This window comes from Parambassis ranga, chromosome 13 (assembly GCF_900634625.1).
Source record: "Parambassis ranga chromosome 13, fParRan2.1, whole genome shotgun sequence".
In the NCBI taxonomy this organism is placed as follows: Eukaryota; Metazoa; Chordata; class Actinopteri; family Ambassidae; genus Parambassis; species Parambassis ranga.
In genome coordinates this window covers 2,651,894-2,900,543 of record NC_041033.1, presented here as the reverse complement: position 1 = coordinate 2,900,543, position 248,650 = coordinate 2,651,894, and the positions used below count along the sequence as shown (strand labels likewise).

General features: G+C 41.9%; 15 protein-coding genes and 2 long non-coding RNA genes across 31 annotated transcripts; 8 read left to right on the top strand and 9 right to left on the bottom strand.

Annotated features, from left to right (window-relative positions):
• Positions 1-4,159: 4,159 nt before the first annotated feature.
• On the top strand, positions 4,160-39,997 carry usp2a (ubiquitin specific peptidase 2a). 5 transcript variants are annotated; one of them, XM_028419080.1, is made up of 14 exons: positions 4,160-4,370; positions 6,607-6,728; positions 14,933-15,752; positions 32,801-32,851; positions 33,851-33,974; positions 34,240-34,351; positions 34,438-34,548; positions 35,720-35,784; positions 35,884-35,987; positions 36,293-36,373; positions 36,784-36,862; positions 37,226-37,330; positions 37,418-37,538; positions 38,570-38,654. In XM_028419080.1, the coding sequence occupies exons 3-14, from the start codon at positions 14,991-14,993 to the stop codon at positions 38,652-38,654; spliced, it is 1,800 nt and encodes a 599-aa protein (XP_028274881.1). In that variant the 5' UTR covers positions 4,160-4,370; positions 6,607-6,728; positions 14,933-14,990. The 5 variants fall into 5 exon arrangements, with proteins under 5 accessions (XP_028274881.1, XP_028274882.1, XP_028274880.1 ...); XM_028419081.1 differs by lacking the exon at positions 4,160-4,370 and adding an exon at positions 5,812-5,929 and having other exon boundaries at positions 36,296-36,373; positions 38,570-39,997; XM_028419079.1 differs by lacking the exon at positions 4,160-4,370 and adding an exon at positions 5,812-5,929 and having other exon boundaries at positions 38,570-39,997.
• Positions 39,998-41,536: 1,539 nt separating this feature from the next.
• Positions 41,537-43,444, top strand: LOC114445239 (GTPase IMAP family member 8-like). Of its 2 annotated transcripts, XM_028420193.1 has the most exons (4): positions 41,537-41,656; positions 41,727-41,881; positions 41,957-42,197; positions 42,271-43,444. In XM_028420193.1, exons 2-4 carry the CDS (start codon positions 41,735-41,737, stop codon positions 43,191-43,193), a joined length of 1,311 nt encoding a protein of 436 aa, XP_028275994.1. In that variant the 5' UTR covers positions 41,537-41,656; positions 41,727-41,734; the 3' UTR covers positions 43,194-43,444. The 2 variants fall into 2 exon arrangements, with proteins under 2 accessions (XP_028275994.1, XP_028275993.1); XM_028420192.1 differs by having other exon boundaries at positions 41,592-41,881.
• A 133-nt stretch (positions 43,445-43,577) lies between these two features.
• Positions 43,578-45,842, top strand: LOC114445045 (protein FAM57A-like). Its single transcript, XM_028419989.1, has 5 exons — positions 43,578-43,816; positions 44,069-44,152; positions 44,270-44,489; positions 44,567-44,662; positions 44,761-45,842. Exons 1-5 carry the CDS (start codon positions 43,695-43,697, stop codon positions 45,049-45,051), a joined length of 813 nt encoding a protein of 270 aa, XP_028275790.1. The 5' UTR covers positions 43,578-43,694; the 3' UTR covers positions 45,052-45,842.
• Positions 45,843-46,194: 352 nt separating this feature from the next.
• On the bottom strand, positions 46,195-51,078 carry gemin4 (gem (nuclear organelle) associated protein 4). Its single transcript, XM_028420552.1, has 6 exons — positions 50,856-51,078; positions 48,196-50,193; positions 47,893-48,049; positions 47,528-47,798; positions 46,707-47,399; positions 46,195-46,555 (listed from the first exon to the last, which is right to left on the bottom strand). Exons 1-6 carry the CDS (start codon positions 50,875-50,877, stop codon positions 46,337-46,339), a joined length of 3,360 nt encoding a protein of 1,119 aa, XP_028276353.1. The 5' UTR covers positions 50,878-51,078; the 3' UTR covers positions 46,195-46,336.
• A 176-nt stretch (positions 51,079-51,254) lies between these two features.
• dhrs13b.2 (dehydrogenase/reductase (SDR family) member 13b.2) lies at positions 51,255-54,302 on the top strand. The gene is made up of 8 exons (XM_028420281.1): positions 51,255-51,487; positions 51,611-51,787; positions 51,855-52,130; positions 52,285-52,614; positions 52,922-53,269; positions 53,359-53,451; positions 53,576-53,595; positions 53,712-54,302. Exons 1-8 carry the CDS (start codon positions 51,442-51,444, stop codon positions 53,721-53,723), a joined length of 1,302 nt encoding a protein of 433 aa, XP_028276082.1. The 5' UTR covers positions 51,255-51,441; the 3' UTR covers positions 53,724-54,302.
• Positions 54,303-62,346: 8,044 nt separating this feature from the next.
• Positions 62,347-63,404, bottom strand: LOC114445315 (uncharacterized). Its single transcript, XR_003671622.1, has 3 exons — positions 63,282-63,404; positions 62,978-63,150; positions 62,347-62,446 (listed from the first exon to the last, which is right to left on the bottom strand). It is a non-coding gene; the product is annotated as an uncharacterized LOC114445315 (long non-coding RNA).
• Positions 63,405-88,136: 24,732 nt separating this feature from the next.
• LOC114445424 (aldehyde dehydrogenase, dimeric NADP-preferring-like) lies at positions 88,137-93,182 on the bottom strand. The gene is made up of 10 exons (XM_028420482.1): positions 93,029-93,182; positions 92,357-92,520; positions 92,049-92,280; positions 90,720-90,805; positions 90,395-90,603; positions 90,178-90,295; positions 89,965-90,106; positions 89,724-89,890; positions 89,537-89,636; positions 88,137-88,699 (listed from the first exon to the last, which is right to left on the bottom strand). Exons 2-10 carry the CDS (start codon positions 92,510-92,512, stop codon positions 88,380-88,382), a joined length of 1,530 nt encoding a protein of 509 aa, XP_028276283.1. The 5' UTR covers positions 92,513-92,520; positions 93,029-93,182; the 3' UTR covers positions 88,137-88,379.
• A 245-nt stretch (positions 93,183-93,427) lies between these two features.
• LOC114445425 (fatty aldehyde dehydrogenase-like) lies at positions 93,428-98,323 on the bottom strand. 2 transcript variants are annotated; one of them, XM_028420484.1, is made up of 12 exons: positions 98,239-98,292; positions 98,072-98,100; positions 97,767-97,928; positions 97,148-97,379; positions 96,782-96,867; positions 96,496-96,704; positions 96,281-96,398; positions 96,062-96,203; positions 95,343-95,509; positions 95,163-95,262; positions 94,825-95,063; positions 93,428-93,709 (listed from the first exon to the last, which is right to left on the bottom strand). In XM_028420484.1, the coding sequence occupies exons 3-12, from the start codon at positions 97,926-97,928 to the stop codon at positions 93,695-93,697; spliced, it is 1,470 nt and encodes a 489-aa protein (XP_028276285.1). In that variant the 5' UTR covers positions 98,072-98,100; positions 98,239-98,292; the 3' UTR covers positions 93,428-93,694. The 2 variants fall into 2 exon arrangements, with proteins under 2 accessions (XP_028276285.1, XP_028276284.1); XM_028420483.1 differs by lacking the exon at positions 98,072-98,100 and having other exon boundaries at positions 98,239-98,323.
• A 913-nt stretch (positions 98,324-99,236) lies between these two features.
• ulk2 (unc-51 like autophagy activating kinase 2) lies at positions 99,237-128,263 on the bottom strand. Its single transcript, XM_028420471.1, has 27 exons — positions 127,125-128,263; positions 123,343-123,435; positions 123,096-123,137; positions 115,870-115,902; positions 114,570-114,606; positions 112,768-112,941; positions 112,504-112,577; positions 112,279-112,380; positions 112,146-112,204; positions 111,587-111,669; positions 111,444-111,494; positions 111,278-111,366; positions 110,693-110,861; positions 109,700-109,757; positions 106,357-106,506; positions 105,243-105,388; positions 105,075-105,155; positions 104,025-104,296; positions 103,760-103,938; positions 103,418-103,527; positions 103,184-103,321; positions 102,844-103,085; positions 102,587-102,765; positions 102,355-102,473; positions 102,080-102,237; positions 101,859-101,994; positions 99,237-101,726 (listed from the first exon to the last, which is right to left on the bottom strand). Exons 1-27 carry the CDS (start codon positions 127,212-127,214, stop codon positions 101,662-101,664), a joined length of 3,129 nt encoding a protein of 1,042 aa, XP_028276272.1. The 5' UTR covers positions 127,215-128,263; the 3' UTR covers positions 99,237-101,661.
• Positions 128,264-129,592: 1,329 nt separating this feature from the next.
• LOC114445438 (uncharacterized) lies at positions 129,593-133,468 on the top strand. The gene is made up of 3 exons (XR_003671638.1): positions 129,593-129,672; positions 129,862-132,381; positions 133,340-133,468. It is a non-coding gene; the product is annotated as an uncharacterized LOC114445438 (long non-coding RNA).
• Positions 130,059-133,697, bottom strand: tmem97 (transmembrane protein 97). The gene is made up of 3 exons (XM_028420498.1): positions 133,558-133,697; positions 133,333-133,477; positions 130,059-130,424 (listed from the first exon to the last, which is right to left on the bottom strand). The coding sequence occupies exons 1-3, from the start codon at positions 133,669-133,671 to the stop codon at positions 130,153-130,155; spliced, it is 531 nt and encodes a 176-aa protein (XP_028276299.1). The 5' UTR covers positions 133,672-133,697; the 3' UTR covers positions 130,059-130,152.
• A 545-nt stretch (positions 133,698-134,242) lies between these two features.
• LOC114445427 (tyrosine kinase receptor Cad96Ca) lies at positions 134,243-138,743 on the bottom strand. 2 transcript variants are annotated; one of them, XM_028420486.1, is made up of 12 exons: positions 138,646-138,743; positions 138,487-138,572; positions 138,320-138,416; positions 137,484-137,685; positions 137,261-137,399; positions 137,069-137,167; positions 136,680-136,840; positions 135,929-136,066; positions 135,630-135,738; positions 134,862-134,961; positions 134,672-134,771; positions 134,243-134,516 (listed from the first exon to the last, which is right to left on the bottom strand). In XM_028420486.1, exons 2-12 carry the CDS (start codon positions 138,518-138,520, stop codon positions 134,403-134,405), a joined length of 1,293 nt encoding a protein of 430 aa, XP_028276287.1. In that variant the 5' UTR covers positions 138,521-138,572; positions 138,646-138,743; the 3' UTR covers positions 134,243-134,402. The 2 variants fall into 2 exon arrangements, with proteins under 2 accessions (XP_028276287.1, XP_028276286.1); XM_028420485.1 differs by having other exon boundaries at positions 134,245-134,516; positions 135,630-135,741.
• A 3,709-nt stretch (positions 138,744-142,452) lies between these two features.
• Positions 142,453-187,872, bottom strand: usp32 (ubiquitin specific peptidase 32). Of its 6 annotated transcripts, none has more exons than XM_028420463.1 (34): positions 187,668-187,872; positions 176,499-176,626; positions 170,339-170,444; positions 168,920-169,038; positions 167,493-167,652; positions 162,966-163,097; positions 162,667-162,774; positions 162,278-162,393; positions 162,076-162,138; positions 161,412-161,495; positions 161,258-161,319; positions 161,037-161,139; positions 159,267-159,483; positions 158,172-158,353; positions 157,501-157,641; positions 156,919-157,084; positions 154,857-155,011; positions 154,659-154,740; positions 154,492-154,566; positions 154,178-154,316; positions 153,995-154,100; positions 153,717-153,890; positions 153,192-153,366; positions 152,968-153,119; positions 150,474-150,585; positions 150,192-150,391; positions 149,918-150,102; positions 149,567-149,653; positions 149,364-149,484; positions 147,423-147,614; positions 147,099-147,324; positions 146,565-147,013; positions 146,398-146,490; positions 142,453-145,346 (listed from the first exon to the last, which is right to left on the bottom strand). In XM_028420463.1, exons 1-34 carry the CDS (start codon positions 187,723-187,725, stop codon positions 145,173-145,175), a joined length of 4,842 nt encoding a protein of 1,613 aa, XP_028276264.1. In that variant the 5' UTR covers positions 187,726-187,872; the 3' UTR covers positions 142,453-145,172. The 6 variants fall into 6 exon arrangements, with proteins under 6 accessions (XP_028276264.1, XP_028276268.1, XP_028276266.1 ...); XM_028420467.1 differs by having other exon boundaries at positions 156,967-157,084; XM_028420465.1 differs by having other exon boundaries at positions 159,267-159,453.
• A 1,747-nt stretch (positions 187,873-189,619) lies between these two features.
• On the top strand, positions 189,620-193,136 carry LOC114445432 (uncharacterized). 2 transcript variants are annotated; one of them, XM_028420497.1, is made up of 7 exons: positions 189,620-189,765; positions 189,879-189,949; positions 190,182-190,277; positions 190,379-190,491; positions 192,137-192,260; positions 192,334-192,506; positions 192,587-193,136. In XM_028420497.1, the coding sequence occupies exons 2-7, from the start codon at positions 189,916-189,918 to the stop codon at positions 192,650-192,652; spliced, it is 606 nt and encodes a 201-aa protein (XP_028276298.1). In that variant the 5' UTR covers positions 189,620-189,765; positions 189,879-189,915; the 3' UTR covers positions 192,653-193,136. The 2 variants fall into 2 exon arrangements, with proteins under 2 accessions (XP_028276298.1, XP_028276296.1); XM_028420495.1 differs by having other exon boundaries at positions 189,622-189,949.
• A 1,685-nt stretch (positions 193,137-194,821) lies between these two features.
• appbp2 (amyloid beta precursor protein (cytoplasmic tail) binding protein 2) lies at positions 194,822-205,133 on the bottom strand. Its single transcript, XM_028420479.1, has 13 exons — positions 204,752-205,133; positions 202,566-202,654; positions 201,365-201,516; positions 200,512-200,635; positions 200,246-200,414; positions 200,066-200,155; positions 199,478-199,545; positions 199,287-199,392; positions 199,069-199,193; positions 198,580-198,665; positions 197,741-197,931; positions 197,081-197,246; positions 194,822-196,713 (listed from the first exon to the last, which is right to left on the bottom strand). The coding sequence occupies exons 1-13, from the start codon at positions 204,887-204,889 to the stop codon at positions 196,451-196,453; spliced, it is 1,767 nt and encodes a 588-aa protein (XP_028276280.1). The 5' UTR covers positions 204,890-205,133; the 3' UTR covers positions 194,822-196,450.
• A 1,358-nt stretch (positions 205,134-206,491) lies between these two features.
• On the top strand, positions 206,492-212,180 carry ppm1da (protein phosphatase, Mg2+/Mn2+ dependent, 1Da). The gene is made up of 6 exons (XM_028420480.1): positions 206,492-207,040; positions 207,826-208,054; positions 209,007-209,131; positions 209,445-209,626; positions 209,726-209,950; positions 210,068-212,180. Exons 1-6 carry the CDS (start codon positions 206,515-206,517, stop codon positions 210,452-210,454), a joined length of 1,674 nt encoding a protein of 557 aa, XP_028276281.1. The 5' UTR covers positions 206,492-206,514; the 3' UTR covers positions 210,455-212,180.
• Positions 212,181-213,524: 1,344 nt separating this feature from the next.
• brip1 (BRCA1 interacting helicase 1) lies at positions 213,525-248,403 on the top strand. Of its 2 annotated transcripts, XR_003671635.1 has the most exons (21): positions 213,525-213,769; positions 213,951-214,058; positions 214,430-214,541; positions 214,766-214,981; positions 215,531-215,676; positions 216,890-217,027; positions 221,921-222,193; positions 225,098-225,319; positions 225,460-225,659; positions 225,753-225,885; positions 226,051-226,205; positions 226,297-226,474; positions 226,595-226,735; positions 226,954-227,115; positions 234,939-235,098; positions 236,666-236,787; positions 242,823-242,935; positions 243,019-243,101; positions 243,216-243,518; positions 244,997-248,012; positions 248,043-248,403. XR_003671635.1 is itself a non-coding variant. In XM_028420469.1 (20 exons), the coding sequence occupies exons 2-20, from the start codon at positions 213,966-213,968 to the stop codon at positions 245,716-245,718; spliced, it is 3,672 nt and encodes a 1,223-aa protein (XP_028276270.1). In that variant the 5' UTR covers positions 213,525-213,769; positions 213,951-213,965; the 3' UTR covers positions 245,719-248,403. The 2 variants fall into 2 exon arrangements, 1 of the variants encoding a protein (XP_028276270.1); XM_028420469.1 differs by having other exon boundaries at positions 244,997-248,403.
• The last annotated feature ends 247 nt before the right edge of the window (positions 248,404-248,650 follow it).

Below are 248,650 nucleotides of genomic sequence, written 5' to 3'. Positions count from 1 at the left end.
TCGCTGTCTCAAACGTTTGGAGACAGTGCTGCCGAGTGGAGAGGGACTGCTGCTCTCATCTGCACTTTTACCTTTTAGGCACAATGTCAGGAAGGCTGCAGAAAACACTGTTAATTCAGGGTTGGTGATTGTTTTGTCCGTTTTGCTGTTAGGTGGTGGATGTACTGTATTTTTGAGGCTATAACTGCCAAAGTTAGAGGATGTTGCATCACATTCATATACAATTGAAGGGGGTCTTACTGGAGCCATAATGACTTTCGAAAATCAGTCTGAAACTTTGAAACAGCAAGAAAATGGAGATAATGACTTGACTAATTTGAGTTTTTCCATCAAAACAATCTTAAAATTACATCTGTTATTCCCCCTTTTGAAAAACCAAGGCTGTATGAATATGCAAATATTGTTCATTTCCATTTCACACTTAACCATAATTGGCCATTCATAAATCACGTTTGAATGCATGTGTCAAGTTGAGCACAAGAGCATTTGCCTTATAGCAAATGAATGTAAGAAACATCTTTCAAGTGAAGATCAACTATATGAGAGATATCAATAACAAAACAGAAAGAAAGTAAATTGTACCACTTTATGACAAAATGGGGTGGCGTTTTGCTCCATCATGGCGATCTGATCATGTGTCATGTGTTTTTTATCCCAGGACACAGAGATTTATGCAGTTCCCATATATGCCCACACAGGTTACCACCAAGCAGCTGTCATGTCATGTTATGTGCTGCCCCCTACAGGCTTTATAGAGTCTTTGTGAGGAAGGACACAAACACATACACCTTAAACCTTACCTTAAAGACAATCTCTTCGTCTGAATAAGAGTAAAACGACAGTAGATCCTTTTCATTTTTTATTTAGGCCATTTGTTTTAGTTAAAACAATCTAGGGAAAACTTTTTGATAAACTACAGTAGCATTTCTCCATGTGATATCATTATTATTATTATGCATTTAGGAAGAAAGCATTCTGTGATATCGTTGCATAATTAATTAAATTTATTTCTAGTGCTCAGACCGCTTTTTGTTTATTTATTTGTATTTATTTATATATTCTCATTCGTACTGCACACTATCCAGTAAACAAAAAAAATCCTCAGTGTTTGACCTGTCAGTGTATGCTTACATTATCATCCTGCACAGAAATACTTTCACCAAAGATGGGTCATTATATTATAATAATGTGGAATATACACAGTATGTATTGATTTTAATATAGATAATATGGAGCATCCATCTTGTATAAGAGGAGTTAGATGTTTGGTGCTATTGATTTTTCCTATAGCAAGCAGCCTAGCAGAGCTGGAGATTCCTGACAGTGTTACTGCTATGGAAACACATCTAGCCAGAAAATTACATATTCACATTTTAGTGGTTGTTTGGACACAAATGTCTGTGCAGGCTGTAGCTCCACTTTATCCACTGGACTTTATCCCCCAGATCTTTCAGCCTGTTTTTACACCACTAACTGTCAATATTTCAAGTATATATAAATGTCATAGCTTTTCCCTTAATAACATTCATTTTCCAGTGTGGATTTTTCTAATGCTACTGCTATACTTGAATTAGACTAGGATGTATGTGTGTATACAGAAGGTTAGATGGAAAGAAATCCTGCCCCCCTCATTATATCACAGTAGTGCTGAATATTAGTGTAGCATGAACCACAGCCATAGAAACCAGCACACAAAGAGGCAGCAGTGCTGACACCAACATCCAAGTCTGGACTGAGACTCCAAAGTGTCTGTGTTGTTCGCAGTGAGAACATGTAGTATGTAACTGTTTGCAAGGTGTGTGATGGTGTGCATGTAATTTATTTATTGACCTAATGGAAAAGTGGCCACACTGCCTGCATAGAGTTATAGATCAATGCACTCAGTGGTGCAAATATGTTTGTTTGTTTGTATTGTGAATCATGCTTAGTAGTTTTAGTGGTTTTAAACCCCTTGAAGGCTCTGAAAATGTAATTGCAGCTTTTAAGTACTTCTTATTGAAGATTTGTGACTAATAGAGCAACAATCAGGCAGTAATGGTCAAAACTGAGCCATTTTACACACGTCAGAGAACGTTTTTACATCATTTCTACTCAGAAGCTCACAGTATAGCTTTCCAGGGCCTTTAAGGGAAAATTGAACCTTAACAGAATTTAATGTCTGCACTATACTTCTTCCTTATTTATTTAGTCTTTCTGTTGTTTGTGTGCTGCAGTTTTTTTGATTTTTTAGACTGACTGGATCATTAACAGTATACATCAGGGTTTGGTCTCACTGAGTCACACTGCGAGACCTTCTTGAGCCACCTTTTGTTCATCAGATTACAGTTTACAGGGACACAGAGACAATAACCCACCAGCAGTAGTTTCAGTAGAAAAGAATGCAGTATACAGACAGTGTTGAGTAAGAAGCGACTCTTGATTGTTGTTAATTTAATTTTCTTGTTTTGTAATTGTTGTCTGCACATCAAATCCAAATAAGAATGATATTTAAAGAATACCTCTACATTTTGGAACAGCTGCCCTCTAGCTGGGAATTTGGTAGAGAATGGCATGGGATGGTTAGCTTACCCTATAGTATTTAGACTGGTATAACTTGTTATACATATATGTTTTACCCATACAAAAACATTAACATGCACAACTTGACAGTGATGTAGGCTACAGTGGTTACTTCTGAACAGGCAGCCATCTGCTCTCATTTCCAGTTTTTATGCTAAGTTAAGCTACTGTAGCTGGCTAGTGATGGGTATCCTTATTTTCACCTGACTCCTATAGGTGACTCCTATATAAAAAGGGTTAAATATTGCTTTGTGGTTAAAGGAGGTCTTGATGTGTATTAATATGCAAAATCAATAACTGAACACCTGAATACAGACAGAGGATGGATTTGTTCCTTTTAATTCAGTCATCCTTCATCTTCCTTCCATCCTTCTAATCCTATCGGTTTATATTATAAAAAGCAAGTGAACAAATTGATATTGACATACATGTAATGAACTGATGCTTGATGGTTTTTTTTTAAATTTGGGTTTGTGTGTTTAAATGAAGATAATTTGCATTCTGAAAAGCTCTGTTTCCTTTGCTACTCAACACGTAATGCCAGACATCTGGCAGCTTTGGTAGGCTACAGCACATCCTGTTTAAACGGAAAGCCGTGAAGACTAAATAGATACTTGCTACTCCGGGTATATCAGAAAATGCACTGCTTGAGTCATCATCTGCCTCTAAAAGTAGTGCACTGGAGCTCACATGGATCTCAGAAGGCTATATTTGTCTTTGATTATATTGTTAAACATTACATTTCCAGGTTCCATCCCTGCTCAGTCTTACACACCAGTATTTAAGCTCTCATTCCACTCAGTTCACTCAACTATGTGTAACACAGGACTGTTTATAATCCCTGGCATTTTAAGCATAGTCATCTTTTTTGTAGGAATCTATATGGATCTGAGTGAGTCATATTTCTTGTATTAGTGTATATGGAGAAAAAGATGCGTCACAGAAGGGTAATAAACAGCAGTCTCCCTCCTCAGTATGTGACACTGTTTCATTCACAGCAGTAGCTTTGGTACAGATGGTTACACTGCAGTATGACTTTATGACTCATTCACTTTGATGCAGACACTCTCCAGCATGAATGAGTACTTGAGAGCTTGAAATTGGAATATTTACATGAAAACATCAATTATAACACACACATTCTTAAATTTTACATAATAGTATTGGAGGAGAAATTAACATTATTTGAACACAGTCATAATAAATAGAAATATAAATAATATTTAAGAAACATTCAGACAGTTTTTATGTTTCACCATATATGTATATATATTTATTTATTCAGCATAGTGTTGATATGCTGTTGTGAGTAGAAAAAAACACAAATTCATTTGTATTTTACATAATGATCTTAGATCTTAGCTACAAACAATCATTGCTTGAACAATCAGAGTATACAGTTTTCCCATCCGCTTGAACGTCGCATATTTTCAATGAACGAAATTTCTAATGTTTACGTTCATCGTCATGGCGACGGTGTAGGGGGCGGTGCGCTGCTTAGGCAGGTGACGTTCGGCCAGAGGTATCGACCAATCAGAAGCCAGCTCTGCTGCCGACTGACGTCAGCATTAAAGCGAAAAGGACCGTTACTCGGCTGAAACTCTACAACTGAAAGGGGACAGAAGGTATGGCTGAAAACCAGCGTAGTCTTAAGTAAACAGCCCCTTGGTGGTGTAGTATTCTAGCCAGCATTATTCTCGACCGTTCTCTGCATTCAAGTAACGGTCTAAAAAGCAGCACAAACCGACCAGCGCGATACTTTTAGGGGCGTTTCGCTGCCCGTTTGGATCGGGATGGTCTCCAGCAGTGGGGTGAGTGAATGCAGTTACCTTACACCACCAGAACCCTGCGATAGGTGCTGTTCTGTGACCAAACTCCTTTAAAACTCTGACAATATTCAGTTCGCCTCGCTGACAGGAATAAATCTATACTTTCCAGAAACCCAGTTTGCATATTTTACAAGTTACAGTGATCCACTAGAACATTCGGCATCGAGTGTGACTGCGATAGAGGTTTTTTATTTCGTTTTAATACAGGTACATGCACTGCCGTCAGTGTGCGACCTAAGCGAACTCCAGAAGTTCGGTTAACGTCGAGTTAAGTCTCGCTGCCGGATATAGCTATACTTAGAGGGATAATGGTGTCCTAGTATAAAGGGACTGTGTTATTACCCGTCAAATGTGTATGCTTTGCGTTTAAGCAGTACCATAATTAGCTTAAACACTAGTTTTAACGTGGGGCTGTCTCACAGCGGGGTGATGCCGCTGCTGTCTTGGTTACTGTTTACTTGCTAGCGAGTTAGCTAGGTAACAAAGCAATGCAAGGCGACCACACAGAGGGGAAACTGGCGAAATGATTATGGAGGTTAGCGCTGTATTAAGTTTGTGCTTCTCCTCTCAGTACAAGTGGCTTGGAGGATGTTACTGTTTGTGTCTGCTCTCCGCCCCCTTCACTACAGCGCTTCCATTACCAAGCAACGCTGCCGGGGTCTGGCTGGTTATCTAATCGCCCGTGCCATCACATTATCCCCGTACTTTATGAGCGGTGTTTGAATTATGCAGATATTTGCATGAAATCAGTCCGTTTCACTGCGCACCGCAGTGCACCGACTACAGCTCCGGTACCAGTGTCGTCCCATCTCCTCTCTGTGTCATGTAACGCTATACCCCTCACAGAGATCGTCCACCACAGAGCTACGTCTGTCTTTTTCCATTGTCTTGCACAAATACGTCAACTGGAAAATACTCCACTTTATTTCAGCAATTCACCGATGATGCATGTTTTTTTTTTACATATATGGATCTGTGTTATATACTGCACACATCAGCCTAGAATAAATGAGACAGTGTTACTTTTATTTTGAAGGAATTCAAATTGTAAATAGCAGAATTGTAGTGCTTTTAGTATAGTTATAAATAACAGAATCCTAAATAACAAATCTAAACCCAGTAAATTACATTGTATGAGTATATAGTATATGTTGTATGCTGTACAGTGGCATGATTACTGAGGAAGGGTGACTGGATCCTGATCCACTGTCTCTTGCCTCTCACGTCAGACTTTTAATTTCTGTGAAAGTGGCTGATCTGCTGGCCACAGCAGAGCAGTATTGGAAATGATGCTTACCCCAGCTTGGCTTATAAAAAGCTCTAATGCTAGTCCTTTAAGAGCAAATTGGAATGCCAGTGAGTGTTGAGTGACCTGTAGAGGTCATAGGCGTCTGCTATATTTACCGGCTCTGTAACTTGATCTGTAGCATTCTGGATCGCTGTGCTCATACTATCCTCTGGAACTCCGGGGCTACAGCGTCCCAAGTAGCACCACACAGCTTTTTGTCTGTCTGTTGGCCTGGCCTCTCAGAACAACAAGGGTGAGCCTTTTTAAAAAGCAAACTTAACCCAGCACTCTCCTTCCTTTTTATTCTTTTAGGTACCTGCTTGGCAGTTGAATGCATTCAGTTTGGGTTTTTGCTCAGCTGGCCTCCAAGGGAGGCTAAGGCAGAAGATACAGGATTAATTTTAAGAATGTTCAGGATTTTTCTAGCATGACTATAGGAAATTCAGGTAGTACATACACTAGAATTTTACATTTCAACTTGGACATTTTGCCAAGTGTGATGGTAAAAATGTGTGTCCTTTCTAGTAGAGCCTTTCAAGATGGAATCAAATTGTGAACTTTCTCTTTATCAGAGCTTTAGATTGAGAAACGTTTCCAGATTTGATAATACAATCCAAAGGATTTACTGTATCAGCAATCTTTAACAGTGGGACACGAAATCCGCAGAATATCTTGACCAGTTGCTGCGCCCACTGTGAGAGTTGATGTCTGCTATCTTCTGCTGTCAATCTATGGACTTACATGTTGCACTTGCTGTTGTTATGTTGTGGAAATCTGAAGAGTACCTGATATATTAGACTGTTTCAGACACGTAGTCCCAAACGCATGATCTCAATCAACAGACAGTGATTACTGTTTTTTTCATGTTGCTGTTTCATTGTGTCTGTGTTGAATGGCAGACACATAATGCGTCTGTGTGTGTTTCCACAGGAGTGAGCAGTGTCAGAAGGTCTGTGTGTCCACGTACACTGCAGGGTAGCAACAGTAGGATGAGCTGCCCCAAAACTATCACAGTCTGTGGGGACTGACACACACTGCTACAAACACAGCAGGTAAGGGCTTCACACACACACACACACAGGTCACACAGTGAAAAAGGTTTAAAAATAGGTTATGTGGTATGTTGTATCAGCTTACTCAAACACAGAAATGACTAAATTTCACAGATAATGCTGCACGCCAGTTCCACCTCAGTTTACATTCTTGTGCTGTGTAGACATTTAGACACTAATATGACTTTTAAGAGATTTTAATGATGAAATCAACGTTGGAAAAAAAAACACTTAACAGTTTTGTTTGGCTGCAGATTATCAACAAATATCCACTGTATTAGACATCAAACTACTGCATGTTATATAAAGAAATGTATAAAACAATAGAAACCAACTGTGTACAAAGGTGCTTTTTAAAAGTGTGCTCAGATCTGGCTTCTCTTTTCAGCATTGACTTTTAAAGAATTCTCAACAATCCCTTTAAATTCAGAGACGTTTGACCCTGGACTGCCTGGTATGTCAGGAGAAAAAATCTAAAATCAATTTGAAATATGACAGGGAGCCAGTGAACAGAATGTAAAACAGGCAAATGCTTACCCCTGTTTCAAGTTCATTTTAACAGTTATAAAACAGTATGTAAAGTAGACATAGAGGAGATTTGTTGAGATGGTAAAACAGATTGTTAGGTGAAAGAAAGTACATATTTTTCTTATGTTGCTCACAATCTAGTTTACGAAAAAATAATCACAAAATGTATTTTAAAGTTCTAATCAGCCCACTTTGATTAGTAAAAACAAGACCTAGACCAATTCATCCAGGCCCATAGAACAGTCTGTATTCTTCTGCATTCTTCAAAACATTGGGTATATGAAGGAGTGGCCTTTCTAGGCAGCAGAGGTTGAACACAGTGTCAATAACGGAGACAGTAGGGGCCCATGGAGTGCTTTTTGTTTTTGCACCAGTGTCTCCTTCTGTCACATAGCAACCTTGATAGTTAGAGTTGATATGTAGAAAAATGTAGTTGTAAAAGCAATCTTTGCCCATCAAAGTAAAGTGTGTAGGTGAAAAATACACCCATCACTGGCAGGCAGTAAATCATGGTAATAAAAACAAAATGCCACATTTGAAATGCTGTTTTAAAGAAATGCAGTACAAATAGGTTTTAGGGAAATTAAGAAACTTCACAATGTTAATAATTGTAAGAAAAGGTCAAGAACCAAACTCTGAAAGCACCACGGAGAGAAGGCATTTAGCAAATAATTATGATTGACAGCTGAGTTTCTTTTTGGAAACAGTACTGTTTGTGATTCAATAACAACTGCTGTGCTGAAAAGTAAAGCTGCTCCACGACTGTGTCAGAGATTGATAGGTGTATCAAATGATAATGGTGTCTAATTGACCAAATGATTAGCTCAATGAATAAAGGATTACAACAGTCAACTGCAGAGGCTGGAGCATCAATCACTTTAGCCCACAGATCCAGTCCTCTCTGAGGTCACTGCTGCATTTACGGCCTCTCCAGTGAGTCACCAACAGATGGTAGTAGCGATAAATGCTAATTGGCTGCTCAAGTGTTGAAGCTTGGTTGTGCAGTGAAGAATTTTAATGAGAATGGGCAAAAAATATGGAATTTTTTTTTTTTTTAAATTTCTTTTTTTATGCAAGGTTAGAGGAATTTTTACCTTTTTTTTTAAACAAAATGTTCAAGGATGCAACAGAGGTATTGTTACAACCAACCCCAGGTCATTGGTAGTAAAGCAGTCACTGATATTAAATCTCTTCCTTCGTGGCATTTTTATGAACCAGATGTTTTTGGTTGCTACTTTCATTTGATGGTTTTATTTGGCTCTCCTGCACATGCACTGTGCATTCCTCTAGTTCATTTCTTTTTCTCTGTACAAAGCTCCAAATACTGCTTTTTAGATTAAGTTGGGGTCTAAACAAAACGTGCTGAATGGCATCTAACGAGTTGCTAGGCAAGGCTGGGAGAGATCCAGCTATGGCTTGTCAGAGGAGAGGAATAGTTAAGCTTAGTTTTAATATGCTTGGCAACTAGTTGTAAAGGCAAAGAGGGAGGGTAGAGGCGTCAGTGTGGCCCTCACAGACATCAGCAGCCTCTTATCTGCTCACATTTCAGGTTATATATATGGCAGTGTCTAAGACCAAGCCAAACCCAGCACAGCTCCGAGAGCTCACAATGTCCATGTTGATTTATAACATTTATTCTCCGTGAGAACAACATAAATTCACTGTTATGTTAGTTTTGATGGGTGGCATGTGCTCATTTGTGCTGCTGCAGCTGGCTGTGTTTTTATGGGGATGGAGGTGACAGTGAAAATGGTTTATTTAGGTGTGAGAGCTGTCATTCAAAGTTAGGTCACATTTTACACTCAGTGTTTTCCTGCAGGTCCTGTTGTCTAGATAAAAACAACAAAGGTCATTTACAATTACATTCTAATGCTCAAAATGTACTGATGACATAGAAACAGCTGGAATATTTGAGTACCATTGAGTAGGTAGGAATTAGCACTGTATCAATATATTGCTTTATTTAAATATGTTTAATTAGGCAGGTGAACATGTATATTCTGAATTCAGTAACTGGTAGGTAACACAGGGAGGGGATTTACCATACCATCTATACTATTCTGTCCAGTTACAGTGACTGTTTTAGTATCTTTCAGCTTCATTGTTTTGGTTTTACAACTATCAACATCACTTATTGATTATGTTTCAGACTTACCTAACTTCCAGCAGCCAGCTTCTGATTTCAGTGCAACAGCTTCAAAAACCAACTGTCGACAGTATGCTCAGCACTAAATAGCAATATTTGCAAAAAGCTGCTAAATCTAACAGTGCATTTAGCACAGTGTCATATGTCATCACCTAAACAGAGGCTGTCAAAATGACTGGAGACCTTACTGTGTCTGTATTTTTGATTTTCTGCTATTTTCTGTAGTCTTAAGTTTCCATTGCGGTTGGACACTGGAAGAATGCTATTGCCTTTTGCTCAGCAGCTAAAATGTGTTGGAAGGAGGAAGAGGATTGACAATTAGCTTCAAATCAGTTTTATGTTGTCTTATGTCATTTGTTCAGAAATGTTGAGTGTGTGGATTAGATTGACGCAGCTGTTCAAGTTAATGTAAATCGAATTAAAGAAATAATGAGACACAAAGCAACAGTTTCGAGAGCTCAGAAAATAATGGGACACACACATCACTGACTTGATTAGGGCACAAACTGCTCTCCTCCCCAGAGCACATGGTCTGACATGACAGTAATGTCAGGCTAAATGAATAAGTGACAATTCCCTCTGACCATGGGGTTGTCAATAGCCAGTTTTGTAAATGTAAATGTGGCATCTGCCAATGGCCAAGTAATCAGTTAGACCTCGGTATCAATATAGTTTGTGCTATAGGGGAATGAAATATGAATTTGTAGCACACTCATTTATCTGCACATATCTCTGTTTATAGAAACAGGTTTATCTGGCTCAACATTGAGCTTGATTTTTTTTTAAATCAGCGTTCTTCTCAGTTCTTCTCAGAACTGCTCTGATCTGAAGATTGATCGAACTATTTACTAATAGCACATTACTTCTCCACCCTCACACATACATCACATTCACACAAACACACATGCTCTCACTCCAAATCACCGATTCTGATGTTACATTTATCCAATGTCACCCTGGGGCATGGCGGCTTTGGCGTCCTGCGTCATCACACACTCTCTTACTGCACTTGAGATTGGTTCTGCTCTCTAATAGGCTTGGCGGGGGGAGAGGGGATGTAGGAGGACAATATGTACTGTAAGAGATCTCACTCGCTGACTCATTTAGAATGATGGCTTTTCAATGGAAGCACTTTTCTGCAAGAGGCTCTGGAAAAAAATCCACAATTTACAAATAATACATAAGTGTATGGTTATACTTTGAAGCCTAGCAATGTAGTAAATGTGTGATCTTTTAAGTATGAATGAAGAATGAATCAAAGTATTGAAGTTATACCAAAACAATCAGCTGAGAGATGATAAAATGTTCTGCCGAGCTGAGGGGAACAGCAGAATTGGGTAACATTTATCTGTGTTACCCTTCATATTTATTTTGTTTTTTCTTGACCAAATTCTTGCCTATAAAAATCGGAATATGTGTGAATAGTGCAGCAAAGTAAGTGGCATACCAGTGACAGAGTTTATTACCAGTATATGAATTTTAATGTGAACACAGCGTGTGTGTGGGTTAAATACACAAATCCACTCAGTTTTGCTGATTTTCTTCTTTGGATCACTCTGGAATCCAGTTCCATGTAGTGAAAGGGAGCTTCCTAAGAAGTTTTTAGCTTGGTTTTCTGAAACCTGCCTTGTAAGTGAAACCTCATCTCTTCAGCTCCTTTGCCAGCAGGATGCCAACAGTCAGCTGCTAAAATCTTCTCTTGCGCTGCGCTCATGCCGTCACTTCTGCCACTGTTGACAGCTTTCTTACAGGTTTGGCAGCAGTTTGGCAGACCAGACCAGCAAGGGCTTAAAAAGTAGAACAATTATGTTTTCCTCTGACCTCTACTGTTTGATTTTTATCGTATCCTGTTCTGTCATGTGTAGCAGCACAGAGGCTTGTTAGGCAGATACTTTTCATTTCCTTGGTAGTGCTCTGAAGGGAGGGAAAGAATGCAGGGTATTAAGTGCAGCCGCCAGTCCGGGCTCTGATAGTAAGTGAATTGGCTTTGGAATATGCCCCACTGCTACTTTTTAAGTCCTTTATGCGTTGGTAGCAAGCAAACAAATGTAGCTTGTTGCCATGGTAGCTATGGTAACTGCTGGTTAGACCAACCTCAGGGGGGGCAGATAATGCAGAGTAGCAGTAGAGTGAGTTTGTGTGTATGTGGAGCATGCTTGTGCTTCTGCGTGTGTTGTTTCCGTGGAGACATCTCCTTTTAGAAGTAGAATCCATGGTTTGCTATCATTTTATCAATCCAGTCTATCCATGTTGTGTGGTGTCACTCCCTCGGGTGTGGCCTGCTGTTTGCGCTTCACTTCCTAGCAGCTTGCCCACCAGGCTAGCCGGAGCTTATTTTACTCAGCTGGCCTTTTGTCTTTATTGTGACACAGCTGTAAGAATACAGAAAAGTGCACGTGCAGGGCCGTTAGAGTATGAGGCAGAGGTGCAGCCACAGACCCTCCCTTTGATAAGAATTTGTCGTGATTTGTGATGACTGGACGATGTAGCACTATTAACCTGACAACCGCCTCTTTACTGGGCTGTGTTTGTGCTGCGTGTCTTACTCATAACACAACTCAAGTCACCACTATTCTCCCTGTGATTTGACTCACATGTTTTGATCCTTCTGTTAACAGAGAATTCACATTGTACAAACAATTTTTGCCATAATTAAAGTAAAGTACATGCTTTAAAAATGTTGCCTCTCTGATCATGCTCCAGCTATGTTCAGGTTGTCAATTACCAGTTAAAATTACCAGAAAATAAACACAGTACTACTGGTGACATTTCATTATTAACGATGTTATTCTTGAATTCGTCTCTTCTGAACACATGGTTTGAAATCTAAAGTATTTAATTCTTATTAGGCAATCCCAGATGCTTGCTGGGGTTACAGGGAGGTTCGGGCTTCTCTTGAGTTGCTACCCCAACCCTAATGAATGAAGCAGTTTAGAAAATGGATAGAGAAAAGACGTTTTTATGTCTAACCATCAATTCAAAAGTCTAAGTTATAGATCAGAGATTAAACATTTTGGTCTTTTGATTTTACAGTAAAATATAATTGGTTGGTGCTTATGTGACACAGATCAAAAAAGCTGATTTTAGTTGCTTATCCCACTTGCAACCAAGGTTTCTGTAAATACAGCTGAGCTAAATTGACTGTCGTTTAGTCACCAGTGAGGGGAGCTGTAGATTATAGGATCTGCTAATCCAGGTTAGGTGCACTCCGTTAAACTGGAACATTTACTTAGTGTTTATGATTTGTTGATGGATGTTGTGAGCTTAAGAGAAATATCTGCCTTGCTTCCACTGACATGCCTCTAATATGGTTAGTATTTGGCACAGTTCACTGACAAAGGTGCTGATAGAGAGTAAATCCATATCCACACTTTAGCATGTCAGAGCAAGCGATTGGGTGATGTCAGATAGGCTGTCCATGTGTTACTGTTGCTGTCTGCATTACACTGCCAAAACCAAAATAACCCTTCACACACAACCACTTCCAAATTATAGAAACAAACCTCATCCTTCTACAAAGCCTGACTTTAGCTGGCTGTTTTAAAGCGAGGCCAGGTGCTGCTAGCCTTGCTGGCTTGGCAGTACTCGGTTGAATGGCTGTGGTCTTCTGGCCTGAGTCTGTATGTTTTGGCCAGCAGCATGTGTTTGCCTGTCTCAAGCACACTGCCTGTCTGCCTACTCCAGATCCATATGTTGAATTATTGATAAACTTGTGGTTACAGAAACATACAGAGGTGCAGAGGGAGAAAGCGATGGAGACCCTGAAGGAAGGGAAACTATGCTAAGAAGGAAAGAGATGCAGTCAGAGGGGAGGCATCGGTGCCGAGGAAGAGCGAGAGACAGTGGGAAAGGATAGGAAGCAGGGAGAGGTAGAGAGACAGATTAAAGAAATAGGAGCCTCCCTCTCGAACTCAACACGGATCAGCAACACCAGATACTTTTATTTATTCAGACGCTGCTGTGCATGTGAACAAGAGCCTGTCTCTGCCTCGGCCACCACAGGAACATACTGTGCTGCCTGCCTGACTTTATCTAACAGTCAGCTGGATTCTCCCATTATAGCCGTGTGCTCCACACACTGAACCTGTGCTGGGGCCTTGCAGGAGAGGGGATTTCGTATTTCTGTGCATCTCCTTGAGGTATTTTTTTTTGGATGAGATTGAAGTTAGCAGGAAAGTCCACATGTGGATGCTCTGCCTCTCCTGAGAGTTCACCACCACTATGGTGTATCAGCAAGCATGCTAGGCAGAGTTGACCGTGCTCCTTGTGTTACCACAGAGGGGCTCTAGACTGTATATTATGCCACCCACTGTTGCGTGATGTGTGATCAGGCTATAGTATCTATTAGTTGCAAGCTGAAACATGTTACACTTGTTAAATCTCAAGCCTGGGTAACCAAGCATTCACTTGAAATCTTCAAGATATAGGTCCTAGTAAGGGGCCTTTTGTATTGTACCCAGATAGTTACATGGTACCTGTGTTATTTTTTCCACCCAAGTGGAAAGAGTGGGATCACACATCCACAATTATCCTCATATACATGTATAACCTGGGTATTTCATATACTCACACAACACTCATTTTATTTTATTTGCATATTACGGTGTATCTTGCTCCTTATGCCTCTTCTGCCTCTTCTTGGTTTTTAAAAATTCAAAAAGTTAAAGCCTAATCGTTATGTTGACATGCCTAAAACACAATGTCGTAGTCAATTTTATATGTAAATGTATGACTGTTTACATATAAACCTACATACGAGTGCTGTAGTTTTTTGATTTCTACTTTCACTTTAAAAGTCAGTTTTTCTTGAACCTCTCAGTCAAGCATATTTGACTTATGACTATGACTTAAAACTGTAAGTACTGTAAATAAACACCAAAATGAGACACATACATACTTTAGAATTGGACTGTGCAATTTGGAAGAAAACTAAAATGATAACAAATAACAAGATTATCCTGTGAGAGGGTAACATTTCCCAGTGGATGCAATGAATATATGCTTAATTGCAACATAAAGGTCCCTTAATTATAGAATTTTTGTGTTTTTTTTCAGATTAAAAAAAGATTTTAGGGGATTTTTGGATGTAAAGCATTTATTTGAAATATGAAATCCACAGATGATGCATGATGCAAGTGTCCCTTACATTAGCCACTTTACAGACTGAAATTGTTTCATTATCTTTGAGGTTCTGTCTGCACTATGCTGCATTATGTACAAAACTGAAGGTACATACAGTTGGTGATATTCAATGGGCACATGATGTCTGAGTTTAGTCCTCAAAATGAAAAGATGCACTGGAAGAAATTCGGTAATGTGTTACACAGTAAGTTTACTGTTACATATTGTAAGTTTTCTCTTGCAGTGAGGCACACTTGAATCATTTTGTCCCTTTAAAACCAGATTAATGCTTAGTGAAGCAAGGATAAATGATGGCCTAACTGCCTACGTTGTTGCTGTACTGTAAGTATTGATTTGATTGTTGCTGATGAACTCATGCAAAGCTTGTGTCTCTTTGCTGTGTCTGCAGTCGATGCAGTCTTCCAGAGACTCTCCCTCCCTGTGGCTGACAAACCAGCAGCAGCAGCATGTCTCGTGTCTCCTCCACCGCCAAGCGCTACGCTGGCCCCTCCTACAGCAGCCACTACAGCTCCTACAGCTCCTCCCTGACCCCGGGCCTCAGCTCCTACAGTGAGAGGGACAGGCTGTCCTACAAATCCCCCACCTCTTCCTCTTCCTCCTCAGGTTACTCCTCCTCCAGCTTTCTGGGCAGCTCCGCCATCCGCAGCCGCAACTACAGCACCTCCTCAGATCCTGACCGCGATCGGGGGCGAACCATCCCACGTACTGACATCCTAGGAAGCAGCAGCAGCCGTCGGAGCGAGAGCCTCAGCCGAACCCCTGTCAAGACCTACGGAGGGTCGGGGCTGAATGGGGGGTCGGCCTATACTGGCTACAGTTCCTATTCTTCATCCTCAGCCCAGGCAAGCTACCTCTCCTCCTCACCGGTGGCCTCCAGCATCACACTCAACCGTCGAAAATCTGTATCCCAGAGTGACTTAAGCAGGGACCTGGCATCTCTGGGCCTCAGTGATGCCTCCTCCTCCTCCACCCCATCTTCTTCCAGCAGTGCCCTGCGGAGCTACCGCAGTCGGGCCAGTGATGTGGCTGACTCGTATGGCTCGAGCTCTCGTTCAGGCTACACAGGACTGTCGCGGAGCTCTACTCAGGAGGCCCTCTCACGGAGCTCCACCCAGGAGGCCTTCAACAGCAGCAGCAGAGCATTCAGCTCTTCAACATGGGAGCCGAGCAGTAACGGGCTGTCTCATTCCCCCATCAGGGACTCCACGGTAAGACAATGTCATCTGCTTTGTTCTTCCTTTATTAGGGAAGTACTTCTCTCAGATCAGTAAGTTGCAGTGGTCACCACAGAGGTAAATGGTGTCATTGTTATTGTATGATGCTGCTAGTGTCTTTTTTACCAAATGGGGGCACTATTGCTCAAATTTGTTTCAGCTACTAACTAGAAGTAACATACCAGATATGTTACACTCATTATCTTAAGTCAAAAATCAGTCAAAAAAATAAATGCCCAATATAGCTGATTATCTTTACAAAAAAAGAGATGGTCCTAAAAGGTCATTCTTCTAGTGCGTGTAAGTGCTGTAGTTCTGTGGTTATGTGACAAATAATCTCTTAGCATGGTTATATGAGCTCTTCTAGCCCAGCAATTAGCTTACACCTCTCTGAGGGAACTCCAAGGCTATGTTGATCTGGGTCTGCAGGACACTAGCCTCATCTCTAAGTTCAGTATTAATGAGCTGTGCTTCATCTATGCAGGTCAGAAAGCACAAATGACCCACTTCCCCCTGGATTAGTCCTGATAACTGTTACATGAATGAGTGGCGGCGGCGGGTTTTAAAACCACAGATGTAATAGAAAATATAAGAGACCCCATACCCTGTTACATACAATGTTAGATATTTCATTTACAGCTTGTTCCTATTCTTGTTTAATATTAAAGCCTCTATGTTATAACAATCATAATTGACAAAGCCACATACTCTCAGACCCTTTGTGAGTTATTAATATTTCCTTTAGCATATAAATCCGTTTGTGTGTCTGATGTGACAAGCATGCAAGCATGATCAGTGTCTCAAATGAGTAAACGGAGGGGACATTCTCCTAAAAATTTAACATAACAAGATAATACAAATGTCAACTGCTATTTTTATAGCCACTTAAAACATCATATTAAAAAATAATTAAGTCATGCATGACATGTGAGCCGTTTGCTAATAAATAAAGCACAAGGGCAGTATCAGGAGGTCTGACATATATGAACTATTCTAACATCAATAGGCAGATCATAATCTTGTCAACTTGTCTCAGTCAATTAAAAAAGATTCATTCTTAAGTCAAGTATTGACCCTTTCCATGCAGAGGAACTAGCAAGTCTGAACATGGCTTTTATTCCTATTAACCTTTCAAGTAATCAACACCTGTATACCATGCTTAAACTGAAAAAAGTACTTTATTTGGATGTCACCAGCTGGGCTCCTCATGCTGTTAATGAACCCAAGGCCTCTGTTACTCCAGGCCCACTTAATCACCCCTGTCCCTCAGGGCTGGTATCTGCACTGTCAACACAGACAGCAGAAACCAGCTCCTGCAAAGATACTGTATTATTTTTCATTTATTTGTAAAGCATAGAATTGTTAGACTTTTACCCAACACCAATTATGGTAATGGTAAAAGACAGTAATTCATACATTTTTAATAATGTATAATTGTAGTAGTTTGATTTGTGTGGACCTTGTGGTTGATAGGTACGTTTCAAGAAACATACCGTAAAAGGCACGTGCCAAAGATGAGTGAGTTCTGGCCTGCACGTGTGCATGTAAATATAAACACGACATGTCTCACCCCTGATGACAAAGGGTTGGCAGGTGCTATCCTGTCCCATGTGGGGCATGCTTAATGTGCACTGTCGGTCACATTTTGGGGTGGGTGAAGGTCTGTTAGAAGCGATCTCATGACTGATGAGCGTCAATCTGACACAGTCTATGACCACTTTCTGACCCCACATTGTGTCATAGTAGGTCAGCCAGCCTCGGGCAACAAAGTCAAGACAATGGTTTCTTGGTGTTCATGCCAATGAAATTTTGAGAGGGGAGTATCTTGGCATAAAATCCACCCATGATCTAGCATTAGCTTTTTTTACATACATACATACATTTACATACATTAACAATTTCTTCATCAAATGTTACTAAATTATAACATCTTTTTTATTTAGTCCCACAGAATGGCTAGAGAGCCACTGAAATTGTTCCCCTCTTGTTGTTTTAACGCTGATGTTTCAGTTCATTTATGCCAGGTCACTTGAAATAGTTTTGGCAAAGCAAGGTAAACCCAATCCCGAGTTTCTTAGAAGCTTGCAACACAGAAATAGCAGCTGCTGCCGCCTCATGATCGTGTACATTTTGTGCCATGTTTATGAGTAAGTCCAGCTGGTTAACATGACTGGTCATCACCCTTGTTTTTTCCAGCAGATTTCTCATATTAGACTAGGACACATACAAGGAAAAAACACGATGCTTTTCTGTGGATGCTCTGGTGTTTTCCCTTTTTAGTGTTTAGATTCAGGCTATTTACTAACTGGTAGTAGGTTGTTGTGCATTAGCAGATACAACACAAACTAAACCAGCTATAAACAGGAGAGGTACAGTTATTTATGTTTATAATAGTTATAAACATATGACACTGTGCTTAAGAGAAACATAGAAAACAGTGCATGGGACACAAGCAAATACGATCATATACAATGTAAACAAATGCTGAAGTTAGGCAAATGTACAATGACTTGCCCCCAGGGATGTGTACTCTCAGTTTTGTTTGCAGTGTGCTGCTGTGGTCCAGATGATGTGACTAAACTTTAGTTTTTTTTTTCATCTATGAGTTAAAATAATTCAGTACTTTTATAATAAGAGAGTGAGTGAAAGTTCAAATGTTTTGTTTAGAATGTTTAGCCAGTTCTTTGAACTCCTTTCACTCACTCTCCCCTGGCCACATTAAGGCCAGGGTGGTGTGCCCAAGTAGATCTGTTAATGCTTTGTGTCTAGACTTTTTGTTGAGTCAACAATATATTTAGACTGTCTGACTCTCCGTTTGCCACCTTGGGCAGACAGCTTATGGTTTTATAAAAAAAAAAAAAAAAGGTCTGGAACGAGATGGAGCTTTTTTTTTTGTCTGGGGACAAAATAAGGGCCAGTCAGTGTTGTAGGCTGTTACTGTGGAGCTGCCTTTTGGTAGGGTTTGTGGGTCAGTGTGTGGTACATCTGTAAGGAAGCCTATTCCTAAACTACTAAAACTGCTGTTCAGTAGTACAGTACTGTACTATCCAAGGGATGTACAAGTATCTATAAAAGGATCTATCTATCTAGCTGCCTATCCATCCACTGGGGTGGTGGCAGCAGGGTGTGCTGTAGATGATTTCTCTTACTTTTTGTCTAAGTTACTGCTCAACATCTTAACATTTACTGTACAAGTAGAGTACATTTCTTGGCAAAACTTTGTCTCTTAACTAAAAGAAATCCACACCAACCTTTGAACATTGAGTCTAGCCAACAGCTTAGGAGTGGTGACTCACTCTCTTTGGGGCACTACTCTAGAACTCACGGTCTATGGTTTGTAAACGTAGACTAACAAATCGAGAAAGGTGACCCACATATTTTCAGGTCAACTTTCCACTCACCACCACAGACTGGAATAGTGGTTACATTACACCTAGATTTTGTTGCCATAATGGAGATTTTTTTTTTTGTAGTTTGACAAAATAATTTCATTTCTTTCTTTTTTTTACGTAGTAGTTTGTTTTGCAGGCTTTTAACCTGCTTTATCGTCATGGAGATCAGGCAATCAAGTGATTATCTGATCTAAGAATAGGTGTTCTATGACTTATATGTAGCTAAATGATCTGTAAAACACAGCCAGCAGTTCAGGAGAGGTTGTGACTCACAAACCAAGGAGGCTTTTTAAGGCACCAGAACACCGCAACTTGGGTAAAAACATCTCCACTGAGTAATAACCCAGACAAGTGTAAACACAGAAACATTTTTTTAAATTCACTGTGACTTACTGACTTTCAAACTGTAAAGCATGATAATACTTAATGATAGAAGATATTAAATGCATCTTTTTTGGGGAGGAATGTAATTGTAATCAATAATTGTACACTTACTAAAACTCCCTCAGAACTTTACTTCCATTCACACACATACATATGAAGCCTATACATTTTAACATGAAGACAATAAATATTATTGCTTTATTATGACCAGATCAGCACCTCTGATTGGCTCAAAGGGTATAAAGGCTAAAAAGGATGCTGTTTTTTGTTCTCCTGTGACAGTACAGAAGAGTCTGTGCTGTTCTGGAACAGTGACACCTAAACTTTCACTGCAACTCTCCCACACATTCTCCTAAACTCTCCTGCACAATCCACAGGAGGTTAATCTGCACTCATGCTAACAGGTTAAAGAATGCCATGTACTAAGTAAGAATGTAGAATAAGCACATCAACAGCAATACATTGTTTTAATTGCCCTCCAAAGGCATATGTTGTACCTTGGTTAAATTTAAACACTTGAGTGAAGAGATTGTCAGACTAATGTGCTTAATTTAGCGTAGGGAATATGCCAGCTGTCCCAAGGTAATTGTACTCTGACTTCTCCCAGATAACATAGCTCAGAGACAGCTTTTGTCCCATTTTTATATGAGACTGCTTTTGTATCAGATATCAGAATGCAAAGAGTGACTCTGCCCCCTTCTCACATTGTAGATTTCCACCTTAAGGATTTAGACATTGGGCCACACACACACACTTAGCCTGCTGATGGAATGTGCTCCTTGGTTATTTGTTGTGTACACACACTTGAGCCTGGGTCATAAGATTGTTGCTGGGTACATGCTGCACTTCTTTCACTTAACACATCAGTTACACCTCAATTGAGCTGATGCATAACAAGGACAGAATAACATGTAGATCAACAACTGATCATTTTGTATCCCTTTTCAAGTGGTAAAGAATCTGTCTACCTGTATATACCCCCAGTTTTGGTGCTGCTCCTTATTTCAGTGTCTGTGCCTGTTTCCTGCATCCCTTACTCTCTGTGACTATTCTGTGCAGTGACTGCAGTACATTCAGGTGACTGCATAGACACGGCAGAGAAGCACAGATGTAATCGACTTGAGTCAAAAAAAGAAGGCACAAAAACACAGTAACACACTCAGTCCCTTTGGGCAACCTTTGGGCAAATCTGTTACCCAACCAGGGATGTTCCTGTTTCATTTTGATGTTACAGGTTGCAGCAAATATGAAGGGCTCGTCCAGACACTACTTTTGATCAGGAAAAAGAAATGATAGAACTGTCTTCACTCTTATTTTCTGGATTTTTCATCACAAAAAGTGCATTTTGCAGAATGTGTCCTCTTCTACAGACTGATAGACAGACAGCAGGCAGCAGGGCTGGCACATTTTTCAGATATTTGTCTGTATTTTTATGATCAATTTTACTGCCTGTTAGGTAAAGCATGTTCTTGTTAATTAATTTACTTCTTGTAATTTTTAACTTCTCTTAAAAAATTGCTAAAATTTCAAGTCTTACGCCATCTGTTATCAAGACACAAGACTTGTCAACAGACTTGTGTAACCACCAGCAGAACATGCTACTCTTAATATTCCCTCAACAGTTCTATTTTGGATCATCCGAATGTCAAAACATATTACTCATTGACTAAAAACAGATGTAATAACATATTGATAAGTTACCCTAATTTGTACATGTTAATTATCTCAAGATCAAGATATATCTTTTTCAAACTTACTTTATGACAACAGGATCAGCTAACTTGTGTTAGTATTTGAAAATAGACGTGGAAAAAATCCTGGCAGGTTTGTCATTATATCTCAAAAGTGGTTTGTATTTATTTTCCTGCTGCCTGCAAATAATCTACAAATATATACCGTACACCTGTTTACCATGATTAACATTAGAATTGTCCACATCAATTCTTACTTTCCTCATGCATTCCAGTGTTGGGTGGACTGAAACTGAGGCATTAGCTATTCTTACCATTAATAAGTCTATTGATGGTATATATTTTCCTAAAGATGTCTCAGTGTAAGCCAACACAGTAAAGTCCGTATCAATCAGTATTCTTCATTATGACTAACACTGACTTCTGAACCCTATCTTTGTGTGCTATTGGTGAATCACCGGAACCTTTAAAGCTGCAGATCCTAATTTTAGAGCCACTGGCTCAGAATGGATCATTATCATTACATTGACATTGCACTGTGTCTTTTACAGACCTAGGTTCATGTTGTTCTTCTCATGCTTTTACATCGTATCAAATGTATGCATGTTGATTTTTCTCTCATAATCATTGCGGGGATGAGCAGTCTCCTTGGACACAGCATTAGTCCTTCAGATAGTTACAGCAGGATGGACTCTGACGTAGGCAGCGCGGCTGGAGGCGGTCGCTGACGTTTGTTGTAGGCTGACTTTTACCCGAGCCAAAGGGGGCGGGCCTCCAGTTCTGTAAAACGGAGTAGAAGCACAATATGCATTTATTGCCGCTTTCAGACCTGCTCCATTGAATAGACCGGCTCATACCTGCAGAGACCGATCCAGCAGTCAGAAGCTTCTTTGGGTCAGATTCTATAGGGCTTGTACGCTGCAAGTGAAGCGATTTAAAGAGAAAGCTACAGGTCTTCTATTCGGCGTGACTTGTGATGCTGGTGCCGTTATATGAATGAATGAATGACAGCAGACACACGGAGAGCCTATCAGAACGCGTGTGAGACATCTGCCTGGATCTACGACAGAAATATAGACCCACCAAAGACTAGGAGCGCCTGGAACACCTCGGGTTTCGTCTGATTAACTCGGTCCAGTAGTCGACTCCAGTCCTCCAGCATGCCGAGCATGCGACAGTCCTACACGGTGACGGTACCCGAGGAGCCGCCTGCCGCCGCTTTTCCGTTCCTGAAGCAGGAGATGCGGAGAAAAGGCAGCATGTCTGGTTCGGTGCTGGTGTCAACTTTCGTGGGGCTTCTCATAAACCAAGCCAAGGTAAGAGAGGCAGAGAGAGGCGGATCTTCTTCGAAGAGCGCATCACACACCGAGGTCCGTTCAGAAATCACGCAATTTACGGAGATTACTCCACTGATACTGTAAAATGGTTTCAATTAAGACTTTTGTGAAAAGTCGACATGTAATATAAGCAGCAGTTACATGGAAAGACACTAGTGGTGGGTGTTAAACGTACAGTAACAATAAAATGCACTTTAAAGAGCTGCACTACAGTAAAATGTAGTGATGTAATTTGTATAAATAATTGGACAATTGTTAATAGTGTTTCTCAGGATAGTCGTCTGAGGGTTGTCATATATAAAAAATAAAAGATGAAGTCTCTGCAGTGAGTCATTGGCAGAGGTAAGCCGCTCTCTTAAGCCGCTGTACCAGGATCAGTGGGCCTGCGCTGGCAGGTCACTGGTTATATAACCAGCGTTTAATCCCCCTCATGCACTACAGCTGCTCTTACTATACTGCTCTTATGTATCCCTCTGTAGGCCTGTAATGGACATAAACACTGAGGCAACCATTCTGACAGGGCTTTCTCTGCATGCTCTGTAATATCCAGGGTGCACATGTTGCCCCTGGGTGTTTCCATATAGATATGTAGGGCTCAGGACATAATGTACAGAAAACCACTGAAACCATGGCTGCACCATTAAGACAGGGGATAAACAGCCATGGTTGATTTAATTTGAATTATTCTGTTCCCCCCCCCCCCCCCTTTAGTTAAAGCATTGCTTTGCATTATTTTTTTTTCTTGTGTTTAACTTTTGTCCCTATATAATAAAACAATACATTTGATGGACTGCATATAGAACATACAGAAAAGGTGGACTGCAGCCACAAAAAATAATATTCACTCCATATATGAATTTTTCTCTAATTTTAACTAAATGGCTTATTCAGACTGATACTGCAATTGACAATGAGAAACACTTGATTTCAATATCCTCTGCTAGGGGTATCATCATATTCTTTATTCATGTTAGATAAAGAATACATTTTCACATTTTTAGCTGTGTTTAAAGTGAGAAAACGAGAGTTTGTCAGCCTTTCTGCTGTGTATGTGTGTATGTTCCCAGGCTGTAGCTGCAGCTTCAGTTATATAATGAGAAATCATATTAGAATACACTTTAGTACTGGCCATGCCAGGCAGCTTGGCACGCTTGTCTGTTTTTGTTGTCACCGTCCACCTGCTACTCCTGTCCTGTGCTTTTCCTTCACTTGTCATCTGTTCTACCCCTGAATGCACCATGACCATGGAAACAGGCCCCAGCTTCAGTGTCATCTCATACAAACGTATACTTATCTTTTACCATTGTAAAACTGATACCAAATATATATATTAAATGTGATGCACGCTTGTATACGCAACGATATGTGTCTGGTTATCTGTGATCATGTGCACGTTTGTGCACAGCTGGCTCACTGCACACCAACGCTGCCAGCTGTAAGGTCAAAGGCCGCTGTCTGCTGCAGCATTCTGCTGGTCCTCTTCCATAGTTTATTTCAACAGAAAATTAATCTCATATTTATAAAATGACATAATCTTGTCCCCCTGTTCTCTGCTCTCTGAAAATATGTTGCTTTCTTCAGTGTTTGTGAGGCTGGCTTTTGAATCTCTGGTTGCACAAGATATAGTATATGGTATATATACTTTGTTCACATCCATATCTGGTTGCTTTCAGCCCACTTGTCAAGGCCTATAGTGTGAACCTCCAGCATAGTATTGTTATTACACACAGGCTGGACCAGAGGGCCAGGCTTCAGTCTAATGTAAACCCAGGACTGTCAGCTAGTACTTAACTTTGTGTACACTGAGGGTGAATGTTTCTCCTGGTAGAGGGATGCATACCAATCGAGATGTGTGAAGCTGAACGGGGCTGTTACATAAGTAGCCAGTTCATTGCTTTATGGTCACACACTGTTATCTTAACAATGTTGGATTTTGGTGTGCTACCGTCAACGAGTGAAGGCAGTGTGTGTCTGTTTTTACACCTTAAACACTGATAACACTTTACTCTCTGTACATAGCATTTGCTTATTAGGGCCCGAGCACCGAATGGTGCAAGAGCCCTATTGAAACCCTTAGGATTATTATTTTTTTTTTTTTTTTTTTTTTTTTTTTTTTTTTTTTTTTTTTTTCCCCCTCCGAGATCGCATTTTTGGAGGCCTTAACATGCCCAAAAACTCACCAAACTTGGTAGAAAAATTCATTCGCCCGAAAAATTTTGAAATTTGCTGACTTTTGAAATGCACATATAAAAATGGCTCTATAGCGCCCCCAACGCGTAGCCCCTCTGGCCGGTTTGACACAGGATTATGAAAATTGGCACACATATGTATCACCTCAAGACGCACAAAAAAGTCTCTTGGACCCCCCCTCCAAACCCAACAGGAAGTCCGCCATTTGAAGGTTTGTGGCCATTTTTGGCGATGTGTGACCCTGCTGCCAAACTTTTCACGCCTCGCATACTTCAACGGATTGAGCTGAAATTCGCCGTGTCCACTCAGGACACCATAGGGAATAGACGCATTCCAAAACTCTTACAAAAGTCTGACGGTGTGGCCGGGGCGTGGCCTCAAAGTTTGACCATTTCTGAGGACACAGAAAGTCTCTATAACTTCTTCGTTTTCTGTCCGATCTGTACGAAATGTCACATGTATGATCAGAGTCTGACCCTAAACACATCTATACAACAATATTGAGGCTTTGACAGAGCGCCACCTACTGGCTACACAAAATGTTGTGTTTTCATAGGTTTTTCTGCCTGCCCCCCTGGCCTGTTTTGAGTAGGGTCATGAAAATTGGTACACATGTGTATCACCCCAAGATGCACAAAAAAGTCTCTTGGACCCCCCCTCCAAACCCAACAGGAAGTCCGCAATTTTGAAATTTCTGTTAATTTTTGGCGATTTGTGACCCTCCTACAAAACTTTTCACGCCTCGCATACTTCATCCAAATGAGCTAAAACTCACTGTGTCCACTCAGGACACCATAGGGAATAGACGCATTCAAAAACTCTTACAAAAGTCTGACGGTGTGGCGGGGGCGTGGCCTCAAAGTTGACCATTCGCCATTACAAAGGAACTCACTGTATTTATTGCCCTAATGCGTAGCCCCGCTGGCCAGTTTGACACAGGATCATGAGAATTAGCACACATGTGTATCACCCCAAGACGCACAAAAAAGTCTCTTGGACCCCCCCTCCAAACCCAACAGGAAGTCCACCATTTTGACTTTTGTGGCCATTTTTTGCCTATTTGTGACCCTGCTTCAGAACTTTTCACGCCTCACATACTTCATGCAATTGAGCTAAAACTCACTGTGTCCACTCAGGACACCACAGGGAATAGACGCATTCCAAAACTCTTACAAAAGTCTTACTGTGTGGTGGGGGAGTGGCCTCAAAGTTGACCATTCGCCATTACAAAGGAACTCGCTGTGTTTTATGCAGTACTACCCATATACTTCATGCCATGTGGACAAAATCTTACAGTACTGCTATGGACCCGAGTCTGAACAGATATATATGCTAATAGGATGATACGGTCATAGCGCCACCTACTGGTAGTAGGAAAGTTTGGTTGTAAACATGTGTTTGTTGTACAGCTCTGCAAATGAGACGAAAAGAGAGCATAGGACAGGAGAGTATAGGAGACAAGAGCATAGGAGAGAAGACTGCGCTGACCCCGCGGATCGCAAGGTGCGCGAGGGCCCGCAATGCTGCTTGCAGCTTTAATTTTATTTATTCTTTCTATGCTTAAAGTAAGTTAATTTCTTTTTATTTGTGTACTCAAGCGAAGGTTACTCGCAAAGTATAAATTTCATTGCTCAGTGTAACCTTTGCTGCGCTGTGTAAAGTTCTTAAATTCTAAAAACTAAGAGGCCAGTGTATAGGATCAGAGGCTATAATTGATTCCTCAGAAAGACAGCTACTCTTCTCAGTAAGAAGATCTCACTGTTTACTTGTTTGCATGTAACTGTGTGTGAGAGAGACACGGACTCTGACTCAGCCAGCTCTGATGACTGACTTCATCCCTCCGTGTGCTTTCCAGAACAAAGAAAAAAATAGATTGTGTCTATTTCTCCCCATCAAATGCCATCAATGAGTGTTCTTCTGCACCCATTGAAATAAAAAAACTCAACGGTACAAACACAGTGAGAGAGAGAGATTGTTTATGATGGCCTGCCAAACAAGGAGACAGGTCAGAACAGACTGTTCTGCTGCTCTCTCACGCTTCTTTGCCAGCCAATCAGTGGTTGGCATTATGCACTGCCAGGTGGACCCAGGCATCCTGCTGCTGGTGGTGTGAGGTTTAGTTTTACAGCCCCGAGAGATAGAGAGGGAGGGAAAGTGGCACTTATTATTGCTTTGGTGGCAGAGGAATGATATAACTGCAGTGCTCAAACAGCTCATTAGATATTAGTCATACATACCGATCCTGATTTAGTATTGTTGCTGCCCATTAATATGCATGGTTGTTTTGGTGTCATTGCAGGTTCATGGTTTGTTTTAGTATCATGGTCTTTGTGATATTTAAACTTTTTTAGGACTCAACATCGTTGTATGGATTCAGGCAATGAGACAATGCAGTGTGATATCATACATAAAGTTTTCAATACATTGTTTATTCTCTGAAGTCATCGTAATATTATAAATCAATTGGTAGGAGTGTTTTATGGTTAGATATGCTTATGATATTTATTTATTTATTATTTTGTATTTTCTTGATGGCCTGTGGGTGATCACACATGACAGTTTGACTCAATTTATTTATTTGATTAGGTACTGAAAATTATAGGTGATGCAGAGATCATCAAAATGCTCCTGTACCCTCTTATGCAGTCTGGAATAAACACCCCTCTGGGATTTCATTAGGCGATGTCACCCGTGCTCTGTGCCTGTTATATTCTCACACCATCTCCAGTCTTCACATGGTTTACATTACCAAAGAGCTGCCACAGCAACAAGTCTACAGAAGGTTGATCTAATGTGACCATCTGTCTAATGTTAAAATCTTTCTGGTGAAAATGTAAGGTTTTCTTGTAAATAAGCAGTTAAAGTTTGCATTGTTTACATCTGTATTTGGTAGTGTACCATCTCCATTCCCTCCCTAGTGTGTGATCTCACTGACATGATCTTTAACCATCCATTCAATATGTCAAGAATGTAGAGTATCCTTAAAATGCTTTCGTCAGTTGAGCCTGTCCTTTTTGTTATCACCCTCTGATCAGTATCAGCTGATGTCTGCTACTAAATGAAAGCACGTCAGGCATCTGTTACACTGGATTCCTCTGATTATGTTTGAAACGTAGAACGCGTGCAGGAGTTTAATCTCCCTGCTGTGGGACAGAGTTCATCCTGTTGTATGTCCATTTGTCAGAGGAGTGCAGATGCAGGCTTCAATCGTTTGCTGTTGTCTTATAAAGTCACCCTGGACAGTGGAGCCAGATTCAGGGATTATTCACTCTTTCCAGCTTCCTCACCTTGCTTTGACCCATTTCCACTGCTCTAACACCGCTTGCCATCCGTCAAGCCAGCAGTCCCACTTCTTTGAATAAATTGAGCAGAGTGGATGGACAGATTTTTAACTCCCAACAAGCTGGCTACAAGCCAAAGGGACATTTTCTCTGTCTCTTATTTCCAGGAGCTGTGGAATGCTTTTTAATGCAGCCTTCCTGCTCCTGATGTTTTTTAGCCGCAGAGGAGTAAGGTTTCAAAAGTAGCTCCCTGCCTGAGCTGGCTCTGACATTTATGAATAGAGCATTTATACAAAGTTATCCCCTTGGGCTGCTTCTTTTGTGTACAGTATGTATTGGTCTGCTCACATGGAAGTATGAAAAGTGGACGTATGTTGCCTCCCATGACCATTGGTTTCAGTTATCTCATCTCCTCAGTTTGCTTTATTCTCCCTCTTCAAGCAGTCTTTGATTGATGAAACCTCAGCTTTACTGCCGACAGAACAACTGAATGAATTATTAGACCACATTACTGTTGAGTAAAAAACATCATTTTTGCAATGATGGAATGACGGTTTAGCATAACATGTGAGTTTAGTCAGTGGGAAAGTATTTAATGTAAACAGGCAAGAGAAATGGTGGGAATGTATCCCAGGAACATGTGATTCTGCAGTCATGAGCTCTACGCACTGGCTGATAAACATTAAGTGTGACAGGACGTACTGTGTTAAGTTAAAATAACATTATAGAGGTTCCGCTGTCAGGAGTTCAAGTTTGTTTGTGTTGCAGCATAAGTGTAGGAAACCCACTTTGGAAGATGTAATATAGTCTTTAGAGGCCTCGAGAAAACTCATAATTTTGACAAATGTCAAAATATGTCAGGATATTTTACTTAATCTCATACTGTCAGCTGAATGTAAACTCACAACCTGCTTCACGTTTATCTCTTGCCTCAATCAATTTAGTATGTTTAGACTGATAGACTCCTAATGTGAAAAAACATGACATGTTGAGACTGGGGACACTTTGACAACAGCAAAGGAGAAATATATAAAACCTGAAATGTATGACTATTGTGTTCAGCCCTGTGGTTTTAAGCTTGTAATCATTATGATGATCATAAGTTGAACTCCTAACTGGACATTTAGCACAGTTGTTACTTAAATTACTGGTATGATACAACCTGTTGGCACAGAAGTGTAATCCCACATTCACGCTCTGTGCTGGTTTAAACTGCTTATGGAGAAGAATCACAGCAGAATTAGCATAAGAGAATTAGCTGTCATTACAGGAGTCACTCACTTCTGAATCATCACACACATACATTTAGGAATCCTGTCTGACACACTGCTTTAGAAAAGAAGACTTCATGACTGGGATTATGATTGCATATTACACAGTGTCTGTCAAATGAATGCAGTCAGTTACTCTGTGCAGTAAATTACTATGTAAGGCAGTGAGTCACTGCATTTTTATGTTTTATGTAATTTTCTTTCAATGTCATCAACACCCGACCCTCCACTTGTATGTTAGAATGATCATTATGTATAAAGGAGGGTCTGGACAAATCCCTCCAGTGTGATTTGGGATTTTCCTCCACAGTTGGTGAAAGTTGCAGTAAAAGCTGCTTCTCGCTGACTGAAGGAGAGCTGCTAACACACCAAAAATAACGGCATTAGTGTGGCTTTTAGCAGATGGCTTTATTGTCCCATGATGCTCTAAATGCAGCCTGCAGAAAAGGTCTGTGGCACTCCAGTGTGTTTAATGTTAATAAAAAAGACAGAGAAGATTTGTAAAATGAACAATTACATGACTACATTCAAACAAAGTATTCTCTGTTTTCACCTTGTCTAAAAATATTCCTAGTGTAAATGTCACACCGTCTCCAAGTCTTTCACTGACAGTTGACACACACACACACTGAGTCACACACACTCCCACCACACTCAGCTCTGTCACTGTGATGTCACAGTGTCCTCTAGCTTTCCATCCCGCAGAAAAAGTAAGAATAGCGTTGCTACGGAGACAGAGCATTTGTTTCATGGCTGTGACGTACACCACGCTGCCCAAAAGGATCAGCCAATTGCGAAACGACAAACGGTCATTATTAAAAGCAAAGCTGCTCTTTTTGGGGCCAGCTGTGGCATTACTCAGCAGAGTGCAGCAAAGTCAGACGTACACATTCCAGTAGTGGCGAAGGGGGGGGGGGGCCCTCTGTGTGTTATGAAATAAAAACTGAGGTGAGCAAAGAGGATTTGTCCTGCATCCTGGCACACTAGTGTCATCACTGAGCCCATGTTGGACATACGACAGGAAGTGTGCATGTTCATGCTATATGACCCTGCCGAATAAAGTGCCCCATTCTCTGCAGGAGAATTTACAGAAAGGAGGATTTAGATAAGCCGTAGTTAATTAAACTGAGATTTTTCTCCCCTTGCATGCTGTATTGACTCTGCATTATTCTGAATAAGAGACAGATGGCGGAGATTATTTATATAATAGTAAAATGCTCTCCCCGTACCAGGACTAATAACGGCACAAGCTGCAGGCGCACGTTACTGATGAAACTATCATGTGAACCTCCAGAAGGCCAGCAGCAGAGCTCAGGACAGGAACGTTCACTTTCATTCCTGTTGCCGCATTTAGCATGCAATGCAAACAGATCTCCTCTGTGTGGAAATAATCTGTATTTTCCTATTAATAGTGAATCAGATGTGCAGTGTGGTGACTGCTCATTATGACGAACACGAAGATTATAGCTGCACTCTCCAGCTCCACTTAGGGCTAAAAGCTTTTTAGCAAATTTTACTTTTGCTTGCTGCGGATTGAGTGTTTCCATTTAGCCCCTGTGCTGTTCCCAGCATCAGCAAGCTGTCACTGGTGAGAATCCCTCATGTGTTAAAACACAATATAAATATTAAGTTTGCTAGTAGCTCTCCTGAAGGAACTCTTAGCTAATACAGTCGCCTTAATAATTTTAGCAATAAATACCAGCGTTATGTTTGTGTTTTTGCTGCTTGTGGGCCAAGAAAAATAATAATGTAGCTTTAAAACGCTGAATAAGAATAATGAAGTGAAGAAAAAACTATGACTCCAGCAGGCTAAATGTAAACTCGGTCTGCTTTCTTTTATTAACTAATCAGCAAAAAGAAAATCATTACAGAAAGTGAAAAGGCTGCTGTGTGTGCTGTGTGTCTTAAATCAATGAAGAACCATTCGTACAACCATGGAAAACATGCCAGAAATGATGTCAAGCCAGACACCAGTCTAACCCTGTTAGTCTGATTATTCATGCCAAACAGGTTAAGTGCACTCACATAACACCCTCTGAGACTATGAATGGTCATCACAGAGAAATGCTTGCATGGGCCAGCAAGCTCTTTAATTATGCCAACTGTGGTCACTCATGTATGCAGCTTTATCTGTGCAGCCTTCTCAGCTGGGGGGGGTGTGTTGAAGCTGCATTTCTTCTGAGGTGTTTATTGAGAATTATTTCCAAGTTGCAACTTTTTCATGCAAAACTTCCTTCCTGTCATCTTCCAAAGCTTGATTTCAGTAAACGGTTAAGTGACCATGTAGACTGAGTTGCCCACCTCACCTTGGATTTGGCCTATTTTCACAGGTGGTTCACAGTTAGTGTATTAACTTCACCACAGGTGAGGGAAACAGGAAGCACAAGGGTAAGATAGATTTCAACTGCAAGAGAGATCAGGTGACTTGTATTAGGCTGCCTGCCGTGCAGAGCTACTCCATTACTAGAAAATACAAGTAAACAGAGGCAGTTTCTTTGCTTGTTTTGTTTTTCTGTTTTTGTTGTTGTTTTGCTCTGCTCTCACTTTAGTTTCTTGTGTAGGGTAATATTTTTCACATCAAAATGATTGGTAGAAGAATCCAATTACTTGTAATTGCACAGTAACTAAAGACGTGATCAGACTAACATGGCTCTTGCTGATGGAATGTGCAGGGTAAATTGAATTTGACATAGCTAGTGTGTTCTAAAGTATAACCGTCTGCTGCTTCTGCACTCACAGTCGAGGGCAGCAGTGCATTCCTTATCCACCCCCGTGTTCTTTGTGAGTTCTTTCTTTTGCTACTCAATTATATAACTACTCAACTTATGTAATAAAATTAACAGCAGCAAGTGATGACATAAGTTCTCCTAAGCATTTTGTAGCCTTTTGAGATTTTTATTATAATGATCATGATTATATCCTTTGCCATCTGTTGGGTTTTACAGAGCTAAAAGTCCCTTTTTTTGAGAATTTGCAAAAGCTACAGTATAGATTAAAATCCTAAAGGTACAGCGGCTCTGTGTTATCTGTTGTTGATGAGACCTCTGCCATTTGGGAACGATTATCAAGAGAGGAACTGACTATGAGATAACAAAAACAAGTTCCTCTCTCTAAAGATAATGTTCACCAGGAACAGCGTCCTGTCCGTCATTCCTAGAGGGACACAACACACACTTATAACAACAGAGCGGAGATCATGTCTGAGTCACGTGTCGGGGTTTTGCTGGTTACTGGGAGCTATTGTTAAAGTACTTTTTTAGCCTAAAATACATCAGCAGTATTATGAAAGGGTCTATGGTGATATATATAGTATAATCTAAGTCCAATACCCACAGCTAAACAAACTACACTGTGGTTTCAGAGCCATTTTGGGAAATCTAAGAAATCAGGAACTAAAAACATAACTCGATGTAAACTAAAGATAAAATGATTTCTGATTGTTTTAGACTTAACAGACTTGGACTTACATATAAATGTTATGTCTTTTGTCTTTCAGAATTCAAAGAGTGCCCAAGGCCTGGTGGGACTGAAGAACTTAGGAAACACTGTAAGTACTGTAATCTGTTTGAGACAAAATCTCATAATATCATCAACTTATTTCTAAAATATTAACAGTTGCTGTTCTGACATTCAGCTGCTGGTAAACTGAAAGCAATTTGTTGATATCTTGCTACAAGAGTAGTGGTCTGCCAGGCAACAGGCAGGAGGACGCCTCCTAAAATAAACGGCACTGTGTGCTGTGTGTGTGTGTGAACAGTAATCTAATCACAGAGCTCTGAACTATGGACCTGGGAAAACTCGCTCTCTGCCTCTGTGACTGGTTTGATCTTACCAACTACACGTGTTTCGTGGACATGTGATGAGAGCAGTATATAAACAGAGAGCCATGTGTGCTGTGCTTTTTTATACCAAGTTATAACCCAGGGTTCTATTACTTTGTCTCAGCTATGCTTCACCTCTGATTTGGATAATTTAATATCGTTTTCAACCCGTTCCCTTTTTAGTTTATCTGCTCTTTCATTAGCCAAGACTCCTGTGCTGGAACCCCTACATTTTGCTACATTATTACATTTAACGTACAAGTTAAACCCAGTGTCTAAACCAAATCGTACACCTGTAGTTTTAACCTTAAGCCCAAGGAAACTTAAGTTAAAAACAATGTGTTAAGATGAAGTTGGATGAGTACATTAGTTGCCTGTTAGGTTGCCAGGCAACAGGCTAAGGTTTCAGAAAGTTGCTGTACTCAGCCAAGAAATAATCACAAAACAGAGCCTCCTAAAAACAATGTGTTATTCTTACATTTAGGCTGTCTTTACCTGCTTCTATTTTCATGCTAAGCTAACTAGCTGCAGGTCATAGATTCAATGAGGCTTTTTGCTAGATTCAGCTATGCAAAGCTGCAGGCACAAGGAGGATTTTAGAGTCCAGATCCTACATTTCATGATGTATATGAGTACATACATTATGGAAAGTTAGTGTAAAGTTTCTTTTGGTGACTGCGTGGGAAAAAAGTTTGAAACTTTTTGTATTGTTTCGTTCCTCTCAGTGTTTCATGAACAGTATCCTGCAGTGTCTCAGCAACACACACAGCCTGCGAGACTACTGCCTGCACAACTCGCACCGCAGAGACCTTAACAACAACAGCCGCACCAACACAGCCCTCATGGAAGGTGAGAGACATGTCACACAGGCCCCCTAGAGTCCAAAACAAACACTTCTCTTCCTCTTTAACTCTGTATTCGGTCTCATCTCTTAAAACATGTTAGGAAAAGTCTTAAACGTCATTTGGTTGTCTGTAGAGGCAGTGAGAATGTCTTTCTAGGTCTATGTACTCAGTAAATATACTCAGCTGCACCTTCATGTCTCCGTCACAATGTTGCTATGGTAACAAGTGTGTTTTATGTGAGTAACTTGAGCGCTGTTGCATTTTTGTAGAATTTGCCAAGCTGATACAGACCATGTGGACGTCGTCCAGCAGTGAGGCCGTCAGCCCATCTGAATTCAAAACGCAGATCCAGAGATATGCTCCCAGATTCGTGGGATACAAGTAAGCTTTGTTCCACTCTTTACAATACAACTCAACAACACAAGTACAGAGGTTAGAGATAAACGTACTGTTTCTGTGTTTTGCAGCCAACAGGACGCTCAGGAGTTCCTGCGTTTCCTCCTGGACGGCCTGCACAATGAGGTGAACAGGGTCACTGTCAGGCCGAGAGGCACTGTGGAGGACTTCGACCACCTGCCGTAAGTAATTGGAGTGATGGACAGCTTGTGTGTGTGTGTGTGTACCTGCACTGACACTTTTCTGAACAAGTCAGCAGAAGCTGTATCTCTTGACCTTTAGAACCACAAGCAGTTTTTGAGTCACATTTGGAATTATAAGGATTTGAAATAAACAAAATTAGTATATGCATCAGATATTTTTGAAAAGAAAAATGTAAGCTTCCCATGCTTTTCACATTTTAAAGACTCTACAAACTAGGTTTTTCCTCTACTTTGTACTTCAGCAGTAGAAAGCCTGCAGATCAACCAGAGATTTGGTGAATTTTTCACACGTTAGTGCTGGTCAAAGACAGATAAATATGGCTTAGAAGTTGCCTTAAAGGATGTAGAATGTTTTTTTTTGTAGAATTATATTGATGCAAAGAGTGAACTGGGTGAATTTTTAATACAGACATGTGATTTGATGATTTGAACAATTTAAAGCTAGAAATACTAGGACTGAACTATGCTAGCACCGTGTGTATTTTATTAGAGTTTACAATAAATACATAGATTAGTGTAATGGAAAAACATCAGTTCCTGCAGATTCCTTGTATGGCTTATGTTCGGTATATAGTATCTAAACAAGACCCAGGCCAAGACAACATGAATCATTGAGACCTCATCATTAAGCTTTAATTCAAAGCTGCACACGTTTCAGCTTGCGTGTTGAGTTGTTGCCTCTCTGGGGCCCAGATGAGCTTAATGCTCCAGTTCTTCTTAGATATAATTATCAGTTATCTAAGCATCGCTTGTTTAGGGGTCAGAGATAATCTCTGCACCTTTCACTATTAACCTCAAAACAGGTTCATTCTGTATAAATGTTACCAAAACAAATGCAGAAAATGATTCATTTGCAGCTTGAAAATGTATTTCAGGGAACAAAGTGTTTTTGGAAACTTTTTAATCGCCTGAACTGTGTATTCTGCCACCTAGCTGTTTGGAGTAAAGTAGGCCACGTCCATTATCCCTTACATTAGCAGCCTTTTTACTCTAGAACAGCTTTTCCTACAACTTCCTAACAATTAGTGGCCTACATATGGATCCATGATTATAAACTTATAGTACATTTTATTATTAAATAATGTATTATTTTACCCAGGAAAAACTGCTAACAATAATATACTTAACACTTTGATCTCTCTCTTTTCAGAGATGAAGAGAAAGGGAAGAAGATGTGGAGTAAATACCTGGAGAGAGAAGACAGTAAGATCGTTGGTGAGTAGGAAGTGCCAGTGTCTTATTTTGTTTTATTTGTAGGAAAACAATGATGAATCTGTTGAAAATCTGAATTATTGCATGGAATGTTTCTTGCAGACCTGTTTGTGGGACAGCTGAAGAGCTCTCTAACCTGCAGCCACTGTGGTTTCTGCTCCACTGTCTTTGACCCCTTCTGGGATCTCTCTCTACCTATCGCCAAGGTTAGACAACACACACACACACACACATACAGATGTAGCAGGCACAGGTGAATGCTGATCGTCTTTATGTAACAGAAGGTCAGGAGACACACGTGTCAACATAATCGGTGGTGCCAGGGCATCTTTGTATAGGGGGGTTCTTTACTGTCTCTGCTACAGTAGCAGCACAGCTCTTAACATGAGCTTTTTGCTTTCTTCCCTGTCTCTATATGTGCTTTGCTTTGTGTGTGTGTGTACTGTGTGTGTGTGTGTGTGTGTGTTGTGTGGGTGCATGCTAATGTAAATGCATCTATGTTTGTGCTCAGAAGGGCTATGGTGAGGTGAGTTTGATGGACTGCATGCGGCTCTTCACCAAAGAAGATGTCCTTGACGGGGATGAAAAGCCGGTAGGTGTCCTCTACACAGACTGAGGTTGTCCTTGCTAATGTCAGTTTCCTCTCATGTCATTTGGCCTAAAGTAGTGATCTATTGGCTTCATGGTGATGGCTTTTTTAAAGTTTTTCAGTGACGTTTTTACAATATAGTCGCTTCCAAATTAGCTAAATACTTATTTTGTGAGTATGTCAGTTGTGTTTTTACAGATTCTTGATGCAAGTGGTTGTCAGGAAATTGATTTTGAGCTAAGCTAAAGACACACAGGGTGCATTCAAGGACCATCAGAATGGCTAATAATTCTTCCTGTTTTTGCAATTTCTTAACCAACCATGCCTCATAATTGGCTTAAATGAAAAGATGCTCCTTGTAAATACTGAGTATGGTAACTGTATCTCACCTCTCCTCTGTCTCCTCTCCACAGACTTGCTACAGGTGTAAAGCCAGGAGGAGATGCACTAAGAAGTTCACAGTACAGAAGTTCCCCAAGATCTTAGTGCTTCGTATCCTTTCTCCAGCATATGTGATATTAAATTAGGCATTTACAGAATGACAGAGATGAAAGAGAGCCAGTTTGTAATTTACACTGCACAAACATCTATAGTTCTGGTTGCTATTTAGCTGCTGTGACAGTAAAAAGAGCTAGCTCTGACACACAGTCAGAAAATCCTGCAGAGTATAAGCAGCTGCAATGAGCACTGACAGTCACACATGATGTCATGTTTGTGAGAACTGCTAATTGACTAATTCATTTGTCAAATGAGTGAAGGAAACGAGTGTCTCAGTTCTGTGTGGCCACTGCACACAGCTGTGTAACTGTCAGCTCAGTGCATTGTGTTGTTCCTTGACTCCTCTCCCCCCCCCAGACCTGAAACGCTTCTCTGAGGCACGAAGAACCAGCAAACTGTCCACCTTTGTTAACTTCCCCATGAAAGATCTCGACCTGCGGGAGTTTGCCTCTGAAAACAGCAGTAAGCACTGAACTCTGTGATAAAGTGCAACGCTGTGTATTCAGTAAACTGTGAAGCTTAACATGTCTTGTTTCTGTCCTCTTACAGTAAATGCAGTGTACAACCTGTATGCAGTGTCCAACCACTCAGGCACCACTATGGGCGGTCACTACACAGCCTATTGTCGCAATCCCAACTCGGGAGAATGGTACACGTTTAATGACTCCAGGTGGGTTTGTTAGAGAGTTCATTCATCATAATAATTCAGCATAGAGCTCAGTTAACAATTAAAATAGAAATATTATTACAATTGATCAGAATTAGAAAAATGAATTTATTACTTTCATGTGAGTTGCATAGAGCAGATGAGTCCTTTGTAATGAATCTTTCACTCCATAATAACACAGTCAATTATAAGCCCCGCGACCACATTAGCAGTTACCTGAGCTCCCTCTGGCAAAAAAAAAGATAAGAGTGAGTATTAGCAGGAAGAATAAGAGTGGGAGGTGCAGATAATCCTCCTCTGCTGCCTCGTGAGCATCCATTCACTCCCGCTGGGCTTTTATTCTGCTGCGCTGCAGTCATTCATAACTCTGCTCCCGCTCTCTCTCACTCTGACTCAACATCACAGGCTGCACACATTACCCAGTTGCTCTCTATTGTTGGATCCCACTGTAACACTGCTGCTTTTTTCACACACGAGTACACCTCATGTGTTGTGCTGCCGGGGGGATAGCTTAACACGCAACGTGCGCTTATACGGAGAAAACCTTAGGCCTGAATAAGAGATGTATTCAGTAGCAGTGTAAAATGAATATAGCGGTATGTCATTTTTTTATTGTCAGGTTTAATTACACTTACAAGTTTAATGTTTCATGCCACCTGTTAAAACATATTGTAATAATACGTTTGCCTAAATATACCCCAGGTTTTCCTCTTTTGAGAATATTGAGCTGCCTTATGTCAGCTAGTTAGGATGGAGCACACAAACACATTTCAAGATTTTGTCTTAGTGAAATAAAGTCCACTGCGGTTTGTCTCATGCACATTAGATGATCCTTTATGTAAACTTTGGCAATGATAAATTAGCAACATGCTAACTTGCTCAAAGGGTGATGGTAATCTTTGTGCACATGGCTGACGATCAGTTCATCAAGGACTGATGATCAGCAGCACCTGCTGCAGCTCACCTAATTAAATCCTATGGAAGCTGGCATACGGTTTAAACCTTATCTTCTCCCTCTCCATCTCTCTCTTCAGAGTAACGCCAATGTCGTCAAGCCAAGTGCGCAGCAGCGACGCCTACGTCTTGTTCTACGAGCTGGCTTCCTCCTCACGGATGTGAAGCCTACTGGAAGACAGCGGGCCGCGGCACCACTCTGACTGCCTGACCAAGAGACAGGACAGGATGGATGGAAGGACAGATCACAAAATGAGATTGCTGTTGGAGCCTGGCCTGTTTTGGACTTTGATTTGGACATTTATCACACGCACACACATAAAAGACACATACACCGCCTCTGCCAGCTTGGAGGCTGCATCTCTCTGCGGAGGGAGCTGGAGTGGGGGAACCCTCCAGAAACCACAGGAACCTGATCAACCAGCCCTGCTTTCTCTCCCCCTCTGTCTGTACTTCTGTGTCTCGCTCATCCTGGGCGGTGGTGTGCGTTTATTAGTGTGTGCTCGTGTGTGTGTGTGTGTGTGCGTGTGTGAGGCTGACACAGGGCAATAATCCCATCAGACCAACCAACCAGGTAAATCCGTCTCCATGTCGAACGTCCCTCTCTATGCACTGCAAACAGAACTGTCACCCTGACTGCGCCTTTGCTTCTTCTCTTCTTTGCCTCAAACCATTTAAGCTGTTGTATTTTTTTGGACTTTTTTCTGCTTTGAAATCATGTTTTTTTTTTTTTTTCATTTCTGTTGTTGTTGTACTGTCGGGGCAGGGGGTTATTAGTGAAGAAGTACAATGAGCATCATCACCACTTTGGATAAACTGTAACAGGATTGGTCACGGTTACAAAGAGCTTGCAGCCCACCGGCCTGCTCACTTTTCACAGCTTTCCCTCCCACTGCACTGCAGCACTCCCACGCCTCTGTTAGCATCTTCTCTCTCTCTCTCTCTCTTTCTGGAAGTGGTTGGGAGGGCCGGTGGCACTGTGAGCGTTACATGTTTGAGAGGACTACCCTCTGACTTGTGTTTTATTTAATTTGTTTCTCCCACGTGTGGCTGCTACTGATGTTTTAAAAGTGCTGTGAATGAATGAATGGACAGTCCAGTCGGGATCTGCTAAGGATTAATAATATAGACGGTAATAACGATAACAATCCTCGTTGTCAGTATGGGGTCTTTTCTTCCTCTCTTGTTTCATGCCATTGAACAACACGGAAAGAATGTTTTAAAGAAGACAAAACACTATATCTGTATATTTTTATATCCCGATGCAATATAGAGAATGTACTATTCAATGGTGCTGAAAATGACCCATAACTGTTTTCAGTTGGTTTATTTACCAGGTTTCAAGAGAGAAAAAAAAGTGATTATTTATGCTTACAGGTGATAATGTGATGAGTCACACTTTTTAACAGTGGCAGTCAAACACATGAGTATATAAATAAATATATATATATATATACATATATATATGTATATATATATGAATTAAAGTCAACAAAACAGTGGTTTTACTTTGTGTCTTTGTCCCTTTTTTGTTATTATGATGGAGCTGCGGGGCGTACAGGACTCACTCGTGCCGACAGGTGTAGTGGTGACTAGTGGACAGGTAGGGAATCGCAGTTTAAACTCAATGTTCAGCTGAAATATAGACAAACATCAAACAGGTGCACAGCTAGTCCAAATAAGGGTAAACGGGTGGAGCTGACGCAGGTAAACACCAGAATAATTATGCAAAATTATAACATAAAACAAAAATTTACTGCATTCTATTTCTAATACAATTTAACATTTTAACATCTGTTGCTTTTATTCAGTTCAAAGTAAAACTTTATTGTACCATATGTACAGGACAAAAAGGATCAATGTAACATTGTTGCCTTACTATGAAAGTGCAGGAGGAAAGTTTGTGGAAGGTTATTTTCCTAAGTGTTTGCATCTTGAAACAAGGAAAAGTGAAATCTCAGTACACTTGAAAATGACTTGAAAAGCTTGAAATGATCATTTCCGTTTCTGTGTTTGAGTAACAGCTACCATACATTCCTGCAGCACAGTGTATATGATAATCAGAATCAGAAATACTTGATTAATCCCAGGGGGAAATTGCTTGTATAGTCACAATTTGGTGCAACACACACACACACACACCATTCCTTTTGATGGACTGCTCAGTGATGTTATGGAAGTGTGGCCTACTTCCTGCTGCTCCGTTATCCGTACATGGCCTATTTCTGCAGTCCGAGCCTTGCAGAGTGATCCCAGGCCACAGAAATGTCCGGGAGCCAGGAATAGGTTCAGTCGGTTGAGACCCTCATGTCACACCGGGAGGACTAATCTGAAACCAAACGTGAACTCAATATGCATTCGTTGCTGTTCAGGAAGAACATCCATCATATCCAACTGATGTTTCAGTGTCACTTCATGTGCTGACACAGAAGCTGCAGAATTGGAAGAAGCAGAGTTTAAGTTTGCAAAACAGCGTTCACAGATTCCATCCATTCCATTATATTAATAATTGATGGGTTGTGGTCTAATTGTCACATGTTAACAGACTCAGTAGACCTGCTGTGTTCCAACATACACTTGCATTAATTAAATGGACATTTTAAAACTGCTCCTTATTTCCTTAAATGTATTAGAAAAACAGCAACACTGAATCAAAACAGGTGCGATAGTATAAACATGAATAAAAGCAGAATTTACAAAACACTTGACCTCTATATTCAATTAGATATATACAAGAGCTCACTGTGAATATGAGAAGCATGTTTAAGTTGGGAGAGAGGACGGTTATTCTACATTATCATCTATGTTTCTACCATTTATTTTTATTACAAACAAGGAGAGGGTTCGTTTGTGAATTTAAGTCATGTTTCCTTACGGAAATTACACCTGTGAATCCACCATTAAAAACACACATCGATAGACTCTGATTTCAAATATGAGTGGGTGTTCTGAAACTCTGAAGTGTTGTCATTCTGCTTTGTAACGTCAGCTGATATGTTGAGTTATGTTAGGGACCTAACCCACTTCTCAGGAACTCCTCAGCCTGTTGAACTTTGAGCCTGCTGCCTGGCACAGGCACGCCTGCTTGTATTATGTGTTTTTTTTAGTCATTCACAGCAGGAAGAGATTTCAGGTGGACACTTTCAGCCTCGTGGCTTTCTCTTAAGGTAAACCTGTTCTTTTTGGGGAATGTGCAAAGTTGTGTTTGGTTGTGTATGAATGGAAGTTGTTTATCAGGTCCGGAGATGAGCCTTTCCCATGTCGTTGTGCTGCTACTGGGTGAGAAACAGAGTGGAAAAACCTCAGCAGGAAACGCCATCCTCGGCAGGAGAGACTTTCACAACAAAACCACCCGAAGTTGCAAGAAAAGCGCCATCAATTTAGGAATCCAGGTCCGTGTGTTGATAGTTTGTCATTATGTGTGTGTTTTAAACCTTTTTTACTCACTGTGGGTTTATTTGGGTCAGGTAACCGTGGTGGACACTCCAGGGTGGCTGTCCCACTCCAGGACGCCGGACAGCATGTCCAGGCAGATCGTCAGAGGTCTGACCCTGTGCCAGCCGGAGCCTCATGTCATCCTGCTGGTGCTGCCCACCTCCGCCTCCTTCGGCCCTGAGGAGTGGAGAGCCATGGAGGCCCAGCTCATGCTGCTTCGAATCCCCATCTGGCAGCGAGCTATGGTCCTGTTCACCCACGTGGACAAGCTCGGTAAGACAAGAACTGCCTCTTCAGTGTGTTTCTTCTTCATGTTCTCATGTCTTTACGTGTTGTGACTCTGCAGCTCTGCCTATCCAGGAGTACATAAGGCGACAGGGTCATAGTCTGCAGTGGCTGCTGGAGCGCTGCGGAAACAGGTACCAGGTGATGACTACCCTGTCCAGCGCCTCAGAAGCTCAGGTCGCAGAGCTCTTCCAGAAAATCCACAAGCTAGTGGAGGACGTAAACATGCCCAGGGAGACCCGGTACAGGATGTACATGCAGCTGAGACATGAAATAACCATGAAGGAGGAGAGGAGGTGGAGGAGGAGAGAGGAGATAGAGATGACAGAGATGCATGATGGGAGGATGACCTCATATATTCCCAGAGGTAGGCCCTTTTATTCCCCGCCCACAATCAGAGCCAGTAATGTGTGTGTGACTGCAGGACTCCCAGCTGGTTGGAAACCGGCCCTCAGTCTCATCCTGCTAGGAAGGAGAAGGTCAGGGAAGAGCTCAGCAGGCAACATCATCCTGGACAGAGAACAGTTTCAGGTCAGCCTAAAGACCCAGCGGTGCTCTGTTGGCCATGGGAACATATTAGGGTGGCCCGTGACGGTGGTGGACACCCCCGGGTGGAGCCTGTTCGGTTTGGCCAATCCTGAGGAGGTACGGCAGGAGGTCAGGCAGAGCCCCTCACTCTGCCCCATGGGAAGCAAAGTGATGTTCCTGCTGGCTGTGCCCGTGGACTCATTTGGAGACAGAGACAGGAGAGCGGTGGAGACATACCTTAGCGTGCTGGGGACGGATGTGTGGAGCAGAACTGTGGTGCTGTTCACGTATGGAGACCTGCTGCATGGAAAGACAGTTGAGAGCTACGTTCAGAAGAAGGGGCAGCCGCTGCAGTGGGTACTGGACAGATGTGGCCGCCGGCATCATGTGTTTGCTGCAAATATGAACGACAAGACTCAAGTACATCAGCTTCTAGAGAAAGTGGAGCGGCTGTAGCAACACAAACACACCGTCCTATACATGAACTCACCTCTAACCCATTTTACTTTGTGAGTTCTTTTCCTTGTTTGTGTTGATACTAAAAATGTACCTCCCTGAGTTTTTACATCCTTGTCATCTCTCTCCTACACCACTGCCTTTAAACTCCAATCCTGTAGCCATATTTTGAGTTTAGGCAGCATCAAAACATATTCATTGTGATTATATAACCTTATTACAAAATGTCCAGACTCAGGTTTGCCTCTGAATAATACCAATAAATAAAGAAATACTGACTATTTGGGCGTAGAATGTTATTTGAGGTCAATGGTTTCTATTGGTTTACAGCGCTTCTCCTTCGGCCAATAAAAATCCTCCAAATGAAACTGACGGGGAAGTTTACAGAGGACAGGAAGCCAAGCTAACACGCTAACAGCTGTTAGCTTACAGATGATTTGTCGCTTCTGTGTGGTGTGAATTGACGGCAGAGGCCGTGCGCCGTGTTCAAGGGAAAGGAGGATGTTTTGTGGCCTGCTGTGCGGCGCTGTGGTGTTTCCCGGACTTTTCTGTATCTTCAGACAGACGCTGAAACTCTGTTTCACACAGTGGAGCGACGCCGACGTGCTTTCTGTCAGTGAGAGGTCAGCACCTCCACCAAACTCCACCATATAAACTCATGTGCCCTATGGATGTTGAATTAGTGCGTGACATTAGTGAAAAGACATACCTGAAAAATTCAGCTTAAATGTAATGAAATAAGGTTGTGCCTGAAAAATGTCCTGCAAAACATAATAATAAGATAACATTATTATTTATGTAAATACATTTCCACAAAGTAATGTTTTTATGTAATTGTCTGATAACAGTATGACACATTTGTGGTTATTCTTCAGGCTGGTCTCTGCAATCCATGCATCTTTGGCCACAGCAGCCGGAGTCACCGTGGTTACATCCTGCAGGGATGTCATGACTGACAGGTGGGTCAAACACCACTACATTTATATAAGGAACATTTACAGCACTTAAAATAAGTCAATGAAGATGTGTGTGACTTTATTTGATCTAGTGATAATACCGTCTGTCTGTTCAAACAGTCACTGGCTGGTCAATGGGTTTGTTTTGTTTGGAGCTCCGTACATGGCCTTTGACATATTTGCCATGTATCTGACCCACTACCACACTCAGAGGGTCAGAGGTCGTTCCAGTGTGCCCTGTGGTCACTCTCTGCAGACAGTGAGGGCTTTCCTCACCAAGGACCTGATGCTGGTGCTGCATCATGCGGCGCTGCTGTTCATATTCATGCCCATCACTCTGGTGAGGAGGAGAATCATTGTCCGTATTAATCAAAGGCTTTACATGTGTGATAAGGACTATAACCGTGTGAATCACAGTTCTTCAGAAGAGGATTGGGGGATTTCTTCATCGGCTGTCTGTTTACCACAGAGTTCAGCACCCCTTTCGTCTCCATGGGAAAGATTCTCATTCAGGTGAGTCATTTGAACAGCCTCATTATTTTTGTTTAAACATTTTACATGTAAGTGTAAAGCTACACATTTCTCTGTGTCTTTACTCCTGTAAACCCCAGCTGGGCCTCGACAACACCAAGCTGCACAGAGTCAATGGTGTCATTGTCCTCCTGAGTTTCTTCGTGTGTCGGATCCTGATCTTCCCCTTCATGTACTGGATGTACGGCCAGCAGTTTGGGGTTCCTCTGCACAAAGTGCCCTTTCATCTGCCCTTGCACTGCAATGTGGGTAATCTGGTGATCCTGGCTCCACAGATCTACTGGTTCATCCTGCTGGTGAAGAAAGCAAACAGACTCTACCTGAGGCAGAAGACAGGGCAGGTGGACAAAGACAGGCCGAGGACTGACTAGTGGTGACTAGTGTCATAGTAAGAGAATAAAGCGCGCACAAAATACAGCTTAAATATTTTATCTAAAGGTTGAATTTGTAATAATTCTGGTTTAAACTCTAAAATATAATGAATGCCTCAGACTGTGCTGCAGATGCAAACATAGCTGTAGAGGTTAGCATGCTGACTTACCAGCCACAGCTTGTACTCTGTTGCAGTACCACTTTGTAACTTAAGGTGGTCTAGTGAATCGACATAGCATTTAATGTGCCCTCAGGCCAACAAGAGGTACCACAGGTGTTCCTGTGTAGAAATGATCCAATAGCAATCATGATGACCTGCTGGATGAGTTACATGAATGCAGCTTGCTGCTGGAACCTCAAGGTTCTCTACCTTGTGAAATAAATTGGACTTGAGGAGACTGACACATCTCTGCTTTCAGTTTCAGACATTCAGTATTTTCTCCTTCCTCTGGTTCCATAATGTTTTAATTGACTTTTGAGTCAGTAAAGAAATGTGTGAAAGTAACTTCAGTACAGCTATTAAATAGGTTTTATATGGTGATTCAACTGAAATACAAATTCCTCCTGCGAAGATGTGAACTTTGTTTCTTAAAAAAGAAAATATTTTATTGAGAAAACATAGGTCTGCATTTTAATGTATTTGTAATCTTTTCCCATCAAAATTAGTTTCATTATTTTAAAAGCAACGCCATCTTTAATTTGGATCTATATTTGATATAATACACCCTGTATCACCCCTTCAAATATTAATATTATAATTTTATAGTTTAAGCTCAAAAACCTGTCAGTTATATCCGTATTCATCACAGATGGACTGAATTGTTTTGCACTACTTTGTGTGGCTTTGAACTGTGATTCTGTCTTTAAGTTTTGTGTTGAAGCAGTGGATTGTAAAACTACAGAGAATATTTTTGTACAAATTAAACTCATTTTTAAATTAATAAAATTAAATTATGCATAGTGAGTGAAGTGTTTGATGAGGGGCTGATTTCCACATATCCCCAAAACACAAAGTGCCTTGAGTGTACAGTAGATAAATCAGTAATTAAATTGCAAATGTAGCCGCCAGTCCAAATTAGCATACTATCTCACATCCTGTTAGTGGAAATGAAAGTAACTGAAGCAGAGTTGGAGACATTTGCTGTGAAATACTGGATTTTTATTCAAATTATATTCTGTAACTTCTTAAACGAGTACAACATGTTCTTCTTTTATCAGTTAATGTGCTCAGAGTTTTAAAGTGTTCACGCAAACTTAGTCTTTACATGAAAAATCATGTGTGTGTCAAGCAGCTGACACTAGCTGAGCGATCTTCTGCTGCAGCACAGCCTTCATTTCCCGATTCTCCAGGTTGTCTGTGATGGTGGAGAAGAAGTGGCGGGTGTTATCGCTCTCCAGCGGGCTGGAGCTCTCAGGGAAGGCGGCCATGATGGCCTGATAGTGACTGAGAATCTCCAGACTGGAGAGGAACAGAGGTTCACACTGGCCTCCAGGCATCATCACCTGGGAGAAAGAAATATTAACACAAGACCTTAATCCTGATGACTGCTATCAGTTTGAAAGAAAAAAACTGTAACATAATCTGGAGATTGGTGTGTTAAAACCTCCAGCCAATCCAAGTAAGGACTTCTCCACAGATGGTGACAGTTCCTACCTGGATGTGCTGAACATGGCAGAAGAGCTGGCTGAGAACGAACAGGACTTCCTGGCTGGGAGCTGTCCCCACATCCTCCTCTATTTGTGACTGTTTCAATGTCAGAGGAGATCCTGCTGCTTCTGTCAAAGCCTCGTCAGTCATCAGATCCGAGTCTCTACGTGCTGGTACTTCAGGAGACTCTGAAGCTGTCAAAGTGCCAGAGGAAGGGGGAGGCAGCTTGGCTTTTATTGAGTTCATCATGTCCCTCACAGCATGGGCGTAAAGCCTTCCGACGTGGCCCCAGCCATCTGCTGACAGCCAGTGGGAGCAGCTGGACCCACACAGCAGCTGGAGGACTCGAAGCAGAAGGACAGACAGACGGAGCTCGCATGAAAACCTCCTCAGGTCCAGGAGGGGCAGATAGTCTACGTACTCCAAGGAGAAGGGGACGTGGAGGCAGCCAGAGGTGATGAGCTCCCTCAGGGCTCCGAGCAGCCTGGTCCACTGAGAGATGGAGCACCAGGGCAGGGTCTGGGTCAGAGCCACCAGCAGACCTTTGCTGAACATGTTGACATGTTCAGGCTTCTGCTGGTCCAGAGAGAGGCAGGACAGCATGGTGGACTGCAGGGAGTCAGATGTAGAGCAGCACTCCATCCAGGCTAAAAGACCTGTACCCTGCCCATACTGAGGGAGGTCCAAACCTGACCACTCCTACAGAGGACACAAACAACAACAATATTTGAACAAAAGTTGGCATTTTTGTGTCAATAACTGCAAACACACTGCAAGAGTAAACTACAGATGATTATCTTTATATATGAAGTCCACAGGCTTCCCACCTGTTCAGGAAGATCACACACGGCTAGCAGAGAGGAGGGCACCTCATTTTTAAAGTGCTCCCCCCACACAGGCTTCAGGTGGAACCGTACTGTCCAGTCCAGTTCCTCCATCTTGTTATACAGCCAGAACAGAGCTCTGGACCAGCTGCTGGGTGCTGCCGCCACCTCTACACCCACCACCTGCCCCAGTGTGGTCAGCACCGACACCAGCAACTCCTTGGTGTCCATGGACCAGTGGTGCACAGCGCTCTCTGGTGGCTGCGCCCAGCATCTGCAATAAGATATGATGGTGGAAGTCATGAATGGGCGAAGAGCTTGGGAGCAAAGCAGTGACATAATGCTGGATCTGGACTTGTCAAACAAACCTGTGAGTCTGGTTGTGAAGCTGGGCCAGGACGTAGAGGAGGGGGAATGGGGAGCAGTCAAGCACCCAGTGAGGAGAAGAAGCTGGATTGTGGACATCCACAGACAAAGCAGTGTGGAGAAGCTGCAGACTCAGCTCCACATCAATAGAGCTGTGACCTGCAGGAACACACAGACAGGAAATTACATCACAACTTTATTTAACAATGCAGTCTTTTACTCCATTACATTTGACAGTTTTTAGTTAATTTCAGTAAAGGTTTCTGTAGCGCTAATGTGTGGGAACCACACAGCAGAATACTCACCCACAGTGGAGAGGTTAGGCAGGACAAAGCTGTTCACGACCTCCTGAGGACACAGAAAGCTGAGCCTCTCTTCTCCTTCTTCAGCTGTGCTGACCGGTGTCATCAGCAGACCCAGAAACTTCAGCAGCTGTTCTTTTTCACTGTCTGACAGGGACTTGGCTCCGATCAGTTCCTGTAAACACCTGCAGAGCAGACTGCTGCCACTCCCAACGTCCTCTCCTTCGTCTTTTCCTCCCCTCTGACCTCGCAGTCCAGGCAGCTGCTGCAGGATCTTAGCCATCAGAGAAAAGGCTCCTTTATTGAAAATAGCTGAGTGGCAGCAGGACCTCAAAGCCGCCTCTGGGTTCTGAAAGGCCACTCTTGCTACTAAAGAAGCGGCTGTGGTTAGATTTCCCTGTGAAGTTCCTCCTCTTCCTTGGATGATGCAGTTGAAGGCCATGTTGAGCTCCTGTTCGAACCCTTCAGTCATAGCAGAGGGGACGGAGCACCCAAAGAACCCCCTGCTGGACAATCTCAGCATGGCAGCCAGCACTGTGTTCTTTTCTTCTAAGGAAAGTTGGGAGAAAATGTCTGCAATGATTTTCATCAGTTTCCTGCACTGGCTCACGTCTGAGCTTTGGCTGTGGAGTTTACTCATGAGGGTGGAGGAGAGGCTGATGAGCGTGTCATGCTGCCGGAAGGCTGCTTGGTTTTTTTCCAGGCAGTCCACCCAGCGTTCATCACAAGCTGCCCATGATGTCTCGCCGGCGAAAAACACTGCAAAGTCCCCACAGCTGTCCAGGCGATGACTGATGATGGTGGTGGTGACCTCTGCCTTCACTTCTGGGCTGCTTTCGACAGCAGTGAGAGCCAGTGAACTCAGCAAACCTCTGAGTGCTTTCTTCACTGTTTCTCCATCATCTATTTCAGTCACAGCTTCAGGTGCTTCTGTTCCGTCGAGAGCTGTCAGCACCCTCTGGACACTTTGCTCTAGTTGGAAGGCAGAGTAACTGGAGCACTCTTTAAGAAGTCCCCTGTTTTGCCAAAAATGTATAAGTTCAGTTATAATCTTGAAGGCCTCACTCAGATTTATGCAGATGGGCTGAAAATGAGATGGTGTGATAGAAGCGCGCAAATCTCTCTGAGCCTCCCGAATAAGTTCAGGACTCAGTTTCTCATGACTCTTTTTTTGCATGCTGATGACTTTAGACAGGATGTTAATCTTCTCTTTGGCTGGCAGTACAACTTCTTTGTCTATAAGGAAGGATGTGTAAAGAGCATTGAGAGAAATGAACAGAGACTGGCAACACAGGTCTGCTGAGGATACATGAGCTTTCATGTCTTTAAGTGCATTGAGAAAAATGTGCAGAACGTCAGTGTTCGGCAGTGAAGCTGGTAAATCTACTATGTCTAGTTTTATCCTCTTTGCTGCCTGAGGGGACACACCGGAGGACGTAGAGGAGAGACGGGCCACCTGATTGGTAAACATCGCCTCTAGGCTCTCTTCTCCTAACTTCTGTTCATCGCTGCCTTTCCATAGTTCCCACCACACCTCCAGAAAAAGCTGGATGTCCTCCACTGTCACGGGATTGCTCCTCACATGCTCTACCAGCCTTTCCAGCTCTGCACAGATTTGAGGTTGAGGAAGACATAGGAGGAAACTGGCAAAAAAATGAGCAGCTGCCGTCGACTTCACCAGTTCCAGCAGGACGACTTGGTTAACCTCAGGGAGGCTGTTTTGGAGGGAGAAGAAAGGGTTTTCTTTCCATGTTGTCTCAACGTCCTCTCCAGCCTCTCTGCTCAGCAGCTTCAGCCACACAACACAAAGTGTCTTCTTCTTCCAGCTCACAGCGATTGGATTGGGACCACCGTCGAGTTCATCCAGACCACCAACTTCTCTGAGGGCCTCCAGGAACAGGTGTCCAACACGACTCCAGTCAGCCTTCTGAATGGAGGACAGGGACGAAGGAGAACACAGCTTATCAGCAAGGAGGAAAGCTCCCTGGAGGACAGCTGAATCTGAAAGAGAGCAAGGGTCAAAGAAAGGTTTCTCAGAAGAACGCTCTAATCACTGTGGTTAAAACAGCAGAAAAAATAAAATAAGGAAAATATCTGTCTATACCTCAAACCCAACTGTTACTGCACACAAGTTCATTCTTATAGTATTACAACATATATAGTCTTACGATATATACAACATATGCACTGCAAATATTTGAACGCAGCGGAAATGTTTCCAGGGACCGTAAAAGGTGACGGACCTTGTCGAGACACGCAAACGGTAAGCAAAAGGCTAATAAATAATGTCTCACTGATGCTGGTAAAGCATAAACCATCACTACTGATGATTGGTACACTTGAATAACTTCGAAAGCCAGAACCCCCTAATACGAATGGTTCCGAGCAGGTCCGTCATCCTTTAGCGCCCCTGAAAAAACTTCCGCTGCGCCGTGTGTCGGTATTTACAGCATTTTTGTGTATTTATTGTGTTGTTACCATCATCTACCCTGAAGGTGCTTTCTTAATTCGCTTATGATTTCTTAAGCGGCAGTGCGCTGAACTCTCTCGGCCACCGTACTCGAAGCATATTTTAGCACAAGTTGAAATTAAAAAATACATAAATTAGACGCAATAGCGTGTGAATAAAATATAGTCACAAGTGTACAAAAAGTTGGCGTTACCTTTGTTCATCATCTGAGTCATAGCTGCTCAATGTTGCTAAAAGCAGGTAAGCTAGCAAGTTTGCTAAATTTAGTCCGTTTTTTCCGTTTCCATTCATAAGCTGTCAAAGTGTGACTGTTTGACTCCTTAAGTTTTACATTATATTTCTATGAAGCTTATTCAGGTAGAAACGTCCCTCAAGCATGTCAACAGTTTCGTATGAAGCGCTTCCGCTATTCCGCATCAGCGTGTAGGCGTCAAAGAGAACCCGGATGCTCTCATGTGGGCAGTGTTTCCTCACAGCGCCTCGTCAGGATAGGTGAAGTACTGCAAGTCCACTGGCGTAAAATAGAAAGCGCCTTTTCGAATTCCCCCCATGTTTACGTTAATGTGTTTGGAGCAGCACGCTTTATCCCGGGCGTTGTTTTCAAACGTTTAGTGTAGACACATGAAATATTGTATAGTATTTTATGTTGCTGCACGTCACGTGATGCGAAGGACTGCAAGGGGAGTTTTTATTCCTTTAAATTGAAAGTGAAAGTGTCGACATCAGTGGACTGTTCGAGCAACAAGGCGAATCAAGCTGGAAAGTGCCAATGAATCATTATGGGATTCATCTTAAAAATACTTATTTACTTGTATCTGTGTGCAGGTAAGACGTTTAGGCTACTTAAAGATGTTTGCATGTTGTGAAGTTTTTGGAGCTTGTAGCTCAATTGTTGAATTACGAATAATAAACTCATAAGCGTGCCTGTCTTGTGTGTCTGTCATTCAGGTGTGCGGTGTGTCCTTCAGATTCCATGGCTGCCCTGTCAGTTCACTGATGAGCAGGTGTCTGTGAATAAAGAGGGACACACTGAGACTCAGCACATGCCCAGAGAGGCTATGCTGCAGTTTGGTCAGAAAGGAGAGGCTCCTGTTAATCCACATGCCATCACGTTCCTGATCACAGGTGAGTTACTGCAGCCTGCAGGAGCAGAGCCCTGAGAACTAACACTGAACACTCTGTTCTGTTGTAGGGTCTAAGCTGGACCTGCGGAGGTACATGGAGGGGGTGGAGGCAGATCAGCTGGAGTGTGAGCTGCGTCGATACAGTACGGAGGGCATCCATGTCCGCTGGCCTGTCATCGGGGCCCAGGACTACAACTTCTGGTTCACCTGCACCCTTAGACATAGCAAGGGTCTCTTCACTGTCACCGGGTTCCTCAGACAGCCCACTGACCAGCCCCCACCAGGACAGCAGGACTACCGCCGCTGGTCTGCTATTGGAGACAGAGAGATACTGACCACCTCAGGTAAACAAAGCATGAAACTATAAGGAGTTGGAGGCAAAATTATGAACCCCCCTATGAAAATGTAACAATAAATCTAATAATGTTATCTCCAACTGTATGAGCCATTTTTTTCTTACATCAGTTGTTCATCTCTCTACCATCGTTGTCTCCATAGTTGCCTTGGTCATTAAAACACAGACTCCATCAGTGAGAGCGGGCCTGGGGTCACAACAGAAGCTCCACTGTCAGTTTGGTGTGGACCACAAGGGACCCAACGTCACTGTGGAGTGGCACTGGCAATATCGCGGAGACAGGATTAAACTGTTCAGCCACAACAGCCGCACAGGGCAGACGCAGGGGACTGGGGTTGGGGTGAAGACCCTCACAGGTGGAGATGTCTCCTACACCCTCCCCTTCGCCAAGATGAGCAGTGAAGGAACCTTCATTTGTTCTGTGTCTGTGACTCCTCTGTTCACAAGTGTGGACATTAACCTGCGTATTGAAGGTGAGCGGATAATCTTGAGAGTACTAGAATCAGATCTTCATGATCTGTGGAGCTAATTTTAGTGAACAGGCAGCAGCAGAGCTGGTGGTGTTAGAGTGTAGAAGTCACAGCGGTAGAAGCAAATACTTCTTCCAGAGGAAACTCCTACTTTCTCTTTTATTTTTACTCCTCTGAAGCCACACTTCTGCTCAGTTCTTCCTAAATATCTTCACTTTAGAAATGCTCCACTGACATACAAGGAAAATCTTGAATATTCTCAGAAATGTGCATTTTTTACACATTCTTTTCTCTGTATATTAACTTACAGAGCCTCCTCGAGTCTCCCTCAATGTGGGACCCACTGTGTCACTGCAGGAGGGCGGTGAACAGAAAGTTGTTTGTGAAGCAGAGGGCTACTTCCCTCTGGATGTGGAGATAGTTTGGACTGAGCAGGACTCTGCAGCGTCAGGTCGGAGGGTCGGTGCCCCTCTCCCCAGGGAGCTCAAGAATGTCCTGCTGTCCAGCCACAAACACAACCCAGACCAGACCTACTCTGTGGCGGCTTTCTTCTACCTCCAGGCGACACTCAGAGACTCGGGGAAACAGTTTACATGCAGCGTCTCCCATCAGTCCCTGAGAATGCCCATCAGAAAGAGCTTCATCCTGAGTGTTGAGGGTAAGAGAAAGTCCCTGTGTGCTGTAGTACTGTGATTCACCACACAGTGGCAGCAGAGGTGCATGACCGTGTCTGTTGTCTCTGCTCAGAGCCCAGCAGCTGGATGTTTTATCTCACCATTGGCTTTGTTTTGGTCTCACTGCTGGCGGTCCTGTGTGTGATGCTGTGCTACCTTCAGTCAGGTGAGAGCAGGGAACCTCATAATACAAAATAATAAATCAAAATGTTTCCTTATGAGTGATTTAACATGTTAGAATAACCATACTGTGACATATGTGTGAATATTTGTTTTTATTTGCCCCACAGCAAGAAAACAGTCAGCATATGTAAGTGCTACCAACAGTTGCATTTATTTATTTGTTGATCTCAGCATTGTAAAATAATATTTAAAATGTGTGCGTGTTGTTATCTGAATGCTTGTTTGTGTGTCTTTCCTGAACAGAAAATAAGATAGCCTCGGTGGCCCAAGAAGAGCATCACAAGTACCAGTGAAGGCGATCTGTCTGTCTGGATGATTTTTATTGTAGAAGATCTTAGATATTTGATTTAAGTTTTTCTTTTTGGTGAAGTTGGGTTTCTGTGAAACTTTTTTTTTTTGACGTTGCACTGATTTGAATTTAATTTCACACTTGCTAACATGGCAAGAAAGCAACAGCAGCAGCTGAAATGCACCTTATGGTGTTTGTGACCACTACTAGTGCTGTGGTGCAACATGACACATGTCTGATCTGCATGCTACGTAAACACAGCGTGGCTAACATACAGCTCGCTCAGCTTGATTTCTTGTTGTTAGAAGCAAAGTGGATATTAGCAGTCAGAGCTCTCAGAGCCACTAAACGGCAGGTTCTCATCAACAAATCATTCAGTTAATACTGGATGGAAATGGAAGGTTGTTTATTTACAAGGAAACAACGAAATGTGTTTTAATGAGAAGAAGCTGCAGTGATTCTAAAACATCTGAAAAACCTGCTGAGGTTTTACATTGTTTTAGCAGGAAATGAGAGCAAAATAAAAGCTTGGGATGAGAAAATCATATGATGTACCTTTGTCCTTTGTTCAGACATTGGTAGATTTATGGCTCCATTATATGACTGGAAAAATACAAAAATCTCATGTATCAGCCTACAATAGGAAAGAGGCTGATGGTTGCAGAATGCATGTTTTTTATACTGTAAAGGCAGTGAGATTAGAAAATGTGCTTTGAATAGAAGTCAATGGGACGTTTTTGGCCAAGGAGGTGTCCAGAGGGAGTATCTGGCACTACATAAAATATACTAATGCAATCAAATCAGTTGTGTTGCTGTTCTTTGACGTGCCACACTGTTCTGCTGTTCATTTGTGGCCAATTTCCAGCAGTAATATGCTAATGTATATATAGTTTTGTTCAACTAACTTATGTTCAACGTGAAGCTACAGCACACACAGCCAACAACAGTATGCTAATGTTACCAACCGTCTATCTTCTCTGCTGATAGATTGCTTTCAAACAGTAAGCTCAATCAACAATGAACTACACAGTTGTGCTTGTTGTTGTTAAAGGCAAAGTTTTGTTGTTTGGTCCCATCTGTGTTTGTCCCCACCATGGGACAGAATCATTAGTGTGTCTCACAAGATATGTGTGTGTCTGAGTCTTCGGGTTCCCCGAAGAAATCCAGATACTCTGACGTGTCTCTGGATGATGATTGGGGTAGACTTATTTATTTCATTTTGTGTGTCTATATGCTATGTCAAAATAATCACACTCCAAATACAGTTTAACCAAAAACCTATAAAGACTCAACATGTCTCCTTCTATACTTCGCTTCAGTTTTCAGTTTTATTTATATAGCGCATATTACAATCAGAAATTGTCTCAAAGTGCTTCACAGGAACCCCCCTAAGAGCACTGTGGCAAGGAAAAACTCCCTTTAGGAGGAAGAAACCTTGAGCAGGACCCGTCAACTTAAGGGGGAACCAGTCCTGCTGCTAGTCGGCCGGGTAGAGGAGGAGAAGAAGAGGGAGACAGCACAGAGAGGATGAAGGAGAGAGAGAGAGAGAGAGGAGCAAACATGATACAGTACAGAGCAAACATGACAGCAAGATGAAACAGTGATTATATTATAATGGACATCTATATATATATCGTCAGTCCATAAGTAGTAATAGTAATTTGATAGTAATCAAAGCAAAGATGAGCAGCGGGGGCTAGTGAAGTCAATGAGCACAGGAGAGATCAGGGGCCGGACTGCAGGTCAGTATGCAGGTCTTGAGACCTGCAAAGAGAGAGAGAGAGCGAGACAGTTAACACAGATTATGAGACGGTATTACCAGTATGATCCAGACTAAGGAGAGTAGAGGAGAGGTCAGAGGGTGAGTTGGAAACTGCTCAATGGGTCCTGTTTGTACCCCCCGACAAGGTAGGATACTGAAGCTACAACTTCCCAGTCTCCTCGAGACCCTTTGCTGCAGCAGGTCTCCCTGCAGAAGGCGTCTGGCTGCTGGCAGCTCGATCCAGCTCTGGCTGCTGCACTGGGAAAGACCAGTGAGGAGGTGAAGAGCAGTAGGACGAAGAGGAGGAGCCTCCCAGGAGGTAAATATTACTAAGGTAAATAACACTGGGTTCCATTTTGGTGAACAGTCTGTGAGTTGTCACTGAAGATGATGATGCATGATGTCCCTGTATGAGGTTGAACTGGATTTCACCTGTGGCTGTGGCGCGAAGAAGTCAGGACAAGAATCCACCTTCAGGACCCTGCTGAGGTCGGTGACAACCCATCCATCAGAGTTTGACATACTCAGATGTCCTCTGTACAGTCTGAGCTTCTTGTTTATGCTGCAGACCCAGTCAGTGAGTGCTTTTTGTTCCCGAAAGAGTCCATTCAGTCTCTCACTGCTGTTTTCTTTTGTGTCTGCAGATTCCTGGTGAGAGTTGGTGTGAGCTACAGTCTGCCACTTGGGCCCTGGAGGATGCCGGTAAGTTCACATCAGAGGAGACTCAACTCAACTCTCAACTCAACTTCATTTATAGAGCACTTTAAAATCAACCCAGTTGGCCAAAGTGCTGTCCACAAATACAAAAGCATATAAAACACATGAAGATAAAAAAACAATAAAAACATAGTAAAAACATAAAACAGTAAAAGTCAACATCTCAGACTGAGTTAAAAGCCAAGGAGAAAAGGTATGTTTTCAAAGAGGATTTAAAAGCTACAAGAGAGTCAGCCTGCCTAATGTGCAGGGGCAGATTGTTCCATAGTTTGGGGGCAGTGACTGCGAAAGCACGATCACCTCTAGATTGTTTGTGGGACTATTAAAAGAGACTGATCTGCCGACCTGAGAGAGCGTGAGGGAGTGTATGGCTGAAGCAGGTCGGACAGATACTGTGGGGCGAGGCCATTAAGACATTTAAAAACAGAATTTTAAAATCAATCCTAAAATGCACTGGGAGCCAATGAATGGAAGCTAAAACCGGAGTGATGTGCTCAAATTTTTTGGTACCTGTTAAAAGTCGGGCTGCAGCATTTTGAATTAATTGCAGACGAGACAGCAGCGTCTGGCTGAGCCCAACATAAAGTGCATTACAGGAGTCAAGTCTACATGAGATAAAAGCATGGATTAAAATCTCAAAGTGATGTCTTGATAAAAATGGCTTGACTTTGGCTAGTTGTCGTAAATGATAAAAACTGGACTTGACAACTGATTTGATCAAATTTCAGACCTCTGTCAATTTTTACCCCCAGATTTGTGGCTGTTTGTGTCACATGTTGACTCAGAGGACCCAGATCCACATGAATTTTGGAAGCATCACAAGGGCCGAACAACATGACTTCAGTTTATTCGTCATTCAGGCTGAGAAAGTTCAATGGCATCCATCGCTGCAATACAGTCTAAAAGTTTGTCTACACAAGAAGCCTCTCCCTGTTTTAGTGGCAGATAAATTTGACAGTCATCAGCATAACAGTGAAATGTGACACCATGCTTTCTGAAAATAGATCCAAGAGGAAGTATATACAGGGAGAAAAGGGCCAAGTATAGAGCCTTGAGGAACGCCACACCTGAGAGGTGCTGCATGTGACTCCGCTGTTCCAAGTTGTACACAAAAGGTTCTCCCTGTTAGGTAGGACCTGACCCAGTCTAAAGCACCACCTTGGATGCCCACCCAGTTCTCCAGGTGAGACAAGAGGATCTGATAGTCCACTGTATCGAAGGCCGCTGTTAGGTCCAACAGAACCAGAGCAACACAGTGACCCGCGTCTGAAGCTAAAAGAACATCATTAAAAACCCTCAACAGTGCTGACTCCGTACTGTGACGGGTTCTAAACCCAGACTGAAACATCTCAAGAATGTGGTGCCCCTCTAAAAAAGAATTCAGCTGACAGTAGACAATTTTCTCCAGAATTTTAGAAAGAAATGGGAGTTTAAAAATTGGCCTAAAATTAGAAAGCATTAGAAACAGGTACACTCCCACTTGACAAACTGCTGTTTATGATGTTAAGCAAATGTGGTGCCAGAGTAGAGCAGACCTCTTTAAAAAGACGAGGTGGGACTGGATCACAGGGAGACCCAGCTGGTTTCATATGATCCATTATGTCTCTCAGAAAGGGCAGGCTGACACGCTCAAACTGGTTGAACACAGCCGAGCATGTGACAGAGATGGAAGGATCATAAGAAGGGAGAGTAATCAGGGCCGTAGTGCTCACAACCTTGTTGATAAAAAAAAAGCTCAGGAAGTTCTCACATACTTCAGTGGAATTCTCCAAGCAAAATGACTGTGGAGCATTAAGAACAGAATTTACAGTTTTAAACAAAACACGAGGATCGTGACAATAAGATAAAATAATATCAGAAAGATATTTGGTTTTTGCAGCCTTAACAGTTCTCTGATAAAAACGCCAGCTGTCCCTCAACATCTGGAAAGACACCTGTAGCTTGTCCTTTCCTTTCGCTCTGCTCTCCTGCACTCGGCCTGGCAGCGCGTGTAGCATCATTTATCCACAGCTTAGGTCTGGGTTTGGAAGGCCTCGTTTTTAGTGGAGCCACAGCATCGAGCACAGTTTGCCATGTTGAGTTAAAATAAGAGGAGAGAGTCTCAACATCGCAATTTGAGCCCAAATCTTCAGTTGGTTATATTGTTAACATTATCAGCAGCGTTTGTGTAGTACACTGTTGATTTGTGGTGTAACCTACACATAAAAGTTAAGAGTACAGCACTGATATGACCCAATGAATGTTGGCTGAATCCCACGCAGCGCCGTGGTCCACACCTCCACAGCCAGGTTCAACTGTGACAGCCTACATCCACAGAGGATGCGTGGATTCTGTCTTCTAATAACAGACACAATCAGAACTATTATTCAAGTATATTCCAAGATTATGTTCCTGGGGTTCAGGAATCAACAATCACGGCCATAGAAAATCTACCCGACCATAACTAGCAGGTGCTATGTATGGTCTCTATTGACCCTGTTAACAAACCTCCAGTGGTTCAAGATGTGACCACGTTTTCTTTTTAAATTTGGCTTCATAATATATTTATTTTCCACACAGCTGAGGACGTTGAACATGCTGTTACATGCTGGCCGACATGGTCACGTTCACTGTTACTCCTAAAACGAGTAAAGATAGAATTTTATGGAAGAAGAACTCCCGATGTTTACTTCCTGGTTTGAACAGAAACGGGTCCTGCAGAGACACGCCCACATTACATCTGTAATGCACCAACATGGTCACCAGTTAATTCAGGCACCGGTTAATTCGGGTTCAGCCGACACAACGGCGACAGTCGGATCCAAAGTATTCCAAAGAGGCCTCAGGAGAGCACGCCAAGCACGCTTTCAGCTTCACCTGTCTGCCACTGCGTTTTCCTCGGCGTCTACGCCCTCTGCGTGCAGGTAGAGGCGGAACACGGACAAGGTAAGCCGGTATACCAGAGAGAACCGGGGGGCAGAAAGTTTTCGTCCATCATGTCCATACTGCCCCAAATTTTTAAAGGACAGTCGAAGATTCAGAAGAGTTTAACACCTGACCCACACACAAATCTGAATTTTGACCATTCAGTTATTTCCACATCAAAAAGGCAGAGTCTGAGTGTGTCATGTCTGCTCAATCCTCCCTGTCTCTCTGCAGTACCATCATGAGTCCCCTGCCCCCTCCTGCAGCAGCTCCACAGCAGCAGCGGAGGCTTCACCCAGAAACACAGTAAGACCCTGGATAAACACACTAATACATGTTGTTTGGTTGTTGGAAACAGCAGCATCAGACAAGAGGAAGGGCTGAGTATAAAACACAAGAAGCCTTCAAAATGAAACACTACATCCTACTAAACCCTTTTTGAAGTAACACAGTAATCAGAACTGTCACTAGCACTGTGGAGGTGGTGAAGCTGCCGGACAACGTGGTCCTAGTTTCTGTTATTGAACCGTAAGTAAATCACACAAACAAAGTATGATTAAACATGGCTGCTGCTGTCTAACATGGACATCTGTGTCTCTGTCTAAAGGAGCGGACAGTTGTCCTACAGGCTTGTTGCTGTGTAGCCTCCTCTTCCTCTGTGACTGATCATGATGAAATCATCAATGATCAGGTGTTCAGGTCTGTGTGATCATTATTATAATCTCTGTCTGTGTATTGGGCTTTAATTCATCTGAACAGCTTCCCAGAGATGAATTTGAATTGTATTTGTTCTCATAATGTAGCCTGCTTGTGTCCTCACATGTGCACACAGTGGTATCTTGTATCCTTACTTTTGTTTTTCCTGTTTTGTTCCTGTAGAAAGAGAAAACACGATGAGCAGCCATCGTCACAGCCGCACATAAAAAAACCGAGGAACGCCTTCATGCTCTTCCTCACAGAGCAGAGGCCCAAAGTCTCTGCTGAGAAGGGCATGAAGGGCAGTGCGGCTGTGAATGCAGCTGTGGGTCAGAAGGTAAGAAACACTCTGGATCAAGAGTTGGTTTGAACTGCTGTCATCCACTCAGACTGCGTTTTGGAAGCTATCAGCCAGCACTGATCTGACACTACGAGCCACAGAATGCTGACTGCAGTTCAATTAATGGCCACAGGCACCAATATTAACAAGGCTTTTCTGATTTTGTGACGCACACACTGCAGAAACACACATCACTGTGACTACCAGCCTGCAGTTGTGTTTTAGTACATGTGCTGACAGCGAGTTGTCGTCTGTCCACAGTGGAACACACTGTCAAAGGAGGAGCAGGCTAAATATTATGAGGAGGCCGAGGCAGAGCGGCGGCTCCATGCCCAGCTGCACCCAGGATGGTCGACAGCAGACAACTACACTCAACAAAAATATAAACGCAACACTTTTGTTTTTGCTCCCATGTTTCATGAGATGGACTTGAAGATCTAAACTTCATTCCAGATACACAATATTACCATTCCTCTCAAACATTGTTCACAAATCTGTCTAAATGTGTGATAGTGAGCACTTCTGCTTTGCTGAGATAATCCATCCCACCTCACAGGTGTGCCACATCAAGATGCTGATCTGACATCATGATTAGTGCACAGGTGTACCTCAAACTGCCCACAATAAAAGGCCACCCTGAAATGTGCAGTTTTGTCTCACAGCAAAAAACAGCTTGTGGCATCCCACAGATGCCACAAGCATTGAGGGAGCGTGCAATTGGCATGCTGACAGCAGGAATGTCAACCAGATCTGTTGCTCGTGCATTGAATGTTCATTTGGATTATCTCAGCAAAGCAGAAGTGCTCACTATCACACATTTAGACAGATTTGTGAACAATGTTTGAGAGGAATGGTAATATTGTGTATCTGGAATGAAGTTTAGATCTTCAAGTCCATCTCATGAAACATGGGAGCAAAAACAAAAGTGTTGCGTTTATATTTTTGTTGAGTGTATGTAAGCACACTCTGCTCACACACAACTACCACACAACTCCTCCACAGACAGTGCAAACAGAGTGTGATATGTGTGATGTGCTTGATTTTAGGGCAAAAAGAGGAAGAGGGTGAGGAGGAGGGCTGCAGCTGCAAAGTAGAGGTAAAAATGCTGTTTGATGCAGGTAGACACAGAGGACTGACCATGTTTGTGTTTCTACAGACTAAGAAGACAGAGTCTCTGAGTTTATTTCTGTAAATACTTTTTATACATTTTTATTGTAAATAGTTTTATTTTACTTTGTTATTTTTTAATAAATCTTGTTCATAAATTTAAAAAATCCTCTTTATTTGCTGATAAATCAGACTTATATAGGGAAGCCATCTTTACAACAGAACAAATAGTGTAACCATAAAGCAGACAGCCAACGACAAGTTTGTTTAATTGTGAAACTGTGGCCATGACAGCACATTAATGACTGCTGAGATGCACAATGAATTGAAACAATCCCGCTAACTACCTAGCCAAAAACTTGCTAAGCTCTCCCCTAGTCTTCATGCGGCTACTGACAGTGGGTATTTATGCACTAGGAACCACTAGAGTGAGAAAGGCAACTGTACAACAGCGACCCCCCAACTTCTAGTGACGTGCTCCCGAGACAACTGCTCGAACCGCTTTCACCGCAACACTACAAAGTCCCCCGAACGAATCCCAAAAGGAGAAACGTTCCTACTGCCTACAAGGGAAAGTTCCAATTCTAACAATCGCACCCCGAACCAGACTGTCCACATGGCCAAACAACTGTCTTCCAATTACAGGAGGCAGCACTTACATTTCCCCGCCAAAAATCTATTCAACACACAAATCAAATTTGAGGACTTGAGACCTGCTTGACTAACACTGATAAAAGACTCGACTTTGACTTGGTTTCCATGACTTAGACTTGAAACAGATGAATGCTTTTAATATAATGATCTGCATTTTTTAAATAACAGTGATGTCATCAAAGGTATACCTTTGGTGTACCTTTGATGACGCCGTTTCTGGAGTAACGCGGAGAACAGCATCAGTGCAACAGTGCAACAGTGCAAGTATCAGAGAGGTAGAAGGATAAAACACAGCTGCAGAGGAGCTTAACATCTGAGCAACGTTCTTCATACAGTCAGTTTCTTGGTCAGTACCAACAGTAGTGAGTGATAAGTGCAACTTCATCGCACATTTATGCACATACCCTGTGTGTGTGTCTGCGGGTATTGTGCCGAACTCCACTCTGCGTGACAGAGACCAGAGACCCAGGGACTGTAGAGACGGTAGAGCTCTTGGTGACGTTAACAACCTGTTAAAATGCAGAATAATCAGCTTTGTAAATGTTTAATTTGAACATGTAATATGAACATATCAAACTATTGCTGCATTATTACGTGAGTCAGTGAAGAATATTGATTTTGTTAACATTATAAATTTTCCTAAAGTCAATATTTTTAGGGACACTTGACGAGCAACATATTTTTTTCTTTTAAACATGCCATTGTGAGCATTTTAATTTGAAGCCCATTAGCCCATTATGACTTGAGACTTGCACATGAGCGACTCACTCCCACCTCTGGCAAGTACTAACAGACACTATACACTGATTTAGACCAATTTGGTGACGTGACCTCCGTAACAGCTAAATACTCCTCTTAAAACTGATGAACATGAATATTCTTCCTAAATGTTTGATTGAGTATAATGTACAATCCTTAAACCATGTTGGAGTATTATTGATGCAGCGTTTTCATTTGTACGTTAAGGTGAAGCCACTTTTAATGATATTATTGCTGAATTATAATACAGTTCACTGTGTTTATTGATCCATATATGTCACCTGCACAGTTTGAAATGGACCTCTAGCCTGTACTGGACAGCATGGTGCAGGAGATGGAGTGGGCGGAGGCTGTTTCCACTCCTGAAGCAGTGATTCAGGATCTGTTTCCAGATGGTGCAGTCGACCCCCTTCCTCCTCCTCCTGTGCCTGCTGCACCGGACGCCCACCTGCAGCTGGACGACGGAGCCAGCCAGGGACAGGTAAGACACAAAGTGGAGGTCAGGGACAGAGACAAAAACACCTGAGCCTCAGCAGGATCCTTATGACACTTTAGCAGACAGAGGACACCAACTTGTCTAATCACCTCCACATTTGTGTCCTCAGGTTCAACTTCCAGTGGTGAAGCTGCCGGACAACGTGGTCCTGGTTTCTGTTATTGAACCGTAAGTAAATCACACAAACAAAGTATGATTAAACATGGCTGCTGCTGTCCAACATGGACATCTGTGTCTCCTGAGCCTCCTCTTCCTCCTCCTGCTGCTGCTCCTCCCCTCCCCACCACATCAAGGTAAGTTGCTGATGCTGCTTTTGGACAATATGTGACTAATCATGATGAATCATGATCGTATTTAATGTCATAATGTAGCCTACTTGTGTCCACGCTCACGCACACATTGGTCTCCTCACTTTTGTTCCTGTTTTGTCCCTGTAGAAAGAGAAGACCTTGATGGCCAGCCATCGTCACAGCCGTACATCAGGAAGCCCAGGAACGCCTTCATGCTCTTCCTCACAGAGCAGAGGCCCAAAGTCTCTGCTGAGAAGGGCATTAGGAACAGTACGGCTGTGAATGCAGCTGTGGGTCAGAAGGTAAGAAACACTCTGGATCAAGAGTTGGTTTGAACTGCTGTCATCCACTCAGACTGCGTTTTGGAAGCTATCAGCCAGCACTGATCTGACACTACGAGCCACAGAATGCTGACTGCAGTTCAATTAATGGCCACAGGCACCAATATTAACAAGGCTTTTCTGATTTTATGATGCACACACTGCAGAAACACACATCACTGTGACTCTGTGTACTACCAGCCTGCAGTTGTGTTTTAGCACATGTGCTGACAGTGAGTTGTCGTCTGTCCACAGTGGAACGCACTGTCAAAGGAGGAGCAGGCCAAATACTACGAGGAGGCAGAGGCAGAGCGGCGGCTCCATGCCCAGCTGCACCCAGGGTGGTCGACAGCGGACAACTATGTAAGCACACTCTGCTCACACACAACTACCACACAACTCCTCCACAGACAGAGTGTGATATGTGTGATGTGCTTGAAAAAAGTCTGGGCTGCCTGTGATGCTATTTCCTCTTACGTTAAGGGCAGGTTTACACTGTGAGGATGAAGCAAATGGCAAAAAGGATGTCTTTCAAAGACTTCTGTCAGCCCTTCATCAAATTTATGGGAGTTGCTGAAAGAAACCAGGGAACACGAGTGGTGCTAGATATGTCACAAGGTCTAAGTGGTCACAACATTACCTGTGACAACTTTTTCACATCGTACAACCTGGGACAGGAGCTTCTCAAAAGAAAGCTGACAATGGTTGGAACAATGTGCAAAAACAGGACGGAGCTCCCAGCTGAGGTTCTAACTGTGAAGAAAAGGCCTGTGCATTCCTCTAACTTCCTGTTCACAGTCAACACTGCTCTGGTATCTTACATACCAAGAAAGTTCAGCGTTATGCATGATTTGACAGTGACAGTGACATTAAAATTACAAAAACAAATCAAACTTCCATTTTTAATGGAATTAATTTGTGTTCTAGTAGGGGTGATTGCAATAATTTAACATATATGTTGTCTCTGTTGTTTGAAATTGAGATAAAGGTCATATATGTTAATAGCTTATGAAGTTAAATTTTGATTTGTAATTGCTTTTAACACCCCAAATATGTCCCGGGTCAATTTGACCCGAGGGATACCAGAGGGTCCCAATTGTGAAGAAAACACAAGGGTTAACAAGGCTTTTCTGACTTTTCTGACACACACACTGCAGAAACACACATCACTGTGACTCTGTGTACTACCAGCCTGCAGTTGTGTTTTAGTACATGTGCTGACAGTGAGTTGTCGTCTGTCTACAGTGGAACGCACTGTCAAGGGAGGAGCAGGCCAGATATTATGAGGAGGCAGAGGCAGAGCGGCGGCTCCATGCCCAGCTGCACCCAGGGTGGTCGACAGCGGACAACTATGTAAGCACACTCTGCTCACACACAACTACCACACAACTCCTCCACAGACAGTGAACACAGAGTGTGATGTGCTTGATTTTAGGGCCAAAAGAGGAAGAGAGTCAGGAGGAGGGCTGCAGCTGCAAAGGTAAAAATGATGTTTGATGCAGGTGGACACACACACACACAAAGTGTCACAGAGGACTGATCATGTTTGTGCTTCCACAGATCAAGATGGCAGACTGCTTTCTCCTGTATATACTGTGATTTTCTTGTAAATAGTTTGATTTTCTTGCTGGTATTTTTTTGTCAATAGTTTTATTTTACTTCATTATTATTAATTTATATTTATGAATAAACTTCTTTATTAACTTCACAGATGCTCTTTAATTCAATTCATTAACTAGATGAAATATGAGTTTATGTGCAACGATACACAATAATACTATCTTCAAATGTCACAGCACTGTAGACACAGACACATTCTGATGGTAATAAGCTGTTTGCCATTAAAACAGTAGTACACTTCTAAAAACAAGCACTCTGGGAAAATGTGTCATTTTGCATGGTTATATTTACACGGACACGACTTCTCTGCACCACAATGTTTTTTGAATGCAGATGTCTGATCAGCATAATTTCTCTCTAGTTTGATACAACAAGCTGGCTGCTATGACCAATGCTTAACATAAACATTACCAAGCACTCACTTTACCAGTGTTCGTAACCTAGCTCCATCACAATCTGACGTGGGCACTAAATTAGCAGGATGGCCCTTGTTCAGCTTTTTCGGAGCAGTAATGTAACCCCAGCATCACTCACTGATCTCAGTGTTGTGACAGCAGTGGCTGGGAGGCCATGTGCAGGATGTGTAGCACGTGATACTGAGGAGACCTGAAATAAAATGGTTGTCAGTTTTGATACAAAACTGTCTTCCACATCATGGTCACACACACAGTGTATGCATGTTTTTTTGTTTTGAAACGGTTTACTAAACCTAACCTGATTAGACTGAGGAGTGGTGAGTGACAAAGAACGAGCATCGGCCCTCGGTCACAAAGTTGGCATCCAAGTTAATTACAAACGCTAGCTAGCTAGCTAGCCTCCTAGCCATCGTTTGCTAGATAGCTAGCGAGCTAACTGTGCAACAGAAACAGTCCATTCAAACGAACTTAACTCACCATTAGAGGAGCGTGTAGTGGCTGGGGAACAGCGGCCTGAAGCGCAGCCCGTACACCTGCCGTTACCACCCGTTCTATCTCTGCCAACGGGACGGACCCGGGGCTGGCGGCCATGTTGGATTAAAGTCACTCAGGCTTTCCCTCCAGCTTGGGCGACTGACCGCGAGTCAGGTGTGGGCGGGGCTTTGCGCACGGTTTCAGGTGTCTGAGTCAGCGTCACTGATTCAGGATCAGCACTGTTTGAGGGTGAGGCGGGGGAGCTCATTAGCATATTAATGAATATTCAGTTTACACTCGGCGAGACATATAACATTTACATTTATATTTAATATTTATTATTTACATTTACATTTAGACTTCGTCACATATAGCTAAATGTGAGAAAACAGTTGTTTCATTTAGCTAATTTTACATTCGGCGCCCCATAGGACTGAGGACAGCAAGAGATCAGAGGCCACTGAGACAACTCCTCCTGCTACACATTGTCCACATTCAGTTTAGTGTTCACCAGTGGATTTTACACTGTGGATAGCCCACTTCACAGTTCACTAGAACAGGAAATATTCTTAACATGCTATGATTATCTAAACATATCCGACCATGCTAAAGTAACTAAATATCCCACAGTGTTTACAGTTTCTTTAAAGAATTACACCTAATAATAACTGAATCCATTTGTTTAACTGAGCGAAACCATTTGACCTTTACTTAACACACTCATCTATGTGGAGCTAACAGAGATAACCATCTTTAACAGGAGGCCGCCATCGTGTTCACATGGGAGCCGCCATTACGATGGACTACAAAGTTCAATTCCAACATAAAACGATGGCTTTCCTCATCAAACCTTCATTAAACCAAGATCTGTTAGGCTCCGAGAGTTCTTGAGAATGTTTTGACAGTGTATGTACACACATTACTGACCTGTTAGAGACAGGAGACCATAGCTGTTAGCAGGCTGTGTCCCTCTGAGGGCGGAAACCCCCTGCTGACCTACTGCAACCGGTGTCTCCCTGGGCCAACACTCCCCCTTGTGGCGCAATCATGAAACTGCATGTGATTGTACTGCTGAGTCAGCACTGTCTGTGGAACCAGGAGGAAGAGGAGTAAATGAGGGATAATGGAAAAGAAGGGGGGAGAAAACACAGATGGTGATGCTTCAGGAAGCACCAGACACTCCCAAACCCAGTCAGCATCAAAGGTGGACATTGTGGACAGCTACAAATACCTGGATGTCCACATTGACCACAAACTGGACTGGTCCACAAACGCAGAGGCAACATACAAGAAGAGACAGAGTCACCTGTATGTCCTAAAGAGAGTCTGCCAGACCATGCTGCAGACGTTTTACCACTTGGAGGTCTCAGTGTGCTGGGGCAGCAGGATGAAGACAGCCGACACCATTAGACTCAACGAGCTCATCAGGAAGGCTGGCTCGGTGCTGGGAGTGGAGGTGACGGAGAGGAGGATACTGAGGAAGCTCCTCAGTATTTGTAACAACACGTCTCACCCCCTGCATGACACACTGCTGTCCTACAGGAGCACATTCAGCGGTAGACTGAGACCGAGGAGCAGCACAGAACGCCATGCAGCACATACTGTGCTCAGTCATACTGCTTACTCTCCTTATTGGATTTTACGTAATACGTCCGTCTGTCTCACAACATCAATTTACACCAGGAGCGTTTCAGAAGGGCAGCGCTGTGTAGCACTGCCTCCACTCTCTCGTGAGATTCACAAAGTCATGTAGTAATCTGCCTGTTTATCTGATGGGTAATGTCCTCTCTATGTGTCAGGCTGGGTTACAGAGCAGTTACTGAAAACTCAGTTAACTCCCTCATCACACAGGGCAGCTGCTCACCTTCCACTCTGAGAACAGCTGCTGCTTCTCTCCCTGCCTTTTCCTTTCTGATGTTGTCCGTATAAAAGCATGTTCTATCATATTAAATGCCGTTTCTCTACTTTTTCTTTTCATCATTTTTCTTTTCATTCATTTTCTTCTTTTCATCAGCTTGAAAGAGTCCATCCAGTCTCTCACTGCTGTTTTCTTTTGTGTCTGCAGATTCCTGGTGAGAGTTGGTGAGAGCTACAGTCTGGTCAGTGTCATCAGCCACTTCTCACATGATGACATGAAACAAGTCTCAGATTTCTGTCATTACTTCTAGTCTGCATTTTGATTAGAATATTTCTGTTTCATTTCTAAAGTCACTTTGGAAACTTTGCTGCTGTCAAAAAACTATAATCACATGACCCTGGTTGGATTTCTTTGTGTAACTTGTATTTTCTTAGATCATCTGAAGTATTTTGACGTGGCTGTAGGTCTAAGTTGCAGAGTAGATGCCTTGGACTGAAATCAGGCTGGCTGCAGAGACGGAGGCCTCGTCTTTCCACTGTGAAAGATGATAACAAACATGGTGGGGTGTACGTGATCAGCCATACACATTAAAGTCATTGTAACACCTGTGAACATGGGCAGTGAACACTTTGTCTTCAAAGTTCATGTGTTAAAGCAGAAATGTGCTCCTAGTGTGCAGCTGTTTGCATTTTATTGACAACTCACTGACAATAACTACAAGTTGAATGTTGGTGGTGGAGACACCACCCTGCAAACGGCCGTCATTTAACTGACAGTGACGTCAATCTGCTGTCTTGATGTGGCAGTTAACGTTAGCATGTAGCATATAGCCTAGCTAGTAGTTGGCAAGTAGCCGCCAAATGAATGACAGCTTGATGAGGTGACACGTGACGTCCGTCGCCGTGGAAACCATATGGCTTATGGCTCTTCTTCCAAACTTTGCAGATAAAAATACTATTGTATTATAATATTATCTAAATACTATACATCATAATATTAATGTTTACCGTCGTGATTACTACCAATATGAAGAAGTGCCATTCAAATATTAATACACAACTACTTAGAAAACAATATGAACAAACGTGCACCAGGCAAAAGATTGACACGGATAAATATGTAGAAGATTTTGGAGATGAAGTATACATTAAACGAGGGAACCAACAACAAAAAAACGTTTATTTAGGTGAAATCGCTTACGTTGTCGACGACGCTTCCGTCCAGAGCAACCGCTAACCGACGTTAGCTTTCACCGTCTGTCAATCCAGTCGTTCTCAAAAATGAAACAACCACAAGTGTCTCCACGTTACTTCTGCACGCCCCATTTCCCGTCATTTCATAAGGAAATGCTGTCGCACACAATCATATCAAGCACTGTGGCATTAGAAAACAACTTTTACCGACCAAATAAACGTGTATGTCGACACAGATGGTCGTGTTGGGCCGGTTCGTTTGTGTTAAATAATAATATAACAGTGATCGTTTCCTAAAAAGGTTTGTTAAGGGCCAAATCGTTAGAGAAATGCGTGAAGAGCGACATGACTACGAAAAAGCCCCGCATCGACTTTCTATGGAGACAGTTTTCCGCGGTGCCTCCACAACATTTCACTACTTTTCGTGTCGGTGCCACGTAATTCAGTGTTAACAATCCGTGTGTATGTCGCGTCTTTCTGTGACATACACAAATCGTAGAGAAAGATTTGTGAGTGAGCATAAAGTCCTCCGCTAACCCAGCAGCAGCGGAGAGAGAGTTCACCTTCTGCTCATTAATTTACACAACGATGCGATCAGGCAAACAACGCTTAAACTCTTAGAGAAGATTGAAGCCAGGCGTCTGGACTTGTAGAGTTTTCTAGAAGACGTTTCGCTGCTCATCCAAGCAGCTTCATCAGTTCTAACTGTTGGTGGGGAAACATGGTTTATATGTGGTCACAGACCTCAGTGGGTGGGTCTGGGTAAAACTTAAAAACACTAGCACTAAATGTTTCCACGATTATAATACACACAAATATTGATCCTAAATGTTCTTGGTGGTTTCTAATCTAATGTAACATCTGTATGAGCAAAGAAACTTTGACTCTGACAGCTGTTAAATCAAAGAAAGAGCTCAGAAATGGGTCAATATCTGAGTATTGAGGATAATCACTGACAACAGGCCATCACAGAGGGCACCATGAAGAGGACACACCCTTAAGACGCACCATCACTGAGCACATTTGGTGAGAACTAACACTTTAAACTCATTTAGACTCATTTGCTGATGTGACCTCTGTAACAGCTAAATACTCCTCTTAAAACTGATGAACATGAATGTTCTTCCTAAATGTTTGATGTAAATGTATTCTTTATATAATATAATATATATATATTTATAATTTTGTTTTGGTTTTGTCGTCTTCACTGTTGTTGCTCTTACAGTTGGAAGGGGATGATGGAGCCTGTAGGGTGATAAGGACTACTGGAGTCTGACATAGTTTCATGCAAGCCTTAGGCAACAAAACCATTAAAAGGAGGAACAACAACCTTGAAACAATAAAATTCTACAAGTGCAGTTGTCTTGCTTCAACCTTCTGAATAAATAAGTGCATTTAGTGGATACATTTTACTTAAAGGTCTGAGACAAGGTAAAGATGATGAAAACACAGACTATTTGGAACAAATAACCAGCTCCACCTCCTCCAAATCACTGATTAACACAAACATGTTGGTACGATGAAAAATGGAAACCCTCGATTCAAGCATTCCTTCTCAGAGATAACACAACTGTGTTGCTGGGGCAACCAGCTGACCACCATCACATATAACCACACCAGCCACAGTGACAGAGAGAGATGGAGGAGATAAGAGAGCTGAATAATCCCAGCTCCCTCTCCAAAGTGCTGATCGACCTCAGCACTGAGATTTCCTCCATCCACACAGTTATTTATACTCCAGGCTGCACAGAGCATAGGGGGAGGAATTATGCAGAGAAAAAAATCTGCTGTATGAGACACTGGAGCTCAGTGTCGACCTGCTCCTCTCTGAGAATTCATTCAGGAGCGACTGGAGTTACTTTGAAAAGTTTCTTCTTCTGATCTTGTTCCCTCTCAGTCACCTGGATGGATCTTTCAACAGGTGCTCTCACCTCACAAGTCTTCCGTTGCTGCACTCTCGCATAGGGAAATTCCTCGGGGCTCCATTTCCATCTCCGCTAACACAAACAGGGAAACGCGACCCACCTTCAGGAAAAACTAGAGCAGCAGGGGCGATGAACCTCAAACAGAGCAGATCAGCAACTGTTCTGATTATTGATGAGTCATATTACAGAAAGATGCCTGCTTTTAAATTTGTCATTAATATTTACTAAATAAAAATACCAATTCAAAACTACCCTGTTGTGTTTGGTCCTAGTAACACATCATTTTCAGTATATTTCAGTTTTAGTGCCAACTATTCTACAACTTTTGCTTTTAAATGGAAGAATATTCAACATCTCTTCATTGTCTTTAATATACAATTTTGTAATCTTATTTACAGCTAAACACCGTTTACAATATTTTAGCTGATGTCAGCAATTTAAAATGAACATAAGAAAATGTTATTTTACAGAAACTAAATTATAAGATGGACAATAACCTTAAAACTATTAGAAATGGGTTATATTAACAAGGTACGGCTAGAGACATTTTAACATGGGTATTTAGAAGGCTGCTTCGATTTCTGCCCGTAGCTGGAGTTCAGTCTTTTAACTTCTGAATTGGTATCATTCATCAAGGGGACACACTGAGATTTCATTCCAGGTCTTGTGTGAATACTTTTGACAAACTTCAGTGGACACTGGAGCTCTTCAAACTGTGCAAACGATACAAACTACAAACAATATTGGCACTGCAAGTTGTAGAATAAGTCACCAATAACACAGCGCCTTGTTAGAGTTAGATAAGCTAACAGTGGACACAGCATAGACATTATAGAGCAGCAGAGAAGATCTATTTTTACTTTATCGGCGACACAGGCGATCTATTTAAATCTGTCTATAAACACTGATGAGACAGGAGCTAATGTCAGCGTAGCTAACGTTGCTAATGCTAACTCCGTGATACCTCACATGACGGCAGAGAATACAAATAATTAAATAAATACGTATAGGCCACGCCCATTGTGATCATCATCAACATCATAAGAACAAAGCGTCTTGGTTCCCTAGTTGATGAAGACGTCATAAAGACCAACACCACTTTGATCTTTGAAGTGGTGTCTCCGTGGCGACATCGTTATTGTGTACACACCACGGAGAACAGACACGGAAAGCTTGGTGGATTTGTATAAACTGGATCATTTCACTCAACGAGCAACAATTTCCCAGGTAAATACATTTGAGTCTAGAATTTTTGTTAACTCCACATTTGAAAACAAGACAGAAGGTTCATCTACCCAGAAGAGAGCAGAGAAGATGTTTAAACCAAGAAAGATCGGAGCTGTAGCGTGCCCTGTGAAACCGCAGAAAGAGGCACCATCAGAGTCAATGATGTCTCCAGAGGAGGGCATCCACTGCGTTCAGTCCATCCTGGACAGACTGACGCCTGGAACCTATCACAATTTGATGTTCGAGTTAAAGGACCTGCATCTTGGCACTGAGGACAGCTTGAAGACAGTGGCTGATATGTTAATTGAAAAAGCCACGCTGACACCAAGCCTGTCAACACAGTACGCTAACATGTGCCGCTGTCTGCTGAAAGTCAAGAGCTCATGTTCTGTGAAGTTCCAAAAGGTGTTTGTCCAACAATGCATGGCTGAATTTGACAAGATTCTCGGACAATCAAATCGTTTTGAAGAGAGACAGGAACGCCTGGAAGCTGCAAAGGGACAAGACAAGGAAATGGAACAGCTGAGGAGAGAACTGGAGGAAATCAGAGCCTCCAGCCACTCACTCAACTACAGAGTCTACTCTTCAGATCAAAGGTCTTCAGCAACTCTGTTGTTCAGAGCTGTATCAGAAGACTCCTGGATAACAGAGACGAGGAATCCCTCGAGTGCCTGTGTGAGCTGTTCAGCGTTGCAGGCAATGAACTGGAGATGTCCACACAGAAGACGTTCATGGATTCATTCTTCACCAGGATGGATGAGTTTATAAAGGAGGGGAAAACATCTTCCAGGGTTTTAACATTGCTGAGAAACACAGCAGAGCTGCGAAGCAGGAACTGGCTGCCCATGGGGAGCAACCACCATATCGCAGTTGGACACTCCTCAGCCCCGCAGCCAGCTGCCACTGAAACCCATGAGATACAGCAAAAAGAGACTCTACAGTTAAGGATAATGTGTGAATATCTCACAGAAAAAAATGAAAAACTCAGAAAGGCTGCCGAAGAACATAACCACTGTTCTTCCAAGTGTGAGGAGCTGGCCAACGAGGTTTTAACTCTGAGAATTTACCTAGAAAAGGCCAATGAGACCATCCAGGAAAAAGACAGTAAGATCACCCAACTGTCAGAGAACAGGTCCTCCGTAGAAGATCAGCTGAAACATGAGCGGGAAGCAAAAGAAAGCCTCCAGAATGAACCAGAGGAGCTCAAGCAACGTAACAGCAAACTTGTTTCACAGATGTTTTATCAGAGCAATGTCATTGCTGACCTGTTTGCTGAAAACAAGGATCTCTGCAACCAACTGGCAAAGAGCAAGGCCAAGGTCAGACAGTTGGAGGAAAAGGAGCTAGAATTTGAGCAAACATGGAAAAGTTTACACCAGTCTCTGACTCTGCAGCAAAAAGAGACTCTACAGTTAAGGGTAAAGTGTGAATATCTCACAAAAAAAAAATGAAAACCTCATAAAGGCTGCCGACGAAGATACCCTATGTTGGGTATCTTGGAAGACCAAGTGTGAGGAGTTGGCCAATGAGGTCTGCACTCTGAGGAGTGACCTACAGAAGGCCAATGAGACCGTCCAGGAAAAAGACAGTAAGATAAACCAACTGTCAAAGGACAGGTCCTCCTTAGAAGATCAGCTGAAACATGAGCAGGAATCAAGAGAAAGCATTGAGAAATACCTTGATGAGCTCAAGCAACGTTACGAAGAAGTTCATTCAGAGGTAGTTCGTCAGGCGAATGTCATTGCTGACCTGTCTGCTGAAAACAGTCATGTCTGCAACGAACTGGCCAAGAGCAATGCCGAGATCACACAGTTGGAGGACAAAGAGCTGATATACAACTTTGAAAAGATAATAGCAGACATCCACCGTGCCAGCCAGGACAACCTGAACAGCTGATACTACCCTGCTCCATCCCTCCTGCCTTTAAACACTCCCCATCCACCGTTAACCCCTACGCTGCTCCATTCACCCACTTTAAACATCGCTGATAAAGCTTTTTTAAAAGCTCAGGGTTCATGTGGGTTTTAGTCTGCGCTATATTATATTATATAATTTATAGCTATTATGCCAACATGCAGACTCGGTTTTGTCATTGTTGTTGTTGTTCTTACAGTTGGACGGTGATGATGGAGCTCTCTCAAACTTGTCTAACCAGCTCAAAGATCTTATTCTGCCACCTCCAAATCACTGATTAACACAAACATGTTGGTACGATGAAAAATAGAAACCCTCGATTCAAGCATTCGTTCTCAGACATAACACAACTGTGTTGCTGGGGCAACCTGCTGGGGCAACCTGCTGACCACGGAGTCGGAGGAATTATGCAGAGAAAAATAAATCTGCTGTATGAAAACTCACTTTTCCTGTGACTTTGAGAGCATCATGCCCAAGATCAACGATCTGCTTCATAAATTAGACCTGGTCAAACAAGAGGACAAGTACAGGAATGAAGTCAGGCAGTTTTCAAATGAACTGACGGATATGATGTATAATCACATCATGACTAGCAGGACATATGAAGTTCCTGTTACTCCACTGACAAAGTGTGTTTCTGACACCGTCATATCTCAAAAGAGAAAACTGAATGGCCCTTCTCAGCAGCACTTGTCTCCTGAAGTTCTGTATGCCATGGCATACTGAAACGCAGACGGCATCAAACCCAGATTTTGGTGACGCTGTTGTGGTGTATGTGAAACTCCATCTAGACTCCACATCTCAACAAAACAAAACTCCACAAAAGCAAGATTTTTCAGACATCAAGCATCAAGTCTTTCAAGCAGGTTCCTGAGAAGTGCTCGAAGCTGGATTAAGGACCTGAGAGTGTGATCCTGAATGCAAACAAACTGTCACACCGTCTATCTCTCTAAACAACAACAAGTCTGATGATGATAGAGAGGAGGTGAAACAACCAACCACCTAATAATAGTGTTAATATTAGGTGGTTGTCAACAAACTGAAATTAGTATTAACAAACTGGCATCCAATTAATGTCACTTTGCTTTAACTAATTATTCAGTTGTATTTTATGTATTTTAATCACTGTTTCAAGCATTGAATCAACCTCCCCCCACTCCATCTCCTGCACCATGCTGTCCACTGATGGCCAGAGGTCCATTTTTAATCTGTGCTGGTAACATTTGAAACAATTTGGTTGATTGTGGTTTTACATATGTTCAGACTATGGATCAATAAACACAGTGAAATGTATTATAATTCAGCAATAATATCATTAAGTGGCTTCACCTTAACTTACAAACTTACAAATGAAAACACTGTCTTGTAATCTTATCCATATTGGATTTATTCAGACAAGATTTTACTGCACATGGTACAAGTTGTATTATATATGACTTTAGTCTCCACTTGCCAGGATCGACTTGAATGTACATTAATGTTTAGAATTTATTAGGTTTTTATCTTATATTTTTATTTTTATTTTTTACGCTCACTACTTTACCTTATTAGTATTTCTGTCTTTTTGAGTATACATGGAGCACCTGGAACGAAAACAATTTCCCCCCGGGGATCAATAAAGTATTTCTGATTCTGATTCTGATTCTGAAAAAAAACGCTGCATCAATAATACTCCAACATGGTTTAAGGATTGTACATTATACTCAAAGAATATATTTACATCAAACATTTAGGAAGAACATTCATGTTCATCAGTTTTAAGAGGAGTATTTAGCTGTTACAGAGGTCACATCAGCAAATGGGTCTGAATGAGTTTAAAGTGTTAGTTCTCACCAAATGTGCTCAGTGATGGTGCGTCTTAAGGGTGTGTCCTCTTCATGGTGCCCTCTGTGATGGCCTGTTGTCAGTGATTATCCTCAATACTCAGATATTGACCCATTTCTGAGCTCTTTCTTTGATTTAGATAGAGTCAAAGTTTCTTTGCTCATACAGATGTTACATTAGATTAAAAACCACCAAGAACATTTAGGATCAATATTTGTGTGTATTATAATCGTGGAAACATTTAGTGCTAGTGTTTTTAAGTTTTACCCAGACCCACCCACTGAGGTCTGTGACCACATATAAACCATGTTTCCCCACCAACAGTTAGAACTGATGAAGCTGCTTGGATGAGCAGCGAAACGTCTTCTAGAAAACTCTACAAGTCCAGACGCCTGGCTTCAATCTTCTCTAAGAGTTTAAGCGTTGTTTGCCTGATCGCATCGTTGTGTAAATTAATGAGCAGAAGGTGAACTCTCTCTCCGCTGCTGCTGGGTTAGCGGAGGACTTTATGCTCACTCACAAATCTTTCTCTACGATTTGTGTATGTCACAGAAAGACGCGACATACACACGGATTGTTAACACTGAATTACGTGGCACCGACACGAAAAGTAGTGAAATGTTGTGGAGGCACCGCGGAAAACTGTCTCCATAGAAAGTCGATGCGGGGCTTTTTCGTAGTCATGTCGCTCTTCACGCATTTCTCTAACGATTTGGCCCTTAACAAACCTTTTTAGGAAACGATCACTGTTATATTATTATTTAACACAAACGAACCGGCCCAACACGACCATCTGTGTCGACATACACGTTTATTTGGTCGGTAAAAGTTGTTTTCTAATGCCACAGTGCTTGATATGATTGTGTGCGACAGCATTTCCTTATGAAATGACGGGAAATGGGGCGTGCAGAAGTAACGTGGAGACACTTGTGGTTGTTTCATTTTTGAGAACGACTGGATTGACAGACGGTGAAAGCTAACGTCGGTTAGCGGTTGCTCTGGACGGAAGCGTCGTCGACAACGTAAGCGATTTCACCTAAATAAACGTTTTTTTGTTGTTGGTTCCCTCGTTTAATGTATACTTCATCTCCAAAATCTTCTACATATTTATCCGTGTCAATCTTTTGCCTGGTGCACGTTTGTTCATATTGTTTTCTAAGTAGTTGTGTATTAATATTTGAATGGCACTTCTTCATATTGGTAGTAATCACGACGGTAAACATTAATATTATGATGTATAGTATTTAGATAATATTATAATACAATAGTATTTTTATCTGCAAAGTTTGGAAGAAGAGCCATAAGCCATATGGTTTCCACGGCGACGGACGTCACGTGTCACCTCATCAAGCTGTCATTCATTTGGCGGCTACTTGCCAACTACTAGCTAGGCTATATGCTACATGCTAACGTTAACTGCCACATCAAGACAGCAGATTGACGTCACTGTCAGTTAAATGACGGCCGTTTGCAGGGTGGTGTCTCCACCACCAACATTCAACTTGTAGTTATTGTCAGTGAGTTGTCAATAAAATGCAAACAGCTGCACACTAGGAGCACATTTCTGCTTTAACACATGAACTTTGAAGACAAAGTGTTCACTGCCCATGTTCACAGGTGTTACAATGACTTTAATGTGTATGGCTGATCACGTACACCCCACCATGTTTGTTATCATCTTTCACAGTGGAAAGACGAGGCCTCCGTCTCTGCAGCCAGCCTGATTTCAGTCCAAGGCATCTACTCTGCAACTTAGACCTACAGCCACGTCAAAATACTTCAGATGATCTAAGAAAATACAAGTTACACAAAGAAATCCAACCAGGGTCATGTGATTATAGTTTTTTGACAGCAGCAAAGTTTCCAAAGTGACTTTAGAAATGAAACAGAAATATTCTAATCAAAATGCAGACTAGAAGTAATGACAGAAATCTGAGACTTGTTTCATGTCATCATGTGAGAAGTGGCTGATGACACTGACCAGACTGTAGCTCTCACCAACTCTCACCAGGAATCTGCAGACACAAAAGAAAACAGCAGTGAGAGACTGGATGGACTCTTTCAAGCTGATGAAAAGAAGAAAATGAATGAAAAGAAAAATGATGAAAAGAAAAAGTAGAGAAACGGCATTTAATATGATAGAACATGCTTTTATACGGACAACATCAGAAAGGAAAAGGCAGGGAGAGAAGCAGCAGCTGTTCTCAGAGTGGAAGGTGAGCAGCTGCCCTGTGTGATGAGGGAGTTAACTGAGTTTTCAGTAACTGCTCTGTAACCCAGCCTGACACATAGAGACGACATTACCCATCAGATAAACAGGCAGATTACTACATGACTTTGTGAATCTCACGAGAGAGTGGAGGCAGTGCTACACAGCGCTGCCCTTCTGAAACGCTCCTGGTGTAAATTGATGTTGTGAGACAGACGGACGTATTACGTAAAATCCAATAAGGAGAGTAAGCAGTATGACTGAGCACAGTATGTGCTGCATGGCGTTCTGTGCTGCTCCTCGGTCTCAGTCTACCGCTGAATGTGCTCCTGTAGGACAGCAGTGTGTCATGCAGGGGGTGAGACGTGTTGTTACAAATACTGAGGAGCTTCCTCAGTATCCTCCTCTCCGTCACCTCCACTCCCAGCACCGAGCCAGCCTTCCTGATGAGCTCGTTGAGTCTAATGGTGTCGGCTGTCTTCATCCTGCTGCCCCAGCACACTGAGACCTCCAAGTGGTAAAACGTCTGCAGCATGGTCTGGCAGACTCTCTTTAGGACATACAGGTGACTCTGTCTCTTCTTGTATGTTGCCTCTGCGTTTGTGGACCAGTCCAGTTTGTGGTCAATGTGGACATCCAGGTATTTGTAGCTGTCCACAATGTCCACCTTTGATGCTGACTGGGTTTGGGAGTGTCTGGTGCTTCCTGAAGCATCACCATCTGTGTTTTCTCCCCCCTTCTTTTCCATTATCCCTCATTTACTCCTCTTCCTCCTGGTTCCACAGACAGTGCTGACTCAGCAGTACAATCACATGCAGTTTCATGATTGCGCCACAAGGGGGAGTGTTGGCCCAGGGAGACACCGGTTGCAGTAGGTCAGCAGGGGGTTTCCGCCCTCAGAGGGACACAGCCTGCTAACAGCTATGGTCTCCTGTCTCTAACAGGTCAGTAATGTGTGTACATACACTGTCAAAACATTCTCAAGAACTCTCGGAGCCTAACAGATCTTGGTTTAATGAAGGTTTGATGAGGAAAGCCATCGTTTTATGTTGGAATTGAACTTTGTAGTCCATCGTAATGGCGGCTCCCATGTGAACACGATGGCGGCCTCCTGTTAAAGATGGTTATCTCTGTTAGCTCCACATAGATGAGTGTGTTAAGTAAAGGTCAAATGGTTTCGCTCAGTTAAACAAATGGATTCAGTTATTATTAGGTGTAATTCTTTAAAGAAACTGTAAACACTGTGGGATATTTAGTTATTTTAGCATGGTCGGATATGTTTAGAGAATCATAGCATGTTAAGAATATTTCCTGTTCTAGTGAACTGTGAAGTGGGCTATCCACAGTGTAAAATCCACTGGTGAACACTAAACTGAATGTGGACAATGTGTAGCAGGAGGAGTTGTCTCAGTGGCCTCTGATCTCTTGCTGTCCTCAGTCCTATGGGGCGCCGAATGTAAAATTAGCTAAATGAAACAACTGTTTTCTCACATTTAGCTATATGTGACGAAGTCTAAATGTAAATGTAAATAATAAATATTAAATATAAATGTAAATGTTATATGTCTCGCCGAGTGTAAACTGAATATTCATTAATATGCTAATGAGCTCCCCCGCCTCACCCTCAAACAGTGCTGATCCTGAATCAGTGACGCTGACTCAGACACCTGAAACCGTGCGCAAAGCCCCGCCCACACCTGACTCGCGGTCAGTCGCCCAAGCTGGAGGGAAAGCCTGAGTGACTTTAATCCAACATGGCCGCCAGCCCCGGGTCCGTCCCGTTGGCAGAGATAGAACGGGTGGTAACGGCAGGTGTACGGGCTGCGCTTTGTGTGTGTGTGTCCACCTGCATCAAACAGCATGTTTACCTCTACTTGTGGCTGCAGCCCTCCTCCTGACCCTCTTCCTCTTTTGGCCCTAAAATCAAGCACATCACACACATCACACTCTGTGTTCACTGTCTGTGGAGGAGTTGTGTCGTAGTTGTGTGTGAGCAGAGTGTGCTTACATAGTTGTCCGCTGTCGACCATCCTGGGTGGTGCTGGTAGAACACAGAGTCACAGTGATGTGTGTTTCTGCAGTGTGTGTGTCATAAAATCAGAAAAGCCTTGTTAAAGTGATCGTGGCTTCTAAAAAACGATGAGGTTGATCACAGTCTGTTTAGTGCAAAGATTTCTACCTATTGATAAATGTCCAAGACTAAAGACATGATCATTGATTTGTGTGCATTACAGTCCAGTGCTATGCATACAAGTCATCCAGGGGAAGGATATTGAAATTGTTCCCAATATAAAATGTCTACCTCATAAACAGCTAATAGGGCTTTTATTTCTTTGGGCATTGAGTAGCTCAGTTTACTCAGCTAATGTGTTTTTTATGTATTCACTTGCAAGATGTGTTTTCAGATGTAGCATATTTTGCGTTTGTGTGTGTCTTTTTAAATTGATCTGTTGCTGTCACATAGCACTTTTTGGCTTGACTTGACACTCTATTCACTCCACTGTTTTTTAACATCTTAGTTTCTGATCCAATGTGTTGGGAGCACCTTTGTTTTCTCAGGGTTGTGGAATTTTTGTTTGTCTTTTCTATCTTGATGGAACCTGATAGCTAATGTCTGCTGCAGATCATATTGCCTTTGGGATAATAATAAAGTTGAGTTCAAAATTCAGCCTCACCTGTGCAGATAAGCAAGACATACTGTACTTCTGTTATAGCACGTTAGTCACCTTAATGCAAATTTACATTGTAAGGAAAAAAGAAATGCCCAGGTCGGATCATAAATACTGTTTTATTTTAAAAACACAGAAGAACAAAACACAAAAGAATCACATTGCTACTTTTTTATAGTAGAAAAGTTAACCGTTTATGAACACTGCTCAGACAGCATCAACGATAGTTCATCGGAGAAGCAAATATTTACAGTTTTTACACACAATTTACAATTATACAGCACAATTTAATACGACCACTTTAGTTGCCCCTCTACACAGATGGCTGGGGTTGCATATTATTGAGGCAGATCTTAAGTTCTTCCAGAGTTGCACGTTCCGTTGGCTTTTTAACCAGACACATTCGTAACAGCTGTTTGCAGCCTGTACAATAAGAGAGAGAAAGAGGAGAGCCGATGTTTAAGGAATCAGCTTCCTAAACAGATCTGCTACCTTTCAGGAAAATAAGAATTGAAATGGAAACTGTTTCATACGTTTTGACAGTTTGGGGTTGATCTTGATCCGGCCACGGGTGAAGTTCTGGGTTTTGAAGACTCGATGTCCTTTTAACATTGAGTAGAAAATGGCTCCTATCTGCCAGACGGTGGTGGGACGGGCCTGATACTCTCCTTTTGTAAACCACTCTGGAGGTGCGTATTCTAGGGTTCCTGTTACACACAGTAGTAGCAGAGAAAAGAAAGAACAAATAATGGAGATAAAAGAAAGAACAAAGATCAGGTGGAGCTTTGATTACATGTGAAGACCCTTATTTTTAGAGTTCACACATGAGCAATGGAGAGCAGACGGGTAACAAACCACAGAAGGTCTCGAAGGTGTTTTCAGTTGAGAACGTTGCACAGCCGAAATCGATGACGAGCAGTTTATGTTCTTTATGCTCAGTGTCCATTAGCAGGTTTTCAGGCTTGAGGTCCCGGTGAAAGATCCCTTTTGAATGTATGTCGATGGATGCGTCCACCAGCTGCTTCAGGACCGACTGAGACACAGAGAAAGTATAAAGGCACTGTCTGATTAGGCGTGACAGGAGAAGGTGTTATATATATCCTACAGTGACTCAGTATGTCTTGTGTTGAAAAAATGAATCTGGACTCATTAAGATAAAAAAAATCAAACCAGCATTTTAAACAACAGGCAACAGAAAGCAAACATGAACATGGTTTCACCACAGCACCATTCTAACAGCTTTACAGCAGCAGCAGTGACCTTTCTCATCTTCTCTTGTAAACACATCATTTATAAAGGACTGGTGTCATGAAGTGATGCGGTAAAAGGTTGAAGCTGAATATTTCTGGTCATATCAACACAGAATCACACACAGTATGTTTCATACCATTGCTTGGTGTTCCTGCAGGTATCCACCTTTTACAGTCTTAAGGTATTTATGAAGGTCCATGGCAAACGGCGGTCGTTCCATCACAAGAACTAGCTGATCATCCAGATAGTACCAGTCTAGAAGGGACACTGTGGCTGACCTCCTGACTTCTCCTGGTACACCTTCTGTTTTTAACATGTAGGCCACTTCCAAGGCGATGAAGTAGGTTTGTCCGTTGCAGTGCTGCAGAAAATAAACACACATTATAAATGAGCTCCTACACACACAGCTGATGAATGGTTGTCAGGGAAGAAACTTTTTCCTCACCACTTTTCCCAATCTAATCATATCCTGGGGAATGTACTTGATTGCCACCTGCTCAAGACAAAAAAAATGCTTTGTTGTTCTCACTGTACGTCAGTGTATATTGCAATGTGTGTGAAGATGTGTTTTGAAGACTTACCTCTCGGTTGTCTTTTTTACGGATGCCTGCAAACACGGAACCAAATCCTCCGCTGCCGGTTGGTTCAAGCTGAGTATAGGTGTTGTTAAAATGATCTGAAAACACACAGAGATGTGTTTTGTTAAGATGTTTCTACTTCTGCTCATCACAGAAATGCTTTGTTTTGTTTTTCAGATCTTTCATTTAGACGTGTGAACACGTCCCTGTGTTATTGTTTCACACTTACCTCGCTTTGTGTTTGCTTTAGAAGACATCTGGTAAATCTTCTCCTCCTCTGGCGACAGATTATCGCCGCAATCTAATTGGTTGTTGTCATTTGAAAGTACAAAGCGGGAATCTGAACTGACTCTGCTGCTGATATCAATAACCTCTTGTGCAGCTCTGACAGGTCGTTCAGGGCTTCTGCTTCTTCTTCTTTTTGCCCGTCTCTCCTCTTTGTGGCTTTCAGCCTTCCTTTTTTCAGATTGTTGACGCTTGTTTGGGTCTGATTCTGGGCTGCGTTTCCGACTTTGTTTGGTGGTGGTCTTGTTGGGGTCGCAACGTCTTCTCCTTTTGGGTCCAGAATCTGCAATATCACCCTCTGCCTTTCTTTTTTCAGTACGGGTGTGGTCCGGCTCGTTGCTGTAGGCGCTTGAGGAGTGGCTCATGTTTTGTTTTGACATGTTTTTTTCCTGAAATGAGGGAAAACAATGTGTACTTCTGCTTTATTTTTTGTAATATTAAAAACGACATAACTACAGCTTTGATGTCTTATCATTACAGTTTCTGGCTCAGATTGGCTCACACATGGCCTCACAAAGGGAGATGTACAGTCAGTGTCATATCACAATATCATTTACAACAGGTGCACAATACAGCTCTCTGAAGCCAGAAGTGTTATTAGATTCATACAGTAGACTATGTATGCAAGTATGCAATCGAAAGGATGCTCTCGTAAACTCTTCGAAAATGTTGACTTTACTCTTGTGGTCTCAGACGTGATGAGAAAATGTTAACTAACTGTGATGTTTGTACTGTTGCTAAGTGACGTGCAATGATCAAAGATCAAAGCCAACATTCTACACAACATTCCATACATGTTCATATATGGACAATTGCACTGATGATGATATATTTTTGATTTATTATGTTCATATCTGACTATAAATATGATAACATTACACACAAAAAACAGTTTGACTTACAAAGTGCTCACAAACTTACTGCAAACAAGGTGTTGCACTGTAGCTATAGCTAAATATAATGAATTTATTTTTATTTTTATTGAAAATGTTATTACTTGCATCGCACCGTGCCACTTTATCTGTCAGACATGCTGCACCTTTATGCCCCTGCCAGAGCATTAAGATCAGCAGACCAGCTCCTCCTGACAGTCCCTAGCACCAGGCTCATCACCCGAGGTGACAGAGCCTTTGCAGCGGCTGGCCCATGAGCAACAGTCCACTGTCATTGTCTTCAAATAGCAAGCTGGAGGAACAGAGGTACTTGTTTGTGAGTGTGTGAGAGAGACTGGCTGGATGTGCGCATGCTGGTTATGCTGTAGTGGATGATCACACAGTGGTGGAATCATCCCCTCTCCCCTGTCATTACTCAGCCCAGGCAGCAGATGGTTTTGTGTGATCCTGATTCTAAATCACTGTTTCCAGCTTTCATGCATCAAAAGGGGAGATGTGTGTTGCTGTAAACCATCACTGGTTCACAAAAGATTTTACAACAATGCAACTGTAACATTACATAAGGAAGAGGGCACCTGACCCACTTTAACCTTTGGATACCTGTCATCAGTGCCAGGCTGGAGACACTCCTCATCCACTTAGTGGCTGGAGAAGAGGGAGATGGAGACATAGTCTCCCTTCGCTCACTGTGTGGACTGCTTTGGTGCTGTAAGAAACATCAGCAGAAACATGATCACAATATAGTCTGAGCTGTTAGCTTCAGTTTCACAGCACCTCTTCTCTGGTCCTACTGAGGGGGGTTACTTACAGAGCCCACTGATACACACCACCACTCCTCTCCAGCTGGTCCTGTGGTCATCCATCCTTCTGATCTGGTTTTCTTTCTTTGCAGCCACTAAAAGTACACCTGTTAGAGGAACGAGGGAGAGAGTGTGTTAATGATACTTGTCTTTATACAAAGAGGAAAAAGTGAAACTGTAGATGTATTTACCTTTAAACTATTTCATTAGAGTCACTGAGACTCTTTTTCTACTGCTGTCCTTCACTATGAACTTACCTCTACTTACCCTATATTCAGACCACAGCAGATCTCATCAGAAACAGCAGACATCCCCTCCTGCTCCCAGGGAGGGATGCTGCCGTTTCTGACTGATCATTCCCTCCTCAATCAGAGCCACTGCTGTCGTCATACCGTCCAGGTCCAAACGGTCCATGCCCATAACTCCTATAGGAGGCCCGACCAAGGGCTTTGCATATTCAGCAAGCACCTCTAGAACACTGAGTGAATTATGGGGATGCTATCGGCACTCTGAGACCCTTCAGCCTCAGACAGGTCCTGTGACATGTCCTGCTAGACAGGGGAAAGAGGTCGCACGCCATCCCCATCATCCTCAGAGCATTCAGAAGCCTCGGTCACAGTGGCATAGCCAACATCCTCACTGGTCAAGTGCCCCTCCCACTCCTCCTCCACGTCACACTCCACATCACCAAGGCCAGGATGAAGGTCCACATCATCTGACCGGCCGTCCTCAAAGTCCTCCTTGTCATCAGGCTCCTCGTCTCCATCGTTGACCTCAGACTTCAGGGAGGTCTCCTGGGGGACACTCGATGACACAGTTGACGTCCTCTGAGGAGAAAGAAAACATGAGAAAAGTCAGAATAAAGAGGAGTCAAAAAGAAAGTGAAAATGAGGAATGAAAAAAATGAGAATGACTCCATGAGATTTGACAAGCAACACAGCTGACTAGAGATGAAAACCTGTAGCAGGATCATTGTTTCAGATGTTTGACATGAAAAGAATATGTATGTGCTCCTCCTGCTCCTCCTTGTACAAAGGAGCAGGTAGTGGTCCTGCTGCTGGGTTGTTGCCCTCCTACGGCCCCCTCCACGTCTCCTGGTGTACTGGCCTGTCTCCTGGTATCTCCTCCATGCTCTGGACACTGTGCTGACTGACACAGCAAAGCTTCTTGCCACAGCTCTCATTGATGTGCCGTCCTGGATGAGCTGCACTACCTGAGCAGCTTGTGTGGGTTGTAGACACTGCCTCATGCTACCTCTAGGGGTTAGAGCACTGACAAAATGTGAAAGTGATCAAACATCAGGCAGAAAGGATGAGAGCAGAGAACTGGTCTGTGGTCCTCCTGCAGAACCTCTCCTTTATAGGGCTGTCCTGATCACTGCCTCTCATTTCCACCTGTTGTCTGTTCCATTTGCACAACAGCAGCTGAAACTGATTCACAGTCAGTGTTGATCCTAACTGGACAGGCTGATTTCACAGAACAGTGATTGACTTGGAGTTACATTGTGCTGTTCAAGTGTTCCCCTTGTGTAGTAACAGTGTATAATTTTTATGTATGACCTTGTCTGTGTAAGTTAATTATCATCATGGGGGTGAGGCTGCAGGTAAGTATTTAATGCTAAAAGCAAAGTTAAATGTAAATAAATGTAATGTGTGCAGTGGTCAGCAAACCCCGGGTGCTCCAGCTTCCTCCCACAGAGATGCAATTTAGCTTAAATGGAGCTTGGTTGGAGGTTCCAGCCTGTTTTGTAAACTCATTTTTATTTAGATATATGTAAATATTTGAGTGCATGTAAATAAAATGATCAATGAAAAATCAATAAATAAATGTGATTCTGTACATGAATTCAACACATGAATAGAATTTTCTCTATTTCTCTCTATTTAATCTAATTCTGTATAAATTTGAATTGAAAAATTAACTTCTGGCTCTTTTTATTAATTTTACCATTTATTGTAAGAAAGAAAAGTAGTTGAATACCAGCAATATACAAATAAGGAAATGTGCAAACAAATTGACTGCCAGCGTGCAGCAGGCCAGAGAGCAGCAGCTCTCCTAGTAGGTCAGACGGGGAGAGAGAGAGAGAAGGCTGCAACAATAAGGCCCAAAGCATGAGCCGTTGGTTTGGGTTCTGTAAGAAACTCAAGAAGGTCAGTGGGTTGTGGTCTGTAAATACAGTTATTGGCATCCCAGAATCTAAATAAACATGAAAATGTCGTGAGCCAGAATTAATGCTAGAACCCCTTTCTCTACCACCGAGTAGTTTCCCTGGTAGGTGTTGAACTTCTTAGAAAAGAAGCTAACTGGGCGGTCAATACCTCAGTCATCAGTTTGCACCAATGTGGCTGGCATCCACATGCAGTTTAATATAAAAAATAATAAAGATAACGACTTTTATTGCTTAGATTAGCGCCCTTCATTTTTATGGCTCTCTGCTGCCCTCTGGTGGTCATTACATTGCAACTGCTGAGAAACAACCACTATAGCTGGAGGTTTTTCATTTATGAGGACCATTTGTGTTATGTTGTCCAGCTGACTCGGTGACATTAATGTGCATAAAAGAAAAATTTACTTTCAACATAAAAATAAAAACTCAAATTCCAAACACGATATAAACAAACAAATGCTGTGGCAGCCCCAGACAAATGAGCAATGTGAGCTGTGGGCCGTGAATTAAGAATCCATGACTTAGAAAATCTATTTGAAGTCTTTTTTCAAGTAGTGGATGTGGTTTTAGACCTGCAATAAATTCTTAATGAAGGTCATTATCAGTTTGTTATTGATACTCCCCGCAGAACTGTTTGTACTGCAGCCGGTGGCAGTGAGTGCTTCCCTTCCTCCCACCCCTCATATAGTGTGTCACTTTGTGTGCATCTGGCATGAGCAATCAATTCACCATCTTATCAAAGCCTTACATGATAAGAATAAAACATAAACAGTGCCCTCTTGTGGTCAGGACAGTAATAGACTGTTATCAGTAAAGAGGTTATCATTGTATGTATAAAAGCTAACACTGATCTTTGCCTGGGAGGAACCTTCACACTGTAATAAACAGAGCACATGACTGGCTGACATCTGTCTGATGCAGCCTATTGGTTATGACTACTTGACTGTTTATCATTTCAGTACATGTGTGATAACAGCGTTCAAGTTCCACTTTCATCTGAGATTTAAACTTGGTAAATAAATGAAATATAATACATAAACATATCTTTTAATGTTGGAGCAAAAAAGGCAAAATACAAACATGTTTCCTTAAAAAGTCAAAGTTAAGAATCGGAGGACAGAACTCTCTGTACAGTGTTTAACCTTCTTGTCTCATCGCTGATACAAAACAAACACACAGCAAATAAACGTTAGATCACAAGGTTATCTGTTTTTTTATAAAACAATTTACATGTAGCATTGTTCACAGAGAACATTTGGGAATGTGGAGTGTCTCTACCAGTAGTTATAAAAGCCCCTCCAGTACCAGCAGGTACAGTTAAGGCCTGCAGCTATGAGCAGAATGACCAGCAGCGCGATGAACAGGCCACAGCCGATGATAGTGGCGACGATGGCCCAGATCAGCGTCCTCTTGGACATGTCGATCAGTGATGACTTAAGGGCCATACGTGCCCTGCGGGCCCGCCGCCTGTCCTGAGGGGGGTACCGGGACAGGTTGACACTTTCCATGCCCAGAGAACGCACCAAGCACGCCCTCTGGTGGCTTAACTGGTCGAAGGTGTGCTTGCCGTGGTAGCGACCCATACCGCTCTGACCTGGACGGGTGACACAGCAGCATACAGGAGTTCAAAATGTATGCACCAAACTCATAATACTTGTAATAGGTTATAATGTCCACTAGAAGCTAATCATAATATTGTCTGGGCAGTTCGTATACAAAATATCAGCTGTTTACATGATCGAGAAGTGGTACAATTTGTCACATGAAATGGAAGCAACTGAAGGTTCAGAAAACAATGCTATGAGTCCAGCTGCCTCCATTTGAACTCTTAGAAATAACTTGACCTGGATGAATGAGTCTTAATACTGAAGAAACACATAACACAGTTATATAAAACTTCAACCTCGCTACTGTTACAGTCCCAAAAGAGGGAATTTATTATTAGACACCAGGCTCTAAACCTGCTTATTTATGCTGTGAAGATTTTAACAGGGAGGTGTACAGGGCCTGCCCCCAGAGACACTTCAGTATGGGCTTCATTTATCACACCCAGAAGCTTGGTGCTTGGGCTGAAGGCAATAAAGGATGTTCATGTGTATGTGTAGTCCAGGGACTTTTTGTGTTACAGGGACCTAGATGTGTTTATGCAGCCACATTATGGGGACATGCTTTACTTATGTGGACCAGTACCAACAAGGCCCCTATTACAAAGACCAGTACAAAGGTGAAGACATATCTTAGGTTAGGTTAGTGTAAGGGTTAAGTAGGTAACACTTTATTATATGGGTAGAGAGCACTAACTTTTGTAAAAGTTTGCTAATGCCTAACTCATGAAGTGTGAACTCAGATGCGAGTAAAACAGAAAATATTAAAGTTGTATTTGACTATCCAAATGGGTACTGGTCCATAATCTATACATTGATACACTTACCAACACCCCCAAATGGCAGAGAGCTGAGTGTGTAGTGCATCATAACATCATTGACTGTCACTCCTCCACTTGTGGTCTCCTCAATAAACCTTTTTATTGCCTTTAAAGAGAAAGAAGAAGAAGAACAAACATGAGAAGAGGAAGAGGTGCAAACGTTTACTCCTGCTGTAGGATTAGTCCTGCTCACCTTCTTGTCAGAGCAGAAGATGTAGAGAGCCAGCGGTTTCTCTCTCTCATTAATAAAGTTGATGGCATCATCCATGTCACTCACAGCCACAATGGGCAGCAGAGGGCCAAAGATCTCCTCCTGCATCAGCCTGGAGTGGGGGGGCACGTCCTTCAGCACTGTTGGGGCTTCGAAGTGAATAGTATGAATAAATATAAACACACACTATGTGAATAAGGACAAGAAGAGTGCAGCTTCTTACCAATATAACGCTGTGAAGAGTCACTCTGGCCTCCCACCACCGGAGTGTAACCCTCCATCAGACTCATGATTCTGTTGAAGTGACGCTGGTTGATGATGCGGCCGTAGTCAGGCGAGCATTTGGGATCAGCGCCATAAAATTCCTGAGATGGAGAAGTTATGATGAAGTACGATAGTGTGCATGTCAGATGTCAGGTTACAGTTTAAACGTTACCAGGAGAGTGTGGCGGATGCACTCCACCACCCGGCCCTGGATGCACGGCTCACACAGGATGTAGTCTGGGGCGATGCATGTCTGGCCGCAGTTGACAAACTTTCCCCATGTGATGCGACTACACACACAAATAAGATTCAAAAAAAGTTCATCCTTGTGTAAGAGTGAAGAAACTTTTCTTCTTTCTGAGATGCACAGAACCAGATGAGTGTGTTACCGGCAGGCGACCCTGATGTCACAGTCCTTGTCGATGTAGCAGGGGCTCTTCCCTCCCAGCTCCAGGGTCACTGGGGTGAGGTGACGAGCTGCAGCTTCCATCACCACTTTACCTACACTGCTGCTGCCTGTGTAGAAGACATGGTCAAACCGGATCCTCAGCAGCTCCTGGGTCTCTGACGCTCCTCCTGTCACCACGGGGTACAGATCCTGAAAACATCATCATCATCATCATCCTCAGTGACCTCTTGGGGTCACACATACAGTACTGCATTGGCGCAAGGCTGTAACATTACTACATCAACAATGGCAGCTGGTGTTCAGACCTTGTCCAGATAGCGAGGCAGCAGCGCCCGGAGCAGGAGGGACGAGTACTCACTGAGCTCGGACGGCTTCACCACAGCTGCATTGCCTGTGGGGGGGGGGAGAGCACGGGTTTCTGTGAATGGGATGAGGTCAGCAGACGAGTAGGAGGGCAAGAATGCAGAGAGATGGGAGTACAGTGCAAGTGCAGTTTGAACAGCAGGATTTTTCCCTCATGAGGTTAGAAGTATTGAACATTTACTTAACAAAAATTGTTAATCCAGCTTTTTATTCTAAAGAATAATCTAAAAAATGAAACTAAAAATTATTTTTTGCTAAATTAAATTTGTAATTTTTGTAAAAAGATGTTCAGGTGTTTAGATAAATAATCTATCATGTGCTTATTGCCACCACCTTATTGCCGTTAATCCAAGACACAAGCATACAGCTTGACACATGGCCTGATGGATTATCATGTGATCGCTCACAAATCTCACACAGCTTTTTCTGCTGCTAAATTTCACATAAGACATACTATACATACATACTATATCTTTGTCTGTACAATAAGGCTGCTAGCTTAGTGTGAGATAAGTATAAATGAATTTAGGTGATAAAAGTGGAGCTCATATTTCCCTCTTATTTCAACTTAATTATGTTTTATAGAATTTTATATAGCTAGAAGACTTTTTATGAAGACAGCAGTTTCTAATTTGCAGGCAAAAAATAACACAGCTGTCTCTCAAAAGACAGAGAGTGAGATTATTGAAAGATCTGAAATGACAGCTATGATTGTAAATGTATTAATTTGGGTGACTCAGAAGTCAAAATAGATAATAAAGTCACATTAGTAGGCTTAACAATTAGCACAACTTTGAATATAATATTTTAATTGGTGTAAACTTAAAGGATTTTATAGTTTTACACTTATTGTGCAGGTTTAAATATATATGTAATGACGTCAGGATGGTATAAAAACACATCATTTCAGCTAGTTCACCAATCCAATGCTAAAGAAAATCTGATAGATAGAACTCTCTAAAATTAATGCTCATTCATTTCTACTGTGTTTTTATTAGAACTAACTAATTACTGACTGGAAAATATACACCACGAGAAAGATTTGTGCAGTGGCAGACCAAAAAACAAAAGACCAAATGTACCGAAAACATCTGGAATGCAGAGTTTTGTCACCATGATCAAAGCGGCCTTGAAATGCTGTGATGTATATTCTAAATATCTGTATAAATACTGCTGTTCTCCTATTAGATGGTTTGCACTTGTGAGCATGACTTTAGTGACCCCACTTAACCTCAAGTCTTATCAGCAATAAATGACAGGAAGGTCCTTACCTGCAGCTATGGCTCCAACCAGAGGGAGGAGAGTGAGGGCCCAGGGGTAGTTCCAGGCTCCGATGATAAGCACCACTCCCAGGGGTTCTGGCTGGATGTAAACCTCATCTGATATAGTGAGGAGGTTCCTTTCTACATGCCGAGGAGCTGCCCAGTCTGCCAGCTTTTCTATAGCCAGCTTGATCTCATTTTCAATGCCGATCAGCTCCAAGAGCGGTGTGTCGTACTGACTCTGTGAGACACCCGGAACACTCATTAGTGAAGCACATACATGGCCTAACACAGAGCTCTGTGTAACGTGTGCTCACCCTGTTGATGTCCTGTTTCAGAGCAGTGGAGATCTCGGTTTCTTTCTCAGTGATCATCTTCTGCAGGGCGTGAAGCTGCTGCAGTCTGAACTCCACAGGCCGAGTCCTGCCACTCAGGAAGGCCTCCTTGGCCCGCTGCACCGCCTGCCTCTCCATACATACACCTGCACCACCATCCACACAGACTCAGTTACATACATGTTTTTGTAGCCTCTATCCTTACCCTACACCATCACATCTAATAATACATATTAAATCTTAACACATGCACTAAAATGCAATATTATCAGAGGTTTTATGGAAATCTGAGTGATCGTCATGTACATTAAAAAGTGATAAACTATTTATCATTGGGTTTTAAGTGAAACATTTTAAACTTCTAATGATCTCTCATTTTACAAAACAAAACCAAACCTCACCAAAATCTACAAAAGTGACATCTAGATGCTAAAAAAAACCTCTAAAAAAACCATGTGACATCTACACCTACAACAAATGTAGCCCTTCCATTAGCATCAGTTGTCACCAGTGCATCTGACATTCACAGTCATCTGGCTACAGAAAACACCACACTCCTTTCATTAGAATTCATACATCCATTTCCCTGGATTCCTAAGGTGTAAAAACAAATCAACATGTAAAAAAATGTAAATAAAGAATCATTAAACTTACCTCAGTCTGTTGAAGCTCAGTTTAAAAACACATCTAGCGTCTCTTGTTTAAATATTACGTGAGGAGTCACTGACGTGACCTCAAAGCGATCCCAACACACTGCGGCTCTCTGACTGACTGACTGACCGACTGACTGCTGCTCATTGTGCTCTGTTCACCAGTCACAGCTGCTCCAGGATCAGTTTACCAGGAGCTTCATTCAGACCGCCTCATACACAGGGACCCTTAACAACAACAACACATGACGTGGAGGGCAATGTGTTGATAAGAGGAGCTGGGTCATAAATGATGATAACCTTTGTATTTTTTGTGATGATATAATATTCCACTCGTAAATCTATTTGTACATGGTGAAAAAAAACAAAAACAAAACAGATATAGAAGAGTTGAAATGTTGGTGTTTACTTGCAGTCTGTGAAATGAATGACAACTACATTATTTTTCATAATTTAAATGTAAACTCTAACTTTAAATTATTTACTTTAAAAATAGTTAAAACTTCATTAGCAGCTGATTGTGTAACAGACAACAAACAAGTCAGTAAAATATATCTACAGCAAATGAATGTGAAATGACATGGGCCAGTACAGGAGTGCTGTGTTTCACTGTTAGTCCTGCGCAGGATCATCTGCAGGAAGCACTGGGTCAAACTTCAGTCCACCGGTCTCATCGCAGGAACCTCTGCAAGCAACACAACACACCGAAGTTTCACACAGGAGCACAACAAGTGTGCATGTCCACAAAGGTGCTGGTGGGGTTGACCAAAACAAAAGAAACCATTTAGCCATGGGGGAGAGAAGCATGCTGGGTAATTGAAGGGAGGGTAGATGAGGGGGCATTATGTGGTTAGATTTCGCAGACAACACCACACATTGTCCACAGGAGACAAAGCCATTGTTGTATTAGGCTGCAGGCCTGCAGGACTGTGGGTATGTGGGGGGCGGAGTAATGGTCAGATCAACTTGTTAAAATGTATTAGTTATTAATATATACAAAGCTGTAAACAGGCGACGCACAAATAATCCACTGATTATACAAACTACAGAAACATTTTCCCAGTTATTTAGAACACAAATGTTATTTCTGACCATGACCACGTCTGTCCTTCTCCTTTTCTGTGCTGGTTGAAAGTTCAGTGTGTCAATTATTAACACTTACACATTATCAACCTGCTGTTTTGTAAGAGAAACTATTACCAACACCTCACATGCAGCAAGCACTGTGTGATTTATGTCTGTATGTCTGTCAAAGAGAGAGAATGTGAACACTCAGCCAGTCACTTCTGGACATAGAAAGACAGTTTGCAGATTATAAATAGAGACATTAAGCTGCTCCTCAGATCTAAACGCCAATTTCCTGACACCAAAGTGTGACTCTAATCTTTAAAACCTGTCACAGTGATGATGCTAGCAGCAACATTGGCAGCCATTAAGCACAGATGTTGTGATTTAGGTTCAATTCTTGTTTTTTGCAGATTTCTGATTTGTATTATTATTTAATATGTTTATTACTATCCTAATAAATTCTAAAGAAAATGTTCTTCACATGTCTGTACAGCGTATATGGCACAATGCTTCAATTTTTATTCGTATCACCATATACATTGTAATCAGATTATAAAAATGTGTTTATTCTTGTCATCATGTATTGATGTATTGAAATATGTTTCTTTATTTTTCAAATATCTTTCAAAAAAGTTCTTAAAAAGTTCAGAATGGCAAAGCATATTTTCTGATGAAGAATAAAATAAACCTTATCTTTGTTTGGAAGGCACTGATGTAGTTTTGTTTCTTTACCTGCACCACAAATGCTGCTAATCCAGCCAGCATAGCCAGCAGTGCCAGGTGGCGCATCCTGCTCACATTGAACTGCTTGAGTAGAAAGAATCGGGCCCAGCTCATTTTCTTGGCGGTGTGTGGGGGGTAGCGCATGCTGTTGACTCCTTCCATCTTCAGCTGTTTTATCAGGCAGCTGCGCAGGTGGCTGAGCCGGTCGAAGCTGTGGCGGCCGTGGTAGCAGCCCATACCGCTGTTACCTGTGGAGGAAGACACGGGAAGTGTGTCATAAAAGCTGTATCACCTTGAGTCAAATAAAGTATAAATACTACAGGAGCTGCTGACAGTCACACACTTACCAACACCTCCAAAGGGCAGAGCGGAGACAGTAAAGTGCACCAAACAGTCATTAGCCAGCAGAGCTCCACTGGACGTCTCGGCTATCACTCGTTTGATCAGCTGTTCAGAGAGGAGGTCAGTCACACAGATTCACTATAAAACCTACACGTAAATGTCTGAATATCAGCTGGAGACGGTACCTTGTTGTTATCAGCAAAGACATAAATGACCAGCGGCTTCTCTCTGTCGTTAATAAACTCGATGGCTTCATCCACACCACTCACTGTGATGATAGGCAGCAGAGGCCCAAATATCTCCTCCTGCATCAGTTTGGATTCACCTGTCACATCCTTTAACACAGTGGGAGCTGCAAGGAGACAGGAAGGTCATTCAGAGAGTGTTACCCAAACAGCTGAACCAGGTTAAATAAAATGGCTTCTGTGAGCAGGGAACATCTGGAAGAGTTGGAGGACGTGAACAGGGACTGAGACACTTTCACACAGTTTAAAGGGGACATACATGAGGAAAATCCTCTTTTTTATTGTTTTTGCCATGACTATAAAACCCCAGTGTCTTGAGAACCACAGGTTATAAACAGAGTGTGACTGAACAAACCTGCTATGACATCCTAACAAGATCAGCCCTGCCCCCTGCTGGTTAAGACATGTATCCTTCAATTTTATATTTTTTTAAATATTTTTGACAAAACGCTCAGAATGTGAGATTATATTCACTTCTACGATTGAAATCAATAGACCTGCTTGTTTGTTATGTGACACAGACACACATACCTGCTCAGTGAACTGTGTACTGGACAGAATATACAAGGCTAACCCGAACCAATCAAAACACGTTACAAAGGCACATAAACGTTGCCTTTAAGTATTTCTAGGAGGCTCTAACAAAACAAAGCACATACCTATGTAACACTGGGATTCATCTACTTCTCCACCAACAGCAATCGTACTGCCCTCCATGAGAGCCACGACCCTCTTAAGGTGGCGCTGGTTGACCATGCGTCCATAGTCCTCAAAGGTCTTGGGGTTGTCTGTGTAGAACTCCTGTAAGGTGTCACAAGAAATTATGAGTGAAGAAATGACCTCTCAAAACAACTGGTGTATGATAAGGATAATTGTACCTTGATGCACTTCTTAATTTCCTCCACTACTCTGCTCTGGATGGATGCTTCACACAGAATGTAATCTGGAGCAATGCAGGTCTGACCAACGTTAACGAACTTCCCCCACGTGATGCGACTTGATTTGGAGAGAGAGAGAGAGAATGCATCACAATGTTGGTCACTAACAAATTGTATAGTATTTCAGCTTCAGCACAATCTTTTATTCAACTGACCGACACGCCACAGTGATGTCACAGTCCTTGTCGATGTAGCAGGGGCTCTTCCCTCCCAGCTCTAGGGTCACTGGCGTGAGGTGGCGAGCTGCAGCTTCCATCACCAGTTTACCCACTGTGCTGTTGCCTGTGTAGAAAATGTGGTCGAACCTCTGCTTCAGCAGCTCCTGGGTCTCTGACACGCCGCCTGTAACCACTGGGTACAGATCCTACAGACAGGGCATCTACTGTTAATATCTGATGCACACATTGCAGGTGCTGTGATTCAACAAGACAGGAGGCTCACCTTGTCTAGGTACTGAGGGAGAAGTTCCTCCATGAGCTTGGCGGAGTGAGAGCTGATCTCAGATGGTTTTATCACTGCTGCATTGCCTAGAAAATGAGAAATGCAATTCAAGACCTAACACTTTCCAAATAGTAGAGTACTGACACAGCATGGATGATAAACATCCTTAATGTGAGTACCACTGCACCACAGTGTAGACAAACAGCAGAAATTGCAGCAAAGGTTTAAAATGAATGACATGTGACAGCAGCTATGTCTGAGGTCGAATACAAAATGTAATAGAAGAATCTTCATCAGAGGCTCTAATTATTATCTGTAGCAGGCAGCAATGCTCTGATCCTAAGGTTGTATTCAATGTTCGCTTACCAGCGGCAATAGCTCCGATCAGCGGCTGCAGGGTGACAGCCCAGGGGTAGTTCCAGGCTCCGATGATGAGCACCACTCCCAGGGGCTCTGGCTGGATATAAACCTCATCTAATATAGTGAGGAGGTTCTTCTCGACCGGCCGAGGAGCTGCCCACTCAGCCAGATTCTCTAAAGCCAGATTGATCTCTCCCTCTAGTCCAATAGTCTCAAACAGCTCTGTTGCATATTCACTCTGAGAGTACAACCAGGCATGTTACTTATTAGTATACATGTTATAATTCAGTCACACACATTGAATGATTAGATAGACACAATGTTAGTACACCTATACTAGTTAAGGCGTTTACAAGCCATGAGTATCACCATACTTACATATACAGTATATATAAATATATCAACATTTGCAATATGGAATAATCCCCAGCACTTTCTGAGACAAACAATTCCACCCTCAACAATATTTAAAAGCCAATTAGAGCATCAGTAATAATGGCTTATAACCTGATATGCTGACCAAACATACACACTAATCATTCCTTATCAAAACAAATACCTTCACAATGACAGCTGCATTATTGTGATGTGGCTGGTTTACCTACCAATGAAACGTGTCACCCACCTTGCCGAGGTCTTTCTTCACAGCATCTGCTATCTCCTTCTGTCTCTCGTGGACGAAGCGCAGCAGGCTCCTCAGCTGGTGGATCCTGTGCTCCAGAGGTTTGGTTTTGCCTGTGTGGAAGGACTTCCTCGCCCTCTGCACGGCCAGCTGTTCCCGGGACATCTTCAATACAGAGTCATAAAAGGATGTTATCTGCGAAGGTTATGACAATGTTCCAAATACATCTGATACCTTTAGGTAACCTTTATCTGTGCATACAAGAAATCTGTATATACCTCAATTAAAGACTTAACACCACATATTACCTCATTCGTTGAACAGCAGCTGGGCTTAGCTTGAATTGTAATAACATTAACGTAACTAATAGCAATGCGAAGTCTGTTAACTCTCTAGGTATAGCAAATGTGTTAGTGTTAATAGCTGTGTAGTGCTATAAAAGTGATATATAAAGACACGTTAAAATAAGTTTTACCTTAAAGTCCCTTTTCTCTTTGACCAAATGTAGCTATCAGCTAGCTAACTGAATACAGTAACAACGTTTAGCTGTTAGCCACCAGTGACTGCGCTAGCAATTGGTCTGCAGATGCGTCAATCAAACAAAGCACCAATCAGCATAGGAGACAGAGAGCTGGGTACCGCCTTCATTCAACACCAACAACAACAACCTGATAGCCGCAGGCTGCGTTTAAAGGCGTCGAGCTGAATACCAAACGGTGTCTACACACAGCGGAGCGTGTCTGGACAGACAATAGTCGTCCACCCTGAAACACAAATTTGCAGCTTTTTCGAGGCAAATTCGCTTGGGAGTGATTTCGTGTCACTGTTCTTGTAATAATGGACGTTTTTTTTATTAGCGCTCGCTTTAGCTAGGTTAGTCAAACAGCGTTTAGTCGATCTACAATTAGTAATGCAGCGCTAATAATTGCAGCATAAATGTGTCACCATGCACATAAAAATGATAATGTTACAGTCCGTTTCTCTACCACTGTGCTCCTGTGATCCGTTATTGTTTAGCGTGGATACGGTGGCTAGGCCAAATGCATCAAAATTAGCTGATGACACCGGAGTTACAGTTATAATTATGAGCCCATTTAAAACATTTACATTTGTAATATTTCTCCACGTAACATTATCAATAGGTATTTTTCACCATTGACTGAGACTGTTCCCTTTTAAACAGGCTGACATGGAGGGGTTTTATGACATATGTCATTTGTCCACCAGGGGGCGCGCCATATGTTTTGTATGTGTACATACGGTGTGCGTTCTACCCAGAGGGCGGTCAGGTTATACACAAAGGATACACGTCTAGTGTTTGGAGGACTCACAGCTACAGCAAGTCTGGAAGTAGATCATGTTGACCATATAACAGGTAAAGTATTTTAGTCATTACTTAGACATGAGAGCACAAATACTTCTTTGTATCCTGGTGCACATGTGGGCTATAATATAAAAAGAACACAAGACAGCTTCTCTTTTCCTCATTTTAATAACAAAGACTGTATTTGAGTTCCATAAAGAACAGAGACCCCCTCGGTGAGAGACACAAGTATAGCATTAACAGAAATCGGTGTTTGGAAAGTGTTGCATCTTCAGGGTCATCACTGACAGCAGGGATTCTTCAAAATGCATTCAGATCAAGCTGGAGAGGCGCAAAACGACAGGGTACATACATACATTCAACACTCTAGAGGTTCTACAGGGTAAGATGCAGACTTGGTACCCATGCTTTATCTAAAACAGCAAAGTTTCAGGTGGGGTTTCTATCAGCTTTGTTCGTCCCTCTTCACTCTGTGCAGTAGAAGGCTTCATGTGGTTCAGAGTGACAAGATGAGGGAAAAACTGAAACCCAGATATGTCTAGAAAAAAACAGTACATCAGGAACAGGCTCAGAGACAGCCTGTCAATGCATTTATACACATTTGTACACAGGAAGAAAAGAATGTATTCACACCTGTACAGAGGAGAAGGCCTATGTCTGCTTACACAAGAAGAAGGCACCTCCTTTACCCATCACTAACAGGATACGACTGGCCATTAATGCACACCTGGCAAGTGCACATGTGTATATATACACTCATACTGTACATACAGTACAAACACATTTGGGAGCACAGCAAACAAGTTGAGGGGGAGGCAGAGGGACAGAGTGGACGTGAGGGCAGTGCAGATGGGGACAAGTTTCACAAAATTTAGGGAAATGAGTATGAGGATGCTCATTTCATAGAACCACTGCATAAATGTGATCTCAACAGTCCTGGTAGAAAGAGTTCTCTGGAAAGTTCTGGAGCTGCCATGAGTTGTATTATAGTTTTTTTTTATATTATATAGTTTTTTGGCACACTCCTGTTGTGCCAAAATAGGTTTTTCCTTATCAAACCCTTGGCAGACATGAATAAAATCAATACAAACGTTTCTATCTACATATAAAGATTTGTGCTCTTTGACTGACAGGCAGGGCGTCAGATAAGCAGCATCAACGCCCTTCAAACTGTGATCTCACACGCATTTGTTCCCCAACCAAAGTAAAAAGGAAAAGCACTCATCACATGCACCACATTCAAATATATACAAGTTTTGTTTAAAAAACATTAGCTACAGATTTTGACAGAACATAAAAAGCCGTTTGTTTTAGTAAAATAAATGAACATATTAAAGGTTAATTGTCAAGTAGTCCGACTGTTTTGTTTTGCGTCATCCATGTGGACACCTGCATTGGAGAAGGTTTTGTTTTTCTAGACAGCCTAAATTCAACCTCACATCCCCTCACTGTGAGCTGCATGATTAGGTCATCCCTTGTTTAGTGCTGTCTGGCAACTTCTTTAAATGAGGTCTGGCTATGAGCCAATCAAATCTTCTCCTTAAAATGGCTACATATAGATTGTATATGACCATAATTGGTATTTATTGGGATGTTCCACTGATTTTGCATAATACTTCCCAAAAGTCAGATTACACAAAGAAAACATTTCCCACTGTGAGAACCTCTATGCATGATAAATGCATATTTCTTTCAAACTAACATCATCAAGATGCTCATCAAAATCGCAAGACTATACAAATCTTTGAAGATCAGACTGAGCAGACAGTGTAAAATCAGTGGAATGGCCCTTTAATCAAATCCACAACATTGCCTCTGGTGTTGCACTGCCTCCTGGGAAATGTATGCATGAGTGTGGGTGATCAAATAAACCTTCCCCTCAATCTGTCTCCTTTCCCTCAATCCACAATAAAGTGCTTGAGCTAACAACACAAGAAGAAAAAACACAAAGCAATTACAAATGTACAGGTTCCTTTGCTCTCATGGCTGTCTGGTTTGTGTAACAGGAGTTTATGTTTTATGTAAAAAGTCCACGTCATCTCTGAGTTGGATCTGTTACAGTGAGTGGCCATGAGCCTTTTGTTTCTTTCTTCCACTTCAACACTTGAGGTTTTCAAGACAGTCAGGAGACTCCATGTTCATCCAAAACAATAAATAAGGACAATAACAACAAAAACGCAGAGTAAATAAACGGCTGAACTGCTTCACGTGGAGCGTGAGTCTATTTGGACGCCCACAACACTCTCATAGTCCCGTGAATCCTCTTACCCTTCTGCTAAAAACAAATGATTTGTGAATATGTTAATCCGATGGTGTTTTACCATCATAAAAAATGCAAAGCGCAGACTTTTGTGTTCGGCTTTTTGTTTCTGAATCTTCTATCATCTTTGGTTGTAAATTTGTGCATCGGTCCAAGTTCATTCCATGATGCAGCCAGTAAAATGAACATACAGATGAAAATGTCACAAAAGGAAAAGTGCTTGAACTGCTACAGGATGGGAACAGGGGCTTTGTGAGGATGAGGGTCAATAGTCTTAGGACGTGGTCCCTCTACGTGTTTTCAAATGAGGGCTGCTACTCATACAGCGTGACAGTACAGTAGCACAGAGCGGAGATCCTGCGCTCCACACTGGCCTTGTCTGCAGAGAAAATACACAGGATAATAACAGATTAATAAAAGAGAGATGAGTTTTCCTTAGTATAGACTATACCCCATACGTCTTCTCACATAAGCTCTTTAAGTAGATGCATGTGTCAGAGTGTGTACTCACATTTGACCACATTCTCAATGTCAGTAGGGTCTTGTAGGATCTTAGACAGGCCGTCCAGCAGCATGGCGGCCTTGCTGTAGCGGTACGCTATGTCCTCCGTTTGCTTGAACATCTCATCCAGAGCTGCTGACTGCACCTGATGGACAAAACAGCACACATCACTTTAGGCTGACCAACATCTTTACAGCTTTATGATGGTCCTGTGTGTGTAAAAGACTTACTATTTCCACTGCATGATTGTAGATAAGCTTCTCTGCTGTGACGCTGTTGATCTCGTCCACAAAGCGCTGCTTATCAGCAAAGAAGTTGTTGAGTTTGTCAGTGAGGCGCCGGCAGAGGGAGATGCAGCTTTTGTAGCGCTCATTCAGACTCTTCACCACTGAGAGAAAAAGGAGCACATGTATAAAGTTATATATGACCAACATCATATATAACTGCTTTCCTCCTCATATAGTTACCAGGTAAACACACTGAAAAGCTGCCCAAATGTTCTTACCTTGTTTGACAGCAGTGGAGGGATTGAGTTTGGCAGATTTAATCTGCGCTTTGGCCAGATGAAGAGAAGAAGCCAGGAGCTGAGCTGCCTTCATGTAGAGGACCAACTGCTCCACCTGCCTGCAGAGGGCAGCATAATCATAATATATATGACAGACTGCAGCAACACCACTGGGAAAAAAAGCCCTCCTGAGGCTACATGTCATTAATTGTATGGGATTATTATTCCTTACCCCCATTCTTTGCTGAGCTGGCTGATCTGGTCCACAACCACGCTGTCCTGGGGAGGGTAGAGGGAGGCAGCCGATACACCAAGCTCGGCCCCCCCAGCTCGAACTGCCGCCATCTCCAGGACACAGTCGGTGAATGAAAGCATCATGCGTAGATGCATCAGGGTGTCTGTATGCTCACGCTGTGCCAGAAAGTAAAAAGAGTTCATACATAATCCAAATATTAACATCCCAGGGTGTGAGAGAACAGTCAGTCTTACCTCCATCAGGGTCTCCTCAGGCAGCTCAGGGGCTTCAAAGGTGATGAAGCCTTCCAAGCTGGGAGGAGAGGTCCCATAGGGGACGTAGCGTAGGCTGCTGGGTGCACCATCTGCACCAGGGATGACCTGCCCACCACAGAAACCTCCTGGAGGAGAGGAGCCCATGGCCATGCCAGGGGGAGATCCCACATAGACTTTACCACTGGTGGAACATAGGGAGCCAGCTGAACTGTTGGAACCCACTGAGAGAGGACAGGGAGGAGAGAGTCATGTGAAAAAAACAACTAAGACCCCATTACAAATAATCACGTCTGATCAGCTCAGTTAGGGGCTTTCTTACCTGAAGTGGTGCGAGGGCGGGTACCCAGGTGGCTGCAGGTTGGAGGAGTGCTGCTGTTGGGTGGTGAACCCACAGTGAAAAGGACAGTACGGGGACTTGCTGACCCACCCTGTGCCAGCCCACTAGGACCTGCAGGGGCTTTGGAGAGAGAGAGAGAAATTTAATAATTTACACATTTGCATGCAAGCCAATAATCATTCCATATACTGACTAAATGAGTGTGCAGCAGCGTACCTGTGTCCATGGGTCTCTCAGTGTTCAGGCTGTCAGTGCTGCCCTGATAGGCCTGTCCACCCAAAGTGATTCTGATTGGTTGGTCAGACAGACGACCTGTGCTGACAGACCTGCAGAGAAACACAGATAATATCAGCGCAGTGTCCAACAAACTGACGTCACTGCAGACAGGACAGAAGCTACTAGTCGATGTTTCATATTAAAATCACATCATTTTAGTATAAAACGTCAGTTGTGAGGTATGGAAGCACAACAAGGTCAAAGGTATATCTGAATCTGTGAAAATATTTTGGAGCAATACATTAACAGGTTGACAATGTGTTGTTTTCCAGTGAGTCTTACCTGCCAAAGGTTCTGCTGCCTTCTGGGGCAGCTGCCCGTCCAGCAAGGTGTGGACTGCAGTGATGGGCACAGATGTCTCGGGAATCTGCCACCGTCCTGGTGGGCACGGGGCTGTCTGCCAGTGCCATCAAGTTACATGAAGCTTGCGTTTTGGGGATCTTAAACGGTGCTGAAATGGTCTGAATGAAAAAAAAAATAAACAAAAAAAAAAACCTTTAGCAACCTTATATTTGATTTGATCATGTTCTCCTGTAACTGCTCTCACCTTAGTAGGGGAACCAATAATAGTGGGCAGCGGGGACTTCTGCAGCCAGTCTGATGTGCGAGGGGAGGAACCCAGCAACTTGGTGGGGGAGGAGCCGAGGTTAACCGGTCGGCCAAACTGAGGGGAGTGACTACTGGAAGAAGAGGAGGATGAAGGCTGTACAGGGTCTGACAGCTGCTTGTGGAGCTTCTGTCTATTCTGGTAGACCTCGGTCAGCGTTGGGGCACTCTGGAGGCGAGCTCCCAAAAGCTGAGAGGACGGGACAGGAGAACCTAGAGAAGGTATTCGCGTTTAATTAGAATCAACTAAACAACCTCCCATGAAATAAATTGGTTTAATATTGTTTTCACAACATTACAGCAAACACTGAAGAATCGTGTCTCCTTTGTCTCTTAGCTGTAGGCAGCCTTAAGCTCTAAAATGTGCTCTGCACAGAAATAGCAGGGAGTGACGCTACTGCTGACACTTTTATTAGTTTTGCTCTTTCCAACAGTGTCTAACCAATCAGCAGAAGAGAAACGGTCCTTAAAGCTTCCATTGACTCTCTGCGTCATAAAAGCTGACTGCCTGAGTGACTTTCCAAACCGACGACAAAGTACTGTTGTTTGTCTGCGGCATCCTTTCTGACAGTACACTTCTATCTTTGAGAAAATGGTCACCATGACAGCCAACCCTCTTGACACAAACAGGGGCGAAGTTGCAAGACGTGCACAGTTTCAATATAACAGTGGCGTCACAGACTTTCAAAAAGGCCCTGACTCATGGCGAGTCATGCATTTACTCAAAAATAGTCATGACACAGAGGGAGAACCAAAACTGCAGCTATTCTGCTCAGCTTAAATGTTGAGCACAAAACCATGCACTTGTTTTTTTTTTTTTTTTAGTCTAGCTCTTTTTGTAGTCCTGTCAGTGTTCAATAAAGATATAAAAATGCTTTTCTGAACAAGAACCATTTACTCGTTCAATGACCCAAATAGCTACAAAACCATTACACTTGAATCTTGTCTATGCTGACGCAATTATATGTGCGATAGCCCAGTGACCACTGACCTCCTGAGGAGCTGCGACTGCGGGGCTCCTGGTTCTGCAGGTGACAACAGCAGTGACCCAGCTGCTCAGGGATGGTGCCCACTGCAAACACAAACACATATTTGTCGTGAGTGTCAGGAAATGTCCAGCTCTGAGGTGCTTCGGGACATGTCTAGACAAAAACCTTACCAAGGGGTGAGGGTGAGTAAGGCCGGGAGCTGCCTGTAGAGAGGCGCCGGCCTACTGTCTGTGGGACATCTGCAGAACTGGGGGAAGCTGAGCCAACCTTGGGAAACCCCATGGGACTAGTGTTGGAGCGTCTCACAGTGCCAGACCTAGAATACAATACAATTCAGTTATCCAACAATATTCCCTGTGGCACATTTCAGCCTATGTACATATTTGTTTGGCTGCTGAGACGTCCCATTACAGCTGTAAGTACACATATGTGAGTCAGACACACAGTGTGTGGGAGCTTTTGCTACGCAAGATTGCTCATTTGTCCATCCCAAACATATGAAACTAAATACGTGGTACAATCTGCAAAGAAGAAGTAGTGATGGATGTTTACATCAATGTTTGCTAGGTAGCAGACTACTCCTTTATTACATACACAACTTACAATGACACTCAAAACGTAAAACAAATACAACTTATAAAAAAAATCTATAAGGGACCTACATGTGTGTAGTAGGGGCTGTACTGTGTATAACAGTAATCCTTTAATGTTGCACCCTACACCGCAATAACACTACATTGAGAAGGGCTTCCAATAGGTCAAAGGGGTTGTCGAAGTGTGCAGTGTTAATCCTCCCTGTACACTGACTAGACAGGAAGGCTCAGCTGTCCCACTTTGAACAAAGAAGCAATGCAAGGGTGAAAGGGACAGTACCTGTCCTCCAGCATATAACTCCTGCTGCTCTGTTAGAAACGTTAATAAATTCTAATCTTCAGAGGCAGGAACATTGTCAGTGGAAATTCAGATAAGCACAAGTCCTGAGAGAATGCAGCACAATAAAGCCTCTAAATAACAAACACATTAGCAATACAATACAGCTTATTAAAGCCCACAGTACCCCATGTGGCTCTCCTTTCCAGACTGTAAATAGGAACAACAGAACTAGGTACCACCCTTTACTTTGTCTTGACATAAAACCACCAACAAAACCTCCCAGCAGCAGCTCAGAAGGCCTGAAACTCAAGGAAGCTGATGTAACTTAAGGGAAACTTTATGGCTAATGAAACAGCTTAGTCACAAGCTGGTGCCTAATCCAGCCGTTACATTACCCAAGGCAGCTCTTACCTGGGGGAGCTGTAAAGCGTGGTGGTCGGACTGCTGGAGAGGTTCTGCTTGATGCGCTGGTAGTTGCGGACTTGTGTAGGAACAGGTATGGGGGTGGTTTCTGCCCGTGGGGACACCATAGGCGTCTGTCCCGGGGTGGGTTGTGGCTGCCTGGAGGGGAAGAACAGGGTGAAAGGTGCAATTAGCCGGTCTGCTCGAGGCTGCTGCTGCTGTTTCCAGAACTGTAGTACATCTTCTGGGGTGGCAACACCCATAGTATAATAAATTTCCAAAAGTTACGGTTCGTGCAAGAAAAACTGTTTCTACAGCCTCCGGTTCTTTGTTTACTTCTGCTTGGAAGCCAGTTGTGGAAGTTCAGTCTGGTTGATCATGAGGGCAGAGCCAGTGGGTGAAAAAAAAAAGAGGGCCGGGCTTCCATGTAAACACAGAGGCAGAGCCAATCGGCTTTAAGCTCATTCTGTTGGGGGCAGGGCCACAGACAGGGGCAGCCAATAGCACACGTGAGGCAGGCCTGTCTGTGTTTGCACGGGCAGAAGGGGAAGTGCAAAGACACGCAGCTCATTTGCATTCTTTTGTTATTCCACACGAGACAAAATGTTCTGAACATAAAGTCATGACCGAGTCACCCAGAGGGGCCCTTTGCTTACATATAGAATGTAAAAAAGGAAGGGGGGGGGGTGCAGGAAATGACCGTTACAGCGGGTGCAGTTGGAAACCAGTATTATGTAACAACATGAAGTCTGGGAGGGTCTACAGGACACGTGAGGCAAAGACTAGTCGAGACAAAGAACCAGAGAGCTTTGTAGGATATCTGCGATACAAACCTAGCCACGTGCTCAACACTGATCCAAGAACATTTTATACAGCAACCCATGGGCAGGCTTTCTATTTTCTCCAGGTTGTTAAAAGCTTTATTGATCCCAGCCAAGGGATTAATATGGACGGTGATAGTGTGTGCTTGGATACCCGTGTTACAAAGAGGGAAAGAGAATTTGTAGGTCAGTAAACAGCTGCTTTTTGCAAAAGAACCCTGAGTGGACAGAGGAGAGAGACTGGATCTGCCAGTCAGCTGCCTCTAGCTGACCTGGTTTTAGACCAAGCAGCCCAGCAGCGGGGGATGGGATTCAACTATTTCAGCATATAAAATCTTGTCACTTCTTCTTCCCCTCATCCATCACATTCATTGGCTGGCTTTGTCTCTCTTGTCCCCTTTCTTATCTCCCACTTTCTTAACGATGATAATCCCTCTTTAGACATCCTGCCCCTCGCTCCATCCCCCTCTAAAGCCCACTCTCCCTGCTGGTCCCACCCTCCAATCAATTTAGGATACAGAGCAAGGCCGTGACTTAGCAGCTATTGAGTGTAGCTGCTGTTTTTAAATCGTAAGGGACAACTCCTGTAATGATGAAAAAATGTTCCCTTCCTGTGTCAATGATTAACTCATTTATGTAAGCACTGGAGAGTTACTGCTCTGGAGAAAACGACTAAGATGGTAGCAGAGGGAGGGAGGACAGCTGACTGATTAGAGGGTGATGAGACAGAACAGCAGCAAACATAAAACAGAGTGAGCACAACCAAAAACAGAACAGAGACGAATGAACGCTTGGGTCTGTTTACAGAAGCAAACACTAGAGCAGGAAGATGGAAGGAGTGTAAAGCGGTATCCGGCCTCAGGTTATTGAGAGATGGAGGGGAAGCATGAGCAAGGTGGAAGAGTGACAGACAGCAGAAGAATTTCTGCAAATAACATTCTATCTGTGTCGGCATCACATGTGTGTTAAACTAATTAGAAATAAAAGAAAACAAACTACAAGGAATACATATAAGCTGTGAAGCAAAACTCACAGAGAAAAATAACAGCTGGACATGATGCTATTGTGGTGTTGACAATATTCTTACAGCTATATTAATAAATCTGGTGTCAGTATTTTTCTCCTTAAAAATAAGAAATGTACCTTTAGTGTAAAGCATGATAAAAGTTTTATTCTTCTGATTATTTGTCCCATTTAAATACCTCGGTTTTGTGAGCACAGTCAACGGAGAAGGCCAGCAAGACTGCTGTGTTCAAATAATGCAGACGTAGTGCATGTGAGCATATTTTAATATTTTAAAAAACACAGCTGAGGCACCGTCACAGTTTATCACAGGGGAGTTTGTGAGGCTATTCTTATCCACACAGCACTCTGTGGCTTTGGTGCCATTTTTAGCACAGCAGCACCTTGTTGTTTGGCTTAGCCACTGATTCATAACTCACTAATCATGCAGATTTGAAGGTGGCCAGAGGGATTCACTCAGGACGAATGGACAGCCTGTGTGTGTGTGTGTGGTATTTGGTGCAGAGCTATGTGTGGAGACAAAAATAGTGAAGAAACAAATAAAGCCTGACTGACACAGAAACGTATCAGATAACAGGAGCTTACAAACATGTGAACTCATTGTGAAAATGGAATCTGACTCAGAGCATCATGTCACACATTCAGTGCACCAAAGGAACCCAGTGCAGACTCATGAAATGTGTCTGATCAGAGTCATACAACCCATTTATTTACTATTAATCACAGCTTCGAACAACCTAACTACGTATCAGCTGAGGGCCACGGGGAGCAGTAGTAGGGAAACTTATTGGCACACTGTGACAGCAACATAAAGCAGTACCCTTGCACACACACTTGAATTACTGTTTATCAGAGGATATTTCAACTCTGCTAACAACTACATCTGGAAAACCTATGTATGTTCTTTTGCTTTTTTTCCCCCCATGAACATCTGAGTGAAATATTAAACAACAAACGTTGATTTTAACAGATGTTATTGTTTATAAAACTTAGTTGATATAAATATTACATGTGTTGTTAATGCTCTACAGATATATAATTAGCCATAATGTACAGTGGCTGTTATTAGCTTAGCACAGATAAGACCCAGTTTTACAAGGGCCTATGTTCTGGAAAATGTCCTAACCCAGTGCATCAATCACCTAGACTTTATGGCAATGTTAAGACTTTGAGTAGTTAACTGCTCCCTGACATGAACTAGTCCAGCACTCAACCCATAAAAACCACACCTGATGTTTTGTTGTTGAGGATCCTTCCTCTTTGTTAACAGCTGATTATGTCTTATTTATTTCTATGCACGGTTGCCCAAGAGTTGAAATAATTTAGATTTTCAGACACATTCTTTTTATTCCTATTTGATTTTTCACTGTGATATGTTCGAAAGAGACTGCTCAATAATCGCATAGTCACAATCATTTAATGAGAAGAGCTAACAATAGTTTATTCCAATGTTATGGGCAATAGTTTACCGTATATTATCAAGAAGAACATGTAAAAACTGTATTTACCCTCCACACATGAGAAACTCGCTGGATGGCCGACGTCCTGCTCCCATTGGCTGATCATCTAAGTAGAAAAACAGGAGGAAACAAAAGAGTGTCAAGGTGCACAAGCCTTTACTTGCATATAATATGACTCTTAATGCTTGCCACTGGGTCTTTCTTCTTGCACTGTTCATTATGTGACCCCTAGCAGGTGGATGTGTGCGTTTATTGCAGCAGGTGTGGAGCATGAGGGTTCATTTTACCATTCAAGAGGTAAGAGTGTCTGTTCTTTGTGCACTCTACAATTACAGCATGAAATGGCAGCTGTCTAATTTACTGCCTGTAGACTAAGTGACATGTGCTATGTGAGTGTGGGAGCATATGTGTGCTGTGGGCATAACAAGAAGTTAGAGAATTCAATATGTGCATACTGTAGCCATGGTAGGTCTATTTGAAGAGCTAAACCATCCTGTTTTTACATCACTATGACAAATAGTTGAGGAAGAGAAGACACAACACTGATAATCAATGCCGACAGTCCAAATAAGCTGTGTTTGAGGAAATATATGTGATTGACAGCACCTGGCAGGCAGCCACAGTGACATTTTAGGCAACAACAAAACAAACAAACTTGACTGCAGATATATGTACAACCTGTTTATTGTGCTGCATGCAGCTACCCAGTCTGCAAACCCTGTGTTTGTAGTGTACTTTCACCTAACTCAATCATTGTTTGGTGGCATATCCAACATGAAAGGATGCTGGACACGTGTTCATGTTTGTAGGCTCAACAAAGACAAGGGCTTAGCAGCAAAGCTAATTGATTCAGTGGTTGTTGTGTAGTAGCTGCTGTGTGGCTCAAAGGCATGAAAATATGATCATATCTACAAATGCAGGTACTGGAACAGTGTGCAATATATATCATATGAATTCCCCCTTTTAGTTTGAATGGTGTAATTACACCTGTGATTTTAATACAGAGTATGTGTGTGTGTGTGTGTGTGTGTTGACACTTACAGCTGTCAGTAGAGATGTTAGGTACCAGGACAAAGTCATCAGTGTCACAGGAGGAGTTCTTACTGCTGGTGCTTCCTGCAGACTCTTTGGACAGCTGCAGGAAGTTGGGTGGACCAAGCGGAGGGGATGACAGACCATCTTCTGCTAAGGTCTGCATGTCCGGGAGAGACTGTGTTCACACAGAGAGAGAGGAGGATTAAGTTGTAGTGCGGCTCCTGAATGATGCAATTAAGGTTTCCAGGCAGGGCAGCGCTGACTGTCAAACTAATGTACCGTAATCACATTGTTACAGAGAACACTGACATCCTGGGAAACTGACTGGCTCTGCATTCCCACTGTGCAAAGAGATTGTGAACTATGAGCAGCACTGACACTAGCACTACTTATGGAAGTGATATCACAGAGTGAATATTTTTTCATTTTGGACATCACATAGCATGCTGTTGTGAAGTTCAGACTGATATCTGTAAGCTGGCACACTAGGAGTGTAACACCAGGGAGGTATGGTTAATATTGTATTACCTAAGAGGCAGTGAACGTGTAATCCACTCTGAGTGGGGATTTATATAGTAATATCAAACTCACAGGAGGGGAGTTGTAGCGGATACACGGGGAGCTGCCACAGGAGCTGTCCGTCACAGCGTTGGAGGTGCTGGGGACTGGCACTGGACATGCTAAGGGGGAACAAACTCTCAATTAATTAAGTGCTCAAATAAAGAGAATGAAAAGCACAGTACATTAAGCTGCTTACATTTTTTAATGGTGGATGAAGCCTCCAAGAAAGGATGGTTGAAAAATGTGTCTGCAGGGAAATGTAAACAATGCAAAGTATATAAAACCAAATATGAATATTATTTTTGACACTTACAGCATTACTTGAGTGACAGTACTCACCAAAGTCCATTCTTTCCTTCTGATTCCTTTGTAGCAGCCCAAGCAACAGGTCGCTAAGTTGTGGGGATGTCTCTCTTGGGATGCTGGGTAATAAGAGCACGAAAACATGTAATACTTTACTGTGTGAGATGATCTATGATTCTATGATGTATAGTTACAAGCAGCAGAGTATGATAAAGTGATACGATATGTGTCCACAAGGCCTTTCTAGACATGAAGGATTGTAGTGCAGGTTTGTACAAGAGAGTGGACGGTAAATGAAGAGGCCGATGCAATCATACAGGCTACAACCTTCTTCTACTTTGTGCTGAGGTGGCCGTTACAAAAGCAGGAAGCTCGTGCTGTGTTCTCAGCACCCACCCATAATGAGGGATCTTATCAACAGAGACCCAGCTCCAAAGATTGCCATTTGCATGAAGGACAATGAACTACATTGCAAGATTGCTTACATTGATTATAAAGGGTAAGCTAGAAAACTTGTCATGTGGACAAGTTTCTTGTCAAGCAATCACATCATCCACACCAATGTATGCTCCAGGCCAGTCCATAGATAACTTACATGGGTTGTAGGTTTTTGTTCTTCTCATAGAACATCCTCAAGTCTTGAGGGCTGTTGGCCTGAAAATACAAATTAAGGATTAAGAACCAGTTCAACAAAAAATTGTTAATCTTTGTTTCTGCACAGTATTAACCTGGAATGGTGGCTTGCCAACCAGACACTGGTAGATAACTGTTCCTATGCTCCATAGGTCGGCCTTGGCGTCATAGTTCTGGGACATGATAACCTCTGGGGCCTGAGGGAGGAAAGGTCACAAGTAAAGATCGAAAACAAGAAGAGTTATGCAGCAAAAAAAGCTGACAGAAGTTACTGAGCTCAGCTGCAATTACACACACACGAAACATAAAAGCACACTGACCATGTACATGGGTGACCCACATAGCGTGGCTGCCATCATGTTGCTCTGGAGGTACCGTGCAAAGCCAAAGTCAGCTGGAGGACAGACAAATGAAACAAAACGTCTTATTATTACTGGTAACACCAAAACAGTTCTGCAGTCAAAACAGAAGACAAGTGTTGTCTGAAATATATTAATTACATTTTGTTTTGAGTTTAAACAGCCCCTAGTCTGGTGGAAAATAAAACCAGGGCTTTTTGAGGATTTTTGAGTCTTTTCTGTTACCTATTTTAATGCGGATGCCAGTGATGTTGGACTTCTTGCGGCCTGCATAAGACAGCAGGATGTTCTGGGGTTTCAGGTCACGGTGTATGATTCCCTTGCTGTTGAGGATGCGCATGGCAGCTGCAATCTGCTGGAGGAAAACCCTCAGCGTGTCCTCTCTCAGCGTCCCCTTAGCTGAAATGGAGAAAATTATGATTTTATGTCCCGGTTTGTCAGAGCACATTGGTGGATGCTGAAGGAATGTCTTTCCTCAGGGACTGTCGTCTCTCAAGCAAATTGGCTCATTAGGATGCACCTACTTGGCTTCCTGCTGCTGATGAAGAACATTAATAACTAGTTTAATTGGTCTGCACTGACACGATAAAGACTGAAGCACTCTAAAAGACTTTGCACTACAACTGTTATGTTAGCCTAACTTGATTAAAGCTAATAATTAGCATATTACACTAATAATCCTGAGGTAAACAGAGTAACTGTGGCAGTGAAGGTCCCATTCCCTGGTGGTAGTGAAATAAGTGTAATCCGATGTGAGACTAAGAGGATTCCTCTCTCACGCTTATTCTCTTTCTCCCTCTCTGTCTCTCTACCAAGCCACTGTGATTACAGTGTATGCATAGATCAAACCAGTAAGCTTATCAACATTAATCTAGGATTTGGGGTTAGCTGCTCTCTGCCCACTACAGTGGAAAACTTCTAACATATGAAAGTTGTGTAAGTAATAGAATCGTTCACTAAAGAGACCCTCTTATGTAATTAGCACTGTTATTACCTATGGAGTGATCACAGCAATACAGGTTGCTGTAATGATAAAAACACAATCGAGATGCCATAGAGAGCTTCAGAGCGTTAATTCACCACATTTCACGTCACGGACGGGTCTTTCCCTGACCCTCGCAGGTACACCATGTAACGGTATAGTGATAAGGGAGCAGCCCTAGCCGCACAATCAGTGCTTTTATGGAACAAAGGTGTAAACATGTGGTTTTCTCAGAAACATATTGGCAACCTGTCATTCACGGGATTCCAGAAGCTGGCCCAATTTTAACCCATTTCACTACGACAGAAACAACCTCTGTGTTTTGCGACACTCAACACACTAGTTTCAACACAGGGCTTGATACTCTTGCACCTTGAGTTTAAATATGTGTGATGCCACCTTGTTTCCTGGAGATGTTATAAACAAACTACCATACGTACAATCCAACAACTGTTTTGAACAATCGTGCTCAGTGCTGCTAACTTAGTCAGGAATGCATGTCATGTACACCACAGAAACATTTACATGAAACTTGACATTCTGGTTTTCTTGCAACATTAGACCCCTCCTCGCTGTCAGAGTGAGACATCCTATGCCAATGATGTCACTGACAACATAAAGATGACTGCACTCCAGAGGTAATGTAAACCTAGTGGCTGAAACAGTATAGTAAAGGGGGTCCAGGAGTTTGTCTGTTACTGGTTAGAACTAGAAATGCTGACCTTTTTATAAGAAACAACAATGACAAAAACAGTATGCTGACTGTGACAAGGAAGAGAAGGAACTCTTTGTACAGAGTGATTCCCACACACACATACAGTCCATTCCCCCCCACACACACAGAAAACATGAAAACAGACACTCACTTATTTAATGTTCTTTAACACTCTTACATGAATACAGGCTAATATTACTCAATTCTATGCATCAATACCACATTACCACACTCAGTCACATGGCTTTCCCTCCACTGCAGCAATAGTAACTTTGTTTTGGTGAACAATAATCTGTGTGTGTGTGGCTGACAGATTAGTGTGATGCTTACCTTGCAGATAGTCGGCAAGATCACCTCCGTTGCAGTACTGTTGTGTTGGGACACAAATACACAATATCAGCAACAATTAAAATTCAGGTTCAACCATGTCAACCTATGAAGCATAAATTGCTATTACGCATTCATGCATGTTTGTTTAAATCCTAGATAATGGCAGGCTCATCAATTAACCTGCTGAATGGCTAAAGCCTTATCAGTGCTGACAACCACTGCTGGAGTGCACTTAGTTCTCCAGAGGGACAACAAGAACAGACAGATGAGGTACTCGTGGTGGTTTAAAAGAAACAGAGAGATTGGATAAGTAAGGCTGAACAATAATCCTCAGAATAGCCCTAGATGCTCCCCTCTAGTCTGTACATATTTGAAATCAAAACAAGCTATTAGTAAGGAGTTGTGTCTGTAGTCTGGAGTCTGTGTTCTCTAATGCAAGGGCCTGATGCTCTGTCTAGCAGAGATTAGCCATTAGCTTGTTTTAAGCGTTTGCAACGTGATGTTGGAAGCAGGAACAATACAAAGTAGAACTCTAGTGCCATGCAAATTGTCTAAATCTACGCTGTGTCCTTGTTGGGTTGATTGTTTTCTCGAGCTTACCTGAACTCTGATTACAAAATCTGCTTTCACTGATGTAGAACACATCTGATACGTCAGGTTTTACATATTCAGATGTAAAAGTATTTGCATGCTGCCTTCAAAGTGACCCCAGGGTACAGGGTCACAATATTCATCACACCTCAATGCCCATAAATGATTTTTTTTATTTGATACGTTTCCCAATGTTTGATTAAGACGAGCTTTGTCTGCTAAGAAAAAGACCAAGGCACCAGACAGCTGAGATTGATTTATTGATTTAGCTGTCCCTCTGTTACCTCGTCCCTATTACATTCAACAGTTAAAATATTAGTCTATTACTTATTTAACAAACAACTGACTGCCTGCTCCCTCTGTGTTAGCATTGAAAACAACATCATGATAACCTAGCCTAGTTGTATAAACTTTGAGCAAAACAAGATTTTAAGCTTTTGGGGAACAGAGTTCCTAGAAAACTGAGGGGAGTATTCTATTTTCAGTGAGTAACATGAGGTGCAGTCATGGTTTGTTTTCAATTTTGCAGCCAATGTGTAAGTGTTGCAAAACAAGTTCAGGGGAAAAGATGAAAGATGACTGACGGCAGTGAAGCCCATACCAGCAAAAATGAGGTTTCGAATACCAAAGCACTGAAAACACACTTTCCCCAACACAAGTAACATTTGAGAAACAAATTCTGAAAAAAAAATCATGTTTCTATACTTACCTCCATGACCAGGAAAACAGAGTTGGGCGTTTCCTGGAAAAGACGAGACAAAAACAGTTACAGTTTGTTCATCTCAAAGCAGCTGTCAGCTCCACCACAGCCATGAGAGAACAGACACTGGACCAAATCCAAAGTACATAATACTAGCTCATGCTATTTATGATGACCCCCAGCTTTTCACGTGTGTTTCTTTGGAGTTCGGCTGGAGTTTATGTAATATAAATTACTATGTCCAAAAAAAATCTGGAAAATACTGGGAACAGAAACAGAGTATATAATTTGGACAGAATGTTAACTTAAATATTTGCAGCATCACATTGTTTTCAATACTCTCTGCACTGTCAACAGCACATGTAGCAGCTTTAGCATCATAGCTGAGCAGAATGTGGAGCGCGGGTAAACCATGACAAATTTTAGTTTTGCCAAAACATAACCCTGACAACTACTTAACTAGTTGCAAAGGCAACCATACTTTTTCCAGTATTAATTGCATACTGTACATGGCAATTATCAAAACTGACCTATCTGCATGTACAATGAATTTATCTTTACAACATTTCCACAAAGCAAAACGTCACAACTTCCAAACACCACATACAAACAAGGTGACTGTGGCCTGGTCACAAGCTGCAGCACTGTGACACCATGCAAGTTAACCATCGTGTGACCCTGGCCTAATGTGGTTGTTTATTTGGTTCCTAAGAAGCTCAGTCTTTTCCAATCCCATACAGCCATTTCTCCAGCTGGAACACAGTAGTGGCGTGAGCAGTGGTGGGGGATGGGCCACCAGCAGCCCATCTGACTGTATGCGTGTGAGAGCATACGAGTGCGTTGAGGGGGTTAAGGGGGGATTACATAATGAGGATGTGTGTTCTGTGATGTAAAGTGGTGGAGAGGGGGATGGAGCTGAGTGTCAGAGGTGGCAGTCACCACAAGGCCAGGGGAATGAGGGTAACTGAGGGTACGTCAAAGTCCCATCACAAAACACACAGACGCATACGGAGGGAGATGCTAGTGATGATCACTGAAGAACATTCTTACACAATCACAAGCGTGAGTGACATCAGAGAAAACTGAGGTCAACAAATAGCAGGGAGTGGGGTTACTTCATGGAAGAGCTGCTGCCTGGAGAAGCTTTAATTTTATCCAGAATGTTTTTTTGGCTCCTTCACATGTTGTCTATGGCTGCAACGGTTTGGTGTGTTGCCTAATTTCTTAGAGGCAAGATGAATTTCAAGAGGCAGGTGGTGACAGCTGCACATAGGGAGGCCTTTGTTTGGGAGAAGCTTAGAGGAAGTAGCAGCTCACATTTATGGAAGTGATGGCCACTCAGACTATTTACAAGAACAAATGTTTTCTAGAAGACACTGTTCACACATGGGCCACATACTGAAATAAAAATTGGTGGACTTTGGATGATGATGGCTTGCTGCCAGATAAGGGCTGGGCTCCAAAACATTAACTTCCAGCACACACAAAAAAATCTAAAATATCAAGGATATAGAAAGTGCTTATGTCATCATAACCTTGTCACCCTCATGTAACGTTTGGGAACTGTTTCGCAAGCAAACAAATCTGTAGGCGGAGACAGAAGTATGAAAGGATTTTATGATCCTAGGATCTGACACACACACACAGGCACACATGTACTCTAATACTGTGCCAAGAGTCAACCAAAACAACGCTATGTCTGATTGCTGTTCAGTCATTGCGTCACGCTGCCACTCCAGGAGTGCAAGGTTATGCAACAATATGGGGGATGGGAAGTAGCCAAACTGACGAGGGGGGAAGGAGGTGGATTGTGTGTACTGGGGAAGAGGGAGGTTTGTGGAGAGCTGGCATGCCTTTGTCACGCAAGCGACAAGCATAATCCAGATCATTCAGAGTAAAATGGTGTCAGCTGGGAGTAAAGTCTAAGCTTTGACAAAACAGCAGTGCACAATGACAGATGACAATATCTGACAGCAGCAAGAAAAACACTAATTATGTGAGGACATAGGGTCAGGAACTCACGGGCTGACTAGGGAGGTTGAGAGGATGTTTATCGTTTTGCAGATGGGGCAACTACATAGTTTGTTGTTATGCAGATGGGATGATATGGCCACAGTCATCAGATGTTTACACACTGTGCTGATACTGTTACGCATGAAAGTATCTGCAACAACATCTCCAAGAAGCAATTATGTGACACACACATAGGTGTGCTAAAGTTCAACCGATGTGTTTGCCTATGTGATGACCAATCCTGTCAGAATAACATGTTCTAATCAGGTAGCTCCTGTGCTTGTGTGTGTGTGTTCATGTGTCTCAGTGAGCAGTGAGTGTTTTCCTCTGAGCCTCTGTTCCACCCAGTTAAAAGCTTGGAAAGCAATGTTATAATGGAATGTGGACACAGGCCGGTTTTCTAGGAAAACTCAGCCGAGCTCCAAAAACTCCACATGAAAGTATCACAACATGGAAGGTCACATTTTTTTTTTCTTTTCAGCCCTCCTCATGTCAGGTCAGCCTCAATACTTTGTGTAATTAGGACACACACAAAACACACAAACACACACACACACTGGGTGAGGGGCCCCCTTTTCCAGACTAGAAGACAATTTTTGACAAAAGAGGCGACTTCAGCTTTTGTGAGCATTGCCTCACCAAAGAAAGCACTTAATAAACAAACCTCTGCCCCCCTTCCTCTGTTTACCTCGACACAGACTTTCATCTTAATCCAGCTTATTTTTCATGAATGCAAAGTCATTTATAATGTGCAGACATTTCCATCATTTACTAGCGTTTACTAGTAGCTATAAGGTGTTGGGTAAAATCTGCTGGCTATGGGATGTGGCCCACAAAAAAGCTAGAAACTAACGCTTGCATACAGTAGCTGTTAGTAGCCTTACAGACGTGTTTACAATAAAAAAACCTCCTCAGATAATACATGATCTCTGTTTTTTTGAATCAAACAAAACCCTCTCCTCTTCTGCTAGTTAACAAAAACATATACTGTGAAGCATTAGTGCTGGAGGGGAGAAAGAGCCAGAGCCCTGACAGAGGACACCTTATAATTAGACCCTTCTACCTCACACTGCTGCAGCTTGCTTAACATTAACAGCTCCATGAAGAAGGACTGGGAGCCAGTCAGCTGTGTACTTAAGGCTGTCAAACTACAGTGCTGGGTACAAGGACCTGCAATCTGTCATGGTGCACATATAGTACTCCCACATTCAGCCCTGCAGTCTTTTGTCAATGCACAGCTATTCTGAGAGGTACTTGTGAGACCCACACACAGGCAGTATTTAGCAAAGATGGCAAAAAAAACAAACTTACTGATTAACTTTACTGATCATATCTTATATTGAAACCAACAATTTACAACATGCAAATGTGCACAAAATAGATTCTAATCAAAAATCTGCAATGCAATTAATAATTGACATAAACTCAACAAAATTAGTTGCCAATGAATTAAATAGTGCATTATTAACTGGTTATATCACTGCCAGACTGACAAAAATAGATATTTGACGTTTCATATGTATTTTCATATCAGCACATTGCTTGTCCTTTGTTCTAATTGAAACAAAAAGCACATTTTTTCCTAAAATCTATTTCATTGTTGTATTAATAATTGTGTAATTAGCAGAAAAACTTAATATCTTTTGTTGAAGTATTCATACTTGTGTAGTTATATTGTTAGTTACTAAATGCCTAAAAAGCTTAATTTAAAAGCTGACAGCGGAATAGGAGCCATTAATTAACGGTCTGATTTATAATTGATTGATTATCGAAATAGTTGTTAGCTGCAGTAAGTCCTGAAAAAGAACTGTGATGGTTTTCTCCAAGAAGTGCTGAGGTAGTACGGTGGGGTGTTAGCACATTATGTCACATTGTGAATTAACACCTCCACTGTTAATCCACATCAAACATACAAAGGGGCATAAACAGTTCTGCTCTGTGTTCAGTTTTCAGAGCAACAACATGGTGTATATTCTACATGGTGCATGTATAGACACAGTTAGCCATATTGTGAGCCCAGGTGATGATTAAGAATTGGGTTTAAGTAGTCCTCCAATGACAATACCAATATGCTGGTGTCTAGACAATATAACGTTTACCATCACAATCCTGTATTAGCATTAAAAGGTAAATTAAGACAAAATAATGCATAGAGGTAGACGTTGCCATAGGACAAAAGTGGACACTTTTCTGTGTAAGATGAATACATTCAATTGAAATGCAACCAATTTCTTGCTGGCAAGGGTAACAGCATTTCAAATCAAATTTTCAGCCTGTTGTAGCAGATGTCAGTCTTTTAAAGATATCTAACCACATATCTCTTTTCATAAATGATGCGTGCCAATGGACAATACAAGAAAAGTCTAAAGGTAAGTTTACATGGCAAAAACAAACAGAGGTCCATTCTTCATGCTTTTTCCTAATCAGAACTGGACTACAAGCAAGCTCAGGTTACATTTCCTGTCCTGTTTGCCCTCATTCATCCAGAACAAGCTTCTAACAACAACAACAAAATCTGATAATGCAGGAAAGAAGTCAACTCAAGATGCAAGAAGTGATGAATAGCAACCCAAAGCTGAAAAAAGAAAAGAATGTCGTGTTATCAAGAAGCCCCCACACACCAGACTCCACTGAAACACCTACAAAGGAAATGTACAAGTTTACTAGCCCTACCAAAAGACAGGCCGATACTAAGCAGAGACAGGGACACACTGTGTCTTACGCCATTATAGACCAACTCAGTGAAGTGAAGAGACAAAGAGGCAGAGGGTGCCCAAAGAAACCAACTCAAACCACATGCGTGAGCTAGGAGGGACTAAACACACACCAAGAGAAACACAGCAGCAGTGTCGATGCCAGAATCGTTCCTTGGTGTAAGGTTAGGAAACAGGCCAAGGTCCACTACTGATTTCCACTATTCCGTCTAATCTGTCCCAAAGTTTTTTGTTCGATACATTCTAAAGCATTAAAACCTCATTAATAATTAATGCTACATCACAACACTGGTGAACCGGTCAGTAACTCATCTTCATGCACTTAAGAAATGCTTCAAGCTTGACGTGTGCTTACTTCTTCAACACAAGAGGATCAATAGCACTCTTATGTTTGTATGATCACCGCCACAGAGCTATTTCCAGTTAGCTTAGCTTAAAATGACTGGGGACAAGCTCTTTGTATTTGTTATTTTAGGAGGCAGTTGACCGTGTTACTCAGCCGATAGCTGCTGGAGGACGTTGTTTCGTCAGCAGGACTAACAGAGGACATTGCCAGAGAAGGGGAAGGGTGTACTTGTGTATGGGTCGATCAGCATGGCATCCTAGCGGGAGGCTTACGCAAATGCAGGAAGTACTGCTGCTAGTATGTGGGAAGTGCTTCATCATCACTTCAAATGTTTTGCCTCGCTCCCCCACTTTCATGGTTATTACAGCCAATTCTCGACACTAAACTAAATATTTACTGTTCAGTGTAAAAAAAACCAGCAATATTAAGTTGGGACGATTGCAGATTAACTGTAGTAGCTGCTAATGCTTTACAGGTTTAATATAAAAAAAAAAACCCACAAACATCTGTTTAAGCTGCGTGGATGCAAGCCACTGCATAAATAAGGCAAGAGCCTCTCACAACACCCACCACCAGTCAGAAAAGAGCAAACCATCTCTGCACAGAACTAATAACATCATTAAGGCAGTACAACAGTGTGCACCACAACCAATGATAAATGCTACGCAGTGTAATATTCCACCTCCAGTAATGTGTTTTATTTTCAAAGTCTGAAGATGTGATATATGGCAGGAAGATGTGACTAGATGCCAGGCTCCCAGTCAGAGCACAAAGAGGGTCTGAGCTGCATCTAAGCTCATTTAACATGTGAACATGGGCCCCTCAAACAGTGTGTGTGGACAGTGCAGCCTTTCAGATTCAGCACAACAGTCTTTTCTAGTGTTATTCTTTCGTCATCATTTATACAAAAGCTTTCAAAGTGGTGTATTTGGGTGTTGTAATGTATTCTTAGAAATCTATAAAACTGCAGTTTTACATCCATGTCTCTATAAGCACAGTTGTACAGAGAAGCACAGACAGTGTTAAACGTGGACAGACCTCTGCAGATTATCAGTCACATGGGAGCACATGAGCAGTATATTATGTGCAGTACATCTAATGCTTTTAGGGCCAATGTACCAGTAGTCAGACTTAATAGCTTTTACTGACTGCAATATAATGATGCACCTCATTATGATTAAGCACCTTTTGAATTTTGGTCAAAGCCTAAAGATGAAGTTATGCCATGTCCAGAACTATACATTTTAACCTCTCACCAGACGTTTCATCAGATTTAAAGAACTAATAAGAAACCAACTCATTATGAAGTAATATATCAATACTGTGTGTACATCAGGTAATGGTAATGTCAATTAATGATGGGTCCCAACAGAGGCCCTACAGCAAGTACATGTTGGCCCTGAGGCGATTCTTAAGCTTTAAGGTTCTTTGAAGTTGACGAAACCTCTGGTGGAAGGTTGAAATTCACAGTTCTGGACATGACATAACTTCATCTTTAGATGAAACTGGTGAAACCTCAACAGAGGTGAGCCAGAGGGCATCCTTATCAAGTACCCAAACCACCTGCAATCTCCTCTCATTGAGGAGCAGCCTGTACCTGATTAACTCATACTCGGAAGGGTAAGCTTGGCTGCTCCGTGAAGGAATCTTGATCTCACCACTTGTATTAGTTACAGTATGTTGTTTTTGAGCAATTTTCTCAGATTTCATGAGCATATGTAAATGTAGGGAGAATATTAAATTTGCAGCATGAGCAGGTAAGTCTTTTAAAACCCCAAAATGCAACAGTGCTGCTTCTGTCCTTGATCTTATGGAGTGTAGCTGAAAAAAGAGAGGTTTTATTGAGGGGACATTTTTATGTTTTATGTTTTCATTGTGGCTGTAATGCAACTCTGCACTTCGGTTTGTGGAGGCTGAACAGCAATAGTATGACACTAGCTCAGATGGCTGTGCTGAGAGGCTTTCTTAACATTAAACTAAAGGCTTAGTCTAAATTTGATCTTTTTAACACAGATGGGTGCTGGAAAAGACAAGTCTATCTTCTCTTACGCTACAAGAATCCATATGTGACCCACAGTCAATATAAATGCATGCTGGATTACAGAATACACACGTTTTTTTTTTCAGTCAGTGCAGAATAGATTAGAAAAAAAAACACTTACCTGGACATCGTAAAGTGCCACAATGTTTTCATGCTGCAGCTCCTGAGTAAAAGCAGCAGAGAAATAAGATGCATTAGCAACAGCATTAACAAGCTACAGCAGCTAATGGGATTACTTTTATTGATATCTCTATCAAAGATGTCAGGGCCTCCTTCGGTTAAAGGTGCAGACGCACACAAGGCTAGTGTCGATTGCTCTTTAAGGGCGCTGAGAAGGTAACTGAGAGGCAATTAAGTGTCACGCTCACCTTCAGGATTTTGATTTCCTTTCCAAGAAGGATCTGGGATTTGGACAGGTTCTTCTTATTAATGCTTTTAATGGCCACCTCCCAATCTGTCTTCTGCACAACACAGACAGCAAAGAAAAAAAACAGATTACCGTACATGACAATGATATTCTTTCTTATAATGTTGCATCCTTTTCCAAGGTAATGTTCAACAACAAAAGCTCATTAACTTAACAGCTGCAGAAAACATGGCTGCAGTCTTTTCTAGACCGTTTATTGGTTTATCAGATTATTTAATTCCTAGTCATTTGGATGCTTTGTGAAAAAACTCCCAGCAGGCCATCATTCATTCCTGATTACAACAACAAAGTGCATTTGGATATTACATTTATTACATGACTTTTTCCTGTCTGCTGACCCTCCCCTTGGAGATTTTCACAGTTCTGTGAAGCAAGATCTACCAGTAAATATAATGAAATTACAGTGAGTAATAAAATGACACATTAGGCAATTCAGTCTTTAAACAGCAGTGCGTTTTGGAAAACCCTAGGTGTGTGGTATAGGACCAGGAGCTGACCTGTACATACAAAACTGCTTGCACATGACACCCATATGCATTCCTGCATATTTACCATAACAAAGGGTTGGGTTGGGATGAGAATGTCAGAGGCAAGCACATGACCCATCAACTTATGTCCAGTGAATTCAATCAGGAACAGGTAAAAAACTAAGGAACAGGAGCTGGAGTAATAAATATTTGATATGCATGTCATGACATTGGAATCTAACTACACTGCCTGGCCCTATTTTTTCCAATGTGACATTTAAATCTTCCTAAGCTGCACTGCCTGCATTGCCTGCATCACTGCGTAAGAGCTGCCCAGAAGGGCGAAGGAAATTTTAGCTGTGCCAATAACACCAGGTCACCAGGGTTTCTGACAGCTAGGCCAGCCTTCTGAGATGAATGACATGTGGAATGACGAGGCACTCAGATGACAGCAGGACCGAGGGGCAGCCTACTTACACTACAAGATAAGCAGGAGGGGAGGGACCTATTTTATTTTCCTTGGGAAAATGTTTCCAGATGAAACCTGAAGAGGGTATAAAAAAACTTCTACAATCCACATGAGCTCAAAGAATCTCAGGACATGTGCTGCCCATGCAGACAACAAAACATGCTGAAATAACCCCCTGAGAGCACTAGACTGTCTATATGCCCTTGAGAAAAACACACAGACAGTAAAGACAAATTAAATAACCATGGCCAATTGGACAGGAGTCTAAGGGGAAGGAAATCTATGAATGTATGCTTTCCGAATAAATCCAGGTTAATAGGAGATGTTCCTGTTCGTGCTCGCCTAGAGCTTGGCATGGAATTCAGCACGAGTGACACTGCATGTGAATGACATGAGTCTGTGCGTGTGATACACAGCCCGTTGAGCCGTATCTATCCTCAGCTCACTGACAAACCATCAGCCAAGTGTGACTGAGCTGCCAACACTACAGCCATACATAAAAAACACTGACTCCACTGGCCTCTCCTGTGATGTTTGGGGTTCAGGAGGAGGAGCAGTGGGGTCGTACTATCTAACCAAACTAATGGCTCGTTGGTGCGTCACACGATAGAGAGTTGAGCAGTGCAGAGTAAGCAACTATGTGCCCGGCACAGAATCATGCTGCAGAGGCAGGAGTGCGCTTTCATTTTCCAGAATAATGCATGATGTCATTTATGAATCACAGCTGATTATAGACATGTGAGCAACAGAGAGATTAGCGTCAATAACAGAGCAGCCAGACACAAGTGAAGGTGACAGTCCAGGTCTGACACTGAGCAGAAGGCTACGGCTGAAGGAGTAGATACATTTATCATATTTTAGTTGTTTAATCCTAAAAATAACATTATCACACAAGATGGCTTCCCATTTTATTCTACTATATGGGCAGATTGGATATTTTAAACTGTGTGATTTAGAAAATATTATTTTCTGGGCTCACATACAGACTTTGTCAACATGAATTATTTGTGACAAATTTACATCTGTGTAGAAAATATATTACCATTAAAAAAAAAGGTCTAATCACATAGTGGAACCAGTGAATGAAACGGCTGTGTCTTACTAAAGAGGCAATCTGTCCAACCAACATTACAGGTTGTCCTGTATCGTAGCCTATAAGCACCCAGGGGTGGGGCTGTAGTCAAACATAGTCAAGGTCTGCACAGGAAGTAACCACAACCTTAATAACAACAATGTTGTCTGCCACAGCCAACATCTGTTTATACTCTCTAGAAAAACAATACATTTTTAATATGTGTTCTCAATATTGCACAGTATCAGTTCAGTTTGAATGCACTCCAAAACCGGTACATTAGCATGGCAATGCATCACTGTGAAAATAAATTTAGTTAAGATTCCGGGAACAATTTTGTCTGATATACGACTGTCCATTAATACCACAGAGCTATTTGGGCATTCTGTGTTATTAAATCATTATTACTGTATTATTAAATTTATGAAAAAGACTAGAATATGCTTTAATATCCTGAATCAAGCCACAAGAAGAAAAATCTGTTTCCATAAAATGTCATTGCTTAAGCTCGTAACAACATCTCACTGACAGTAGTGAAGTTTTATGTTTTATGTTTTTGCAGAGAGCCTCTGCCTTACAGCCTCTTGCAGCCTGTGAAAGCACAGTTTTTCAAAAACAAAGCAATAGGACATAATCCGGCATTAGAAGATATGTATTACTGTGATATTTGTTATTGAATAATAATTAGACTCTAACTGACAAAGCCAAAACACAATTACCAATGATGTTGGCATTTCCATATTATATTGATATAACAGAGCAACCGGAGCCCATATGGAACATCCAACACTGCCTAAGCAATGAAGCAATCCATCAGACTGTTGTGTGCGGGTGGAAACAATCCTATAAATAGGTGAAATGGCATGCAGAGGATAGAACTCAAAAAGTAAATATACCGATCACATGTCATGTTACTTTGGACATGACGGACGAGGCATGTAAACAGGATGTGCACAGTTTCCACTGAGGGCTGTGTGACTGTTTGCAAGTCTAAATTCATTTCAGTTTTCCAGGCTGTGAGCTTGTTATCGATTGGCGGAGGGACAGAAGCTGCTCCGCTGGGATGCAGCCGGGAGCATGGGGAAGCTCAATGCAGCTTTCATTGAGGAATTCAGGACCATCTGTTTCACACCAGTAGCAATGGGGACAACATGATGTCATCTCTGTCACACATTCACAGACAAATGCACCATCCTAGCATCATTATTGTGATACAAAACCACACCCTAGTCACATGTGAGGATTGCATTAAATTTCTGAACAGTGCATCAGTAATCTAAAAGGTTTTCAGGCATCAGTGTCAGTGTGAATGAATCTTGTACCGCTCTTACATAAGGAGAGCTTGTATCCTTAAAAAGGAAAAGCACTGCACCTCCTCCTCCCTCCTACCTCTGTACGTCAGTAAGTCATTCATTGCCTGACTCATCCCTTTCATGAATGAACCAAACCAGACAAATACACTTATAACACCAGGCTGATGAAATTATCTGTCACATCATGACTGTATGTTACATCAGTCTGGATATAAGTCTTTAGTCATAAAAGTGCCTGTAAATACTACGCCCCCTAAATAAGGTGACAGCCCACACATGCTGCTGCAGAACTGCATTCTCCACAGTCACTGACTGACCCAGATTTTGAAATGAAGCTGCCATGCTTGCCCTCTTTTTTTCCTGCAAGAGAAAATGGAGAACAAGAAATAAACACTAATTTACCTTCCGGTGTCTTCCTTTGAACACCACAGCAAAGGCTCCATGTCCAACCAGGTCTTTCCTGCTGTACTCAAAATCTCCCACCGTTTCCATTGTGGTGGGCTGATGGTCCAGCTGGGTTCTGTTAGGTAGACCTGAACGTTGCTGTCCTCTTCAGAGGAAAAAAAAAACAAGAATCCTGGAGGACAATATCCACTCAGTTCTGATGCTGCCGCTTCTCGCACTGCGGGATTATTTCATGACAGGACGCTCTGATGTGCCTTATTGCATAAATAAGAGATGTAGCCAGGGCATGATGCATTCATATGCCCTCCAAGTAGGTCGGGATGTTTGTGATATTACACAGAGCAGACGGATTCGAGCATGGCTAGCCACAATCTGAGCTAAAGTGTATCGGTGCCAGCTGTCAGTCTTTGACCCAGTTGGACAGCTACAATCCAGCTTTGCATTACACTCCAAAGAGGCTCACTAGCATACCGTTTGTCCCCAGTCACCTAACCTGTTCAGAGGCACAGTCTACATGATGCCAAGCCTGCTGGACATGACCATGCAAACACCGAAGCAGCTGCAGACACAGAGCTATCTGTTAGCCTGACGGTGACATAACCCAGTAGATACACCTAACGTCATAGCTGCTGCCCGTGGAAGGGTTTTGCAAACATGCTAATAAACCATTTAAATAAGGCTTAACCTTGTCAGATACTAAATAACTTTACTTATCTATACGAGTTGTAGCAACCTATTAATAAGCTAGCAAACATCGGCGAGCTGGTCCACAGAAATGTTAGCTTAAAACAGCTTAAGGACGCAGCACAAATGTCAAAAAAGAAGTGTGGTCCATCTGAAGATGGTAGTCCTTATCTGTTTACAAGACGCCCGAGTCCTTAGGACATCTCCGTCCTTCTGAAAAACAGACGAGTCCCCAGTGAGCAATAATTTCATCCGTGTGAAATAAAAAACACCTCGATGCTTCTTTCGTCGTCAAGTCTGACAGCTAATGCTAGAACTTAGCAGCTGTTACTTTTAATTATTCTGCTTCCGAGTTCAGCTGCTGCTCGTCAGCCTGCTACTAAAACAGTGCAGCATTTAATCACTGTATAACTCTGTCACATCACCACAGACAGCAGCTGCGGCCGCTGTCCCGTCACTTCAACAATACTGGAACATAGAGCCATGTTCCGCTTTTATAGGCTTCCGCGTAGGCCAGCAAAGACGTATCCCTCCGCCGGGTGGGTTAGTCCGTTTAAAAAAGAATTGCTTAAAGAACGTTAACACCTGAATTAACATCAGCAATCATTCACATTTTTTATGTCTGCCAAAGATTTATAAACAAAAAACCTAAATATATAATACATTTACAATTAAAACTCAGATGTGTTAAAATGATTTGATTTTAGTTTGACTGTCAAACAAGTTTACTCAACTAAATTGTGAGTGTCTTGGATTCGACTTGATGGGAACATTGCACATTTTAAACATTAGTTCTTATTTAAAAATAGAACACACAGTGTGATTATAATACTGCAGCAGTATGACCACCAGGAGGAAGCCTTGCCTCCCCCTGGTGGCAAGAAGCATGATCAGTAGCAGCACACTACTGTATTCATTTGGGCTGAGTCTTGGATAAAATCACATATGTGATTAAATCACAATATTCCAGGAGCCATACTGTGTAATAACTAAATTAGGGTTTTCATGTGCATTTTTCGCACATTTTTGCATTTTTTTCAAAAAAAAAATTTGTGCAATTACCTTACTGAAAACGGAAATGTCTAAGTTGTTCCTAGGGATGTTTGACCCAATAATAATAATAATAAATAAATAATAATAATATAAATAAATAATAATAACAACAACAACACTCACTGCTTGTTGATCTTTGGTCTTGTTGATTGTGTGCTTTCTTTCCTCTTAAAACTTACTGGTACACTGAAAAAAACTTCAAAAAATTCACAATATTTGTCATCGTTTCATTTTATGTAACTGTGTTATGTAACTTTCCCTTTTGTAAACAAAGATTTCATAAACTATGCACAGTAAGAATGTTGCTGCTTCTGCTGCTTCGACCCATTTGATTTGATTCTTTTTTCTATAAACGCCCCTAAACCTTCTGTAATGCAGAGGTGAACAGCTGGAATATTATTCCAGGTGTGTCACTGCACAGTTTCCAACGCCCCACGCATGTAATGTTTGTTTTCATCTTGTATACATTTCCATACACGGGTAAAGCCCCTGATGGTTGAATCTTCACCATGCATCTTATGAAGTGTGGGCAAAAAGTTTATTTACATCACGCGGCTCCTCTTTCACCTCTGTGCAAGATTACTCATCTCTGTCAAAGATCGTCTGCAGCATCAGCAGACTTTGTGGTGTCAGTGCTGCTTCATGAACACTCGTGTTCTTGTCTGGCAAGTACCAGTATGTTGCACAATGAACAGTTCATTCACACAGAGTTCACTTTGGGGTGACATGCTAGGACTCTGTCACCCTGCAGTCACACTCAGTAACAGACACTGGAACTTTGTGTATTACAGCTGCTTTCTTTGTTTATGTGAGTATCCAGTGCATTTGTGTATCTCTCTACATTCCATTACTATATTCTAGTTAATTATTATGACTATTGTTGCCAGATTTTAAACTGCTGTTTAAGGATTTTTAAGGCACTGAAAATCAAGTTTAACTACCAGTGTATCCTATGTGTCCTGTGTAGCTGAATACTTTGAATGTCATATATTTTAAGGACACTAACACCTGGCTGTGAGACAGCATGTGCTGGAGGAAGAACTTGGTTTCAAAGAGTCTAGCTAAGCTCTCCAGCTGACATGGGAACAGCTACTTCAGAGCAGGGATAGACCACCTTTCATCCTGACATGCTCCAGGGATCAGCGCGCTGCTGTTTGGGTAGATCCGGGTTCCTTTATGTCACAGATCACATGATACAATCTAACCCCCCACTTTTATTCATTTCTAGTTATAAAAAAAACACACAATCATTTAGCCTGACACACGCCTGGTACATGGTTCAGTAAAATCAGTTCCTCTTGGCTTTTCCTGAAGTGCTGCCAGGCTTAGAGGTGGAGCTGTACGTGGAGGACAGCAGCATGGTGAGGAGCAGCAGCACAGGTACCAGCAGGTATGGGGCATAGATGGAGACCAGCATCCAGCGCTCCTGAAGGGTTTGGGGACCCGGGTGGGGTTTCTCAGGGAACTGATAAAAGAGGATGTGGGCTAGGATTGGGAGCAGCGTGGTGGCAACATGCGTGGAGTAGACAATGGCAGGAGTCCGGATCCACCTACAGCCACCTGGAAGAAGAGGAAGGCTTGGTTTCAAAGAGTCCAGTGACCTTGCTTCGAAGAGTGCAGACGCTTTTCTGCTTGCTCCTGCTCTGCCTGCCCTTACTTTACTTTTTATCTTTCACTCTTTTTACCCCTAAAGATTTTACAGTTCAATTTTTTACCCATGATACATTTTGTACCACTGGATGTTTGGATTTTATCTTTTTAAACAAATCAACGGACCTGCTGCAGCTCACTTTGTCTACTCATCAGCCTAGTGAAGAAATGTCTGGAGCAGACACCACAACAAGCTTACGCTGCCAAAACTGCTGGAATTATCTTCAGGAAATCACAGAGCTCAAAGAAAAGATTTTTGCCCTGGAAATGAAAAAAGGACTCCATGAGACTCTCCCGATCACACCCGGTGGTAAGAAGACTAAATCTGCATCAACAAAATGCAGTTAAAACCTGGATGACCTGTGTCCTTTCCAAAACCTATGAAAACAGGCTGATGCCACCTGGCATACACTTGGTGCCAAACCAAAAAGGCACAAAATGAGAAAAATGAATGATAACATCAGTGGGGTGTGATACGCTGCATCACCAGGCATACAGAAACAAATATCAACCACTGCTCTAAACTTTTAGAGATACTCAACAAACTGGAAGTCCAATCATTCATCAGCGGGCCACTCCCAAACATCGATAGAAGGATAAATAAATTCAGTCGCCTGCTTGCACTGAATACTTGGCTGTCTGACCTGTGAGACACATGCAGTGACCTTCATCGATAACTTCAACCTGTTCTGGGAACGTGATGACCTGTTCAAAGGACGAGGCCCTCATCTGAATGGACGTGGACTGAGGCGGCTAACCGATAATCTTCTCCACTCTGTGAGACACCAAAACGCCTCCGACCCCTCCAGCCTAAGGCTCCACTGCAAAGCGAACACCAGCAGCAGGGGGACAACAGCAGGACCGCTTCACTGGATCTCCCCACCTCACCTCCTCCACTACAGCCCTGCACCCCGTCAGCTGCATCCTCTTCCAACTCCTCGATATCCATCTCCCCCCTGCTTCACCTCTTGGGTTTCCAAGTCACTGGGAGAGTTTGGTGAAGTCTGGGATCAAAATGGTCCCCCTCACCCCTAATCTAGCCAGATCAAGGGTCCTATCCTCAACACTGCAACGTCCACCAGCAACATCCACCAGCATCCCCCCAGACACCTCCTTCAAGGCCCCCAAGATGCAGTATCTCCCCTCCGTCCTCCCCCCAGATTATGCAGCTGAGGTCAACCCAACCCACCCCTCCCTCTTCCACTCCCTACACCATCTAAGCCCCCCGGCCATTTCAAAACTTTACTCCTGGTCTACAAAGCACTGAATGGTCTTTGTTGGAAGAATTCCTTTTACTTTGTTTCTTAACTGTTAATCATTAGTATAACAGTTTGTATTCAGAGGTTAAAGAGGCAAGTGTTACACCAGATGATGGTGGGGTAGGCTCGAGGTCAAGTAGATGGACTGGTGACCCCATGACCTCAGCACAAGTAAATAACTCTTGACCATTGGTAGTAGAAGAGTGTGAAGTCCTACGATCTTGTTTGATGATTGTGCCTTCTCCAAGATGTAATTCCAAGCTGTGTGTTCTCTGACAAAAACCACATCTGTCTGATAGCAGAGAGTATAAGAAGAGAGCTGCTCTAAAAGACCTTGAGCACTCCTACAGAGGCGACTGTCTGTGTATGTGACTGCTCCTTCCTGCAGGAATAGAACACTTGTGAACTTCAGCTATTATCTCTTGTGTATTTTTCTAACAGTCTTGGACCAGAATACATCCTGGACTTATTGGTCCCCTATAAACCATCCAGATGCCTGAGGTCATCAGGGACAGGCCTGCTGTGTGGACCCAGGGTCAGGACCAAACAGAGTGAAGCAGGGTTCAGTTATTCTGCCCCTCACCTGTGGAACAGCCTGAACACCTGAGGTCTGACAGACAGTCACTTTGTTTAAGTCACACTTGTTCACTGCAGCGTTCTCTTAATGTCTTGCCTGCTGTCCTAACTGCACTCTTCTCATTTAATCGTTCTGACTTTATTTCATGTTTTTTATGATTTTATTCTTTTTATGATTTTAATTTCCTTCTTAATTTAATGTTTTAAATGTTTTATTCTGTGATTTCATCCTATGTAAAGCACTGTGAATTGCCTTGTGTATGAATGGTGCTGTATAAATAAAGCTTGCCTTTCAGTAGTGTTTTCGGTAAATGTAGTAGATTTTGATATTTGGTATCAGTCCTCAGCTTTGACTAAATCCTGACCTTAGAGTTGACTTCACAGGGGGTACTTCCTGTTTGATGTGCCTGTTTGTCTTTTACTTTTTTCAAGAACCATCTGATCTACGTTACACTTGCTGTGTGTATTTAAGAGTAAGTGCAGTGCTGATGTTGCAGTTGTTTAAAAAAGTGCTTCAGACACTGCAAGCTGCACTGTGTACTTTTTAATGAGCACAGTTTCAGATTAATTCTGGTAATTCAGCACTACTTTTTAGGCCACCTGTAGTCATGGTCATGTCAAAGCAAGTGACAGGATTTCCGTTTCAGTATGTATCAGTGGCTCAGGATGAGTTCTGCTGCCTGCGCTCAGGGTTTGGTGAATACTCAGTGACCTAATTAGCAGCAGTGACACATGCTGACATGATAACTTCCTGTAGACTTTTATGAGACATCAAAGTCCAGCATGTCTTACCTGTCTGATGAGCATGTCCACCTGCAGTGCAGCTGATTAAATACATTTAAATGTCTAATATGCAACTTTATATGCAGCTTTAATATCAAAAGTGGTACATTTATATAGAATAACAAAACAATTACAATTTAATGCAAAATGGTTAGCTTAAAAAACATGTCGTTAAAACGACTCGTGTTGTGTTCACTGACCTTTCAGAAACGCATACGCTGCAATGGGGAAAAACGGCAACTGAAGCACTGCCTCGCAGAAAATGAAAGCCTTGAACCACTCCGGTGGATCCAGAACCATGGGGTCTTTGAAGTCTTCTGCATACCACCTCAGGAGGTCTCTCAGCTGGTGGGACAATAAGTCAAATGTCCTGTTAGATAAAAACAGCTGCTGTAAGTTAGCTTATTCTGCACCAGAGCACTTACCGGCTGTGGGTACACATGTCCAGGTAACAGGGCTTGTAAGTCAATAAATAGCGTGATTGGAATATGAGTTGCAAAATAGAGGAAAAATATAATCTCTAACACACGTACAGCCATTCTCTTTATATTAGTCTGTGCACTAAACAGACTGGAAAGTGGGTACAAGTTCGCAGCAGCAGAGTGTCGTAGAAACACCAGTTCGCCAACTGGACCCTATTGGTTAGCACTGTGTGCCGAGGGCGTGCCTGAACGCACCATTCGTCCCACAAGAAGTGAATGCCTGTTCAAAGACCCGCGGAAATGTGGGATTAAAGAAAACACCTCACCTTAGTTTGTTTTCAGTGTTTATATATATCTTTAAATTATGGTGGTTGACGTAGATATGTTGTCATATAAAATATAACAGTAGTTTCTTTTGATAAATTCTTCTTAAAAAAATAGTAAAAAAATCCCCATTGTGTATTCTTAATCTTAATCCTAATCTTAATTACATGCTAATTCATGTGTTGTAGTTTACAAGATCAAATTAAAACAATACAAACAATCAAAAGTCCAAATCTAACATAAACATTTTTTTTTAAAATGACAGCTGTTTAAGTATTGCACAAAATTAAGAATAATCTACAAGAAACCATGTATAAACACATAAGATATGTGTAACAATATGCTTGCAATCTTAATTATTCTCCTAAAATGTGTCAGTTTCATTTCTTTTTTGTCAGTGTGGATCTTAAATTCACTTCATGTCAGACTACAGTTGACATGAGGCTCAAGTAGATAAATATCCTAGAAGTATATGTAGCCTTTATCTATATGCAGAATGCAGCCTTCGTAAATATGTAAATACATTAGAGTCGATTTGAAGCTTCCACAGTGATGCTGGGTGCTCGCAGACATTTAGCTTCTTGATCATTTTCATTTTCTTTCACCAAACACTGAGGACTCTCCACATCCACATAATCCTGCAGAGAGAAAGAAACAAACATATGTGAAGTCATTTGGCTTGTAGACAAATAAATGTCACACCATGATTGTATATTACAGATAGTATAGTGTAAAACAGAATGAGTGACATAACCTTCGAAAGCAAAGCATCTAAAAACATGATGTTTCTCACCGCATCGTTCTCAATGACGTTCTCCAGCATGCAGACGATGTCAGTGAATGTGGGCCTCAGCGTGTATGGCTCCTGCCAGCATTTTCGCATGACATGAAGTCTGTCAAAGGATCCATCAGAAAAACAAGTATCATATTTAGTAATAAACACGGTGTCATGTGAATTTGTATCGTCCACTCTTTTCACTTACATCTCTGGTCTACAGCCTTCAGGGTTTGTGTTCTTATGACCCAAACAAATGTGGTACACCACTTCTTCTGAGGTCTCCAGGTTCGGGTATGGTAATGTACCTAAAAATGTGACATTGTTACATGTGAGTATATTTACTTAAAAATAAACACCTCACAGCGGAGGATCTGAAACCAGCATGTATATATTCAGTTAGAATCATTCCACTGCGTTAAACAAGAAACAGCCATAGACCGTAGGAAATCCTGAGTAATATCTTAAAATAGCAAAATGCTACCAAATTATATTCTACCAGTAGTGCTTGGTAGTACAATGGTAGAACATTCATATTTAATTTAGACCCAAAACATTCCGAGATGTGTCTTAAATGGCGTGAGATGTCAAAAACTAAAAGTTGTAAAATATTTGGCTAAAATGGAACAAAATGTCCAGAATGGCACAAAGTGTCAAAAACATTTCATTAAAGGTCAAGATTCAGATGAAATGTAACAAAAACAGTGCTCACAATGAAAGCAAAGTGTACGTGATGTGTCCTAAATGTGTCCAAAAGGAATGAAATGTGCCTCACAGACAGCACAGAATAACAACAAACAAAAAACATCCCTAATTCAATGACTTATGATCAAATGTTAATGAATGAAGCAGCCTTTGTTGGAGCATAACCTCTAACACACAGCAGGGGATCAGTCAACAACAGGTGTCATATGTGTCTGAGTCAAGGGTTTACCACTGTCCACATATTATACACATTTAACACCCACCAACTCACCAAACATCTGCATCTCCCACAGCACGATGCCAAACGCCCAAACGTCCCCTTTAAAGCTGTAATAATTGTTCTTGAAGTATTCCGGGGGGTACCAGCGGAGAGGCACACGCTGCTGGAAGTCACGCAGACATATGACACACATCAATATGATGGTACAATTTTAGATATTAGTGAGCTCATGGTGAAAACTAAGACTATGCAATGCTTTCTCTATGTGACCACAAGGACTGCTTCCTGTTGCTACATCCCCCTCTGTGGGAAGGTAGTGTGTGTGTGTGTGTGTGTGAATACTGTCTCACTCTTGGGTTCCTCCAGCGGGTGCTGCGGCGGCTCGTCATGCGAGTTAAGTCTCGAGCCAGACCGAACTCCGCCACCTTCACCTCCCAGGGAAACTTGTTGACCATGATGTTCCTCAGAGCCAGGTCACAGTGCATGATCTGAACAGGAGCACAGCAACACTACTCAACATTGGTGCATTTTGTGTGTGTAAACCTCCTGGCTGTGATGATGAGGACTGGACTGAATGTGTTTGAATCTTTGAAAAGTGTCTCCATAATAATAGAAATTGTGTACTAATAGTTTCAAAATGGTACAAGATGTGTCAAAAATGATTCAAAATGGATCTAACACATGCAAGATGAGACTGAGTGGAACAAAAAAATTGAATATGATGCAATGACTGATGATTCCTTCTGTGGACAGGTGACGTTTATACAGGTAAGCAGCCGAGAGGGCTCCCAGTGCCAGCTCCTCACCTGTATAACATACACCTGGGAGCAGAACTCCTGCTGACTGATAGAGGATCAGACACTTATTTCATTCATTAAAATGAGAATTAATGTATAAATGTCTGAAATGCATTTCTCCTGATGTTTTTGTTATTGTTCTGTCTCTCACTGTTCAAATAACCTTCCATTAAAATTATAGACTGGTTGTTTCTTTGTTAGTGGGCAAACTTACTAAATCATATTTTATATATTTTAACATGTGAAATAAAACCCTAAATGATACACGACATGTCCACAGAGACAAAAGGTGTGGACCTGTTACCATTTTGGAGCGCAGATGCTGCATGGCCAGAGCGATGTGGTAGGAGACGATGGTGAGGAGGCTCTGCAGCTCAGGGTTTGCACTCAGGTGGCTCCTGTTGGTCTGCAGGAAAGTCCTCAGGGTGCCATAGCTCACATACTCCATGATCAGAACATAGGGCTCTGCACACAGTAAAGTGGTGTTTAATCTACCTCCATCGAACGTCTTCTAGTCAGGAAGACTGCAGAAAGCAGCAGGGGGGATAAACCAGTGTCTGCCAACAGCTAATAGGATCCATGTTTAAGATTAAGATTAAGATTTACTTTATTAATCCCCGTGGGGGAATTGAGTATTTATTCTATTTATATTATTATGTCACATTTATCAGTCAAAGCGTTATTGTCTCTCACCCTCAGTGGTGTTCCAGTCCAGTAACTGGAGGATGTTTTTGTGATGCACCAGTTTCCTCATGATGGACACCTCCATTTCCACATGTTTGACACGGACACCTCAGGGGTTAAAAAAAAGATCAAACCAAAGCTCAGTCATTGATCTGAAGTTGAAGTGATGGATGATAAAGCTGAAGGAGCCACTCAGTGTACCTTCCTTGCTGATCTTGCAGGTGAACATGCTGTGACCTTTGCAGGTCCCTCTGGTCATCCGGGCCTGATAGAAGACCCCCTCCTTCCCTGCTTTGATGAGCTGCAGTAGGTTCAGGTCTGCCTTGGTGAAGCGAGGACTCTTAGATTTAAATATTACAAAGGAGCATAATAAATACAGCGTAACCACGACAGCAGTGGATGTTAGTGGTGGCATCAGCAGTACCTGCTGCAGACCTCTCCACAGCCTCTTAGAGGAGCTTCTGCTTGTGCTGCACTGCTGCAGAAGGGTTTGTGAAGGAGGCTTCTCTTCATCCTCCACCACTGAGACTGGCCTCACAGCCATGGTGGGGGCCTCCAGCCGAGGAGCATCAAGCAACAACCTGCTCCCCTTCAGGTCCCGAATGGTTTGAAGCATAGAGCAGTATCTATGAAACAAAGCTGTTTAAATCCTAAACACTGTACAGGTCCGACTGTGGTTTTAGCTTAGACCACTCTTAACTTAACTCTTTTATTTTTCAGCCCTTCTGACATAGATTTATACAAAGATAACAACCAGGTTAGGTTGGTCCGTCCCCCTTTTATTACATTGACTATATTTGGCTAAAATGGAACAAAATGTCCAGAATGGCAAACAACAAACAAAAAGGATTAAATGTGCCTCACAGACAGCACAGAATAACAACAAACAAAAAACATCCCTAATTCAATGACTTATGATCAAATGTATGAAGTAGATAAATCATTAATGTAATTTAATGAAATATTACAGATGCTTCACTGCAGCCTTTGTTGGAGCATAACCTCTAACACACAGCAGGGATCAGTCAACAACAGGTGTCATATGTGTGAGTCTTTGGCGTAGCAGTTTAACAGTTCAGCCTCAAACATTAGACACAAGAGGCATAAACACTGAACGTTGAATGTGTTTCGAGCACATCTTCCCTTCTGGAGAGCTCAGGGTTCATGTATTTTCTGTATGGTAATAACTTTGATGCAGGATTTGTTTTCTGTGATGAAGTGATACAGAGGTAATAACAGTAGGAATCATTTCTGTCTTACTTTCTGAGACACAGAGCTCCCAGCAGTGCGAACAGTAGGATGGTGACGGAGAGAACCCCGATTAGACTGTAGACCAGGGCCCCCTGAGACTGAGTGTCTGTAAGAAGACATTTAACATTAACATGTGAAGTGATGGAATTCCCTCTCTGTAAATACTAGCAGCTCACCTGTGCAGTTTACATTAGCTGAATCAGCCATCATGTCATGTATCAGTTTGTCCTCAGACACATGCAGGGAGATGGATCACCTCAGTCTGAAAGAACACAATGGGGCTTTCAGACATAGGAGGCCAACAGGAGAACACACACTGCCTAGAAAAGTCTTACCTGTGTTTTCGGCTGTGTATCACTTTGAAGTCCATCCCTCGCAGACGGTCACAGACCAGCCCGTGTGTTTGTGCTGCTGGGAGCGACTGCTGCCGCTGCGTAGTCCTCCGAGCCCTTTTATATTCAGCAGCCCTCATCGTGTGTCAACCACAACAGCAGCAGAGGAAATGAACAGAAGCAGCAGGTGGTTTGAAAAACTCTGCAAGTCAGTCCACTGTGCAAGATCTGACACTTGTGATCTGCCTGTTACAGGGCTGCCCAGTTCTTTTACCACAAGTAGAACCATTCCTACTGTTTCATTTATGCAGCATTACCACCTCACTGATTGGATGCTCTTATCATGAAATTATAAGATTTCCATTCTGCACTGTAAACACAATTATTTGTATCATTGTTATACATTTTCCCACTAAGCAGCATTTCACCACTAGGTGGTTACTGTACACCTAATTTCATGTCCTATATATAAAAACACTACACAACAACAAGTGTTTTTCTGACTGGTTAACTTGAATAGGACCTAAATTACTGATTAGACCATATATGTAGTTTCTCTTTAAACTGGTCGTAGAGTCAGTGTCTGTTAAATTCAAATGTCAGTCAGGATTGCATGAACAGGAAAACCACCCCACTTGGCGTGCGGGGCGACAACATGCATGTTTCAGTAGCAATCTTTGATTCGGGGAAGTTGCTGCAGAGACCCTGAGTGTGGTTTCCTCTGTCATCTGACTGCATGTCTGCAGGACGCTCTCGCTTCTTTTCTCTCTCTCTCACTATATTTATTTATTTATACACTCAACAAAAATATAAACGCAACACTTTTGTTTTTGCTCCCATGTTTCATGAGATGGACTTGAAGATCTAAACTTCATTCCAGATACACAATATTACCATTCCTCTCAAACATTGTTCACAAATCTGTCTAAATGTGTGATAGTGAGCACTTCTGCTTTGCTGAGATAATCCATCCCACCTCACAGGTGTGCCACATCAAGATGCTGATCTGACATCATGATTAGTGCACAGGTGTACCTCAAACTGCCCACAATAAAAGGCCACCCTGAAATGTGCAGTTTTGTCTCACAGCAAAATGCCACAGATGCCACAAGCATTGAGGGAGCGTGCAATTGGCATGCTGACAGCAGGAATGTCAACCAGATCTGTTGCTCGTGCATTGAATGTTCATTTCTCCACCATAAGCCGTCTCCAAAGGCGTTTCAGAGAATATGGCAGTACATCCAACCGGCCTCACAACCGCAGACCACGAGTAACCACACCAGCCCAGGACCTCCACATCCAGCAGGTTCACCTCCGAGATCGTCTGAGACCAGCCACTCAGACAGCTGCTGAAACAATTGGTTTGCATAACCAAACAATTTCTGCACAAACTGTCAGAAACCGTCTCAGGGAAGCTCAACTGCATGCTCGTCGTCCTCATCGGGGTCTTAACCTGACTTCAGATTGTCGCCGTAACAGACTTGAGTGGGCAAATGCTCACATTCGATGGCGTCTAGCACGTTGGAGAGGTGTTCTCTTCACGGATGAATCTCGGTTTACATTGTTCAGGGCAGATGGCAGACAGCGTGTGTGGCGTCGTGTGGGTGAGCGCTTTGCTGATGTCAATGTTGTGGATCGAGTGGCCCATGGTGGTGGTGGGGTCATGGTATGGGCAGGCATCTGTTATGGACGAAGAACACAGGTGCATTTTATTGATGGCATTTTGAATGCACAGAGATACCGTGATGAGATCCTGAGGCCCATTGTTGTGCCATACATCCATGAACATCACCTCATGTTTCAGCAAGATAATGCACGGCCCCATGTTGCAAGGATCTGTACACAATTCTTGGAAGCTGAAAATGTCCCAGTTCTTGCATGGCCAGCATACTCACCGGACATGTCACCCATTGAACATGTTTGGGATGTGCTTGACCGGCGTATACGACAGCGTGCACCAGTTCCCACTAATATCCAGCAACTTCGCACAGCCATTGAAGAGGAGTGGACCAACATTCCACAGGCCACAATAGACAATCTGATAAACTCTATGCGAAGAAGATGTGTTGCACTGCATGAGGCAAATGGTGGTCACACCAGATACTGACTGGTTCTGAGTCCCCAGACCGCCAATAAAGCAGAAACAAAATGCACATTTCAGGGTGGCCTTTTATTGTGGGCAGTTTGAGGTACACCTGTGCACTAATCATGATGTCAGATCAGCATCTTGATGTGGCACACCTGTGAGGTGGGATGGATTATCTCAGCAAAGCAGAAGTGCTCACTATCACACATTTAGACAGATTTGTGAACAATGTTTGAGAGGAATGGTAATATTGTGTATCTGGAATGAAGTTTAGATCTTCAAGTCCATCTCATGAAACATGGGAGCAAAAACAAAAGTGTTGCGTTTATATTTTTGTTGAGTGTATATAGCATCTTTTAAAATAAAGTTGGCTCTAGGAACTTTACAGAAACTCATAGGCTCATATTACTTATTTTTTTTCCACCCAGGCTGGTAAGGATATAACAACTGATTGATTATTTTTTTTTAACTCATTATTACACAAATTTATTATAATAATTAATATTATTTTCCTGTGGTAGAAAAAAGGAAAACAATGTTGTCTGTTGGTCAAAAATGAATAGTTGTGATTTAGGTGAGATTCAGCCCAGTTTATACATTAACATTGTTATGTTTGAACAAGTACTAGATTTTTTAGGATTCGCCCTATTATCTGAGAGCAGAGACCACATCTGAATAGCAGATAAGTAAACCTTTAACTGCAGGTGAAACAAACAAGCTCAGTGTCAACAGAATCATGCTGATGGAGGTGGCAGTGTACAGCAGAGGACTTTACAATATGGACTCTATTGTGGAGTACACCTGATAATCCTGGGTCCTTAGAGGTCTGAGGTCTCTCAGCATCTGGCCACTTTCCCCAGTAGACCTTTACCACGGCAGACATATCGCTTCGTTACAGTAAAGAAATCACAGCTGTATTAATAATGGCTGCATTCCACTTAGGGGAGCTGCTGCTTTTTATGCCTGCTGGTTGACAAATGCGGGCCCCTGAGGTATACTACAATATCAACATAAGCTCATATACACTGCAGTCAGACAGCAATACATTTGAATATGGTCAACAAAATGGTGTTTTTAACTTGATTTACTTCATCATAAGCTGTGTAAAAGTAAACCAGTAACAGCCTCGAGACCTGTTAGGGGAAAGGTGGACTGTCCATTTAATTATGGTTCCTCATATGTGGCTTAACTTGGGAGCTGATGAAGACAGGGGACAAGTCAGGATCCAATAAAAAGAAAACTCTTCATTTCCTCTGCAGAATTTAATTTGTTGCTTGGGTATTTTGTTACAGATCAACGGTATCACACCATATACAACTACAAGTACAGTATTTTGTACAGTTCATATTCAAATACATAGTTTTCATTGGCTTATTTACAAACACATTTTTTTATATATATATACACGTTTTCATGTCAGTGCAATGTGACTTTCTTTCAACAAACACCTTACAAAAAAGTTCTTTAAATTAACACGTCTGGTTCAGATCCAACAGAAATGAACTTAAATAAAACGAGGCTACACACACCGACACAGCTCAGTAGTAGATTGCACCGCCTGCTGAACTAACGAGGGAAGAGGAAGAGGGTGGAGGGGATGACAGGGCGGGGGGGGTTTATGAGAGGGCCCGATTTCAGCATCACAGCCCAGTTCAGCTCTGTCGGGCAGAAAAAAATCTTTGTTCCTGAAATTTGTGCTGAATTCCACCAACTTCAAACGGATGTTTTTTTTTTTTTTTTTTGCAGTTTCAGCTACAGGTCGTTTGAGGGCACATTCACAGCTAAAAAAAAGAAAACAGATGACATCTATTGCACCTTTAAATGAAGCAACCATTACAGTTTTCCCTTTGAGCCGCGCGATGACATTTCCCCCACACATGGGCTCGGTGTGAAGGCAGAAGGAAAACGGAAAGAAGAAGCCCAGCAAGCGAACATAAATATCACTCATCTGTACATTTCCATTTGTTCAACAAACGTACTCTTTGCAAAGGAAAAATAAAGTTTCTTTCAGTGACACACACATCTTTTCCAATACATCCATAACCATCTCCTCAAATACAGCAGCTAAAATTGGGGTGGGGGGGGGCACAGAGACACATCTCTGTGATGTAGAAGACAAAGACAGGGGCTGGCGAGCGTCTGCTGTCTGTTCACAGTGATTAGACCGAGCACCCGGGAGGCGCTCCACGCACGATGCTACCAAGCAGACACACAGCAAACCCACAATACCTCATATCATCTAAAGCAGGAAGCAAGACTCTACCAAATATCCATTTCAAATTACTTTTGGCAACACTAGTCTGAAAGTGAAGGAACGTTCGAGACACACATTTTACTTGGAAGATTTTCAAAGGAAACAAACTCGGATTCAATAAATATTTATCATTTATAAATGAAACATTGGCAGCTACCTTCTTGAAATGTCATTGAAATTGAATGAAATGAACCAATGCCATATTCATTGGATTATTCCTGGGGTGTAAAAAGTGGCAGTGATAAATGAAGTTAGCGTATATTTGTTTAGGAATGTGCACCTTACGTAAAAAAACAAAACAAAAACAAGTGGAACGCTTGCTTTATGTTGTGCTTCAATGGTGCGCATTAGCAAACACATGTTTGCTTGTTTCCAGGGGGGCACTTTGAGTGGTACACCTTGCTGCAGTGAGTGTGAGGGAGGGTCTAAAGAAACACAGTAAAAACACTTGATCTAACAAAGATGATGTCATCTGAAACCCGAGTGAGCACAGACGGTGGAGGCGCGCAAGCTCAGCTAAGAAGCAGCGGACATGTAGCACGCTGGCTGTTCTCTCCCCTCAGGTCACTACTGAGAGCACTCTGGCTGCTAACGGCCTCACTGGTACAAGATGGCCGAGCCCATTTCTGCTGTATTGTTACATTAGCAGACAGATATTTTTATACATACAGGATGAGGGTGGGGGTTGGGGTACAGATACACCCATCCAACCTCAACAATCTGTGGGGATACCTGACCTTGATCTGACACCACTTCCTTTGCAGACAGCTGCTTGGAATACCTCCATACAACCAACCCTTTGGCTAACTCCATGTTGTTGCTCTGTGTGTTTGTCTATTGGCATGTTGTGCTTCGCAATCATAGAATTTAAGTAAACAGATCACCCCTACTGGATGAGCACCAACTTATGGTGCCAAATCTATCTACTTAATCAATATCAGGACTGATATCTGATATTAATATCAGATCAATGTGTCCCCATTGGGGAGTGCTACTACATATGTGTGTAAAATGTTGTCATCGTTACCGTCGACAGTGAACAGCAGATATTTGTGTTACTATGGTGAGCTAATGAGACCTCTGTACCTGCTGCAGGCTACTTCAGCTGCTACTAAACACAAGGTGAGTTGCATTGTGGGTAAGGGCTTTGACAAGGAGGGATAACGTGCGACATAAAAAAATCTGTGCATTGATTTTGATGTATGCTAAAATGACAGGTAAAATCTTTTGACATCCCTCCGATCTTAGTTCTGTTCCAACTATTATGAGTTATGACTTAAGTATGACATAATAATCCTTCCCTCTACATGTGGCTCCTATTTTAATATCTTTTCCTGTCCTGAAACTTGGCTTAATGAAAAGCAAAATAAATCACAACATTAAAATTATTCTTATAAAAGGACTCAAAAAAAGTATCAAACATGAGCTGTGTGTTACCGCATTGAATATTTGGAATCATGGCACCTGTGTCCTGAACAAATGGAGATTCAGAGCAGAGGAGATATTTGGCAGATAATTTCATGTGATTGTTTTCCTGAAATGTGTGTACCGTGTCTCCTACAGTGGAAGGAAATGTTTCATTTCTTCTCGTTAATACTGTTACAGACTTCTAGGGCAGAGCTGGCCGACAGACTGCAGGAAGCAATGAGGTAGCGTATGACTTATGTTTTCCCTACCTACACTAATAAAACCTTTGGAGAACCATTTTTTTTTAAAAAGCTCATCTCAGTCCACTGATACTAAATTACAACATTGTGTGGCACCAACACAGATACTTTAACTGTTCGGCCCTGAAAATTAAAACTGTAACCAATCAGAGGTTTACACCGTAACTCCAGGTTGTTTCGGATCTGACATCACAAATGCGCAGTAAGAAAGCAGCATCACGTCATGACTCGGCCGTACATTCAGAGATGCGTTATGTTACATGTATGTTATGGCAGAGGGAGGAAGAGGAGGAGGAGGAGGGAGGGGGTTGTTTTGTCAGGCTCAGCAAAGTGCACCAGTTTAGTGCTTTCACGGGTAAGTCGTGAGGGGGGGGGGGCTTCGCTGTAGTCTTGGCAATGGACAGACAGCGCGGTCCAACTGTGGTCAGTTTGTAAGAGTTTGTCTGGCGCCTTCCTGCTCCAGGCGGCGCGCTTGAAAGCGGGGAGCGGGCATAGTGCTGGCTGATGGAAGACGAGGCGACGCTCACTGGAGGACGCAGTATTTCTTGTAGTCGGACTCGAAGTCTTCGTCCATGCTACTGGTGTCGGCCATCTTCTTGCCGTCGATCTTTGGCAGGAACTGGGAATAGTCGACTCCCTGCTGCTCATAGAAGAGGATGTAGGCCGAGTCGGTGTCAATCTCCTCAGAGTGCACTTCCTGGAAAATTGAAGAAATGAAGCTGATTTGTGTTTTGTTTGAAAATATCAACAGTGGCTGTATTCTTCTTATCACCAGGTAGCATCAATCCAACCCTCCCACACCTTTCAGAGATATGGTGCCCGTGGCCCCTTTACACAGAGGTCACACTGTAATGTGCTTCGACACACTGATCATACAGAGCCTGCTGGTGTTGTGTATTCAGGGCTGTAATGTAGTGTTGCTTTGGCACTTAGAGGACACCTGGCTAACTTGAGAGGGGTGTCAGCTGATGCAGCTCAGCGGAGCTTCTAGGCTCTGTGTCTCCAAAATTCAAAGCAGGACCTTCTGATGGGACCTAACTCTAATATAACATTACAGTCATATTAAAGTTCATTGTTTTTGTTATGTATATATATATAAATATAAAAAATGATTTAGCATAAATAGTTAGTTCCCCTTACTGCTTCCATAGGATTTATTTGTGTGAGCTGCAGCAGGTGCTGCTGATCATCAGTCCTTGATGAATTGATCATCAGCAGGTGTACAGACCTCTATAAAAACAGACGTTCAGACAGTTTGCTGCTCTGGAACATTCAGGTGTGTTAAGACAATGCCACGAAAGACAATGGTGTTAGAGAAGCAACTGTTGCTGCACATCAATCTGAAAGACTTATAAAACCATGTCAGACTGTTTACAGTACTAATACCAACTATGATCACATGATTCTGTATGTTTTTATCAAATAAAAATCCCAAACACTACTTGCAAGTTTAAAACTATTCTAAAAGAAGCCAAATCAGGCAGTGTTTTCTGACTTCCCATAGCCTTTGAATGCACCATGTTCTGCCAGAAATGTGAGAATATTTCTGTCATGGTCTGGGCTGTACTTGCAGTCTTACCGTTTCCTCCTTCTCTTCGTATCTCGTTTGTCCACTCTCTCTCTCTCTCCCTGTGTGTGTTTCTATGGGAGTGTCACACCTGACAGCAATCCATACTAAACCCTCTTGCACTCTTTATCACACCTCGGGGTTGGTTGAGGTCTTAACGTCATGTGTGGTGGAGTCTTACCTTGCAGCTGCTGTCGTTGTAACAGTACCACTTCTTATTGGGGTTTTTGGCATACGTCACATAGTGGCCTCCTCCCATGATTCCTGAATGGCACTAAGGTGATAAAGCAGAACAATATTCAAGTACTGTTTGACAGCAACTTGTCACTAGTCTTGTGCAGTACTCACTGATATTGCATAGAGGTTGTAGATGGGGTCCAGACACATGTTGTCTCTGTGCTGTAGCAGAGAACTGTCAGGGTCCATGCTGCTCTCCATGCTGCAGTCTGAGCTCAGCCCACTGCTGTCTCCGTTCATCAGGACCACCTCACAGTGGCTGCTGGACGCCTCTGTACCGCAGGAGGATTCTGATGCCATTGCCTCTGCTGGTCCAGGAAGACCTGATGCTGCTGCACTGCCCTCTGCGTCTGCCTGTGGTACGCCGTCCCGTGGGTCGGTTTCAGAGTTAGCAGCTCCATCCAGGTTCTCTTTGCTGTTGGAGAGGCGGTGTCTGCTGCCCAGCTGGGGAAGACGTAGTCGGCCTGGTCTGCGGCCTCCGCTGCCCGTCTTTGGGCTGCCAGAGGGGCTGCTGGTCCGGCTGAGGGAAGGTGCTGACTTCCTGCTGGAGGCAGGGGAGGCTGTGGGAAGATATAGGGTTAAATTTAGACTACAAAAAGCTCTCTAAATAAGCAAGGTCTTAGTTGGCTTCAGATGAAATGAAACCTTTAGGGAGGTTGCAGAAGCCAGCAGGAGCAGAGATCGAGGACAGGTTGTCTTCTCCAACCCTCAGTAGGTCCTCGCTCTCACTGCGGGAGTGGAGGCAGTGCTGCTCCAGGTCTCTGGGAGCCAAGAAGGCACTGGGGTCAAAATTCTCCCGAGGGAACTTGACAATCTTCTGAGACTTGATCCAGCGACCGTTGACAAACTGGAAGCGCTTCAGGTGGACAATCTTGAGAAGAGAATAAACACTGTTCTTATACGATGCTGTCCTTTAACAAGCACTACTGAAAACCTCACAGAGAAAGCAGGCACTGATGTGTCACTGACCAGTACGGGTGGCAGCCTCCAGAGGTCCAGCTTCTTGGTGGCCAGCCGGTGGGTTTTACACTTGGAGCAGTAATAGAGCTCATCCTCTCCCAGCTCCTCCTCGCTGGTGAAGGCTTTCAGACAGCTGTCCAAGCTGATGGGTTCAGCCTGGGCTCGGCGAGACTGCTCCACACTGCAGTGCTCCTCCACAATCTGCATTGAGGCCACACACAGAGAAAAGGCCCTCAGAGAAGATACTAACTGGCATCTTTTGATTTTTGAAGTAGGACTCTTAACTTTCTGAACACTGAGCAATCATCACACATCATGAAGACCCTGGAGAGACTCACTCTGGAGCAGCTCCAGCCTACTGTTAGGCCTCACCTAGAGTTTGCCTACCAGCCCCAGCTAGGAGTTGAAGATGCCATCAACTACCTACTGAACTGCGTCAGACACAGTGGTCTCTACACCTCTGACTTCAGCTACCAGACAGAGTCACGCCACCTTCAGAAGTTTTTGATGACTCTGTCATAGTTGGATGTAACAGCAGGGGTGAAGAGTCTGAGTACAGGACTGTGGTGGACAGCTTTGTCACATGGTGTGGCAAAGACAAAAGAGCTGCTTGTGGACCTGAGGAGGACCAAGACACACGTGGCTCCTGTTTCTATCGGCAGGCAGAGTGTGGACATTGTGGAGGATTACAAATACCTGGGAGTGTTTTTGGACAATAAACTTGACTGGACTAAGAACACTGAAGCCCTCTACAAGAGGGCCAGAGCCCTATAATCTGAGTAGGCTCAGGTCCTTTAACATCTGTTTGACCCTACAGAGGATGTTTTATGAGTCTGTGGTGTGCCAGTGCCATTTTGTTTGCTGTTGTGTGCTGGGGCAGCAGACTGAAAGCAGCGGACACAAACAGACTCAATAAACTCATCAGAAGTGCCGGTGATGTTGTGGGGGTGGAGCTGGACTCCCTGACAGCAGTGTCAGACAGAAGGATGCTGTCGAAGCTGCAGGGGATCCTGGAGAACAGCTTCCATCCTCTCCACCACGTGCTGCTGAGGTGCAGGAGGACTTTCAGTGCCAGACTGATCCCTCCTAAAAGCACCACTGAGCGCCACAGGAGGTCATTCCTCCCTGTGGCCATCAAACAGTACAACTCCTCCCCCTGAGATCAGACAGTCAGATTATATTATTTCCCCCTGAGATTAATAAACTATGTCCGATTCTGACTGAATCCTGTCATTAATTCTTAGATATACTTTTCAAGTAGTCTTAAATGTATTTCATTTTCCAGTGCCCACAGATGTTACCAATAGCAGAAGAGACAGATGTCCACATGTTATAGGTATTTGTAAAGGTGGCAGATTAAAAAAGAAAAAGACTTTTACTTGAATCATGTAGAAAAAAGGTCACAATGAAGTACTTTAAATCGCATATTTTTTATATATCTGTAATTTTAATGCAGGTGCAACATAAATACCAGTTACAGATAAAGATAATAGACATGTAATTTTAATGGCACACTCTTCTACAAATCCCTGGTCCTGGAGCTGACATTTAACTGCTCACTGAGGACTCTGTGTGGCCAAACTCTGAACTACACCACTTTCTGTTATGCAGATGCTACTGATATGATGCAATAATAAAACAAAATGACCTGCTGTAATAAAGTCAAAAACATGTACCATAAGTGTGTGCTGGAAACATACCTTATCATGTCTAAATGTAGAACTGAGGGTTGAGTCACTGCACTGTCCTATAAACAACTTAACAACTTGCACCACAGGCCTCACACTCTAAAGTTAATTGCTGACTCTTACTCCTAATTTAGCTCTGACACATACAAGCAGCACCTGCATGAATCTAATGTTGTACTTGTTTTTCCTTTAGTGCTCTACTTTTAACTTTGCTTGAGGTGACTTTATTCAGTTGATGCATGTGTGTGTGTGTGTGTTTTACCCTCTCCTGGGAGGTCTGGTAGCGGAGGTGCAGAGCAGTAGGGTCCCAGTCCACAGCTATGTAAGTGTTGCCTACAGAAGCTCTGTCTTCGGTGCAGTCTATAGTACAGCCTCTACAGAACCTGGAAACACACATTTTTAGTTTTATTTACTCACTTACTTAATATATATTTATGAAGGTTATGTTTTCTTTTTGGCTCGTACCTGTACCAGGGACACCAGGCACAGGAGTTTCCATCTTTTCCCACCACCCTTAAGGTGAAGGGGTACTGGTAGCCCATGCTGTCATCACTGCAGGTTGAATGAAGATGAGTTGAGTTAAAAAGGAAATGATTTCACAGCGGGGTGCTTAAGGCAGGTCTGTTGTGAACCGCATTAAACAAAGGTGCAAAAATGGATCAGGCTTTAGCTAGCGGGTACAGATCAGCCCTGATCCTGGTGGCACAGATCAGCTCATGCTCTCTCTAATCATGTAACAGTAAGTGACAGGAGAAATATATAGGTCATCTCCAGGTAGGTTTGGCTGTCCCTTTAAAGTATAATCATTTTGAATACCAGTCCTGGGCGTGGTTGCTGGCCTCCTGTGGGGGGAGTGGGCTGGCCAATCGGGACACTTGGATCCAGACGGCATCATAAAGGTCCTTCTTACTGGTGTGGACAGTGCAGGGCACAATGAGTGGCATGCCAAACAGGCTGGGCCGGTTCTTCTGAGATGACAGGAAGTACAACTCCGTACGCATCTAAGACACAAACAGGACATTCAATCAACACAAAGCGCTCTGAACAGAAGCAGCAAAGGAAATGTAACCATATGACACAGTAATCCTACCATCTTTCTGTGCATGGCGATGATGTATCCAATGAAGGGGCTTTCTTGCACCGGTGTGCTGTGTCCATTTGCAACCCCGTTAGCCATGGGCGTCTCTGGGCTGCAGGGCACCATGGTGCTGGGGCCACCATTAGGGATGAGGTCAGGCTTATTTCCCAGGTGTCCATTAGCAGCTGAGCCATTGGCTATAGGGGTGACGTCTAATGGACAAGAGAATTGTTCAGAAATATTTCCAGACAGAACTCCACTGAATACAAAGACAAAGCATGACCTGAGGCTCACCTGTCACCGTCGGTGAGCTCAATGATGTAGGTGAACCTGGCACTGGGATCTCAAACGCACACAGGAAGCCGTTGACTGACAGACGGACCTTCTGATTGTCCTGAGGGAAGTTCTGAACACAGAGAGTGGACACATCAGACAGACTTTTAAAAGGGACTATGGTAGGTAGGACTGGTAGAAAATCGCATGAATTTTTGCAACACGGTCAGAACTGATTATTGATTTATGCGTTACAACTCTTCACATACGACTGCACCCCCTCCCAATGTAACAAGTCCATCATCAAGTTTGCTGATGACACAACCGTCATCGGGCTGATCACTAGAGGAGATAAGGCAGCCTACAGGCAAGAGGTGGCTCAGCTGGTGCCAGGAAAATAATCTCTTCTTAAATGCTGAGAAGACTAAGGAAATGATTATTGACCCCAGGAAGAGGAGAGACCAGCATGCCCCACTTTACATCAACAAGGCCCAGGTAGAGAGGGTGAAAGCCTTCAAACTCCGCGGCACCCACATCAGTGAGGATCTCACCTGGGTTCACAACACGCGGCAGATCATCAAGAAGGCTCAACAGAGACTCTTTTTTCTCAGGAAGCTGAGGAAATTTGGATTACCCTCCAAACTCCTCAGCAGTTTCTACAGATGCACAGTGGACAGTGTCCTGACAAACTCCATCACTGTTCAGGACAGGAAGGCTCTCCAGCGTGTCATTAAAACGGCACAATTCATCTGTGGAGCAGCTTTCCCACCTCTACAGGACATCTACTATGCCCGGGTCACAAAGAGGGCCCACAACATCATCAAAGGCCGCACTCACCCACAGCACACACTGTTCACACTCCTGCCGTCTGGCAGATGCTTCAGGAGCGTGAAAGCAAGGACAACAGAACTAAAAAACAGTTTCTATCCACAGGCCATCAGGCTGCTGAACACTGACTAAACATTTATCTGGTAACATCATTGCCACAATGCAAAAAAATTGCACATATTTGTTTTGCATGTACAATCTGTAAACATATTTGCACATTCTGAATGTCCTACCTCTGACAATAATGCATAAACAATGCACCTTAAACACTGATAACACTTTACCCTCTGTACATAGAACTGCACATTTTGCTTATTTTATTTTTCTTATTGCTTATTCTTATTTTTATTTATTCTTCTGCCTAAGTCTACTGTTTTTTTTATCTTAAGTTTAGTTGTGTACAAAGTCATGTGAAGGGAACTCGCAAAGTAAGAATTTCTTTGCTCAGTGTAACTGTGAAGTGCGACAATAAACTTCTTGAATCTTGAAAAATGTAATTCTTAATCCTCCAAAGTCTGGCACTAATACATTTAAGTATGAATTAAAAATATGTCTGTAAGTAAACAATGACCTCACGACTCAGAGAGAAAGCAAAATGTGCACATTTATCAGGCATCAAGACATCAAGCATATTTAAATGAGACTGAAAAAATGAAGCTTAATTAATTAATAATTATGGTCATGGAAGCAACAGAGGAACCAGAGACAACCAGACCTTCTTCCTCCTCACAGAAAGTCTAGGACATACAGTATATTCTGGGTCAGCCTGGGGGCCTGCACCCTTCTGGTCATGCCTGGTGGCATCATTATAAGGTCCCTAGTTTAAGGGTAAACACTGTGGCTGTCCTTGGCCTCAACAACACAAATTGCCATGTGGGTGCTAAAGTAAGGTCTGACTTACAAGATATCAACAGTTGGTATGTAGTCTTCCATCCGTTCATACACGATCTCCCTCACACAGTTAAATGAGTTATAGCTTTCTAAAGAACTCCAAGCCGGTAACATCCCTCTTAAATGAGGACAAGAAATAAGGCAAACCTCTTATGGTCAGTGTAAAGGTTCTACAAAGAATATGTTTACAACATTTGCCATCCAACTGGTATATCTCAGTATGTATAACATTTTGTGCCAACAAATTTTACCAACCTGAAAAACATGCACTACAACACATTTTTTCGTTGCTCATCGAGCCTTCTGATCAGGTAAAAACTGTTTTTTTTATTATCTGGCTGTTGATCTCAGCTGACTCAGTCATAGCTTCCTATTTGTGCTGTGGAGTGCAGCTTAGGTGAAGTTCTAATGAAGATGTTTTTCTTTTAAACTTGATTTGTATCTTTACACATGTTAAATCTGTGTACCACTCAACTGTCTGACAATTTAGCTTGTCTTTATGATCTCTTTCTGTCCAATTTATCAACAAAAACAAGTATTTTGAACAACATGGGGCATTCCAAGGGGTTAACAAAAATCTGACACACATAGCTTGACATTCTTGTATCTAAAAAATGAACAATATGTAATGTTAAATGTACTCACTCACCTACACCCTAATGCAAGGCAGACACTCAAATTGGCTGGGGGGCCCTGCTTTAATTTGACATCTCAGTGTGTTGCATGGGACAGAGAGTGGAGCTTCCCGTGTGGTAGCAGCTCCACTGTATGTGCACGATCAGGACGGTGGTAGTACCTTTATGTTGGAAGAGTGGACCTCAGCCAGTAGGATCTGTTCAGGCTTCAGGCTGCACAGCTCACTCAGCTGCTTCTTCAGGCCTGTGTACTTCTCATCCATGTTCAACCTCAGGCCGTATCGCACAGGCGTGGAGCCGTCTAGTTTGATGACTGTAAACAGGCCACAACATCATACCGTGTTCTGCTTTTATTGTTTAGAGGACTTCAGTAAAGCCTGCTCACCAGTGATCTCCAGATGCATGGAGCTGTCCATGGGCAGAGGCAGAGAGAGGAAGTTGAATGGGTCGAAGCGAGCGCTGATGTGACCGCAGGTCTTGCACTTCACCTGTGACTTGAGCTGACCATGAAAAAGGTCGACTACAATGGAGCGGTTCCTACGCAGGTGGTTCTCCCACGCCTGGAGGGAAGAGAAGCAGACACACAAACATATCAGTGAGATCACACACTGCTAATCCTGGAAATCCTTTCATTTAGGACAAACAGAAAACACACACGGGGTGAGACAGTTTGTCAATAAGACGGGGAGGAGGTGATGCCAAGCCTGAGGATCAAAGTCCTACTGTAGCTGGTTGAGTCCTTGTATCAACACACTTATTAACTCAAGTCTGTACTCTACAGAGTAGCCCCACCTTCACCGCCAGAGAAAGGCACCGACTAGATTTCTATCTAATGTTCCTTATTTTCATGATAATTGAGGCTTATGCCACCACAGTCCATATTGTGTATCACTTCAGTGTGAGCTCTGACCTCAGAGGCCACCTCCCAGTCGGGCCGGCCGTCGCTGTCTTTCAGCTCCACATAGGGCTTCTCATGGACTCTGTTTAGGTCTTCGTGGAGGCCGTCCAGCAGGAAGGCTAGCAGCTCCTGGGAGTCCTGCTGCTGGAAGCCATTGAAACGCGGGGCATACTTTGCTATCGTCCACTACACAGAAAGCAACAACATCAATTTGTACTCTTTAAAAGCTGGTGTTGAGAAAATAACATCCTTCTACTCCATCGGTAGATCTTTAAAAACCATCCACTCACCCTGAGTTTGAGCGGAGCCACATTTTTTTGTGTCCCACTCCACAGCTCCATCATCAAGTCACCATAACACTTGGCCATGTGACCTCTCATGCCAATTGGGTTGGTTCTGTCCATGCAGAAAACAAAGGTCAGTTAAAATGATCCAATTCACAGTGAATATTTAGACCCAGAGTGAAAGAGTACCTGTTGAGCTCATAGAGGTGTCTCCCTGAGATGAAGTAGTCTGTGAGAGGCTTGGTGTTGCTCACACACTGGATGCTGGAGTTCATAAAGCAGGTGTTGCCAAGGTTACTGAGGCCAGTGGCTCCTTTCTCTGTAGGAACTGTGATGGAAAATAAAGGACAGAGAATTAACAGCCTCACACATGTTTGGCATTATTGTTATGTCTTAGAGTCAGTACCCATGCTCTAGAGAGTCACATGTTCATATTCTGTGCCATGCTTTATAGCCTCTTAGGTGGACATAATGAAACATTGGACACTAAAACTGTGTCTTACCTTTGTGTCTGTCCATCTTACTGCTGTTGGCAATAAAGGACATTTCCTCAGGCCAGCTCATGTCTTTGTTCCTGACTGCAGAGGAACAAAAACATTTCTGAATTTCCTCTCTGTTTTTTTAAAAGTGAACACGTCTGTTAATTCTGGAGACAAATGGCCTTTTATACCCTCAATAACAAGCTGCTGCTCATCCTGGATCTTCAAGCTTTCCAGGGTGTGATCTTCATCATCCAGGAGAGTGAGGTAGTTCTAAAAGACAAAACATGATCAAACTCAAAGCTCTTTGAGGAACTATTTCAAATCACAAAGTAAATACATATATAAATGTATTTTAAAAAAAAGGCCCCACACACACACATATTCACCTCACTATTGTAGAGCCACAGCCTCATGTCCTCCTCCTTGATCCGGAGCCTTTGTGACAGGTAGAGGTGGATGTCCTTGATAGTGGCCATGCGGCTGAAGCAGCCAGTGTATGCCAGCATCCTCTTCAGAGGAGCATTAGGGGATGGCACGTTACCTAGTACATGACAGGAACATTCACACATTGACACCAGCACACACACTGGGCACACAGTTTATATTTCTGGTTTCTTACACTAGCTGGAATGACTTAACTAAAGGAGTGACCCAATTGATTTGTTGTTGTGGTGCCCACACCTTTCATTTTATGCCCAAGCTCACATATGCAAACAACTGATTCATACCAACAGCAGCATTCTGCTGACTGAGGATTAGTTGTAAGAAAGCAGCAAGAAAAAAAACGAATTTGTCAATCAGTGCAGGTTTGATTGGTCAATCAACATTAGTTCTGTTATTTATTCATTGAACTGACACTGATTCAAAACGAATGATAACCGGACGTTGTTATTAGTCATTCTTCTCATCTCCACAGCTTTGATACCATACACTTGTTTGAGTGCTCCACTGCTGGGTTTAATTTTATCTGTAGACATTTGGCCATAATTCAAAATTCGGCCTGGCAATCTGAAGATGTGTGGAGTTTCTGCTCAGAGCCTGTGAGTCATGATGGAAACCAAAGCTCTGCGGGGTGCTCTGGTCTGAGCTGTGGTCAGAAAACTGATCCGATGACATGATTTGGAGCAGTGCTCTCGTCCTGAGTGCTGATGTCAGGCGGAGCGAGTATCCAAAGCCTGGTTACAGAAAGAGTCTTTACTTTATGCTTTGTCATCTTGCTTATCTTGCAGTAAGGTTTTTTCTGTTTATGGATGTCCGTGTTTTAGACGCAGCACAGGAGGCAAACACAGAGATAGAATGTAGTTACTGTGTGAGTGACTGGCTCTATATGGTTTCTGGAACTGAACTGCCAGAAATGCAAGTGAGTAAAACAGCTTAGAGACATCAATCTACATAGATTCTAATTACTGACATAGCAGGTGATGTTACCGCTCAGCCAGCAGTTACATCAACTATGAAATATAGAATTTAATGGTAATGTTACTTGGCAAACTAACAGCAGAGTGAGATTCATTGGGTCCAATGTCAAAGTCAAAGTTACAATAAAGAATAGCTGTCTTAAATAAATGCCTAAAAAATGTCTGTTCTGTAATGTAACAAAGCACATCCTCTAGTACTAGTGGCAATTCATTATATATTTCGAAATTTCATATTATATTATAAATATATATGGTACCCACACATGACAGAGAACAAATAGTGGCTGCAGCCTGATGCTCCATCATTCTCTCTCTCTGTGTAGCAATGTAAAACATCAGTATGCTGCACAATTTAAAATAGATGCAGCAGTACATTAATAACCACCTTCACTATAATCTGTGGACCCAATACAGCTTCTGTGAGAACACTACAAACAATCATGTTTTTGCACCATTAAAAAATGATGTATTGATATAACTGTGATTTACAGATTGTCCAAAGAGGCTTAAAATAAGCCACAAAGAGGCTTTAAGGCATTTTACACGGATACAGGAGGAAAGGGACATGCTGATGATGATTTCCACCCACAGTGAACATGACATTACTTCCAGCTGTGATCGTATTCCTGCTTATGGAAACTGACATGTTCCTGGTATGTCCACCGGTACCGGTAAGTCAATGGATATTTGAATATTTGCTCTATTTGCTACTCTCAGTTAGTGGGATTCATTTTATTTTGTATTTTGTTATTTTAATTTATTTTCAATTGATCCTGTGATCACTATAAAAACATTCAAGCAAGTATTTTAAAGCTGTGAAGATGGAAAAAATGTTTAATTATTGTCATTTTAGAGTGATTAGTCTTTTCCCTTCTTGGGACATTGGTTCATTCCATTGCCCATTCCAGAGCACAGCCAGAGTTGGATCAGTCCACTCAACAAAAATTAAAAAAAGGGGGAGGGATGCGGGGTTACTCAATGAAGCGGTCGGTCGACGGCTTGCTCTGGTCTTGCTGCAGGCTTACGTTACCTCTTGGTGGGGGTAAATACGGTGGGAACATTCGCAGGCTGGTCATACCCATATTGACCCAGATGTTGGACTGGGGGGAGCGTGTGGCCGGCTGCTGACGGAGGAAGAGGAGGTAGCGGGGGAAGAGCTCCAGTTCTGGTTGGCCCGTCCTGCTTTCCAGGATTACCTGCAGGTGTGAAAGGGACCCTTTACATTTCTAGTTGAAGACTATGACACTACTATACTATGAAAATACAAAAGAAAGTATCAGAAAATGTACACGTGAAACTTAATTTTAGAGGCAGCACTTTCAGTCACATTTTAGTGTGAGCACATATTTTTAACCTGCAGTATGAAGTCCTGCACCCCTATGGAAGCAGCACAATCACGGCAAGAGGCAGAGAGACGTCAAACATGTGCATGTGCAGTATAATAAGTGATTAAGACATATGTGATCAAAATAAAAAAATCTTTTAATTATTGATCTTAGTATTAGTGAGTATTAGTGATCATTGTATGTTACATGTTGAATATTTCCAGGTCCTCCATCACAGTAACATCGAGGTTTATTGGCTTCTTAGTGGGCCCGCTCTATTCACTCACCGGTCTCGGCAGGCTGAGGTTGGCACCATACCAGTGGTAGAGTGCCCGCCACACCGGCTCTGGCACCGTCTCAAAGTCTCTACTAGGCACCAGCTGCAAGGAGCGCTTCAGCCTGCCTCCCTCCATGGTTAACGTCGGGGCCTGCAGGAGCACAGCACACACACATCAGCATTTAAATAAGTGCACAAAAGACACTGCTCTGTCACTCTGAATTACACATAATAGACAGAGACAGAATCCTAATGCTACACACGAGCTAGCAGGCTGCAATAATTATAAGATAAGACAAAAGAAAACGGAAGCGCCATCTGTTCTCTGTGAGGAAGACTGACTCCTAAAAAGGAATCTCCCATTATTTTTTTTTTCTAGCAAAGAAAAAGCTGGAAATACAGTATTTCATTTTAATGCACTGCTGTGCTCGGCTCAAAAGCTTGTACTGTTACACAAGGGGTGAAGTCAAAAGCCTAACATCTGCCTTTTCAATGCATGGCTTTTGTAGAACATGTTGTGAACAGGAAGGAAATCAGGAGGGAGTGTATTGGTATTGCAGCCTTTTCAGTAAATGAGTAGCTTCTCGAAGCAAGGAGCTGGGAACATAATCTAAGATGCTACATAATCATCCATCATCACATCATGTGAAAGTGAAATGTGCTGCGGCCCACAGTCCTTGCCTTCATGGGGTCAGTGGAGACCAGAGGCTGGTTGTCAATGGCTCCAGGTCTTTGTGCTGCCAGCTGCGAGGGGAGGTGTCCGTTAGCTCCAGAAAAACACTGATTGTTGCTGTCTGATACGTTGTGCTGACGGGCAAAACAGCTCTCTGTGGCTGACGGAGCTACCTGGGGGCTCAGCGCTGCTGGGACACAGGAGGGGAGAGGAGAGATGGGACGACAGTTAGAATACATTAAGCAGGAGAAATTGTACAAAATCAAAGATCATCTATGAACAAATCAATGCAGAAATGCGACAATATTATTTTAGGTGTTCCCGTCATAAAACGCCTAACCTTAATCATTAAACAACCAGATGTGACTGTTTATCACATGAGGAGTTAGAACCATACACCACACCAATGGCTGTTACATAGATGTTAGCATACCCTCATCACGTGTTAATGTGCACACCTGCCGGTATGTAAATAATGCAAAGGCTTCATGTTCAGACTTTGTCCTGTGTGCAGACAGTCAGATCTAACCTATACATTTTTTACAATGGGTTTGAGGTTTCCTCTTACAGTTAGTCTGAACAGTGTGAGAATGTCACACAGAAACCGAATGACTCACGCTGTGTGCCAGTTGGAAACCCTGTAATAATAGTCCAACTGTCTAAGTTAGCGGAAATTTAACTTTTAATCCAGACCTACATCAAGATTTCTGACTCAATTTATTTAATAGTAAAAACTGATCATTTTCTGTGTTATTTCATTTAAGTGTTATTTAGTGGTATTTCAAATTAAAAGCATACTATCAGAGCCTAAAATATGCATGTTTCTAAAATGTATTAAATTTGTAAAAATGCACAATTTTTGACATTGTCATGACATTGTAAGCGTTCATTTGAAAGTATCATTAGCTGAATGTGGCATGTTCAAAGAAGCTAACAGTGATATTTCTTGCAGAGAACGTGATGTGGGGGGTTGTTACCAATCAAGAGCTTTATACCTATGACTGACATAATCTGACATTTTCCATTACTTTCTATCTGAGTACCCCTTATTTTTACTGGACTGTTAGCTATCTGTCAATGTATAGGGAGGTGTTCTGCCTGACCGGTTTCTGTAGCCTCTGAGGCGCTGGACACGGCGTCAGGCGACCTCTCGTCAGTGGGGCTGACATGTCCGAAGACCCCTAGTCCTCCCAGTCTGTCAGACGGAGCAGGCTCCACGGTGGCTGTGGCCATTGGACTTCTGAGGGAGCTCAGGATGGATGGCTGCTCCACCACGATGCCTTTATGCTCCTGCACAGGAAGACAATAGCAGGGACTGCCCTGTCATTGTTTACAGTGACAGCTGAGATTAATGAGGTGTTTGCTTTCATGAGCCTGGGTCTGATACACTGCTTATAATGAAAATGTAACACATAAACAATAGTGAACCTAATGAATGAAGTTAAGAAGCACATTTTTAATGGTCTGTGGGTCAGTTCAGGTCTGACACCATACCCGCGGCATCCCACAAGACTCTGTCTTGGGTCCAATGCAGTTTTCTGTATATATGCTGCTGCTGATAAATTACATTTTGTAGCCAATACAATACTATGCTAATGATATTCAGTTGTGTTGTCTTTTTGGGCCTGATGACAGTGACCAACTGTTCATTTCAAATTACTGAACGCTAACAATTGCTGAAGGCTAAATTGAGGAAAGTCAACAGCTCTTATAAGAGCACCTAACAATGCACAAACCAGTATTAAGCAGAGCATGGGACCAATAAGAATTTGGGTTAAGCATAATGTTTGCAATTTAGGAGTCATCTTGCCTAAGTTACTGTTGCAAACACTACACATTGCAAAAATGAAATTGGGAGTGACTAAGCCCAAGATTGAGAAGATTAGTCATACTGCATGAGTCAACCATATTTAAACTGTCTAAATATTATGAGATATTTTTATCTGGGTTTTTTTACATGCTGCTTTTTTAAGTTGTTGTATTCTATTATTCTTATTGCTGCTGAATGCCGTTTATTTTCATTTTGTGATTTTTATCTGTAAGAGGTGCTATAAAAATAAGACCTAGCTACTTACGGCGGTGCCTGAAAGTTTGTGCATTTTCTATATTCCTGCATAACTACGACCCACAACACAACCTTGTTGCACACATTATATAGGTAGAGTGCTAATCAATAACATAAAAGTCATGCATCAGTCCCTGCAATTATTGTGATTCTTACTACTACTGTGCAACTTCAGAGTTTCAAGCAGAAACTGCACTGACCTAGTACCAACTTCAGGGTTGCTTGCAATAGGCAATACACACATAGCGTTATACCACAACCTTGCCTACTTTGTTATTTGTTGTGGTTAAAAACGGTACATATTTTTTCCTTTGCTGGTTCAGTCAGTCAGTCTTTCTGCACATCATCAGCCTCCTTCACTCTCCCCTTATTTTTCTTTTTAAAATAATCTGCTCTGTCTTATTTTTTGCCAAGTTGCCAGTTTTGGTGGATTTGGCAGATTCTTTGATGTATGTACACGGTGAAAACTGGCTATATATGGAAACATACTTAATGTTCTGCTAAGCCTAAAGGACAAATCATGTCAATTAATAAACAAGAAGATTTTTTGGTATTGTAAGTGGGCTGAAAGCTCATTTCTATCTTCTGGCTTCAGACCTTTAGAACTGACTGAATACAGTTAGTCTGTTGTTGCTCTCTAGCAGTTGGACTGTACACTGGTGCCAATGGGATCTTTTTTTATGCTGGATGATGAATGGCTTAATTCTTCCAAAGAGCAGAAATGTCAGGTCCACATTTAACGTCTTATTTAAAAAGTTAGCATCAACATCTGTATATATGTACAAATTTTTTTTTTAACAGTACTTACATATTTGACGTAGTCCTTCCACTGCTGCCACCACAGCATGGAGATGAGGAACCAGTTCTGGCCCTGCTGCAGTCCATGTCTGCTCTCCCTCTCTAACCAACCCCTGTATACACACAGAAACAAACACAATTCATTAGGTCTGACAGCACATATACGCATACATGCACATATGCTTCTTTTAGTATACATAAAGGAGGCGACAGATAAAAAGGACAAGCAACCTGATAATCTGCCCCTCCTCTTCAGGAGTAGCAGGCCTGAGCCCAAGGACTATGTGGCAGACCTGAATCAAGGTAAACACACACAAATGAACAACCACAAAGACAGTTAGAATAAAGCCGTTATTTTAATCTCTTCACTTGTGTGTTTACTGACCTGAAAAAGCAGGTTTAAGAACTCATTGGCCAAAGCACTCTTCACACTCCAGATCTGGTAGTCCTCCAGGGTTAGGTGACCCAGCTGATGAGAAGTCAAAAAATACAGAGGTCAGCAAGCTCAGATGAACTGTTCTCAAAATAAACACTGACACCTTGAAAAGAATGGAAGAAAATCGAATCATCTGCCGATGGTTATCGTGCATTAAAACAGCCTTGTGGTAAGACAAGCAGTCTCTATTGGCAGGTTGCTGCAGGTGGGCCAGGTAGCACCTGATGATTATACTGCAATCATATGAAACTGAGGGAGTGTGCGAAACGGTGCCGACTTTCTCCAAATATAGGACGGTATGGGCCTTGTTCATGCTGTTATCTCAAGATCACAGCCTAATTACTCTGTTATCAGAGGATAGCAGCACTCAGTTTGTTGTGACAAAGGCTTAAATTAGCTTGTTACCTTGGGACAACAAGATAACAGAAGCACATCCTGTAAAAGAAACTAGTGTATGCTTTTCTTTTCGTGACAAAAGAATAGCTTTGCTTGACTCCACAATTTGTTTTGTGGATGTGAAAAACGGTGTCATTAAAGAAGGTAAGCTTTGCTATTGTGAGATAACATGAAACTAAGAAGCAGAAGACTTCTGTCACCAGGAATCATGTCTCACCTTGGTTGTGTCGTGCATCTTCAGAATTCCTTCCACTATGTCAGACACACTAGTTTGGAGCTCCTGCAATGGAAACACATTATATCACCAAAGAACAACAAAGTATTTTTATGTGACAAAATGTATAATATTATATATCTCTGGACTTGACCTCTAGTGTAGTGTGTCATACATACATCAATGTGTGTCTGTGTTTACTTACTGGGAGTGTGTCTGTCCGATTGTCCTTCCACACCTCCAGTAAGGCCACCACCATTTCATGGAGTTCATCTCGTGACAGAACCCCATCACGGTCCACATCAAACACTTTAAAGCAAACTGGCAGAAAAAAAGAGCGACATACAAGTGTGAGTTAAGGTGTACAATACTGATGATGTTTTGTCCATAAGCAGGTAATGCAGTGTATCTTTATTTTATCAGAAATGCAATTTTAAGCACCACTGACGACCATTGTTGTGACGGTGTTACACCAATCAACAAAACCATAAAAAACATTTTCACCATTAGACTCATGGTTTAAGTCCAGATAACAGCTTCAGACTCTCCAGGATTTATTTATCTGTAATGATTTAAAACCACAGCACGGCTTACATTTCTGCCTTTCAGCTATGGGCCCCCTGCAGCACGCAGATAGTCCACAAGAGATCTCTTTAAAGTCGATGTGATTGTCCCGGTTTTCATCAAAGGCGTGAAACAGGCCTGGAACACAAGATCAATGGCACAGATAATATTTACACACGAAGGAAGTCTGAAAAGAAGATCGTATTGAGTGGTGAGGTCATGAATACAAAACCCTGAGGTGATTTTACATCCATACAACATTTTCACTTTTCTGCCCTTATAACAATAACTAAAATGTTCTTCTGAGCACTGAATAAATATCGTCTTACCTTCACTCAGTGAGGCATGGATGGGAGGAGAGACCAGAGGGACAAAGGTTTCCAAGTCAAAGCGGCCGGTTCTGGACTGGGCTTTCAGCAGCCAGTAACGCTTCTCCAAGTCTATAATATCAGACTCCTCCACTGCAGCAGAAGAGAGACAAAGAGTCAGATATTGGCCACAGTTTAGGTTAGCCAGCGTAGCATACTGTCATTTGCTGGTGCTCATACCATAGCAAAATACAGCTGTTTCTGTCCCAGCATTAGTAACTTCAGCAGTGTTACTATGTTACTGCTTGTGTAGTTTCTGTGGGTTTAACAGTTACCCACCCTATGATGTCTGCTTCACAAATTGCACAATACAATAAAAAAATGTTTTCTTTGTAGAGCATGGTAGAACTAAACACTGGCCAATGCATAAAAATAGAGAAAAAAATGAATAATAAATATGGTGCTTAAGTGCAGAGGGGAAAGAAAACGTTGCCATTATGGCCGGCATTCAGCAAAGACAGCTACTCAGTGGCGGGAGTAGAGTAGTTAAAGTAGTGCTCGAGTATGTGGAGCTGTTGGAAGAAAACAAGCTCCTGTGACTCTCGGCAGAGCACCTTAGGGAAATCAGCCTGCCTCCTCTGTCTGACCACTTTGTTGTGAAAGAGGGTAAATGGTGTTAATTGTAGGAACAGCTTGGTCATCGTTCTCCTCTCAGACACTGTCAATCAGCTTGTTGAGCCTTATACCAATGTCTGTTCTACATCACTTTCTCCATCACAACATGGTGTACAAGATGGTGGTATTTATAGTAACAACAAATAGCAAAGACACACTCATTTCCTTCCTGAATAACATGTCGCTTACTTTTTGGTAAGCGTTTAATTAAAAATATAGCTCAAACAAGCGAGGAAGAAAACCATAAACAAAGCCAGGTGAAGCCCAAGAGCATTATTTAACATCCATGTTAACTAAAGCAATCAACAAACCAAGTAACCTGTTGGTGTAATTACAGCACTTACAGGTGGTGACCTAGTACAGAGAAAAGTAAACATGACAGCGGCCATGATGCCGCAGCGGATCGAAGGCGGGGTTGTGTAATGCTACTAAGGAGACTGGTATTTGCCTCTTGTAATGTCGACTTCTTGTAATGAAGTGATACGGATCAGACCAATATAGCATATGAAGCTGTGCCAGGGTGCCCCCCCTCCCCCTTTCACCATGCTAATCCAGAGCTTAAGGTAATAGGATTCAGCAGCTAGCCCGTTAGCCTTTGGCATGGACACAATGCATATGACAGGCATCAAAACACAGATACACAAATCAAGTGGCAGACGATCCTGCCAGAGACTGTGACTGTGGCTTCCCAGTCCAGTTATCAGAACGATTTCCCTGAGAGTTTGCTTCTAGCAGCTCCTAGTCACAGTTTCCAGCTGATGGCTGTGGAATGTTGGGAGAAGATTGCTCCCCTCTCCTCCAGGATCTGATTCTCTATAGCGCAGTGGTGAACATCATAGCAGTGGATCTTGCTCTGACTAAGAAACACTCAGTCACCTTGGCTTTTTACGTGCACCTCCCAGCTCAGATGTTTCAACTTAAACAAACTAAATGGAAGCACTGAGTACTATATCAATGATTTAGAAGCAGGAGTCTATATGGAGATGGCATGGAGAAAATTATACAAGGCTGATAAATTATTGAGGTTTATGGACTGAGGCCAGGAGCGAGCTTTAGAGACTCATGACTACCCTTCTGCCTCAAAGCTCAGTTCAGTGCTTTCAACATAAAAAAAACAGAAACACTTGCTGAGCAGTAATCACGAAAAACACACAAGTTCATGTGTGCACGCTGTGAAACTGAATAACATAACTAACTTACTGTCAGTGCTGGTAGACAAAGCGTAAAATGGTGTTTATCAGACTGAGCATTCATTATGACAGCTAATCTATAAAACTCATCACCCTGCACATCTGCCCTCCATCTCAGGGTCACCCCATGCCTCTAGAATTTGTAGTGTAACCCTTAAGGGAATATCTGAGTCTCTCGTTTGCCATCTACAACTGAAGGATCTGTTGGGTAAAGCAGCCTAAATACACCAGGTGCCTTTAAGGTAATAACATCATCAAAACCGCTAAAACTGAAGGCTGGAAAATGACTTTATACCGAACAATGACCCAAAATAAGCAGTGCAAAAATGGCTGTTTTGGAAAGTGACCATGGCCTGAAAGCATCTGACATTAAAATACACTACAAGTTATTTTCTTTCAGCCTCTGTCTCTACTGGCCTGATACCCACCTAGAGGTGCGACTCTGTCCGAGTGGCAGCATAGATACCATACCATTATCCAGGGAACATCCTTAGAGAGGTATTGCCACAGCCAGCATGTAGCATAGTAAACTCCCTGACAGAACCCCTCTTAAAGCTTACGTCATCCTACCAGAGCTGCTGTTTCCGAGGATTTCTACAACACAATGGTGTCAGAAGCAAGCAGGTTTGCAGTGATTTCACTATGCTAAGCTCCGCCATGAGTCAAGCTTTACGCTCCTGTGAATGGGTGAAGGAGTCATGGAAGGAGTCATGTGTGTGAAGGAGTCATGGACCCGGACTGTGTCACTCTCTCTCTCTCGCTCGCTCTCCCTCTCTCTCTCTCCAACACACAAGGTTAAGAGGATAAGCTGGGAGATTAAAGGCAACATCCAGGTTCTCTGGACAAGACGGATAACCACCTGACCTGAGGTGGCAAAATAAAGCCTGGCTAAATTTACTTGGCCTGGGACCTTTTTTTCCAGGTATTGTTTTTGGCATTAATAATTTCTAGAGTTTCAGAATCATGATCATATGTTACGTATGGCGTGATGGTTAACTTGGAGAGGTTTGAAGGATACCTGCCTAAAAGCTAAGAACCTGCTCTAAATTTCCAGGATGTATATAAGCTGTTTTATTTAGTGTGTAGACCTCATTCTATCCTTATTGATGAAAGGTAAAATAAGGTCGGGGCCAAGCACCAAAGCTGGCGCCCTGTTGTATTGTCTTAAAGGCTGGATGCCAGCAACTGATAGCTGATTTGCTAAATAAGATCTGTAGCATGGCTGAATCTGATGTGTCATCATTAGGGATTTGGCAATACAGTCAGTTCAGTGTCTTGAGTTCTGGTCCTCAACTGATAGGTTCCCTTTTAGTGTCAATTACACGGGGGTGAATTTTTTTAAAACTCACTCGTTTTAATTATATTCGGACTTAAAATTACACATAATTATGGGCGACAGACGGTTGATGTATCACAGTGCGAGTTTCCTGCTTCCACGACCGCCCGCCCCCATAAACCCCGCTCGTGCTCCCCCCCCCCTTTGTCCATATTTGGAGTTTTGGCGGACGTGTTGCTGCCAACATGGCGGCGGTCAGCACGTCCCGGAGCCTCCCACTGAGCCTCAAAACGGCTCTTCAGAAACAATCCATACTTTTTACTGTCAATGGTTCTAACACAATGCCAAGCGGAAAGGACATAAATAATGGTGTTAGAGAAGCAACTGTAGCTGCACGTCGATCTAAAAAGATTTTTTTACAGTGTTTTACAGTGAAAAGTATTATTCACAAGCCAATTCACCCGAAGATCACACTGTGCAATGCTCAGAGAAATACAAAAAACCCAAGCGCTGAATCTCACTGAGCATGTTCAATCACATACTTTCTCATATCCAGTATCAGTTAGGCTCTATTTAATAAATATAGCTCTGATATCTATTATCAAATGACCTCTAAAAAGAACATTAAAAAGTTTTACAGAGACAAACAAATGTCCTTCTAGTCATTTAATAAATGTATCTATGTTATCTAATTACATTAGGTATAGGTAACACCACCCACTCAAATATGTAGTTACATAAACTCAGCTTTTTCGAATAAAAAAAAAAACTCCTGCATGGTGCAGGGCTGAGTGTCACAGAGACACACTGTTACAGACGGCAGCAGTGAAAAGGGAGAAGTTGGGGGAAGTGAGTAAAAAGGAGAGTGAATGAATCAGGGTGATAAGTCGACTGTCAAAAAAACAAGCATGCTTATATATATATAAAAAAAAAAGTTGGCTTCATTCAACTGTTATGAGCCATTTCTGGTATTTCCTGAAACAGTCCACAACAAAGGAGAAAGGAGGACGATCTGCTTCACATCACACAGATATGAGGGCAGGATAAAAAAAGGCCTTGTTTTACTGTCAGTCTTTACACAGTGTTTAAATACATCTGCCACTTTCTGTATCTTAAGGTTGGAGACAAATAATCTCCTTTAATCCTAACACCTGTTTTACTAGTTTATTAGATATATAGATAGATACATATTTAACACTAGACTTGCTGGTGCATTTGAAACTTTGGAACTATTCCACATGTCAATTAAAAATCAGTAAAAATTAATTATAGTGGTAGGCTTTCAGGTGTTGAGCGGGAAATGCTGAGTGCCGAGTATAAACAAATCAAACCAGATACTAAATGAGTACCAGCGACCTAAAAGCAAAGCTGTTGTTATGTGGATATGTGTATTATTGATGGACTTACAGTGTGTGACGCCGGCCAAGGTCTGGTAGAAGGTGGGTGTGTCACTGTCGTCTGTCAGCGTGACACACACTCCTCCCGACAGAAGCCATCTGGACAAAGTGAAGGCCTCCTTGTTCTGCAGGAGCCAGTTTCTGAAGCGCTCATAGTTAACCTTGTCACCCTGAAGAAATGCAGCAGACAGACATTAGTCACTCTGTTTTTGTCATTATTCTCTTTAGATAATATTAAATATGGTGGAGATTAAAAAAAATTAATTTCATGCTTTTCAGGTCATGAAATGAGAAAGGTTGCATATATAAGATCTGCAAAACCAACTGTGCAGCGGTTTAGAGAAGCATTGGTGTGTGACTTCTGGATTTTAAATACACAGCAGCCTTTATACTGTCACACATTTCAAAGAAGACAGCCCATCAGAATGAGTGACAAGTGTCGCAGTGGGAGCTCTTACAAAAAAAAAATACTTTGCAGCAGCTCAAGGTGAAATCTGCACACAGCTGATAGACAGTGTCAACAAAACAACATTCCACGCTTTAACTTCTTATCAACGTGGCACCCAAACCTGCTTGGGGACAGTTATCTTTAGCACTCTGAATCATCCATTTAACCACTAAGCACTGCATAACACTGTATGTAATCGTTTCTAATGTCTGATATTGTTCAACTCCTTTTAGCCACTTGCCAATACCAATATGTTCACATATCTTTAAGCCTCATTGCAAGAACATTTCAAACCTTTCCTTAAACTTACTTTTAGTAATTAAGCATGTAAGCTAGCTCCAAACATACTAGTCCAATTTATACACTTAATGACATAATTACATTCTTCTTAATGCGTCCACTAGCGGCACAGTTAGTATTAGTCGGTGTCTGCTTACCTCCCGATATTACAGTCATTTTGATCAATGGCCAGTGAGATGGTGATAAAACACTTTTTCATTTTAGGGCCGATGTCAAATTTAAGAATTGGTGAGTAAACATTTCAAAACCAATACATGACAGCATGTGAGTGATCAAAGCCTTTGAAGGACAAAAAACTAAAATACAAAGGCAGCCCACTCATTTAAAATCTGAGGTTATGAATCAATGTTATCCAACAGTGTGGTGTGGATCTTACTTTAAAGTTGAGATGTCAGCAGTGGACTGTGAATTGAAAGGTGCCTTTGTATTCTAATAACCAGTACAGTGACTCACTGTGATGCCAAGCTGTGTATCATCTCTGCAAAGTTGGCTTCATGTGGGCAACTAGTAACAATGGCTGTTTCATGAGCATGTGACAAATAGCTCGGTAATGATGAAAACAAACGCAGTGATAAGAGCCCAGGGCAGAGCGTGGGTATATCAGTCTGGAGCTCACATTGCATTATTAACAAGTCCATGTGTGAACAGAGAGACAGTGGACGGGTCTGGCTGTAAATTTATTTGCTGACCTCGCTGAAGCACTTCTTGAGGGAGGCTGGGACCTCTCCATCCAGGATCTGCAGGACCGCTTCTATATCTTCTCTGGCAGCATATCCGCCCAGATCGCTGGCAAACAGGCTGAAGAGGTCTGTGAGTATGGACACACACACACACACACAGAGTGTCAGGAGAGTTTGGCTTTATCACAGGAAGGCAGGCGCCTTGCACAGAGCAGCAGAGAGGATGATAGAAGCAATAAAGTCAATAACATCCTGTTGGATTTGACTGCATGCAACGCTTTATCTATCAGTGAGACAGGGAGGAGAGAGGAAGATAGAAAAGTGTGGACAAGGAAAAAAATGAATTAAATCCTCAAATAAGTCATCTCTTCATGCCTTTCCAAAGTGACTGGTTAGTTAGGGTTCTAAGAGATCCTGCATTTGAAGTGCCTCGGGTAGTGAGAGCACACATCCTGTTCTTTTTATACAAGAGAAATGTCAGGTGTGGATTACTATAGCACTCTCCTTGCTGAAAGCTCTGTAAAAACCATTGCGTTTGAACACATCCTACAAAATTTTACTTCAAATGTCGATCTATAAATACATGTTTTTTTTTAATCCAGCTGTTGATGTGCACACATTAGCTATAAGAGTACAATCATGAGCAAGTGAGTAGTGTATGCAAGCGTTTGGCATGTGGCAAGTCATTCTTGTGTGCATGGAAGCAGCCAAGTTATTTCTACTGGTTGAATTTGTATCAATGAATAAAATTTATGTCTGCTTATTCAAACAACCAGAACATCCTCGGGTGGTTGAGTGACTTGCCCAAGGCGGTTTTTCAGGATGAATTTTCAACCACAAGGTCTTGGATACTTAAGTGCTAGTTTTTTTCCCCTGGGGCTTTTCTAGTATCAAATAATAATACCGACATATTTTCTAATTTAGACTTTATATCATGGCAAAACTCTTTTTTTTTTTAAATAAATAATAACGTTTCCTGGCAGCAGACTTATTTTAATAATTTTGTGATGAGATTATTTGGAATTTGAAATACCAGAGCCACTTTATGGCTTAGCAATGTGACTAAATATGGCCATTGACAAATACAGGGGGGATGTCTGTGCACGTATCATTGAAATAAAAGTATTTTTATGTTGAGTGGTACCTTGACATCAAGTCAATATCAATGACCACAGAGCTGGCCTGCTGTAAGCAATCCTGTGCTTTAGGAACACCTGAACTGTCCACATAGTTTCTGTGATCAGACGTGTGACCACGAATTCATGAATCCCCCCCCCCCCCCCACAGGCAGTCCTCATACACAATGTCATCAAATGGCCAATTTGGTTACATACCTATCTCCTATTCAAGACATTGTTGCTAGGAAACATCCACTTACATTTATGACATTTAAGAGGAGGGCATTAGAGCAACATCACACAGACTTACACTTGGCTTTCTCTTCATCGCGTCCTCTGGTCAGCAGCACCAGACCCACAATCAGATTGTTAAAGTGCAGCCCTTTGGATGAGCCTCCAAACGAGGTATAGATCACCTAAAAAACACACAAAGCACATGCACACAAACATGTGATCGTCTGGTGTTCAATGTTGTCTGCATAAGTCCAGTATTTCCTGTATGACTGCCTGTCCTCCAAGAAACCAAAGGGTTTACCTTCCTGGTAATTTGTGGTTCACTTGTCATGAGACAAAAGACGAGACAGACAAAAGAAAGACAATGTGGCTTTAAATGAAGTTAAAGCCACATAAAGGCTTTAAATGAAGTATAACTTAAGAACTGAAGTTCTTAAGTTATATGTTGTGGGGTTAAGAGTAATGCAATTTCGATTCTCTATGTATGTCCAGCCCACATGGCAGTATTGACAATAAAGCTGACTTTGACTTGACTTTTATGACCTCACTGAAGCACTATAGTCTTGTGAATCAGGTCTTATCCTTATCTGTATTTTTAAATTTTAAATTACATTTTTATTATAGTATATACTGTATAAATTTATTATAGTATTTTATTTCATTTTTTGTATTTTTATATTATATTATAATATATATATATATATATATATATATAAATAATAGTGTTTCCACTGTGTAGGCATCCTAGTAGGTGAGTTAAGACATGAAATATCACAGTACACATTTACTCTATTAGTGGGTATGCAAATTTATTTATTCCAGTATAATCCCCCGTCTTTATTTCTTCTCCCAACCCACACATGAAGAATCTTACTATCTACCTACAGCGGCTCAAAAGAAGGGAGAGAATGTAGTTTAAAGACAGTGTGGGCAAGCACAGAAGAGAGATAAACAGTCATTAAAATTCATCACTGTGGTTATTTACCAATTTAAAAATAGCAGCAAAGTACACTCCCTTTCTGTGGCTCAGTGGGGGTGTATATTGCACAGCAGGGGGGAACGACAAGATGTGATTACACATCTGTAAGTAAACGGAAAGCAGCCCTGTCTTTACAAAGAGATATGCACAAAGAGCATATCACACATGCACCTACTACAATATGCTAGCATACAATAGTAAATATGTCTTTAAAGGACACTGAAGCCAGCTTGGTGCCGAGCAGCAGCCTCTGGGGCTGAGAAATAAGGCCCACGTGAAAGAATCAAGAACTGTAGCTTAGTGACAGTCAGACTCCCACATGGACTCAACACTGCACTTGAAAAGCCCATGATAGAAGCTTTGCCTATAGTTATACCATCTACACCTTTCCATATCTCCATCCAAATATCCACCCCTTCCTGGATGTCTGGCGGTCTTTATATACATGCACGGCAGCCTCATAGCCAGATGTGTTGTGTGTACATGATGGTTATAATATATGTGATGAAACAAAGGCATGTGTTTCTGACTATGGATTAGGTGCAGTAGAAATATATGTCATATGTCATATTTCAGGATTATTTTTGTCTATGCTAGAGGGAAAATCTGAGCTCACAGAGCATTTAGGGTTATACAGCAATGTCTGCAGACACACATCACTGACTTGTATGAGGTGACTGCAGTTAGTGAGCTGTTGAAGCATGTCCGTGTCACTGGGTCACACACACACACACACACACACTGGAGCAGGTTTGAGTGTGATTTGAAAAAGGAAGTCATACCAAGAAAACCTATAAATCGACAAACACACTTCCCCATCTGGTAACTTCTGATGCTCTTCTGTAAGTATTTACTGAAGCTGGGTTTCAGAAATTGCTGGGTTAAAAAAAAATGTTGCTGCTTCATCCTTTTGTATATGTTCTAATAAGAGATGAGAATCAAAATATATACAACATAAACTACTAAATATGTTCCAACATGCCCTGATTTAAATGTATAACAGAGCCATTTGTGACCAGACAAAAGTGATCAGGCATGCAAATAAGCAGCAAGCATAAAAATGAAGGTAAAGGGGAACTCCACTAATCTTACACTAAAAGGTCAACTGTCATGGAAAGTACAAGTCAACCAGAAAAAAAACACTGTAGAATCTCCTCAGCGGCTCAGGAGGACCTGTGGCAAAAATAACCCTGGTGATGATGTCACACTGCAAGTATATGTCACGAAGTGGTTGCATAGAGAATGAAACATGTGATCTGCAGTTGCCACTAAAAGAGTGGTTTCAGTCAGAAACCCACTCAATCATGCTACATACAGTAAGGTACATGTAAATAGTAAGATTAGAGAAATTCTGGGAAAGCCCCTGAGACAATCAAAGAAGTCACATATTGACTAGTCTACTCTAATCGGTCCCCACACACACACACTAACATTAATAATGGTAGTCCATTTAAAAGCTTTGTGATGTGTTTAAATAACACCATACTTCACTGTTTGTGTACATATTAGGCCAAGGAAAGTTTATTCATTTAGTTAAACACGCTCTGGTCATGCAGTCCACAAAACTCCCAGTTGATCCAAATATGGGCAAAACCGTGGCACAGAAATGAAGCGGAGGCAGGTGAGCAATCTGAGGCACCACCTGTCATCAAAGTGACCAATTCTTTAGAATGCATAACTATAATTATCACATTTAAAGTCAGCCTCAAGGGGCCCCCTCAGGTACTGCTGTTTTTTTTCCATGGTTGTAGCTGGGCCCGATCTTATAATGCGCCTGCATGTGAATATATGCAAAGCCAGGATTGTTGGCATGCGACACCCCTCTATCCAAAGCACACTCCAACTACTCCCTTCAGATATGGATGACGCGCATAACGCTAATCACAAAAGGAGCGATAAATATTACTGAGAGAGAGAGAGAGAAGAAAACAGTGCATTAAAATCTTCTCACAGCCAAGAAAACTCTTGCTTTTTAGTACGAAAGGCAAAAAAAAACAAAAACTGAGTGCAATCAGCACCTGCAGGGGGGCGACATCACAGCGGTTCTGTCCAGTGCATGCCATAGTGAAGGGGAGAGCTTCTTATTTAGCTCAGAATCAGAAATACTTTGTTAATCCCAGGTGTAGGTGTAAAGGTTACACCCAGGAACAACCCACACAGGGCTTCAGTCTAGTGGTGCACTTATCATTATCCTTAAGCTGGTTGTAACTTTTGAATTCTGAGTTGGAGCATGTCACAGCTATTTAAGGCGAGAGGTGGGGTGAATCCTGGACAGGTCACCAGTCCATCACAGGACCTCCAGGACACTAACATATTGCTAATCTTAATAAGACTTACATTAATCTCTTTTTAGTCACGTGTAACAATAAGTGCTCTACAAAATATGTAAATATACTGAGTTTAGGATTTTGTATTTTGACATTACCAATATGCTCAGATGTATGTATTCCACCTACTCTGCATATGGCCCTGAAGCTTGGCTCCCTATACTGTGAGGCAGCCCTTATATGAATGCTCTGTATGAGACTTTTTCTTGCCAGCTCCCTAGTGCAAACTCTGTAATATCTGATCGTGCCGATGTGTGAACACAGCAGGTAATTGCAAGAAGAATTCACAGGGAGTGAGTGGGTGTGTTGCTAATGCTGCAGAGTGTAGCGGCTTCTGGTTTCTTTAATATTTTTTTCCTCCTCATATTATAAATATGTATCATAACCAAATCAGCTGTCTCCTGATTCTAATTTTATCCAATCCTTATCCAAAAGTACTATATGTACACCACCATAAACACAAATAATCAAAGGTATAATGCGCTGATGTTCTTGGTGCTACAGAGACTTCTGCTCATTAAAAAACAAAAGTCTGTGTCTTCACTGACTGATTAGGCTCGGGCGCTCTGTGAACTGTCAGAATGTGTGGCAGCCACGGTTCTGTTTGAAGACACCAGCAGCAACCTTACATCTGGACCTCTGTCACCACAGTAACGGCTGCCATGGTGACTAGGGAGGGAGATGCTGAGAGAAGACATGTGAATGAAGACATGTAAGCACTGTGTTTAAGCAGTCAGGCAGCAGACAGGGGGAGGACAGGACGACTAACACTGGCCTTATTGATGCACTCTGAAGACAAGGTATGTCTTGTTACTGTATCTTGAAGGAGAAGGAGTGAGTGCTAGTTGCATTATGAAGTTATTCTTTTTTGTTTTTTACTGTGTGTCCTCAATAATGTTTTGATGGGCTAATATTTATTTATAGGGAAATGGAGCTAAGGATGAATGTTACAATAGTTGCTGTCATCTACTAGGACTGTGACTGTAAATCTTCATTGTATCACCTGATACACGCCAAATATACATTGATATGTATATCTGTTCGGCCAACAATATTAGCAGACTCATTACCTGACATGGATGCAATCTACAGAATGTGTATGACAAAAGGGCTTCAGTGCTATTCTGGCACCGATTATGTGCCGATTTTTGGTCGTATGCTAATCACAGGTTGTAAGAGTGTGCATTACGCTTCTGACCCAACAGTGGAACAATAAAAAGACAGCATCGAGTGACATTAGGAGCACGTGGAACACTCAAAGCTTCAGCCAATTTACCCTCGTTTCCCTTTTCTGAAGGGCAATCAATGACTGGTGAGGTACCATTTCAGTTGTAATGCCAAAAAAAAAAATCATAATCTGTAATTTTCTTTTAATGCAGATTTTTTTCCCGCTTTTCTTCGTTTATAATTGTTAACCTGATGAATGATGTTTTTAATTCTGCAAGGTACCCTGAACTACCCAGGGCACAACTGCTATATACTAATAAAGCTGCCTTTCCCAGAAATTTCTCTCAAGTATGAAATACTTACACCGTAATATATAGTGTGTGATTAGAGAAGCTGCAGGACAGCCAATCAAAGGTGTAGTGTAGAGTGAGTTATGGGTGAGGTACAGACAGGATCTGTCACCTGAAGCTTCTTTCTTATTCAGCTGACTGAGGAGGAACCCTGATGCACCAGCAGGAGTGGGTTTCTTTCTATCACCCTATTTTTATGCGCAAAAAACACACATACATGAAAAGTCAAATGCTAAAATTAAAAAGCAAATAAATCCCCTAATTGGCAAAACGTTTTTATCCTTGCTCATGCCAACGTTGATGCAAAATTATTTTTTCGCATATTAGAAGTAGGAGAAGAAGATTGACCTCTCTCCTGACCTTGTGACTTCCTATGATGGTTGAAATATGGACAAAGGGAAGACAAACACACTTCCCTTTCTTATACAGGATCCAAACATTTTAGCAATTTCGTCAACAGCGAATGCTGAATATAGATGACTTGTTTTGTTTCCTGTGTGTAACCTCTAGTGACATATTTAGTTTGGAACCCAATCAGGATTCTATTTCCAACAGGTGTGTGCAAGCTGAAAACCCCTTTAGCTGCTTAGCTGATTTTTAATGGACTATTAAAAAGCTGTGTGCGACTTCTCACGCAAACTGGGATGAGGAGGTTTGCCGGTCTATACCAAATAAGGATGTTGCAATACACTAATCTTGGTGATAACTGTGAAATATAAAAAAAATGTATTTGTGATATGTTAAAAAAAATCTATTTTTTGTTATTTATAATGTTAAAAATATTAATGTTTGCACTGCTGTAAAACCAACCCACCGGGTTCTTTTTCATGCTTTTGTGCTGTTGTGGCACTCTCCACCTTTCTGCACTTGTATTTATTTTTTTAAAAATATCTTTACAAATAGCCAAAACAACCATCTGTAGCTTGTGAATGTTTCCTAGTTTCGGCCCATTTGTCTATTGTATGAGTCTCTCTTCGCATCATCAAAGACTGTAAATGTAGTTAAAACTGGATTTTCACAATAAAAGCAATCTTTCTGGAATGCAAATAACTGTGATGCAAGTATTTTATTTTGATCTTTATCATGCTGTTTATCATGCTCTTCAAATCAGAAATTTGTTCCCGTCCTACATACGTTTTATGGGATCTGTAACTCCTTTGGTTGTATGCATAGCTGAGCCTTGTATGTAAGGTTGACTAAGACTAAGAAGAGGGCTGCAACCACTACTCTGAATGTATAAATAAGGGAGGACACAGGGCAGCTGAAGGGAAAGTGTGTGTTGTTTTTTCCAGTTTATCTACCGTTATTTAAAGTGGGCAGAAGACACACCACTTCACAGAAATCACAGTGCAACTGTCAAACACTTCTCACTTACAGTACATGTAGGTGAAGGACGGTCGGTGTGTGGCTTACCTCTGCAACTTTAGGGGGAACTCCATCTCCAAGCACTTCCCTGTAGAAGCACTGCTGGGTCATGTAATAGGAGAGGCCGCTGGTTCTCTTGAAAGCATCTTTCAGCCGCTTCAATTCCACATCAGTGACTAAAGAGGCAAAAAGAAAAAGAGATTGGATAAAGAGTGATTTGCTGACAAATCTGTAGGTTGACCTGCAGTCTCTAAGAGGAAAAACTAACCAGTACAACAATCTAAAGGACTGTCAGATGTAATACTGAAAATCAGGTGACAGTCTCTGCTCTCAAATGCCATTTTAAAGTGCTCATATCATATTTACCTCTGTTGTACTGGGTCTGAATTGTTGGCAACACTCAGCTGACTAATGACTGAAACAGATCTGGTAATAACCACACTGCCCACCAGCAATTTACACAATCATATGCAACACATGCAATAATAAAGTACAATGAATGGACATACACACGTCAGCCAATCAAATGCAAATGTGTCAAAAGATTTCCCCACATATTGACAGATGAGGTGCACCACCGCGCCGCCCGGGATGGTGCAGTCCTTGACCATCAACCCAACTTCATTTGAACAAATGTAATCATAATTCGCCGAAGAGGACACACCATAGGTGGCTGAGGGTCTGGCTAGCAAGTAGCAGTTAGCAGGTTGGTAGACAATGTCATCTGTCTAAATAAAACTAGTGGCTACAAGCGAAATGTCACTGCTGTCATCACATCAAAAACACTTCAGCACAGAAAGCACTGTGGCCCCAAGCTTCCTCCATGACACCAGGGGGAGCATGTGTCTTCCACACCCTTTGTGACATCTGTGAACACTTTAAACTTTTATTGGCCAGCTGGACTTCTTTAAAAAAAAATACAAATAATCAATACAAACCATTTTAAAACTTATCACACCCATCAATATTATGCTCATGATCCCTGCCCCGATGCCATGTTGTATGTGACACCACATGGCTGTATCCATCGGCACTATCAGCCATGTAGTGTATGTACATGCTTTTGTCCTCAGCTGCACTCTGTGAAAGGCTTCCTGTTCGGGTCAAAGCTGTGTCACACAGTGTGTGTGATCCAGGGATGAGGTTCTAACTGTAACAATCACCTTGCTTGCGCTGCTGCTGCAGTCAAACACATACAGCTCTATTGTTACAACGTCCAGATCAAATGCTGATGGAGCTTTCCAGATCGAGTAGCGTTCCCTGAACCGCCTGAACAGGACACAGCGCGCATATGTGTGGAAACGTTAGCGCTCAAGATACTGTCACCTCATTAAAAACAAATCACCTGACCTAACGTGAATAAAAACGGCCGAGTCATGGACTTCTTTTCTGTGCTGAGTCATTAGAGGTCACAACATTTGTATATCACAGCAAATGTGGTTTCACTTGTATCAGGGCTCATGCTTTACAAGACATAAATCATAAAAAAGGGTTTGATTGTTAATTCATAAAAAATGAAAAACTGCAATTGGTATGCACAAAATGTTCATATGCCAGAAGGAGAAAAAAATGTTTCTGATACAATATCACAATTACTGCTTAGACTAGGTTAAATTCAACAGAAGTGTACAATACATGATGCATTCAGGGACTATTTGAATTATTTAATTAAAATGGATATGCACTAAGCCTTTCTTGTTGAAACATCCAGGTGATTACCTGTGTGGGTACCAGCCTGTAGGGGGCAATGGAATCCATGTAGATTTAACCTAGAAGCCTACCCAGCTGGTGGAGAAATGAACACCTCCCACACTCCACCCAGCAACGTTGGATGGGAGAATCAATCAACAATCTACTTGTTAAGTACAACAGCAGCAAACAGAAAAACCTACAGCAGCAATCCACCGCACAGCTGAGTCAACAGTCAAAAGGGAGTGTAATAGAAAGAAAAACAGCATTTTCATTTATAATTCATGTTGTGACGTGTGCTCAAACACAAAAGGAGCATCAGAACATGTATTGTAGCCTACAGCTGCATGTAGTAAGACAGGAGATACAGCAATAACACTGCTTATACTGTGTACACTTGATGGCAGGCACACTTGCCCTTTGCCCCTTCAGTTCCGATCTTTTAAAAGGTACTTTGCATGGTGGTTAGCCTGGTGATGTCGTTTTCCTCCCCATAGACTGAAACCACTCACAGTTAGTTTCACTTGCTGTCAAACAGGCACGATAGACAGCCTTGGATGTATATGAATCATCTATAAATACATGGTTTAATTTAGTACTACCATATCTTTGTTCTTCTCTATGCTGCTAATTTTATTCATTATATTATTATTTCAATGTATTTATATAGAGCATTGTACAATCAGAATTGTCTCAAGGTGCTTCACAGAGACCCAGAGCCGGAACCCCCTTAAGAGCAACAGTAAACTCCCTTTTAACAGGAAGAAACCTTGAACAGGACCCGGCTCATAAGGAGAACCTTCCTGCTGACAGTCGGCCGGGTAGAGGAGGAGAAGAAGAGGGAGACAGAGAGGATGAAGGAGAGAGAGAGAGAGAGAGGAACACACATGCACATCATAATAATTCTACAGACATGTTGATCTAAAATAAATTAAGGGGAGGGCTTCAAACAGCAATATGTGGATGTTGGTATTTAGCAGGATTGATGCACAGAGGACTGATGGAGAATTAAGAAGGCTCAGCTGTTAGGCAAGGTCTGACTACACCTTCATTTAACTCATTCTACACAAGATCTCAAAATGTCTTTCATTCTTGAGACGATTATAGATAAGATGCTGAGGAAGCTTCAAAAGAAGTGCATGTGTCATCCTGTGACTTTAACCCCACTGACGCGGTGACAGGTTTCATGAAGAAGAAGGGTTGGACGCAGGATTATCTCACTCAACTTCCAGGAGTGATCCGCTGGAAGGTATTGCACCAAGAAACCAAAGAAATAGCACTGTACAAAGCCATGTGTTATTTCAAGACTTATGAAGCACATGTGAAGCAACAGCTTCATAAAATGTGACGTGAACATAAGAAGCATCTGACCAGTGGAGCAATGGAGCATTTTAAAATCTTCCTATGGGGTTTGATCCTGCTAAATCCATCTATTAAAGACAACATTGAGACAAGCATCATCAGGTCTTGACATTAAGCTTTTTCAGCCACTTGTCCTTCAGGCAAGTGGTTACGATATTTTAATTGCCAGACTCTCAAAGACAAACAAATATTAAATATAATATCCATCTATAAAATAATAATGGTTTGGTTTCTTCTGGTAGCTGTCTTATTAGATGAGGTTTGATTTAATATCATAAACTGAACAAATGAAGGAGCGGACAGATCATGAAAACTTTTATACATAAATATGAGGGAATTTTTTTCCACATCTTCCAGTTTGCAAGATCATATTTGGTTAAGTAGTGATGAAATGAATGAAATGTTCTATGTTATGTTTTCATAGCTTGCACGTCATATACTGAGTAAAGTGGTCTCTACCCAGCTATGATACTATTTCATGTGGAAATGTGTTGGAATTTTAATAAGCTACTGATAGATTTCTCACAGCTGCTTTAACATCCAGGTCCTAATCTCTATAGACCTTGAAAAACATATGGATGCATAATTTAAAAAAAAAGATGCATGTGCATGCATATGAGCTTTGCACATCATCCTCTCTTCTCTTTGAGTGAAAACATGTTTGAAACAACATGCACTCCATTATTAGTTCAAATTCATCAACCTGCAACCCAGTTGTATTATAACACAAAGAAAGTAAAACATATTGTTATCTCAACCAAAATGTTCTGCAGCTGCCCAAGTTTTCTTTCTTTGTAGTGTAACGTGCAATGGTGTTTCACCAGTACAACCAAGGCGGAAATGCAAATGACGGTACACTGAACAAATATCTACTCATAGAGGAGTTCCTGAAAATAATAACACAGGAATGAAAGTTCCTGGAACTTTTATTGGGAACGCTCAGAAAGTGATTCTTATCTTCTCATGTAGTACTCAGAATCAGTTCTAAATATAACAAACTACACTTTTAATGGAACAGCGGGTCAGAGTAGAGCCACGCTGTGACTGACTCACTATTTTGACTCTCTATGATCAATGAGAAATGAATCAGTAATAAAACCTTTTTCTATGGGTTTAACTCAAACATACAGTATGTCCAAAGGGGCATGCTTATTAAACAGTACAGGACAGATCAAACTGAAGTATAGTGAGTGACTGTTGCATATGAAGATGACTCCCTGGTAGGAAAAGGAACTCATAGAAAGTAATTAGAAAAGTCAAGGTTAAAGTCAAATGGAGACAGATCGGCTTCCTGCTAAATTTGGATACAAGGGACAGTTTGCATTGCAGCAGATTTAAAGAGAAAGAGTTTCCTTTATATAGTGGTGGTTCAAAAAAATATTACAGTAAGAGCATTTTATCTCTGGATTCCCTGAAAATCCCCCACAAATCAGGAAGAAGGACGATTGTATGTGATACAATCTACATGCAATCCTTTACACTGCGCTGGGTGCAGCAGCTGTCAAAGATGCCCCATGTGATCTTCTAAAATATAGACATTGCTTCCTGGTGTACAGACTTGTGAGCAATTGTGACAAGAAGCTGATGACATGAGTCCATCATCCATTGTTTTGTTTTGTTTCAGATGCATGCAAGTACGTGTTAGTCCTGTAGAATGATTCCACGTGAATTTTCAAACCTGTTTGACAGCTACATGGGGTATATTGCTCATCCTACTTCATAATGGAAGCTTAAACTGGAGCCTATTCCACTCTTGGTTCCAGCATGGGCTGAATAGATGAACACTACACCTTCAACAGAGACTATATGGGGCTCAAACCTGTTTCTCAGATGGTCTGCTTTTAGTAAGTAACTGCTCTACGACCTAAGCACCAGCTGCCACAGTTGCACCTATAGTGGTAACACAAATGCTGGACAGGTGCCTTTTCCATCGTTAGCTCCTGAAGTGAAAAAAGGCTGAATGCCACACCTCAAAAAAGGGACTACTGGGGGACTGAAATCTACCTCTCAAATGGTCGGCATATAGTGGATAACTGCTGTTCCTACAGTAGTAACACAGGTTCCTGCAGTGGAAATATATCAAAGTATCAAAACATGTCCCTCTGTCCTTTTCGCCACTGGGGGAATAGATGGTATCAGATTGTACAACAGCAGCTTTCATATGAGAAAGTGTTAATATGCAGCAGTGCTTGCCTGTAAAATAGAGCAGCGTAAGTATGATAAAAATGTAAAAAGTGACAGAGCAGAGTCCCAGAACAGCGGGGTGCCCACCTTCTCACAGTAGGGTACTGCTAAGACTCTCCTGCCAAATATGTATTCTGCCCTTCAGACATCTATGAAGAGGCAGCGTAAGCCACCCAGCTGGAGTGGAGAACTGATTAGTGTCGAAGTGCTGAATCATAGGCTTTAGCAACCCTGCGGGCAGCCAATCATACACGTGGATCAGCACAGAGCACAAAGCTCCAGCAACAAAGAATTGAGCACCCTTGTGCGTCATGTAAGGTAGGAGCTGCCTGTACTCATGACAGATGAAGCAGAAAACCTTCAGAGCAAGGCAAATCAGCAGCAAATGCTCCTCTCCTCCTCATCCACAACAAAAACATCACATTATTCTGTAACAAACCACAGTCACAGTGTAGCCACTGGAACATAGGCTGTAACTATGGACGAAGTGTCAATGAAGTCACCCAGGTTTCCAAAGAGCTGTTTTCAGCCTGTATGGGAGGCTCGTCATGTTGGAGTCTGTCTTAACTCCCAACACAGACAAAGAGGTGAAGCAAGAGAGGAGGCAGCTGCACTCTGCATCTGCAGTAAAAGTGGATATTTAAACATAAAGGTCTCATTTTTGGTGCCAACCCCTGTGGCCAAACGGCGGCTTTTGACACTTGCCACATGAGCTTCTCAGAACTGGAGGAGCAGTCCATTAAATAATTAAACATAAAATGTCATCAATTTATGTGAAACTTTGTCATGAGTTCATAAATTATGGCCAAATACATGTCGCTGTAAACTTCCACAACTCGTTCTTGAGCCCAGTGAACATTTGTGCCATGTTTGAAGACATTTCCTCGGGGAGGTCATGAGAAATCGCTAAAGATTGTGGATTTCAGTGAAATGCGTTGGACTGCTGTCAGTTTCAACACATTCACAGTGGTGTAGTCTCAATACATTTATAATGTCACAATATGCATTTAAATTCACAGTTGCATTCACTTTGATCATACAGAGCAAACTGACTGCATTGTCCGACAGTTGTCCGCTGAGAATGTGCGAGCATCAATAACCAGGATCTCCAGAGGTGGGGTGAAGGGCTCATTATCTATGCCGCCTGGTGCACCTTCACTCCAGCGAACCCTGTGCTCACTCAACTTCAACAGCAACATGATGGTTAATGGACAGCCTACTGACAGTTCAGCCAGAGTGGGCTGTCCATCAGTGAAGCTCAGATGGAAGGATGAAGAAGGAGCAGCCAGCTAGAAAGCCTATTAACCCATCGCCATCCTTCATGTACGGTCTGATGCAAAGGGGTTAGAGTTAGTGCACAAAGCACAGAGAACCTGCCTAAAATGTCAACTGGGTTTACTTCTCCATCAGACTGGAAAAGGTGGTAAAGGATATAAAAGGCAAGGTTGACAGCACAAAATAAGGACTCTTAAAAAAAGATGTGTCTTCCTGCTACAAGCCTACTTGACAGTAACTGGTTGGTGCTCGTGAACGAGGTGAGGGAGCAGGTTTGAAAGGAGCCCTAAAGAGATGATACCTTCAGATCTTACTAGATTTTCAGAATAATCAACCCTGGCTTAACAATTATCACAACAACTACACATCTTTAGGTGTAAATTTCTTGTTTTTGTAAAAAAAAAACGTAGCATTTGTAACTCAACATAGGTATCATGTCACGGCAGCTACTGTGGATGACGGGGAGAAAAGTTCTTCTCTTCTTCAGAGCCAACTTGATGACAGAATGGTACTACCAGATAATAGTAAAATTGTTACAATTAAATGGACAAATAGGGAAGGATAACAAAGCAGGTCCACATTATGGAGAACACTTTGTGTATTGTAACGCTGTGATGCAATGGGTGTATTCTTAGACACTGGGCTGCATTAACTGCACGGGCTACCATCTGATTCACAGCAAACAATGGCTCTGATTGCTAAAAGTGTCCCAACACCATTCACACACAGTCTCTAGACATAGCCTGAGACTGTAGGACCAAAACGCACACAACACTGTATCTTTATAACTGCAATCTGAGTACGCACACACATTTTTTTCCACAGCAAGTTTGCGGTGTTAGACATATCTTTCTAAATTATTGTGACAACACAGCAACAGCCAGCAGAGCCTCCTGCTGTGACTCAGTGTTTGCTGTCCATTGAAATACGCTGGGTTTGTTTGGTCTGCTGTTATCAGCAAGACTGGAAACACCCCGCCAGGGAGCACCAAGGTGTTCAGAGCAGCATGCAAATACTTAACTCACAAGAACCTCTGTGACCTTTCAGTCGTGGCGAACTGTCAACAGACAAGCTTGCAGGCTGGAACTTTAAAGAGCTTATTTCACCTGTGGGCCTGACATCGGGCTTTCTGCTTGAAGCAGCTATTCAGTGGCATTGGAAAGAGGAAAACACTATAAAACAGCTATTTGTTATTTGTATTATTATCAATTCATTCTACAAAACCTCACAGAAGAGGTTGTTTTCTAGTTCAGCAATTTCTATTGGCAGACAAAAAATAACAAGTGAATGAAATCAATTACAAGGTAGTACTTATAATGAAACAGATACTTCATTCATCCCTGAGCAAACATATTAGTACAGTATATGTCCAGCTAGCAGTACAGCTTGCAGTAAACAGTAAACGAAAAAGAAAAATAATAATAAAGTGTTATTTTGACCAAGAAGTTCCTCTTTTCTGCATGTATAATTCCATTATAACATCCTGTATTGTTGTCTCTACTATTGCCATCTTTATCAGCTCAAATGCCTGATCCAACATCAGACCTCTGGTGATAGGTACAAATATAGTGCATCTTCTAAGAATACTAGAAGGAGAAAAGTCTTTATCGGTATCAACAAACACATCTCGAAGATTTCTTACAGCCCTGCCACATCTCAGATATATGTGTATCGTGTATATCGGCTATTTTGTTTTTACTAAACATCATGCAGTACAGCTAAAGAAGCAAGGCATCTGGACTTGTAGTTTTTTAAAGATGTTTCGTGAACTGATGAAGCTGCTTGGATGAGCAGCAAAACGTCTTCAAGAAAACTCTACAAGTCCAGAAGCCTTGCTTCAATCGTCTCTACGAATATGACCTGGATGACTGAGAATCTTCATCAACATCGTACAGCTATGCATCATTGTCTGCAGCACATGTAGCAGTGTTAGCATCACAGCTCAGCAGATGGTGGTGCAATGAGTCACATGACGTCTTCATAGTACATTGTTTATAGTAGTTTGTGAAATATATTGCAGAGAAGTGAATAAACAATGACCCATACATTTTCTCCCAATATAACTACCAACCTTGTCCCTGATGATGATCCCTGTGTAGGCCTATATGAAGTTTTAACCTAAACATAATCCCAAAATTGGTGAGGACCTATTTAAAACACAAGGTGTGTCTGTTCTTATATTTATGCAAAGCTATTTAATTGTTATATTACACACACACATATATATATATATTGATATTACCTTTACTATTGCTGTTTTATTGTAGAACAGGAAATATAGAGGAGTCTTATGGCCACATTATGTGGTGATGGTTTACAGTAACTCAACTGCAGGAAGTCCAAGAACAAACCTATTGAGCAAGTTACAGCATAAGTTCAACAACCTTTCAAACTGCTGATAACACGCTATCGAGGGAAAAGAACGATGTGACGTGACGGCTGATGACCAGTGCTAAAACATTAGGGGTGCAGCATTTTTTCCACAAGTGATTTTGCAGATCTTTTTAACTTAGAATTGAAGATGAACACGTTTCAGTGGCAAGGACAGACACCCTCTAACTGAACATTATCAGCTTCACTATAATCTGCTGCAAGGATATACAGTCAGCTGCTACTTCCGGAAGAATTCCTGCTCCACTGTAAATTACTGTTTTAAAGGACATTACTTTAAACATTAACCTTGTTGTTACCCAGAATCACACTGTCATTCTGGACTACTGCACAACATCCTGAAATGAAAAATACTTTGAATCATATTTTCGTCCGAGGCTATGACATTCTAGTAAGTCTTTGTCATTCACTCAACAAAACAAAAACACTACACCTGACCCACTATGTGGAAGAAAGTGTGTTTTTATAAAATATGTCACACGTGTTAATTAGCACATTATTAGTCAATGAACAGGAGAATTTAAGTTCAAGCCTCCTGTCACTGCATTTTGGGAAAGGGGAAGAGGACTCTGACTTCTGAAAACCACTAGCTGATCAGAGTTTGTTCAACTTCAAGAATGTGATCACATAACAGGAAGAAAAGACAAATATTTCATCATCAGACACTCTAGGAAATGTAAACAAACTCGAAGTCTTGCTGCTCTAGAGTGATGACCCTAGAGGAACAAAGTGAAGCCTTCCTCTCCTGGATGTTCCTTGACCATCGCTCTGCTGGTATCCTAGCAGCTTCGATGAAAACTGAACCCATAATTGCTGCAGTCGAGCCTGCTGTGGTGGGAATTAGGAATGCTGCCATGTGACTGGTCAGATAAGGCTGGAGGGCTGGATAATTCCCCCAGCCTGAAGCTGTGCGTGGGTGTGTGTGTGTGTGGTCACATGTGATCACCAGGGTGGGAATGGCAATCAGCTTGAGGAATGCCCAAACCACCACACACGGATTTCATGTAGGAATGATAGAAGTGACACCAGGTCAAAGCGTCTTCAAAAACCTGGATTGTAGGTGTGTGTGTGTGTATGTGTGTGTGTGTGTGTATTCTACGTAGCTTCTCCATAAATACATGACACAGATCCGGATGAATGTGTGTGATCTTATAGCCTGGATTCCAGAGTTCAGCTGTTGCCAATCCAGGGTGTAAAGTGCAAAACAAAGCAATCATGGATCAGATCTCATATGTGCTTCCTGATAAATGCTCAACAATATATTACATAAGAGTTATAGCACTAAAACTAGCATCAGCTCTGCTTTATGATTTTCTACTGACCCCACATAAGGCGTAAAAGACATGAGTTAACATTGTATTAAACACAGGCCTGTCTTTTTCTATCAGAAACAGTCATGCTAATGTTTAAGCTGCGATGTGAAGCTCATCCGTTGTTGTTCCGCCAAACGATTTGAGGCACAGCCAGCTCATGTGGCGGTCAGAGCCTGTCAGTTCACTAGAACAAACACTGAACGTTAACATTAGCTAACAGCACATGGTGAGGACTGAAATCCAACTCTAGCAAACAGTCTGGAGGTTCTGCAGCTCTGAGAACAAGCCCCGCTAACTGCCTGGCTACTACACAACCAAGCTAGTGGCAGCAGCATAATAAACATAAACAGCAGCAGCAGCTAGCTTAGCTGACACAAGCTAAGTGACACACTGTAGTGTCAGCCAAAAAAAAAAGTTAGCACACGTACAAGGCTGCCAGCACAGCTGTTTTGGCAAATACTGTCCAGCCAGCCCCCCACGCAACGCTTTGGTATCTATGGAGAGAACGCCGCGACTCGGCATTTTAACCTAACCTTGCATATGAGCATAGACACGTACTTCATACAAGCACAATTACTAGCATTTTGTTATGGCAAAGAATAATAAATCAATTCGGCGTGGACAGAATATATTCAGCAACCGTTTAACTAGCATTTATTTGTGGGTGTAGTCTTTGAAAAGCGCCTTCTGCTGCAGCCCGGTGTGTGTTTGACTGCGGAAAATACAGGCTTAGCTATTGATCAACTTAACATATGGCAACAAACCCAGACAGCATGTCAAAATATTGCTATGCCGAATACAAAAATATATCCCAACATGTCCCTAGAAGATATAGTTTACTCTCTGTCAGGCGTGTGTATTGTAGAATAAGCAGGTCCGTTTAAAATGCTAGATATGAGCGGTTGGTCCGGACCTTCTCTTTTGTACCTGGCTAGCCTGGGAGCAGACAGCTAGCTAAGCTAGCGCCACCAAGGTGGATTTAGCCGCTTGCTTCTCGGCTTACCTCTCTTGACGGCCTCGTCATACGACAGGAATCCTATCCTCGACTCTTTGGCCCCCATGCTCCCCTCATTTCATTTTGCTGTGAGGAAATAAACGTGACGAGCCGAGTTGATGAGAAGTGTTTGTCGCCTTATCCGTTTATTGTGAAATGGGTTCCTGGCGGTGTGTGTATGTGGTGAACGGGTGAATGTTTTCAGCGACGCCTCCATTCTGTCACATGATCTGACTCCACAGGTCAGTTGATCAGCGCCTTCAAACGCTTGTAAACACAAGCGACATTGTTCTCACTAGGACTTTATTAGACCTCACTGAGTCCGTGGAGTGTTTGGTTTTAGCCCAGGAAATGATAAACATTTCACTTTCAGTCGATATGAATAGTCACAGCGAGCTGTCAGTGTACAGTGAGGTGGAGTGTAGCTGTGAGGTCAAACAGAGCGAGTAGCCCCACCTGGTGGTGACTCTGCTAAATAACCTCGGATTGTCTTCACCTCAAATGGTCTGTAGAGGCGCTACTGAGCAGGTGCGGATAAAAATGTGTACCAAATTTAATTTTAGAATGTTTTTTAAATGCTTAACGTTAATCGTGTAGTCACAATTTATCTAACATGCGTAATGCTTCTTATTCTTGGATGGCACCGCTCTGAACCGACGTTTAGAGCGGTTTGTTTCATAGGTGAGGGACAAATGTAGGTTTAGTTATGTAAACATGCCACTTTGGTGCATTCTAATCAGCTTCTTATGTCCTCTATATTTACCTTATAAGTAAAACTGCAAAAAAAAAATCTAAATTCTATTTTCTCAGGGCTGGTTCTAGACAGGTACGTATGAGGGGGCAGTCAGAATGTGAAGGGGGCATCATACACTTCATGTTAAAGCACTTTTGTCCTCTGGTCTTATAGTGACAATATGTTCCTTGCTGAATTGGGTTGTTAGCTGTGTCCAAAGCCAGCCTGGAGAAGTGGACTGCACTTTGTCAGGCCTTTATCTTCAGACCTGTCCAACTTGTGAGTCCCACCTGAAGACTAAGCTTCTGCTGGTATAGCACTGAGGCACACAATCCCCCTGACCACTATAAGGTGGATCCCTCAGGGGGAAACTGAAACATAAACATTGAATAAATAAAATATCCTTAATCCAGATTTTATTCATCAACAACATAACATTTATCTGGATGGTCTCATTCTCAAAAACATTTAATCTAAAGTAAGTTTACAAAACTAAAAAGTAGTCTTATGATAAGATAAGCACAGCAGATATAGATCATGTGATGTTTTCTCTTTTTTAATTTTTGTTTGTTGTATTTTTTAAAGCACTCGACTCCTGTCCACTTTACAACCACAGTCTCCTATTTCCCTTTGCAAAAACTTTCTCAAAAAATGGATGCATTGCAGTGTCTGTGTCCTGCTGGAAGCTGGAGTGGGAGTTAAGTAAGCTGGCTTTGTACAAACTGCTGTGATGATATGAAACAGTGTAGAACTACAGTCTGAGGCGGGCTTTACATAGGGCTCAGTCAGACAGCGGTCATTTGTCTTCAGTCTGTCACCTTCAGGATTCACCTAAATATTTGGATATTTTGATCTCTGTCTTCCTTGTTTCCTCCCTGGACATCAGACAACTTGGGAAGTTTTGACATGTTGTAGCAGGTAAAGTCCATTATTCAGAGGAGGGGGGCGTCTTAGGAAAGTAGGCTTTATTATTATTATTATTGTTGTTATTACTATTACTACTTAGTAGGCTTTGCTATGCAGTTAAATTAATGTGAGGTTAGACATTATACCTACTAGTTTCAAGAACAGTGGGAGCTGCACTTTTAGCATACACTTAGCACTTAGCATTTGCCTCAGCACATTAAAAATACCTACAATGGCACCGACCATCTATAAAGGAAAAATGTAAATGTGGAGGTTTTTTGTCATTTTAATACGAGCCTGGCGCGCCCCCTGGTGGCTGGCTGCACACACACACTTCTATACAGGGGTTCGCTCCACTTGCCACATGCAAGATGGCGGCGGCGGTGACGCGAGAGTCCTCGCTCAATGAGGGGTCTACGTAAGAACAACGTGAAAGCGCATGCGGTGCGTTTGAAGCTACTCCTGCTGGTGAATTTAACACAAACGCGGATACACGACGACGCCCGGCGTCGCGCTTGTTTGTATATTTGACCACAGGAGCGTCAGTTGCGTCATCTCTTTGCTGTTATTGTTTTTTGGAGGATGAGGCTCCGCTGTTCCACTCGTACCTGACCGGAGATGGAGGTTCTGCTGTACTGGCCGAATATTGTTGGTGAGAAACACTGGAGTTGACATTTTTCAAGTGTTTTGTGTTTGTACAACGAGTTTGTTCACTGCAGCAAAGGAAAGGCGACCCGGACACTTGGATATTACTATGCAGATAAATAGAACATAAAACAGGCCACTGTCATGATTAAAGCTGTCCTTCCCGGAAGGGGTGATGTTAGGACACGTGTTGTGTTGTTGTGAATTCACTTGCCGGTGTTGTGCTGTGTGTTTTACAGGATACATCAGGGTCAGCCTTGTGTTTGCTGCGTGGGCTGCTTATGAGACACCCGCGGTGTTCGTCCCTCTCTACACAGCCTCAGTAGTTCTAGATGGTGATGTATAAATCCTACAGGGCTCATCTGCAAAAGCCTTTCATATATAGGTATTGTTGGTGAAATGCACATGATGATTGATCCTAGAATCTACTGTGCAGGCGTGGACGGATGGCTGGCCAGGACACTGGGACAGACCTCCAGGTTTGGAGCGTGGTTGGATGTAGTGGTGGACAACCTGGGCAGAGGCATGCTGTGGAGCCAGCTGTTTAAGGTCTGACAGCAGCACTGTCAACACACACACACAGAATCAGAATCGTGTTTATTGCCGTGTAAGTGAAGGGGATTCACATTACTAGGAATTTGCCTTAGTGATTGGTGCATACAAAGAACATATAATAATTAACATGAAATAAGATAGAACTAAGATAAAATTAAGTAAATAAACTAAAGTAAGGCTAAATTGACATGACATAACAGACATGCCTGCCAGCATGGTGGTTGTAATGGCAAACATAGACCCTGATATGAACGAGTGGAACAGTGTAGTAATGTAACAGGTACCACATGGGTCGGTGAGGTGGCACTAGTGTACAAGTAGTGCAAGATGGAGTAAACAGTGCAAATAGTCATCAATATGCAGTGACTATACTAAAGTGTCCTTGTGAAGTGACAGCGCAGAGCAGTGCATTAATTACAGTTTAACAGTCCAACAGCAGAGGGGAAGAAGCTGTTCTTGTGGCGTGAGGTTCTGGTCTGAATGGACCGTAACCTCCTGCCTGAAGGGAGTGGCTCAAAGAGTCCGTGTCCAGGGTGAGAAGGGTCAGCTGTGATCCGACCTGCACGCCTCAGAGTCCCGGAGACGTACAGGTCCTCGATAGATGGCAGGCTGCAGCCGATCACCTTCTCAGCACAACACGCTGCAGTCTGTGCCTGTCCCTGGCAGTGGCCCCAGCGTACCACACAGACAGAGAGCTAGATTAGACTGTGATTAGCATTAGAGGCAAAATGACTTTTTATAGGCTTTATTATAGATTTATGAAGCAGCAGTTATAACAGATACAGGTTTTTGTCTCCCACCACTAGTTAACATGTTCATAATGCAACATAAACAAGGCATTTTACTAAGTGCATTATGGTTCACCATCAGGCACACCTGCTGACCTAGTCCCTGTGCATTCCAGGTAGTGACGCTTTCACGTCCTGTATGAAGCACATAGTGTCCAACATGGCCCATATATAGGCACATTAATGGGAAAGACACCAGCATTAAATACATGGAATGTCGTGTATACATCTTTCAAATGTATTGTGTTGAAATCGAAATGTATTGTTAGAAAAATATAGTGGAGAACAACATGTTGTGACACGTAACAAGTAAGTGTCAAGAACACTGACCTTAACCTGAAGTTACAACAGTGTGGTATGGTAGGAGAGCAGGGAGGAGCTGACAGCTGCCTTGAATGTGGAGACCACTGAGACGTTCTGTAATCTTGAGTTAGAAAGGAATGTTACAAACACACAGTGTGTATTTTATTTAGTTGTACATGTTTGTTTTATTAAAACAAATCAGTAATTCTAGCTAATCGGCAATAAAATAATGGTTAGTTGTGCCTTACTCATCATCAAACAGTCAGCAGCAGGCAGATGCCATTAGACATTAGCAGGTAAGCTTCAGATAAATGCTAATGTGCTTCTGGATGGATGGATGGATGATGCTGACATGTTACTTAGAATAATGTGATGTAAAGGGTCAAATGCAGCGTCATGGTGTCATATTGTTACCAAGTATAACAACAGTTTATACTTAGTTTTGATCAAATTGCCTAGATATGTAATGTATCAAATTTACCACCTGTTTAATATTCATGTTCAGTGCTAATACGTGTCTGTTGGCTGTTCTGTGTGTGGTCTTGCAGTGGGGTTGGCTGGTGTCTGCACTGGAGTGGTGTGTGTTTGTGTGTAACCACAGCTCCAGAGGTGACCAGTGGAAGAGCAGCTTCACCAGCTGCCCCAGCTTCATCCAGGCTATCATGGCCTATGGTAAGTCTGTCGCTGTATTTTAGAGCATTCCGATACAGCCCCAGGCTCCACACTTAAATCTGTGTGCCGTCAGGGTTTCGGACTCCTCTGGGCATGTGGGTGGTGAGCGGCCTGCACTGCCTCCCAGTTTGGATGTACGCATGTCAGTGGGGCCTGCTGTCCCACTGGCTGGGCCTGCCTCTGGGGATCCAGACTCTGGGGACACTGCTGCTGGCTGCAGGTCGCCTGCTGGCTCTGTCAGCCGAGGTACTACAAGACACTGTGTGACGTTATAAACAACGAAGACAGGCTGGTGAATCTCACAATGTGTTGTCTTCTCTCTGCAGGTGTGGTGCATATGGACACACATCAGGTATCTCTGCAGTGAGGAGTCTGAGGAGAAAAAGAACTGAAAGGTGATTTAAACCAGGTCAGACCTTTATGTGTGGTTTGGATCACGAGTCTCTGGGATATTATTATGGGAAGCAGCTGATATAGGGAACGCTTTATACAGTTGATGGTGCTGTAGACTTGCTTATATTCATAAGTAATACTGTTTGTTGAGTAAATATCAACCAGTAAATGCAAAGATGCAGCATTAACAGCAAAACAATGCAGAACTCTGTGATGGCAAACATGCTTTATTGACTGGAAAAACTTGAATGGAATACACTGGAGGAGATGTGTACATTTACTTTACATAAGAGAAAGCTGCATTTATTTATTGTAAAAATGTATTTGTCTCTTTTTGTATAGATAAAATGCATGGTGAATGTGGTTACAACCACTATTTACAGTTAAAATATATTTTATAATTTATTAAACTAAAGCCTCTGCTTTGTTTGCTTGTTGTTTTATTTGGTTTATACAATAAAATACTTTGTTTGTTTTAGCTAATGATGGGCTGGAAAAATCATGAATACAGTGAAAATGTTTACTTCTAAAGTGTGAAAGATAAGTATAGTGCATGTAAAATATTTAGGTAAATGTGTTTGTCTAGTTTGTCTTTTTACCTAAGATCACAGCACAGTATCATAGTGTTGTTAGTTGACAGTGACTATAGTATGTTGTGCAGTGATACACTTACCTGTGCTAAACCTATGGTGCACCTTTAATATGAAATCCATGTAGTGACATCAACAGAAAGCTGTGCTAGTGTTTTCTGGCCTCAGCCAGTCTGAGATATTAGGAAGACACAGGAAAAAGGCTGCGTGGGAGTCGATGATATACATTTTAATGTTTTTTGCAGCTAACAGTGAAGCAGTAACAGGACAACAGTGAAAACATCCTCGTCCATCAGCTCATCTGGTCTCTGAAGGGAGAAGCGGGGCTGTTGGAGAGATGACAGCTTCATTGAGCATCTTTAGCTTAGTCCACCCCCCAACACTGCTACTGCACTGTTCCCGTCCAGATGAGGAGGAGGTGCTCGTCTCCTGCGCTTCCATCAGTCATTACCATTAACAAAATTGAAAGTTTTCTTTTTTAGAACTTTTACAGGTGCTGTAGAGAAAATTCTTTGCTGAAGATGCAGAAGTTGTTTGAGACTAGAAGCGGCGGGCTGACATCCATTCAGGTGTCACTGACTTCTTCAGATGGGGAGATATGTGTTCTTCTCATAGTATACTTTGAATGTCTGTGTAGAACTGCTTTGAAAGTCGTCTCTACAGGTGTAGAAGCTGAAGCGGCTGAGGGGCTGGGTGGGGATGGGGCGGGGCTCTAAGGCTGGACCTCCTCAGCTAATCGCTCCCATCACAGCTAGAGAGTGAGGTGTCTGACAGCACTGAACAGCAAGGCAAAGCGCATTTTCTTCATTCATGTAAAACAAACAGAAAACAGTGGGGTCTTCTTCCAAGACATCACATCAGAGGTGCTGCAGATGTTAATGCCTACAGTTGTTTTGTTGTCAGCCTGGACTGCACTGTACAAAACCTCATCAGTTATTACTCTGTGCAGATACACATGCCCTGCAGATGATGCATGATGACAGACGTCAAGTCAAAGCCAGGAGAATTTCACTAGTATGGAAGAGGATTTGAGTAAATACGTCGATTTTTTTCTTTCCAGAAATCATTTTGAGATGTATTTTTCATTAATAAGATGATTTTTTTTTCTTTTCTCAAGTTTAAAGTCTAAATTTTTAAGTTTTTCCAAAATGAATGAAAATGTTTCGACTTCTTTTTTCCCCCTCAGAACAAAATACTTCTGAATTTACATTTATAATTAAAGGCAGTATTATGACAATTATACATTTAAAAGTCAATTAAAGATCATTTTTTTCAGTCACATTTTACAATTAGCGTAAACAAAAAATAATTTTAATAATTTAATTTATTCTGAGAGAAAACGCAGACGTCTGATTTTAGCCTCAGAATTCTGAGAAAATTCTGTAGCAGCTAGTAGGTCAGGTCCCTGACAGGTACTGTCATAGGATATTACAAAAGAATTACACTAATTTAACTTTTCCTTCAAAATACAATTTAGCCCTCACAACTATGAATATTAGCCTGAACCCAGAGTGAAAACATTATGTGTATTAAATAGTTCGGCCACCAGAGAGCACCGACACGCTATAAACTGTCACGTCAATTGCTTATAATACTTCTTTTATTTCTGTTTATATAAAATGAAAGTATTAGCAGTATTCACAAGCTTAGAAATATGGTTTTAATATGCTTTTAGTTTGGCTACCATCACAAGCAAATGTGGTTGGAGGAGAGGTGAGGCGTTCTGTAATCTGAGTGACCTGAAACATGCATGTGAACAAGCAGCTTTCCTTGTAGCATCATTTTCACTGACCCGAGTTCATTTAGTGCATCGCTCTCCTGTTCTCCACTTGTCTAACATGACTAACACACCTGCGAGCATGACATCTGAACTGTTTCGTTTAGAAACAACTGATGAGATTTTAGACAGAAACGATCTGTATGATGGAGGCTGATACTCCAGGGAAAAAACACATCTGGAACTTTTGGGACAGGAGTGAAGATAAAAGAACCAAATGCACACATGAAAAGGCTGGTGACACACACACACACACACACACACAATATTGGTCCCCATTGTAGTGCCCTTAAGGGTATAACAGTTTAATTAGCACTTAAAAATATGGGTCCGTCTACAGACAGATAACTGCAAGCTGGTGTAAGGCTGGTAGTCATCATTGGAGCACTTGGGCACCCAGAGTTTTATCTTGGTATACTCTCTCACTCACACACACACACGCCTAAAAAAAAAAGAAAAGAAATTGAAGCTGCTGAGCCTTTACACGTGTAGCATCTTCTTCTCTGCACTCCCGTCTTGTTATTGTAGTGTTGAGTTGTTGTTTTAGAATTTATGGCTCACTTTGTATGAACCATAAACAAAGAGCTACATAAACATACACGTTTGCATATAAATTATTGGCATTTTAATTATGCTATGTCACTAATAAGCTGGAAAAAAAGAGATAAAATAAATTGAAAACAAGACCTTTGAAGCCTGTGTAACAAGATACCCACTGGTTCAACACATTCCACTGTAATCTCTCTCCATACAGGAGTTTTAACAACGTCTTCTTTTAGTCTTTGCAAAGAAAAAAAACAACAGCAAGCCTTCAAATGAAACTTAGGTGTACAATCTGCTGTACATGTGTCAAAAATATCAACGATGATGATTGTGGGTTGTATTTCACAGATGTGCGTGGTCCATACACTGTCATGTACATAGCCCTGGAGGAGATGGTTTTGTTCTATGTCAAGTCTCATGGCGTTCAGAACTACACTTGTTCAAATACAAAAGCAAAAAAAAAAAAGTCCTCCATTTCTAAACAGAAGAAAAAGGCGAGTGAAAGAAGAGAAGAGGAGGTCATTAGTCATCCTTACAGGACGTTTGAGGTTTCTTTTCTTTTTTTAAATCCCCCCTCAGTCGTGTCCTCTTTCTCTTTGAGAAGCACAGCTCTGTGGGGCTGCATCTTGGTGGTGTGCTGATGAGGTTTGATAATGGTGCCTACATGACTACATGTGTGCGTCTGTGTGTGCATGTCAGTGTGTGTGTCCTGGCAGCTGCAGTAACTGTAAACTGACCTGCCAGAGATGCTTGAATTGACTGTGTGTTACTATTTGTGTGCAACTGAAGCATCACATTTGGGCTTATTTTGTGTCCTCACAAGGCTTAAAGCCACATGTCTTTTTTTTTTTTTTTTTTTCTTCTCTCCTCTCTCTTCCCTTATAAAATCAGCCGAGGCAGGGCCTGGTGGGGCCTAGGCTCTGAGCCAATAGGAAAGCTTGCACCACCTCCTGGGTCTGCTGGGGCGTTGTGTTGACATCCTCCAGGGCGTCTGCCACGGCAAACTGCCGGTCCCTCAGCCGGTTCCAGTTGGACAGTACGTTGTGGTATTCAAACACCTTCTCGTAGTTCCCCACTGAGTTGTAGAGTTTGATCAGGCCTCGGTAGTCATATTCCAGCCCACTGTAACCTTCTCCAAACAGCTTCTTACCTGTAAGGACAAGCATACCATGTCCCCATGTCATTATCGCAGCTTGTCCATGCAGCTAAGAAATGTATCAGCAAATGATCAATTACAGTATTAATCACACACTAATGAGGGTATTGGCACCTAACTGTAATCTGTACCACGTGACATTGAAGCCCTGGACAGACATTAAACATTAGAGGCTCGTATCAACAGTTTATATCATTCTGGCTCAGTAGCTCAGCTGAAAGCACACAGTAGATGAGTTGACCACAGGGCTGTGATACCAACAGAAAAACCACGATGGTTAGCTAACCTGCTCGGAAGCTACAAATGCAACTGCACAAATCACAACAAGTTTTCGGTGCAGTGTTGTTACACAGCTACTAACCTATAGCGATGGAGCGCAGGTAGAGCCTCTCTGCATCATCGTACTGGTTCATATCATAGTTGTAGAGGGAGGCCAGGTGACCCACAGACAGAGCGACCTCATAGTCCTCATGGCCCAGTAGCTGCTCCTTGATCTGGATGGCTTTGATGTGCATTTCCTCTGCCTCCTGGTTACACAAACGCACAGAGACAAATCATTTACTTTAGTTTCTTGGAATTTTCCAATGCATTACACATCTGGTAACATTTCCACTGAAGCAATGTGTTTAGTAGGTTAAAGTTAAGTTGTCATCATTTTCCATGGTGCAGAGGCTAAGAGTACTTGAAGAGTACTTTAGTGCCAAGAGAGCCTCTTGTTTACTAATGTCATATTTAGATATTAAATGTAGATATTACAGCATGTTTACAATCTCAACACGCAGCAGCGGCTCACAACAAGCCTCCGTTCTTGAAGCACATGCGTTGTCATTTGCTACTAAGTGCACCTCACCACTGAGCTTCTATTTTTACACATGGTTCCACCTTAAGCTAATCACTGAAATGTGTAGTGTTTGCACACAGACAGTGCAACACGCAGATAAGACATAGCACCTGATGGGGAGAGTTAACAAATGGTAGTAGACTACCTTAACACACAGTAACACACTATATCTCTACTCACCTTAAACTTCCTCATGGACTGGTAGAGTCGTCCTAGGTTGCCATAGTGTTTGGCCGTCTGAACATTGAACTCCCCGAAGGCCTTCTTGGCCAGCTGCAGTGAGGAGAGGTGCAGGTCATGGGCCTCCTGAAGGAGGCGCTCTTCTGTCTCTTTATTGTGGCAGTCGATGGCAATTTCCTCCAGGATTAGGGCTGATGGGAACAAAGGACACAGGTTACTGTAGACTCAAAACAAATCACTGCAAAAACCCATCTTAGCCATGTAAACACAAACGCCAAGCCAGCCATGTCCCAATGCGTGTTTAGAGATGACAAACTACACAACACCCCTAACTCGTAGTTTAAAAAAAACGCTAGCGTGGAGAAACTGTACCAGGAAAATTGGACATTTGTACGAGCTGCAGTCTGTGAGTGAAGCTAATCTGACCACCGGATTGAAATACAGACTGATTCCAGTTCCACTTATCAAAGAGCAACCTCTTTCTTTCTTGTTTTTATTTTTGCCTTGATAACTGCACAGATATCTTTCAGTCATCTGTACTTGTAGGCTTGATTGTGCCGTTTCCATAGAAACGCAATGTAAATATGAGCCCACAGTGACGAAAAATGAGACATGAGTGAAATAATAAGGGGTCATGAACGTCAGTTAGTGGACTGCATCGTCTCATGGGAGCAGCTTCTCCTTGATTTTATAACAACTAAAAATGTCCGCATTGTAGGTATATATATGGACCGAGGATTGTGGAATTTCCGTTTGGTCCATTCAATTTGACTTGTGCCTTTTTAATATTCCTCAATGTGCCCCGAACACAGTTGGCAGCATCCCAGCACCTTCCTTACCTTTGACTCTCTTAGAGGAGGCCAGTAGAAGATGGTCCTCAGGCAGAATGTGAGTTATGATGTCTATGGCACGTTCTGCGTGGAATCTGAGGGATAAACACAGCAGCTGACCCAAACATGTCACGCAACATGACCAGATCAACACTTCTAAGAATGTTAAGAGATTCCCTTGAAAGTAGTTGTTTTGAAGCTTATAGAGAGCAAAAGTGAGTCACAGCATTTCCCAATCCTGAATCAGTGCCTTTGTGTACAGAAAGAACATCAACACTTACACACTCTCTCTAACACACCTCCCATTTGGCTCCTTGCCATATGTTTATCTGCCACTGTGTTAAAGAATAGATTTGATGTACACTATGGCACACAGGACATAAATACCAGCACAGAGAGTATGAGTCACGGTCTTGTGCTTAATCTACAAGGGAGTTTATGAAGCTTGCAATTAGCTGAGTAAACTAGAAATAGATGTGTAAGATTTATTGCACTCACAGAGCGTTGTCAAACTTCCCAGAGCTGTACTGGTGCACGTATGAAGAGTAGGCCAGGTCTTCATGGGCTGTGGCAACGTGGATGTTCTTCCCCCCAAACACCGACTGTCGGATGTCCAGGGCCGTCTGAGATTTGTACATGGAGGAAAGATTGATTACATGAGTGAGGACATATGCAGAAGGAATGCACTCACTTTTTCCATCAGTTGCTCTACTGACCTGGTAAATAGCAACTGATTGGCATATGTTGTCTACATTTAATAAGTAAAATCCGTAATCTAGCAGCGTGTCGGAGTACTTGGGATGCTTGTGTCCAAAATGTTCTCTGCAAGACAAAAACACTGAGTCACATTCGTTGATAATGAATGGATGAGGATGATGTGGACTCTTTATAAGACGCAGCAGGTTACCTTGCTAGAAACACTGCATGTTTGATCAGCTGCTCTGCTTTTCTGAACTCTCTCTTCACCACACAAGCCTGCAGTGAAGATGGACATAAACAATCAGGATTCACTTCATAAAACACAATTACCATGTGCAACATTGGCTCCACATGGCATAGATATTTAACCGTTCTTACAGCCTTTCACCCTACTCTGCAAACACCAGAAAGCCTGCAAACCTCACTGATTTTTTGCCACATGAGTACTAGTCACAACTGACTCAACCATATGGGTTTTGACAGAATCTTGTTGTTTTTGACAAGTGGTTTTGATGAAATATTAGAATTTTAAGCTCAGATTTGGTCTTATTTTTCAGTGGAACAATATATCACCCAGGGTACATTCAAGCACCATTGGGAAGGTAAAAGCTAGTGGGTTCTGACAGTTTCTTTCTGGCATAAACAGTGTCATTTTCATTATATAAATGCATTTCCACCCTGCCTGAGGGTTTTAGGGTTCTGAGGGTAAAATTCAGCAGTACAGACACATAGTATTTGACAGGCACTGGAGCTCTAACATTGACATTTCTTAAAGGTCAACTGATGTGAATGTTACCTTGGAGGCTTGTCGGAGGACATCGACTACAACTTTGACAGGCAGCCCTGGAGTAATTTCCTTCATAGCCTCTATACACCACCTGTATGCCTGAAGGAGGAGGATAATGCACACAGAAAGATAAAGCTACATGTTTTTCAGCAACCCCTGACCTACTTTAAGTGTGTAAAACACTCATACCTCATCGTAGTGGCTTTTGGCGAAGAGCAAGGCACAAAGCTCGCCGTACAGCGCTGCCTTGTTGGCCTGATGGCCATGTTTGGCTAATTTGTCCATGTAAGACTGAGCAAGCTTGAAGGTCTCCTCCCCCAGGTGGTACTTACAGTTGCCGTTGCGAACATGAAGCAGCCTGAGAAAGCAAGAGAGGGGAGTTTTAATGACAATCTCAGGCTTGTGTGCAAGTGCTGGAATACGTGACTATGAGTAAGTGTTCATTTGAGAGTGACCTGACGCAGCATTCCACAGCGCGGTAGCAGTGGAGGACTTCGCTGTGGAGTGTGCACAGCTGCAGGCACGACAGAAACACTTTCTCTGCATCGCCATACCAGCCCGCATCAGACAAAAAGCCACCTAAAATCAGAAATATAAACATCAATGTGACACATAAAGTATTACTTTCAGTAAGGAAACACTGCTGGACGACTGAATTATAGTTATAATGTATTCTTAAGCTATAGACAGACAGTAAGCAAACTGCAAGAATTTGGAAAAAGATAAGGTTAACTGGATTTTTGTCTGTGGTATCACAGGAGAGCAGAGGGACATGGCTGCTGAGGCTTTTTCCACCAGCCTCCCCCTAGACCACAGTAAAAGCTGTAACCATGGTAACCACACACAAAGGTGGCCATAGCTGTGCCATCTAATACAAAAAACAGCCTAAAATGTCAATGAAATGAACAAAATGGCACTGAAACTAAAACATAAAGCCAAAAAGACAACTTTAAAATTCTAATTTAATACCAGGTACCAAAATGAGCACTGATTGGATAATGCTTCCATCACATTGCAACTGAACGTCAGTGCTGTTTCATATCAAATGTGTGTCACTGTGTCTGTATGTCAATGAAAACGGGTCACGCTCTACTTTAGCGTGCATCCTTGGCACCGTTAAAAATGAAATGCAAGATTTCAAAAATAAAAACACTTGACTGAATGTTGTCATGGAGTTAGTGTGATGTATTTATCCCATCAGCTAACCCTGTCATAACATCAGGGAATTAAGAGGAATTAAGGCCTCTATGTGTTATCTTATTGTTTCGCTGTACCTGTACGTCAAACATTTCCAGCCCTGCTGCTTACCGAGCACAAAGCCGAACTGGATGGCCTTCTCTTTGACGTGGGCGTCAGACTCTGCGATGTAGGAGCACCGGCGGCTAAAGGAATTTGCCAGGACCGAGGCCACTTTCACACCGTGGTCCATTAGGGCCTGGAAACAGTGGTGCAAGAGATGTCTGCAGCAAGGGGGGAGGGGGGGGGGGAAGAGATTACATGTCAGCAATCAAAAACATCTGACCAATCAGTGAATAACAACGAATAACCACTGCTATTTTTCCCTGCATGAACAACATCAATAATGAACCATAACCTAACGGGTGATTTAGCGTAGTAGGATCTCATTATGTATCCAGCCATTTTATATTCAGGATGAGTTCATGTACTTTTACAATTCATTGACCTATTCTTATTTGGAATGGGAGATGGAAAGGGTAAAAAAAAATAAAAAAAATCACAGAACACTCTGCTTCAACAAGTCCCAACAGGAGGGCTAATACAGAGAAATCTAAGCACATCTGTCATTTAACAAAGTTAGCTCATAAGCACCATTACAAAAAGTAAATTAATTATCAACTGGACAAAAACAACGAATCCATCTCTTAAACATTAAACCTGAACAGTTTTGGAGTCATTTGACACTGCAGTATGAAGTTCTGCAACTCTTTAGAAGCAGCACAAACACAGCTTTGCTCAGTATGATATAATAATTGGACATACATTATAACAAAAGAAAAGGTTTACATTCATTATTCATGTCACAAAGTTATGTGGAATCCGTGTGTATAATGTTTTTCTAAACCAGTTTTTCAGTCTATAGAAAGCATCAGCCAAATAGTTGGTCCCATGACTGTTGGTCTTACATAATGATGATGAAGGACCGGATTTTTCTGTTTTTACAGTTTTACAGATAAATGATGCAATTTCAGTACTTTAAGGGTTCTTCTCATTTTTGAGCAAAAAAAAATGAGTAAGTAATTAGTAATATTAAGCTTCATGGAATGCTATGGTAACAGCAATTTAAATTTACTAAGCTCCAAACATGAGGCAAACACTGTCTCGCCATTCCACTGTGTAATTTGAGCAGTTCTCACCGCATACAGTATATAAAACTAATGTGTGGACCAGATGTTTATGTGACCACTGTCTTTAGGCCCATTTTCAAAGTGGTGGGCTGATGTGACTGGTGTGGGGTTTCAGAAGCAGCTTAGTCCCATTATGTTCTTACCTTTTGTCTGAAGCCCGCAGCACTTTAGCAAACACCTCTAGCTCACAGAACTCTCCTCCCAGCTGGCAGAGCCGGCCCTGCTGGTAAAGCTGAGACACACACAGAAATAGGGTGACCGTTATTTAGATGGAACCACTTCCATCACAAACAATGGTGAATTTATGGGTAAAAAAATTAGATAAAGACAAAACATATATGCAGCTACCATCGTGTCATTTCTGTAATATTTTGGGTTTGTTTTTGACAATGCCATCTGCTGTTATGGAGTTGCAACAAAAACATTTGCTGATGTCTAGCCAGTCATCAAAATGCACTGAGCTGGAAGTTGTTCCATGGTAGTGTCTATGAACATGACCAGTCCAATTCTTCGACTGCAGGTATTGGAGGAATGAGTGACTTATTTTCTTTGTGCTTATACTTTGAAATTCTGGGATTATTCATTTAATTCCCAGTGTAAATGCCACAGTAACCCTGTGATACCACAACTAAATGTTGCTATGACAACATGGCAATCTTTCCGTCTTCCTCAGCCATCATCACCACAAAATGAACACCAGGAGAGCAGATGAGATGGGGGCTTCATCCGATTGGCCAAATGCTGCGAATGCAATGCATTATTAACTACAAACAAGCTAGGGGTATTTTCCCTATTCACCGGAGTGATGGTAGGTAGAGCAACCACATTCTCTAATAAGTACCACTCCTTGTCGCCACTAACCCTACTACTGCCCTTTGGAGGCTACCAGCCATTACATCTCCCCCCTAACCTTGTCAACCACTGACGACTACCAAAGCAGGCCTATCTCCTAGATGTCTGTGTATTCTGGTAGTTTGAGCTAAGTGAGAGCCCTTCAGGGGTTATCCCTAAGCTGGCATGAAACACAATACATGCACTTGTAATCATACTAAGGCCAATGACATTAATTATAATTAATGATTTCAGGTACAGAAGAAGAAGAATCTCTGCTCTCCTGTGGGCGTGGATCGAAACAAGATTATAATACTGCTCATCAGGCACAATATTAAACTCAAACTGTTCTTCCAGAGCTCACCACTCCAGTTCTGTACCATAATGTGGTGCTTCCAGCTGGTTTTTTGTAACATTTAATATTTTTTCCTGTATGTATCCAAGCAATTCATTTTCCATATGAAGATCCTGTTAAAGTGTGTAATGTAACATGTCCATTCCCTGAATTTCCACTGGATTTATTACATTAGAGAGAAACAAGAGTCACTTTTAAAGACTACAACCTCACTTTCTGTCAGACTGTCACTCTGTCCTAATGCTTTTATTCCCCATATGACTTTTTAAACCAAATTACTACATATTAACACCAGACACTGCTGTGTGGAGTTGATTAGATCAACTAGTGGCAATATAATAAAAATACATCATTCCAACTCATTCACAGCATCACCACATGAAAAACAACGGCTGACTGTAAAGAAAGTTCATCACAGATTACAAACTCAGCTACTGAACAGGGAAGGAGTTGTTTACCTTTGTATGCAGTCAGAGACACAAAGATATGTGATCATTATTTTTCCTTATTAATAAACAGTTTAACATGGGATAAAAATGTAACTCTTTTGCATAAAACATGTTGGTCAATATAACATCACTGATAAATCTATGATGACAAAGGCCAAATCTAAAGAGTACAGGCTCTATATGTGACTTCTGTATTTCAGGGTATGGCTCAAAAGCCGCACTGTCGATGTCTGTTTAATTGTGACGATCAGCTGGAAACTGCTTCCACATCGAATGGCAGTTTAACGGTTTCTGTTCACAACACTTCAGATATAAAAATGACACGAAAAGATAATGTGCACTAGCGATCGACCACAACAAACCAACAAAACACTTGACGTGACAGAAGTGGAGTAATTCATTTACACGTTTACTGGTGTGATTAGCTACAGGGTCGATATCACCTGAGCTTCGTGGTCAACAAATGCCCATTATATAGATTTACATAGCAAACATAATGAACGACATGGACAGCAAGACAAATAAACCTGCTTATTAGACAATTTTGACAACATATGAGGCTAATTTTCATATTAAAGCGCTAGCCTGTCGATATCTGGCTAACGTTAGCAGCAGTGTTAGCAGCTGATTACAGAAACTAGTACAGGATGGGGGCTGTCATGTTCATCTGAGCCTCTTGGTCGGTGACTCTCACCTTGTAATATACATCGAACTGTATATTTTCTGGGAGCGAGCGTATGTCCCTTCTTGATCGGCTGTAGTTGTCCACGACAGCCGAGATAGCAGTGTTGTATAGTGTTTCTGGGATCCATTCGAGCTCCACCGCAGCCATGTTGTTTTCCCTCTCCAAAAAAAACCCCAGCAGCTACAGCCCTCCCCAACTCTCCCTACATTCGCTACCTTACTGCGATTAAAGCACGTCCTCCCCGAGTCCTCATACAACATTCACTTTGTAGTGAGGCTCCAGATATTCCTGTTTACGCCGCAACCCTACAGCCGCCGATTAATTTCCATCTTTCTCCTTCATCTATTCGTCGACCCTACAGCAGTTCCGTGCCCCCGTCCCGACGCACACACTTACAGCCGCTGACGCAGTGACGTAATCGTGCAGTCGATGCAAAACAGCCTTTTATACGCAAAAGAAAGTTTTAAATACAAAAACAAACAATATTTATTAACGCTTTGTGGCACCGACCTGCCACTAACTCACCAAGTAATTTAATGAGCGATTAGAGTTAAATAATAACAGTAGAAAATCCTAATTAAATATTTTAATATACACACACAAAAACAATATCAGCCCATCTGTATCTAAATGACATGGACACTGAAGTCTGAAGTTAGGATTTCAGTCATTCCAGAACACATGAAGACAGCCAGCTGACAACTTCTATCATCCTGCTCCTGCTCCCACAACTGCCGGCTATATATTTGATTTAAACAACTTTGCTGTTTAACCGGGTTAATTCACTCCTGTGGTTTTCCTGTGTTGAGCAGCACATTTTGTCTATGATGATGATGATGATGATGATGATGATGATGACAGAGCCTGGAAGCATGCACAGTTTAGAGTCTGTTATTATTATTATATGTTATAATAATAATTATATGTTATTGTTATTATTGTGTTATCGATACATTAATTACAAAATTATGATGTTATAGTCTCTGATCTTTAGATTTTTTTTAGATTTCAGAATTGAATGATGACAACAAAAACTCTAAAGTACCAGACATACAATTGTCCAGTCAGAATATCAGAAGCCTTCACTTTGTTGATGTCCAAACAGCTAAACCTGAGGTTTAAAAGATGCAACTTGACTTATTTCTCAGCAGTTGTCAGTGTGCTTGCATGGCGATAAAGCAGACTTTAAATGGTAAAAGTTCAGATAGCTTATGTTATTACACACATTTTGAAAGTTAGTACAAAGCAGAAGAAGAAGAAGAAGAAGACATCAAGTGAAGATACATTTCACAAGTTGAGATTTTCAGACCTGTGCCACCCGCTAAACAGGATTAATGACTGGAAACATATTCTCTAATTTAGCCCTTAAACTTCGTCCTGTGTTCATGAAGCACTGAAGTGACACATCGGGACTGATCCTTTTGATTGTTACTGGCTGTGGTTTGTGATTGTTGTTATTAGGAACCATCCTGATGTTTTTTCTGGTTGTGTCTGGTGCGATAATATCTGTGTCATATATTTTAATTTGGTAAAAATAGTAAGTGCGCTATAATCAAACTGTTGTCTTCCACTTGAGCCTCTGGGGGGAAACAGCTGCACTAGCGTTGCCACGTCCTTGTAGAAGAAGAAGAAATATTTGACGTCATCGCGTCGGAGCATGCCTACTACGCCTGGACATAAACAAAGGCAGGACGCTTCTCCGCAATAAACTCTCCTGTTGTTTTATATGCCCACAATACCGAAACATTGGGGAGTGTTTTATTATTGGAGACATGGAAGAAGCATTACTGATGCAAGTGAGCGTGTTTACCGACCAAGGAGGCAGGAAATACATGGAAGATGTGACCGAGGTCATCGTAGAGCCCGAGCCGAGAGACGACGAGCCGACGCCGGGTGAGGCAGAGGAGAGCAGCAGGATAGACTGCACGGTCAGTGCTCCGGCTCGGAACACGCATCAGGACTGGACCGGTGAAACCGTGGACTTCGAAAAGGATTCAGAAGAATCCTTTGAACCTGCACGAACAGAAGACCAAAGCTTAACGGTTGAAAGCTCTTTGTCGGGAGGTCAGAGCCCGGTGCGGTTTCAGTCGATTACCCCGAGCCGTTCCCGCCGCTCCGTGGCGTTCTTCGCTGTGTTTGACGGCCACGGGGGTCGCGAGGCTGCGCAGTTTGCACGAGACTATTTGTGGGAGTTCATGAAGAAACAGCGGGGGTTCTGGTCCAACTGTGACCGGGAGGTCTGCGCGGCTATACGCAAAGGATTCATAGCCTGCCATCATGCCATGTGGAAAAAACTACGTAAGTTTACCGATATGTAGGCTAAGCCTTCACTTGTAATAGACCAATACATCACCCTTTCCTCCATTCTGATTAAAAACCACCAACTCACAGACTTAAGACTGGACTCTGTGGCCTATCCTCTGCCCACGTAATACCGGGTTCATACGTTGTAGCGCCCCGCTAGCTAACACTGTGCCTTGTAGAATCTTTTATTATGCCCTATAAAGTGCTTTGTTTTGGGTGTAGAGCTACAGAAATGCCAAAAGACTAAAAGCCAAGGAAATAAATATTGATATAAGGCTAACTGTGTTAGCAAAGAAATATAATGAAGCTAACAAGGCTAGTAGTAGCCATTAGTTTACTACTACTTAGTGCAACAGAGCCTAATACAGCGGACGGCAACATATTTTTTTGAATCTTGGCTAATGTTTAGTTTATGTCCCTCAATATATATATTTTGCCATATACATTTGTAATATATATTCGTTATTACTCTGTATAGACGTTGTTTGGCTGCATTCTAGACAGAGTATGCTACGCCTTACAGACACCGGTAGTTTGCTTGGGTGTCTGATGGGACATGCCGGGGCATGTCAGCTGTTTAACAGCTGGTCACAGATAATGTCTCACAAGTGTCTGTACTGCGCATGTCCGTTATTGCTTTCATTGAAAAACCTTGCTAAAAGACACACATGACCTGACCTCCTGGTCACAGTATTCTCATCAGGCTGAGTACACAAACAAGTACAAACACAAACAATACAAACAACTAACTATTTATTTTCTGTCTTACATCTTACTAGCTGAATGGCCAAAGACCCTTACAGGCCTTCCTAGTACCTCCGGCACGACAGCCAGTGTAGTGGTCCTCAGAGGAAACCGCATGTATGTAGCCCATGTTGGGGACTCTGCAGTGGTTCTAGGTGTCCAGGATGATCCATCCGTTCCATTCATCAGAGCTGTGGAAGTCACACAAGACCACAAACCTGAACTACCCAAAGAGAGGGAGCGCATTGAAGGTTTGGGAGGGAGGTAAGGCTTGAACATTAGACAGCACACTTGTATCTAAATATTTGTGGAAAAAAATGCTACAATTGAACTTTTGCATTTAATCAAATTGCCAATGGTGGACTGTAACTTTTAACAAACAGTGGCCCACACTGATGTAGATCTCAGAAATGTCAAAAATGTTTCGTGCATTCTTTTTCACTCAGCAAATACACCAGCCGCTATCTACAACTAGGACATCAAAATGTTATCTGTCTCTGATAATGTCCTTTACTGTCTCTGGCATGTCTGTTGATAAGATACTAGTCGCAGGCTCTGTGATTGTCTGATATAAGGCTCAGCAATATGGCTTAAAAATAAAATGTCTGTTTTTTTTCCACATGAAACCTGATTTACGATGTTATTTAATTTTTTCCCCACTTTCAACAACAACACATTTTTAAAAATTATTCTCCAATGTAGGCTGTTTAAAAATAGGAAATCCTAAGTTTTATAGTGTATTTTAACTCATAAAAGTAGCTGACAGCATGCAGCGTTTTCTTACTTTAGTTTAATGTTAATCAGCCCGTCGTTGATGGATGGACTTATGGTAGCAGAAAGTAGCTAACAAGTTAGCTAACTAACTAGCAAGAGCATCAGCATTATGATTGAAGGACATTAGGAAACACAGCGCAGAATGGCACCTTCACTCTTTATCCACATGCAGTCTGGAGTCTCAGTCCAGCATTCAGCTGTCTGTCCAGTTTGTTTACATGGCCCAAAAACATCCATGTTGTTTAAAGATCTTGTATTAATGGTAAGAGCTCTCACAAAAAAAAGATGCAAAGCCCTGTACTGGTCCACAGCCTGGTGGTTGGGTGCCATTGTTTTACAGTATCAAATTTTTTTTGTGCTACAATGAGTCCATTGTTGTAGCCATGACGTTTATGTTTCCTTGATTCCTTGCTAACTTCTCTCTTTCTCTATCTGCCAACAGTGTAATCAAAAAATCTGGAGTAAACCGGGTGGTCTGGAAGAGGCCAAGGCTCAGTCACAATGGTCCGGTCCGCAGGAGCACTGTTATCGATCAGATACCATTCTTGGCAGTTGCCCGAGCTCTAGGTTAGAAAAGCAACCATCACCGTAATCTTAAAGAGTAATATGCAGCACAGACGAAGGACTAGAATAAGTGTTTTTTTGCCAGGCCATAGATATTATAAAACAATAAAATACACAATATGTCACACTTTGAATACAAATGTGGGAAATGTAGGTGGAACATACAACATGATAATAAGCCATAATAATCATCTGCATTTGATTTGAATAATTCCCAGTTCTGGATAAGCATGGGAAAAATGTGTTTCAAGACTTTTTCTCCTATTCTGTTTTCAGTCACTTGTTCCTTCAGCTAAAATGTTCTTCTCTGCGACAGGTGATCTATGGAGCTATGACTTCTACAGCGGGGAGTTTGTGGTTTCTCCGGAGCCTGACACAAGCGTAGTGATTCTTGATCCTAGAAAACATCGCTACATCATCCTGGGCAGTGACGGCTTGTGGAATATGGTGCCACCTCAAGAGGCTATCTCTATGTGTCAGAACAATGATGAGGAAATGGTGAGTGCTTACTTTTTGTAATAATAATAACATAGCAATAGATAATGTCCAATCTGATATTGCCCTATGTCGGTACAATGACGGCCTTCTGTGCTGCAGGCACCGTGTGGGGTATCCAGTGCCAGGCAGCTGGTCAGCCACGCACTGCTGCGGTGGCGTCAGCGAATGTTGCGTGCCGACAACACCAGTGCCATTGTGATCTCCCTCCAGGAGCCCGGGAGCTCCCAAAACAACTTGCACCATGAGGAGGTGCTGATCGATTTAGCCAAAGTATCACAGTGTCCTCCTGCCTCCCTGTCTCGTGCAGACACTCCTCTGCTTCAAGTAAGACTATTCATTGTTGTAAACATGTGACTCAGAACTCATCCTGTTGCTGTAAATTGTTTTATGATGCGCTGGACATTGTCGTCAATGTTTTTCTTTTACTCTCCTCCCACGCAGCGGCCTGCCGAGGCAGACTCTCCCTCTGCCATGTGTGAGCTCCTTCCTACCTTGGAGCGGCGGGATGGTCTATCAGGGAGCAACAGCCTCTACCAGCTGAATCTGTCAGACCCCTTTGCTCTAACTCCACTGTGTTCAAACAGCAGTGCTGAGCTGCCCAGTCAGTCCAGTCCGACTGACAGGACAGTTGGCAGCAGAACAGCCAACAACAAAAGAACTACGGCTGGATCCTCACCTTCAGCTGGCCAGCCAGCAAAGAAAGCTCGGCGTAGGACTGCCGATAGACCGCCACTGGTGCAACACAATGCAGAGAAGAAACAGAAAGAATCTAATAATGTTGCCCCCGTCCTCCAGCAGCATAACAAGACCACAGTGTGTGTGTGCTAAAACACATACACGCCCATACACCAACCCGCTGCCTCCCACTGTCACCTGCGTCTTCTGTGGCATTTGTGTTCCTCATGTTTGCAGCTGTCCTGCACATTGTCACTGTAAAGGTTTTGAGAGACCTTCTTAGCCTCACTTGAATACAGTTTTTTGTGTGTTTATTTTTAGATTCCCTCCTGACATACAGATTTAATGTGTCTTACTTCACCTATGTTTCTGGTGACAGTTGTTGCTGGTGTGAATATTATGCATTTTATAGCTACGTACTGATAAATATGTTGAACTGTTAATTCAAAACAAATATATATTTTTTATACATTCTTTTGTTGTACAATGACAAAACATCAAAACATCCTTTTCGATGGACTTCACACCATTGTGTACTCACCCTCTGTTTAAACATATTTATCATTTTATTTAATCACTGGAGATTTGTCTTGAATATAAAGTTCAGGTGCTGCTACAGTCACAAACCAGTAAGCTACTACATTGTGTATATTGATATATAAATATATGTAATGCGTGTTAGTAACATGTTTTCCTTTTAACATAACATATTAACCCCCAATGAAGTGTCCATTAACAAGTGTTTTTAATTGCACAGTACATCTTAAGGGATCAGTCCACCTCCTCATTTATCTGTCATGGTTGCAGTTTGTAATGACACATGTTGTCTTCACTTCCCTTCTCCACTTGTTCATACATAACGTAGGGGTTTTCTAAGTCTCCAAGAAAGCCTTTCAACAGCCTTGTGCATTTGCAGATATTAACATGTCTGTGTCAAAGATGCTGAACATCCAGGGTGCTATAAAGCAAGGACTTCCTTTGGTTCCAAGGGACTGACTGATGTTTACAATCTTTTTGATTATTTTGACTTCCATTGTGGCTTCCCTGGAGGTATCAATGACAACATGCTGTTTTACAAGCATCTCACCACATTGTTTAATCTCATCTGCAACACAATGAAATTGATTTGGGCTGGTTGAGAGGTTTCTTCAGCATTCTCCTTTTACAAGCCATTGTCCCTCCATGCTGCAGCTGCTGTTGTATTGTTACTGATGTATGCACAAGGCTCATTTGTGAGTAAATACACTCTGCATGGAGTTTTTAAGAATATTTTTTGCACTATTATGGTGACCTTAATTGTGATTGAGAAGGGAGTTATGTTTTTTAAGGGAATAATGCAGCCAGAAACAGTTGACATTGGATAATAAATACACAGTGATAAAGGATGTCAAACAATCAAATCATGTTAGAAGAGATTAGGTTGTGTGGTGTTTGGATAACATGGCCATGCCATATATTGCCTCTAGATTTGTTTAGATTCATGTGAGAAATATTCACTGTGAAGTAATAATGGTCACTAAAGAGGAAAGACTGGTGTGTCAATACTTGTTAAACCTTGTTACATGATGATGTATTTTCACTGAGCTAAGTGCAATTTCTAACATGAATTTGTAGCATTGTAGATTGGGTAGAAATACAGTACAGTATTGTACAAATTTTTTGACATGTTTTCCCTACAGATACAGTCTGTTACTTAGCTTGGAATCCCTTGGTTTGGAATTTTATATAAGACTTTTGAGAATTGTCATAAATCTTTGTCTACTCATTTACTCACATCCCCCAAAAAGCTAGAGTGCATGTGTACAGTGTAAATGTGACAAAACCCTTATCTGGAAATGAACCTATTTAAATAAAAATCTCTCAAGTAAAGTCAATACAATATTTTGCAATGTCTAATTTTGACTTGAAACTATACTATAGTAGTCCTGTATGGTCTTGTGTGCAGGACCTGGCTCCCTGACTTTATGGTGTCATACACCCCATCCTGTGTGACTGGCTCCTGGCCTTTCTGACTGGCAGGCCTCAATCTGTCAGGATAGGGAACAGGACTTTATCCAGGATCATTACAAACATTGGCACACCACAGGGCTGTGTCCCTTAGTCCCATCCTCTACACCCTGTTCATCCACGACTGCGTGGCTTCCACAAAGACAACATCATCCTGAAGTTCGCAGCCTACAGGAAGAAGGTGGCCACTCTGGTGACATGGTGTGAGGACAACAACTTCACCCTCAACACGGACAAGACCAAGGAGATGATAGTGGACATGAGGAAAGAGAGGAGACCTCATCAGCCACTGCTTATCAGGGGACTGGAAGTGGAGAGGGTGAGCAGCTTTAAATATCTGGGGGTCCCCATCAGTCAGGACCTCACCTGGACACTCAACACCACACAGCTGGTGAAGAAAGCTCAGCAGCGGCTGTACTTGCTGAGGAGGCTCAGGAAGTTTGGGATGTCGCTAAAGATCTGTAACAATGGACTGTACCCTGCACATACTGACTGTTTACATACTGTAATGTTAACATGCAGTAACACAGTAACTGCAATATTGTTTATTTATTTATTGTTTTATGCATCTTACTATTCAATAACACATGTACCATGTTATTTACCTTCATTCTCTGCTGAATTTGCACAACAGCTGATGAAGCACATATGCACACTTATGTATATAGCTCTACTTACTTATCCATAGTTTATATGGTTTAGTTTATGTTGCATGCTCTTTCAAATTGCCCTTTTTGTAAATTATTAAACCATTTATGGCATTCAGTGTGGACAGCAAAGTAAGAATTTCATTGTTTCCCTACTGTGATCGTGAATCTGAATCCACATTTTAATATCAATAATATAATATTATATATATTCTTCTGGATACAATCATTGTTACTTTGATGTTCTGAGAGAGCATATATGCCTTAAAAAACTTGAGAGGGCTGGAATTGTCCTTCCTCCTTCCTAAACCCAAGCAGGATGTTTACTACCGTTACATCCGTTTTATTCTTTATTTAAAATAAAAGCATAGATGTAAATTAACAGTATCTTCAAATTAATTGTTTACATTACATTAAACGTATTAGTAGCTGCCAGGTTACATATATATACACACATATATCGAAAAACCTGCCGTTGTGCCTTGTTGTCCAACATACTGAATAATATTTGAAACATATAACTTTATTTTGAAAGTACTTTCAAGCCCTAATGCTTACTTCCTGTTTAGTTCCCAGCTCTGATTTAGGAAGCGGGAAAAGGCACAACGGAGAGTATAGGGCCCTAAACAGCGTGTGTTCATCAATGTTGTGATTTGTTTACACGTCACAACATTTTGTCTGATCAGCCCCACCAATTTAAACATGGAATACGGATACCAGTGACGTACAGACAACAAAGTAACCGCGGAAACCCTCAGCCTTAACGCTTGCTAGGTAGCCGATAGCTAACAGGTGACAGCCTCTTATAGCTCAGGTGGGTGACAACAGACTAACAGGTGTGAAATAACGTTTGTCAAGCAGTAGGTAGTTCTTAACAACGAACTAGATGTATGCCACTGTACCGTAAACTAAACCAAGGACCCTATTTTAACGTTATATTGAACATTCGTCAGTGTAGCGTGTAGCTAATGTTTGTTTGTTTCACTTTTGTGAAGGAGGGACAGAGAAACATGGCTACATCCCCTGTGGAGTACACCATTGGAGGGGTTAAAATCCACTTCCCCTGTAAGGCTTATCCATCCCAGCTGGCTATGATGAATTCGGTGAGTATATTGCTGCTAAAAGTAATTAGTTACTTCACTTATTAACTTGACTGTAGAGTCTTAATGTGCTATACAGCTGTTATCTATATCGTACATATACACACGTTAGGGTTAAATGGATGTGTCTGTCCAGCTCATTGTGTTTTGTATTGATGCACAACAGCAGTATACCCACAATATGCAGTGCTGTTCAAGTTTACAGATAACTTAAACAGTATGTAAAAGTATGACTACTCTCAGAATGAGACCAGGTCACACAAATGTATGCTACATGTGTATTAGGCATTTGTGATTGAGTAATCAGCTTTCCTCCACACTGCACAGAGTTTTCTCTGTGTTTTCCTCAACTGTAAATGTGCTTCCACCTGCAGATAGTACGAGGGTTGAACAATGGGCAGCACTGTTTGCTGGAGAGTCCCACAGGAAGTGGAAAGAGCTTGGCCTTGCTCTGCTCTGCTCTGGGCTGGCAACAAGCTCAGTATGGTAAGTGTGTTTTAATGGAGAGCAGCTAAAACAGGAAATTAGTTTGTAGTGACTACTGTTATACCAAAAAAATCATTGGTGATTACAGGTAATTACAGCAGAGCTATGTTAAACAAAAGCTACTGTTTCCTATTTTCATAAATGACATATAAACTGTTTGAGTTTGTCATTTTGTGAGGGTCATTGTAACTGACAGTTACATCTGTTTCATTGTGTAATTACAGCTAAACTGCGAGGAGTAGATGCCATGGAGGACAAGAGCCAGTCAGATAAAGACTTTGGAGACTGTAAGAAGCCTGAGGCCCCTACCCCATGCCAGTGTGTGTGCCACAGCAAAGAGGGCAAGACCGCACCTACAGCAGCAGCCGACTCTGCTGTTGTGGACCTTACCGAGTCACCCTGCAAAGAGATGGGCCAGCCGCCACCAGCTCCAGGATGTGGTAAGTAATTCTTCATGCTACTGTAAAATCACAGTGGAAACACTGACTACAGATTCAGCTCACTGGTCCAGATATGTCACAGAGGTACACGTGTGTTACCTCACTTTGCCTGTGCCTATTGTGCAATTGAGTGAGTTGAATGATGATGACAGAGCAGGAATGTTTTCAGTAGGTATGCATGATATTTTCAGCAGCACATCAGACGGTAGACGTCGGCCAATAAGATGAAGATATGACCAGATATGTTGACACTGACTATATGTCCTGTTTATAGAGGACACATCGGCAATAATGTAATTATGTTAATACGCCTAAAAGGGATGAGTATGTTGTTACAGTTGGCTTTTAACAATGGCAAAATCATTGTATGAGTCAGTGTTTTGGCAGATGATATATCCAGTATGACAAATAAATGATTCATTCAAAATAAACCTAAACATGTTACATTTGTTTAAAACAACTCAGATAATCCTTGGCTACCGAAAGCTAAGGTGTCATTTGTCTTGCTCTGTATAATCCACTTTTTACTGTGTTCTGGTTACATTATAGCGCCATTATCAGAAGAATCCCAACCTAAAAAAGCATCCCTAGCTTCTCGCCTGTCGCAGAGGTTCCAGGCTTCTCTCAGCTCTGACAATGTCATAGACGATGACTTCAGGCCAGACAAGAAACGCATCCGCACTGCTGAGAACAAGGTAAGCATGGCTTGTTGAACACAGTTGTACATACCAAATGTACGTTATATTATAAAAATGGAGGAGATTTTGTTTTTACATTCTAAAATTCCATACAAGTCACTTTATCATTTGGTGAGACTTAATCATCAGTGTGGGACTACACATGGAAAGTAGCCCAGGTACCACTGGCCAAAAAGCTGGCCTAAAGTTTTAGAACACCACAATTGTTCCATTTTTTTTACTGAAAATTCTTTAATGTTTCATTGTACTCTGAAATGACAGCAACAAATACACAACTAAGAAGTTAACAAAGAAATCCTGGAATCTGTTTATAAACCATTTTGACTCAAAGTAGCCACTTTTGGCAGATATAACCGCTGAACACACACGTGGCATTCTTTCCACAGTGGAAATCAAATATTCTTCTGAAATTTCTCCAGAAGTTCTTGACAGTTATTTAAAGTTATGTGACACTTGTAGACATTCTTCTGTCCAGTTCATCCAAAGCCAGCTCGATGGGGTTTAAGTCTGGAGACTGCTGGCCACTCCATGTTTTCAAGCTTACCATCTCGTTATTTTTTTTCTAAGGTAGTTCTATCATGGCTGGGACTCATGTTTTGGGTCATTATCTTGCTTTAGGATGAACCCTTGACCTAGAAGGTGCATACCAGATGGTACTGCATGGCGCTGCAGAGTGTTGTGGTAGTCATTTTGGTTAAGGTTGCCTCTCACTGTGAAACATGTCATTGACCCTGGATACAGCAACACTGCCCCAGACCATCACATTTGTCACACACTGGGGAATCATCATTTTGCCTACTGGATGGCATACAACAATCCTGCAGGAGGAACCGAAGGTTTCAGATTTGGGCGTGATGAACTTTTATTGCTGCAGAACAGCTTTAAGTTATTAACCCATTTCTTGTTCCTTAAAAAAAGCCTTTTTGTATTATTCTGAAATGTACATTATTTTACAATTTTACTCTTTTTAGCCTCTGGCAGTTCACCACTTACCTTCGTACCATTTCAAGTTACGGGTATTCATTAGACTTGAACTGCTTGAATGAAGAAACTGGAAACATTAGGGTGTTCTAAAACCTTTGTGCGGTAGTATCATAGATAAGAATCATGAGAAATTATGATGCATATTCTGTACACCAGCAATAAATGTTCCAAAGTGAATTTGTGGCTGTTTAGCTGAGTAATGTGAAGTTTTCTGTTTGTTCCTCAGAGCCGCAAAAGACAGCGCCTGGAAAAAGGAGTCATATTCATAGACGATGAGCCAGAACTGGAAAACGAATCCTCAGGCGCTCAGAGTTGGACAGCAGAGACAAACAGCCAGGCAGCTAATTTGTCTTCATCATGCTGTGTGAGTAAACTCCAGAAAAGGACTGCTGACACATGTAAATATTGTAGATTTATACAAATTTAAATATCTTGATATGAAAAACTCGAAGGCAAGGACAGCTCAGTATGAACACAGGAATCAGTGGTTTAAAATATAATATTTTCTAATGTCTACTATTTCAGCCCGTGGGTCAGTTTTGCTGATCCATCCACTATCTATTAACCCGCTTCATCCTGCAAAGTGTGGGATGGTCCAAGCTGTCCTAATTCCAGCAATAATTTTGAGACCCAATTCATTTTACTTGGAACAATAATACATAAATACTTTAATTAACATAAACATTACAAAAAAATGTAAGTCAACATTGTCCATGCACATATACTTTTCTAAGTACTGAACAAGATGCAGCTGCATCACAATCTGTTAATAATCTGCCCTGAGAAGTGTCCAACATTTGAATGACACATTGTCTTTAGATTATGGGCCTGTTTCCCAAATCCCCATCCCCTATGTCCACTGGGTGGTGCTGTGCACCATCAAATTGTAAAACAGTGGTAAAATGTTCAAATTTGAACAGGCTTAGAGACACTGACCATGTGAATGAGATCACCTGTCTCCTTGTAGAAAAACTCCATAATAAGTAGTGACATAATAAAGTAATGAAGAAAAAATATATTCTTTACACTGTATAAATTGACTACATGATTAACAGTATCACCATGGCAATCTCTTTATGTTAAAAGTAGAGAGAGATTTTTGCACTAAATTCATTTTTAATCCACCTAATTGATTTACAGTATTATACAGAAGGAGTAAGAGCACTATTCAGCTCTATATGTGCAGGCAAAACAATTTAAAATTCAACAGCTCCACAAGCTGTAACATAACTGAACTTGTTTTTATTTCTTAATATTCTAATTTTTAGAGTTTTTGTCCTGCCCATTGTGACCATCCCAGTTTCATGAAAATCAGGATCAGGGTGGCCTCCCGTTTTTTATATATATATTTATCTGCTTGTCATTCCAAAACATCAAGTGCTCACATTAGACAAACTGCACTTGTCAATGATTACATTTGTGTTTGTGAATAGCTACAACCTATAACTGATTAATAAAACAGTTTTGATTGGGTAGGTGATGAGCTTTCAGATTTATTGCAGGTATGTGAGATCAGCTTGTGATTCCATCCAGCCATCTTCAAACCACTCTATCCAGGGCCGGGTGTGGGGGCAGCAGTCTAAGCAGAGACACCCAGACTTCCCTCTCCCTGGAGTCTTCTTCCAGCTTATAATTGGTGGTGCTAATTAAATGTAAATATTTTGAGGTTTAATGTGCATTGAACCTGTTTAACACTTCTATAATGTGTGTGTTGATAATTTTGGAAACCTTGAACCTTTACATTGAAGCCTCAGCCCTACTGTGAACCATGAATTATCCTGAGTGACACTGTTTTCACAGTGAGAAGCAAAAAGAACCAAGGTTATCATGCTGTTTGTGGTGAATATTACATGTGCAGGAGATCTTTCCATTTCCATTCTGTGGCCATAGAATGCTGCTGCGCGGCTAATAGAGGTGGTTAAACTCTCACAAAAGCATCTTAACCTGCCACAGGTGTGTGGCTTGGATTGTGAGCTGCGGATGGTGGGAGGTGGAAAAACTGGAGGAGGGAAAGTGAAGTCGAAAAAGCGCGATGGTCTCTGGTTTCCCTGCAGCTACATGACCCGGGCTCTTTTGTCTCACGAGCGCTGACTGACGGCCTGAATGGGGCCCTTTGAAGCAAGCTCCAGTTTTAATTAAGAGGGTTTGCCTCGCTTGGGCCGCTGATCTGTGAAAGCCACAGGGATAAATATTGAATGGGGTTCACCCGCTGGTTACTGCGCCCGAGGGATAAACAGGTGCTTTGGAGGGCAGATATTTGCCAGGGCCCCTACCTGCACTGTGTGGTCATATCAGAAGGAGGGGGTGTTGGGTGTCATGTCTTCCGAGGTAGTGGCTATTGAAGCCCACCCTTATTGGAATGAATTCCAAGCCCTGGAAAGCTGTGGAATGAGGAGCAAATTGGCGTCCAGTGAGAGGCGCCAGTGATACCTACGTGATCCACTGCCTGCGGCCCTTCTGTGCCCTCTGACTGGCCCCATGGAGTGTGAGATTTCCATCTCTCAGGTGTTGGCAGAGAGTATAGCAACAGAAGCCTACCTGTGAATATTCGGAGGTGTTCAGTAACACCACTGACCTCTGTTCTGTCAATTCAAGAAAGCTTTAGCCGCTGCATACACTTACACCTGGCACTGAAACTTAGTATACCTGCACTAAGTAAACTTTGTTATACCTGAAGAAACTTTGTAATCCCAAAGTACACCTGTCCTATACAGAGTACTTGTAAGTGCTGTGGTAATTAGAAATGGGTTTCATCATGTAACGTGTTGTTTGACAGTTAAGGTGAGGGCATTCTCATCGCTACTAGCACCCAAGGAGCAGCACCATTGGAATTGTTCTGTGCTGAAAGAGCCGGTATGTTCTCGTTGTGAGCAGAGCTGGCGTCCCACTTGCCCCTTTTGCCAGTTATCTACATTCCTTTCTAGGGGGTGTCTGCTCTGGGCTGTGGGGCCAGGCTTGAAACCTTGTTGTCCTGGCATCTCGGGAGGCAGCCATGTAAAAGGATACTCTTGTGTCAGCTGTTTCCTGCTGCAGCTTTTGACAAGGGCCTCTATTCATCAGCAAGCTCTTGTACACTGCCCCAACCCACCCCTCCTCCCCCCACCTGCCAATGAATAAGTAATTATTGGCAATCTTGGGGCAGGATATTTGGATGGTTCTATTTAATGTGGCAGCAGCAGGTAAGGTGATCGGGCCCAGGGCCCAGGCTGTGGAGCGTAACTGTTCCAGAGGAGAAAGGTAACTTGAACTGGTGTTGGGGCCCCGCAGCACCTCTGTTTATTTTTCACATGAGCTCAGGGCTCGTTATCCCTCTTAACTCTGAGAGGCGGCTCTCTAAGGGCTCTCTTTGGCCTACACTCCATCACACATTGTAATATTTGATGGGCAAACATGCTTGGAAAATCTGAGCCGCTGGGTAACTCGAGCTACTCGTCTGTCATCAGAAGTGCTACTTTCTGATCCCTGTGATAAGGTGCAGTGTGTGACATCACATGCCATTCATTCTTACGTGGAATCATTCAGGTCATTTGTAAAGGATTATGGAAAAACATGTTTACTTTTTATTAATAAGAAGTCATTTTAAAGAGAACCGCAAGTGCAAAGGTGTGTATGTCAGTGTTGACCTTTTAGTTTGGGACCATTACTTGTTTAACGGTGTAAGGGCCAGAATGTCAGTGTAGATCCCTACAGTCATGAAGCTGCCTCTTAGGATTTAACAGGTGGCAGCCAACATATTTCTATTGAAACTGATGCATTTGTGTTTTTTGTTCATTCACACAGTGTGATTGTTTTAGGCAGGAAAGAGGGTTTGGTAAAGCTGTGACCCAAGTCTGTCTTACCCTGAAACTGAAGTAGGTAGTAGTATTGAAAATTATAAAATGTTATTTTTTTTACAATTTCACGGTCTAAAAAAAAGTTTGGGAAAACTATGTTCAGCCCACGGCCAACTAGAGCATGCCCAGACATGCACACAGATGGTAATTGGTCTTTAATTATTAGTCTAGTATGTTTTGTAAAAAAACAAAACAGCTGGCTTTAAATTAGTCTGTAGAAGGACGATTGCGAGTACGTGTGCACTGATAGTGATTGGGCTTGTATATTGGGTAATAAAGCACACATTGATTAACTTAAAATCAGCAACTCTTACCCCCTTACACACGTGTCAAATTCAGTGCTTGCACCTGTGCACACATGCTCAGGATCTCTTATTCATATAAGAGTTATATGATCCATTTCATGCACAAGAATAACTGGTATATGCAATTGTGTTTTTCAGGAGCATTAAAAATTGTTTTCAAGTTAAGAATAATTTGTAAAAAATACCCAGACAAGCAATCCAAACAAAATAGTTGAATGATCATGGTATAGTAACAAAGTACCCCGCTTTCACTAGAACAATGGGGCACATTTAAAGCACAGAGGCCCCAATTTGACCACGCAAAAAATATGATCACGCTCTAACATCAGCAAACCATTGGCTTGTTTTCATAAAAAAACAATTTTTACAATGTTATTCAATATTTAATTTTTTATTTTTATTTTTAAAAGGTAATCACAAGAGAAAACAACAAAATAAAATGGCCTGTATGTACATGTATTTGTACATAATTGAAAAAAGTAAACCAATAATGTGTGTATATCCGAATTTATAGCCAGCAAAGTGAAAGTTAATTATATGTCTGTTACTATTGTTCATGATAAATATCATCTTGGTTTGGTGAAGCAGGTGATCAGATAATGTAGGTGAGTTAACACCTGAACAGTCAAAGCACTTAAAAGAGCTCCACACATAAGCAGGATCAGTTTCATAAGCGGCTACACTTTTTCTGTGAGTGGAAGGAAAAAAGAATCCACCACGTCACTGGACGGTCAATTATGAAGCAGCTAGATTTTCTCAGGCATCACAATGGAGGCCTATCCTCTTTCAGACCCAGAAAAGGTCAACTAGTGAGGAGTGACAGGACACCTTATGTATGGATACAAATTCTTTATGCTTCTCCATGTGTGTTTTTCAAAAGAGTATACAAGGCAGTCTGTCTGAAGCCTATTCAGACAATGAATAATGGTGTTGACATGCTTTTTATACTGTAACACAGCCAAAGGCTTAACACTGCAAATGGTAAGGTTTTAATTCATGAATGCTTGAAAACATCACTGTAAAACACAACATACAGTTAGTTACAGTTACACTAAAAATGAATGGAAGTATAAATGGGATCAGATGTTCTGATGTAGTATTTATCCCTGTGCTCCTCAGGCCCCCGAACCCTGCTCCCGCTGCCCATGTGCCTGCACCAAAGATATGACGAAGGACAAGGACAAAGATGGCAGAAAGAAAATTCCCAAGATCTTCTTTGGCACCCGCACTCATAAACAGATAACTCAGATTGCCCATGAGCTTAAGCGCTCCGTTTACTCCGGCGTGCCCATGACCATCTTATCCAGCAGAGATCACACCTGTGTTAACCCAGAAGTGGCGCCTCACTCTAGCCGCAATGAACGATGCAAGGACCTGCTGGAGGCCAAAAACGTGAGCATGAGCATTCACATACACACATGAGAAGATACTGAAGCCATATGATTTAGCTCAAAAAACACATGATATTATAATGTGGGATTGACCAAACTCCTGTATCAGTTAGATGTCCTGGTTTATAGATTTGATTACCTTTGGATAGAGACGAGCTAGTTAATGCCAGTTTATTTGCTAAGTAAGCTATTTCTAGTTTAATATTTACTTTTTATATTTGAGAGTTAGCCAATAAGGTCTCAGGAAAACATAAAATAGACCATTTTATTTGCCCTCTAACTGCTGAATTACAACATAAAACACACACACAAAACACAGTTTTACAGTTTTCTCAGATTTCACTGTATTTGTCTCCCTCAACACACATTCACACCTGACTTCACAGCATCGCAGCGTTTTTCATTTTCACTATAGTGGTCCCTGACACAGAGCAGCTATTATACTGCTACAATATCCACAATCTGTTCAGTAGACTCTTTTTTGACACACAAAAATGTCAAGGGCCTTTTCAAAACATGAGACACTTGTAACCCCCCTGTACTGTCCTAAGTTTAGGCGCCTACTGTAATGAGGGCAATTACGCTGTCATTGGAGGTGTTTGCCTCCCATGGCAATTGTCTCACTTTGTCATATGAAATGGCTGGCCCATTCTTAACCCCTCACTAGAATGTGTGTCACTGACACTGTGTGTCTTCTTCACCTCAGGGCCCAATCTAGTCAGTGCCAGGTTTCAGACACTCAGTGATTCATACCCAGAAACGTTCAGCTAATGTCGTCCTCAGTCACAACACCCGCCCTCCGTTTTAAGTGTGCTGAAAACTGTCCCGACGTTCCTAAAGGCTGTTCATCCACGCCCCATCCCTAACTCGCCTTTCACTGAGCAGACAGGATCTAGTGTCGGCAAAGTGTCCAAGCTTACCAAATCATTTTGAAAAGCAGACATCATTATTGTGTCTGGAGGTTACCGGGTCCACCGTTGTACTGTACAGTGCCACCTCATAAAGAACAGGGTGGGACATCTAAAGCTGCACCTCCACTGACAGAGTAATTGGGGCTTGGTACATGAGATGCTTCTTCTATACATGTTGTCTACATTCAGTGTGTTAGTGACAGGACATGAGAGCTGCTACAATAGCTGGAACATTTGATCACAGGCAGCCTCTGAAATACTGTATGTCACCTCCGGTCACAGTGGTGCTTTTCTGTGGTGCTTTTGAGAGGAAACTATAGTACATTTGCATTTTAGTTCTGTTTTATCTATTCTCTCCTGCAGGACCTTGACCCTAACCACAAACCAGTGTTAATTTTGGCAGCAAATTTTAATTTAGTTTTTGTTTTAGGCTTGTGACTAAAATGTAATTTTTAGTCACATTTTAGTCATCAACATTTTTTAACTTGACTAAATATCATAGAATTTTAAAATTCATTAAAACAAAATTATTCATTTAAAAATCATAAAATTCTATTATATATATATATATATGTCATGGAATTATTAAGGTGTGATTGTGCAATAAAAACAGACACAGCTTTAGCTTTAGCATTTCTTTATTTAATTGCTGTTAACCTTTTCAGAAAAGAACAAAAGCACCAATGAACAGTGACCTGCTCTCCCTGAATACTCTGTTCATACGCTGTTCAGTCATGACCTTCTTCATGAAACTATAGCAATACTTCAGTGGCAACTTAGAAAAAGTGCACATGCTGTAAAACCATCAGCATTTGTCATGTTTATCTTTGAACGGATGTTCAGATGACTCGTCTGCAAATGTTTGCAAACCATCTTGTTTGTCTTGACATCAAACGTGTCCATATGTCTGTTCTTCTCCCGTTTCTGCGTTACCATTCATGAGTACGCCTTCTTCCAGCATCGCAGGGCTACATCAAATGTGTCCTTATGATGCAGAGAGATCACTTCTGACTGGCTCTCTGCCACCGTTCCCTGATTCGTCCCCCCCTTCCACAAACAAAATTTCCTCTGGTTGGATCTCATCTCCATCAATAATTTCGTCTCGTTTTTGGCATCATGTGTTTGTATTTAGTTGTCGTCTCATTTTTATCAGCAAAAAAAGGGCGTTAACAAAAACTATGACAAAAATGATTCATCAACAAAATGAACACTGCCACAAACAAGCTCCTTCTTTTGTTCAAGGCGTCCTTTATTTTATATATAATTGAGACATTGTAGGTGCCTACAATACATAAATTGCAATACAAAATGCAATACATTTTTTAAATTTGAATTTGGATTATATGAAGAGAATATATATCCAAAGATGTTGAAATATATGAATGCTCGTTAAAGATTCAGATCATTGACACACATTGCTCTGTCAATGATAGCAAGGCAACATGCTCTAAATAACAGTGTAACAGGTCCAAACCAAGATACCACCACTGCTGTGTTTCACAGTTGGCTTTTATATTGGAATTCAGTGATTTTCTTTCTCCAAACATCAACTTTCAAGCACCACTATAAATGTACTCTGATATACACTGATGGGCTACGACAAATGTAGTGATCATTTATTATTTTAGTACAGTGGTATTTGTCACTGTTGGAAATGGTTATTTGAGATATGGTTGTGGGAATCAGCAATCAGTGAATCGGCAACATGGTTATGGGTAGCCTAAGGCCCTTTAATGCACATGATAAGAGGAAGCTGGCCTGTGTTGTCTAGTACTGCAGAAAAACTGCAAATTCAAATCGGTAAGAGTCCTCACAAAAACTGATCCCAATGTGTGTATAGAGCTTTAAAAATGTAACTTCCTGTTATCCACGAAGTGCTGATGACTTTGAAGTGTTTGAAGTTTTAGTCCTTACTAACTCATGCATTGGCAATAATACCTTGTTGTAAAGCTTCCAGTCCTCGGCTTATCTTTCTGAAATGTGTATTTTTACAGGGAAGGTCATGCGGCTATTACCACAGGGTCCAGAAGATGAGGGACCAGTACACACTACAGAATGTCCACAAGCTCTGCGAAGCCTGGGATATTGAGGACCTAGTCAAGCTGGGCAAAGAGATCCATTCATGTTCCTACTACGCTGCCCGTGAACTTATGCAGGGTGCCTCCATCGTCTTCTGCCCATATAACTACCTGCTGGACCCAATGATCAGAGAAAGTGTGAGTAGACTTTGGACAGAGGAGGTGGAAGAGCTGCAGACCCATTAGGAATAAAGCCAGTGGGAGGGGATCTTGCCTAAATTTTGAGTTTAGGGATTAATTACTACTCCTTTTTTGCTTTTAATCTTCATTGCCATCAGATGGAGATCGACCTGGCAGGCCAGATCCTAGTGCTGGACGAAGCACACAACATTGAAGACTGTGCCAGGGAAAGCGCCAGCTTCACATTAGACAACAACAGTCTGCTGCTGTCCAGAGACGAGCTGGAAAGCATGATCAAGAACAACATCAGGCGCACCAAACACGAGCCACTCAGGGACTTCTGCTACAGTCTGATCAAGTCAGTGATTCAACGGCTACACGGTCTTACACCTCTTTATACCTTATAATTAGAGTAGGTTTTTACCCCAATGTCTTTTTGTGCTCATCATAGCTGGATCCAGGAGAGCCAGAACCTGATGTCTGAACGGGGATATGAGAGTGCCAGTAAAGTCTGGAACGGGAAGGATATACTCAGTATCTTTCAAACTTTGGGAATAACTGCTGGCACCTTCAACATTCTGAAGGTACACCAAAGATCTCAACTTTATTTACATTTCACACTTATTCCAATGATGTTAGATGTTTTGTAGAATAGCTAGTATATCAGTTGATTTAGAGAGAATGGGTTACAGAATAGTTCTGACCAATCCTTGACAGTTTTGCTTTTCCACTATGATTCTATGCAACAGCAAAACTTGGCTGCAGTGTTGGAGAAGGAAGAGCGTGTTGGTATTGTTAATGGTCGAGAGGACATGGTGCAGATACCGACTATCAGCTCAGCGACCTCCACAATTCTCAAAAACCTCTTTATGGTGCTGGACTTCTTGTTCAGGGACAACTGCAGGTCAGACAAATCTGAGTTGATGCCACTTCCTTAGAGGAACTGTTTAGGAACAGTGTATAGAATCATACTCTTGTGCTCTATGTCTGTCTAGGTTTGCTGAAGATTACCGGGTAGCTCTGCAGAAGAGCTATGCTTGGACGAATCAAGTCCCTCCCGATGTTCCCGATGCACAGGGCTTTTTGGTGCGGCAACGCCACCGACAACGCCAGAGCAGCCGCGTCAAGACAGAAGTGTTAACATTGAGCTTCTGGTGCCTCAACCCAGCTGTGGTGAGAGATTAGACATGGCAGACCCTGCCATGTAGGCTACACTGATCTGATACTGAACAGAAGAAATAAATCCTTTCTGTGGCTCTGAAAACAAGATCATTTCCTCTGTGTCTTTTCTAGGCTTTCTCTGACTTGAGTGGGCCAGTGCACAGCATTGTGCTGACATCAGGAACCCTATCACCTATGGGCTCCTTCTCTTCTGAACTTGGGGTGAAATTCTCCATCCAGCTAGAGGCTAACCATGTGATCAACAAGTCTCAAGTATGTTAGGACTGATGACATGTTTTGTGGCTTGTCTTTTGTGTTTAATGTTCACAGTAATATTTAGTAGAGTGTGTTGTCAGCACAGGATATTTGTCACAGTGCCTGATCTGTCCAGCAGATGTCACAGTCTTACTTTATGTTAACAAGGCAGTGCACATGTAAATTACTTTATGATAGATGTGTTTTTTATAGCAAACGTCTCCGATCCCTTTCAGGTTTGGGTAGGCACTGTTGGTGTAGGACCTCAAGGCAAAAAACTGTGTGCCACCTTCCAGCACACCGAAACATTTACCTTCCAGGACGAGGTCGGGGCTCTGCTGCTCCACGTCTGCCAGGTCATGGCCAAGGGTGTGCTCTGCTTTTTGCCTTCCTACAAGGTAAATATGTAACACCAAATCTTCCTTTTAAAGTTAAATACATATACCATGTGGGGGTAATTGCATTACTTGAATATAACAGTAACATTTGTACTTACAGAAGATTGTAGTAGATAAAGTATATGTTCCAAATGAGTCATTACATTGTATTGTGGCGTCAGTGTGTACTACTTGAGCCTTGAACATTAACTTGTTGTACCACCAGGAGGAGCTAGAGACCACAAGTTAGATCCCTTCTTTTTTCTGTTATGAAGGCATTCAAATAAACTTGTGCCAGGCTGAGTACACTTAACTGTTTTTGAAGTCTAGGCTGTGTTCCGCAAATTCCCACTGCTAAGAAACAGCGGTGTCACATGTTACAATAGATCACTGCTAATCAATAGAGGCACTTGTCAGGTTCTTGTTAAATGGCATCACCCTCACAGAACTGTATCCTCTTTCAGTTAATGAGGACGCTTCTAAGAGCACACTCATAGACACTTTGTCCCCCTTTGTTTGTTATGCGTTTTCTTCATGAATAATGCATGTGCTATAGCTCACTTGTCACATTAGCTTACCGAGGGCCAAGTGGATTTCTTATGGCATTGTGTTGGCCCACATTGCACATGTTACAAGAGGTCAATTAGTAAGAAATGCAATAAATATAAATTCAACCATTATTATTTTGAATTCACTTTATAGTGTAGGATTTCTTATTGGCCTGTTGTTATCTGCTATAGTCTGTATTAATTATGCCAAACTTACCACTTACCACTTACCCTTATTTATACCCTTTTATTTAATTTTGAATAATCAAACAGGCTTTATGGTGGATGTAATTTAAGTTTTTCCACAAATATAGAAACACATTACTTTTTTCATTTCATGAATATATCCTAACTTTGTCATTAACTGTCCTCCATTTTACCAATAGAGTCGATGCACTCTGAGTGAAAACATTCTGCAATGGTGTCACAGCAGCTAAGAGTGACTTTTTGATGCTCATGTATATATGTAAAGCGTTTTGAACTTCTGAACCACCGCTCCTGCTGTTACACTCACGTTCTGTGTCAAATTAGACACATTATATCATGGAAGTTGTCACTTACGTGTCCCCTTGCTGTGATGGACCTTTTACAGCTGTTTTACCCTTGGCAAATTCAGCCGTGGCCTTTGGTGTTCTTTGCGTGGTTCACACTGGACTTGTATTTCAGCGGGCTCCATGCAGCCATTATTGGTTTCTAAGTTGTCTGCAGTCCCTGTCTGCTCACTATCCAGTTGCGTTTTTTCAACCAGCCGATGACACCACTATGCAAACTGTGGGGAAAGGTAAGACTTGCTGCCTTGTTGTTTTCTCCTTTTACCTTCTTTTTCGTCAGCCTGCGATGCCAGCCAAGGAGTGACTATGAGCTGTGGGATGTTTTTTTATTATTGATAGCCATGTAGGAGTCTTCTACCCCCCCCCCTTCTCTGTGCTGATGCATAAATATTTAATCTGCAGTTAGCTCTTAAAGATGAGGAGATGAGGGGATATGAAGGGCTGGGGTATTAATTGGAGCCCATGGAGGCCTTGTTGGTGCCACTGAGTCCCGTCTGCCCTCTGATGTGTGTGTATGCTTGTGTATTCAACACAGGGAGGATAGGTCATCTCCAGACATTGCTGTTCACTGCATCTAGATGATAGCTATTGGCTGCTCATACACTGTGCCTGTATGATAGGCACAGAGAGCAGTGAAGCGAATAGGCCTGCAGGTTCAAAGGGTCTCTCTCTAGGCTCTGCCCTCACATTGATTCACTGTCAGTACACAAGTTGCATTGTAACAGTTTAAGTTCAGCATTTTGTTATGATCAACAAAATCCATCAAGTTTGACTTTTGCTACCTTTGCTTCTATACGTTATACATATCTAACTTTGCGTAATTTGCAGCCAAATTAATATGTGTGTTAGACCACACGTTTCGCAACCTATGGTGTAACACTGTTTCCCAGAGAGACTGCACCACTGCTGTGGTTTTGTAGCACTTTAGCCTCAACAGTCCCCCAGTTAATGCCCATTAAAACCACAGCAGGCTAAGCAGTCTGGTCTCAGCCGCCAGAGGAAGGGACCGATGCGCCACAGGAGAGCGTGGATTGATGGTTTTTTTAAAAAAAGGCAGCGTTTTGCAGAAGGTGAAAAGATGGTGGGGAATACAAGATGCTTTTAAAGGAGATTGAGATAAAGGCCATTAGGTGATGTCGCCGCACTGTCTGTGTGAAGACGCACCCGGTGCTGGCGCCTGTGCTCTGACCAAGCGCATGTCAAATCAAAGTCAAAGCAGACCGCAAGGCGAGCACCCACCAGGCACGAACTGTCCTCATCAGCTTGGGGGTATCTGAAGCACCAATCACACAGCTCCACAAGTACTGTTATCTCAGAGTGAGCCTGTTTCTGTCTGGGAGTATATTAGATTCATGGGTCAGGCTGCCCAGTGTAGCATATCAGTCCTGAAGCTGAGCTGATTTTTTATTTGACTTTTTACAGTGGAAAATTCAGGGTTACTGCTGTTTGACTGAGCTGGAGCTTTTTTTGTTTGGAAGGCTCACATTTTCAGACTTAAAAAGCACATGTTGCCTGAGTCATCTGTTTGTTAACTTCCAGAGTCTGAAGGATTCTTGGTTCCTGTGTTTCAAATATAACAAAACAGGATGTGGAACCTAAAAAGAACGTATGCAGTGATGATTAACCTTAAGATGCCTATAATAAAAATGTTACTCAGTGACTCTTTAATGTTAATGTTATAATAGGAAGAACTCATTTATTTGCTAACTAGCTTGAAGTCAGCCGCACACAGAACCACTTTTTTCCATTATAAAAACAATATGTCTTCCTATTTACATTTTGTAATAAGAAGGTCATTGTACCAATTTAGGAACGGTTTTGTTGAAGCTTGAACCTGACCAATATTGGATTTTTTACTCTTTGTGTGTGTGTGTCAATATTAGTGTGGCAGTGTCGCTACATAGGGCTCCTGCTCGAGTAAGGATGCTATCAGGACACCGTGGCTGATATTCCTTATAAACACACATACATATCAGCAAACTGTCAGTCCGCTGGAGGTCGATATATATCAGCTCTTGAAAAAAAAAAGGACTCCACTCAAAACAAAATGAATGAATACATGAATTTTAATACTCCGGTGTCAGTTAATCCTGCCTATTAGTAATTAGTTTGCAATAATGCTTTTATGATTTTATTGTAAAAACCTTATGTTTTTTTGCAAAGGGTTTTATTGAATAAAAAGACATGGATTTTAGCCAACATATACATTCTAATACATGTTGATATGTGATAGGCCTATATTAGCAGACTGATGAAGTATATCGTTAGGTCTGCATTACCAGTGATCAGTGACTGTAATTTCTCACTAACTCATCAAACTAGCTGCCACCATAGAAAGTATATATACAGGTATGTATAGATAGATATATCTATCTATAAATAACAAAGGTTAGAAATTAAAGCATAATAGAACACAAATATGGAGAACAGGTTTTTAGATTTTGATTTTAGGTATTAGCAAATAGGATGCAAAGAGTATTGAAAGAGTCATCTTTTGTTGGGTTTGGTCACCTACCTTGTCCTGTGCAATCACTGGAAAGTCAGCATAAATGCTAATTTTGACGTTTAAATGCGTTGGAGTGTCATTTTATTATATTTTGCCAAGTTTAGAAAATGATTCATATAAGAGTTTTTTTTTTTTAAAGGTGAAAATGAAGTCAGTTGCTGTCTTCTTCTGTGGGCAGCGGGCAGCATTTTTGCAGCGTTGTGTTGTCACCACCGGTGTGGCCGGGACGTGTAGAGCAGACAACAAGGGAAGAGTGGCAAGCCAGAGGTGGCAGGTGGCTTCTTGCCACTGGTCTTGGCGTGATGGTTGCTGTGATATTTTGGGGCTGAATAATTTACACTGCAACAACACGTCTCCCCTCGCCACTGCGAAATGTGGCTCCTGGCTGCATGTTTCATTAATGCTGTCGCCTCCAAACCCTCTCCATAATTCAGCAGGCACTAGAGGAGCTGCGATGTGTCGCCACACAGCTCACTGACACCAGGGACACGGGGAAGGAGATAGAGTGAGGCCGGATGCAGAGGAGGTGAAAGATTGGGAGATAGTAAGGGGGGAAAGTGAGGGGAAGTGTAAAAGTGCGAGAAAGACTACAGTTCACTGCTTCTGTCTACTTGTTTCACCACCTTGTCCCAATTGGCAGCAAGATCTGGCCCACTTTACCGTGTCACTGGCAGAGGTTGAGCGTTGCACCTACCATGCCTAGAAAGGACAATAAATTATTCACACGTTGTTGTGCCCTCTTATATGCTAAATACTGCTCATTCCCATCCATGTTGCATGGGCATCATAACTGTGCTGCTGTAGGATCGCCTATTTAAGTCTAAAAGTCACTTAGCAAAGATATTTTCCCTGTCTGACATCTGAAAGCTCCATAAAGAAAAACTTGCCAGTAAAAATAAATAGGAGCATGTTGCTGTTGTTAACAGCAGGTAAACATGGGCAGAAAAAATCAGATGTAAATGCTATTTTTTTTTCCAGTTGACAAACTTCTACCATGTTAAATTGCTAAACCTTTACTGGTACTTGCTGTTTTATCTGTGATATTTTTGTCTTCAATTTCTACAAAGAGGTGTTTAGTTTAAACTGTAGGTTGACATTTTATAACCCAGCCCACTAAACACCATGTCTTTGTCAGATGTTGCCTTTAAATCATTTATGAAGGTGCTCATGTCTGTACTTTTTGAATCTGTAGTTTCTCTGTTGAGTGTCTCACACTCTCACGGTTGAAAGCCTTTGCTGAAGGTGCTGAAGATCTGTTTGACTGCACAGTAAAATGCTCACTTTCACACCTACAGCCATGCAGTTTGATCTAGTATATGCATTGCTTTACTGCTGGCTGGGACAATTTAAATCAGCCCCAGCCAGCAAATTAACTACAGTATTAGTACTTCAATATACATGCTTGCAATATTCAGTGAATTACTTCAGATTGGGAACTGGTTATGCATTTATTTTTGATCACTTCAAGTATTTTTCACGTCAGGTACTTCATTCTCGATGGCCAAAGACAATTTTCTGTTGGAATTCTGTGGAAATTATCTGGCCACCATCCAACTATTGCCCATAAAAGCTTAAAACCCATAAAAAATAACAAATAAATATGAGATGACAACAATGACAATAACATTAGGAACCATTACATAAGAAATAATCAAACTAGAAATTGATACATAAGAACAATAGGAAATTACTAAAAAGGATAGTTAAAAAATAAGTAATTATAGTAAATAAATACATAAATATCAAAAAGTAAAGACAAGAAAATGCATCAATACAGTGAAGATACCAAGGATAAGATACCTTATGGGATAATACAAAGACAATACAGTAAGTGAAAGCTAAAGGGTTAAAATAAGGCCATTTTCAAGATAAAATTTTAAAAAGAAAAGGGCCAAATGGACAAAGTACTTCTACCTAGTGTCACAGGTATGAATGGTCTGATGTTATTTTTGTTCTTTGGACTCTGGGTGAGGTTATGGAACCCCCAGAGACTACCTAATCTGCTGGAGGACTTAACTTTAGAGGATATCATAGTGCTGATCTGATCCCAGTTGAGGCTGTGTTAACTGGACTATGAAAGCTGTGGCCATATTATTTAGACATTTGGGCTGCCATCTGATGACCACATGGTGATGTCTTGGATCAGAAGATGGAAATGTTGCTGCACCGACCCATTAAACCTTTACATACAGTAAGGTTGATCTGCAAACCTCTTGTAGCAACAAGTTCTCTGGGGAAATTTCCAAAGATGTTTGGCCTGCAGCCATGGCAAATAGTCAGCAGTTTGTGCCAATGATATTTTGAATGTCCTTTAGATCTGTGATAGCCTAAATTCTCGTGACAGAAACATCCTATTTCTGCCACTTAATGGCAGTACCAGCCTTCTCTGTAGTGAGTTAAAACCCTGTCATGTCTGATTTTTACTGATGGTGTCACATCAGTTTTATCAGCGTGAAAATTCTGTCTCTGTTCTCATCTCCTTGTGGAATCAGCTCCTTTCCAAGTGCAGCCTGGCAGATAATGGCTGTTTTGTTTAGCGGTAGATCTGCCTAAAGTACATATCCTGAATTATTCATATATCTCCTGCTCAAGATTGCACTGGAAAGCAATTGCTAACAGTTTGCTGAGTTGAAGACGCACGTAAGGGGGGTCCTTGTCGATGTAACACTGCATATTTAGCAAATGTGTCATGTTTTATGGATTGCAAAAGTCCAGATCCTCACTTACTTTAGGAAACATCAACCTGACGAGGTCTTTCCCTCAGCGTTATTTCACCACTATAAAGAAATTGCACTGGCATGAAAGAACCTATCAGTGTTCTCATGTGGTCCTATTTCCTTACATAACCCACAGAGTAAATGTCTTTAGCTCTGTGTGGTGTTTGAAGACCACTTGAGCCGCTAAACAGAACGAGTTTACTGCAGGGGAGAAGATGTCCATGTGTAAACACCCACCTCCCTCCCATCTGGAGGCCCCATCTGCATCAGACTCGAGCTTTACAGCTCGACACCATTAGCCCGTTGAGAAGTTTTCTGCTGACTACAAGAAGAACTTCTATTTGACCCTTCTAACACATTTCCGAGCCAGTGAAGCTTCTTTTTGATTGTGAAGCCATGCTTATTCAAGGATATAATCTGCACAGCACAGACATGAGTGAGGCCATGCTAGGATGAGGGCTTTTAGATCAATGTGTGTCCCCTGAGAGCTGCTGACTTTTTGCACTAACAATAGTACAGAAACAGTGATTTTATTGCAGAGGAGGATTAAACACGTCAACTTTCTGCCAAGTGCAAGTAAAGAGAAGGATTCCAAGCTGTCTGAGGACATGGGAGCAAACATAGGGAGCTAAATGCTTCTTTGTTGCAAGCTTGTTTGAGTCTCAGAAGTGTTATAACGTGTTAGAATTTGTGCCTTGACCTATTGTACAGATTTACACTGTGTTCTCTTTGATAATCTACTCAATTTGGCCTCCAGCATTGTGTAGAAAACCCTGTTCTTTCTTTGCTAGGCTTGTTTTCAGGGTGTATTTGCACTAGTTTAAACTATAAACCCAGATCTGAACATTACACTAACTCCTTAGATGTACTGCTTGCTACCATAGTCCTGACATAGTACTGCCTGGGCTGGTGCTATGCAGAGCACATCTACCAGTTGTACCTATTTGTTGCCACTTGGGGGAAGCATCAAAAACAAGTGGAACAACTGGAACTGTGGGCGACTCTTGTCTTTTGTTTCCTGTTGTTGGTCCCTCTGTCTCCCACACTAGAGTGAAACAGTGTTGAAGCAGAGCCTTGTATAATATATGGCTGTTGTTTTGTGCACTTATTTCTTTGTTTATTTATATGATGCTTCTTTGCTGTGGTCGTACTCATTCCAGTTGAAGACAACTTTTTGAACTACCCATAGCACTTTTCACAGAAGGGCAACATGCTGTTGGTCTGTGTAACCTCTGCACTCCCATAATCCTTCACTGTGATACACAGAGAGGTTCTCCAAAGGAAGTAGATAGGATTTCTAAACCGATTCTAAACAACAAGGCTTGTCGGCTCAAGAATTGTTGTTTGATGTGTGTTTTTTTTTTTTTTTTTCAGAAATTCTGCCAGATTGATGCTTGTTCATAAAAATGCTACAGTTCTGCTTTGTATAAAAAATTGAGTCTTTAAATTAAACAGTTTGATTTTTTATTGTACAGCTTTGTAAACTTCTGGATTTACATGATGCTTCCTCTAACTTAATCAGATGCTGGACAAGCTGAAAGACCGATGGACCAACACTGGTCTCTGGGAGAAGCTAGAAGAACAGAAGACCGTTATCTGTGAACCCCGTGGAGGTGGCAAAGGGGATTTCGATGAGCTGCTTCAGATTTACTACGATGCCATCAAATACTGCGTGGAAAGAGGTAGGACTGGCATCATACTGATTTGGTATGATTGATGACTGAGATAACTTCTATTGTTACACCAGACCAGATCAGGGTTGGACATGCTTGTATCACTAATGAACTGCTACAGAACTAGTTTAGTCCCTGACTCAGTCCACCTACCGTATGTCAGGACTCAGGGTACTCGTTTGTGTCTGAGTTTGACTCCTTTGATCATATTTTCCTTCCAACATAAAACAAACTAAAACAGAATATCATGGTTTGCTGATCATTTAATTCCACATGAGAACCTCCAGGACTGAGAAATAAAGGCCATGCATAAGTGTCATTACAGCAGAAATTTACAGCTATTTCTGAAATAGCATATCTGGTACAACAACAGTTTCTTTTTTGTGGTCCTGCTCTTGGCGCTTCAAGAAGAACATCATGTCACTTTGTTCTCAGAGGGCTTGTTCAGCAGCTCTTGCAGCTTGTTCTCAAAACATCGTCTGGGCAGAACTTTTTTTCTTAGTCAGGGCCAAGAACTATTGTGTGATTGGTCGGAATTTTAGACTGGGCGTGGCCAATGTGGAGCCGCAGAAAAACTTCTTCATTAATACTCCATAACTACAGTGAAATACTTCAGTGACAACTTGTAAAACCATCAGCAGCGATGTCTTGATTTATAGATTTTGTCACATTTGTCTTTGAACTGATGTTAAGATGACTCGTCTGCAAATGTTGCTTCAAGTTTGTCGTGTTTTTAGTAGTCACTTCACTTGTTTGTCTTGACATCAAACGTGTCCGTATGTCTGTTCTTCTCCTGTTTCTGTGGTACCATTCATGAGTACGCCTTCTTCCAGTATCGCAGGGTTACATCAAATGTGTGCGTAATGTCCTTACAACGCAGAGAGATCACTTCTGATTGGCTCTCTACCGCCATTTTCCGTTTTGCCCCCCCCTTCCACAAACAAAATTTCCTCTGATTGGATCTCGTCTCCATCAATAATTTCGTCTCGTTTTTATTCGTTGACGAAAGTGTCAATACATTTCGTCTTCGGCATCGTGCATTAGTTTATATTTAGTTATCATCTCATTTTTACCAGCAAAAAAGGAAAGAAAACTGACGAAAATGATTCGTCAACAAAATGAACACTGATGCAAACCCAGGACTTCTGGGTGAAGGTCTGTTGAAAGTTGAAGCTGTGCATAACCACGTATGTGTATATGATTCAGGTGTATGCACACAAACATTTTTATAAAAAAAGTGATCCAGCTGGTTGGTGTGCATGAAAAAATAGATTTCATTACACTACTATTTCAATAATGGGATGAGACTGTTGTCTCCTACTTGAGCAACATCTACCCATTACAAACTGAGATAATCAGCTAGATTTCATACCTACCCATATGCTCACAGTGATGCAGAGTAGAGCAGAGAGCAGACACTGAGTGTGAATGAGATTAATTCATCTTGCACTTTTGATTGGCTGGTAAATCACATTCTGTTGGCAAAGTACTTACGAACCAACGACTTGACATTCATTTACCATTGAATAGTTGTAATTTTACTGTATGTTTGTTGCATGTGATTTTTTTGTCATAGATGGTGCGCTGCTGATTGCTGTGTGTAGGGGTAAAGTGAGTGAGGGGCTTGACTTCACAGATGACAATGCCAGGGCAGTGGTCACCATTGGAATTCCCTTCCCGAACATCAAAGACCTCCAGGCAAGTAAAATCACAGCTGTCTACAGACTGGTACCAATCAAAAACAGGACCTTCTGTTACTCATGTTAGGATATGTCAGACATCAGACATATCTACAAATGCATCAGAAGTCCTCACACTGGCAAATTGACTATTATCATCTCAATATTGTGTTGTGCTCAAGCGGGGCCTTCCCTACTTTTTGGCTCCAAAAAAATTTAATAACTAAATAAAAATTTAACACTAGCATGAAGGCAAAAAAAAAATATCTTACAGACATACACGTGCACGCTCACGCCAACCCGCACCAAATAAGAGCATCCCTTTTTGGTGATCCGTGAAAAAAAATCCCAAAGCGATGTTGTGTGTGTCTGCCCCGTCCTTAGCAGATAAAGTTGACCTTTAAGTTTGAGTTCTTCTCCCCCACCTCCCACTTCTCCTCCCCTTTACTCCTCCTCATTCTCCTGTCAGAGCACGACGAAGCTTTCACTAACCTGTTCTGTCAGTGTAGCAAGACGTGTGGGTGATTGAAGCTTCCCAGACCCTTTCACCTTAGCCAAAGCTGTCAGTTTCACCTCTGTCAGCTCTCAGGGCATTGCTGTGTTTTTCATCTCTGATTTATTTATTTATTTTTTAATTGTGCATGTCTGACACAGTAGATGTGTTTCGGGCAGGAAAGTGAAAGTTTGACTTGAGACTTGAGATTTTGTCTTTTAATTTGATACTATAGAGGTCAGCTGACAGTATCATCAAAGTGATCTTTTGGTGCTTGTTTATTATTGTGTCATATGTAGCATAAGACAGCGGATGAGTGGATGTAGCACAACACCAGGGGGAGGATTGAGAAAGCCAAAGCTAGTTAGGGCTAAGGTGGAGCTGACCAAGCGTGAAGAGACTGTGCATTTCTAATGACACATTCTGCACTCAACATCCTTTGTTTATTTGCGACATGTGCAATGCTCCGCAGAGAGCTCGCCATCTCCTGCCATCCCTTGTCAAAATTGTGACTGCTGCAGGATCAGGTGGACGAGGTTGGTGGTAGTGATGGCCAACTAAGTTTGTGGCTGTTTCTTTAATTACACAATAAGGACACAGTTGTTAGTTCAATTTATTTCCAAATTTCTATCACGTATGTCTTTTTAAATAATTTGCGTTCCCTGTATGGTAGTTTTGTTCTAGTTTTTTTTTTTACTCCATTTTCTTCACATCTTCTTTGAGTCTTGAATCCCGCAGCATTGCTTCTCTGTTTCCTTTACTCCTCTCTAGTTGTCTTCCTCTTATCTCCGCTTACGGTAGCAGAAGCAGTGTGGCCCCCAGAGAAGCCCTGGGGGCTGTGAAGGTCTGTGAGCTAACCCCATTACACCGCTGAGAGGATGAGGACACTGACACTAATGACTGTGAAGCCAAGCAGCTAGCCCCTGTAGCATGCAAAACTACCACAGATACTGCTGCAGTGCGCTGTAATAGGCTGTTTAAAGGACAGATAGGGTCACACACACACACACATGTTTGTATACTAATGTATTTGCTATACATACTACTGCATGCTTGAGTTACCTTCAAATCAACATTAAGCATTCATCTTTTGCTTGCTGCATTTTCTGTGATGATGCACAGTCCATGTAGCCAGATGGATCAATACTAATATTATTTCCCCAGTCAAGTCAAGAACAGCTGCAAAATGACTAATAAGTAGTCTTTATTAAACATTTAGGTTATTTCACAAATAATCTAGCTTTTTGCTTATAGGTTGAATGCACTGGATAACCAATGAGTTCTAATAAAGAAACTCAGGCTTAGTTCAATTACTTATTTAACAAATATCAGAATAATAATAATTAGACGCACAATCATGTTGTAGACACACTCATCTTCTGTGTCTGATTGGGGTGGCACATTGCTGGGATTCACTGTCAATGCTGTCTCCCATAGGTTTTCTAAATAGCACTGTTTTTGCCTGGTGTGGACGAATGTCAAAGTTTCGCCTCTAAACTACAGATTAAATAAGATTTAATCTGATTAAACAGCTTTAATATGATTCAAGAAAAAAAAACATTTATTGCACATTGAATTGTTTTGGTAGAGCTTGACTGATAAATCGGGACAATTACATTATTTGCCAATATTGACCATCACACAAATACCCTATATATTCTGTGTCTCTCTCTATCTAGCTCTGTCACTAGGTTAACATTTGTTAATAATTAATTAATCAGAATTAATTCAATCATCAATTAACCAAAAACTATGTATATTTTATATGTTGTAAACATGGTTCCCTTAAAGCATATTTCTTCAATTTTCTATGTGCATCAGCTAAATTTCAGAGTTTATTAAAAGCCCAGTAGTTATATTTCTTCTTATGTGAGGTGTTAATGTGTTCAGGTGTATTTTCCTTTAACCTATTTTCACCTTTCATATATTAGCACCGTCTCATACACCATATGTCTCACAGTAAACCTGATTTCCTAAAACGCACACAAACACAAGCAGTAATATGTTCTTACATTGTCACTTCCATGCACTAGTGCAAACATGTGCACATTTTCTTAAGAGCACACATGGACCCAGACATATTAACTCCTTCATTCTGTGCCACACTCACACGACAGCACCCCATTGCTAGGATAAGAGGTGTAAGCCCAGCTTCTCTTCATTTGAAGTACTCCAGCGCTCTGGATACCGGCACGACCTGCATTCCCAGACAGGCATAACTCGTAGACGCTACAACCTAAGCACATAGCATGGCATTTTACTGGCCTGTTGTGTTATTGTGACAAAGATCAAAGGTTGATCTTGAAAAGTCCTCTGCAGAGAAAGCCCTGCCAAAGGTGGTATTACTTTTATGTCGAGTTTTTCCAATGGCATGTTTTTACAGTCAGCAGTCACGTCCTGCGTGAGTAAGTCAAACAATAAGTAGTTTTAACAAGCAATAAAAAGACACTTACAACTGATAAGGCATCTCTCTGAGTTTAATGAAGGGCTCAGCCAGCCTCTTTGGCTGCCCTTTATTAAAGACACAAGAGCATTTTATTTCTAAGGTCTGCAAACATGTAAAACGGATGGATAAAGGGGATTTTAAAGGAATGTTGAAGAGTTCATGGAGATCATCAAGATGGGGGGGGTGATGGATGCTCTAGGCAAATTCAAGGCCCTGTACATATGGCTTTATCATTAGCCTCTGAAGGAACACTGTATATACATGATCACCCCTTGTACTGACCTTGTCAGACCAGTCTTAGTCCACATACTTCTTCTGTGTTTAACTCTTTATTAACAAATTGTGTATGTGAAACACGACTTCTAAAAAACTTGGTAGCATTAGTGATTGGATTGTGCCAGCTTTACTGTAGGAAAGCAGTACTCAAATGTCAAATGCTGTTTAAACCAAAGACTGTAATTACTGAAAGAAGAACATTCTATATCACCCATTGGTTTTTTGAATAGCAGCACATCTGCCGTCACTATCTTGGTAATCCACCTAATTCCATTTAATGCCAAGAGTGTAAGTGGAGCTGAGGGAGCTTGTTATTTGATGTGACGCTGAACTGTCACCCCGAGTAGCAGCAAAAGTGTTTTATTTCTGATGTAAGGTTTGACATGTTTTATTTTTCAGATAAAATCACAAACCTTTACAAATTCATCTTGTCAGGCTTTAAGCTATGTGCTTGTAGTCAACCCACTGGTGGCTCCGCCCAAATCAGTGTCCTCTAAAGAAATCCTGGCAATTATTGTTTTCACAGTTTACGACCATGTGAGTTACTACTAGATAGCATCCTAACATGTATAGAGAAATATGAGCTGTTTCTTTATCTGACTGGTTTTACTTTACCAGCAAAACAAAACTCGTCTGGTGCATCAAGGTTTACATAGAGTTCTATGGGGATTGAATTACTTTGAGAGCTATCCTCAAGTGGCTATTTGAGGAACAGCTGTTTTTGCAAACTGGAGGCAAGGTTGACACTAAGATGGACCAAAAATCCAAATATCCATCAGACAGAAAGGAGACAAAGACAAGTTCTACAGCTTTGTTACATTAGCATCCAACCAACGCTCACACACAGCATAGAACGTGATTATAATAGTTTCAATCGAGAACAAATGTGGAGCATGATATGGCATCATTTAAAGAATAAGTAGGACTCTGTGTAGCCATGGTGTGAGCTGATCCATGAGCATATTGGAAAGAAGTGTGATAGTCAGATGCCCTTGTCAGGGTGGGCACACACACACATACACGGATAGTGTCTTGAAGACGAGCCACTCAGCTGTCAGCTCAGCCACATGCGGCAGATGAGGCGCTCAGCAATCTCAGTGACAGGCACAAGATGTCCTGGACTGCCAGGGGCGTGCACACTGACACTGATGTGCACACACACACACACCCCTGTGTAAAATGTAGCTCAAACAGATGCACTCAGCTGCGAATCATGCCTACTGGTCAAATATATGTTTTTAGGGATGAACAGGTTGCTGTAGAGGACAAGGCCAAAGCAAGCGAGTGATCTCTTGACATTTTAACTAATCCCTTCTAGCTTGTGGTTTCTTGCACATTTACAAGATTTGCTAGCAGCCAGAATTGGCTTTTTCACATATGCAATCTGTCATGTTAGATTGGACGACGACATGGTACAGGCCAGGGATGTGATGGCTTGGACACTGAAATGGACTGTGACTAGATTTAGATGACACCGCCGGCTTGAGGCTACCGGTCTTTCTGTGGGTTTTGAAGTGGATTCTGTAACTGCTCTGGTGTCTCATATATTGGCAACCGTCTCACCATGAGGCCAGCAGCACTTTGAAGACTTCCTGTGATACGGCTGTATGAGTTTCCCCCCCACTCATAGCTAGTCTGTACATACTGGAAACTTTTATCTTCGTCCATGTTGGTGTTGAGGTGCACTGTGGTGTTGCATGGCTGTTTACATGCTTCTTAGTGAGGTGTGATTAGTCATAGTCCAACTTTGGGGAAACATTCAGGATTTCCTGTGACCGTGCTTGTTTGTTTACCTACACAAGCACTGGCATGCCACGGTGGCATTGCGTGATGCGCGTGAGGGGGCAGGCTGTACCTGCCACGGCCCTGTGTTTGGTGGCTCTGGGCAAACACACGGTACCTGTCAAAAGCAGTTAGAGCCCCGTTCAGCAGCCCGCCCTGCCTGGCATCCCGTCAGACGCCAGCTGAACTTTTCACTTGTCAATTCTGAAAGGTTAGCGCTAAAATCAGCAGCGACAGATGCAAATGGATGGATGCTTTCTTGGCATTTTTGTGCAGGGATGCTTCAAGACGCCTGGACCACCTTTTCTGCCCCCCTTCTGCCTCAATTCTACTCTGTTTTGGCCTCTCTTTAGCCCCTCAGTTCCCTTTCAGAACACATCTGTCTGTGAGGGCAGGTAATACCTCACCACTGCAGGCACTAATTTTGAGAGTAATTTGCTTGGGGTTTGGATTGTTCACCCTGCATTTCCCCCCAGATCCACCTGTGTATGCCCCTTTATTTTCCATAACATGCCAGTGCTGCTTATAATTCAGCCTTCATAGTCTTTCTGTTGCTCATAACTTGTGATAAAAAACAAAATTTTAAACAGCACAAACAAGTGTTTTTTGTTGTTTTATTGATGTTTTTTTATACTCTTGCATTTAATTCAAATTAATTTATATGGTAGTATCATATAAGTACCAATCAAAAGTACTGACAACTACTAAATACTAAATACTACTAAAACTACTAAACTACTAAATTTACATAAGTTAAGTGAACCTAGCCTCTTTGCTGTCTGGGGAATTAAAGAAATGTATAAATATATTAAAATAAAAGAATACTAAAATAAATAATTTATTTGATTAGGAAATAACTGGCAAATTGAGGGTAAAATATTATATATATATATTATAATGACACACTTAGTGCAGAATATAGTTAAAGTGTTCTTGTCACACTTCCATCAGTATATAAGAAAAACCTTGCCTGTGTATCTTTATAAGTTTTATAAATATATCTATCACTCAAGTCATTGTGAACTCATTTAATAATGCACCTGTTTGTATTTTTTAGGTGGAACTGAAGATGAAGTACAATGACCAGCACTGCAAGTCCAGAGGTCTTCTTCCAGGCAATCGCTGGTATGAGATCCAGGCCTACAGAGCTCTAAACCAGGCCTTGGGGAGGTAAACCTGACTTGTAAACATACATGACAGTGACTGTTCTTTGGCTTTTAAGAGTATAAATTCACGCTTCAAACTTTTTACAGGTGTATCCGCCACAAGAATGACTGGGGTGCCCTTATTCTAGTAGATGACCGGTACAGGAATAATCCCAACAAGTACATCACAGGTACACAGCTGACTTTATTTCCCAGTCTCTCAGTTTGAACACTAGATGGCAGTAGTTATCCACTGTAAGATCCTCCAAGCTTTGACTCTGCTGTGTGTTTCTGTGTGATCTTAGGTCTGTCTAAATGGGTCCGCCAGCTCGTCCAGCATCACGACACCTTCAGCAATGCCATGCAGTCTCTGGTAGCTTTCTCTCAGGTGCAGCAGAAGGTGGAGGTGGCTCCTGCCAACAGCCATGCCCTCACTTCTACAGTGTCATCTCCCAGTAGTCACCTACCTGTCAATGGAGAGGAACGCAGTATACACAAGCTTGCAGAACGTCGGTTACCCAGCACATTTATCAAAACACATAAACCCCTACAGGACCCTGCCAAGTTCCAGTCTACGCACCTGAAAGCTGAACAGAATGAAAAAGCCGGTGAGATACAGTCATGCATGTATAGAAGAGTTTAACCATTTCACAGAGGCCTCTAATAATATCACTTTTGAATTGGTGATGTTTAATTTTGATGTACAGTGGTCCCTCGTTAATCGCAGTAGTTACATTCTAAAAAACCCACAATAGGTGAAATCCGTGAAGTAGTCAGCTTTTTTTACAATTATTATAGATGTTTTAAGGCTGTAAAAGCCCTCACTGCACACTTTATACACCTTTCTCAGACAATCATTTACATTTTAACACTTTTCTCTCTTGTTTAAACACTCTCAAAGTTCAAACCTTCATAGAAAAATAAGTCCAGTATAAAATAAGACCAAAGATCAAAACCAGTTTTTAGTACGAATTCTGTACTGTATACACAGAGAATGATTGACAATGGTCTACAGCCAATCAGGACGCAGAACACATTGGCTGTTTAAAAAAAAAAAAAAGCATGCAAAATTGCACACAAAAAAAAATCTGCGACACTGCAAGGCTGTGAAAGGTGAACTGTGTTATAGCGAGGGATGACTGTATTGGTAAAATAAATTATGCCATACATAAATAAACCAATAGTTTGTTTTTGAAAAATAATAAAATAATAACTATATTTTTTTGCTGCTTTATTGCGTTATTGGGATTACTAGCAAAGACACCTACATGTGTTTTAACTGTCAAACAGTTTTAACAAATGCCGAGGGGAACTTTATGATTCATTTACTCCCATGTGAGCACTCGAATCGTTATTTGACAATGTTGCATTAATTTAGAAGTAGATTTTTTTATAGAGACATAAAACGTCCCTTCCTTGCTCTGAAAACTTTTAGAAAAAAAATAGTCCATGATTGTCTCAGCAGTAATTTTAGCTAGTGGAGTCACACCACACCCTCCTTTTGAGACCTGCCTTCTTTCTTCATGAATAATGACATTTAAAACAGCGGTGCTCTTAAACAGCAGGGATCAAAAGGTGCGTATCATTTTTGTGCTGCAGGGTGTGTAAGCATGACATCACCATGAGGAAATATGTCGAGGTGACGTGTTTGCACATCGCCTTGGCGAGCACCCATTGTAGTTGGGGTCATGACAAGGTTGAGCTCTTTGAATTCTGTGTGGTGGATAGAGTGGTAGAAGGGCAGTAGCCCCCACCCCATCTCTCATAGTAGCTGGGGTGGTGGTGGTGGGGCCTATGGTATCAGTTGAGTGGCTTGCCTCATTACTGTAAGGTTTTTTGCGTGCCTGAGTGGCGCTGAAGCGAGCTGATGAGCAGATGTTGGACTGTTGCTTTTAATTAAATCCCCTTGACCTTTGTTTGGGTTATATTGAGCGTATGCCCGCATTTACTATATCTTTCTTTATAAAATAGCACACCAGTCTCATTTTATGGCGAAGCGCTCGTTTGTTGTCTTATAACATATTTGCTGTTACAGTTTTGTTTGTGATCTGATTGTTAACATTCAAACACTGCTGTTTCTTTGCAGAAGAAAGGAAGGTGCTGTATAGCCCCCCAGCAGTGCCACAAAAAAGAACATCTCTGCCTCTGTACTCTATTTTCACCTCTAGCCCCATCAGCACCAGCTTCAAGAGGCCAATCTTCAAAGACAAAACACCCAGTACACCCAGTCAGCAGCTGGAAATATCTAGTCATTCTGAGGAAAAGGAGAACCACCAGATCTCCTCCCTGCCATTGAAGACTGATGCATTTTCTTTTAAACAAGGAACTGCAAACACTTCCAGTGACAATATAGCGCAACCATGCAGTTTGGCTCCAGAGACCTCGACAGTAAAAACCCCTCCCAGCGGTGAAAGTGAAATACCCTCCGCAGACAATTCAGATGACGACGACCAAACCATTTTCTTTACTCCTGAACTTTTTGAGGGTGAAGGCAGCCCTCAGAAAGAAGCAGAGGAGGAGTCACCCCAAAGGATGGTGTTAGAAGCAGAAGGCCCACCCCCCCTGTCAGAAGAACTTTTTGGCTCTGAGCAGGCCCAAGGGCAAGGCTCTGCTTTTGATGGACAGAGTGCTATTTCAGTCAGTAAGCAGATCACAGAGCTGTCACAGGGACAGAATGAAGAAATCAGAGGACAGAAGCAAGGTGAGGAGGGAGAGGAAGGTGAAACTCAGAGCTGGCAGACAGGCAGTAAGCTCCGCAGGCTGTCCAGGTCCAGGCAGAAAGCTCCTTCTGCTCCTACAGGTAAATAACAACCTGGACATGAGAAATAGTGTGGCCAAAGCAGAATGACTTCATGCAAATACCATGTTCAATGCACCTTATTTTGGCTACCAGATATTACCATAACAAATCAATGCAAATATTCAGTTTATTATCGGTTCACGTTTCAGAATTTCCTCAGCACTTTCTTGTAAAGTATGTTACGTCTGCCTCAGGCAATTACCCCACACACGTATACCATGCATGCAGTAGACAATCAAGCCACAGCCATCTCGGATCAGTTTATGTCGTCTGGCAGCTCATCGTATTAAGGCCTGCAGTCAGTAAACAAAGACATAACTAACCTTCAATATTAAAATTGCAGCTCTGATTGAACATGCGTTTGAACATATCATTAAAATACAAAGGCAGGAGCTCATTTGTGTTCTGTAGAAGTATGGAATCATTTAGCTGTTTTAATGATGTGTCTGCAGATTATGGGTGAGGAATGCTTTAGACATGCACGATTTAACCCAAAGAAGGGGCCTTCATTTTTTCAATTTCATGTCTAAATATGTAATTATGTCCTGTAAACATAAGTGGTACTAGTGTGTGGATTTCCATTCATTTTGCCTTCAGTTCAAGCATTTTCATTAAACCTAGTAAGTTGCAATAAAATTGTTAGCATTTCTCTTTTTTTCTGCAGTGACGTTATTTTTTCAGCTAAAGGGCTCCATGTCAGTTAAAGGAGAAGCACGATTTCAAATCCTAAAATTAAAAAATTACTACTACTACTACTACTACTACTACTACTATTAATAACAGTATATTGTATAGTACAGGAGATATCAAAAGTAAGTCAATAGCATAGAGTACAACTACTGAACTTGCTCATTTTAATTATATTAAGATTTAATATTTTGCATAGTTAATGACATGGTTTTTATGAGTGAAGGACAGATGCCCAAACAGTGCAAGCTTTCTGCTTTTACAGTTGCCTGCAGCCAAATCGGTGACGCTCAGAGCCTCCCACACAGACCTGAACGGCTCTTCAGATAAAATATATAGTTGTGACAGATGTTAGATTTTTTATTTTATTTATATACAGCAGTTTAATATATCTGTTTTCATCACTTGAAATATTGTCACGTATTGATTCCATCTGTTATAATCAGTAATTAAATTCAGGTATATAATCCTTAAATTAAAATTTATCTCCCCCATCATGTGCAAAATAAGTACACCAGTCGCTTACAGTGTAGCATTCATATTGATAATCCTCAGACACTGTCTCACTTGTGTGTAATTGGCATACAGTTTTATCTTAAAGTCTTCCTTTATACTCTTGTTGGTTATTATTCGTGAGCTGTACAGTACAGCCTCTGTGTGTAATCAGCAGTTTAAAGGCCGTATTTGATTGTTTGAGCCCTAGGAGCGGATGTCGTTTAATCAAGCTAATGCTAAATGCAGAATCATCAAACGGGCTAAGTTGAAGGGAGACAGAACGATGACATTAAACATGATTACACTGATGTGATTTGTCTCATTACGGGACAAACTTCACCAATGTGTGATTTGCACAGACGGGCAGAGTAGAAAAGTGTTCCATTAGAGCCGTTCTTTGCTCATCAGCTGCCTTCCCCAAGACCCTTGTATATGCAATCGTGCATGACCACTCGTTAACATAATCAAAACTCAGAGCGTGGAGAGGCCGGCGAATGTGTGTTAAAAGCACTTAATAGGGAGCCCACATTACTGAAAGACTCAGTAATGGCTGTAAATGACTGTGTTTTTTTTGCCATTAACCTAATTCAGCCTTTTTCCTCAAACCAAAGCATTAAAGCTACGCTAAGAAAACATTTGAACAAAAATACATTGAAGTCAGTGGCTTTTGACATCAACAGTAATCCCACATGGTTGGTCTGCTCAAATCTAATTCTGAAACACAAAATCTACATAAAGTGGCTAATTAAAACGTTCATTAACTAATGTTGACCACACTGCTAAATATGTTCACAGACCAGGCAGTGAATACATTAGAGCCTGACTGAATTTGGATTTTTGATACCAATATTTGGGTAAAAAGAAATGCTAATACTGATATATCCCATATTTTTTATACGTGTACAATATACTGGTAAACTGGTTAGCTATCTTGCTAGGGTGTTGTTTGTTGTATGCTAGTTAGCAGACATGTGATATTATACTGACACAAGGAATGTGTATGTTTGATTTGGAAATGTATTAGTCAGGCTCTAAGATATTCTGTATGTCCACTTTAAGTGAAGGTCTAAAAGTGCGAACCACCCCAACCTTAAATCACATTTTCATGTAAACATTCAAAGTTGAGAGGGCCCTGGACCCTGTCTAGCAGTTGGTCATCCATGAGCCTCGATGGTCCTAATCTGGCCATTATAGAGTATGAGGGATATGAGGGGTCCACTTCTAAACTATGGATACTGTTCTACTGAAATATGGATGTGGCACACACCAACTGTATCTAAACCCGGGGTGAGCAATTACAATCTGGTATTGATGCGGTCCAATAGGCTAAAATCAATATGGAGTGCTTGTTAGAACACTTTTTACCATTCATAAGAACATTATCACATAACGCTTTTAAAGAGCTGTGACTAATATTTACATTTAAAATTGAATTAATTGCTATGTATTGATGGCTCCTTTCCTTGTTAAGAGACACCTTTTCCTCATCTCACCATACTTCAGGTGTCCTTACCCACACTAACATTCAGGTTTTCGTATCTGGTCATCAAATGGTGGCTCAAATTGTGGCCTATAATAACACAGATGTATAAGCACCTTTTTGAAAAAGCATTACCTTTTTACTCACTAAATAAATATGTGCGTCTTCTTCTCCCACCAGCCTTTTGATTTGACATCTTTAAGAGCTATCTAACTAACATTGGTTGGTCCTAAACTAAAGAACAAGGTTATAGTCTCATAAATGGGACCATCACATGG

Coding starts and splice junctions, on each gene's coding strand:
- usp2a (XM_028419079.1), top strand. CDS start 14,991: ATGTCTCGTGTCTCCTCCACCGCCAAGCGCTACGCTGGCCCCTCCTAC. Junction 15,753..32,800: donor CCCCCATCAGGGACTCCACG/GTAAGACAATGT, acceptor TTTGTCTTTCAG/AATTCAAAGAGTGCCCAAGG. Junction 37,331..37,417: donor GTTTGCCTCTGAAAACAGCA/GTAAGCACTGAA, acceptor GTCCTCTTACAG/TAAATGCAGTGTACAACCTG.
- LOC114445239 (XM_028420192.1), top strand. CDS start 41,705: ATGAATGGAAGTTGTTTATCAGGTCCGGAGATGAGCCTTTCCCATGTC. Junction 41,882..41,956: donor CCATCAATTTAGGAATCCAG/GTCCGTGTGTTG, acceptor TATTTGGGTCAG/GTAACCGTGGTGGACACTCC. Junction 42,198..42,270: donor CACCCACGTGGACAAGCTCG/GTAAGACAAGAA, acceptor GTGACTCTGCAG/CTCTGCCTATCCAGGAGTAC.
- LOC114445045 (XM_028419989.1), top strand. CDS start 43,695: ATGTTTTGTGGCCTGCTGTGCGGCGCTGTGGTGTTTCCCGGACTTTTC. Junction 44,153..44,269: donor AGGGATGTCATGACTGACAG/GTGGGTCAAACA, acceptor CTGTTCAAACAG/TCACTGGCTGGTCAATGGGT. Junction 44,490..44,566: donor TATTCATGCCCATCACTCTG/GTGAGGAGGAGA, acceptor TGTGAATCACAG/TTCTTCAGAAGAGGATTGGG.
- gemin4 (XM_028420552.1), bottom strand. CDS start 50,877: ATGACTCAGATGATGAACAAAG. Junction 47,799..47,892: donor CTTCACAACCAGACTCACAG/GTTTGTTTGACA, acceptor ATCTTATTGCAG/ATGCTGGGCGCAGCCACCAG. Junction 47,400..47,527: donor TGTGTGATCTTCCTGAACAG/GTGGGAAGCCTG, acceptor TGTCCTCTGTAG/GAGTGGTCAGGTTTGGACCT.
- dhrs13b.2 (XM_028420281.1), top strand. CDS start 51,442: ATGGGATTCATCTTAAAAATACTTATTTACTTGTATCTGTGTGCAG. Junction 52,131..52,284: donor AGAGATACTGACCACCTCAG/GTAAACAAAGCA, acceptor TTGTCTCCATAG/TTGCCTTGGTCATTAAAACA. Junction 52,615..52,921: donor CATTAACCTGCGTATTGAAG/GTGAGCGGATAA, acceptor ATTAACTTACAG/AGCCTCCTCGAGTCTCCCTC.
- LOC114445424 (XM_028420482.1), bottom strand. CDS start 92,512: ATGGAGAGGCAGGCGGTGCAGCGGGCCAAGGAGGCCTTCCTGAGTGGC. Junction 90,107..90,177: donor GCATCCGCCACACTCTCCTG/GTAACGTTTAAA, acceptor TCTCCATCTCAG/GAATTTTATGGCGCTGATCC. Junction 89,891..89,964: donor CTCTTCACAGCGTTATATTG/GTAAGAAGCTGC, acceptor TTCACTTCGAAG/CCCCAACAGTGCTGAAGGAC.
- LOC114445425 (XM_028420483.1), bottom strand. CDS start 97,928: ATGTCCCGGGAACAGCTGGCCGTGCAGAGGGCGAGGAAGTCCTTCCAC. Junction 97,380..97,766: donor TGAAGAAAGACCTCGGCAAG/GTGGGTGACACG, acceptor TTGTACTCTCAG/AGTGAATATGCAACAGAGCT. Junction 96,399..96,495: donor GACATCACTGTGGCGTGTCG/GTCAGTTGAATA, acceptor CTCCAAATCAAG/TCGCATCACGTGGGGGAAGT.
- ulk2 (XM_028420471.1), bottom strand. CDS start 127,214: ATGGAAACGGTGGGAGATTTTGAGTACAGCAGGAAAGACCTGGTTGGA. Junction 111,495..111,586: donor GAAGGAAAGAATGGACTTTG/GTGAGTACTGTC, acceptor ATTTCCCTGCAG/ACACATTTTTCAACCATCCT. Junction 103,528..103,759: donor GGCAGCAGAACCTTTGGCAG/GTAAGACTCACT, acceptor GTTTCTCTGCAG/GTCTGTCAGCACAGGTCGTC.
- tmem97 (XM_028420498.1), bottom strand. CDS start 133,671: ATGGCTGTACGTGTGTTAGAGATTATATTTTTCCTCTATTTTGCAACT. Junction 133,478..133,557: donor GACATGTGTACCCACAGCCG/GTAAGTGCTCTG, acceptor TTGTCCCACCAG/CTGAGAGACCTCCTGAGGTG. Junction 130,425..133,332: donor AGCGTATGCGTTTCTGAAAG/GTCAGTGAACAC, acceptor CTCTTCTTCCAG/GTGGCTGTAGGTGGATCCGG.
- LOC114445427 (XM_028420485.1), bottom strand. CDS start 138,520: ATGATGGCTGATTCAGCTAATGTAAACTGCACAG. Junction 137,168..137,260: donor CTGCAAGATCAGCAAGGAAG/GTACACTGAGTG, acceptor TTAACCCCTGAG/GTGTCCGTGTCAAACATGTG. Junction 136,067..136,679: donor AGCATCTGCGCTCCAAAATG/GTAACAGGTCCA, acceptor GCTCCTGTTCAG/ATCATGCACTGTGACCTGGC.
- usp32 (XM_028420463.1), bottom strand. CDS start 187,725: ATGGGGGCCAAAGAGTCGAGGATAGGATTCCTGTCGTATGACGAGGCC. Junction 162,775..162,965: donor CCATGCCTCACTGAGTGAAG/GTAAGACGATAT, acceptor CTTGTGTTCCAG/GCCTGTTTCACGCCTTTGAT. Junction 150,392..150,473: donor GAGCTCACCGACGGTGACAG/GTGAGCCTCAGG, acceptor CTTGTCCATTAG/ACGTCACCCCTATAGCCAAT.
- LOC114445432 (XM_028420497.1), top strand. CDS start 189,916: ATGGAGGTTCTGCTGTACTGGCCGAATATTGTTG. Junction 189,950..190,181: donor GTACTGGCCGAATATTGTTG/GTGAGAAACACT, acceptor TGTGTTTTACAG/GATACATCAGGGTCAGCCTT. Junction 190,492..192,136: donor TGTGGAGCCAGCTGTTTAAG/GTCTGACAGCAG, acceptor GTGGTCTTGCAG/TGGGGTTGGCTGGTGTCTGC.
- appbp2 (XM_028420479.1), bottom strand. CDS start 204,889: ATGGCTGCGGTGGAGCTCGAATGGATCCCAGAAACACTATACAACACT. Junction 200,636..201,364: donor CCAGTTCGGCTTTGTGCTCG/GTAAGCAGCAGG, acceptor TTCTGATTTTAG/GTGGCTTTTTGTCTGATGCG. Junction 197,247..197,740: donor AGTCCATGAGGAAGTTTAAG/GTGAGTAGAGAT, acceptor TTGTGTAACCAG/GAGGCAGAGGAAATGCACAT.
- ppm1da (XM_028420480.1), top strand. CDS start 206,515: ATGGAAGAAGCATTACTGATGCAAGTGAGCGTGTTTACCGACCAAGGA. Junction 208,055..209,006: donor ATTGAAGGTTTGGGAGGGAG/GTAAGGCTTGAA, acceptor ATCTGCCAACAG/TGTAATCAAAAAATCTGGAG. Junction 209,951..210,067: donor CAGACACTCCTCTGCTTCAA/GTAAGACTATTC, acceptor CCTCCCACGCAG/CGGCCTGCCGAGGCAGACTC.
- brip1 (XM_028420469.1), top strand. CDS start 213,966: ATGGCTACATCCCCTGTGGAGTACACCATTGGAGGGGTTAAAATCCAC. Junction 214,059..214,429: donor AGCTGGCTATGATGAATTCG/GTGAGTATATTG, acceptor TTCCACCTGCAG/ATAGTACGAGGGTTGAACAA. Junction 235,099..236,665: donor CAAATACTGCGTGGAAAGAG/GTAGGACTGGCA, acceptor TTTTTGTCATAG/ATGGTGCGCTGCTGATTGCT.